General features: G+C 40.9%; 4 protein-coding genes across 4 annotated transcripts; 2 read left to right on the forward strand and 2 right to left on the reverse strand.

Moving 5' to 3' along the window:
• The first annotated feature begins 5,755 nt into the window (after positions 1–5,755).
• Positions 5,756–36,051, forward strand: myoz2b (myozenin 2b). Its single transcript, XM_048554481.2, has 6 exons — positions 5,756–5,936; positions 6,552–6,655; positions 17,966–18,132; positions 19,200–19,353; positions 20,558–20,741; positions 34,115–36,051. Exons 2-6 carry the CDS (start codon positions 6,580–6,582, stop codon positions 34,347–34,349), a joined length of 816 nt encoding a protein of 271 aa, XP_048410438.1. The 5' UTR covers positions 5,756–5,936; positions 6,552–6,579; the 3' UTR covers positions 34,350–36,051.
• On the reverse strand, positions 29,745–105,806 carry LOC125463357 (uncharacterized). Its single transcript, XM_048554607.1, has 7 exons — positions 105,611–105,806; positions 101,357–101,437; positions 69,156–69,253; positions 48,731–48,788; positions 45,396–45,522; positions 37,299–37,370; positions 29,745–30,092 (listed from the first exon to the last, which is right to left on the reverse strand). Exons 1-7 carry the CDS (start codon positions 105,695–105,697, stop codon positions 29,986–29,988), a joined length of 630 nt encoding a protein of 209 aa, XP_048410564.1. The 5' UTR covers positions 105,698–105,806; the 3' UTR covers positions 29,745–29,985.
• On the forward strand, positions 105,520–194,579 carry LOC125463259 (inactive ubiquitin carboxyl-terminal hydrolase 53-like). Its single transcript, XM_048554343.2, has 17 exons — positions 105,520–106,087; positions 119,679–119,771; positions 120,688–120,822; positions 124,353–124,466; positions 132,114–132,196; positions 132,290–132,395; positions 135,429–135,575; positions 140,671–140,820; positions 142,120–142,282; positions 147,696–147,866; positions 149,724–149,873; positions 154,321–154,987; positions 162,447–162,514; positions 185,482–185,545; positions 185,680–186,671; positions 187,784–187,868; positions 192,240–194,579. Exons 1-16 carry the CDS (start codon positions 105,944–105,946, stop codon positions 187,843–187,845), a joined length of 3,309 nt encoding a protein of 1,102 aa, XP_048410300.1. The 5' UTR covers positions 105,520–105,943; the 3' UTR covers positions 187,846–187,868; positions 192,240–194,579.
• A 28,511-nt stretch (positions 194,580–223,090) lies between these two features.
• On the reverse strand, positions 223,091–227,270 carry fabp2 (fatty acid binding protein 2, intestinal). The gene is made up of 4 exons (XM_048538304.2): positions 227,155–227,270; positions 226,304–226,476; positions 225,971–226,078; positions 223,091–223,404 (listed from the first exon to the last, which is right to left on the reverse strand). The coding sequence occupies exons 1-4, from the start codon at positions 227,219–227,221 to the stop codon at positions 223,354–223,356; spliced, it is 399 nt and encodes a 132-aa protein (XP_048394261.1). The 5' UTR covers positions 227,222–227,270; the 3' UTR covers positions 223,091–223,353.
• Positions 227,271–288,358: the final 61,088 nt, after the last annotated feature.

Here is a 288,358-nt window from a genome sequence, read left to right on the forward strand (position 1 = left end):
AACCACCAGACATATTCAGAATAAATAAATCCCTGAGAAAATATATAAGGAAAAACAAAACTTTATATGGCACCTTTTACATCCTACAAAAGGATGGCACCTTTTACATAAAAAAATCCCACTGATTATGCATCCATGAAGTGCAAAGAGAAATGGATGCCAATCTACAGGAGATACTATTAGAAGGGATGATAAAAATGTTAAACTTGAGGCAATGGAAGATGAGAAATAAATATAAATTGCTGTCATGGCTAAGCATGACTTACATTACAATATGGTATACTAATTATTTAGATGAGCTGGTTACAGAAATTAGAGTAATTGGGTTTGGGGAGAGGTGGTAGTAGGCAGTTTTTGGTCAATCACAGACTTTGATAATGGGGATGACAAGCCATCAAGGGTGGGTTTGGTGACTGAGAAAATAAGTCATTTGTAAACAGCAAACGTTAAATAATTGACACCGGGGCACCAAGAAGAGGAAAGGTCAATTCTTTTGATAGCATATTCCCTACCAAGTAGAAAAAAAAGAAATGCTAAAAGCACTTAAAAAGATGAAGTTTAAAACTTTCTGGATCATACAGAAAATTCTTCCCCAATGATAATTTAATCATCTTGGCTGGCCCACAAAGGAAGAACCAAGTGAAGGCAAAGTACAGGCTCAGGAAAGAGGAAACATTTGCATCAATCAACATTACTCTTGAGATGAACTTTCTGTGCAGAATTGCAATTACTCTGATGAACATTTGACAGCAGCCTGCCTTCCCATCCTCTTAAAAGTAGAATTAAATAAACAGACTTGTACAGAGAGTTTGATACCCATCAAACAACTTTTCATTAAGACAGCTCTATACTGCTATATCTATACTTTCACTTGTCAATTGACATCTAATAGGGGATAGGGTTAGGAGCTGTTGCACAATCATGTCGACTGTCATCTGAAGCTGTAGAATGACTGATTTGTTAAATGCTATTGACAAGATTTGGAAAGATACAGTACAAAAATAGGGAAAAATTTGTCAAGTTTGCTTTTCTATATGTAATCCTAAATGTTTCTTTTAATTTATTCCCTGGATTTGGTATTGCTGGCAAATCAGGTATTTTAATAATTTCTAGATGCCAGTGGGAAGATTGTACACACCATTGAGTAGCTTTCTAGGCCATTAAGACTAAAACAACATCGTGCTATACAGGCAAAATTAGGCAGGCGCAACCTTTCCTTATCAGTTTGTTTTTACAACAATCCAACAAATAGTCACATTTAATATTTTTAATTTCCAAATATATTTATTTGTTTTGACTGAATTCATATGCTCAAACTGACATTCTGGAATTTGAATTTACATCTTCTGATTAATAATGCAGGCCTCCAAATTACTAGTCCAATAATTTAAAATACAGTACCACAAACTAACATAATAAGATAACAAAGTGTGAAGCTGGATGAACACAGCAGGCCAAGCAGCATCTTAGGAGCACAAAAGCTGACATTTCAGACCTAGACCTTTCAAGCATACAGATATTAAAAATCCATCAAATCAAGGAAGGAGGATAAAAGAGAACAATGATAATGAGATACAGTTTCAAGATGAATCTTAACAGAGATAAAGGAAAAGGGAATTCACAAAACACCCGAGTTGAAAGTTGTAAGATTGTTCAGATAGTTTCAGGGTTAGAGGGGGTTACAAAGTAGAGGATCAAATCTGTAATAGGATGTGAATATGTGAATGAGAATGTTAAATTGGAGACATATGGACCTACAGGCCTATGGTCTTCTATTGGAACAAGTGTGGTGGCTAAATGATACTAGATAGGCTATAAAAGAGGCAGCATATCTTGGATGAGCTGAATTGAATGGAGGATAAAAGCTAAGGCAAGAAAGTATTGGAAATGCTAAATATTGAGGTGACAAAGGTACAGAATTATTTTTCTTTGGCAGCTGATGGGTTGAGTCAGGAAAAGATGCAGCCAAAGTAAAGGTTTGTAGTATTTGTAGTGGAAAGTATATGGTATCAATTTGGAGACAAAAGAAAGCCTAATTTTGGGGACAATCTTGTTTAAACCTGGCTCAGTAGCCTACAAGGAAGCTGGAAATGGTGATGAGGAAATTGTGGTGTTCCACAGGGTCAGTCTTAGGTCCTTTGTTGTTTGTAGTATATATAAATGATCTGGAAGAAGATGTGGGTGGTCTGATAAGCAAGTTTGCTGATGACACAATGATTGGTGGGGTTGCTGATAGTGCCAACAAATGTGAGAGTATACAACAGATTATAGATAGATTGGTGACTTGGGCACGGAAATGGCAGATGGAGTTTAATCTAGCCAAATGCAAGGTGATTCATTTTGGAGGATCAAATTTTGGTGTGAATTACACAGTAAATGGCAGAACCCTTAGGAACATTAACATTCAGATGAATCTGGGCGTGCAGATCCACAGTTTCCTGAAAGTGGCAAGACAGGTAGCCAAGGTGATCGAAAAGGCATATAGTAATCATGCCTTCATCACCTGGAGAATGCAGTACATGAGTTGAAGAAACATATTGCAGCTATATAAAACTCTTATTAGGCCACATTTGGAGTATTGTGTGCAGTTTTGGACACCGCATTACCAGAAGGATGTGGAAGCTTTGGAAGGAGTGCAGGAAAGGTTCACCAGGATGTTGCCTGGTCTCCAGGACATTGATTATGAGGAAAGGTTGAAAAGACTAGGATTGTTTTCACTGGAAAGTTGGCAGCAGAGAGGAGACCTGATAGAAGTCTACAAAATTATGAGAGGCATAGATAGAATGGAGAGTCAGGGGCTTTTTCCCAGAGTTGAAGTTTCAATTACGAGGGGGCACAGGTTCAAGGTCAGAGGTGGTAAGTTTAAGAGAGATGTGTGAGGGAAGTTTTTCATGCAGAGAGTGGCAGCAGCTTGGAATGCAGTATCAAAAAAGGTGGTGGAAGTGGGCACATTGAAAACATTTTAGAGGCACCTAAATGGGTACATGAATTGGGAGGGAATAGAGCGATACAGGTCAAAAAATGGCAGGCTTGTTTTTACATTAATTAAGGAATGATGCTTGGTACAGGCTTGGAGGGCCAAAGGGCCTATTCTTGTCTGTACTTTTTCATTTGTTCAGTTGTTCAAAGCATTTGTGATGGTGGGCTGAAGACAATGTCAAGAATGCCACTAGGTCTGTGGTGACTGGTTGGAAAGTTGGATGGCCGTGCGTTCTTGGCAGCAATGGAAATGTTGGCAGACATGGAGCCTCCACAGATCCCAAAATAAACAACTTTTTCCACATTGGGAAGTTCCTATTGCTGCTTAGGAAGACAGTCCAGTGATAACTGGTGACCTTCCAGAGGCTTTGGGGAAAATGGTTGGCCCTCCATTTTTGGGCAGATTAAGATTCCACCTTTCATGTTCATGACACTACCCTGGATGGTGACTGAGAAGTCTCAACATCCTGTTGAAGAGCAGATTGTTGAACAGCTACGACATGTTGAAAGTCCCTTCAAGTTTTAACCATTATGAAAGAAGCTTGATTCTGTATGACAGCCTTAGACATAGAGCGATGGACATCTACAGCGAAGAAATAGGCCCTTTGACACAGCACATCTGTACTGATCCAAAACAACCACCTAATTTTTCTAACCTCATTTTCCAGCAGTTGGGCAATAGTCTTGTATTCCTTGGAATTGCAAGTAGAAATCTAAATACTTCTTAAAATCTTGAGATTCCACTGTAGCACTCAGCTTTTGGAAGCATGCTCCCCCTGTTGCAATGCAAGCTGTGACACCAGCGGAGGACTTCAGATCTGCAAGTGCATGGATGGAATAAACAATGGCTTCCAGAATAAAAAACAGATGCGTCCAAGTTCTGCACAAACACTCTGTGACATATGTTCCTTCACATTGTCCGGTTTTTTTTTGGTAGATATTGTAATACACCAATCATTTGCAGTGTATGCCCATCAGTGTTCATCTGTAGACTGCCTATTGACGTGATCATTTAAGTCTTCAACAGAACTCATATGTAGTCTGTGACAACTATAATATCACCTATCCAAAATTCAATTTGTTGATATATATCTCACCATATGCAGATCTCATCTGCCCTTACATTATTATCAGAATTTATTTTTGTGTAAATGTCTGAACTGGTGGTTACAGGTATGAAATCAAGCAAAAGTTTATCTTCATCATTATTGACTTCTTGCTGTTCTTCATTTACCTCATTGATTTGCAGCAGGGATTCCCCAGGTCATTGTAAGTAGGGAACTGTGGGTGAGCAGCGAAAAGTACGAAGGTGGAAAGGGACATAAAAGAGAAGATTCAACTCAAAGCATTTTCATTTCTCATCCATTTCCAAAGAATCCCTACAGTGTAGAAACAGGCCAATCAGCCCAACAGACTGACACTGACCCTCCGAACAGCATCTCACCCAGACCTATAAGCACCCTCTACCCTTTCATGCAAAAGCCAAACAGACAGTTGCCCAAAGATGGAATCAAACCCAGATCCCTGGCACTGTGAGGCAGCAGTGCCAACCACTGAGCCACGGTGCCACCCCTGATTGCTTCCAATTACTTTACTGCAATTTGCCTTGTATCTTATGTCTAAGTCTGTGTCTGCACAAATGATTGAAGGTGCGTGAATCTTTGAGTGATCCTCAAGATCTAGTGGATGTTATTCAAGATAATCATAGCAGTCAGAGCAGGAAAGGGGTCAGCTGTCAATATGCCTGCAGAATCCACAGGGGTTGCAGCATTTAAAAGTGTTAAGACAAGAAAAAATAAAATTAACCAAGCACATACAAACGGACAAATTTCATATTGTTAGACTGTTAATTTTCTATTTTAGTTTTGAGCCAAATAAATATTATTTCATTCAAGCACTTTCCGATTTTGATCATTTTTGGCAGCTGGAAGCAACTAGCTTTTTTCAACAGTGATTAAGGATAAAAACAATGAATTTAGGCCAAACAATGGCAAATGCTTGCTGGTTTGCAGGGCTATTTTGTGGTGGTAGAATGGGATAGGATGCCAGGAAGTGATTTTGCATAAAGCTGCCAGGTGGGTACATAACTGGAATTTACAAAGACTTTTCAACATTTAGTAATTCCAGGCAGCACCAAACTAAAGGTATACCCACATCAAAGCACCAAGGTCAGTTTTTTTAGATAGCCTGTCTCCACACCCAACAGTTCCAATAGCTACCTTTCTGAGGCAGCAGGCTGAAATCCCATTAACCACTCCTTACTCAAATTAAAGTTAGATTTTTCAGGGCACTTTTTTTTCCCCAAACTTGTTTGCATGTTTAATTGACCCCTTGACTACTGTGCATTGGAAAATTTTGTCTAGTAAATGTTCACATTGGTCATCCAAAAACAAACGTAATTTTAATTTTATTGCTTTGCTACATTTGATTTGTTTACAATTAAGTTATATGACATTGTGAAGTAGTTTAATTTTTGCAACTTAACTTTAAACACAAACTAATTTAAATCCCCAAGTGAATAGCTTGGGATTTACAGTAACACATGTTTCAATCAGGTATTAATGTCTTCATAATTTTCTTATTTAACACATGCTTTCATTTTCCCATTATCATACAGGATTTCGTAGCATCGAGTCCTGTACAATTTGGATTGCAGACATCAGTTCAGATAACTAGTGGACTGAATGTCCTTTATCTACAACCTTTTATTGAGCAGAATGGAGTGGTTGAATTGCTGAACACTAAATATAGACATTTGATGTAAAGTTGATGCGAGTCCCTGAGGCCAGTTAATTTTGGTGTTTGGGGGGTGTGCAGACCACGGCAGATGTGATCCTGGAAAGATCTATCACTTGCTCAGCAAAGCGAGTCATCTCCAATCATCTTACTGGTAAACTACTGGAAGGAGATTATATCATATTCAAGCTTTCTTGAAGGATCTGTATTGTGTAACACAGGTAACATCATTTGTTTTTCAGAGTTTCGACAAAATTTGCTGTCTAATGATAGGAGCCAACAGAAAGTTTCCTGCATATATTCAAGTCTTGTCAAAATAATATCCTAATGTTCGTAATCAAAGTGTGTATATATATATATATATATATATATTTATATATAGATATTATGCAACAGTCCAAAAATAATCATTAGGTTTTCAGTTTTTTGTCAAAGTTTTGTCTGGTTGTTGATTTACTTAAATGCAAATGGAAAACTATTAAGAGTTTGAAAGTTTAATATTAACCATGATACAATTATTTTGTCATGTTTGAAAGTAAAAAAAAACTGAGATAATAAGATGACTCACAGCAGGGAGCAACATGTGTAAAATGAGTAAAGTGTATATTTACTTCTGGTTCATTTTCCATGAAAAATAGAGAATTTTTGAAAGACTTCTGTTATTTTCTAACTAATTCTTGCTAACACATTATGGTGCAGCTTCTTTGATACATGGCCTGAGTTAGAATAATTTGTATTTATTAAGATATTTCTAGTCATTATAACCTATGATCTTTGACAATGAATAACAAAGTGGCCAGATTTTCATATGTTCATGTATACTCTGCTGGTTACAGTTTTCAGCTGTAAGGAAAAGCATAAACAATGCAATCACACAGCACGCTCACAAAGGAATTGAAGAAACAAGCATCAGCCATTGTAAAGGAAATCCAAGGAAATGGTAGGATACTGTTACACTGTCATTTCTAAAGTTTGTAACTAAAATCCTTTAAAATTCTACACAGCCTCTTATCAACTGCTATGTGTGTGTGTATTTTACCAAAAATAATTTAGTGGAATATCTTACTGACTATGGTAAGTAATCCTTTTGTCATTACCACTGTCCTTTGAAAGTTATTTTTGGTTTGAACAACTGCGAGTAGCTGTTGTAGAGTGCTGAGATCTTTGACAGCTGACGTACATTCTCGATATACAGACCTTCTGACCTACGTTCGGAATTAGATCACCAACAGTCTCATCTGCAAAGCAAATTTTCTTCGGGTGTGCACATGTGCACATTTATACATGTGAATATAAAATAAACAAAAAGGCAGATGCATTCACAATGATTACATATAAATAACTACATACAATGACCACCCATCAAATCACAAAGCTTTAATTGCATACACTTGCAGAGCATTCCTGATTGCCATAGCAAATTTCTTACCTCAGTTCACATCAAGTTGCAGTCCCATCAAATGTGAATAGGTAAATAGCAACAAAATTGACTGACTTCCACTGAGTTCCAAACAACACTTTCAAAGGATGGGCTGAGTGCTGTAAAATGCGGCAGTGTTAGCAGCATCTTAGTCATGCGAATACTCGTAAGTGCCATTTCTGAATAGCCTGAGAAGACCAGGTAGAAGAAGCATTAGATTCACTATGAGGAAGGGACAAAATTAAGGACCAAACCCAGTTCAATACGCCAATCGTTAATCTTGTGTCCTTTTAACTGTTGCATGTGCATTGAGAAGGGAAAATAATTAACTGGGAGAAAGTTTTAAATAGCTGTCCTAAATCTCAGTCATGCCTTTACATTTTTTTCACTTTTGGTTTAACCATTCGTGAGACATGATCTTGGAACATTTCTATTTCCCTAGGTTCACCAGATATGTAGGCTTGCACCATATACAGTAGGTTATGCACTTGAGGTGATTCAGTGGTTAGCACTGCTGCCTCAAAGCGCCAGGAGCGAGGGTTCGATTCCACCCTCAAGAGTCCATCTGCGCGGAGTTTGCATGCTCTCCCTGTGTCTGCATGGCTTTGCTCTAGTTTCCTCCAACAGTCCAAAGATGTGCCGGCTAGGTGGATTGGCTCTGCCAGTAGTGTTCAGGGATGTGTAGATTTAGTGGGATTGTTCTGGGTGGGATGCTGTGTGGATCAACGTGGACTTGTTGGGCTGAAGGGCCTGTTTCCACACTGTAGGGATTCTATGGAGTAGTTAAGAAATATGCCATTATCCTAGTAATAAAGCAATTCATGCATCAAATACAAGGGAATTATCAAACAAAGATCACCAAATGTATCTAATTGCTCATCTGGCTATACAGTGGTTTACAATGTAGAGTGACATCAACAGCATGTGTTCAATTCCCACACCAGCTGGGGTTACCATGAAGGAGTCTTCTTCTCAGCCTGTCCCCTCACCTAAGCCATGGTGACCCTGAGATTAAACCACCACCAATTGTGTCTCTTTCTCTCTCTGCTGAGAGAGCAAACCAATGGGATTATGGTGAGTTTACATTCACTTTTATTCCTGACCATTCCATTTTGTTTTTAGTAACTGGAGCTAATATGTAGCATTGAATGTTATTTGGGTACTCCTAAGACATTGAAATTGACTCCATGTGTCAGGAATAACTTCCATTACAAAACCCCAGCCCTGGGACTGTGAAAAGATTAAGCAGACGATTAATTTCTCTGTCAAAAAATTACAAAGGGCAGGAAAAAGGCATGCCAGTTGGATGTGACAAACCATAAGAAGGTGCTTGAGGCCTTCATTTACTCTTTCAAGTGACAGAGACAGAGGATAAACATATCATTCATATTTTCCATTTAATTGACAGAGAAACCTTAAGCCTGCTTAGACTTTGATATTCAAGAGACAGTGTTTGTGAACGCTTTGCTGTCCTTTTGTGGTGAAGGCTGGAAACGACAGGGAAGCAAACAAAAAAAAATTATGCTACTTTAGCCACAAATAAATACAAGTGAAGCTTCAAAAAGTTCTACTTTTAAGGGGATGCAAGTCCATTTGTTATCCAGCTTGCACAATGCAGTGGTACACAGGAACATCTTATACATCATGAGCCAGAAACCTATTTCCTCATCACTGGTGACAAATCCCTACTTTCTGATGTATGTTTGGAAATGTAGATAAGCTGGCATCCTGCCCCAACCTTGTTCTCACCTCCCCAGATAATGTTAATAGAGCACATACATCCTGTGTGACATTCAAAAGAGCTGAAAATACTGTTAGAGATTAATGCCTCAAACGAAAGAGATTGGTAGGGTTGTGGTGTTATTGGCATAGGTGGGTAGTGAGGGATGGCAAAGCAGGAATAAGGAATTAAATGTTCATGGCCAAGTGTTGATGGTTTAAAGGGTACCATAAAATCACTTGTGAGAGAGGTGTCAAGCACAAGGGTTTATTAACAATTACTCAAAGAATAGCTAATGAGAGAGTGCAAAAGAATTTTATGGTGATTCCATATCACATGGAACTGCAGCCTAAGTCTGTAAATTCCAGTAGACGTTCTCTCCCAATATCTCTTATATATGGTTATGTCTAATGAAGCTAATGTCTAATGTCTAATGATCTTAGAAGAGTGGAGACTTGATCTCAGTATATTAATCAACAAAAAATTAAACCATTTTCACCCAATTTCAACTTTGTCTCCCAAATCATTCAACCAAATTTAACAATCTGGCCACCTCTCTAGAATGATAAAAGAATTATTTGACATGATAAAACATAACACTCCTTAACTGGGGATGTAAACTTGAATTCAGGAATTCACAGTCTCATTTTGAATCACTGGGGCTCAATATCTTTTTGTCCCAAATCAGACTCTGATTCATGGAATTTTCTTCATTTTTTAATCTATCTAAACTAGACTTTCTTATATTAACTCTGAACTAACATCCACCATCTACTTAGACTCTCCTTTCCCATATGTATGTCTAACTTTCTCTTCAGTCTGTAAGCAAAGCAAAGAAATCCATTTGTTTTAATAAAGGTTTTAAAATGTGAGTCTAGACAGCCAGGAAAATGTGAAAAAACGAATGACAAATAACTAATGAGAAAATATTGCATCAAAATTGCTGTAAGAATACTTCAAGATGCATTTACTTCAATTTACTTTCACAAAGGATGATTTCTTTGCATATATGACAATTGTAGAACATAAAAGTGAGTCAAGACACCCAATTCTTAACATTAAGTGCATACCTTTGCTAATTATCAAAACTTTGAGTTTATGTAATTCGATAACCACAAAATATGATTTAATATCAATGTTTTGACAAAGTTATGTTATATCAGCTGGTGATGTTACAGCTTGTATCTTAAAAAGAACACAATAATATATCCCACTATCTGAATGTGTTGCACACAGCTGTTGTTGAAAATTCAAGTTACAAGCATCCATCACTAATTTAATCACATAGTCTCATACTATGAAATGTCAGCCCTGATTATTCAAGAGTGATACAGTGGCTTGGAATTCAAACCCAGAAATAGACAACTTTTTTTTTTTAATCATCTCATATGCATCTCCTCTGTCATTGTCCAATGCAACTTTGTCTTATCATTGCTTATTTTCCGCCTCACTGAGACTTCATATTTTAAAATTATTTTACCCTTGACAAGCAGCACTTTCATTCAGAACTTAATTCAATTAATTTTCACTCACCCAAAAACTTTAACTTGAAGAAACAATTACTTCTAAAGAAAGGTATTAAAAATACACAGGATTGGTGCAGAAAGTGAACTGGTCAGATAACAATCAACAGCAATAACAGTCAATAAAGAATCTACATGAAAAGAAGGCAGTTGGAGACATAAATTACATTAATATCACAGAACAAACAACTCAGGAGAGCAGGTCAGAACAGGTCATGTGATATTCAGTATTCTTTTGAATGTACATAAAGATCTATTCTTCAGCGATAACTGACAAATTTATTCCACATTCCAAAATATATTATTCAGCTTTTGATTCCCATCAAATTGGCATCAGGATAGATTTGTCTTCATTTTCTAAATTTATAGATAAGCTGCAATAAGATCACATCTGGGTTGTTAAGAAAAGGAAATTCTCCTTGTGTTTTGCTGAACACAGAAGAAAGATGTCTATTGCGTTTATACAATTTACAGCGAAAGTAATAGAGAACTTGTCTGGAAGCTTAGGCATTCAAGTCCCAGTTCCATATGCTCTGACACCATCAAGACATAGCTCTTTAGGCACAAGTTTGGTAAGTATTCTTACAATCAAAGTATAGTTAATCCATTACTCCACATTTACTCCCAACTCCTTCCAAGGCTGAAAACACTTGTTCACCAATATTGTTAGGGAAGGAAATTTGCTGACCTTAACTGGCCTGGTCTACGTGTGACTCCAAATCCACAGTAACATGATGAATTCTCAAATGCTAATTAAAACTGCTTGGCTAGCCAATCAGCAGTATCAAACTGCCAAGAAGTCTAATAAAGGGATCAAAATCAGACAGATCACCCTGCACCAACCTATCCATCAGAAAAGACAATGGCAAAACCGATCCTGTCAACCCCGCAAAAATCTATTTATTAACACCTGGGGGCTCATGCAACACTTGGGAGTACTGTCCCAGTGAAACAACAGCCTGACCTAATCATAGACATGGAATTACACCTTACAGATCATGTCCCAGACCTTACTGTCACTATCCTTGCAAATGTCCTGTCTACCAGTAGGTCCACCAGACCAGAGGTGGCAGCACATTAGTGTACAGTCAGGAGGGAGCTGCTCTCAGTGCCCTCAATATTAGCTCTGGACTCCATAAAGTCTCATAAGTTTTAGATCAGCTGGGAGCAAAATGTTGTCTTTTCTCAGTCCCACTGCTTTGTGGGTCACCTGTTTAAAAATATATTTTTAAAATATCATATATAATATATATAAACATTGTAAATTGTATGCTTCCTGTATATTAATGAAAATATCTATCAACTAGGTTTCTTTAATAAACATAAAATTATCAATTTATTATAAAGCAAAATTGGTCCAATAAAGGTGCAAAATTAGTTAACAAACACAATTTGTAATATGAAAGTATCAATGTTTACCCCTCTAAATAATCCAGACACATACAGATATACATTTCAATTAAAGAAAAAAAAAGATTTCTCTTTGCAAAGATTTACTTTAAAAATCACATCACTTTCTGACTAAGGATGGTTTGTCTTGACTGCAATACAAAATGATATACAATATTACAAAGTAATATACAAAATATTGCTTTAGTGGTTTTGCATGTGCATTCTCACAACTAATGACTCATGTTTTTTCTCCGAAGTCTTGGCAAACATAGTTTAAGTAATAAATAAAATATTGAGTTCTATCAGTTACTCTCTTTCAGAAGAACAAGCAATTTTTACATTGAAATCAGCACACAGGTAATTCAGAAGTAAGAGACATTAGCTGGGACACTTGTTCATGGCAGGCTTTCCTCAAATAAGTCCAAAAAAGAAACCTCAAGACAGCAGATATGGTTTAAATACAAAAGCCAGTTGTAAAACAGTCAGCTTTTTTTTCTGGAAGAGCAAGCAACCAAGACCAGGAATTATCACAAGTCACATGATTTCGAAGAAGAATTGATGGGAGAAAAGGTTGTAATGTATTTTCATTGAATTTTTAAAGGAAAAGTCCATGCATCTCCACAATTTTTCTGACTTCAGATCCTCAAATAAATAGCAAATATGAAGCAGCAACAAAACATAAGATATCAATTTGACCATGGACATGGAAAGCTCTTACCAAGTATCATGTACCATCCAGTACTCAGCTGATATAGCAGTACTAAATTCTAACAGGTCTGGATAGGGTAGATGCAGGAAGGATGTTCCTGATGGTGGGTGTGTTCAGATGCAGGGGTCACAGTCTGAGGATTTGGGGTAGACCATTTAGAATGGAAATGGGAAGACATCTTTCACCCAGAGCGTGGAATTTATTACCACAGGAATTACTTAACACCAAAACGTTGAATGTATTCAAGAGGCAACTAGATATAGCACATGGGGCAAATGGGATCAAAGGTTATGGGGAGAAAGCAGGATTAGGCTACTGAGTTGGACAATCAGCCATGATCATGATGAATGGTAGAATAGGCTCAAAGAGCTGGATGGCCTCCTCGTGCTCCTATCTTCTTTGATTCTATGTTTCCTATTCAACACCAGTGAAAAGAGGCCCAAGTACTACTATGGCTGGGAGACTTCAATGTCCATTTCCAAGGGTGGCTTAGTAGTGCTAATAATGACCAAGGCAGTTGTGACCTGAAGGATATAGTTGCTAAGTTAGGAATGTGGTAGGTGGCAAATGAATCAATAAGAGGACAAAACACACTAGACCTCATCCTTACCATCTATCTGTTACAGATGAATCTGCCCATGACAATATTGATAACAGTAACAATTGTACTAAACAACTCACTGTGGAGGGATCTTCACAAGTATTGTCATCCTCAATGATAGACAGTGCAGCACATCATTACAAAAGACAAGGCTGAAGCACTTTCATCAATCTTCAGCCTGAGGTGTCAACTAGATAATCTAGCTTGGCCTCCTTTTGAGCTCCCCAACACCAGTGGTGCCATCCTTCAGCAAATTGATTCATACAACATGTTATCATGGAATGGTTAAATACAATAGATACTGCAACACTCTGACAAGAAGAATGAAGATTTGTCTCTGACCAAGCTGTACCAGTAGTTATAGCAATGGGATTTATCCTGTAATATGCAAGATTCCCCAGTTATGCTTTATCTACAAAAGCAGGACTAATCCAACCTAACCAGTTATCTTCCAATTGTCTCATCTCAATCATTGACAAAGAAATGGAAGTGTCAACAGTGCTATCGAATGGCACTTGCTCAATACTAACCTGTGCACTGATGTTCAGTTTCAGTTCTACCTGGGTAACTCAGCTCCTGACCTCAATACAGCCTTGTTCCAAACATGCAATACTGGAAGTTAAGGTGTGAGTGACTGTCCTTGACAGCAAAGCAGCCTTTTACTGAATATGGCATCAAGCCATATAGCATTACTGAAGTCAATGGGAATCAGGGAAAAATTCTGCTGTTTGTAACCATGCCTAGCACAAAGGAAAATAATCATGGCTGGTAGGGGTCAGTCATCTCACTGCCAGAACATAAGTGCAGGAGCTCCTCAGGGTAGCATCCTAAGCCCAACTATCTTTAAGTGCTTCATTGATAATCTTCCTTCCATCACAAGATCTGATTGCAATGTGTGTGCAATATCATTCATGACCCTCCACCAGTTACTAAAGCTGCTTGTATCAATGTGCAGTATGACCTGGACAACATTCTGTCCTGGGCTGAAAAATGACATATAATGTTCTTACCATATAGCATCAAGTAAAGACCATCTCTAATAAATGCTAATCTAACCAGCGATGATGCTTTAACTATTGAACAAATGAAAAAGGATATGTTTATCCAAAAACTGGTGCAGTTATGAACTACTTACAGTTTTCATCCATCTCCTACACCTTTCACTGTTCCCAAATTGTCTTATGCTTTAAATGTTAATCGTCAACAGTAGTCCAAACTCTCTTGAAGGGTGATAATAAAATGTGAGGCTGGATGAACACAGCAGGCCAAGCAGCATCTCAGGAGCACAAGCTTTAAGCTTTAAGCTTTTGTGCTCCTGAGATGCTGCTTGGCCTGCTGTGTTCATCCAGCCTCACATTTTATTATCTTGGAATCTCCAGCATCTGCAGTTCCCATTATCTCTTGAAGGGTGTATAGTTAATGTGTGCTCCCCTATCATTTCCCAATTGGAACAGTAGATTTACCTTCCCAAGAAAGCTGATATTTGGACTGTACTTGTTCAGCTTCTCTTCTGTTCTGGCTTACTATCAATAATTCCTTTGTCTGCTTACCCCTTTCACATCTTCCCTCTCTCTCTGGGTTTCGTCTCCACCTATTCAATTCATTAACTCTGCTTTCTCCGCACAGATACTATCGGATCTGTTTCAGTTTCACCAGCAATATCTGTTTTTGCTTCAGATCTCCAGCATCTGTTCTTTGTTTTGTTTTTGTTTTATTTATTCCAATCAATGAAAAAACTGATTGTTTATTGTTTGCTAATTCACAAGATGTGGTTATCATTGGCTACGTCAGCATTTATTGCCAATGCTAAATTTCCCTTGTGAAGATGGTGGAGAGTTGCCTTCTTAAGATATTCCATATGATGTAGGAAGGACCCTGTTATGGTGCAATAGTAGTATCCCTACCCCTGAACTGAGAGACCCGGTTCAAGTCCCACCTGCTCTGGAGATGTGTAATAACATCTCTGAACAGGTTGATTATGAAATAGCAGGTTTACCCACTGTGCTGAAAGGGAGGATATTTGAGGATTTTGACCCAGCAACTCTGACGGAACTGTGATATATTTCCAAGTCAGGCATGCTGATGAAACTCAGTTGTAGACTTCAGCTGCCACTTATGCAGAGTAATAATCTTTGAATGTTCAATATTGGTTTGATATAATTCGTACTTAGCTTTACCTTTTCCTGTTGAGTTTATCACACAATGCTACAGTTGTTGAACTATCTATTTGACATTTTTCTCTGAGTGTATCAAGATCACCCTAATGCTCTTTTGCACATTTGCTGTTAAGTATGTGTTGGATATAGTAGGTTTCTGCTCATAAAGAACAGGTATTATCTACCTTGCACAAAGTTTCAGTGCATATGAACCTATGCCAATGGCCTGAGATCGCCTTTATGTACGACTGAACATCCCTTGCAAACTCCCTAGTGCAAGGCTTCTCAGACATTGTGATTATCTTGCTACCTATGAAGAATTCTGAAGCTTTGCAAGTGGTCCTTTGTGGCTGAATTGCTATAAACTATTCCTAGCTATTGTCTGCTTAAGTGTGAGGACGGCTACCATTTGTGCCTATCAATTGCACATAGTTTGCAACTGAAAGGTTGTTTATCTTCAGTTGAAATTCCTGCAACTTTGCCAAGGTTCCATCATCTTTAATGGATGTTCAGCGATAGCTGACAGTTGCTGAAACCTTATGTCATTTGCTTTTTGCTTCACTGTAATACTCTGATCTTCATCAATTGAAGAAATGTCTATGCAAAGGCTTGGTTGCCGTTTCTGCTGCCTGTTATTGGTCAATGTAGTTGAACAAGCAAAAATGTATCTCTTTGTTATCTCTCACCACAAAAGAGTGATTCTCCTCAAAAGACAGAGCAGTGCCTTTATGCACATTACCAGTTGGGTCCAAGAGTCTGGACCTGTGCTTTCATTATACCAACAGCGTAAGTGACAGCTTCATCCTGTGCCAGTTTTCCATGAAAGAGAAAATTAAGGATTAAAATGATCTCTTGTGGCTGGTCACCTTCATGTTTGGTGTCTTTCCATTCTGCTACTTGTAGTGTCTCTTCTCAGATAAATGGGAGCTTTATATATTATCTTCCAGTGGTAGCAGGGTTGGAGTTTCGGTTCCAGACACTTATGCTGAGTCAACAATGGTTTCTCCTGCGACTGCTAATAAGAAGAGACAAAGCAACTCAAGTATTTTTGCTTGTAAAGAATACTGATGAGGCATTACAAACAAAGAATTGGTGATCTTTCTCTCTCATTATAATGAAGTTTAACCTGCATCGGCTCTCTCACTCTGATTTGAATATTTGTACTCTAAAGCTAAATGAAAGATGGTCAAAGAACTTTGGCTTCAATAATAGTTATGAATCTGAGAAAAAATCAAAATTAGCTGTTATCCATTCCATCTGTGTTCCAGAATTCACGTAATTCATCTGCAAAATTAAGTCTGCCAGTATCCTGTAGTGGGCCTGTTATATTTCCCAAGAGAAAGGCATCTTGGTCTCAGTACTCTTTAAATTTTGGAGACTTACAGATAGCTTAGTCTGTTTTTAATATTTTGTGCTGCCAATCCAATTATGAAATGAGACCATCTGTAATAATGGTTGGGCAAAGCTCCACAAATGGAGTCCCTCAACTGTGTTAACTCCACTCTGTTTCTTCCTGCATTTTCTTTTGGCTCACTTTCTCTTTAATTCCATGTCCTCAAAGACTGTCAAGCTGTGTAATTCTAATTCACTGTGGCTGACTGTTGTTCTCCAACTTTCCTGTTTCCTGCCATAGGCTCTTCCCATAGTTTGTTAGCATTTTAAAGGGTTAGCCAATTCCTAACTTGGCCCTAAAGACCTTCCCCTGATGCATTACACTGCTGCTACCTCCCTCTTCTGCAGTAGGATTGCTGAGCTGGCTTGTCCTTTACCTGCTGCACTAAACTGCAGTTATGTTCTCTTCAGGCACTCCCTTGCCGCTGGTCACTGGTTCTGAGGGTCTGGTCAGAGTTTGCTGTTTTATGCCCATGTTATTGATAGAAGGTAGTCCCTACTCTTGTTTGCGAACATCAACAATTTTTATTAAGTATAATACTATATACAGCAGAGAGGAAGAGAGGCCTTATCTGGAATCCTATGCATTTGGGTCCCATTCCCAGACATCTGATATCATTATGACATAGCCCCTTATGTGCAAACTTATTAGCTATTCTTAGAACAAAGATATAGTTCACCATTTACTCTAAATAAACACAACTATCCTGGCTTATCAGGCTCCTCCAATAAACCAGCACTATAGCACAGAACTAGCCAGTTCTATGGTATCAGGTCTCCACTCTTAAGTATTCGGAGCCAGCAGGTCAAATAAATATGTTTTCTGTATACAGCTTTGAAGCAGTCAACAAAATCATGATTAACACTGTGAATCTAGAAACAACTTGGAATCGGTATAGTCTCACATTTGGCTATTATTTGACACTGATGTACACTTAAGCACAGTGAGCAAGCAGCAGTTTCATGAAACTACAAACATACTTGCAAAAGTGTGCATGCATTGTAATTCAGACATATTATTTTCACGAACAAAGTCAGAAGTTGCTGGAAAAGCTCAGCAGGTCTGGCAGCATCTGTGACGAAAAAATCAGATTTAACCTTTCGGGTCTGGTGACCCTTCCTCACATCATCATGTCTACTGAGCTGAGTGCAGTTTATAATGTAAATAATGATTTGCTTACCAACCCAGAAAGAAAAATGAAGCACGAGACAGAAGTAACATTTCATACTTTCAACATTGTTCCTTGAGAAAATCACTGTAACTGATTTAAAACAAAATATTTTTAACATATAATAGCTTTGAAATGGAAATTGTTATTGTTTGTGGTATATTTCAGAATTAGATGTGGATTATGGAAAAAAGATCAGCGTTCCCAAAGACATAATGCTGGAAGAGCTTTCCCTTCTTAGCAACAGAGGGGCCCGATTATTTAAAAAGCGCCAAAGAAGATCTGACAAATACACATTTGAGGGATTCCAGAACTCTGTCAATTCACAAGTAAACGTATGTATTCAAAGACAAGGTCGGGTAATTCTACAGGAAACATTAACTAAACCAGAATCAAATATGTTGATTGCAAAAAAGCAATAAAATCATAGCACCTCTTTTTTTGCATGATTTCTAAATTCTGGTTAATTTATTAATCAAATGTATCAGCTCCGCAAATGTGGTTTCATCTAGCACACTGGAAAGGTATTTGGGGCACATATTGTTTTTTCCAGAATCGGGCTTGTTCATCCACAAAAGAAGTGCAGTAGATAATTCATCTGACCCCATCAAAATTCTAAAATTGCATTCCGATCACATCTTGCAGATGGAAGGATGTCAATCATGAATCCTGTATTTGTTATAGGTACATGCTAGGATGAAATAACAACAATTTTGTAATGTTGTTTGCTCTGCCACTTCAAATTTAGGCCCCATTCCGCCCCATTAGACAAATTTGCTCATGAAAACGATACCTACTGAGGTACTGTTGGGCTCAAATGCTCTCACTTCAGGAATGGGAATATGAAAACATATGCAAGGTAACATTGAAAACATATCACAATGAGATATATTACAATGATGCACTGACTGAAATATGATTGTGTCATGAAGACTATTAGTTTAATTAATGCTGAAGTATTGGCTGGTTTGTAATTCTTCAATTGTGTTGTCCGCAAAATAAATAAATCATACAATGTGAAAATTTGTGCTCATTCCTTTTTATAAGCTCCAACAGAAGGACCTAAATAATCAATAAAAGTTAATCCTGACTTTTGGCAAATGCTTTGAAACTGGTAATGATCACTGACAAGAACCTTGTTTCTCTAGTTTCAAATTTCTAGCCTAAACCAACTCACTAAAAATTAGTCCCAAAATAACTTGTGAAAATGTGATCATTGCCATAATTATTCAAACAAAACTAATACAAACTATTTTTATTATATCATCTCCATTAAATAAATGTTATTTATTCTGAATAAATTTGCTTTCAATTGGTGTCTGGAAAATGTTCTAACTAAAAGATTAGTCCATACTCAGTACACTATGACAGATGTACCCTTGTTATCCTGCAACTTTTTTAGAGCTATGCACCATCCACAACATACTGTGACGATGGAACAGAAAATTGCAAAGCCATAGAGAATGGACTACAAACTGGGCAACAAAACACCCCTAAAACGCCTCCAAATACACCTGATCCAAGGACTCCACCAAATCCAGATTCGATTGCTCCAGGTAAGAGACATAATAGTTGAGACAATACCGCATATAACTGTAATGTAATTTCTATGGCTTAGTTGCTATGTTTTAAGTGTGTGACAGAGCACTGGGTCAAACCCAGGAAAAGTCATGCCTATTTAACACCAGTCATCCCACCTAATGCAAGGTTCATACTTGTTATACTTGCATCAAATGAAAAAAAAATGAAAATTTAACATTGAAAGTGCTTTCTTCGGCCTATTACATACTCCTGAGTGGTTTCAGGGATAATAATTGAATTATCTTTTTATCTTGATCCCGTATTCTGATACTAATGGCCTCCAGACAATTTGTTGAGAACTTTATAAGCCAGTACACTGTTTTCACATTACTGAAATATTTTTCAAACTTATTAAATTGTTCCTCTGCATTTAGTTCTATTTATTTCAGGAGTCCTTCATCACATGCAGTTGTTTTAATTGGAAGTTGGTATATCACAGGATTTCTCAGAAATGAGACAACTGTATATAAAGAAACTCCAATTTTTTAACTTTAATATCACAGTGATAAAAAGAGTAATGAAAGATTTATTTAAAAGAGAGGATATCAAGGATATTTTACTTTCATACAAGGAATTAGGGTGTCGCTGGCTAGGCCAGCATTTATTGCTCATCCCTAATTGCCTGGAGCACAGTTATGAGTCAACAATGTTGCTGTGGGTCTGGAGTCACATGTAGGCTAAACCCGGTAAAGATGCCTGTTTCCTCCCTAAAGAACACTAGCAAGTCAGATAGTTTTTTCCCAACAATAGATTAATGGGCATCATTTGACTCTTAATTCCAATTTTTTTTTCACTGTGTTCAAATTCCATCATCTGCTATGGTCAGATTTGAATCACTTCCCCAGAACATCACTTGGCCTCTGAATTAGCAGTCCAGTGATTACACCACTAGGCTACTGCCTCCTTCACCAAGATAGGGGAAGCCCATGTAAGATTATAACGGGGTATGTGAAAGAGGCATCACTTTATTTGTTGTCATTGACTTTCCACTTCTCCCACTGAGGAAGCGACAGGATTCCACTTGCTGTCAGAACCCAACAGCCCAGTAAATGTTGGGGTTTACATTATGAGGAACAGCAAGAGTAAATACAATTTTACAACTCTGCATGGACATCCATGCCAACCATGATATGATTTATAAATGTTAGACATGCATTTTGACATAATCCTTCTGCACAGGATATACTGGACCACTGAAAGGAATTCCACCTGAAAAATTTAATACAACAGCCGTTCCAAAATCATATCAGACTCCATGGGAGGAAGCTATTGCAGATGATCCAGAACTTCTTTCAACTTTACATCCCACAATGCCAGAGCTCACACCGAAGGTAGAACTGGCTCAGTACAAGACTTTTAACAGGTAAATAATGTTGATTACCACTTTTATTCAGAGGATATATCGAGTAGTCTTGTATTCTATAAGGGTTATTTTTTCATAACTGTATCATAATATTTAGCAGCCTGTTGTTCATTGCTGCCACTATTACCATAACTAGTAAGCATAACTGCCACTTTAATTAGCTCAGTAAAGAATGACAGCAGGCTATCAACGGAATGTGATTCATGGTTGAGGCCTTGTGTTTCATCTAGTAACCATCTATTTTTGGTGGGTTCAAGGCAGTGTCATCAATCAAACAGAATGGAAAGACCCACTGTCAAGTTTTCAGCTTTTCGTAACTTTCCATCACTTGTTTCTCATCCATCAATTTAGGTGCCCAGCCAGGCCTGTCCTGTCATGTGGAAATGATGATGGGGAGTGCAACCTAAGGTAGTACAAGCTGACTTACTTATAAACCTTGGTAAAGAAGAACTGATGTACAGAAGCAGAGAAAGTCAGGGTTGGGATGAGCAAAGGTGGAGGAATAAAGTTGGAGAAGAAATATGGACACTAAAAGGGGGAGAACTGGTGAACAAGGGCTGGTAATCCATTTCTTAGACTATCTATTGATGCAAAACGTCATTAAGAAAGTTTCTAAGCATATTCCTAATTTAAAACTAGTAGCATTTCAATTTTAGCTCTTTTCTAAATGTTTGAAGAATTTCCAACATTCAACATCATGGATATTTCTTCCCTGGCATTGGCCAGCTCACTCTCCAGGCCAGAAATAATACTGGGAATTACCCCAGCAATTGGAATTGAACTTGACCCAGGGAAATATTATTTTTATCTGCAATTTTTATGGTTTAATCTTTTTCGAGGCTAGCATGTTTTCTGAGTGGAACATATATTATGAATGGCGAGTAGCTATTCCGGCATGTCCACACCTGGTCCCCATAATATGGGTGGTGGGTAATTTGGGCATCAGTCTATCTGGACCTAATGAAACCCTTGAGTGGCTAATTAATACTTAAGTATCACAATCCATCACCAGTGCTATAATACGCGACATAATGGAAGGATACGAGAGTGGCAAGGTCATTTTTTTCAACAAAGTGACTAGGATCTCAATCCTTCCCTTCCCAAAAATCTTAGGCTTGAAGATGGAAGCTCCTTTCAATGAGGGTAGAATTCCATTCTTGGCTTGTTTGATCATCTGCAACATATTATTACTAAGGTGGAGTGGTGGTCTTTTTAAAGTCGATCAGTTTATAACTGAGTTTTCTTTTGTGGAGATGAACCATAGCCTTCTCCAAAACAAAAGTAAGCTGCAGATTTTTATTGTTAAAATGAAATTTTTTTAAAAATTGTAACTTTGCTATAAGTTTGGTTTTAAATATCTGTGCATGCCTTTAATCTTAATGAATATACAATAGAGTAGTCTATATTAATATGGTCTCCTTTAGCTGCAGAATTTCTTTAAACTTTGATTCAAACTGCAGGCAAAGGCAGCTGTGCATTTGTAATATGTGCCCCAAGTCACTGACAGGACACCTGAACTATCTTCAGATTTAAGGCACATTTGAATTGAACTGATGGGCCAAAGTACTATCACCTGTTCTTGTGGGCCCTCATCTCTAACCCCAGCAAAAATAACAGGTGATTTTTGGATCAGTCTCCAATTCCAGGTGGCTCAGCACCCGGAACAAACATGCACAGTGCATGCGGTGTCCGTTTGTGCATAAAACAAGCAATGGAATTCTGTAATATACATCAATAAACATGTTTTTTCACTGCCTTTTCTGGATAGAGACCTATTTAAAAGTTGAATCTGGTATCAAAGGGGAGCCCAACATCCTGAACTGGGTTTCCTCTATTATCATTTTACAAGGGAAAATTAGGCAAGGCATAGTTGAAAATTGCAACTTTCTACACTAACTCTTACTCCACTTTCCTCTCTCCCCTTTTCCTTAATTATGAATGACCTGATTATAGAATTACGCATTCACAGTTCCACTGATTTCAATTGAATTCCAGTAAATTTGTTACACTGTATGAGGTCACTAGACTAATCTGCTATATGGATTTTTGTTATGTATTTTAAATGTGGAGATGCTGGGATAAAGCTTTTCCAACAATTATTTATGCTCAGGAAATTTAAATGTTTCCTTTGATGTTAAAACTCATTATTTACTGGAACATTTTGTAACTTACAAAATAAATAAATTGAGAGCATACATGTAGCTGTTAATATTTTTCATCTGTGATGAAGGACAATTCAAAATTGAAATACTTTCTATTAATTACCTAGGCAGTAATACAATCTCTTGCACAGCATTGCACAACCTTCCCCTCTACCATTACTGCTAATTATGAAATTCAAATCAAAATGATTCTGTCTTTTTCTCAGTTACTTCAAGATCAGCTTAAACAGACTTGTGAACAGACTCAACAAAACAAAAATTCTTCTCCCCAAGTAAGATAGATCCAATGACAAAATTCCTTCACAAATCACTGATTGAGATTCCACGACAACTGATATTTTCTGTTTTTGTTGATTTGAACTGAAAACATATTCTAACATAAAGCAGAAGACTGCAGATGCTGAAAATCTGAAATAAAAGCAGAAAATGCTGGAAAAAATGCTCAGCAGGTATGGCAGCATGTACAAAAAGAGTAAAATAGAGTTAATGTGGAATCTTGTTGATACATTGATGGACTCAGCGGCCAGGTAGAAAACCAGCAAGAGACCTTTGCTGTCTCTTCTGGCCGGTGTCTGGCCTTACCCTGATAGTAAGACCTTGGGTACAGAAGTCCCACACAACAAGTTCAATGGCCAATCAGTAGCTTGTGCTGTTGGAAGGAAAGAATGGATGCTGCTCAAAAAGCAATCCTGAAATCTGAGGATTGTGGAGGAAATATGGAGGGAGTCTAGGTTTCTTGGGGTGAAGATCATGAATGGTGGGTGACAGTGGGTGAGTACAGACTTGTGGCTGCTGCCCTGCCTCATGTTCAGTCTTTTGATCAGACACTGACTGCAGGATAGCACAGGGAAGGTGCAGGATAGATATAGGTTGGTGGGTCCACTGCACAAAGGCAGTCAGTGTCTGATCAAAAAAATGAAAACCTCAAGCTGTTGCAGAATGAAGATATAACTGTGCTGAGCTTCCACCAAAACTTAAGCTGGACCTGGTCCACCACCACTGGAGACAGCCAGATACAAGCATGCCAGAGGCAACATGGTACTGATAACATTAATGGTTTCCCACTGACTGCTTCTGGTAAACTTGCCTTCTCTCCCTGTTTGTCTGTTACCACAAATCCACAAATGGCCAAGATGATGGGATCATCTTCTGACTGCAGCTGAGCAGATGCCTGCTGTCTGGTGTCAGTCCTCCGACTGCTACAGCCCTGAGGTGTATCTTCAACCAGTTGTGGAAAGATTTCAGTGATATGCTGGCCAAAGTGTGCTCCCATTTCTACTCGAGATAAAAATCTCTGCGGTAGTGAAGGGTACAGATGAAAGCCTTCCTAGTACATCCTCGGTGGGTTCAATACCTTCCTTTTGAGAGGTGAGAGAAAGTGCTGTGGGCTTCTGGCACTGGCCTCTGCAGGGAATTGGTTGTGTATGAAGGATCAAAAAAATGTTAGGAATAAGTTAATGTTGGTCATAATCAGAGAGCAGTGCAGCCCAGCACAGCAACATGCTGGTTGCTCATATGTTGTGAGGAGCTATAGGTCCACTGCTTGCAACCAGTCTTCACTCCCTCACTTTGTTGTGCATTATGAAATTTTTCTGCTATGATACAAAGGCTGTGAATGAGTATGAGGGAAGTAGATGGAAGAGCTATAATAATACTGGAGCAGGAGAAGTGGTGAGGTGTTCCTGGTGAATGTGTAGACAGTGCAGAAGGGAGGAACAGTTAGTAGCTTGGGATGATGAGGTGGTGTGAGAGCCATTAGGGAATATCATACGTACAGTGGTGGGAATTGTAATCCGTAAGCTTTGGTGAGATGCATGTGCATTGGCTATGTCAGGTCCTGTGAGTGTGAGGCAGCAGAGAGAAAATGGTAACACAGCCTTGTAGAGGTTAGATCATTCGCTTTCTTCTTGCTTTATTTGGCACTATGTTTTACCTGGTACACAACACACTCACAGGCTACTTTCTTGGTCCAGGCTGAGTATGAATAATGGCATGGCTTCATTTAGCTGTCTGCAGGATAATGCATTGCCTCTTCTCCATCAACTCTGTCCATCAGTATCTCCAGGTCCCTGTCAGTGAAGGGTGTTGCCAACTTCCTTTACTAGGCCATATCCTTTAGTGATGATGGCCAAATATCGTAGTATGTGGGACAATTCTTGATGTACATCTGAAAAATGGTGCCAGTGGCATGAACACTATGAGATCCCACTGTCCTGAGCATTTCTGCCTCCTGTACCTCATGATCTCATGTAGAGCTCCATGGTCTCTGTGAGCCATAGCAGTGTGGCACTGAAGACCTCAACTGACAAAATTCTTCACTCAAAGTGGGAAAATTCAACTCAATATATCCATCCTTTGTTGTTTACTTTGACATCTAGAGAAAAGAGACTCCACTAAGTTTGATAACTAGTAGCTGCAATAAGATCAAAACACTGCTGATTACAACAGAGCTCATCAAGGGTCAGACAGTGGTGAGAGTTAAGGGTAGGGATGACTGATGACAAAATCAGTGGAAAGAATGCAAATTTGAAACATGGACCTAAGGTACTTCATTGTTCCCTGTATTCAACGGAAGGGATTTTTTAAATTATTCATTCACAGGATGTGAACATCACTGGCTACACCAGCATTTATTACCCATCCCTAATTGCTATTAGGGCAGTTAAATGTCAGTGACATTGTTGTGGGTCTAGATTCATGTGTAAGCTACACCAGTAAGGACCGCAGTTTTCTTCCCTAAAAGACATTAGTAGATGGTTTTTCAAACAATCCACAAAGGTTTCATGGCCAACATTAGACTCTGAATTCTGGGTATTTATTGAATTGCCACAGCAGAATTTAAACCCAGCTGCCCAGAACATTACCAGGATCACTGGATTAATGGTCTAGCAATAATACCCCTGGGCCATCATCTCTTCTAATATTGCAGCTCACTCAAGACTGGATTTGCATAAATAGCCTTAGAACACTAAGATAATAGAGGAGAGATGAGAATCAAAATTATCTCATTGAAGGTGCTGTATGAATCTAAGTCTCTGTTAATGTAGTAAGCTGAGAACAAAGTGATTCCAATTTTTGGAGCAACACATCTGAATAGTCACATACTTGCCATACAAAAGCATGACTTATTGTTTCTTCAGGTGCTAAGTGGTTTTCAAGGCTAAATTCTGAATAAGTGGTTTGCTAACACTAAAAGGAAAATGTTACATTCCATGTGGGTGGTTTGCAGAGAAAGCTGCCTGTCATGCTCTTGTAACTAATAATGATCCCACTTACAAATTACTTCCAAACCGAATTGGAATTCGCCTCACAAATGAAAACATGTTGCTGCTGCTTTATAAACAGATTGAGGAGGCTGTTTTATTGGATTTTATAAAATGAATGAAAGAGACTTTTGTTATTTATCACATTTGCAACACCATGGCTTGGACTTCTTCATAAGAAGGTTTCAACATCTAATTTAACAAACAATTACATTTGGAATGTCCTTTGGGAAACATTCAGTAATGCATCCCCATTATTGAAGCTCATAGCTATTTCCTAATGAAAGGAAATCATTTAAGTATTCTGCTAGAACACCTATTAACATTACCATGTAATGGCTTTATATAACTTCCTGTAACATGGATCATTGCCGCACACATCATGGAAATATAAATGAGTGTAAAGCAATTTTCAAAATATCCAATTCACAGACTGCAACTAGTTTTCACATCATGGTCAATTTTTCTTTAAATTCAGTTTGGAATATTGATGTCACTGGCTGGACCAGTGTTTATTGTCCATTCCTAGTTGTGCTTGAGAAGGTGGTAATGAGTAGCCTTCTTGAAATGCTGCATTCTTTTTGCTGTTGCTAGGCCCACAATGCTGTTAGGGAGAGTTTCAGGATTTTTGACCCAGAAACATTGAAGCAATGGCAATATATTTCCAAGTAGGATGGTTTGAAGCCAAAAGAGGACCCTACAGTTGGTGGTGCTTCCCCTGCATCTGTTGCTCTTGTCTTTCTAAATCATAGTGATTGTGGATCTATAAGGTTTTGTCTGATGAACATTGGTGAAATTCTGCCATACATCTTGTAGAAAGCACCTACTGGGCATTAGTAGAACATAGAACATAGAACAGTACAGCACAGAACAGGCCCTTCAGCCCACAATGTTGTGCCGACCATTGATCCTCATGTATGCACCCTCAAATTTCTGTGACCATATACATGTCCAGCAGTCTCTTAAATGACCCCAATGACCTTGCTTCCACAACTGCTGCTGGCAACACATTCCATGCTCTCACAACTCTCTGCGTAAAGAACCTGCCTCTGACATCCCCTCTATACTTTCCACCAACCAGCTTAAAACTATGACCCCTCGTGCTAGCCATTTCTGCCCTGGGAAATAGTCTCTGGCTATCAACTCTATCTATGCCTCTGATTATCTTGTATACCTCAATTAGGTCCCCTCTCCTCCTCCTTTTCTCCAATGAAAAGAGACCAAGCTCAGTCAACCTCTCTTCATAAGATAAGCCCTCCAGTCCAGGCAGCATCCTGGTAAACCTCCTCTGAACCCTCTCCAAAGCATCCACATCTTTCCTATAATAGGGTGCCCAGAACTGGACGCAGTATTCCAAGTGCGGTCTAACCAAAGTTTTATAGAGCTGCAACAAGATCTCACGATTCTTAAACTCAATCCCCCTGTTAATGAAAGCCAAAACACCATATGCTTTCTTAACAACCCTGTCCACTTGGGTGGCCATTTTAAGGGATCTATGTATCTGCACACCAAGATCCCTCTGTTCCTCCACGCTGCCAAGAATCCTATGCTTAATCCTGTACTCAGCTTTCAAATTCGACCTTCCAAAATGCATCACCTCGCATTTATCCAGGTTGAACTCCATCTGCCACCTCTCAGCCCATCTCTGCATCCTGTCAATGTCCCGCTGCAGCCTACAACAGCCCTCTACACTGTCAACGACACCTCCGACCTTTGTGTCGTCTGCAAACTTGCTGACCCATCCTTCAATCCCCTCATCCAAGTCATTAATAAAAATTACAAACAGTAGAGGCCCAAGGACAGAGCCCTGTGGAACCCCACTCACCACTGACTTCCAGGCAGAATATTTTCCTTCTATTACCACTCGCTGTCTTCTGTTGGCCAGCCAATTCTGTATCCAAGCAGCTAAGTTCCCCTGTATCCCATTCCTCCTGACCTTCTGAATGAGTCTACCATGGGGAACCTTATCAAATGCCTTACTGAAATCCATATACACCACATCCACAGCTTGACCCTCATCAACTTTTCTAGTCACATCCTCAAAAAACTCGATAAGGTTTGTAAGGCATGACCTACCCCTCACAAAGCCGTGTTGACTGTATTTGATCAAGACATGCTCTTCCAGATGGTCATAAATCTTATCCCTCAGAATCCTTTCTAACACCTTGCAGACGACAGACGTGAGACTTACTGGTCTATAATTGCCAGGGATTTCCCTATTTCCTTTCTTGAAGAGAGGAATTACATTTGCCTCTCTCCAGTCCTCAGGTACGACTCCAGTGGAGAGCGAGGATGCAAAGATCTTCGCAAGTGGCGAAGCAATTGCATTTCTCGCTTCCCAAAGCAGCCGAGGACAAATCTGGTCTGGGCCTGGCGACTTGTTAATCTTAATGTTTGACAAAATTTTCAGCACATCAGCTTCCTCTATCTCTATCCATTCCAGCATGCACACCTGCTCTTCAAAGGTTTCATTCACTACAAAGTTCGTTTCTTTCGTAAAGACAGAAGCAAAAAACTCATTTAGGGCTTCCCCTACCTCCTCAGGCTCCACACTCAAGTTCCCTATGCTATCCCTGATCGGCCCTACTCTTTCCTTGATCATTCTCTTATTCCTCATGTAAGTGTAAAATGCCTTTGTGTTTTCCCGGATTCCTTCTGCCAAGCCTTTCTCGTGCCGCCTCCTGGCTCTCCTCAGACCATTTTTGAGCTCCTTCCTTGCCTGCATGTAATCCTCTCTAGCTGAACTTGACCCTAGCTTCCTCCACCTTATGTAAGCTACCTTCTTCCTTTTCACAAGAAGCTCCACCGCTGGTGGTGAATGCGGGTGAAGTGCCAATCAAACAGGTTGCTCTGCCCTAGATGAGGTCGAGCTTCTTAACTATTGTTGAAGTTGCAATCACCTTTGCAAGTGAGGAATATTCAGTCATACTCTTGACTTGAACCTTGTAGACAGCTTTGGTTAGTAAGGAGATGAGTTACACGCTCTAAGATTCTGAGCTTCTGACCTGCTCTTGTGGCCACAGTATTTACATAGCAAATCTGGTTCTGTTTCTCCTCAATGGTAACTCTATCAGACGTTAATAGTAGGTTTTTTTGAGGAATATCAGAAATACTCAAGTTAAAGCAGATGAAATATGTGCTAGCCGCTTTTGATGCATCGACGAGGAAACTATTTAGCAGTTCAAAGTACTTGAACAAGTTGTCTCACAATGTTCATGTTTCACTGAAGTCATTCCTATGTGGGTTATAGTAAAGCAAGAGAAATAGCCACACATATTCTTCTACATCTACCTTTAAAAATACATACCCTATCATAGTTAATAATCTTAAGATTGAAACACACAGAGAAACATTAGAAAAGTATTTTATTTTTTGCGGCAATGCAGTACTGCTGCAGTAAAATAGGTTCTTATTAGTAGTGATGTTCAATTAAGGCACTTACCCAATCATGATTCCCCACTCTTCTCTCATCATGAAGCCAGGTAATGTAGTTTGTCTCTGGAAATTTTCAGTGCAATGTTGACAAAGTACAATTCATGTGGATGACCAATGTGAGTAATGTTCATTAAAAGTAAAATATCAAATACAAAACAGAACTTAAACTTTGTAAATAAAGTAATGTTATTTGAAACATATGGGTTAATGTTACACATTATGTAGTAATGAGGTGAGGTCAGCTAAGAAAATAGGTGTTGGTTAATTCATATTAATAGCTTGTGAAATAATAGACTTTATTTTCTTGAAAACAAAATATTATAACAGTTTTTTTAAGACTTAAATTGATCTGTATAGTTTCATTACAATGACATTAATGAAGTGTCACAAATGCAATATGGAAATATTACAAAGCGTAAAACACATGCTAGAAGTCTTATCCTGGAACAAAAACAAAAGTTGCTGGAGAAGCTCAACAGGTCTGGCAGTATCTGTGAAAGGAAAAACAGAGTTAACAGTTTGGGTCCAGTGAGCCTTCCTCAGAATATCTTATCTAGGAAAGTGTTTTCTCTTTACCAGAGGGCAGATATTCAGTGTCAGTGGAATGTCTTCAGTTCAAATATATCCAGCACACCACTAATGGTACTCTTCAATGCTAACAGAAGTCAATTCAGCATAGCAATTGGAAATGTTATTGAACATGGATAAACACAAATTGTGCCTTCTTATTGTGACTTGAAGGCAGTTAAAAATGACATTAGTTGTGTAAAAAAGTACAAACATTTTATAGAACATAGAACATAGAACAGTACAGCACAGAACAGGCCCTTCAGCCCACAATGTTGTGCTGACCATTGATCCTCTTGTATGCACCCTCAAATTTCTGTGACCATATGCATGTCCAGCTGTCTCTTAAATGACCCCAATGACCTTGCTTCCACAACTGCTGCTGGCAACGCATTCTATGCTCTCACAACTCTCTGTGTAAAGAACCCGCCTCTGACATCCCCTCTATATTTTCCACCAACCAGCTTAAAACTATGACCCCTCGTGCTAGCCATTTCTGCCCCGGGAAATAGTCTCTGGCTATCAACTCTATCTATGCCTCTCATTATCTTGTATACCTCAATTAGGTCCCCTCTCCTCCTCCTTTTCTCCAATGAAAAGAGACCAAGCTCAGTCAACCTCTCTTCATAAGATAAGCCCTCCAGTCCAGGCAGCATTTTATGAATAGAAATTATGGAAAGAAATTTGGACATAAATATCTCATGAATAGTTAGATTGTCTCTTTGGGGAGAATCTTCAAATCAACCGACTCTCTTGCCTGTTGACTGGAGAGTTTGTGAAAGACCTGTGCTGTCTCTTTCAGGGAAGGAGAGCCGACTACACGCATCAGGTAGTGTTGAGACCAATTGGATCCAAGATGCCAGGGTTGCCTGTGGGCACACTCCACTCCAACACAAAGTCTAATGTCTTGATCAGGTGTTGCCTTTGATCAAGGGACACTCCCTTCTCAAGGAGAAAGGTTTCCTGCAGGGTAGCAGAGTCATGAACAGCACGTTGTGACAAAACTGTCTGCAATTGGGTTAATCCTTGCGGTTACAGGCTCACACCTTTATATCATTCTCATTTAACCATTTAAGAGGCTCATCTGGCAGCAGAACAAGATGGTCAATGATGGAAGCAACAAGTTCTGGAGATCACTGCGGGTCAGGCAGCATCCATGGAGAAAGAGCAAGCTCTGATGAAGAGTCATCTAGATTCAAAATGTTAGCCTGCTTTTGCCATGGATGCTGCTTGACCCGCTGTGACCTCCAGCATTTGTTGGTTTCAGTACAGATTCTAGCATCTGCAGTAATTTGCTCCTACATATATATCACCATCCTGCAAAATCAAATACCCTTCCTCCCTCCAAATTCACCATTTCCAAAAACAAAAGATTCGATACTTTGCCTTTAAAAGTATTACTGAACTGACATCTTTCCAATAGCGCTATAAAAGTTTTCTAAACATTCTACTGTTATTTCACACTTAGGTCAGTATTTTAGAAAAATCAGGTACATATCAAAGAACACAATAAAAACAAGCGGAAAAGTTTTACTTGACTACCAAGCACTTGGAAGCGATCACAACTTTAGATAAAACTGCCACGTTTCAGATCAGCAATCCCGGATTACATGAAGGGTAGATCTTTTGCAGCTGTTTTAAGAATAATTATATTTTTCAGTGGCATAAAAATGGTTTCATTGCTGTGTTAAATCATAAGGTTGGCCTTGGAAAAAATATAATGTCTAAAATACACAAGTAACACCCAAGAGCCACATCTATCAGTGTTATGCCAGAACTGTGGAATATCTAAGAAAAACACAATGTTTAGTATATATTTATATGTACATTTACTGTTTATCTTCATGATCAATATATAATCAAACATATCAGGAAAGATTTGACAACATTTTTTTAATTAAAGAGATCCTGCTTTGTGGCTCATTATGTTGCCTTTTCCTGTTCTCCCCAAATCACATCGGACTCCTACAATTTTTTGCAGTGGAGCTTAGGAAAATTCACGTTAATTTCATCTCCAAAAATGCTGTCCATTTCACTTTCATGCTAAAAAGAGATGTAGATGAAATAGAAGTTTCCATTCCAATTTTATGCTGTTTTCTTCTATCTTTCTGTGGAATAATGTGTCTCTGCCTGACAAAATTCATGCCTGAGGGAAAGCTTGAATGCAAATATCTGATACGAATAGAATTTGAATGCAGACCATATTGTTGGAAGTCTGCAGTGATACAACTATTAAACTGATGAATGGTGATTTTTTTTTCTGCCTTTTTGTAACTACTTTAAATAGCCTGACAAATTCAAAATTTTCTATGGTTCTCCATGTAAGCAGCTCAAGTATTTTACTAGTTCTAGTATTGCCAGTAAAAGGCAGCATGCAATAAGCAATATGTCCAATGCTGTGGTGCTCATACCTGGTTACCTGATGCATGACTTGTTTAAGTTACTTAACTAATGTCAAACAAAAACAGAAATTGCTGGAGAAACTCAGCAGGAATGGCAGCATCTGTGAACAGAAAGCAGAGTTAATGTTAAGTCCAATCACACTTCTGTACAACTGTTTTGAAATTTCATGTATTAATCCTTAGTTATTCAGTGATAATTCCTTTATGAATTTGTGAATTTTTATCTAGTCATTTTTGTCCATCCTTCTTCTATCTCCTTTATTCTTTTATTCTTCAAAGAATCCTTCTTTAAATGTTTTTCCAGTAACGAGGTTTCATTTTTGTATCTGAATATTGCTTTCATTTCCCCTTTATTTTATTAATCTTAAAAAAACTTATTTAAAGACTTATCAGCAAATAAGTTAATTTCTCTGTTTTTATGAGTGTTGTTTCATCCTAGTTTTTAACCAGTATTTATGTGATCAGGATCCTTGCTATTCTTAGCTGTTGAATCATTCCTGTATTTCTTACAGAAACTAATATTTAACTTTCATGTCTGAATGTATCTTTCCAGGCCTGTTTTTTGTTGTGATTAATCTTTTTTTTTGTTGAAAAGTAATTAAGTAATAGTATATATATGTCATCCCTGTGTTCCCCTTTTTTATATATCCTATTCTAGATAGCTGCAATAGGATTATTCATGCTTAATTACTACATGTTTCTTTATCTATAAATGTTAATACCTATGTGTTTCCGCCCTATTTAGTTATACTTAATTCTCCATCAAACCTATACTTCTAACCAGATATTGTTACATTCCAAAGTGAAATACTCAACATACCAATATCAAAGCAAATGAGTTGTAATAAGTCAAGCGGCAGAATCTAATGCCCTACCTCATGGTGTGCTTATTGGCTGGGCAGGTGAACTGGATGGAATGTTGTCTGGACATCTTTCTGCCTCTGCCTGATGTCTGCTTATTGCAGTGGGCCTTCGTAGAAAGCGAAAATGTGGAGCTCTCACTGGTTGTACAATAAGCCAGTCCTCTGTCACCTACATTAAATTTTGTCCTGGGTCAGCAAAAGGTATCCTCCAAATTTGTGAAAATAAATTAAATTAAAAATCTATCGCTATTTGCATTTCATAACTTCAAAATCAAAAAGGTGAGAATCAGCTCTAAGTTTTATTTGGAACACTAATGATATTTCAGAGAGGTAGCCTTAAAAAAAGGACATATTTGCCTTTTCAGTGGTACATTTCAGGATATCAAGATGTTTGCAGGCACTTTGCAACCAATTAGTGCTTTTAAAAAGGAGTCACTGTTGTAATGCAGCCTATGAACTGAAGCATGACTGTCACATTTAGCATATTGTCAGCTTAGATTCACAGCATAATAGAGGGGGAATATGGGAAAGAAGTAATCAGAACTTGCATAAGGACTTCGGAGTTTCAGCCCAGTAATGTTACAGTATTACAGCCTCAAGAAGATCAGAGCAAGATCAAAGGCAACAAGGGATAACTCAGTTTGTCAGTGCCTTCCTGACTTTTCACTTCTAAATCTACAGAGTTGCAACTCCTTTTGGTGGTTTTGACAGAGCTTCCAAAATTATGAATTTCAAGTTACCAAAACTGGATTTTGCATTACTGGAACCAGAGCTCAAGTTGCCTGTTTTCCAAGATGGTACTGCTGGTCGGCCAAACTTCAACAGAACTGCTCAAGGTTGGACATCTAACAACGTTTCAATAATATTTGATGATCTGCCTTTGGAAGAAACCATTCCTGAAACAGATGATCTTTAAAATATTGCTGTGCTCTTGATTATACAGACAAGGTATTTTTCTTCAATATAAATAGATGATAAGGCTTTATGTCAACACTTATGTCAAGCAAGTGATAGTCCAAATAATTATAAATTGTATGTACAGAAATGTAAACCCCAGTGCTCAACTTTTAGTCAAGCCAGAATTTCTCCACACCTCTGTAAAGCACTTTGATTAAACATCTTGCAATCTTGTAGTCTCATTTTTTGCAAATTTATTAAACAATGCAGCGTCTTTTGGCAAAATGTACTGTTTATCCCAAAGAAAACATAGGACTTTCAGCTGTCAACTAGAATGAAAATATTCCCCTACCTTTTTCTTTCTCCTTCGCTTTTGTCTTATCGTCTTATTTTCATACAACAGAAACTAAAGGAAGTATTTTATTCTATGGACAGGAATCAGCTATCAAGTGACTAACATGAGGTTTGGTGATGAGTGTTAGGAACTCTAAAGTAAATCACGTACAAGTTCAAAGATGCTCTCATCCAAAATTCACAGTCAAATGTTTATAGAAGTCACTGGAGAAGGACAGGAATACAATCCATAACTGTTTTTCCTTTCTCAACTCCAGTTGCTGTTTGGGGTGTGTTCTCATTCTTAGTGCATCTAAGGAATTTTAGCTATGTGCAAGGATTAAACTCAAAATTGTTTTATTTCTTTGGTTCAAGACCTCATCAGGCAGTGGAGATGTTTACAAAGTTTCAGTCCAATTCTTTTTTCCAATAGATTTCTAACCGTTGACTCACAATATTCTTGTTTAAGTGCCAATGAACTGAGTTAGCCCTTTCTTAACTGACTGAGCAATTGTTATTGCAACTACAGTAGTTGGAAATATATCCGGCTCTTGTCTAACTGGGTGTGGTAGAATAGCATTACTTTAAAATATACTGCTGATTAATATTAAAGTGCAATGAGAGGACAAATTATCTGGAATTCCAAAGAAACATCCATGCAAATGCTGGAAGTTTTAGGCAGATTGCCCTGCCTTTCAGCTTAGCATTAATTTTAGTCAGTGATATGCTTTGAACAATGTTAAGAAGCAGCTAAAGTTATATTGGAGTGTGAACATTTCAAGAGTTATCACAGGATATGGAATGATAACAAATTGCTGTCCCAACTATAATCTTTTCACAACACAGTGGAGTGCTCTTATATTAACAAAAATAAATGATGCAACGTAACAAAATAAGAACAGAAATTATTATTGATCTGTGATGCTACTGTCATCATTCAAGAAAGCAGCTAGTAAAATTCTCGTGTTGTGTGGATACAACAACACTACTACAGCATCAGTTAAAAGATGCTTTGCTTTGCACTGACATTAAAACAGTAGCATAGGGAGTTAGAATCTGACTTGCTACTGCAGTAAAGAGGTGAGACGCTTTGGTGTGCAACAAAGTGTAGTGCAACTAGATCTTGAATCAATATTGGCCGACCAGTACAATTACTTCAGTCCATCAGAGACATCCTCCAAAGAAACATCACTGATTTCTAGCCAATTACTATTACTGGTATTAGAATACTATATTTCTGCTGCAGATAAGTGACCTTCCTCATTTTGCCACTGGCAGTGAAGATTTGCAGATGAATAGTTACTGCACAGCTTTCAACAGCAATTTTGAATGGTTTATTAACTGTAGCATTCATCATCTGATTAAACTTGGTTGACGTCAAAACGTTATTTATGGGTATTGTGGTTGGTTGAAAAAATGCATTTTGCACCTTATTACAACTCTTAAATTCTTAAAATGCTTGATATATAATAAACTATTTTGAAGTGTATCATTGTTGCTATGTTCAAAAACATGAGAGTTATTCTATTCACAGCAAGATCCTGCGAACATAACCAACTGAGCCGCTTTTGGTGATGTTAATTGAAGGAACAATTTTAGCCAGATCACTGAACGAACTTTTCACTGTTCTTTGAATAGTATCATGGCATTCTCTTGAATCAGCAAACATATTTCAGTTTACCATCCCATCCAAAGAATGATATTTTCAACAACACAGTACTCTCTTAATTCTATTCTAAACTATCAGCTTAGTTCTAAGATTTAAATGCTGGAGCGTAGCTTTAAATCCTGGTGCATTAACTTAGCACATAGATGAAGAGGTCATACATGAGTGAAGCTAATATTATAGCACAGCTTAAACAATTTTCATTCCCTGGATCTGTGCGAAGTGTTGCATATCTCATTTGCAGCAATGCCAAACATCCCTGACTCACAGAAAATATCACTGCTTCAGTCAGCACTTCTGTGTTATTTTTGACAATGATACTGAAACAGACATTTTTTTATATATTGAAGTTACTTGAAGAATAATTATCAGATTGTAAACTCTGACTTCCCCACCCCCCCATGAATATCCTTGGTTGAGTCACATTTTGATTGTGTTAGTTGCTGTTCTAATTGTTTTTGTCACCAGTACTTAGTCCAACTTGCTTTTTCCAAACTTTTTGTTGACTAATTCAGATCATTTTCTTTTTGAGACCATATTAAGCCTAACTTTGGAAAGTTTTTGTCTTACCATTTTGTCTGCCATTTATGTATGCTAGATTTGTTTGTGATAGACTTGCAAGTTGTTACTCAGTGACCTTATCCTCAAAAACCACAAACCCATCTTAGAGGCAACAGAGATAACAAGGTGTAGAGCTGAATGAACACAGCAGGCCAAGCAGCGTCAGAGGAGCAGGAAAGCTGACGTTTCGTGTCTAGACCCTTCATCAGAAACCCTTCTGGCTTCTCTGATGCTGCTTGGCCTGCTGCGTTCATCCAGCTCTACACCTTGTTATCTCAGATTCTCCAGCATCAGTTCTTCCCACTATCTCTTAAAGGCAACAGAGTTAGGCCTGAGCTTCTCTGTCATTTTATACTCAAATTAAATGTAATATCAAACTTGCAGTAAAAACTTTAATTGTTCACCAACCTAGGATGTTTTCTTCAAGTATTTTCAAATCTTCACACTGCCACAGAGAGAAACTTGACATATCTGATCTACCTGTAGCAGATACAATGGGATTGTTGCACATAATTGAAATAATGCTTTGGAAATTTCTTCTGTGTATAGTATGCATTTTGCAAATATTCCATGTATTCCAGACCCTTTTCACCATGAAAAAATATTGCTAGATAATCACTTGGTCATGCAAAATAGCAATTATAACTCACAATGAAAACTGAAACATAGATATTGCAAAGTGACTGTTTCTGGTGCACTTTCATGCATTTATGTAGAAGATGAAAGTCCTCAAAGAATGCATCACAAAACAGTTACTAAAGAAATGCCAAAAGCCTCCAAAGGTAATTGGTAAAAATCAAACTTCCACATATATTTTTCATGAATTTTTAAAAATCAATACTAATATCCACACAAGAACATATATAAAATGCTATTTCACTATGTTGATAACACAGCCACAGCTCCTTTATCATTCAGCATAAATAAATCTGTCTGTAAATGTATTTTTTTTCCCAAGTTCATAAACAAGTAGATTATCTAAAAATATTTAATCACAGGCGATTAGGCCATCATTGCTAGAACTCTGTATTTGGTGGTTAAATAATTTGATATATTTATTTGAGTAAAATTGGCTCCTCAACGTCTCAGTGTTTTAGTACAATGGTTTTTGTGCCATTGGCCTGGATTTCCCAATGGCCAGATAATTGTTTCTAAAGTGAAGATGTAAGTTGTGCTTGGGGACCCTGCAGAATCCCTAACACAGCAGACTTGGAAGGAATTGCCAGGAAACAGAAGATTCCACTGGGCAATCCTCCTAACTTGGAATCCTCCAAAAGTATCCATTTGAAACAGACAATTCACCTGCTACCCTAACCGATGGCACTCTATCCTCTTTCCATTTGACTTCCTGCCCACCTGCCAACCTTATCTCTTCACTTGGCACTTTATCTATCTGACACCAGCAGCTAGGTTTTAACCATTGATTTTCCAGCAGGCTTTGAATCTGTTTCCACCTGAGTTTCCTTTTTTAGGCACTCAACTTATAAGAATGTTGTTTTCCCGTTAGTGACTCTCCTATGTCCATATCCTGCCGAGTTAGCATCATACATCCAGGTATAGCTCTAAAGATTACCTAGTACTTCCTAGATAATCTTACAAGATCTTCCTTTTGTCCTTCCTTGAAATATAAGAACTCATTGTTTCACTGTCCCTGTATTTTTGTGTTGACTAATCAGATTGTAAGAGGTTTGCTTCAAGAACTGTTTGCCACTTTGTCGAGCTAAGGATAGTGCCTCTGTCATTCTCCACTACTATTACCACCTGACACATTTGTTCCTTACTTTCCTGTTCTCTGTGATGATACTGTTTGAAATTGTTTATATGACAAAACTGATTCTTTTTCCTATAATCAAATTAACTATCAGATATGTCAGCTTACTAAACTTCCTAAAGACCCCATATGGACCACTAAATTTCACAGTGTATTGAGTATAGGAGTTGGGAGGTCATGTTGCAGCTGTACAGGACATTGATTAAGCCACTTTTGGAATACTATAATCAATTCTAGTCACTTTGCTATAGGAAGGATGTTAGACCATAAGACAGAGGAGTGGAAGTAAGGCCATTCGGCCCATCGAGTCCACTCCGCCATTTAATCATGGCTGATGGGCATTTCAACTCCACTTACCCGCACAGTCTCCCCATAGCCCTTAATTCCTTGCGAGATCAACAATTTATCAATCTCTGCCTTGAAGACATTTAACATCCCAGCCTCCGCTGCGCTCCGTGGCAATGAATTCCACAGGCCTACCACTCTCTGGCTGAAGAAATGTCTCCTCATTTACATTCTAAATTGACCCCCTCTAATTCTAAGGCTTTGCCCACGGGTCCTAGTCTCCCCGCCTAATGGAAGCATCTTTCCAGCGTCCACCCCTTCTGAGCCATGCATTATCTTGTAAGTTTCTATTAGATCTGCCCTCAACCTTCTAAACTCTAATGAATTTAATCCCAGGATCCTCAGCCATTCACCATATGTTAGGCCTGGCATTCCTGGGATCATCCATGAGAATCTCCGCTGGACAGGCTCCAGTGCCAGTACATCCTTCCTGAGGTGTGGGGCCCAAAATGTTGCAAAACTTTAAAGGGTTCAGAAAAGATTTACAAGGATGTTGCCAGGTTTGATCTATGGGGAAGAGGTTGAATAGTCCAGGGCTATTTTCCCTGGAGCATCAGAGGCTGAGAGGTGACTTTATGGAGGGTTATAAAATCATGAGGGGCATGGATAGGGTGAATAGCCAAGGTCTTTTTCCCAGGGTAGGGGAGTCCAAAACGAAAGGGCATAGGTTTACTGTGACAAGGAAAAGGCATAACAGGGACCTGAGGGCCAACTTTTTCACACAGAAGGTGGTATGTGTATGGTACGGGCTGCCAAAAGAAGTGGTGGGGGCTGGTGCAATTACAACATTTCAAAGGTACCTGTACAGGTACATGAATAGGAAGGAATTAGAAGGATACAGAGCAAATTCTGGCAAATGAGACTAGATTAATTTTGGATATCTGGTCAGCATGGACGAGTTGGACCGAAAAGTCTGTTTCCATGCGATACAACTTTATGACTCCATATTTCTACTCAAAACAAATACCCAACCTCTACATCTCTAACTACCATTCCTAAACCTCTTCACTCCTCTCACTCACTCCACCCTCTCCTCCATGGAGCACGCAGCCCTCTGCTCTCTCCACTCCAACCCTAACCTCACTATCAAACCTGCAGATAAGGGAGGTGCAGTAGTGGTATGGTACATTAATCTTTACATCGCCGAGGCCAGGCACCAACTCTCTGACACCTCCTCCTACTGCCCCCTTGATCACGACCCCATCCCTGAACACCAAAACATCATCTCTCAAACCATTCACAACCTCATCACCTCAGGTGACCTCCCACCCACAGCCTCCAACCTCATTATGCCCCAGCCACACACCACCCATTTCTATCTCCTTCCTAAAATGCATAAACCTGACTGCCCCTGCCTACCCATTATCTCTGCCTGCTCCTACCCGAGTGAACTCATCTCCACTTACCTTGGCTCTATTTCCCTCCCCCCCCACCAGGCCAGGGACTCCCCACCTACGTTTGGGACACCACCCATGCACTCCACCTCCTCCAAGGCTTCCAATTCCCTGGCCCCCGACACCTCATCTTCACTATGGACATCCAATCCGTCTACACCTGCATCCTGTGCCCAGATGGCCTAAAAGGCCTCCACTTCTTCCTCTCCCGCAGGGCCAACCAGTCTCTGTCCACCGACACCCTCATCTGTTTAACTAACTCATCCTCACCCTTAACAACTTCTCCTTTAACTCCTCCCACTTCCTACTGACTAAGGGGGTGACCATATCATGGTGGGATTTGAACCAGGGTCCCCAGAACATTATCAAGTTCTCTGGATTTACAGCCCAGCAATAATACCACTAGGCCATCACCTCCCCAATATTATTTGTGATACAGAACCAGTGTTTCTTTTACCTTTGTCACTTATTAATACCACACCCAAATCTTAATTGTTTTTGTTTCAAAATAGTCCTAACAAGAATCCCCAATCTTTTGTTATGACCCACATGAGAAAGTGCATTGAAATTTGAGTGGCACTATTTCCAGGGTCACCATTGTTAAAGATTTAATCAAAGTACTCAAAGTCCCCATTTACTGTCTGGTGGACTCAGATTAACAGAAAACATTATCAGGCTCCTGTATTTAACAAGGACTATTACTTACCACAAGTAAATAAATATTAATCACAGATAAAACAACAGCATGAACTATCACCATGTAGTTCTAATAATTAAAACCCACGTCACCTTCTATATATACCTCTATACATAAACAGACAAACAAAACAAAATAGTATTGTGGGTGGAGGAAGGAACCCTGGGGAAACACAGGTCAATGGCACCGGTCAGTAGAATTTGATGAGATGCTCCTTTTGCTTCCCTTTTTAAATCTCTTTTCTCCAAGTTCTTTTAATTCTTCCCAGGAAGCACTAATTGTAAAGTCTTCGAGTTACAGTTTAATGAAAATTTACAGCAACCAATAGGAAAAAATAACCATTTTCTTCAGGTGTTATTTACTGTTACTGTGTAAGGATAGAACTTAGCTTCTCCGGCAGTGCAGTGGTTCCTCTCCCCATATCATACACACGTGTCCAGATGCTGATGACTTCTGGCATCCACAACTGGTCAAAATTACACAGACCAATCAGCAATCTGATGTTGAACTGCACACTGCACTTGCACCCTAGTGCCATGGTGTGATTTCTGCTGGTAAAGTCATGTGTCTACACAACTCTCAAAATTCCAGTAACTTGTCAGTCCATATTCACGAATAAATAAAAAGATGCTTTCTTCACAGTCTTATGATTCCAGTTGATATTATTACTGGACAAGATGGATCCCAGAGTGAAACCTGCTTGACGTGTCATGCATTTTTTTTTACAGTTGGTTACTGTGTTAGTCAGTAGCTGGACATATTCACACAAGGCTGCAAGCATTTTTCAAAAAAGCACACAGATTAATTATACAAATGAAAAAAAACATATCAGACCGTTGAAAAGATACTATCATAAACAGTAAAACAAAGATTTAATCTCTTTCTCAGGAATATACTTTTCAGGTGCTCCTGACTCTTTCATTTCTTACTTAACTGTTTCCACTTTGCTTTCTGGATCTGCTAAAACAGTTTTGAGATTTCTTTCAAGTTGACTGGCCTGGATTCATTTCCAGTTCTGATAATCAAAAGACATTTCTAAACTTTAACAACCTGGAGATTGTGCAAACTTAAACTGCCTTTCTGTGAACAATTCTTCCAAACTGAAAAATCTGATTCTTCTGCTCAATTGAAATGGAAATTTCCTTCTTCTGAACAAAACTCTGATTAAACTGTAATTGTCCTCTGATCAAAGATAACAAGGTGTAGAGCTGGATGAACACAGCAGGCCAAGCAGCATCAGAGAAGCAGGAAAGCTGACGTTTTGGGTCTGGACCTTCATTGTCTTCTGATCATTTGTTTTTTTTATATATGTTATAAGCTCAACAGTGTAAACAGTTCATCAAGTATCTGGGTAGACACGTAGTCACCTGTTTTTACTGATGTATTAAGGTCACTTTTCTAAAAGATTTTCTGAGCTCTTAACAGAAAGTTATCTTTACAGAACGGAAAGAAAAACTAGAGCTATTCCTGAGAAGCCTGAAATGCTCCTCATTACCCAGGAAACAAACCCTGGTTCAGACAATGTTATGATCACAAATTAGGTTTTACTGGACAGGTCAGATCCCTGGCCTGATAGATCATATGTTGTTTCGTTTGGTCTTAACAAGGTGGTCTCTCTGTGAAACATAAGTATGCAAATTGGAAAGACAAATGCAGCTTTTGTATAGTATCCAAAACACACCCCGATACAGAACCCAGAAATAACAGACAATAAATTTATGTAACAATTCAAATACAATTAACAGACAACTACACAGATTGGCATTTTTAAAAATGTATTTGTTCTTTGTTGAAAACAAGATTATGCACTAAATTGTGAATATATAAATTTAGATTTGTTGTTATTCTGCTGGAATACAAGAAAGAAGTGGATCTCACATATAGCCAATAGTAAACTTTTTTTTACAGGATTGCTTTTTTTTTAATCTGCAAAAATGTGACGATGAGCTCAAACTGGCATAATGCCTGGTCAGGAAATGAAAACCAATGCGGACACGTTTACGAAGTAACGACAGAACATTGGTTGATTGAATAGAGTTAGCATATAATCCTTCAGACTCTGAAATTTGAGTAAAGTTCAGTATTGTCTGTGGGATAAAAGTCTCCTTTCAGTGTCGGTGAATATTTAATAAATCCAGTCATCTGTGGGTTGGTACATAATAAATCCTGAAATCAAATTTAATGATAATACTTCAGACATTCCTAGCAGCAACAATCTAAATATTACTATATGACGACTGCCCTCCCCACTCATATCTAAGAATTTCTATCTGAATGGAAGAAATTGTCTCACAGACCAGTCAAGCAACAGCCTGATATAGTTTTACTCGTAACGTAATGTATATTGTTCAACATCCCAGAATTCTCCATTATGACTTCTGGGTATATCCAGAGGTAGGGGCATGATGCCACATGATCTGTTGGGAGTAACTAGTTTTCAACATGGGCTCTAGATTCCACTAATTTTCATGGTTTCAAGTCAAACAAAGTCAAAGAAATCTGTTGATCACTATCTACCACTGCTCTTCATGTTTCAAAACAATATCAGTTTGAGTACCGCCTGGAGCAAGCTGTAACAACAGATGTTATTTGCATGGAGGATAAATATTGACCATCAATTGGTGATTAAACAGTTACATGACTGACTGAATCAGCAAAGATTGAAAGGGACAGTTGCTAGTTTGGCCCTGTGCCAACTGGTGAGGAAATTAAGACAATTAGTTAAAATACATGATCTCAAGGTCACCAATGAACCTGACAGAACGCATACCTTGACTATCATTAGATGAAGTGATCGCTACATCATTCTTCATACAATAACATTTCATTTCCAATGTGCAGTACGGCACACTCACTGCACTGAGGGGACAAATGAAGGTTAGATCAAGCAGCCAAAAACTAGACATCCTGAAGGGTCATGGCCACTTTTGAGATGTAGACTGTGTGATTTATATTTTAAGTTTGTGTTCTTAATTTGGAGTTAGCAACATGTATTTTCTTTGTAATTGAAGTTATTCATTAACTTGCAAGTGTTTCATAAACCAAATCCTTAGTTTCTGAGGAAAGAGATTGGGCTTGAGCATGAGTAGGAAAATGGACCAACAGCTCCGAGACAGGACATCCTTTTAGAGAGGTGCAGAAGTCTCACCTATTGATGTTTAAAAATGCACTATCTGAAAAATTAAACCAGGGCAAACCAATCAAGTAGAGGTGCCTCCACTCCCCCATTTAAGCCAAGATGTGGGGAGTCTGGCCTCAAAAAATAATTCAGCCCCTTGCCTCAAATAGTTTTTACATAATATCTAATACACACACTACTCCCTCTGATGAAGGGTCTAGGCCTGAAATGTCAGCTTTTGTGCTCCTGAGATGCTTCTTGGCCTGCTGTGTTCATCCAGCTTCACACTTTGTTATCTATCCCTCTTAAATTTTTGTTTATCCAGCTAGCCATTGCAGCAGCAAAGATATTCCAGGGTAATGAAAACTGTATTATTGCATTTTCATCTGAATTGCTTGACTCTAATGTGCCTGTATTCTTGCTAAGATTTTGACATTAAGAAAATAGTCCACTTGCAGCATAACCAGTGAAGTGCAAGTAAAGCCAAAAAGAAAAATTACTAAAACAATCCCCGTTTCAAAAGATATATGCCTACCCTTTACAAAGACTTTAAATCCAACCTAAATGTTGTGAAAAGTATTGGTATTGGATATAAAATTAAATAAATTAATCAGTATAATTACAAACATAATGGAACTGAATGATTTGCATGCCCTTCAGTGTTACATAAATCTGAAACCAGTCCAGCATGAAACTTTGGGATTCACAGCAATCCAAACATACATTTGTCCACTGATAAGAAGGACAATGGCTTCTAAAGCACTTCATAGTTTTCAGTTAATATCAAGGTTAAAGAGAGACCTTCGCATTGTGAAAGAATAAAAAAGTTACATTCTTACGTCTGGTAAATTTATTTCAAATTTCTACAAGTAGAAAAACAATGGGTAGAATTTTCCTAGTGTATTTTCTGCTTAAATAGCAGGACGATTAATTATTACAGCTGGAGAGGGCTTTACAGGGGTTCTTTAACTGAGCCATGGTATTATTGTAACATCACTGCAATCCTCCACAGATTAGGGGCGATACACTTTATCTGACAATGGAGAAATTTCTAATTAAAGGGAAGTGCAGTGGCCCGTAAATATGGATTTTTAAAGCCACTGCAACAACAGGAATTGTAAGGATATGTCAGAAAGCTGCACCCACTCCCTCCCCCCCCCCCCCCCACTAAATCTCTTACCTTTATCTCGAGGTCCTGCTGTGAGATGTAAAGACTGTAGAGTAAGAAGGAAGTAGACGATCTCTCCAACCCAACAGGCACGGGTGAAAGTGATCTTGGAATTCAGTGGATGTGTGATCCCTCCAACCTGAGACAATGCATCAAGATAATCCAGAACTTCAGAAGTGCGTTAAAATGAGGCATATGCAACATTTGTGTGCTAAATCCACATAGTCCAATGTTCCTATAATTTTCCTGTACACTATTTCTCAGACCAACATTTTGCAATTATGCTTATTCCTCTCTCTCTAAGTATCTCACATCCTCATCCGGATAGCCAATATCGTAATACTCTCTTGCACCCAAGCTTCACCATTATATTCCAGCAATACTGTCCTTCTCTGTTAGCCACACAAGTAGCCATTGTTAACATTCAAACTCTCTGTTTTCACTCTTGAAAAGAGCACACCATACCTCAAGACAAAAAACAAGATTAGAGGAAAGGCTTGACCTTTCAATGACATGAATCTTGTCAACCACTGGTGTTGTGTGCTCATGTGACCCACTAGGAACAAAGTCATGTTCCAAAAAGCCTGCAGATGTCAACAATTTACCATGACCTAAAGCCTAACGCTCCTGCGGAATAAGTCCTGAAAAAGTTGATCTGCTACATCTGCAGACACTAGTTTGAGGATCCAACTCCTTTGGAATGCGTTCTCTACTCATTGCCTCTAACATGTGAAATAAGATGGGGAGACAGCAGCTGGTGTTGGGATGCTCCTGCTGCTGTTGGTATTCATTTTGCAGTTCCTCTTGTTCTTCAGAGGTGGAAGTAGAAACTGCACAGTTTGCTCCCAAGGCATCATAAAGACTTGCAGCAAGGAAATGTGGTTGAAGGTAGGTGAAATGCAAGATAGGTGAATTGACTTTTAAGGAGTTAGCAGTTGTTGATTTTTGGAGTTTATGTTCACAGTTGCCAATTGTAGCCAGTTGGCCATTTGTGACATGCTGATATTTGAGTTCTTCATATGATACATTAGTCAATCAGACAAAGAATATCTTCAACAATAATAGATGAGAACAGTTTACCAATCCTGAAGCAGTTCTACGGAATGGAAGAATGGGGCAGCTGTTTTGAAGTGATGGTGTCTTCACCGCTGATGTTGTTCAATCTTCGGTGGTAACACTGTTTGATCTTCCATTAAGCTCATGTAGAGCAACTCCTGGTCTTCCCCCAAAAAGGTGGTGGTTTGTTTCTTTGCACTTTCTCTCATTGTTTCTCTATCCCGAGTTGATATATCTTGTTTTTGAGGCTGGCAGGTCATGCTGTGTCAATCAATTGTTTAAACCCTCTCAGCCAATAACCATAGGCAGCTACTCATGATTTTGAGCTGACCGTCACTCCCTGGCCACCTCCATTTGAATTAGTTTTCATTCCTGCCAAGAACAAAAACTCCTTCTTTCCAAAAATACTTCACTCATAATAGGTTAATGTGTACTCAGCTATTTACTACTCTAACAGAGTTAAATGAGGTCTCATGCTACACAGCAAATCCTAAGTATGGAATACTAAAAGCATCTTCTTTCAAGAGGGCCACAATTTCCAATGCATTCACCCTAAAGTATTGAAAGCATTTTCTGAGAAGGATTGCTAGGTGCATCAGCCTGTCATCTTACCGTGGCTAGAGTTGTCACACCACAGCACTCCACCCAGTTACTTGCTTTAGTGGCCCTGACTGGTACAGATAACTCTGGATAGCTTTGCTACCTGCTAATGACAGAATCATTGGTCAAAGTACAATTTAAGTAGTGATTTGAATAGTTTAATCATTTATCCTGACAGTTGCATAGGGCATGTCCCCCCTCGGAAGGGACTGAATATCATTCCTCACCGACAGGGCCACCACCCCACCCACTCTGCCCGTCAGTCTGTCCTTTCGATAGCAATGTATAGCCTTGAATGTTCATTTCCCAGGCCCTGTCCACTTGAAGCCACGTCACAGTTATCCCCACAACATTGTACCTGCCAATTTCCAACTGAGCCTCAAGATCATCCACCTTATTTCTTATGGCTCGTGCATTCATATATAATAATTTTAATTCGTTACTCCCCTCACCCTTCCTATCAATCCCTATTTCACTTGGCCATACTGTACGATCCCTTCTTGAGTTTTCTGCTCCTTTGATTCTGTTGTCTTTCTTAACTTCTCCTATTCTCACTTTCCCTTTAACTTCATTCTTAAATTTCAAGTTTGTCCCCTCCCCTCCAACTACTTAGTTTAAACAAACCTGCGTTGCAGTGGCAAACTTGCCTGCCAGAATGCTGGTCCTCCACCCATTAAGGTGCAACCCGTCCCTCTTGTACAATTTATCCCTACCCCAAAACATACCCCAGTGATCCAAGAATGTAAATCCTTGCTTCCTGCACCAGTTTCTCAGCCACACATTCAAGCCCAATATCTCCGTGTTCCTGACCTCTCCAGCCCACGGAACTGGAAGCAAACCGGAGATAACCACCCTGGAAGTCCTGCTTTTCAGCCTTCATCCGAGTTCTCTGAAGTCCCGCTGTAGAATGTCCCTCCTCTTCTTCCTGACGTCATTTGTGCTGACATGCACAGCCACCTTCACCCTTGAGGATTCCCTGCAATCTGTTGGTGATGTCCTGGATTCTGGCACTAGGAAGACAACAAACCATCCTCAAATCCGACCTGTTGCCACAGAAACCCCTTTCAGTCCCTCTCACTATGGAGTCCCCGATTAACACAGCTCTGCATGATGTCTGACTCCTCGGCTCTGCCTTTACACAAATTTTCGACTCGCAAGCCTGTCTTGACAGTTTCCAAGACAGCCAACCTATTTACGAGAGGTATTTCCCCTGGGGTGTCTTGTGCTTCAAGCATCTCTTCCTTCCTCATCGTCAGTGTAATGATCTCGCTGAAGGTCCTTTCCAGAAAACTCTCGTTTTCTGGGATGAGCCTGAGGTTATCTAGTTCTTTCTTCAGTGCTGCAACATGGTCCTTCAGAAGCTGAACGTGGACACACTTTCCACAGCTACAGGAGCCAGAGGCACCATCAGTGTCCCTGTCCTCCCACATCATGCACGGAGCACACTGAATTAGCTTGGCAGTCTTGTCTTCACCCTCTCCAACGGTGGCGTAATCTCCTCAGCCTCTTTGCCGAAGACTCCTGAGCCAAAGACTTGCAGTTTTCTCACCGGGCACACCTACTTAAATAGCAATCACTTACCTTCCCAACAGCCTCTCTTCTCCAACCTCACTTCCACCCAGCTGCCGCCGCTCTCTGCTGTAAAAAAGACCGCTGGCTTTGAAGTAAGTGCTTAAACAGCAATCACTTACCTTCCCAACAACCTCTCCGGTCCCGACCTCACTTACACCCAGCTCCTGCCACTCTCTGCTATAAAAAAATTGTATTGTTTTAGCCAATAGTTAGACAACAGGACCAGTTCTGGTCATCACTTTATAAGAAGGATGTGATAATAGAGAAGAGATTTACAATGTTATTGCTAGGAATTGATAACTTTAGCCATGAGATTAAAATGGATGCATGATTCATTTTCACTGAAACAGAAGAGGCTGACAGAAGATTTAACTCAGGTGTACAAAATTACAAGGATCTGAGATCAAGTAGATGGCAGAGCGGATAGACAAAAGCTAAATAACCACCAGGGAGTACAGATTAAAAATAATTGGTGTAATGGAAATGAGGAATAATGTTTCCACTAGGGGGTGATTATAATTTGGAATTTATTGCATGAATGTTAGGGGCAGATAACTTCACCAGATTTAAAAAAAAATATGACTGTTCAGTTAAGGTAACATAAAGCTATAGACCGAGAGTTGGAAGATGGGATTAGAGCAGATAGATTTTTATCGGTCATATAGGGGATGATGCAGTGAGTAGTCTCCTCTTTCCTTCTGTGTCTGTATGGGTTGGGTTTTTCTCCTCCTTAGAAGTAGTGGGGAAGTGGTGAGATCCATAAATAAATAGGTGAACTGACCTCAGATTGATGCTTTACCCCTTCTGGTCACCTCAACAATTAAGTTTAAGGTAGGAAGATCCATGGTCAACCTTCCTGACCTGTCAATAATGAAAGCTCTTAACTAGCAAATTAATGGCCATGTAAGGACAGCACAGTGGCTGAATGGTTGGTATGCTGTCTCACAGTGCTGTAGACTCGGGCTCGAGTCCAGCTTTATATGACTGTCTGCATGGAGTTTGCACAAATTTTCCGGTGTCTATGTGGGTTTCTTCCGGGTGCCCTGGTTTCTTCTGACAGTCAAAAGGCATACCTGATAAGTGGATTGGCAATTGGAAATATAGGGTACAGGGATAGAGTAAGGGGGTGGGACTGGGTGGGATGCCCTTCAGAGGATCAGTGTAGACTTAACAGGCTGAATAGCCTGCTTTCACACTGTAAGAAATCTATGATAAGGGCCACAATGCATCGGCTACTGGTCCCATTACATGCCTTCCAGGTGGATAAGAAAAGTGGCTGCTTCCCTGACTGGTAAAACAGAGCAGTCTGTCCATTGGTTGGGAGTGGGAAAACTCTATTTGCCATAACCTGGAGCACTGCTGGGGAGTAAGGTGATAAATACCAAAAGCAAAACACTTGACAATTCCTCCAACTGCCCTGCTATCCCTCTCCCTAACAGCCCCACCTCACAATCCCACCCAAAACAATCATTTACTGTGTCACCAGTCGCAGTCCTCACGCTGCTCTGAAACAAGCCTCCAATGAACCTCTGCAACTCACAATGGCTCCAGCCTCCAATTGGCTGACAGCTTGAAGCAGGTGGGACCTCCTGCTTTAATACCTGACAGGTCAATAATTCTGTTGCACTTAAATGCCTGATTGACACTTGATCCAGCAGACAATTTCTCACAGTAAACTAAAATTGTTATGGCCTTACTACATGAATAAAAGATAAAGAAAATGAATTGAAGGGAAAACCAGGCAGGTTTAGGGATCCCTGGCTGACGAGAGACGTTGAGGCTCAGGTTAGGAAAAAGAAGAAGGTATGCATTGGGTCTAAGCTATTGGGCTCATCTGAATCCCTAGATGACTGTAAAAAGTGTAGGAGCACACTGAAGAGGGAAATCAGAAGAGCAAAGAGCAGGTATGAGATGGATCTGGCAGATAAGTTAAAGATAATTTCAAGAGGTTCTATAGCTATATTAAGAGTAAAGAGGTGGCTAGGGAGGGAATTGGTCCTCTTAAAGATCAGCATGGCCAACTATGTGTGGAGCCACAGGAGATATGAGAGATTTTTAATTATTATTTCTCCTCAGTGTTTACTGAGGAGAGATTCATGGATACTAAGGAAATAAGGGAAACAAATGGGGATATTTCAGGCCACATACATATTAACAGAGAGCAGGTGTTTTTAGCCTTAGTTCACAGTAAGGTGGGTAAATCCCCTGACCCTGAACAAGTCCATCCTTGGACATTACGGGAGGCTAGGGAAGAAATTGCAGAGACCCTTGCAGAGATTTTTGCTTCATCTTTAGCCACTCGTGAAGGTCTGGAAGACTGGAGGGTAGTTAAAGTTGCTGCATAGTTTAAGAAAGGTAGCAAAGGCAAGCCAGGGAACTACAGGCCAGTAAGTCTGACATCAATGGTAGTCAAGTTATTGGAGGATACTGAGGGACAGGATTAATCAACACTTGGATATTCAAGGTCTGATTAGGAATAGTCAGCATGGATTTGTGTGCGGGGAGACATGTCTGACAAATGTTTTAAGAGTTTTTTGATGAGGTAAACTAGAGGATGGATAAGGGTGGGGCCGTGGGCATTGTCTATATGGACTTTAGTAAGGCCTTTAACAAGGCCTGCATGGCAAGCTAGTCTTGAAGGTTAGGTTCCATGGGATCCAAGGAAAGCTAGCTAATTGGATTCAAAATTTGCTCGATGGTAGGAAGTAGAGGGTGATGGCTGAAGGTTGTTTCTCGGACTGGAGGCCTATGACTAGCAGTGTGCCACATGGTTGGTGCTGGGACCTTTGATATTTGTTATTTACATAAATTATCTGGATGTGAATATTCAAGGCATAATTAGTAAGCTTGCAGATGAGATATAAAAAAATTAGGAAGTAACATTGATAGCGAGGAAGGTTATCAAAAATTACAGAGGGATCTTCAGCAGATGGGAAAGTGGGTTGAGGATTGGCAATTGCAATTCAATACAGGTAAGTGTGAAGTGTTGCACTTTGGAAAGTCTAACCAGATCAGGACTTGTACAGTAAATGGTAAGGTCCAAGGAGTGTTGTGGAACAGAGAGACCCAGGAATACAAGTACATAGCTTGTTGAAAGTGGCATCACAAGTGGACAGGGTGTTGAAGAAGGCAGTTAATATGCTGGCCTTCATTGGTCATTGACACATTGAGTATAGGTGTTGGGATGTTATGTTACAGTTATATAAGTTGTTGGTGAGGCCACATTTTGGAGTATTGTGTACAGTTTTGGTCACCCTGTTTTAGGAAAGATGTAGTTAAATAGGAAAGTGTGCAAAGAAGATTTATGAGGGTGTTGCCAGGACTTGTTGACCTGTGTTATTGGGAGAGATTGGCCAGGATAGGACTTTATTCCATGGAAAAAGAAGAGAAGGAGGGGTGACCATATTGAGGTATATAAAATTATGAGGGGCACAGATAGGATGAATGCATATAGTCTTTTCCCCAGGAACAGGGAACTGAATACCAGAGGGCATAGGTTTAAGGTGAGAGGGGAAAGATTTAAGAAGGATCTGAGGGGCAACCTCTTCACGCAGAGTGTGGTGTGTATATGAAATGGGCTTCCAAAGAAAATGGCTGACAATAGCAACATTCAAAAAAACATTTGGATAGGTACATGGATGGGAAGGGTTTCGAGGGATATGGACCAAATGATGGCAATTGGAACTAGCTGAATGGGCACCATTATCAGCATAGACCAGGTTAAGCCAAAGAGCCTGTTTCCATGCTATATTACTCTATGACTCCAATATTAAGTCATGAAGGGAGATAAGGTGGGGGAGGTGTTCAACTAGTAAATAAGTTTTTGGGAAAAATTTCTACATGGTTCTCCTATTGTTAATAAGGTGATCAATTAGCAAATCAGAAAAACAGAACAAATCAACACTTATAAATACTTGTTTCTTCTCTTAAGTCATTCTGCAAATTGAGGTTACAACAGAAAGTTGGAAGAGACCCAGGGAAGTTCAAGGTATTTGTGTTTATCACTTCCCTGTTCCCACTTATGCTGAAATATATAATACTGTTGTTTGGTGTAAATGGAAAGTAATGGTATTTTAAGAAATAATACATTTCAAAATGATAAAGAAGTGACTTGTTATCTCAGAAAAGGGAACTTAATGACTCCTTTCTCAAACTGCTGATAGACTGAATAGATATATTCATTGATGAGGATAGAATGTAAGATAGCATGTTAATTAAATGATGTCAGAGAACACCAAACAATACAAAGTCAAAGACTTGGCTTGTCAGTTGTAGACATAATTCTTATAAAGCTTTAGAATTAGCCTATCTTATCCAATATTTAATAATTATTAAAATTTTTCAATTATGGCAGCAGCTTCATAACCATGTTTAGTGTGATGGATCCTTTGAAATGTAGCAATGAGAACTGTCCACTGTACTTTAGAAAACAAGTGTTCATATGTTCACAAGAGTCAGTTCAGAGCAGTAGCTCCCTTTGCACCTGCATTTTTCTCCTTCCCGAGCTGCCATGATGCTCTTTGGGAAAAGGTAAGGAGCCAAACAGAAAAGCAAAACAATGTTTGGAAATGTTGGCTGATTGCCTGGGAATGGAGATTACTCATGTAAAAAGCCAATATTTTAACATTTTAATGATCATTTTAAAATTTTTTTCTCAATAGAATACCCTAAGTAGATAAAATCAAAAAAGATCAGAATCTGAGGAATAAGTCAGACTATGGAAGCAGGGAATGATTTCACCTCTCTAAAGCCACTATTATTCTATTAGTGTATACACATTTTGTCTTTGCCTTTGGGTCCTGAAAGCAAACAACATGTAAAGTTCAACTTGCATGTCTTTAATTCTGCCTCCAAATAATAATAAGTACTTTTATTTAAAATATTATAAACATTTTATGAGATCATTTAGATGATGTTAGAATTGTACATTTATTCAGAGAGATATTATTAACTTGTATGATTTTAGACCTTAAACAGTAAACAGATAATGTTACTTCAAATCTGGTTCAACATGGCTGCTCTGTGGTATTTCTCTTCTTGTTCTTTGTTTTTACTCTTTCCCAAATTAAAAGAAGGCCAATACACAGACACAAAATAACAAATAGAACACACAGAATGGTAACCTGCACTAATAGCTAATTTATTTCATTGATAAGAAAATGCTATAAATTACAAATTACAGACATCCGAGAAAAATAATGTGAAGACTTCATCACCAGCCAACAATTCATTCAAAATGTATGAAAGTGTTTACATATCATATCTGTAACCAACATAAAAATTCAATCATATTTATGTTGCATGTAGCATAATGGAGAATGTCTCTTGCACAAGACCCCTGACACTTGTCACTAGTTATTGAAACTTCAGTGACAGATATAGACTCAAAGCAAGCGTGAGATTCATAACATGTGAAGACCTAGTGCAAGTTTCAGCTGAGGCTGGCAACAGGCAAACTTGGTGATGCTGCTCATCTTCATTACTGTATCATGCAGCCAGGTCTAGATATGCTGTTAATTGGCAGCATGCACGGAAATCTCAAGTTTGTGTGATGCTATAATGACACAAAGTTAACACATGTCTGAAGGCCAGCCTGCAATTCTTACACAGGAGGTGCATTCCAGATGCATCAGATTTGGAATTGTTCCTAGCTTCTCGCAAGGAAGAATGGAAATTAATGGAGGAGCTGACCTGTTAGAGGGCTTCCAGGTTCTTCAACTACTACTGGAGACGTTAGTGACAGTAGTCGAAGAAAGAAGAGCGAATCTTGTCGGAAGTTGCCCAAGTGTTTGTTTTGTTGCATTTCGTGGATTTTTCTGTCCGTGAGACCTAACAAGTTTTCTCACAATACTATCCCAAACATGCTTCAAAAATCATGCCAGCATGCTAATAACGGCCCCTTGCCCAATTTTCATTCCAGCTGCAGGCAAACGTATTTACCACTGCTGGGACCTCCCAAAATTCTTAAATATAGGCATCAAAATAGGTATCAGTGACCTATTAAAAAGGCTGTGTGCAGCTAATCAAATACTGGCAGTCTGGAGCTGCCCCATATGGATCATGTTATTTGCTCTGGATGTGGCAAATAAAGGAGAATTGGCATTCCGCCCTATAGATAGTAACCTGGAGGCCCTAATGGATTGGTCATGCAAAGAAGGATCTTCCTCTTACCGAGGGTGGGCAGAGAAGATCCACCCACCAGACTCAGTCAGGCTGGATCAACATTGTCATCTGAGTCAATCCCATCTCAACTGTCCAGAGCAAGACCCAGCAGCATAGGATGAAGATCAATGACTTTGTGCCACCATCTTCTCTCTGCTGCCTCATTTGATCTCTGTTACTACATTTATTTCTGACCAAGGCTTATGCTGTACCACTTTCACCACTGCTTGCAACATCTTTGTTTCCTCTCACTTAACCACTCCACTAGCCCTGAATGGTCTTGGTGTGCCTACTCACTCACAAGAAACACTTCACTACTTTTCCCTCACCTTCATAAGTATTAACAGCAGTGACACTCACTTTCATCTCACTTAATCCTCCTTTTATCTCATTGAAGGAGAGGACAGCCCATGATAGATCCAAAAGAATGAGGATGCATGGTAGGTAACCTGGCAAAATGCTCCTCGTTGCCAATGATGGAAAATTCTTGGCCTTCACCGATGAGGACTGGGACCAGTCATGAGGAGATGCTGAAGCATCCATGTCAAAGCAAGTAGGTAAGAAGCATTTTCCATTTTGTGCTACTCTCCCATTACCCCTACTGTGACTGTATTCTTCTACACTTTGTTCACAACACACTCTCTTATCTCCTTCAGTCAAGAAGTCAGTCCATAAGACACCTCGTCCTCCATCTCTGAAGAAGAATGCCTTAAAGGACATACCAAAAAGGCTGCATCTTGCATCTCTCACTGGCTCAGATGTTAATTACTTATGGCTACAGAGTAAGAAGTATCTGCTGGTGAGTGCATTACTACCACATCTCCACAACTGGCTGAAAGAAATGCTTCAGGTTGCTGGCATTTGGAAGACTGCTGGAGACCAGGCACCTGCTCAGGCTGAGGCAGGAAACAACCCCATGCTGTTGGCAACTCTCAACTTCATTGACATACACAAGCAGACACAGGAGCGGCTGTGGGTTTATCAAGAGCTCTGGGACAATTGGATACAAAGGTTGCAGTACTTACAACAGTGCATGTAGGACCCTGCTGCCTCTGGCGAGTGAGTGTCTGGCTGACTCCATGGACAGGTTGGCAGCTATTACGGAGAGCTAAGTTCAGTATTCTCAGAGTTTGCTGGATATGTACTCAGACTGGTTGACCTGAAGGGTCTGTTTCTATGCAGAATGACTCTATGACTCCATGACCTGCAATCCATTATCACAGCACACAAAGGTAGAACAACAAGTGGACGAAGTACCCTGACCTCAATCCAGGTGCTCCTAACTCACAGAGATAGGGCAATGCCAGCAGGCACACAGCCAGAGGAGAAACCACCACTTAACAGCTCCTGTGAAATGATAATACATCGGTTTAGTGTGAAATTAGAGCACTGGGAAAGTAAGGTGCCAGCTAGGTAGGATGCCCTGTGGGTAGAGTGTCAACTGGCTAGGGGTTAGGCTGCCAACTTGTCATGTAAGTAGGACAGCAAGTAAGTAGCTTGCCAGAGCATAACATGGCAAGGGGTCAGGTAAGTGAGGGAGTGTTTAGTATATGTTGGGGTGGAGGAAAATATTGGATCAGAAAGAGAATATGCTAGGTCTCAGAGGTGCTGTACCCTAGAAGTATTTTTGTGATTGGGGAGTGGGGTAGCAGTATGTGATCATGTCTGGCTACTGGGGAGGGTAAGTCAGGTTTTCTGCTGGGCAAAGAGGAGATAGGTCTAGCAGCAAAGTGTGTTGGTTTCCAGGTGGAGAGAGGGTGCCAGGTTTGTTTTCATTTTGATTTAATTTATTTTTGTCACATACTGAGATCCAGTGAGAAGTATTCCATGCTAACCAAATGAATCATATCTTACATAAGTATATCAGGGTAATAGAATGGAATGCAGAAAATAGTGTTACAGCTACAAAGAAGCTGCAGAGAAAGATCAACTCCAATATATGAAAAGTCCATTCATATGTCTGACAGCAGTGGGAAGAAGCTGTTCTTGAATCTGTTGGTACATGTTTTCAAACTTTTGTATATTCTTGCCTGTTGGAAGAGGGCAGAAGGGAGTATATACCAGGTGCAGGGATAACTTGATGCAATGGTAGGATGAAAGGAGTCAGGTCCTGGGCAGAGGGCAGGGACTGTCAGATCAGGGTCTGTGGTCAAATGAAGTCTGGGAATGATGTAGTTTGGGATGCATGTGGCAAATTGGTGGGGCATTTTAATAATTATTCAAGCATTCGACTAGGCTTTTAATAGACTAACTTTCCATAATGAGTTATTTATGTAATTACAGCAGAATCTCCGAGTTCATATATTATAAATGCATACTTTTGGTACTTTCAAAGTATTGGGGAACCAGATTAATCTTCAATTTCCTGGGTCATTCCCTTGGAGTCTGAAACATCAGAGATTCATTCGAATATAGCATTGATGTCAAGAGCTTTTAATCTCAACTCAACTCTGGAATTCAGCACTTTTGTCCATGTTTGGTCCAAGACTGTAATGAGATCAGGATCTGAGTGGGCCTGGTAGATTGCAAACTGGACGTCACTAACAGGTTATTGCTGAGCCGTTACTACTTGATAGCACTGTTGATGATACCATCATCACTCTGATGAGTGAGAGAAGACTGATGGGGCAGTAACTGGCCAATCTGGATCTGTTCTGCTTTTTGTGTACAGGACATTCCTGGGCAATTTTCAATATTGCCAAGTAGATGCCAGTGTTAGGACTACACAGGAACAGCTAAGCGAGGGAACTTTGGAGCACAAATCTATTGCTGGAATGGTATCACGGCCCATTGCTTTTACAGTATCCATTACCTCCAATCATTTCCTGATATCACAGGGGCTGAATTGACTGAAGACTAGCATTCATGATACTAGGAGCACTGAGAGGAGGCCAAGATGGATTATCCACTTGAGATTTCTGGCTGAAGATTGCTGCAAATGATTTTGCATTGACGTGTTGGGCTCTTCCATCATTGAGGATGGGAATATACACTGGGCCTCCTCCTGCAGCGAGTTGTTTAACTGACCACCACCATTCACAAATAGATTATAGAAGGAGAGCAGTACTTACATCCAAACTGTTGGTTGTGGGATTGCTCATGCTGTTTAGAATGCAAGTAGCCCTATTTGGTAGGCTCATCAAGTTGACACCTCATTTTTAGATATGCCTGGTGCTGCTCCTGGCATGCCCTCCTACAGTCTTTGTAGTGGACATTGAAATCCCTCACCCAGCGTACGTTTGCACCATTGCCACCTTCAGTGCTTCCTCCAAATATTGTTCAATAGGGAGGAGTACTGATTCATCAGCTGAGGGAGGGTGGTACATGGTAACCAGCAGAAGGTTTCTTTGGTCTTGTTCAACCTGAAGCCATGAAACTTCATGGGGTCCAGAGTCACTGTTGAGGGCTCCTAGGGTGACTCCTGATTCTGTACTGTTATGCTGACATCTATGCTGGGTCTGTCCTGCCTGTGGAATAGTAATGGTGATATCTGTGACATTGTCTGTAAGGAATAATTCCATGTGTATATCAGCTGTTGCTTGACTAGTCTGTAAGACAGCTCTCCTAATTTCAGCACAAGCTCCTAGATGTTAGCAAGGAGGACTTTTCCAGGTCAACACAGCTGTTTCTGTCATTGTCTTTTCCAGTAACAAGGTCAATGCCGGGTGATCTGTTAAGTTTCATTCCTTTGTTGAGACTTTTCAGCAATTGATACAGCCAAGTGGCTTGTTAGGTCATTTCAGAGGGCAGTTGAGATTCAACCACATTGCCGTCGTCTGGAGTCAGATGTATGCCAGACCAGATCTTATGGCTGGCAGATTTCCTTTCCTGAAGAAGAGTTGTGAGCCAGATTTGTTTCCTGATAGTCAGTAGATTCATAATTCCATTTTTTATTAAATTCAAATTCCACCATCTGCATGCTGAGTCTCCACAACATTCGCTGAGTTTATTAATTGTCTAACGGTAATACCATTAGACCATTGCCTCTCTACCCCCAAGTGTTAACTATTAAGATTAAGTCATAATAGTTAAGAGAGCTGAAAAAGTTAGGTCTCTTCTGAGCTTGTAACTCGGAACACAATACAGCCATGAATGTGAACTTTTTAGGGTATTAAATTTTCAAAGTACATGGTGGTGCTTTTGATAACTGTTTTTTGAAGTGCCACTTCCCTCATTTGGTTTATTTTTAGTAATTATTTACAGTTATAGAAAGCAGCTGTCTGTCTAAAGAAGACTCCCACAAAACAATTTCTTCTTTTAAAAGCTCATTGTGAAAACCTTGATGCTAAACTGATATTTCTATAATAGCTGAAGTAGATGAAAACTAACGTATTTTCCAATTTTAAATTGAAAATTAGGAACCAAATTAGGAAGTGAGCACAAAAGAGTGAAAACTTTCAAAGAGACAGGTGGCCTAACTTCCTGAATCTCATCTGTTTCCTCTTATAAACATGCATACCTCCTCTAGAAAACATTCTTAAAAATGAAACATTTGGAATTCTGCAGGGCTTCTCCTGATATGCTGCTGCTACTTCAGAGGGAAATTTCAGAAAATCCAGAAACATTGTACAAATACCTAAATTATGTCCATTATTTCATAATCCTGGGGTCCCAAGCAATCGTCTGTTAAGGAAGGATGTCTCACAGAGTGACTTAGGAAATTGCAACATCCTACAAATTGTTGAAAGAAAAATTCTTAACACTAAATTTCTCCACCCATAGTAAATGATGTGAAAAACCCAAATGTTTGAATCCTGGTTGGTTCAATTCCAAGTTAAGACTCTATAACCCAAAAGGCTCCACCTAAAATAAGGATCCCATGTCAAAGAGATATTGTCTTCCCATGCAGGAGAAAAGGTTTCCTAAGCTGGGACTGTCTTTTGCATTAAATTGAAAGCTTAATGGAAGTTTGCCAAGCAAGAATAACAGCCTGTAAAACTTTTGGACGGTAGACTCATTGAAGTTTCCTGCCAGTGTCATTTCAAGTTAGTTACATTGTTCCCTCTTTCCTCCCAACTTTTTTCAACATTCAGTAGCAATATACAAATTATTTATGTAATTAAAGCATTCAGATTCATTTCTTGAGAGTTAGCATTTCTTTAGAATCTACTGTTGTTTTCCTGCCAATTAAATACATCAACCATTCTTTAAAAACTAATAAATCTCCTGAACTTTGTACACATTAAATCAAGACCAAGTGCAGAACTTGGGTGGAGCAGGTTAAAAAAAGGGACATGTTTTGGGGGCTGGGGGAAGGGAGGCAGAAAGTGAAAACAGAAAGGGTGGAATGGGAGACAAAGAACATATGATGGCAAGAAGTAAGTGAAGGGGAGTAAGACCCAAGGTGGAAGTATAGAACAAAAGGAGGAACTGAAGGGAGCATTTTTTTTAAACTGCTGATTCACGGGATGTTGGGGTCACTAGACGAACCAACAATTATTGTCCATCCCTAATGGTCCTCAAGAAGATGGTGGTATGCAGGTTTCTTACACTGATGCAGTCTATTTGCTGTAGGTAGATCCACAATGCCATTAGGAAGTGAATTCCAGGATTTTGACTCATGACTAAGGAACAGCAACATACTTCCAAGTCAGAGTGTCTTTGGGGAAATTTGCAAATTGTGGTGTTCCATTTTTCTAAATTCCTTGTCCTTCTGGATGGTTGTGCATTTAGAAAGTACTGTCCAAGGAGAATTGTTTTGGTATCGGAGGAGTCACAAATAGTGATGAACATTGTGCAATAATCAGAGAAAATTCTCATTTCTAACCTTATGACAGAAGGCAGGTCACTGATGAAGCAGCTTAAGATGTTTGGCATAGGGTTCTACACTAAGAAATTCCTGCAGAGATGTGCTAGAGTTAGATGACTGACCTCCAACAAATACAACCACATTCCTATGTGCTACATATGAATCCAATCAGCTCAAAGTGTGCTCCCTGATTCCCACTGATTCCATTTTTGCTTTTAACACTTTGATATCACACTCGGTTGAATGTGGCCTTGATATGAAGGGCTGTCACTTCTACCTCAACTCTGGATTTCAGCACCTTTGCCCATGTTTGAATCAAGGTTGTAATCGGGTCATGAACTGAATAGCTCTGGTGCAACCTAAACTGGGTATCGCTGAGCAGGTTACTGCTGAGCAAGTACTGCTTGATACAGTGTTGATGATACCTACCATCACTTTGCTGATGATCAAGAGTAGATTGATGGGGCAGCAATTAGTCAAGTTGTATCTGCCCTACTGTTTGTATACAGGACATACCTGGGCAATGTTCCATATTTTCAGGTAGATGCCAGTGTTGTGACTGTACAGGAAGAGTACGGATAGGAGAGTGGCAAGTTCTGGAGCACAATTCTTCAGTACCATTGCTGGAATGTTGTCAGGCCCTTAGCCTTTGCAATATCCACTACCTCCAGCCTTCCCTTGATATCACGTGAAGTGAAATAAATTGGCTGAAGACTGGTATCCATGACATTAGGATCACTGGAGGAGGCCAAGATAGATCATCCACTTGGCACTTCTGCCTGAAGATTGCTGTGAATGGTTCAGCCTTATCTTTTGCACTGATATGCTGGGCTCTTCCATCATTGAGGAAGGAGGTATTCATGGAGCCGCATCCTCCAGTGAGTTCTTTAATTGCCAACCACCATTGACAACTGGATGTGGCAGGACTGCAAAGCTCAGATCTGATCAGTTACATATGGGACCACTTTGCTCCATCTATCTTTTGCTGCTAAGCAGTTTGGCATGCAAGCATTCCTCTTTGGTAGTTTCACCAGGTTGACACTTCATTTCTCAGTTATGACTGATGCTGCTTTCCCAGTTTTGGATCTAATTCCCAGATGTTAGTAAGCAGTGTTTTATAAAGTAATTGAGTGTGCTGCCTCTATAAAAGATCTGTCAGGTCACCTGGAGGGCAGAGCTTCGGTCTAGTCTAGAACTGGCTGTGGAGGCGTGAATGTCATTCCTAAAGTGTTCCTATTCAGGTCTACCTGTTATTATAATTTATGGCTGCACGAAACATGACCATAACAAAGAGGATTTCACAGGGACAACACAGCTGATTTGGCCACTGTCTTTTCCTGTGATCAATGCCAGGTGGTGCATCCAGTTTCATTCTTTGTTAAGACATCACGGTGATTGACACAACTGAGTGGCTTGGTGGGTTATCTCAAAGAACAGTTGAGGGTTAACCACATTGCAGTGGGCCTGGAGTCACATGCAGGCCAGGCCAGGTGAAGACAGCAGATTTCCTTCCCTGAAGGTTATTAGGGAGCAGCACAGAAGCAAGGTCTCTGCCCTTTAAAAGATAGCTATTGCAATGTCAGGTAGTTAATTGATCCTGGAAGCAGCTAGGGTGGGGTTGCCCCTAATTTTACAGTCCAGCAGTTGCTGCCAACAACATTAAATTTAGCCTGATGTCCAATGCTTTTGGGTCCAAAACCAGATATGTCAACAGTTATGAAATCTTCATGCAGGAAGAAAGTTTAATATGAGGAGCGAGAAGAAGATAAATTCCTTCCTGATCTTTAAATTGATCAAAACTGTTCCAGGAAACTAGATACGATTCAGTCAGGATAACTTTAACTTGTCTCATGGCATTGAGCGGAATGCCCTCTTTACACTCTGCACAGTTCAATTCTTCAATGATTTCAGAGGAAGGAAAAATTAGGTGCATGCAAAATCAGTTCTACATCTGATCAAGTCAGTTTCCTGATAGTTTTCCCTAACTCATCAATCTCCAGTATCTCATTAAGTACATTATGAACTAGTTCAACATTCTTTCCAAGACATATAGCAAATCCACACGAATCCTTAAGCTGACAACTTGTTCAGAGCTAGAGAAAGATTTCCTGACATGAACATTAGTTCAACTCATGAGGCTTATATGCACAATCCTTCATCTTTACAGCTTAACAAACTGAAACAATTTATTTTTTAAAATACAATTTAATTGATTATTAAATTGATTCACAATTAAATTCAATTTTAAACTTACTAACAATCTAGTAAATGTACTGAGATTAGTACTAAGTGCTTAAAATTCTTTAACCCTTTGGCTGTATTTTCACTAAGACACAAAAAGCCACTAATTATTTTCAGCTTTCTGTTTTGTAAATGAACTTACGATAAAGTAAATAGTCTAAATAGTCATTTGATTTTTTTTACATATTGGAATTCTTCCAGAAACAATCAATTCAAATCTAACTGTGTTTTAACAGACAATTCACTTCAGTGCTAGAAAGATTAGTTAGATCATTGCTCCAAAGTCTTTATTCAGATAGGGGCGACAATGGCCTCGTGGTATTATCGCTGGATTGTTAATCCAGATGACGTTCTACGGACCCGGGTTCAAGGCCTACCATGATAGATGGTGGAATTTGAATTCAATAAATGTATGGAATTAAGAATCTAACAATGATCGTGAATCGATTGCCAATCATCGGGAAAAACTCATCTGGTTCACTAATGTCCTTTAAGAAGGAAACTACCATCCTTACCAGGTGTGGCCTACATGGGACTCCCAGATCCACAGGAATGTGGTTGACTCTTAACAGCTCATGGCAATTAGGGATGGGCAAAATTGCTGTCTACCCAGCAACAACCCTCAGCCCGTGAATGAATCAAAGAAAACAAAACGGGAACAGCATACTTATTGAGATTAGATTAGATTCCCTACAGTGTGGAAACAGGCCCTTGGGCCCAAAAAGTCCATACCGCCCTTTGGAGCATTCCACCCAGACCCATCCCCCTATAACACACACACCCCTGTACACTACAGGCAGTTTAGCATGGCCAATCCACCTAGCCTGCACATCTTTGGACCGTGGGAGAAAACTGGAGCACCCGGAGGAAATCCATGCAGACACGGGGAGAACGTGCAAACTCCACACAGACCCAAGGCTGGAATCGAACCCGGGTCCCTGGCACTGTGAGGCTGCAGTGCTAACCACTGAGCCGCCAATATTACATATTTTTGTTTCCCTTAGTTGATTTTCAAAACTAAGTCTAATATCGAGGCTTTGAAATACACAGTAAAATATAATGATAAGACACATGTATCAGGTAAGTGAAGGAGTGCTAAGTTTGAGGGCTGTCTGGCAGTAAGGGTTTGGGGTGTTGGGTCAACAAGTGGAAGGCTTTGGGGGTGTGACCAAGATGGTGGTGTTGGAGGCCATTGTGTTGCACCTTGTGGGAGTTTGCTCACATTGGCTGGTGTTAAGTCCAGCAGCTGGAAGGGGCTGGCTGATTAGAGGTCTGTCAGAATGGCTGGTGGAAAGGGGAAGGGTCAGTTCTGTGGGACTCCGCAGTGCAGAGTATCTGTTTGGGTCAGGGAGTTGTCAAGTCTGAATGGATACGGGAGAATGTAGTTTAGGACTCCTATCAGGAGAGAGGGGTTTCAGATCTGACAGGACGGAATGGGTGTTGGTTTGTTGACATTGGGTTGGATTCAATTGAGGATTGGTGTCAGCAGGTTTGGGTGGGACAGTCTTGTCAGGGGATGGGAGGTGTCAAGGACTGGTGTGAAATTTGTGGTTTAGAGGTTCAGAGGGGAGTTGGGGGAGATCAGTTTGCAGTCAGTAAAGTAGGTTTCTATCCCCTATCCTTTCTTGCTTTGGCAACTATTAAGTTTAAGTGATTTGGAATCCTCCAAATTGTCAGAATTTTGTGGATTCTTCTTGAGGGCGCTAAATGCAGAGGAATCATCCATTGGAAAGTCTAATTTCCCAGGTAATATGTATGAATCTTCTGCAGTGCAGGTTCCACATGGTCCTGACTTGCAAGAGGCACTGGATGATTACTTTTATAATAACATTTAAGGACACGGTGAAAAAGCAGAGGATGGGCACCAGCTACTGATGCTCATTTAACAAGATGTTGTAGGCATGATAGGTTTAATGTGATGGCCTAATGTAATGGGCCTTCTGTGATTTTGTGATGCAACTCCAGTCTGCATTACTCAAAGGATTCTTGGTCATTGAAATATCTGCACCTTTGTTTTCTGACACTAGTGAAATAATACTACCATATTTGGTGAACCAAACGATCAATCCACATTCATTCACTAAAAAGTCTTAGAAATTTAGTGGAATAATTCTCCAGTTATAAAACCATAAAGTGGTAATTATAGCATTCATATGTACTTTAAAATTCATGGATTTTTCATACTTCGCAAGCTGGTTCTGGGGATATAAAACAATGACATTTTCGATATAGCTGATCGTATTCTATATCAAACCACAAAATAAATCCTCTGGTGATTAGGGAAAGGTTCAGAGCAAATAGCAAAATGTTAGCAGGATAAATTAACAACACTTTCCCTGGTGTATGAAAACTCGTTTATATGAAACAGGGAATGACATTATGCCAGCATTTTAACATGCCTAATATGTGTGTGATGAACGTTACCAATAGAGTTAGCACTGTCCACTGGGTCATGAGTTTATGCACTGGGAAAGTGATTTGCTCTTCAAAGAGTTTTATTGCACAGACTGCAATGTTGAACCAATTGTGGACTGCTTTTAAAAATGCAGGAGTGGAAGTCAAGAAATGTCAAAATGTTTTTAAAAATTAGAAAATATTGGCCAAAGCAACTCTAATATAGAAAACCACTCACATTAAATTACGGTTCAGTACCAATGGAGATTTATTTGATCTGTGCTTCTTATAATTGTATAATTTTAATGCAGTCTCACGTCACTTACCATTCAACTTGATTAACCATTCAAGGACTGTCAGGTTTTATAAATTTAAATCTTCCAATTACCAACATCCAGTTTTTCACTGCCGTAACTATTTTAAATGAAATTCACTGAATCTTCCTTGACTTCCATCAAATATTTTACATCAACAAAAGTACATTAAAAGAGTAATCCCTTAAAGGAATAATCCCGTAAAAGAGTTCTTTCGCATTACGAAAATTCAAAAAATGCCATCTGAAAGTTCACAAATTATCTAAACATATTCAGCTGGCTCTTGACTACCTTCCTATTCTCCAAAATGTAAACACCTCCATGTTAAACAGGATGGGGTGTAGCACAACAATGAAAATTTTCAATGACAGGAAAGCTATCTAAATGTTTTAGAAATAATTAACTTCCTCTGCACTTGAAACAAACTGTTAATTGTTAGATATCCCTGACGACTGTTTAGCATTTCTTGATTGATAACAGTAGCCTCATGAAGTTGACTGCAATTATATCTAAATCCAAAACTCTTAAAACTTCATATCAAATATACCCATTGAAGGAATTGTGCATTATTATGGGTAATGTTAATTTTAATCATTGCAGTATGTGTGTGCATTTATAAAGTGTAATGTATTTATGCACAAACACAAGCAAGAAGGTGTAGAGGTAACACCACTAACCGAGAAATCCAGTGACCCAGGCTAATATTGGGTTTGAATCCCAACATGGCAGAATGCAAAATTTAAAGAAAAACTGGCCTGATTGGGGACAATTAAATCACAGCTGATTGTCACAAAAATAACCCATTTCATTCACTCAAGTCCTTTTCCTGTCCTTACTTTATCTGATCAACATTTGACCACAGAACCACAGTAATGTGATTGACTTTTAGCAGTCCTTTGAAATGGCCTAGCATAACCATGAAGTTGTATCAAACCCCTACAAAGTCTAAAAATAGAATTAAATGGACCATGCGGTGTTAATCTACATTCCAGATATGGCAATGGCAAAGTCAGCCTTTTCAATCCTGTAAAGTCCTCCTCTCCAACACTGGAAGCTTGTGCCAGAATTAAGTCAGCTGTGCCACAGAATAGTCAAAGCATAGGAACTGACTCAATGAATCTTGTGTGTCCTAGATACCACCAACCCTATGTACTTTATGTTCCACCATCAATAGATCCACCACGGGTGGAGCACAATGGTGTAAAGATGGGTGGGAGTTGTAAAAAATGAAGACTTGAGCATTAAGTCAAACATTGGGTAAGGAAATCTCCTCCTGGCTATTACTTATCACCATGTCTCCCACAACAGTCACATTTGGCTGATGAATAGGAAGAAGCACTGACGGCTGCAAGGGCACATAATGTATTGTGAATGGGGACATCATTATCTGTTACCAGTAGCACCATTACTGGTTGACCAGCCCTAGTTCTAAATGTTATAGCTAGACAGAATATGGAACAAGTGTAAGGGAACAAACAAGAGGGTGAAACCTAATCACATTCTCAACTATCTGGCTATCACGGACACATCTACACATGAGAGTATTGTTTGGAGTGACCATCAGATGATCCTTTTAAAGATGAAGCCCCATTTTCACACTGTGGACCTAAATGATAGATTTCAAATGAATCTAGCAATTCAAGACTAGGTACCCATCAGGCACTATGGGCCATCAGCAGCAGGAGAACTGTATTCAACCACAATCTGTAACTTATAGCCCAACATATCCTCAACTCTACCATTATCATTCAGTCGGAGTACTGACTGTGGTTCAAAGAAGAGTGCAAGCACATGTGCCAAGATCATCAGATATTTCAGATATTAAGAATGATAGACAAACAGCCAAGTGACCCCACAGCTCTGCAGTCCTGCCATATCCAGTCATGAATGGTGGTGAGCAATTCAACAGTGAACAAGGCGGGGTAACTTCTTAAATATCTACATCAGTAACAGGAGAGCCCAATATATCAGTGTTAAAGGCAATTCTGGAACATTTGCAACTACCTTCAGCCAGATGATTCAAATGGATGATCTATCTTTCCCTCCTTGAGGTCCCCACCATCATAGATGCCAGTCTTTAGCCAATTCATTTCACTCCTTTAATATCAAGCTCCGCATAATATTAAGAAACGGTATAAGGAACCGGGTAATGGACGGAGAAAATCTCACTGTCACCGCATGACACACTATGGCTGTGGCATCACTGAATTCCCCCATTTTCAACATCCTGAGGGTTACCAATGACCAGAAACTGAACTGTACTAGCCAAATAAACAGTGTTGTCATAAGATTAGATTGGAGGCTAAGTAGCTCACTTCCTGACTCCTCAAAGCCCATCTACCAAAAAGGCACAAGTCAGGAACATGATGGAACATTCCCCATTTGCCTGAATGATTGCAGCTCCAACACTGTTGAAGAAGATTGAAACCATCCAATTCAAAGTAACCCAGTTGATTGGCACTTGTCTTCAAACATTCACTCTTGACCTCACAGGTGTGCACAATTGCTCCAGCGAGTCTTATGATACACTGCAGAAATTCACTAAAGCTCCTTCACAGCACCTTCCAAATTTATTACCATTACTGTCTAGGATAAGGACAGCAAATAGATGGAATCACCATCACCTGGAAGTTCCTGAAGTTGATGACCAGCTGTTTAATATTTGATGATGTTGAGGGAGAGATTGTTATCTTTAAACCATGCACTCTCTTGCCTTTATTCTGTCTCGTCATTGAGATCCAGCTTACAATGGTGGTGCCTTCAGGGAACTTGTAGATTGAGTTAGGATAAAATTTGGACACACAGTCATGAGTGCACAGGGAGTACAGTAATGGGCTGAGTACACAGCCTTGCAGGGCGCCAGTGTTGAGGATTATCGTGGAGGAGGTGTTGTTATCTATTCTTACTGGCTGCAGTCTGTGGGCCAGGAAGTCAAGAATCCAGGTGCACGGGATGGAGCAGGGATCCACGTCTCTGAGTTTGGAGATTAGTTTTGTTAGATTTATGGTGTTGAAGGCACCATGAAGGTAATCACTAGGCTGGAGCCTGACGTAGGTATTCTTGTTATGCAGATGTTCTAGGGATGATGGTAGGGAGATGGCATCTGCCGTGGATCTATTGTGATAAAACAGTTCAAGAAGGCACCAGCATAATCTCAATTTAGGGCAATAAGCTCTGTCCCAGCCAGCAAATCTCACACCTGATGAACAACAAAAATACTGCTCAGGTTATAGGCCCTGACAAGATTCTTGCAACAGGATTGAAAATGTAGTGCTTTGGAACTAGATACAACCCTAGCCAAGCTGTTCCACTGTAGCTACAACTGTGACATCTACTGAACAATGAGGAAAATTTCCCAGGCATTTGCTGCCCACAAAGAAAGAAGGTAAATCCAACACTGCAAATTACTGTTCTATCAGTCTATTCTCAATCATCAGTAAGGGTTTGTCAAGGGTGCTATCAATTGACACTTACTCAGTAGTACCCTTTTCACTGATGCTCACTTTGGTCTCTTAGAGGATAGATAGATCCTGACCTCATTACAAATATTGGTATAAGCATCAGTAAAAACTCCAGAGATGAGGTGACATTAAGTTAGCATTTGATAAAGTATTGAAGGAGTTGAGCAACTGCAGTCAATAGAAATCAAGGGAAAAACTCTTCACTGCTTTGAATTATACCGACCTGAAAGGAAGAAGTCTGTGTTTGTTGAAGGTCTTCAGCTGGTTCAATGATCTTCCCTCTATCAGAAAGTCAGAAAGTAAGGATGTTTGCTGATGATTCTGTAATGTACAGCACAGAGCTCAGTTATTAAAGCAGCCCAGGGCCATATGTAGCAAGAACCTGCAATATCCAAGCTTAGGCTGATTAGCGGCAAATAACATTCACAAGTATCAGGTATGATGCATGCTGTAAGATTTAAATGTGTTTTAATATCTTATTTTAAGCTTGGATTTGTGAACTCCGAATTAGAAACATCTAGGTTTTCCTATGTACCTGAAGCGTGTAACTTGTTTCTGTAGCCAGTGTGACTTCTTTTAAAATATCTTGAGGGAATAGCTTTGAGAACTAATTGATTTTTCACTACTTTAGGAGGTTTTATGAGCAAGCAAGGTAAACAATTCTGTGACAAGTTTTCGGGATATTTTTCTGGAGTCTTTCGGGATTCAAAGAATTATATTCCTGCAGTCAGTTTCAAAATCTTTAAAAAACACCTTACATGTAAATAGTTTAGTCTATTGTGCTTTATCCTCATTTCTTTTGCTTAACAATCTTTAGTTTTATTTTAAAACTAAAACAGCAACATTGCAGAAACTACCTTATTAAAATCAAAACAAAACATGATCTAACAAGCCAGATTACAGTCTGGGTCTGACTTCTCCAATAATAACATTGGTTGGGATCACAACACCGTCATAAATTATTGCCAATAGGACAAAATTTAACCATTTTCCCTGAACATCTAGTGACATTACCATTGCTGAATCCCCCACTACCAACAGCCTTGGTGTTATCTTTGATCTGAAACTGAAGCAGATTAGCCATATAAATATTGTGGCTACAACAGTAAGTCAGAGACTAGGAATTCTGTAAACGGTTAACTCACCTCTTGACTGGCCAATCCTTCTAGCAACCATTTCTTGCCAACCACTACCTAAAAGGCAGAGGTTATGAATGTAATGGAATACACTCCATATACCTGGATGATTGTAACTTCAAAACATGCAAGAAAATCCATAGATCCAAGGCAAAGCTGTCTATTTGGTTGGTTCCTCATCCACCATCTTCAACACTCAATCCTTCAACCACAAACACACATTAATAGTGGTGTTCACCATTTGAGTTGAAGGAATTGGTTAAGTTTGCAAAATGGCAGGCTCAATTGTTTGATACAAATTGCGAATTAGAAAGGCGGTCCTCTAAGGAAAAAGAATTTTGCAGTTGGTATCATGGTGAAACATTCTGGGAAGGGTATCCTCACAATCAATGTCACAGTGAAACAGTCTGGGAAGAAGTAGAGACTCAGGTGAGTGAGGGAAAGGTAGCGCCAGAAGTGAAAGTGATCTCACAAAGAAGCAGTAGTCTCATCGTCAGGTGAGGGACCTTCATTAGGGACAAGCCTTAAATAGTAGTAAATTCCGAAAGGAGTATAATAATTTAGGGACAATTCAAAAATAATATTTTGAAACAAAAATAAAATGAATTAACTATGTTATAATGGTATAGGCAATTCATCATTGTTACATGATGTGAAAGCTATTAGATCCATTGTGAGCCACAGTGGCAATATCTGTAGTAAGTGTCTGCAGCTCAAGAAACTCCAGCTCAGAGTCGACGGGCTCGAACCATTGGCATACATACATACACAGGCACATCTGGGAAAGGGAAAGCACCTGAAAAACAATGTTAAAGTAAGTCACACTCTGTGGCTTAAATATTTCAAATTTGGCCATTGGTCATGGATTGAAGGGAGTGAGAACAAGTGCAGCAGGTAGCGAGATCCTGATATAATTTCAATTTTAAAAAATCTAGACCATGAAACCAAGATCATTGATCTCTTTTAGGGAAGGGAACAGCTATCCATACCTAGTCTGGACCACACATGTCTCCAGATTCATAGCAACGTGGTTGACTCTTAACTGTTCTCGGATGGGGAATAAATGGCAGCGACACTCTCATCCTATGGATGATTAAAAAAAATGACAGAGAGGATTGAGTTGTTGAGGTCCATGTTGGCATAACAACATAGGCAAGGGGTCCTGTTTGGGGAAATAGGAACAAGATTTAAAAATGGGGCCTATGAATCTGAGCCAGGTGCAAATTGGCAAGGGAAGAAGATGATTAGTGAAGTAAAATGTGAGTAAAGAAGTGGTGTGGGAAAGATGGGTTCCATTTTGTGAGACTCTAACATCTGTACTGAGATAGAAGGGAACTGTACTATTCACTTGAACCAATTTGGGACCAGGATCCTAGTAGAAAAGCTAAATAGGGTAGTCATAAGGGCTTTAAACAGGCCTAAGGTGTTTATAGTAGGGGTGGTGGGGTGGATGGAATAGGCAGTGGCTGGTCAGGAGAAGTCATTTAAGTTTCAAGAACAAGTGATAAGAAAGAGAGAGTACGGAAAGGCTCAAGAGTCTAACCAGGCACAGCAGATAAGGGGACAATTATGAGAAGGGAGATAGTCAATGCAAGAATGATGGTGTACTTAAAGGCACACAGAATAAGAAACAAGGTAAATGAGTTTGTAGTATGGATTAAAATTGGCAGGTAACATGTTGTAGGCATCATTGAGACAGCAAGGATGTCAGGGCTGGGAACTAAATATCCAAGGATACATGCCCTATCAAAAGGGCAAGTAGATGGGCAAAGGGGACGAGCTGCCTTGTTGATAAATTAAATTGAGAGCAAGAAGTGATATAGGCTCAGAAGGTTTAGAATCCGTGTGGGTAGAGTTAAGTAGCCTCAAAAGGAGAAAGGACCCTGATGAGAGTTATGTATATGTTTCCGAGCAGTGGTCAGGCCGTGGGGCAGGAAATAAATCAGAAAAGGAATGTAAGGCACTATTACAATAATCATGGGGGACCTCAACATGCAAATAGACTGGAAAAATCAGGTTGCTAGTGGATCTCCAGAAAAGGAACTGTCTGGACTTGTGAAAACATCTTTGTAATTTATTAGCGTCTGTTCAGCAGTCAATTGCTTTGTGTCCTGTAAAATACTGCAAATCTCTCCTGAAACATTTAAGGTTACTATTACAGGATTTTGACCTATTTTAGCTCAGATGAGCGGATTTTGCTTACAGCTTACTAACTGGATCTGCATGTATTTCTTTACCCCACCTCATTGAGCTCTTGATTTTGTTTGTTCTCATTATGAACATCATTTCACCATATAGCTTCAATGTTAACTTTAATGGTTTCATTTTGAATTACCATCTTGAGCCACTTCACACAAATCTGTAAAGCTAATGAAGTTGTAAGGATCATTGGTGTTTAGTTGACACTGCATTCATCTGATGCACTCCTCCTGTGCGTCTCAATCTAACAGGTGCAAACTATTTATCACCTTGAGACCTGATAGTGCAAACCTATTCTATGGTACAGAGTGATCTGAATCATGGTTAAACATCTTTTAGTAGCCATCTTCATGGGCTTGCTTTGCTTCTTTTCATCAAAACACTTGCATTCAGACTCCCATTGTCTTCTTCTTGGTGGCCTGAACTAAATCTCAGAATAATATGAAATCTCATCTGTTCTCTCATTGCTACACTGTAGCTGATGGTTGACAATCTCTGTACCTCTGCACATGCTGACAGCACATTTGCTGAAACAAGACAAAACTTCTTTCAAGAACACTAATGGTGGGACATCTTATTCCTAGTACAGTGCTCTTTTTCGTTAGATCATCTTTTACTTTCCCAAATTCATAAAGATTTAGCTAGATGTTTCCGTGGACTAACATATTTTCCCTCTTTTCCTGAACTCTGATGTTAAATATGTACCATAAATAGCATTAGTAGAGTATTAACAATGAGTCTTCAAGGCCTTCAATACTTTTGTAGTCTTGCTGTTCTGCTTCTCAGTAAGGTGTAGGGTGCTACATATCCTGTAGCAGTCTTTCTCCTGCACTGCTAGTTGCAATGCTATACTTGCTTATTCAGGTGTCCTAATTAACTTTGTGGCTCTGCCATAATTTTGCCAGTGAGACAGGAAGACATTTAAATTCTGATTCAGATCACCTTTCATCTGTACAGGAGTAGGGACTATAAAATTCAAACCCATTGTTACTCATCAAATAATACATTTCAGACTGAAGTTTTTAATTATTCTCCGCTATTTCTTCTATTAACTGTCTCTCCACACCAGCTCTTAATATCCATACAATTTACGATGCACCGTTGTGATACTATGTTTTGTCTCCATGTCACAAGACAGAAAGTCACTAAATCAGGTCAAATTCCATTATGCAAGTTACTGTATAAAAGCATTTCTCTCAATAGAATACAGCTGCAGGCCAGCAGCAAAATAGAATTGTTCGTTTTTGCTGGCCTGGGGCCATACAATTCTAATTTGCCTACATTTTGAATGTACAATTTATAATTTGCCCAATAATTCCATTCAGGCAACAAAGAATCTAATTTAAATGTCAGTTCTACTGCAACATAATTTTCACACATTCAGTGAAGGTGGTCTCCCTAATATCATATTCACCACAGATGGTCATCAAAAAGATTCTTAATATTTTAGAAGATTTTGTGTTCCAAATGGTTCTACTTTTTTTTATTTCAGAATGGTGTGGGAATCATTTTGGAGTTCTTCTCATCTCAGAAAATATGTAGGAACACAAGTGGCCTCTGTCTACAACTGGTATGATCTGACCAGCAGGTCAACATATTTGATTTCCATTTGGGTAGGAAACTGTGTGAAAATTAAAAAAAAACTTTAATGTTGGCATTAAAGGAATAGATAACTCTTACCCTAAACTGGTCTTGAAATTAAATAATGTAACTTGAATTTTAAAACAAGTGTTTTTTTAAGAAAAAAACAACCGGAAGAGCTGGCAGGAAGCTAACAAATATAATTGTTTGGAATGCTTTGATTCTTAAAACAAAATTCTGATGAAGTTCCCCACTTAGTACGTGTTAAATGAGAAAATCAGAGATCTAATATACCAGATGTTCCAACATAAATCAATTTAGGCCAAAATGATACAGCCACTTTTGATTTAGTGTACATTAAAATCATTCAGCAATCTACTCTACGATCTAGCCTATCTTTTCAGAATGGCAGGCAGAATACTGCAAGATTGGTACTCGGACCCAGCTATTCACAACATATATTAATGATTTTGACACAGTCATATAGATGTACAGCACTGAAGAAGCTCCTTCAGTCCAACTCATCCTTGCTAACCAGATATCCTAAATTAATTTAATTCCATATGCCAGCATTTGGCCCATATCCCTCTAAACCCTTCCTATTCATGTACCCATCCAGATGCCTTTTAAAAGTTGTAATTGTACCAGCCTCCACAACCTCTTCTGGCAGTTCATTTCATACACGCACCAGCCTGTGTGGAAAAAGTTATCTCTTATGTCCCCTTTAAATCTTTCCCCTCTCACCTTAAACCTATGCCCTCTAATTCTGGATTCCCCTATCCTGGGGAAAATCCTTAGCTATTCATCCGATCCATGCCCCTCATGACTTTATAAACTTCAAAACTGTCACAGCTCATCCTCTGAAACTTCATGGAAAATAGCCCCAGCCTATTCAGCCTCTCTCTATAGCTCAAACGCTCCAAATCATGCAACATCCTTGTGAATCTTTTCTGAACCCTTTCAAGTGTCACAACATCGTTCCTAAAACAGGGAGACCAGAATTTAACCAGAATTCCAAGAGTGGCTTAACTAATGTCATGTATAGCTGCAACATGAATTCCCAACTCCTGTACTCAATGCACTGACCAATAAAGACAATTGTATCAAATACCTTCTTCAGTACCCAGTCTACCTGAAAATTTACTTTCAAGGAACTATGAACCTGCACCCAACATCTTTTTGTTCAGCAACACTTCCCAGGCCTTCACCATTACGTGTACAATTCCTTTCCTGATTCGACTTAGCAAAATGCAGCACCTCACATTTGTCTAAATTAAACTCCATCTGCCATTCCTCGGCCTATTTGCCCATCTGATCACAGACAAGGGAACTAAATGTAACATCCCAAAATTTGTTGACAACTCAAAGCAGGATGGAAGGGTGAACTGTGAGAAGGATACAAAGATGTCACAGATAGGTTGAGTGAGTGAGCAAATGTGCGGCTGATGCAGTATGCAGTGGATAAATGGGAGGTTATTCACTTTGGTAGTAAGGTAGATTATTACTTGAATCGCTGTTAATTGAGACAGGAGAATAGTTAATGAGACCTGGGTGTCCTCATGCACCAGTCACTGAAAGTAAACGTGCAGATTCAGCAGTCAATAAAGAAGGGAACCTGTACGTTGGCCTTCATTATGAGAGGATTTGAGAACAGGAACAAGAATTCTTGCTGCAATTGTACAGTGCATTGGTGAGCGCACAACTGGAATGTTGTGTGCAGTTTTGGTCTCTTTATCTGAGGAAGTTCTTGATGTAGAGGGAGTCCAGCAAAGGTTTATGAAATTGACACCCAAGACTGGAAGGACTCACATATGAGGAGAGATTGAGTGTGTTAGGATTATATTCACTGGAGTTCTGAAGATTGAGTGAGAATCTTGTAGAAATGTGTAAAATTCTAACAGGACCGAAAAGGTTAGATACAGAAAGGATGTTCTCAGTGTGGAGCAGTCCAGCACCAGAGGTCATAGTTTAAGGATAAAAGGGAAAAATCTTTTAGGACTGACATGAGGAGAGATGTCTTCACCTAGAGAGTGGTGAGTCTGTGGAATTCACTACAACAGAAAGTGGCTGAGACCAACAGAATGTGTTTTCAAGAAGGTAGACAATATCTCTAATGGCTGAAGGGATCGAGGTGTATGGGAGGGATGGTGGAATTAGAGTATTATGCTTGACGATTAGCCAAGATTGTATTGAATGGCAGAGCAGTGTCAAGGGGTTGAATGGCCCACTACTATGTTTCTATGTTATTAAAGCAATAGTGATAACATTGCATAGCTGTGGTTCAGCTGGTAGCACTCTTACTTCTGAGGGTTCTGGGTTTAAATTTTCGCACCTGGATGTAAGCAAATAAAAAAAAATCAAGGCTGACACTTTGGTGTAGCACCTTGGCAGTAATATACTGTTGGAGCTCCTGTCTCTTGGGAGAAATATTAAAGATAAACCCTGTGTATCCTCTCAGGTGAATATAAAGATCCCTAAGCACTACCTGAAGAAGAACAGTGGAATTGTACTCAGTGTTCTGGGGTTAATGATATATTTATCCCTCAAAATCAATACCACAAAACAAATCTGGTCTCATTGCTGTTGGTGGAAGCTTGCTGAATGCAAATTGGTCATGATGCTTCCCACATTTCAAACAACTACATTTCTTTGGCTTTTGATTACTTTGAAATACCTGGTGGTCATGAAAGACACAAAATAAAACCAAGTCTTGTTATTCCTTTTACCATTTCTGCACAGCAAAATCTCAATCTGACTTTAGAATCTATTAAATCAAAGCTGCCTAAACTAATTCACAAAGATTTCTCACACTACGATTCGACTATACTAGGAAACTGGGTTTAAGCCGTGCTTGGAGTGCATCTCATACTGTCATGAAAAGGCAAGTGCTTCATTTGCATTTTCCTAACATTTAAAAAAAATAGGCTCAGTTATCTAAACATGCATTTGTAAATTCATAACCTACAGTCTAATTTGTGCTTTGCATTTGACAGCCAGTTGAGGCTATGCATAGGGATAAGTTATTATCAATCAAATGACAAATTTGTAACACACAAATTGTAATCAGAATAAGTTGTGAATGCTACTTTTCAATCCTGCATCAGGGCACTCAGAACCACTAATGCATTCTAAAGTTGCAGCTCAACCATACAGTTGAACTGACATTGGTGGATGTTTTTGGTTTAGTTATGACAACAAAATAAAACAGAAAATAGAACATGAAGGGAAAATCAAACTTATCACAGATATAAATGCATTTTACAGGATACAAAACATTGCCTTGCTCTAAAATAAATCAAGCATGAAAATTCCTCATGTTCTCAGACCACAAGACTGCCATAGAAACACATTAATTAGCTGTATGGTCATGTTGGGTTGTCAGCTGAGTTAATCTATCAAGCATAAAGTGGCGCCACTCTGTAGCCACTGCCTGATTTACTCTACTCTTACAAGTATGTGCAGCTGGGCAAGTGTGTGGCAAACATCAACAGCTGAACATAATCGCTGATTTATTTTGCCTGAATTACTCACAAATAAATAGCCACAGAAGGCATTTCAATGGCATGCTGATTCTGTGCTGAAGTAAAAATACAAGTCTTGGGAACCCGGAGATATTTCAACAATTATATTAGCCTGATCAATAGCCTCAATTTAAAAAGAGAAAAAGAAATTATGTGACTGAATAATAACAAAAAATAACTCAGATGACAGAAATGGGATTTCCTGATATTGAGAAATATGTTTTTCAATGTCAACTAGAATTTAAACCTATGTTCTGATGTGGGCAATGGTTGGGGGAGGGGTTAGGGAAGGTGTGGGGAAAGAAGTCTGAGAACATTAAAAATACACTTGTTATTCTTTCTTACAAATTTTAATCAGTCTGAAAATAGAGCAATCCAAAACAGCAAAGACTAGTACAGTGCAACATAAAGTATAATTATTGTACAAGGATCTAAGAATCTGAATAGGCAAATACGAGAAGTACCGAAAGCATCACCCTTAATAACATCATATGGACAGCGGACAGAACACCTTAGGATGTCAAAAGGAGTTAAACCTATGTTCTCTCCAATCTTTTCTCTTCTACACTGACCTTCGAGGTTACTGTGCAGTAGCGGCAAAAACAATGTGATGGCACACTAATTGGCATGCATGGAACCTTCGAATGGTTGTATTGATGCATGGATATAAAGGAATATTGAGCATTTCTCATTATCCAGGTTCTTCTCATAGTTTCTGTAACAATAAAAAAATGTAACCTGAAACTAGTTGCTGACATGGAATAAACTGCCTACTGTTCAGTACAAGAACTTCTTTCAGTTAGATCAGCAAGTTGTTTTCCTCTACTGCTCTGGACCAAGCAAGCCCAGGAAATGACTATACTGAAAAACGATGGTGGCAACAAACTTGCCCAATGGTGAGATGCAAGCTCAGTTCAATTATAAGTACAATATAATAAGCAGTGACAAGAATTTCATTTAGCTGCCACGCAACATAAAGAGCAATGATGAGATCTACAGACAGTTTAACTGACCTGCTCACACAACCAGTTAGTAACTAGGAGGAGCTGAAGATTAAATAATTCTACAGAAGAAACCCTCTTGGCAAGATTCAACACGGGAGAAATCCAATCAGTGATAATGGGAACTGCAGATGCTGGAGAATCCAAGATAATAAAGCGTGAAGCTGGATGAACACAGCAGGCCAAGCAGCATCTCAGGAGCACAAAAGCTGACGTTTCGGGCTTAGACCCTTCATCAGAGAGGGGGATAGGGTGAGGGTTCTGGAATAAATAGGGACAGAGGGGGAGGCAGACCGAAGATGGAGAGAAAAGAAGATAGGTGGAGAGGAGAGTATAGGTGGGGAGGTAGGGAGGGGATAGGTCAGTCCAGGGAAGACGGACAGGTCAAGGAGGTGGGATGAGGTTAGTAGGTAGGAAATGGAGGTGTGGCTTGGGGTGGGAGGAAGGGATGGGTGAGAGGAAGAACAGGTTAGGGAGGCAGAGACAGGCTGGGCTGGTTTTGGGATACAGTGGGGGGAGGGGAAGAGCTGGTCTGGTTGTGTGATGCAGTGGGGGGAGGGGAGATTTTGAAGCTGGTGAAGTCCACATTGATAGCATTGGGCTGCAGGGTTCCCAAGCGGAATATGAGTTGCTGTTCTCTATTCTTTAGATGAACCATTTCAACTCCCCCTCCCATTCTTTAGACGACATGTCCATCATGGGTCTCCTGCAGTGCCACAATGATGCCACCTGAAGGTTGCAGGAACAGCAACTCCTATTCCGCTTGGGAACCCTGCAGCCCAATGGTATCAATGTGGACTTCACCAGCTTCAAAATCTCCCCTTCCCCCACCGCATCCCAAAACCAGCCCAGTTCGTCCCCTGCCCCCACTGCACCACACAACCAGACCAGCTCTTCCCTCCACCCACAGCATCCCAAAACCAGCCCCGCCTGTCTCTGCCTCCCTAACCTGTTCTTCCTCTCATCCATCCCTTCCTCCCCCCCCAAGCCGCACCTCCATTTCCTATCTACTAACCTCATCCCACCACCTTGACCTGTCCGTCTTCCCTGGACTGACCTATCCCCTCCCTATCTCAACACCTATACTCTCCTCTCCACCTATCTTCTTTTCTCTCCATCTTCGGTCCGCCTCCCCCTCTGTCCCTATTTATTCCAGAACCCTCACCCCATCCCCCTCTCTGATGAAGGGTCTAGGCCCAAAACGTCAGCTTTTGTGCTCCTGAGATGCTGCTTGGCCTGCTGTGTTCATCCAGCTTCACACTTTATTATCTCAGAAATCCAATCAGTTCTAGTTTTGACCTGCAAAAAGATATGCTGTGGTAGGGCAGGTAGGAACTTCTGTAGTAGTAAATCCAAAGAAGTGACAGGTTGTGTTACTGTATGAGCAGTCTAAAGTTGGGATTCAGTTGGTGAGAGACTCTGTGAGTAAAGTCAAAATCCCTGGTTGGCAAGAGAAAACTTCCAGAAATGGTCCAGAATACAGACTGGGAAAACAGAGCATTACCACCATAGCAGGTGGGCACTATGAGGCCCAGGTACCACAAGGGAAATCAAAAGCCATAAAAGTAAAATATAAAGATAGGTCAAAAGAACTAAGAAAGTCAGAATTAAAAAAGATAGGTCAGGGAATGAAAGAGTTGTGATCTAATGGAAAAGAACATGAAGAGATTTTATTAAACAGCAGTGAGCAGGAATCATCCAGAAAAATGTGTTAAAGAAGTGGAATACATCTTACAGCTGCAGATAGAATGAATCATTTAGTAAAGCCATAATTAAAGCAATCATCATTGTTTAAAGCTGCAAGCAGTGGGGTACATTCAGCAAAACCATTAAAGAAATAAGAATCATTCAATAAGACTACAAACTGTGGGTTGATCCAGTAAAGTCACTCGAAAGGAAGGAATTATTCATATTAGCCATTAAAAGGAAGGAATCCTCCATAACTACCACAAGAAAGCTGGGATGTCTGTTCAAGTTGCAAAATATGGGCAAATCTTCCAGTGTAGCAGTCCTGCTGTTATTGCAAATTAAATGCCTTTTATGCAAGGAAAATAAGTAATCACTCTAGGAAGATATGGAATGATAGATAGCATTGCCAGGAAGATTTGATTTCAGAGATGTGCCAACTAGAACACTATTAAATACTTTGGAACGAATGATTCTTAAAATGTATTATAGCTTCCAAGTTAGATATTAAATCAAAAACCAATCAAGTAATCATGTATACATACACAATTTGGAGTATAACTGATGACATTATAGCTTGCCAAAGTGTAAAGGAGGTTACATATACTTTTGAAGAAGTAAGTGCAAGCCTTGACAATTACATTTATCTCAAAGCAAATGAAATTTCTGAAAAGCAAGAAATAATAGAAGAGTTCAGCATCCAAGGGAATCCGTTGATGATCGCTACATATTAGTGGAAAATTGACTCTGGGGAATTAAAGTCAGAATTGTTGATGAGTCTTTGTCAGATTTATCACTGTCAAAGCAATATTTGATTCCCTTGAAAGTCTTTCAGATGATGAATAATGCTACTTCAAGTTTCTGCTGTAATCAATTCTAACAGGGTAAGATCAACTTTGGTACAAGAGATCAGCAGAACCCACTCAGTTCTTGAGGTAAAAGAACTCACAAAAGACACATAAGTAAGTAATATAGTAGCTGGTAGTAATTAGGATAGACACCAGATGCACATTGTGATCACTGCGGTACAAAGGATACTCATAACTACAGACAGTGAACAGCTAATAAAAGTGAATGCTTCATCGGTAACATAATAGGTAACTGTCAAAAAATTTGCTAATGGAGCACTTTGCCACAACAAAAGCAAAAAATCAAAAAGGTACACACACAAAGAGGTTATTGTGGCAGGATTGTCTGCAACAGAAAACAAAAACCTTAAATATTCCTTAATGAAATAGCTGATTTTGGTAAGCTTTTAATTGTGTCAATGCACCAATTTCAAGTTAAACACTGGGGCAATGACACTTTATTGTCAGATATACAGCTACCAATGGAACTGTGTTGTCCAGGAGGCACAATATTTAAGATTAGAAGTATACTACAAGCAACCTGTTAACACAAAAAAATGCCAAATTATAAAGCATGTGCAAATTTACTACAATCATGAATACTCACTATGGATAAGGAACACTTGTCCCGATCTCAACCTTCTTCAATTGGAGGTGTTAACCTATATAAAGCTAAGGACCAACTGGGCAAGCTGCAACCAACTGGTCCATTTTAAGGGATGAACAGCTTAGGATCTCAAAAGTAACAAGGTCCAACAGCCAGGCCTTTTCTGTTTCTGTAGAAATAGTTATCATATTAATGCTATGTAACTAGTTACGCAGTAACTAGTTGCTAACATGGAATAAATTACTTATTGTTCAATATTAGAACCCCCTCTAGCCAGATCAGTAAGTGGTTTATCACTATCACATTAGACTGAGCATATCCAGTAGATTCTTAAACTTAGCAAACCTACCTCATGGTGAGCTGCAGATGCAAATGCACATATTATATGATAAATAGCAGCACAACTGTAATTTAGCTGTCTCATATAATGAATAACTAAGACTACAATAGAATATAAATTATAAAATCATACATGTTAGCTCATTCTTTAATTTGGCTGTATAAACAGAGTACTTCATTTCTTAGCTCTCTAACCCATGGGATTTTAGAACAATATATATTTATACTGCATTTTTCAAAGAAGAGAAAATTGATGGGGTCATGAAGTCCAACTTGTCCATTTCTTTCGCTCAGATTCAGGGACATTTAAAAAAAAAGAACATTAACGATATCATGGAGCAGAAAAATTGATGTAGAATTGTATGGGCAATGGTGCTGAATGTGAAGGTTCAGCTCGGTGTATTTAGATCTGGATATACTGGATTTTATCCTGCAGGTTGTAAATTAAGAACAAAAATAGAAGTTGCTGGAAAAGCTCAGCAGGTCTGGCAGCATCTGTGAAGAGAAAATCAGAGTTAATGTTCTGGGTCTTCCACAGAACTTGGGAAGTTCTCACAGCTAATTCCGAGGAAGGGTCACCGGACCCGAAATGTTAACTCTGATTTTCTTTACACCGATGCTACCAGATCTGCTGAGCTTTTTCAGTAACCTCTGTTTTTGTTCCTAATTTACAGCATCTGCAGTTCTTTCAGCTTTTATTTAGGTTGAAAATTAGATTTGAGAGGCTAATATGATCCTACAGTTTTAGGTCAATCATACATGGAAGTACCACATAAACAAAGCCTTGTTAAAGTTGTTAAATATTTTACAACATGTTGCAAAGAAAGAGTAATCAAAGGGGGTCTTCTTAACTGTGGCTATTACTTTGCTTCAGAAGAAATAAAAATAATGCCTTGAGAAATTGAGTGTATGGAGAACATAACTAAAGCTGGATGATCAGGACCCACACTGGAACGGAGTGTAATTCTTTAAGGAAATAAGGTTGATGAAAATGAGGAAAGCTTGGAAATTACAATAGATTGTCATTATCAAACTGGAAGGCATTGGAAATGTCAGGAGGAAGCACGGGTGATGAAGACCACAACATGACTTTTGATTTCCAGTATCCACAATTCTTTGTTTTATTCTCGTACAGCCCATTGTCTGGCTAGATTCCAACATGCTGCTCTAAGAAACTCTCTCAAAAATGTTATTTGGATGCCTCATCTGAGCTTTGCCATATGACTTTTCATGTCTATGTTGAAAGTGAAATCTTCCATAATATTTACTGTGTCTTTCTGACAAGCTGCCATAGTACTTCTGTTACGCTCCATCCAAAAATGGAACCAGTATATCACTTCCTTAAGTGAACTCTTGCCTTTAACATTTCTCTTCTCTCATCAACTCAATTCCACGGCCGAGTTTCCTGAACTTAAAATCATCAGTCTCTGTTGTGGTAATAATGTCATTAACTAACAAAAGTACACTACCACCTTTTCCTAGCTTCCTGCAGGTTCTGCATCCTTCATTATTCAGAAATATCATCTCATCTTGCAGCTATGTCTTTTTAATGGCTCCTAGATATTATTTTTATTTATGTGCTCAGTTGATCTGTTACATTTCAAATGTTATGTGCATTCAGATACTTAGAGTGCTTAGTTTTATTCTTTTATACTTTTTGAAACCTCTTATCTGCTGATATACTCTTAGACTTGAGTTTTCTATTCCTTCTTGTCACAGTCTGTTGATATCTGCTATTGATACCCTCCTTTCTTGTCTCTGCCCACTGACATAACACATATTCCCAACTCTGATCCTATTTAGTTTATAATCTTCCCTACTTCATTTCTTACGCATCTTATAAGAATACTAAGGACACCTTCCAAACCATCTAGACGGCCAAGGGCATCAGATATATGGGGACACCACCACCTGCAATTTTCCTTCCAAGCCACAGAACATGCTGACAAAGAACTATATTTGGCATTCCTGCATTATCAGTGGTCCAAAATCCTGGAACTCCCATCTTATTAACAGTGTGTGTAATTACACCACATGAACTGCAGTGGTTCAAGAAGGCAGCTCACAACCATTTTTCTGAGGGCAATAAGGGTGGATAATAAACACTGGCCTAGCTAGTGACACCTCTATCCTGGGAATGTAAATAATAGTGGTCTCCCTCTGAGTCCTTTGAGCCAGCAGTAATTTTTTTAGGGATGCATTTGAGAGCAATGATGCATGCTTTACATAATAACTCTTCATTTGTCCTTTTGTTAGTTTAGTTCTCTCACTTCCAGGACATCTCTTTTCTGATCCTTACAGTATCCCTCCTAATAGCAGAGTTGAAACAGACGGCTAAGGGTCATTATCTTGCCCATGTGCCACAATTGGTCAGGAAACTTGGTAAATACCACGGCTGAGTTAAAAAGCCACTGTCAAAAAGTGGGCTGCTGAACTTTGAATATAACATGGTCCTCCTGATGCGAGCAAGTCAGAACATTAAATTTCACGTGTGGGTGTCTAAAATGTTAATGTGTTCAATTGTCTAGCATTGTCAGAAGTCTTACTCAGGACAATAATCTCTTTTGCCTACTAAAAATGTTGTATTCATCTAGCAATTCCTTTATTCATTCACAGGATGAGGGTGTCATTGACCAGGCAGAGGGCAGTTAAGAGTCAACCACATTGCTGGGGTCTGGAGTCACATGTAGGCCAGACCAGATAAGGATGGCAGTTTCACAAGAGGGCATTAGTGGAGCAGATAGGTTTTCCAACAATCGACAATAGATTCACAGTCATCATTAAACTCTTCTCCACATATTTTTATTGAATTCAAATTCCACCATCTGCCATAGTAGGATTTGAACCCCGGTTCCCCGAACATTATCTGGTCTCTGGATTAAAGGTCCAGTGATAATACCACTAGGCCATTGCCTCCCCTAAAATTTCAATATTTTCTTTAAAAATAATCTAATGAATGCATCCCTACATCAGAACAACACTACGAATTGACACCCTGAGTTATGAAACGTGGTTTTGATCAGAATGGAACAAAAATGATTGTTTTGCATCAGTTTCCAATAATATCTACACGTTTACAGTTTTTGGGTGGATGGGGCAAGGTCAAATTGCACAGTTCCCTTAGCAACCTTTTTCACTGAACAAAAACAATTTCAAAAATCTAATTTTCAGATGAAAGCAGAACGATTTTTGTCTAAACTTGTTAACATATCTGACCACAGAATTAAGTGTCAATATTTATTCTATGGGGAAGTTTGCTCCACATCTATGTAACACAGACACAGTGGCCATAATTTAAACTGGCTGTCAACCTGGAACAGGCTGGGAGCACCACTGGATTGGAGGGGGCATGGAGTTGAATATCTGCTATTTAGATAGGGGCAGGGAAAGTGATGGACTATGGCAGTTATCCTCAACAGACCAGGGCTGCACAGCAAAATCTGACAAGTTCCTTGTGGGTGAGGGCATTTTGTTTAAGCATATCATGAACAGGGGCTTCCAATATCCTAATGATAGAGTGCATGGCTTCTCAGAAAAGCCCAACCTCTTGACAAAATCCACACCACATCGTCCACCCCATTCAGGCCTGTTTGATAAATTGTTGACTATTGTTGCAGGCTGACTGCAGTCTGAGCAGTGATCATTATTCATTATAGCAGTGCTGGGACTACATGAAGAGCTGGCAACTCTTTGTAGTGGAATTTCTACTCAAAATATGGAAGCCAGGATGCCAAGCAGTAACTGTGAACAAGACATGGCAGGATAACTCTAACTGTGTCCGACCTGCAGTCAGGGCCACCATCATTATATTCAGTCCAGTAACTCAATCTGCTTTAAATCCCACTTAAAGGTGGAACAGCAACAAATCCTCCAAGCAAAGTTAAACATACTTGTATATAAAAATAATTCACTCACTGTGCAGTGTAATGTCAAGCACGGGAAGGTTACTGTTGTAACCCATTAGAAACTTTAAACTATGAAGTTGAGTTAACTTAAACGTTTGAGAAAGAGAGGACTCTTGAACACAGTCAGGAAACAATACTTACAAGATAACTGATGGGTGTGATACAGTCTGTAGAATTCTCCACAGACCACGTGATTGAAGCTTGCATTCAGGTAGCACCAACAAGTTGGCACAGATTGCAGGATCGCCACAATCCGATAATAAATGTGACCCAGTCATAACTTTATGTTCAACTTTAATACTGCTTACAATTAAGTTGAAATCATTAAAATTGCATTTGTTTCAAATTATTAAAATGGAGACAAAATCAAAATTCGAAAGAATTCAAAACAAGAAAATTAATATACAAATGAAAGTAACATTGTTGGCCCTTTGCATATTAACATTTGTTTAAAGTCTTTAATTTAGGAAATTATCCCAAGGAACGTCATAGGCGCACAACAAAAAGTGAATGCTGAACCAAGGAAGAAAGAAGGAGAGATAACTAAAATATCAGCAAGGACTTAAATTCTAACAATGTCTCAAAAGGAGGAAAGAGGTGGAGAGGGAAAGAGGGATTTTAAGAAGCAATTTCCAGATCGCAGTTTGGAAGTTCATCTCCAAATGTGGACAGGCTGCAGTTCAGGAGATCACAGTTATAAGAATGGTAATTTGTAGGATTGAGCAATTGTCAAGGGTTTTCAAAGATAGAGGGGGTAAAGGCCATGAAGGGACTTAAACTTAAGGACGTGGATTTAAAATTTCAGGCATTGAGAAATTGTGACTGTTGTAATTCAGTGAATAGATGAGGAAGCACAAGAAACAACTTCAATTTATCTCCAGTCTTTTGTGTAAGTGACTTACATACAAATTATGAACATCTGGTCCCTTGAGCCCAGTTTTAGGACCGTATGAAATAGGACCAGAAGGTATGGTCAAGCCCCCTCCACTATAAGTTCATGGCTAATCCGTCTGTGTTTGAACTTTACATTCGTGTCTAGCCCTGCTAATCCTGATTCGCCTGCCTAATGAGAATCTGTACACTTCCGTCTTAGAAACATTCAACAATTCTACCTCCACTGTTTTCTGACACAGGGAGTTCCAATGTCATACAACCCTCAAAGGAAAACATTCTCTTCATCTTGGGTCTTGAAAGGACAACCCTTAATTTCAAAACAGTACTCCTTACTCCCGGTCTGACTCAAGAGGAAACACACTTTGATATTCACCTTGTCAAGACCATTCATAACTTAGTACAGTTCAATCAAGTCACCCACTCCACCCTTCAAAACTCCAGTAAACAAGCGAGTTTTGAAATGATTTGTAGCTCAGGTTGAGGTTCTGGATGGGAGTTTGCTCACTAAGCTGGAAGGTTTGTTTTCAGACGTTTCGTCACCATTCTCGGTAGCATAATCATTGAGCCTCCAATGAAGCGCTGGTGTTATGTCCTGCTTTCTATTTATCTGTTTAGGTTTCCTTGGGTTGGTGATGTCTACGGACTACCAAAAATTCACAAACCAGGAGCCCCCCTCAGACCCATAGTCTCGCTACCTGGAACACCAACCTACAGATTAGCCAAGGAACTACACCAAAGACTAAAACACCTAGGAGAAGACCACGCTACTCCATCCGGTCCACCCAAGAATTCCTGAACACCAAAGACGCCAAGATAGAAGAGGATGAAATAATGGTCTCCTTTGACGCAACAGCCCTGTTCACATCCATCAACATCAATCTGGCCAAAGAAACACTGACTACACTATTAGAAGAACCAAAGAAACATACACCTGACACCAACCTCATCAGCAAGGACAACATCAAGCTAGTGGACCTATGCCTTACCACCCACTTCACTTTCAATAACAAAACCTACAGACAAACCAACGGTACACCCATAGGATCTCTGATATCAGGGTTCTTAGCAGAGGCAGTAATGCAGAGACTCAAACAAACAGCTCTGCCAATCATCCAACCCAAACTTTGGGTCCGCTACGTGGATGACACCTTTGTCATCACTAAACAAAACAAATTAGAGGAAACATTCAAGACCATCAATAATACCCTTACTGGCATAACATTCACAAAGGAGGAGGAAAACAACAACAAACTGCCACTCCTAGATGTCACAGTAGAGCGAACAGCCAATGGGGAACTTCAAACCAGCGTCTACAGGAAAACAACACATACGGACCAAATACTGAACTACAGGAGCAACCATCCCAACACCCACAAACGAAGCCGCATTAGAACATTATTCCAATGAGCCACCACTCACTGCAGCACAAAGGAACTACGAAGAGCAAAAGAAAATCACCTATACAGCGTATTCAAAAAGAACGGGTACCCAATGAACACAGTCCGCCGATTTCTCAGCAACAAACCAAAAGAAACAGGCAAAACGGGCCCAGAAACCATAACCACTCTCCCCTACATTTCCGAAATGACTGCCAGACTACTTGGACCACTTGGGATCAGGGTAGCCCACAAGCCCACAAACACACTAAAACGGCAGCTAATGAACTTAAAAGACCCTATGCAGACAACAAGCAAAATGAACGTCATCTACAAAATACCTTGCAAGAACTGTGACAGACACTACATTGGACAAACAGGCAGAAAGCTAGCCACCAGGATACATGAACATCAACTAGCCACAAAACAACATGACCCACTATCACTAGTATCCTTACATACAGATGAGGAAGGACACCACTTCGATTGGGACAACACATCCATCCTAGGACAAGCCAAACAGAGACACGCACGAGAATTCCTAGAAGCATGGCATTCCAACCAGAACTCCATCAACAAACACACTGGCTCCAAATCAATCTACCATCCTCTGAGAAAAAGAACAGGAAATGACATCACCAATGCAGAAAACGACATCACCAACCCAAGGAAACCTAAGCAGATAAATAGAAAGCAGGTCATAACACCAGCGCTTCATCAGAGGCTCACTGCTGATGTTACCTAGAATGGTGACGAAACATCTGGGAACAAACCGGCAAGCTCAGTGAACCAGCTTACATCTCGAACACAATAAAGACCCACTCTCTTGTGGACCGAGAGGACGAGAGTGCTATCTTGGAGGTGAAAGGAGGACGTCGGGTTGGCTGTGCACCCTTGCGACCAGTGGATCTTAATGCTGGCTTCGGCCTAATGCTGGTTCAGGGGAGCAGCCAACCTGCAACGATGGCTGCAGCAAGTGCTCGTGCCCCAGGTCAGGGGGTCCGGAACACCATCCGTGTTTCTGTAAAGAAGGTAGATGAAGGTGCACCTGTGGACCGCACCTTCTTCGTGAAGAGGGTCCTGTTGGACTGTTGTGGGTTCGCTGCTGCGGACATTTACTGCCTGCAGGATTTCCCCGGGGGAGGTTTTTACGACGTGACCTTCCGGAGTTCCAAGCTTTGCGACCGCTTCCTGGAGGTTTTCAAGGAGAAAGGAGGTGAGAGCCCCCTCTCTGTATTGACCGCTGTCCCACTGTTTGTGATGCCAGCACAGAGGAGCCGTATGGTGACTGTGCACATGTACAACCCGCATGTGCCAGCAGTTGATGTCCTGACCTTCCTCGGAAGGTATGTGAAGGTGGAAGGGGACCTAACTGACATCGTGGACCCCCTTGGCATCTGGATTAGTAAGAGGCAGGTCAAGGTGACGCTGAGGATGGGCGCAGAGGGGAATGTCGCACACCCACCGTCCAGCTTCGCGATCGGCAGGAGCAGGGGCTACCTGATCGATGCAGGGCAACCTAAAGTCTGCCATGCCTGTGGTAGGTCAGGTCACGTGGCGGCCGACTGCAAAGCCACCATCTGCAGGAAATGCAGGGAGGAGGGACACCTTGCAAAGGATTGCCCACAAGAGAAAAGCTGCAACCTTTGTGGGGATGCGGGCCACCTCTATAGGGCATGCCCGCAGCGGGGGACCACCTATGCCCAGGTCGCCGGCAGGGGCAATGTGGGGCCAGCCCCCCCGGAGGAAAGGAAGGTACCGGGGCCCAGCAAGGACCCCACTAATGTGCAGGAGGGCCCAGCCCCGCAGGATGGGCCCAAGGCCAGCAAAGCACCCCTGCAGGCTCCGCTCCCCCCCGACAACCCGGAGTCGATGGAGGCGGCGACAGGCGACCCAGGGGAGTGGACGATGGTCCGGAAAGCGAGGAGGAAGGTGCGTCGACGGGCCCAGGAACTGCAACCATCAGGCGGGAAGAGGCAGCTACAGGGGAGCTATAAGAGCTCCTCTGACGAGGGGGATTCGGAGATGGCCCGCCCGAAGCAGAAGTTAAAGATCTCCAGGGAGAAGGAAAGCAGCACCATGCTTCCAGGTGACAGGAGGCGTCCTGAGGCTCCCTCCAACACCCAGTCAAGTGCCGCTGGGGCACTGGAGGGCCCCCTGGAACTTCCAGGAGGGAAGGAGGAAACAGCGCGTCCCCAGCCTGACCCAGAGCTGGACCCTCCTGCCTCCGCACCCCCGACGGGGGGATGCCACCCGGAAGACAGCACGGACGGTTTCCTGAGCCCGGAGAGCATCCAGCAGTTAGCCCAGGCAATGGACATGAAGGGACAGATGGAGGGGCTGGACCTTGGACTTGGGGAGGGTACTGCGGTCACTGCGCACAATGGGGGTACGAGTTGCGAGCATTAATGTGCGCAGTGTCAAGTCCACCGCAAGATGTGTGTCCACGTTGGCCTACCTGACAACCATCAAGGCGGACCTCCTGTTTCTGCAGGAGTGTGGGATACTGCACCTCGGCAGGTACGGGAAATGGTCCAGCGCCTGGACCTGCGGGCCTTCGATCTGGTCAGGGGGTAACGACTGTCGCTCCTCGGGCCTGGCTATTCTGCTGCGGGGGCGCGATTCACCATCTCTCAAGTTCAGGAGGTGGTGGGGGGGGGCGCTTCCTAGTGGCTGACGTCACCTACAGGAAGGCTCCCCTGAGGCTGATCAACGTGTACGCCCCAGCGGGACGGAATGAGCGGTTGCCCGTCCTGCAGCGGCTTCCACCTCTGCTGGCTACGTCCAGGCCGGTCATCCTAGGCGGAGACTTCAAGTGCATCATCGATGCAGATGGAAGATCCAGCGTGGGGACAGCGGATGGGGGGAGTCAACTGGACGTCACGTCCAGATTCCTGATGGGCACGGTGAAGGACGCCAAGCTGCTCAACGTCTTCAGCACCCCTGCAGACGGAGTGCAGCAGAGGTACACCTGGTCGCGGCCAGACGGGTCTATTCGCTCAAGGATAGACTTCCTGTTTGTGTCGCGGGCGTTCTCGGTCAGGTCCACCGGCGTCGAGCCGGTGTTCTTCTCTGACCACTGCCTCCTGCTGGCTGACTGTCACTTACAGGACGACCAGCCGGCCGGCAAGGGGACGTGGAAGCTCAACACGACTCTGTTGACCCCAGAGAACGTCGAGGAGCTTAAGAGGGAGTACGCCGGTTGGAGAACTGTGAAACCCCTCTGAGTCTCTGGGAGACGGTGAAGGAGAACATCATGAGGTTCTTTGTCCTCAAGGGGTGTTCGGAAGGCGAGAGAGAGGCGAGGAAAGCTGTCGCGACTCCAGAAAAGGGTGCAGAACCTGCTCCTTCTGCAGTTGATGGGGGTCGATGTCACGGAGGACCTCCGCGAGGTGAGGGGCCAGCAAGCCTCGCTCTTCGCCGCGGAGGCTTCCAGGATAATCTTCCGGTCCAGGGTCCGCTCCGTGGAGCAGGACGAGACGTGTTCGCATTTCTTCTTTCAGAAGGTGCACAAAGAGACCTCTGTGCTTAGCCGGCTGAAGGAGGATGACGGCTCGGTGACGTCGTCTCGGCCCGACATTTTGAGGATTAGCAGTTCCTTCTATGCCGGACTGTACGACACGAAGCCCATGGGCAGCACGGCCTCTGAGTTGTTCCTGTCGTCTATCACAGAGGTCTTAGACGACGGCACAAGGGAGTGGCTGGACCGGCCAATATCCCTGGACGACCTGACCAGAGCCCTCAAGTCCTTGGAGAGGAATAGGACTCCCGGGAGCGATGGCTTACCGGTCGAACTGTATTCCGGTCTGTGGGACCTGGTTGGCCAGGACTTGCTGGAGGTGTACGATAGTGTGCTTCGGGCAGGGGAAATGTGCAAGTCCATGAGGAAGAGCATCATCACCATCATTTACAAGAGGAAGGGGGAGAGGGAAGAAATTAAGAATTGGCGTCCCATTTCACAATTGAACGTGGACTACAAAATCCTGGCCAAGGTCATAGCCAACCGGGTCAGGTCTGTCCTGGAGTCAGTGATTCACCCTGACCAAACCTGTGCTGTGCCAGGCAGGAAGATCGCTGAGAGCCTCGCGCTCATCAGAGATACGATCGCCTACGTACAGGACAGGCGGGTGGACACCTGCCTCGTCAGCCTGGACCAGGAGGCCTTCGACAGGGTCTCTCATGCTTACATGAGGGATGTCCTCTCCAAATTGGGGTTCGGGGAGGGCATCCGCAATTGGATTCGGCCGCTCTACGCCAACATCGTTAGCGCAGTCTTGATCAACGGGTGGGAATCGGACCATTTTCCCGTCAGATCTGGAGTCAGGCAGGGCTGCCCCCGCTCTCCGGCCTTATTCGTGTGCTGTGTGGAGCCCTTCGTCGCATCCATCATGAAGGACGTGAGCCTGAAGGGCGTGACTATCCCAGGCAGCAGAGGCCTTCAGGTCAAGACCTCCCTGTACATGGACGACGTCCCTGTCTTCTGCGCCGATCGTCAGTCGGTGAGTAGGCTGTTGGACATCTGCGGCCAGTTTGAACTGGCCTTGGGTGCCAAAGTCAATAGGGGTAAGAGTGAGGTCATGTTCTTTGGGAACTGGGACGACCGCTCCTTCATCCCCTTCACCTTCAGGACAGACTACCTGAAGGTGCTGGGTGTTTGGTTCGGTGGAGCTGAGGTGTGCACTAAGACTTGGGAGGAGCATATCACCAAATTGAAGCAGAAGCTGGGCAGGTGGATGCTCCGGTCCCTCTCCATCGCGGGTAAGAGCCTGGTTGTCAGGTGCGAGGGCTTTTTGTATTGTTGTATGTGGCGCAGGCCTGGCCTATTCCTTGGACCTGCGCCGCTGCGGTCACCCAGACCAACTTCCACTTCATTTGGGGGTCGAGGATGGACCGGGTCCGCAGGGACACCATGTACAAAGACCTGGAAAATGGGGGAAAGGGCGTACTGAACGCCACCCTCGCCCTGATGGCTACCTTTGTGTGCGGCTGCATCAAGCTGTGCGTAGATCCTCAGTACACAAACACCAAGTGTCACTCCTAACTGAGGTTCTACCTGTCCCCGGTGTTGCAAAGGATGGGCCTGGCCTCGTTGCCACGGAACGCTCAGAGTAGTTGGACAGTCCGGTACCACCTGTCCTTCGTGGAGAAATTTTTGAAGGGAAACACCTTTGACCACAAGGCCGTCAGGCAGTGGTCAGCACGTAGTATCCTCGAGATCCTTCGGGAAAAGGAGAGGGTGGATCCTGTCGTGTGGTTCCCCACACAGACTGCCGAAGTCGTTTGGCAGAATGCCTCATCGCCAGAACTTTCAAACAAGTACAAGGACATTGCTTGGCGAGCGGTGAGAGGGGCTCTGCCAGTCAGATCCTTTATGCATGCCCGGAATCTCTGCGCCACTGCATGCTGCCCTCGAGGTGGCTGCGGGAGGGGGGACGAGACTGTCGATCACCTCCTTCTGGAGTGTGCCTATGCGCAGGAGGTCTGGAGGGGGATGCAGTGGTATTTGTCGAGGTTCGTCCCGTGCAGCTCCATGACGCGGGACTCCGTGCTCTACGGGCTGTTTCCTGGGACGCACACTGAGACCAACATCAACTGCGCCTGGAGGACCATCAATGCGGTGAAAGAGACTCTTTGGTCTGCTCGCAACTTGCTGGTCTGCCAGCTGAAAGAACTGACCCCGACCGAATGTTGCAGACTGGCACACTCCAAGGTCCAGGACTACGTGCTGAGGGACGCGCTAAAGCTTGGGGCAGCCGCTGCCAAGGCGCGGTGGGGAAAGACCACGGTATGAAACCCCTCGTCCAGAATAGAAAAAAGGGTCCTATCTGGTAACTGGGCCCAGCGGGCGCCTTGCCCAACTGGGACTGTGCGGGGTGACGACTGCCGGGGTATTTTCTTTGCTTTGTTTTTTCTTCTTCTTTGTTTGTTTTTTTCCTTTCGTTGGTGTACGTACCCACTGGGTAACCCGGAGCGGCTTGCATGACTGGGTAGGTGTATAAATGTTTTATTTTTTGTACATCTTATGAATAAAGTATATTTTTTCAAATAAAAAAAAGTGACGAAACGTCTGAAAACTAACCTTCCAGCTCAGCGAGCAAACTCACATCCAGAAATGGATGTGTTGTCCCAATCAATGTGGTGTCCTTCCTCATCTGTATGTAAGGATACTAGTGATAGTGGATCATGTCTTTTTGTGGCTAGTTGATGTTCGTGTATCCTAGAATGGTGACAAAATGTCTGAAAACAAACCTTCCAGATCCAGTAAACAAGCCCTGCCGGTCCAACCTATCTCTCTCATTGGATAACATTCCAAGCATTATTCTCAAACTTCCTCTGCACTACTTTCAATATAAATACATCCTTACGTAAATTTGGAGAGGAAAACTGCGCTCAGTGTTTAAGACAATGGTCTCACAATGCCTATATAATTATTTATAACAATTACCTTTATGTTCAAGTCCTGTCATAATAAAGGATAGTAAAATGTGAGGCTGGATGAACACAGCAGGCCAAGGAGCATCTCAGGAGCACAAAAGCTGACGTTTCGGGCCGAGACCCTTCATCAGAGAGGGGGATGGGGAGAGGGAACTGGAATAAATAGGGAGAGAGGGGGAGGCGGACCGAAGATGGAGAGTAAAGAAGATAGGTGGAGAGAGTGTAGGTGGGGAAGTAGGGAGGGGATAGGTCGGTCCAGGGAAGACGGACAGGTCAAGGAGGTGGGATGAGGTTAGTAGGTAGCTGGGGGTGCGGCTTGGGGTGGGAGGAAGCGATGGGTGAGAGGAAGAACCGGTTAGGGAGGCAGAGACAGGTTGGACTGGTTTTGGGATGCAGTGGGTGGGGGGGGGGGGAAGAGCTGGGCTGGTTGTGTGGTGCAGTGGGGGGAGGGGACGAACTGGGCTGCACCATCCCCCAGACTTCCCACTGACTGAGGACGAACGGTCAGTCCTTAGCAAGGGGCTCACCTTTGTCCCCCTACAACCACACATCAACGAATACCAGTCACGGTTGGATATAGAGCAGTTTTTCCGCCGTCTTCGCCTCCACGCCTACTTCTTCAACCGGGAACCCAACCCTCCTTCCACTGACCCCTTCACCCGCTTCCAACACAAGTCCTCCTCCTGGACACCACCCCCAGGCCTCCTACCCTCCCTCGACCTCTTCATCTCCAACTGCCGTCGAGACATTAACCGCCTCAACCTCTCCACCCCTCTCACCCACTCCAACCTCTCCCCCGCAGAACGGGCAGCCCTCCGCTCCAACCCCAACCTCACCATCAAACCCGCAGACAAGGGTGGCGCAGTGGTAGTATGGCGCACTGACCTCTACATCGCCGAGGCCAGACGCCAACTCTCCGACACCACCTCCTACCGCCTCCTCGATCATGACCCCACACCCGAGCACCAAACCATCATCTCCAACACCATTCACGACCTCATCGCCACAGGGAACCTCCCACCCACAGCCTCCAACCTCATTGTTCCCCAACCCCGCACGGCCCGTTTCTATCTCCTTCCCAAAATCCACAAACCTGCCTGCCCTGGTCGACCCATCGTCTCAGCCTGCTCCTGCCCCACCGAACTCATCTCCACCTATCTGGACTCCATTTTCTCCCCTTTGGTCCAGGAACTCCCCACCTATGTCCGTGACACCACCCACGCCCTCCACCTCCTCCAGAACTTCCAATTCCCTGGCCCCCAACACCTCATATTCACCGTGGACGTCCAGTCCCTGTACACCTACATTCCGCATGCAGATGGCCTCAAGGCCCTCCGCTTCTTCCTATCCCGCAGGCCCGACCAGTCCCCCTCCACCGACACTCTCATCCGCCTAGCTGAACTCGTCCTCACACTCAACAACTTCTCTTTTGACTCCTCCCACTTCCTACAGACTAAGGGGGTGGCCATGGGCACCCCCATGGGCCCCAGCTATGCCTGCCTCTTTGTAGGTTACGTGGAACAGTCCCTCTTCCGCACCTACACAGGCCCCAAACCCCACCTCTTCCTCCGGTGCATTGATGACTGTATCGGCGCCGCCTCTTGCTCCCCAGAGGAGCTCGAACAGTTCATCCACTTCACCAACACCTTCCACCCCAACCTTCAGTTCACCTGGGCCATCTCCAGCACATCCCTCACCTTCCTGGACCTCTCAGTCTCCATCTCAGGCAACCAGCTTGTAACTGATGTCCATTTCAAGCCCACCGACTCCCACAGCTACCTAGAATACACCTCCTCCCACCCACCCTCCTGCAAAAATTCCATCCCCTATTCCCAATTCCTCCGCCTCCGCCGCATCTGCTCCCACGATAAGACATTCCACTCCCGCACATCCCAGATGTCCAAGTTCTTTAAGGACCGCAACTTTCCCCCCACAGTGATCGAGAACGCCCTTGACCGCGTCTCCCGTATTTCCCACAACACATCCCTCACACCCCGCCCCCGCCACAACCGCGCCAAGAGGATCCCCCTCGTTCTCACACACCACCCTACCAACCTCCGGATACAACGCATTATCCTCCGACACTTCCGCCATTTACAATCCGACCCCACCACCCAAGACATTTTTCCATCCCCTCCCCTGTCAGCTTTCCAGACAGACCACTCTCTCCGTGACTCCCTTGTTCGCTCCACACTGCCCTCCAACCCCACCATACCCGGCACCTTCCCCTGCAACCGCAGGAAATGCTACACCTGTCCCCACACCTCCTCCCTCACCCCCATCCCAGGCCCCAAGATGACATTCCACATTAAGCAGAGGTTCACCTGCACATCTGCCAATGTGGTATACTGCATCCACTGTACCCGGTGCGGCTTCCTCTACATTGGGGAAACCAAGCGGAGGCTTGGGGACCGCTTTGCAGAACACCTCCGCTCAGCTCGCAACAAACAACTGCACCTCCCAGTCGCAAACCATTTCCACTCCCCCTCCCATTCTCTAGATGACATGTCCATCATGGGCCTCCTGCACTGCCACAATGATGCCACCCGAAGGTTGCAGGAACAGCAACTCATATTCCGCCTGGGAACTCTGCAGCCATATGGTATCAATGTGGACTTCACCAGTTTCAAAATCTCCCCTTCCCCTACTACATCCCTAAACCAGCCCAGTTCGTCCCCTCCCCCCACTGCACCACACAACCAGCCCAGCTCTTCCCCCCCACCCACTGCATCCCAAAACCAGTCCAACCTGTCTCTGCCTCCCTAACCGGTTCTTCCTCTCACCCATCCCTTCCTCCCACCCCAAGCCGCACCCCCAGCTACCTACTAACCTCATCCCACCTCCTTGACCTGTCCATCTTCCCTGGACCGACCTATCCCCTCCGTACCTCCCCACCTACACTCTCTCCACCTATCTTCTTTACTCTCCATCTTCGGTCCGCCTCCCCCTCTCTCCCCATTTATTCCAGTTCCCTCTCCCCATCCCCCTCTCTGATGAAGGGTCTAGGCCCGAAACGTCAGCTTTTGTGCTCCTGAGATGCTGCTTGGCCTGCTGTGTTCATCCAGCCTCACATTTTATTATCTTGGAATTCTCCAGCATCTGCAGTTCCCATTATCTCTGATAATAAAGGATAGTATCCCTTTTATCCTTCTTAATTATACATTCTTGGTGCACATTAACTGATTCACCCACCAGAACAATTAAATCCCTCTGACTTAGATTAGATTAGATTCCCTACAGTGTGAAAACAGGCCCTTCAGCCCAACAGGTCCACTCTGCCCCTTGGAGCATCCCACCCAGACCCATCCCACTGGAACCCACACACCCCTGAACATTACAGGCAATTTAGCATGGCCGATCCACCTAGCCTGCACATCTTTGGAGGAAATGGGAGCACCCAGAGGAAACCCACGCAGACATGGGGGGAATGTGCAAACTCCACACAGACAGTCGCCCGAGGCTGGAATTGAACCTGGGTCCCTGGTGCTGTGGGGCAGCAGTGCTAACCACTGAGCCACCATGCTACCCATAACTTCAAAGTTATGCGGTCATTCTCCACTTAAGTAATACTCTGCCTTTTTATTCTTCCTGAGAAAAGTGAACTGTTACACATTTCTTCACATTATAATTCATCTGCCAGGTTTATGCCTACCCATTCAAAGTATCCATGGCTAATCATAACTTCCTTATGTCTTCTTCATACCAAGACAGATAGAAAGATGTAATCTGCAAATCTAGGCACTATAACTTCATTCCACATGTCTAAGTTATTGTAATAAATTGTAAAAAAAAATGAGGGCCCAGCACAGCCACCTGTAGGAATCCATTCATCACATCCTGCTTATCACACAGTGGCTAATTTATGTATCTGTTTTCTGCCAGCTAATCTTCTATCCATGTTGACAAGTTGCCTTCTATACTATAGGCTTTTATTTTTCACAATAACTTTCGATGTGACACCTTACGAAATAGCTCCTGGAAATCTAAGTAGAGTGTGTCCACAGATTCCCTTTTAACCACAGTACTTGTTACTCCCTCAAAAAAATTCCAATAAATCATTAACCTATGATTTCTCTTTGATGAAGCAATGCTGATGCTTCACAATAATCCTTAAGTTTTCTAAGAGCTCTGCCTCCTCCATATTCCCACTCAAATAATCTTTCACTCCACTGCTTCTCAATAAATTATCCAACCCGATCTTAAACAATTCAATAACTGCTCCCATCACTTTTGAAGACGAGAGTTCCAAAGACTCTCAATACTCTGCTAGAAAAATAATTCTCATTTTTCTATCTTAAATGGATGGCCCTTAACTTCTTTAACACATTTTCTAGATTTTTTCCACTAGAGAAAACGCCCTTTCCAAACCTATGCTCTAAGATCCTGAGAGGACCTTGACATGTTTTGATCAAGTCATCCCTTACTATTCTAAACTGCAGCCTAGGCAAACTTAATCTGTCCAACCTTTCGTCATAAGATAATGCACATGTTCCAGTCATTACTCTAGCAAACCTTTTCCCAACTGCTTCCAATGTATTATTGCCTTCCTCGAATAAAATGCGACCAAATTTGAACACAGTACTCTAGATGTCGGATCGCCTTTGCCCTGTATAACTGAAGCATAGGTTCTCTACTGTAGCAAAGTTGGGTAGAGTACTTGTGGCTTAAGAGGCAGGAAGTTAGAATTTGGTGCTGTACAATGCTACCAGGAGAAAGCATTGTGTGTTCCCTTTAAAAGCTGATATGCTTTTTCTATGCTTAGGGATTTAAAAAGGATGTTTGTGAGCAGCAGCTTCAAAGTCTGCAAGTACACAGACAGCACCCAAATTGAAATATTTGTATCAAAAGGCCATGCAATTAGCAGGACAAGCAGCAGTTTTGTTATCATGACAACAAAGGTCTGAATTTAGCCAATTTGAACCAGGTACTTAGACACCAGAAACTAATTAAATTTAAATCTGCTGGTTTTGACAACATAAGGCCAATCATATTGTTAAAAAAACTGATATGTCATCAAGGGTATAAAAGAAGGGGCAGCTGGGCAAAGACAGCAAAGCAAACTGCCATCCACCAGAGTTAACAACCCTCAGCTCGCAAAAGAGAATCACCATTAAGTATGAGAGAAAGCACTAACAAAATAACAACAGTACAAATGGCACAATGAGATAACATTCATAGAAGCATCATAGAATCCCTACAGTGTGGAAACAGGCCCTACAGCCCAACAAGTCCACACCGACTCTCAGCACATCCCACCCAGGCCCATCTCCCTATAACCCGCCTAATCGACACATCCCTGAACACTACGGGCATGTTAGGCCAATCCATCTAGCCTGCACATCTTTAGACTGTGGAAGGGAACCAGAGCACCCAGAGGAAACTCACGCAGACATGGGGAGAATGTGCAAAGTCCACACAGATAGTTGCCCGAGGGTGGATTCAAGTCTGAGTCGCTTGCGGTATGAGGCAGCAGTACTAACCACTGAGCCACCATGTCACCCCTGACAGAAGAATCAACAGAGAAGGCACAGAACGTTCCGGAAGACGTAGCCTGGCTGTAATTTCAACAGACTAAAATTTTTTATAATATATAATTGGGACTTATATTTATTGGAACAGCATACCATTAGAATCTTGTTTTATTTGGGAATAGTCAGTAGTTAGAAGGGGTTTATTAAGTTAGTTAATAGTTTAATTAATTTGTTTACTGTTGGAGTTAGATAAATATATTGTTACTTGTTGATTGTAAATGGAGTGTCATGGATTAATTTTAATTTTATTTAACCACTAGAAGTTCTGAAATGCAGGTTTCACTACTTTTCCCACTCCTTTTACAGACTACAGGGCTAGGTGCTCCTCTGTGGGTGTTTCATTTTTAGTTCATGGGGTCCTGGGGCGGGGGGGGGGGGGGGGGGGAGTCAAATTCCACTTTATAACACTACATTGTGGGGAATACTGAATTAACAATTCAATTAGCCTTGCTAGTTAGTTGCTCTTACTTACAATAATAACTCTTTTTAATTAATGCATTCAGACAACAAGATCATAACATGTACATCTCAGAGTACCTTTATCTCTCACCATTTAGATGATGGGCTACTTTTGTTATATTTCTTGCAAAATGGACAATTTCACATTTTCCCACCTACACTCCATTTACCAGATCTTTGACCACTCAGTTAACCAATTTACATCCCCTTACAACCTCTTATTTTTGTCTTCATAACTTACTTTCCTGCTAATCATCGTGTCATCGATCAGCAGAAGTTAACAACCATACTTTCAGTCCTTTCATCCAAGTCATTTATTAGATAAAGTGGAGGCCCAACACTGATCCCTGTAGCATACTAATTCAAATTTGCAAACCAGGAAATGTGACATCTATGCCTATCTTCTTAATAAAGTGTGGAGCTGGATGAACCATCCCCCTTTTCTGATGAAGGGTCTAGGCCCAAAACGTCAGCTTTTGTACTCCTAAGCTGCTGCTTGGCCTACTGTGTTCATCCAGCTCCACACTTTGTTATCTCGGATTCTCCAGCATCTGCAATTCCCATTATCTCCATGCCTTCCTTCTGTCTCCTCTCAGTTAGCCAATCTTCTACTCCCGTGCGTTTTTATTTCCCACAATATCCTTCAACATGACACCTTATCAAATACTTTCTGGAAACGTAAGTACAGTGTAACAACAGGTTCAACTTTATCCATATATTACTTCACAAAAAAAAAGGCAAAAACTGGATAAACAATTTCTCTTACAAAAAACCATGTTGACTCTGCCCTCAAGGAGTCCTGACAAAACTGGACACAATGGGAATAAAAGAGAGAACTCTCCACCAGTTGTAGTCACACCTGGCACAAAGGGAGATGATTGTGGTGGAGGAGATCACTTATCTCACCTCTTGGGTATCTCTGCAAGAGTTAATCAGGAGTGTCCTCAGCCCAAATATCTTCAGCTGCTTCAATGACCTTCCCTGAATCTGGAAGTGGAGAAATATTCACTGATAATTGCATTATAGTCAATACTATTTGCAACTCTTCAGATACTGCAGCAAGACCTGGACTATATCAAGGTTTGGATCAAAAAGCAGCAAATGACACTGATACCACACACTGCTAGGCAATTACCATCTGCAATGAGAGAATTTAACCCCTCATAGATATTCAATGGCATTACCATCCCCGAATCCCCCTTTATCAACATTTGGAAAGGTGTTTCAGGGTTTTGACCCACTGACATTAGGGAACAGCGATATTGTTGCTATACAGGATGGTGAAGGCGATGGCTTAGAGGGGATCTGGTCAATGTTGGTTTCCCCTTGTACTTGCCGCCCTTGTGCTCCTGGATGGTAGCAATCTTGGATTTGGTAGCTGCTGCTTAAAGAGTCTTCTGCAGTACATTTAAGAGAAAGTACACACTGGGACTAGTATATGTCAGCTGTCGAAGGAGTGAAGGTTTGTGGACGTGGTGCTAATCAAGGAGCTGTTTTATCCTGGATGATGTTAAGGTTGTAGTGTCTTTGGAGCTGCAATCATCCAGGAAACTCAGAGCATTCCATTCTATTCCAGACTTGGACCTTTACAATGGTAGACTGACTTTGGGGAGAAAGGAGGTAGGTTACTCATTGAAAGATTCCTACTCTCTGACCTATTCTATAGCTGTAGTATTTTTATAGCTAGCTCTATTCAGTTTCCAATCAATGGTAACCACTCCAGGATGTTGACACTTAGGGATTCAGTAATATTGATGCCACAGGGCAACAGTTAGATTCTTTCTTGTTGGAGATGAAACTATTCATACTTTCCAGTATCCGAGGATTCTCAAATTGTGCAATTCTCAGCAATGTCATTAAGAAAATACCCACTTTTAACCTTATAAAAGGTTATTGATGAAGCTGCCTAACATGGTTAGGCCTAGGACATTACCCTCAGCAACCCGTACATTAACCTCTTGGAGCTGAAATGACTGACTTCCTACAATCACAACCATTTTCCTTTCTATAAATACGAAAGTTTCCTGATTCCCATTGATTCTAGGTTTTGCTAGGTTCCTTGACACCTCACTTAGTCAATTATGAGAAAACAGCTGACAGTCTATTAGAATACGCAGGTTTATAGGTAAGAGAGGCATGGATGAGGGTTTCAGCAGTTGCAGAGTAGAGAAATATAGAGGTGATAATGGGCTGTCCTAGCTGTGGCACAGAAATGTGATCAGAAGCTACCTCAGATATGATGCCAAGCTAATGAACAGTTATCCAGCTCGACAGTTGCAAGACAGCAGAATATAAGTTGTTAGCAAGGGAATAGAATTTGTAGCAACAACCAAAGATAATGGATTTCCAATATTTAACCAGAGGGAAGTTCTGTCCATTCAGTCACACAAAGAGTTCAATAACTTAATCACAATGGAGCACTAAGAAAGATAACTGCTGAGAATCATCAGCAAATTTGTTAGAACTTACCCTGTGGTTTCAAAGGATGGCTTATAAAGAAGAAATGGGATGGGGAAGGAGGAAGGATAGATCCTGGGAGTGGCATGGGTGGTGCAGCAGAAGTTATTATGCCCTAACAGGAATAGAAGCCATTCCACATACTTCTTTAGGTGTATTTTGTTAGATAAGAATAAATCCATGGAGCGTTGTCCTACCTGTTGGATGATAGTGGAAAGGCATTGAAGATGTTGTTGTTAACAATGTCAAAAGACTGCATTCAGAAGGAGAAGGAATAGTTTTCCTTTGTCAAAACCACATAGAAAGTCACTCTGACTTTGATAAGAGCCATTTCAGCACCATGGCAATGATGGGAAAATTACTGGAGCAATCCACAGTACAATTTTAAATCAGCTGATGTTTGCAAAGAGTTAAAGATGACAGGCTAAACTTGAAACCACCAGCCAGGTGACGGAAAACTGTTGGGATGGTTTCAGAGGTAGACAGATTGAGAGGGAGCATGTGATATTACAGAGGCTCAAGGAGGTTGCCTTCATTGATTTAGCGACTGTGTCACAAGCATTTGTTTCAAAGTGAAAATTCTTATAACTTTTTCACCACGACTAAGATTATTAAGCTAAGAGGCAAGTTCTTATACTTCCATACGCCAGTACCATCTAATTGGAACTGTGGTCTATTGACTTTGAAGGTGGCTACAAGTTATTCATAATTTTTATGGACCTAAAGGGCTGGAAAATACTTCACCATTATCAGAGATGTAAATCACAAATTCCTGTTTGTAGGTTCAGGAATTATTAAATCGTTGCCCAGATACAAAACCCTCTTGATCCTACAGATTCTCAGGCAAGTGGTTTGGCCTGCCACGTCATTGGTGGCTCTCCTGAATAAACAATTCATCTCATGCCATTCTCTTGCCTTCTCCCAGTAACTCTAAACGGTCTTCATTTTTAGATAATAATCCAGTTCCCTCGTGAATGCCTCAAGCCAACTTGCCTTGATCACACTATCAGATGGTGCATACCAGAGTTTAAACACTTGCTGCACAAGAATTTTTTTCATGTTTCTATTTTTTTTGCCAATTACTTTAAATGTGTCCTCTCAGCCTCTCACCAGTGGAACAGTTTTATTTGCTTACTTACTCTGTTCAAACGACTGTTTTCAATATTAAATATCCTTTCAACTTTTCCAATATCACCCGTGGGGTGGCATAGCAGTTAGCACTGCTACCTCAGCGCCAGGGACCCGGGTTCGATTCCAGTCTCGGGCGACTGTCTGTGCGGATTTTGCGCATTCTCCCCGTGTTTCTGCTTGGGTTTCCTCCCACAGTTATGTCGATTGGCTATGCTAACTTACCCATAGTGTTCAGGGATGTGTAGATTAGGTGGGTCTGGACGGGATGTTCCGAGGTTTGGTGAGGGCTTGTTGAGCCGATAGGCCTGTGTCCATACTGCAGGGATTCTTTGATCATAGAATTTCAAGCTAAGGAAAAAGTTATTTGGACAATCACTCACCCTAACTCTTCCCGTTCCCCCCCCCCCTACACACTCTACGATTGATAATTGAGTAATAAAACATGAACAGTGAAACTGAAGTTGGAAAACAGCTTTCAAAAGTACGCAGCGTTCGGGATCCTGAACCTCTCCGCTTCCCCAACACCAGGTTGGCCACATCTCTTTTTCATTTTTATCTTTCTCCTCTTTTTGATAGTGACCGCGAAAGAAGGTGGCATCACTACCAGCAAGAGCAGTAGCAGGCAGCCCAGGGTGGTTGCAGCTGTGAGTCGAAGCCCTTTTGATGAGTGCGAGCTTAGCATGGCTAGGTGCTTGTGGACTGTGGTGTTGAACTATTAACAATGTTTTGTTTTTCTACCTTTTAGTAAGGAGGACTGTAATGTTTAACTTTTTTTAAATGTTGGTTTCATTATTTTACCCCTTTGTACCTAGATTCTGTACCAAGGTATCTTTGTTCCTAAGATGGCGCTCTAAGTGGCGACTTGTAAACTTTTCACTGTGCTCGTGAGTTTACATTCAAATTCAAATGAGAAACTACATTATACCATAATTGCACTCAATAAAATACTGGTAAAAACTTGTTTATATCATGAAAATTCCTGACCCATACAAACATCTTTCAACTTAAAAGCAAAACTAAATTATCTAGAGATAATAATCCAAACAAATTATCTAACAGGGAGGAGCAGCGGCCGGACAGATCGCAGAGATTTCCAAACTCCATTCTTTCGCCGTTCGCCTTGATTATTGCAATCACTGGAGGCTCACTAACTCGGTTAGTGTTATTACCACTGCCCAACCTAACGCCTCTTTACTTCATCACGAAAGGAGGTCAGTGAGGAAGAATCTCCTCCCCGAATACCCCCATCTCTTGGCACCACTCGTTCATACGTACTCTCCTTTGAATTGTACACAGAGCTACTTTGCCCGATCAATCGTTTTTCCTCCTGCTCTCAAATGACAGGCAAGGAAGGAGAACTACAGACAGAAAGACAACACCGACCTACACCTAGCGTGGGGGTACTCGCCGTTCTGCCATCCCTCCCCGCTTCCCTGAGCCGCGGCTGGAGTCGCACGTGACCGGACGCAGGCAGCTGGAATCAGCTGGTGGTGACGCAACGGCGCACGGACCTGGTGTCGAAGGCGGACGGTTGGACCGGAGTAGTCTCCTTTCGCGCGCCGCTCGACTTACCTGCCAGGGCAGCGTCTTCCTGCTCCTTCTTCTCATTCTCCGTTCTGTAGGCCCGCCGTCCTTCGTCCAGTTCGCGGCCATCACCATCGCCACTCTGGGGAGTGTGTGTGTCCGAGGACGGCGATGAAGGACTGTGGAGGGTGAAAAGTGTTGAGATTTTCGAAGGGGAGATACCCCATGGACAGCAGTCGCTTCACCTGAGGAGGGGAGGGCGGCGGGGAGCGAGGGTGTGGGGGTGTTCGCGAGGCACCTGGCAGCCAGTTCGCGGCCCGAACCGCCCCGCCCCCTCCCTCTGTCAGTCCGATTGTTGTGGCTCGCGCCATTCCCGGGACAATGGCCTGGATGAAGAACTTGCTGAAGCCTGGAGGTAACCTGCGGAGCGGCTACCAGCCCGGGAGCATGTTGTCCATCGCCCCCCCCAAAGGGCTTCTGAACGGACCCGGAGAGAACAGCTGCTTCCTCAACAGCGCGGTGCAGGTAAGGGAACGGCACCTGATCCGCACTGGGCTCGGGCTGCGTTCAGCGGTGCGCCGACAGCCATAACAACGACTGCTCGTTCGACACACCTTGAGAACCCATGTTTAAAAGTCGGAGGCAATCTTCCCTTTTTTTGTGGAATTGTGTCTGGAAACTTTTAACTCCACCCGACTGCTTCCCGATGGAAGGAATGCAGTGACACCCTGATTGCACCGTATCTGGCGCAGTTTATCATTTCGGATCGCTGTAGGGGAAATAATTTTAAAAAACCCTCATCCATCGTACAAGCTGACTGCAACGATTCGTCTTCTTTTAAATTATTTTGTTGGGTATTAGCTTTTAATTGTTGCACGTTGATAGTTCAGCTGTCGCTGTACTTTGCAATACCTTGTAAACCAAACTCTATTGTTATCAAGGCGAAATCGCAGAGAGCGTCACCAGATCCTAAGAGGAAGACGGGAGGAGGTGAAATTTTAACAAGTCTGATGCAGATAAAATTTGCAATCTGATTTTGAAATGGAACATTTAACTCTTAATTTCATAGGACACAGATGTTATGCTGCAGGTGGACTTTATTTTTTTTAAACGTGATGATACTGCAGGGAAAGTACTGTTTTTAGATGTTTGTAGATTTTGTTATAGGCTTCTATTTTATCCCTCGGTCTCAATTTTTTTCCCTGGGGCTATTTGTCTACTGACACATTTGAGGAGTGACTAGCATTTTGATTTTGTGGACCCCTTAAGTGTTTTATGTCTTAAGAGTTTGACCAATGTAGCCACCAGTTTTCATGTATCTAAAGCTATCAATAACTGAATATTCTGATTTGTTTTTTATTTAATGATTTATTACAAACTTCCAGACCTGCAAGGTTTGAACTGGGCGTGTATACAAAAAGAGATACAAGCTAAGTTATACTTCAAAATAGGAAAGAACTATTGTACATATTTGGAAGGTGATTCTACTAACTTCTTTGGAGTCATCAGAAGAATTACTCAGTTTGAGTAACTGACGTATTTTTTAAATACTGTTTTTAGTTGAGTTTCAGCTGGTTGAAAAGTGATTTGAATGGTGTATTGTTGTAGTTAACTGAAGAGTTTTTCTGTTATAAATTGTGGATCAAACACATTCTTCACATTTTTGCCTGAATTGTGTAGTGCAAACGTACAGATTATATCTCTCTTCAGACTACTTTTAGAAGTTGAAAAATGGTTTTATTATTTAAGATCTGCTTGCGCAAGCTATATTTCAAAGACTTGTAACAACACAGCTCTGAGCCTTTTCCTTTCTTGAGAAGCAAACTAAACCTATCCATTCTTTCCTGATCATCAGCTTTTTCGTTTGTTTCTTCACAAGTTCCTCCACATCCTTCCTACAACATAAGGAAATATTGTGCACAGTACTGTGGTTAACCAGGTTGATAAGTTGCTATGTCTTCTCAGTTCTTTTATCAAAATGAACCCCAGTTTGTATTTTTAAAGTTGCCCAAGCAAGGAACAGGTAGGCAGTTTAGTATACTGAAAACTTAAAGTAATGTAGAAAACAGTATGACGTAAACAAACATTTGTAATTTGTTTCACTTCAGAAATATTTGTCAGTTTAGGTATGCTTAAAATAATGTGGTCCTTTAAACTTTTGCAAAACTGTGGCTATTGTTGTCCTTGTTTAGTTATACTTCAGATGACTTCGGTTTGAATGAAACTGCAGGTAACATGTATGGGGGGAAAAGTTTCAGGTATGATTGGTGATGAAGTCACAGTAGTTTTGTAACAAAAACAAATTGCTGGAAAATCTTAGCAGGTTTGGCAGATCTGTGAAGAAAAATCAGAATTAACATTTCTGGTCTGGTGTCCCTTCCTCAGAACTCAGGAAGGGTTGCTGGACCCAAAATGTTAATTCTGATTTTTCTTCACAGATGCTGCCAGACCTGCCGAGCTTTATCAGCAACTCCTGTTTTGGTTCTGATTTACAGCATCTGCAGTTCTTTCAGTTTTTATTTAGTTTTGTAACACTTCAGTTTCTTTGTATGGCAAAGCATGTGCACAAAACACCCAGTCTGTGGGAGAATGCTATTCAATTCACGCTCATGGAGAATGGTAGATTTTCTGCAATAATTGTTAACTTACTGTGGAGTTAGAAATGTTCTTACAAAAAAAGATTTGTGCTTTACAGATAGTGTTGTACTTGGCACAACTTATGGGCTGAGTTTTTTTCAGTGATTTTTGCCTACTGAGCAAAGCAATAAACAAACTTGTGGCTGTTCTAATATCAAAAATACTTTACATCAGATGAGAGCTTTAGATGAATTGTGCCCTGGAAGACTGCGCTTTGATGGAACAAATCCTTATGAACTGTTCATTATTTTTGTTCATGTGTATTTTTCTAGCCTATATTTCCCATAGAAATTTAAACTCTTTATTTTGCTGTAGGATAGTATAGATTTTCAAGACCATATGGCTCCGCTTGACTATGCTCGAAAATCAGTTTTTGCTCATAGTTTCTGCAATTGTGCTCAAAATGTGCCCAGCAATTGTTTTTCAACTGCATATTTCATAAAAGTTCTGACGTAATAACCTTTCAATGGGCTTAAAATGAAAAGGGAATTCTAAGCAGGACGATAGAATTATTTTTAGTCAGTCTCTTCAGACTTTATGACACAGATTCAGGGCATTAGGGCTTTGAACCTGGACTTTCTGGTCCAGATATTAGGGATATTGGTCAGCCCAAAGACCACCTGTGAGCTGGACAAATGTAACTCAGTCAACTCATGCTTCCAATCATCAGTGAAGAGCGAGAATTAATTAGTGTTTTTTTGCATGAAATGATCCCTGCAGACTGGTATTGTGTTCTGGTTCTGCTGGAATCACTTTACTCCTGATCCCTCGGAAGTAAGCATGACGTGAACATGAGAGAGGATGATGTGAACAAAACACAAGAAACAAAGTGCTATTCGGGACAGAACTTTAATCACCTTTTAACAAACTTAAGGGCCCATTTCTTCTTCTTACTGTAGTTACAGTGGATATCACCCACGGGATACATTGCAGTAACTCTTCAAATTTACCATCTCCTAGTGCATAATCTTCACCACCATGGATAAAATTATAAGATCATGAGAGCATCACTGACCCAACTCGTAATGCACTTTCTCTCAAAGTCAATATTTATCCTGATGTGGCAAACTGCCTCCTTCAAAGCCAAAATCCTGGAGTTTTTGAGATGTGTGATTACTTTGGCTTTGTGGTGGACCTTCTCATTAAACTGCTGTCAGCTTTTTTGTGGAGTACCATTCAGCAGGATGCTTCCAAGAGAAGACACCTCATGTCAGTAAAAGATATTTTTTTTTAACAATTCTGGCATTTTTAATACTAAAAGTTAACTTGGTAACTCTTAATTACTGTTTAGTGGTTTCGAATGAGGCTAATAGTATTTTTGACTTGCATTATCTCCAAGGCTAGAGATCAGGAGATGATGTGGCAGTTGTGGGAAGATCAAATTAAAACTGAAGCCTGATGAATTTTTAAAGTTAAGTAGGGTTGAAGAGGAGGAAATGTCTACCTGTAACTAACTGTGACATCCATAGTGAGTCTTTAGTAAGAAAGAGCGCCCATTGATAGTATTCCTTAACATGCAAAATGTTTGGCACAGTGGCTGCTGCTGTGAGCAGGTTCAGTCAAATTGAATTCCCTGGCAGAGTAAATAGAAGCCATCCAAATGAATATAACAGTTCTGCTTATCCTAAAAGCAAGAATTCAGAATTTCCCAGTGTTAGAATATGAGCCTAGCACTGTTCTCAATAATGTTGATGACACTTGGTATTCTGAGATTGACTTGCGTGCAATTTCACTTTAACATCATGTAAGTAATCTCCTTGGAGTTCTAACATATCATCAAAAAGACTTCAAAATTTCAGAGTTATGAATGAGAAATAGGCCAAACTCTGCAGAAGCTAAATGAGGCATCCTCCAAAGAACAAAAGACCCGATCTAACACTTAAATTGCATCAAGGCTAACGGGCAGCAGAGATTGTTTTGCATGATGCTCTGAAGAACTGTGGTTTGTACACAAAGTGACGTTTTGCAAAAGCAGAGTAATGTGAATGCTGGAAAACTGAAATAGAAACAAACAATATAAAATTCCTGATTCATCAGGCAACATCTGTGGAGAGAAACAGTGTTAACATTTCAGGTCAAGATCACATTCCATCAGAATGGTCAGTATTGCCGCATTGTGGTCAAGACTTTATGTAACGTGCAAATGACATTGCGAGTGGTTCTTTAGTGCTGGTATGAACAGTGTTTCAAGGAGCTTTGGATGTATTTGAGGAATCGGATTCCTCACACGAAGGGTGGAATTTAAGTTGGCATTTATGTGGAATAAATTGAAGGTATAGACTGTGTTTCTTAGGAAACAGGCTTGTTTTTAGCTGATCAAACATGAGGGAAATATTAAGCAAAGATGATGAACAAGGTAGAAAAGATAAACAGAAATCTTGTCAGAGAGAAAAGTAGGACTTCAAAATAGCCATTCCTGGAATATAAGTTGTAATAAACTTAAAAATATAAACACAGAATAAGCAAATCTTGAAAATCTGAACTAAAAACAAAAAGTGCTGGACATGCTCAGAAGGTCAGGTAGCATCTGTGGAATAACAATTAATGTTTACAGTTTCAAACTAAAAGGCCATCTGTCTGAAACACTAAATCTATATCTCTGTCCACAAATGCTACCTGATCTACTGGATTTTCTTAACTTTTTTTTGCTTTTGCTTTTGTTTTGGCTGATGGCGATCGTTATATGGAAACAATCATTCCCTTCGGTCCAAAGCGTTTTGAAGCTGTACAAATTTCTCATTGAGAATTATTAAATTTGGCCATCCAGCTTATTCCATGATGAGGCAGACCAAGCAGTTTAGTAACAATCTAGAACTGAGCAGTAAGAGCAAAACATCATAACAATCCTCAAGACATTACTAAATTGAGTTATCATTTATACCACATTTAACATAGAATATTATGAAATGTTCCTTTTAGTTCCAAATATGGATTTTACTGCCATTCCTGAGACCCCTACTACAGAATACCTCTTCCCATGTGTACTAGGACCTGCGAGATTTGAGAGAAATGCCCCACTCAGACTATTTTGTGCTGTACATGGATCTGCAGTAGATTTTGCAACTTTGCAACACACACAACAGATGATTTATATTGCAAAGGTTAACTGAGTAGCACTGATATTCAAAAACCTCATGGCATTGACTAGTACGTATTGGAACATTTAATATAAAATGGATTTATAAATAGTAATATTCCCCCACTAGTCCTTGGTGGCTCCTGTGTTCATCACTCAAAGCTGTGTTTGCCACTGATAGTTGCTGTTTGTCCAATACACTTGGGTATGGATAGGCTAGGGCATTTCATTCAGAACCAGAATTGGACTAAAGTTTGTTTTTGTGTTCTGTGTCTTGCTTCTTTGAGCATTGGGATAGTTTCCTCCAATTCTTACTGGGCATACCTGCCCTTATAAAACCATCATACTTATGAACAAAATCAACAATAGTTTTAGGGTTCTCAGGTATATCCTACAAGTGATTTGTGGGTATTTTATTCATTGACATTCATTTTAATGGTGTAGAGAAAGGCCTTTCAGCCCATTGTGTCCATGCTAGTCACCAAATATCTGTCTATTCCAATCCCATGTTCCTGAACTTACACAGCAACCTAGTATTGCATTTCAGGTACCCATCTAAATACTTCTCAAATGTCTTGAGAGTTTTTGCTACCCTTTTTTTCAGGCAGTTTGTTTCAAATGCACTCTCCAGCTGGAAAACATTCCGAAATTCCCCTCTAAATCTTTTGCTTCTTACTATAAAAACTGAAGAAGGGCCTAGGCCCGAAACGTCAGCTTTCCTGCATCTCTGATGCTGCTTGGCCTGCTGTTATCATCCAGGTCTACACCTTGTTATCTCAGATTCTCCAGCATTTGCAGTTCCTACTATCTCCCTCTATGATAGTCTCCTGGTTCTTGTGTTCAATGCCTTGACTAAAGGTAAGTATGTCATAACCCTTCCTTCTTAACCACCTTATCTATTTGTTCTACTGCCTTCAAGAAAACATGGGCACGCAGGCCAAGGTCCCTTTTTTTTTGTATTGTCTAGAATCCTACCACTTAACATACACTCCCTTGCCTCCCAGATGCATCATTTGTCACTTTTCAAGATTAAATTCTGTTTTCTTTAGTTCCATTATACTTTGAATTTCTTCATGCTTTAGTTACCTCTGTAGCTTCAGATTGTTGAATTAATATGAGAATATCTAAGGTTTTGGAGTAGATCTGTAGCTCGGGTTGTGCATCTTGAGGTTGGTTGGCTCACTGAGTTGGTTTGTTGTTCCACAGATGTTTCGTTACCGTGCTTGGCAACATCCTCAGTGCAGCCTCTGATGAAGCGTTGTTGTGTTTTCCCACCTGACTTCTAAACTCTGGGGTCCATTGCAATGGATTGCCTCACTTCTGGGTTTCCTCCATAGTGGGATATATATGGGGTCGAGTTCAATGTGTTTATTAATAGCCTGCTTCATGGAGTGCCATGCTTCCAGGAATTCTCATGCTTGTCTCTGCCTAACCTGTCCCAGGATCTTGGTGTTGTCCCAGTTGAAATCATGGTTCTCCTTGTCCATGTGGTTTGAACAGGTATTGAACTTCAATAATAACCATCCCAGCACACACACACACAAGCTGCGTGCTAACACTATTCAAAAAGGGCAACAACACACTGCAGCAACATGGAACTACACCAAGAGGAGGAGGAATACCTCTTCCAAATGTTCAAGGATAATGGATATCCAAAGAACTGGGTCAGGAGATGCCTACACAAACAGCATCAGAAAGATTCTACATGCCCCGACACATTCATCACACTATCCTACATCAGGAACACGTCAGAACTCACCACAAAACTTCTACGACCGCAGGGCACCAGAGTGGCATACAAACCCATGTCAAGCCAATGACAGGTGCTCACCCCAACTAAAGACCCACTCCCTGCCATGGACAGGACCAATGCTATCTACAAGATCCCCTGTAGAGACTGTGAGAAACGCTACATTGGACAAACAGGAAGGAAACTAACAACAACAGTACATGAACATTAACTGGCTGCAAATACTCAGTCATCTCAAACCACATGGACAAGGAGAACCACGACTTTGACTGGGACAACACCAAGATCGTGGGACAGGCTAGGCAGAGACAAGCACGAGAATTCCTGGAAACATAGCACACCGTGAAACAGGCTATTAATAAACACATTGAACTCGACCCCATATAGATTCCCTATGGAGGAAACCTGGAAGTGAGGCAATCCATTTCAACGGACCCCAGGGTTTAGAAATCAGGTGGGAAAACACACCGACACTTCAGAGGCTGCACTGAGGATGTTGCCAAGCACGGTAACGAAACGTCTGTGGAACAACAAACCAGCTCAGCAAGTCAAGTCTCTAGTTTCTGGAACTCTTCTACCTAACCTTTAATCCTCTATTAATTGAGAACACAAATGTCTTCACTGATTTGACCAAAAATGTGGTTGTGCGGGATTGATATGGCTGAGAAAAAAATGTTGGACTAATGTATATCCTATCTCTTGAACATCAGCCGTTGCTTGATTTGTACACTCTTTCTTTTGAATCTGAGGGATGTCATTTAAGTGTCAGTGCAGAAACTTGAACAGAAACGTTTAGACTTTCACTCTACTGAGGGAGTAGATTGCGTCATTGGATGTACTGTTTTTGGATGAAACATTAATCAGGGGCCCTGTCTACTGTCTCGTTTGTAAGTAAATTGAATGACGCTCATTTAAAGAAGAGGAGATTAGCTATATGTGGTGTCATGGCCAATATGTAATCTTCAGTAATGATAGCATTACAACATTGCTATTTGTGGGATCTTGCTACACATTTCACAATTACTTAATTGACTGTAAAGCACTTTAGGATGTTCCAATGTTGTGAAAGTCATTATAGAGGGAGTATGCATATCGACCTGACAAACAGACATATAGCGAAAGTAGCTTTGTTGTAAGTACCTTCACTTCTCACACAGGGATGATTCTTTGCTTCCAATATGCATCATTAAAATGATGATATTCTGTTGAGTGCAACTGCACCTTAACTGAAGCTAGTTCGCACACTAAAAGGTGTGCGTTTTATAAATTGACTAAGCTTTAAATAAATTTCCATGCAATATATTTTAGTTTTCGTAGTATATGTCAACTATGATGTGAATCCTGATGACCATATTTTGTCTGCATAATTGTCTGGAGTGATACATTTGCATTCTATCGCACAAAGTGCACTGTATGTAATTTAAATCTGAATTATTTATTGCACTAACTCGCCACCACCACCACCCCGGCAAAAGTTCTCTCGTGCAATGACTAATGCCTAGAAGCCCAAGACTTTTATTTATTCACGGTTTGTTTGTCAGTGGCTGGGGCAGCATTTATTACCCATCCCTCATTACCCTTGAAGGCAGGTTTCCTGAACTGTTGCAGACTGTTTGTTGTAGGTACACCCTCAGTGCCAGAATATCCTGATAAATTGAAGGAAGCTGTTGGTGACACTGACATGTCTATTGCTTCAAGGGTTATAAAGGACATTTTTTGTTCTTTTAAACCAGCTACAGTTAAGAATGGAAGTGCACTGATTAAATGCAGTTTTATAAAGTCATTTGGTGTTGACAAGCAACAAAAGTATGAAAAGATTTAGGAACATGGATTTAAATTGATTGGCACATTAATTTTAAAAATTAATTTAAAACTGTTGACTGTGTGAGCCAAAGATTGTGAATGTGCACAGGCTGTTTGATTTGGAGCAACAAAACTGATTTAATTTTTTTCACATCTGATCTCACGCAGAGGGTGATGCATGCAGGAAAAAACTGCCAGTAAACCTGGTGGAGACAGGTACAATTGCACATTTAAAAGGCATCTGGATGGATATGTGAATCGGAAGGGTTTAGAGGGATATGAGCCAAATCTGACAATGGCTGTAGGTCTGGTCGGCACAAGCGGGTTGGACTGAAGGGTTTGTTTCTGTGTTGTATGATTCTGTGTGACTATATCAAGAGGAGATTACCTGGATATCAAACTGAATCAAATTCACTTTCTAATTTTGTTTTAATTTATTATAACCTCACTGAAGTGATATAGATGTTATATTACATTGAAGTATAATGAAAATGTTCATCGACTGACAATCATATGCACCTGCAAATAGTTCGATTAGTACAAGTGAGAAATGTTTTGCTTTACTGTGCCGAAATCATTAACTCACCAACTCATAATAAAGCTGTTGGATATTTGTAGATTTATTCAATCGATGAAAATGCAATGTTGACTTTATGTACAGTGCCCTAATATTGCAATTTAATTTTCTTCCTCTTGAAAGTCTGGTATTTATCACTGCCAGTACAGCTGACATGGCATACACTGTGTTGAGAATTGTGGGTATCATATGCGCAGTTAGTGAAACAGATCATCTGTAAGAGGAAAAAGTGATTGGAGGTAATGGGAACTGCAGATGCTGGAGAACCCGAGATAACAAAGTGTGGAACTGGATGAACTGCTTGGCCTGCTGTGTTCATCCAGCTCCACGCTTTGTTATCTTAGTAAGAGGAAAAAGTATTCATTCTGGTTGTAATGGAAACTCTTTAAAACTCTGGATAAAATCCCGTAGCTTATTTATGCCCAAGTGTACTCAATAACAAGCAATTATCTGTGGCGAACAGAGAAGTTACTGAAGTGGGGGAATATTACCCATTATAAATCCATTCTATATTAAATATCCCAATCTGTACCGGTTAATGCCTTGTAGTTTTTGAATATCACTGCTACTCTATTCACCCTTGCAACATAATCCTCACTGTGTGCTGCAAAGTTGTCAAATCTGTCGCATTCTCATAAACAGCACAAATAGTTTGAGAGGGATGTTTCTCTTAAATCTAGCAGATCTTCAATGGCAGTGAAATTGTAATTCCTAACTTATTTTGTTATTACTACATTTATTAAGGATAGGCAGAATTAGTTTACAGCTGTAATAAGCATTTAATATGTCTGTGTCTTTCAGTTTCTCAGATTTCATTGGTTGACAGTCCTGTCAATGAAATACCAATGGGATATGAGATGTGGTAGAACCCAATCACCATTCACCCCTGTGTCACAAACCCCTACCAGTTGGGATGGTAAAGGCAGCTCCCAAAAATATTCAGCTATTTTTTTCAGGTAGGTGCTGCTATTCTGAATTATTTTAGCACCCATCATTTCCAAATAAATGCCATTGTGCAATGACCAACCTCTACTTCCCTGAGAATGTTAGCTCTGAGAATCTGTGCCTGATCCTTAAATTCAGCTTGAACTTCCCTAAGCTGCGCTGGTGAATGAATTATCACCACGTTTGAATTTTTATTAGATTGGTCTTATTTCCAAACTTGATGCTGCTGAAGTGAAGTTGTGTTCGATATGTTTCTGACTTCATTTCATAAATCATATGGCGTCTGAAACAAAATTGAAGGTGGTAGCCGGAAGTAAAAAGGATTGACAGGCAAAAGTGCTTTTGAGGAGAGAAAGGAACAGAGTGGGCGATCCTTTAGTATGGAAAGGATTAAATTTGAGAAATGCTGTTGTGGTGATAAGAAAGGCACATATGCTGTAGTTTGAGGATAGTATGGATGAAGAATTGGGATACTGTGGAAGAATGGGATTTTTCTTGGCTTTCTTAGAACCATAAAGAAACTTGATTACAATGTAATATCCAGTCGTTTATATAGTAATGTGTCATATGTGATAATATACATTCCAACTTGGAATGATAAATAACATTACTGGAGAATGATTAATTTATTGTAATTGTTGAGATACTCTACTTGTAAAAATGCATTTTCAGAATGGAGATTTCTTGCAAGGAATCTATTTGGGAAATAAAAATAAGAAGTGCTGGAAATATCCGACAGTTCAGGCAATGTATGTGAAGAGCAAAGCAGTTGATATTTCTGGTCTGACTTTCCAACAGAGCTAGTTTATGAAATAAGTTAAAATATTGCATGAGTGTTATACATAAGAGCTTAAATCTGAATGGATTGAGGTGAGTCTCGACGTCTGTAAGTTAGCTTTATTTAAATGTCACTTGCTTATACGTACAGTACTTTATATAAGCTGTTTAAAGCATCCATCAATGTAATTTTAATAATCAACTATCCAAACATATATGGAAGAAACAATTTGAAATGAAATGAAATGATGAATACAAGTTATTCACTGGGACTGGTTGTATTGTCACAACTCGCTGGAGTAGGGTGAAGTCAAGCCCCATTATACCTGGAGTCTTCACAAAAGTTAAAGATTTTTTAAAAAGCACATAAAGCTTTCCCAGTTTACCTGTCTGCTAGACCCAGGCTGATAAAGAATTGTTGAGGTTTCTGTACGAAATTGAAACATACATTGACTCTAGCTACAGCTAAGAATTGTTGGCATATAGATATGCTAATTACTTAAAGCTCTAAGCCCACTTATAAACTCCCTTTTAGGCAGGCATTTAAAAGAAAATGAATTATGGACTGGGAAACACTGGGAATGTAGTTCTGTGGTGATTGCTCGCAGGAACTGTTAAGATGATCCTGATGATTGTTGTGTTAGTTACCTTGTGTTACTTTGTTTCTCACTCATCCTTCAAATAATTTACCGGTTTGCAAGAAGCAACGACATCACTTTTTAATGGGTTTATGACCTGTTAAAGTCACAGCTTACAGCAACTGCTGAAGGAAAGATAATCTGGGTTCCTTTAAGTTGAAAGTGGCTTACTGCAGAGAGCAGTTCAGAAGTTCCTAAGCTAGTTTGTTCTTACAGCTCTGTATCTTGTTCACAGCCCCGTGCTGTTCAGCTACCCAAGAATCAATCTCTTATTTGTTGGCAGGCAGAAGGCCTTTGTCGTTGATATTTCATCACTAGTTCACACATCAGTCCTTTATTTGATGCCAGCCAGAGCTCCATTAGTAGGAGGGTTACGTGGGGACAGGGAGGTATGGGTTGATGTGTTGGGTTGTTGGTCAGGAAGTGAAAGGTATCATTTGTGTAGCACAGAACTCGGATGTCAGAGACATTAGGTCAGCGTCCGGGGAGCTGTGGCGTTTCCCATCGGAAATTTAAACTTCCAGGGCCGTTCCTATGAAGTCACTCCATTCAGACTACTGAGTGGCCTTGATGTATTTCTAGGGGTACAACCAGTATCTGGAGACTAGAAGATCTGGAATATAATTTCCAAGCATTCTTATCCTATTTCTTATAGTTACAAATTCCTTTCATCAATATAAGTAGTCAGTCTCTGCATCTTGGATAGGTCGTATGAGTTAATGCCAGAACATACTGTACTTGTTTAAAAACTTTTTTTAAAAATTGCTGTTTCGCATACCTCATTCCCATATAAGATTCTTATTTCTGCCTTGCCTCCCTAAATGCTTTTCCCTTTCCTTCCTGGATGAAATTGCACTTGGTGGAGAATGTTTGTTTGACAAACACAAAAAACTTCTACTATTTCCAGCAGAAACAAAAATTGATGGAGAAACTCGGCAGGAATGGTATCATCTATGTATCTTCAGCTGGCCAGTCTGGTGATGAGACTGTAAAGTGCCTTTTGAGCAAGTTGTTTGATTGTAGAAGATATGCAAGTAGTATAATATAGGAGAGTTCATTGATTAGTATTCCTCTTCAGTTCTCTCCTCTTTCCCAAAACCTGGGACACAAGCAAATTATTTATTCCTGCTCTGTCTTGATAATGATGATCTAACTCAGTGCAACATTAGGATTAAATATGCAGACCTCTTTACCAAAAAAGATAACTTGCTTACTGAGCTGACAAAGTAATGTATTATTGATAGGTAATGATGTGTGGGAAATTTTCTTTGTTTCACAAATCTTTCAAAGACCCGTTTGATTCATCAGGAAGTGGTATTTTCCTATTTGGGGGCTGTACACTGGAAATCATTTCGGTACATTTTATAGCACATACATTCCTGTATGATGGTTTTTGGGAAGTTCTGATTATTGGTCCTAGAAAGCGTATTTAGAAACAGCATTGTGTAAACAGAAGTCCTTTTAAACTGGGAATGATTTTAAATTTCTTTAGGAGAAAAGGGCACATGGAAGGGATGTTTTAGCATTTATGTATCTTTGTTTATCTTCAATGGGAGCATAATTCATACAAAAGATTACTTTTCTTATATTTAAAAGCCAATCATATTTTGAAGGCATTCTTTCTTCTTAGTCAGTTTGACAATTGAGATCTAGGAATCAGATGAGAGTTTTTTTCCTCAGAGTTGGGATTTGGTATGCACTGCCTCGGAGAGTGATGAAGGCGGATTGCATAGGAGGTTTCAAAAGACAGTTGGATAAATATTTGAAAGTGATGAATTAAGAGGGCTATGGAGATTTGGAGAATGGGACTAGTTGGGTAGTTCTTTTGGGAACTGGTACAGATGCCATAGGTTGAATGGCTTCCTTATGTACTGTAAATTCAATGATACTATGAAACCTCTGTTGCCTTCTAGATTCTGTGGCATCTGGATATTTTCCGACGGAGTTTGAGACTGTTGCCTGGACATGTATGTTCAGGGAATGCTTGTATTTTTTGTGCTTTGAAGGTAAGTTCGATTTTTTAACATTGGGATTATTACCATAGTGCAATCAAACATTCTAAATTATCCATTTGTGATGGTGGTATCTTATTCTTGCAGTTAAATTGCTCAAACAAAGCCAAAATTAACGTGTTTTCTTAGATCTAACTTTGTGAAAGATGCTATTTATAAGTTTACCTCTGCTTTTATTAAGCCCTCAGGAAGTATCAGGATTCGTCATTTATAAATTCTAGGAAATGTTCTTGTAGGAAAAGATCACTTTTGTAACTTTCTTAAAGACTTTAAACCTTGCCTTTGTTATGCATTTATCTGTTTCTTGCCTGATGCAGTTCCCCCCTGCCATTACAATGTTATAGGATTTCAGTTTTATCAATCGTGTTGTTGTCGTGGTCTTTCGAACCACTTTTTCTTGCTCTCTTAAGCCCAAATACACGCACTCCTCATCTGCACCATTGGAGATTTTGTGCAATGTTTTTATATTCCAAATTGATATTTCCTCAGAGTGAAAATCTGTGAAACACTAAAAATTTCAGTAACTACTTCAGAATTAGATTTCTTAAGATGCTAAATATATTAAATTCTGAATGCCTATCAATTTTAAAAATGTGATTCACGCTACAGCTTGGTTCTGTACTCTTTATCAGATAGATTTGGTAATTTCACCAGTGCATCTGCACTGATTGCCTGAAAGAGGCTTGTTTATTACACTGGTTTGCAGCTTGTTTCTTTATACTGTGAAATTGTAAGGCACACTTGAACAAGTAGGTAGTTTAATCATGTTCTGATCAAACAGAAATTCCTATGGCGTCCTGAAGACAGTATCTGCCTGTGAAGTTTCTTTAGAAATGTAATTCATCTAATTTTTTTTTTTAAAAATGCATTTTATCCATTTTTGCAAATAATTAATAGTGTTTCCTTGCAGGATATATTTGTAGAATTTCGCAACAGTAGGGAAAAAGCCCTTCCCTCTGATATTCTGCGAAATGCTCTAGCTGAAAGTTTTAAAGATGAACACCGTTTCCAGCTCGGTCTAATGGATGATGCAGCAGAATGCTTTGTAAGTGTCTCATTCATCTTAGTGTTTATTCATACAATCATTAGAAGTTCAAAATACAGAAAGTGGATATTTGATGTATCATGTTCATGTTGATACTTAACACCTGAATTTCTTGTCTTCAACTACCTATTCCAACTTTTTAAAAAATTGTTAATGGAAATCATCTGTCACCACATGCGTACTCAAAGGGAAGAAAAATCTCTGCATCTCCCCACTAAATCTTACTTTTGCCAGTGATTTTATATCAATTACCACTGGTCATTGATTCCAGTGCCAGAGGGTATATAGTGCTGAAGAATCGTATCAGACTCAAAACATTTAACATCTGCAGAAAGAGATAGAGTTACCTTTTAACAATCTATCAAGTCAGGGAAAATAATCCTAAATGTCCCAATATTGTCTTTAAGCTGAATTTCCTCATCCTTGACAATTCACTTCTGTTCCTTTTCCACACCATCATACAATCCCTAAACTGTCAATCAAACTGAAAGCTAGCCTATGATTTTTAAAAATTCTAATAAGACTTCTTTACTTTGAAATCTTATTATGCTGCTTAAAAATCCAAGTGACTCTATTGCTTTTTAAGAAACTGTCTTGTCAAATTACCCAACCATAATTAAGAATTTGCATACATTTAACACTGAGGTGCGTTTTGACGTGAATTTTTATGTGCGCTTAGCAAGGTATTGACTTTGTTAGCTTTCCACGCCCATGACTTCATACTTTTCTGCATTGAACTCTATCTGCTATGTTGCTATCCATTTCATTTTTGTCACCCTAGTCCAGACATCAAAGGCAATAATGACCATAAGTAAATGCAAAGACTACTCATAACAGATGGTTGATTAAAAGCGGATGTATTGAGAAACAAAGACATGGGTGAAAGTCTAAAGCAATAAGTAAGATTTAAAAGGCAGTACAGGATAGCAGTAAAATGGAAGGCACAATTTGTTTTTTTGAGATTATTTATAAATATCTGGGATTAAAGATGTGAAATTTGCCTACTGATTATTTAAGTTTATTGCGGTGTTGGGGTGGTAAGAAAGATGCAGGAACTTATTAGGGCTAATGAGGGAAAATGGACTTTGGACTCTATAATTAAGTTATTACAAGTCATTTAATGGTCAAGGCTGTTACATGAATATTGAGACAACTGCAGGAATTAAATAAACTATAGAGGGGTGGCTTGGGGAGACACATTATCAAAAGAAAAGGCGTAAATAAAATGCTAGAACACATGCAGTGAAGCTCCCAGCTCTCCCCTTGTCTGGTGAGTAAGTGGTTTCCTCAGCAGAAAGCCTTCTTTTGGCCCTGCCTTCCCTTCCTGACATTGAAGAAATGACAACTGATTGTCGGGCCTGACCTTTGGCTGCTGTTTCAGTCCACTGGTGACCCCTTTACTGCTCACTACTCCTCTGGTCACTTCTGTTGCTGAAAGGTTTCCTAGTAAGCCTATTCCCAAACAAACATGGGAAAGAGCTAGGCTATGACTTAAGGTACAGCTTTTCACCATTTTCTTCCATTTTGTTTATGGAGGTGATGTTGCTCTGATTGACCATTCCATAAGTGAATTTTCTTGGAAGATTTTGGGGTGTATTTGCCAACACTCCCCTGTATTTTGAATGTTACTTTCATGTGAATCGCCTGTTAACAGCCATTACTTACGTACCACAATTAACTTGTAATTCAGATAGTGAATCACAGACACAGATCACTCTTTGGATAGAAAAGGTTTCTTCCCATCTTCTATCTAATCCCTCTAGGAATCATATTAACTCAATGCCCATTGGTCATTGACTTCTTGACTGGGAGAAATTAGTCAATTTAATGCATTTTGTCTAGGCAGGTAATTTTGCACGTCTCAATTGAATCTTCTATCATATTCAAACAAAAACAGCCCTGGCATATCCAATCTTTCCTTTTAACTAAAATTTCCAATCCTGACAAAATGTTAAATTTTATCTGTGTTCTTTCAAATGCCATCACGTCTTTCCTGTAACTATGATGATCAGAGCTATACGCAATACTCTTTTTATCTGTAGCCTAACTAATGTTTTATACAGTGAGAATATAAACTTCCTCATGTGTGCTGTGCTTGTTAACTGGAGTTCTACATGCCAGTGTAACCATCTTATCTACCAGTCCTGCTATGTTCCAAAGTACCTTAACCGTTTCATACTTTTCAGAACCTTCCATTTTATTATCTATTACCTTTCTTTGAATCTAATTACACTGGCAAACTGATCAGGCAATTAATATCTTCCTGCAGTCTGCAGCTTTCTTCATCACTATTCACTACAAAATATTTTACTATGTGCTCCTTTTCAGGTTTTTTCTCTTTAACATGGCTTATATAGTCCATAAAATATTTATGACTAGAACAACATATTTTTTAACATCTGACTAAATGGCTTCAGAGGTAAAGAATTTTGCATCACTTCTACTTCTATTATCAACAAAATATAAATGTTCATCTCACAGTCTTCCTTCATTCACAGTACTTCTTGTACTTGAGTATAGTATAGTATGATATTTAGGAGCTGTTGGCCTTCATTCATGTCCTTGAATGCTGTAATGACAAGATCTAAGAACCTTGCTTTTGCCATGTTCTAATGTATTCTTACACCTATAGGCTCAGTCATTTTCACCCTTGCATTCATTTGCCATGTGACAAGTCTTGGCATTGCCATGATTGCTGTTCTTTTCTTTTAACATACCTTTGCTAATTTCCACATGGGGATATGCTTGCTGGAAATGATTAAAAATGATGAAACACGTCCAAATTAACTTTGAGGATGTAGAAATAAATGCAATTCTGAATATATGTAAACTTTGGTTGTTTGCCTGATAGGGAATGTTAAGAAAATAGTAAACATAAATTGGTGGAAAAGCTCAGCAGATCCAGCAGTGTATGTGGAGAGAAGTGGACAGTTCTGAGGAAGGATCTCTCGACCCAAAATGTTCACTCTGATTTCTTTTCACATATGCTGCCAGAGCTGCTGAGCTTTCCCACCAATTTCTGATTTACTGCATTTGCAGTTCTTTCAGTGTTTAATTTTTAAAAAAGTAATATTGCAAAGAGTGTGGCATCTTATTGGAGAACTTTAAAAGAGAAATGGCTTCACCTTTGTGTTTAGGACAGATTTGTGACTGGCTGGTGTGTTTATGGTTAGAAATTTGAATGACACCTTTATTTGAAGAGAGCGTTTTACTCTGTTTAATGTGTTATATTGAACAAAAGAAATGTTTGAATTTGGCTAGATATCCATTTCCATTCTTCAACTATTTTTAGTCGCTGCCCAGATTTATTTAGGAATATTGTGGAAAAAGGATAAGTTTTCATTGGCCTGTTGTGTTCATCCAGCTCTACACCTTGTTATTTAAGTTTTCATCTTTGAGTGTCAGAGGTTCAAGCAAATGAGTCCAAATTTGCCAGTGGTAAGACAGTTTTCTCAACCTAATGGGCCAGATTTCTGATCAAGTCCATGATTTTAATGCTAATGTCCCATGGTTTTTTTAAATCTTTTTAGGAGAATATTTTGGAGAGAATTCATTTGCACATCGTTTCTGACACTGAAATGGATACATGCACTGTTAAGTCTTGCATCACTCATCAAAAATTTGCAATGACTCTGTATGAGCAGGTGAGATGAAAACTCTTTCTATACAGAATAAATGTGTATTAAACAATATAATTTAATTATAAATAAACTTTGAAGAAATATTGCTTGTGCAAAAGCTGGTTAAATACTTTTTGGTTGGAAAATTTCAGTGATGCATGGTGACTCAGGACTTAGCACTGCTGCCTCATAGCGCCAGGGACCTAGCTTTGATTTCAGCCTCGGGCAACCGTCTGTGTGGAGTTTGCACGTTCTCCCCGTGTCTGCGTGAGTTTCATCTGGGTGCTCTGGTTTCCTCCCACAGTCTGAAAATGTGCAGGTTAGGTGGATTGGCCATGCTAAATTGTCTGTAGGTTCAGGGATGCGTAGATTCGTTGGGTTTTGCGGGATGTGTCTGGGTGGGATGCTCTGAATGTTGGTGTGGACTTGTTGGGCTGAAGGGCCTGTTTCCACACTGCAGGGGTTCTGTGGTTCTCTGTATGTATAGGGAAAAGGTTTTCCTTTGAGGACCTATGGAAATTGTACTGAAATAACATTGTCTGATAAAAGGTTTACTATTCACAGCTTTCCTTTGTATCATTGGAATATATTTATTATTTTAAGACAGTAGACGTTTTCTGGAAATGAATGTAAGCTTGCTCAAAAAAGGAATAATCATGAGCAAGTAATTAATGGGCATTTATTGTCAGCAACTCCAACATTATTGAAGTGTTGTCTTTGGTGCAGCAGGCTTTTTGTGAGCAGTGAGGAATTATATTCTTGAGACATGAAACAAGTGGATCACTTGGCCGTCTGTGGTTGGTAAATTGAGTCTTAATGGGAACAAGTGCAAGCAGGACTAGGCTAGTGAGTTGGGCGATCAGCCATGATCGTGAAGAATGGCAAAGCAGGCTTGAAGGGCTGAATGGCCTCCTCCTGCCAACTTCTATGTAGGACTGCAGAGCTTTGATCTAATCCATTGGGGTGGAATCGTTTAGATCCGTCACTTGCTGCTTATGTTGTTTGACATGTATTCTGTTTTGTTCTTCAGGAGGTTGACACCTCATTTATCTGCATGCTTGATGTTATTTCTGGGATGACATTCTGTACTCCTCATTAAATGAGGATTTATCCTCTGACTTGATGATAATGAGAGGGTGGGGATACATGCTGGACCATGAAGTTTAAAATTTTGTTCGCATACAATTCTACGGTTGCTTCTACCCCACACTGCTTCATTGTTGCCTGGTCTTGAGTTGCTAGATCTGTGCAAAGTTTATCCCATTTAGCGTATGGATAGTGCTGTGCAATATGGAGAATATGCTCAACATGAAGAGGGGAATTTGTCTCCACAAGGACCCTGTAGTGGTCACTTTTACAGACTCCTTTTCAGCAGACAGATTTGGTGAGGGTTATTTTTCCACTTGTTTGCTCCTTCACTTTGCTACAGACCCAGTCTAGCGTCTATGTCCTTTTAACATTTGATTAGCTCATCAGTAGTGGTGCTGCCAAGCCCCCTTAGTGACAATATGGAAATCCCCACTTTTGCCATTCTCAGTACCTTCTCCAAGTGATGTTCAGCTTGGAGTACGGACAACAGCCAAGGGTGGCCACTACATTGGCAAGCAAACTTCTTGGTGATTATTGATGTTTGACCTGATGTTGTGAGAAGGTGACTCCCAGGGCACTTGAATCTGGGTGTCCAGAACATTACTTGGGTCTTCGGTCTACTGGTGTAGCGGCAGTATCACTGCAACCTCTCCCGTACATATAACTGTTTCAATTCCCTGTATTGAGAGGTTGATGGCATTTTCCTTGATTATTCATACTGCTGAGCTTAAATTTTTCTAGCTTTAAATAACTGTTCCAGGTCTGTAACCAAATATTTTTGATCTGGAGTTTTCAAACAAAACCCCTTTCACTTGGGCACCTAACTATTCCGAACTAACTTCTTTCTCCCAGGAGAAACTGTTCTTGCGCCTGACCTAGCCAGGTGTTCTGCAAACTCTGACAAAAGCTTTCCAGTCTGAATATTTTCCCTAAGAGCAAGAAAAAATTATTTATTCTGAAACAAAAGCAAACTCATACCTTTCAATGCTTACACACTCAGGTCATAAAACTCTCAATGCAAACTTTCACTTCAGAAATGCCCACATCCCTGTTCAATGATACATACTGGTTTAAAATACTACTACTCTAGAAATACTGACAAATCAAGCCATTCATGCATACAAACTAAATGCAAATGTCACTCATTCAAAATCCAAGCTCTTAAATAAATGATGTTAATATATAAGAATTATGCACTTTACCCCACAGTTTATAGGGTTAGATGTATTTCCCTGTGTGTTGCTTACTATTTCCAACTTTCTGGACTTTATCAGGTCTTCAACATTCTTCATTGGTTTTATCCCCTTCTGGTGACTGTCTGCTGGTCTGTTTTGCTACCTCTGTTCATGCTGTCATTGCGTCATTCATTTCTTTCTGTGTATGTTGAGGACAAAATATTTCTTCAGCCTCCCACTATATCTTTTAAAGCCCAAAGGAAGACATCTGATGATGACTGAGAATGCAGGCTTATACCAGCTCTGGTCCTTTTGAGGTCTCTTGTTCTCTGAACTAATGAAGGAACAACAAGCTCAGGCACAGTTGCCATTCAGCTTTCCAATGCGCCTTTGGTTATGAAGAGTCAGGCTTTTTTTCCCAGTGCCAGTAAATGGACCAGTATTGTTTCCTTGATCTAGAAATTTTGATTGAAAATTCAGCTCCATGTCCAGCTGTAACAAATACGTTCAGACTTGAAATATTAACTGTTCCCCAATACAAAAATACTGCTATACTAGCTATGTGTTACCAGCATGTTTTAATTTCAGTTTTCCAGAATCTGCAGTGTTCTGCATTTGTACCAGTTGGCTGACCTTCAGTTGATAATTAAGAATCGGAAAATTCCATGAATTATCACCTTGATCTAAAAATTGATTTGGCTCTTAAAAACAGAATACAGGAAAGAGATTGAATAGATATTGGCAAAGACAGCAATCTCTCTATCAACACCAGCAAAAGGAGCTGGTCATTGACTTCAGGATCTGGTGTGGAGGACAGTGTCTATATCAATGATGCTGAGGTGGAGATGGTCAAAAGCAGTAAGTTCCTGTGAGTGGTGATTGCCAATAATCTGCCTTGGCCCACCCATGTTGATTCGACAGTCAAGAAAGCACATCAGCATCTCTGCTTCTTCAGGAGTCTAAGGAAGTTGATCATGCCCACAAACACTTATCAATTCTTGTAGCTGCACTATAGAAAGCATCCTATCTGGATGCCTCTCAGCTTGATATGGCAACTGCAGTTTGCAAGACCACAAGAAACTACAGTGAGTTGTGAATATAGCCCAGTCCATCCATTAACTCCATCTATACTTACCTCTGCCTTGGCAAAGCAACCAACATAATCAAAGACTTCTTCCGCCCTCCTCAGTTGGGCAGAAGATATAAAAGTTTGAATACATGTACAAAAAGGTTCAAGAACAGCTTCTTCCCTTCTGCAATCAGACATTTGAACAGACGTCTCATTTTAATTCTGATCTCTCTCTCTCTCTCTCTCTCTCTCTCTCTCTCTCTCTCTGCAGCAATAATGCTCTACTCTGTATCAGATCTACTCCCCTGATGCTGTTTGTATGACACAATATTTTGAATAGCACACAAAACAACACTTTTTTTCATTGTATCTCAGTGTACGTGACTGCAATAATTTGATCTCAAACCAAGACTAAATGTAAGCTCTTCTCAACCAATTCATGGGATTGTTTTGTTTAAGCTCAGTTCCTGATGTCTACTCAAAAAGCAGATAAATACTGTAATGGAAATAACTGAGGGTAGGGCTGCGGTAGTACATCAGTGAAGTTTTGTTTTAAAAACGTGCATGGACAAGTGTGTAGGGAAAGTTGCTATACTGATAGATATTGAATCCCTACAACGTGGAAACAGGACCTTTGGCCCAACAAGCCCACGCCAAACCTCAGAGCATGCCACCTAGACCCATCCCCCTATAACCCACCTAATCTACACTTCCCTGAACACTAGGGGCAATTTAGCAAGGCCAATCCACCTACCCTGTACGTCTTTGGACTGTGGGAGGAAACCGGAGCACCCGGAGGAAACCCACGCAGACACGGGGGAATGTGCAAACTTCACAGACAGCCGCCTGAGGCTGGAATGGAACCCGGGTTCCTGTGAGGCAGCAGTGCTAACAGCCGTGCCACCGTGCTGCCTTTTTCTCTTACCAGCCCAAAGGCTGCTGTCTCATGGTGTTAGTTTAGCCTGAGGGTCACTATGCCCAAGGCAGAGGGAGAGGTTGAGAAGGAAAGTCCTCCACTGTAAACTCAGATAGTTCAGAATTGAGGCCGCTGTTGACGGCACTGCACCACAAACCAGTCATCCAGCTAACTGACCCCCAGCACTAATGCATAAGAATTCTTTTTTTTAAAGGTATAGATTCATACCTTAGAGTTGCATTTGCTTAAACCAACAAAGTTTCTTCATTTCAGAACAGAGAACAGTTTCTCCATGCTTATTTCTGTGATGTAGATTGTACCTCCCTAACCTGGCACTCTCTGTTCTGGTAATTCTTTTGGTCTGGTTCCCTGAAGAGCTTGCAGTGATTGATGCCCTTCTCCTGAAAATGATGTTCTTGCTGCACCAATGTAAACCTTCACTAAGCTTGTTTGATCAGTTTCTAAATAATCTTCAAGCAGCAGCGTAATTGGTCCATTAAAAATCACTGTTTTGGGTCACATGCCCATACCCAGTTATCTTTGCTCTGAAAGAAGGATCGTGAGCAGCACGAAGACTGCAATATTGACAAACCAGCTGAAATTATACCGACAAGTAAAACAGTCACCTACACAACTGCTTTCCATCTCCCCTTTTAATGTTGCACTGTGCTTTTAAATGTTCTCAAAGCTCCCATTCTGACCCTTACATGTGACATCCCATAGTCTGGCAAATGCTGAGTCCCATGGCTGCCATATTGCATAGGTACAACCTGAATATTATTGCAGTGCTGCTGTTGCAAAGCTGGAAATCCACCATCCTTGCCAGCACTACCCAAAAGGCAAAATGGCTGCAGTGATTAAATGTTAAGCTCTGATTTCAAGTGTTAAGAGCAGCAGCTTGGCTCAAGTTCTCAGTGCATCTTGTATTGGAATGTTGTGAGCCAAAATCATGATCAAGTACAATAGCGAAATGTTTAACTATCTCTCATGTTTTTGTGTTGCTGCACAGAAGGTTTCTCTTGGAGCAAAAATAACTTGGGAGCTACTGAATTATGCATCATACTGTCTAGTAAAGAGCATTATATATGCAATTGCTTAGGCAGCATCTTAAGTAGCCTTTGAGGACCTATTTCAGCAGTGTTCTGTGGTATGATTATGTGCAAAACACTTTCATCTTTGGTTATCAATATCTTAGGGGGAGAATCTTATCTGGCTCTGAGCAACATGGATACATGGCAAGATGATCGCAACATTCAGATGGCCCTTGTCCATCTCGCCATGTTTGTACGCTTTTCTCGGGCAGTGTGGTATGATTGTCACTAGGCAGCAGTATGTTCCTGATTGATTGATTGTCATTGTTAATATTGTTAAGCACCCCGTTAGCAGGCCAACTCCCCTCAGATTGTGATCTTATCAAACCGCCATACACACTAACCATTGAGAAAACTGTACACTGAAATCAGAGCAAGTTCATAGCAGATTTAACTTGCATCCTTGCTCCAAAAGACTTCCATGTTGAACGCTGACACTGACATCTCAGGCACACCCCATGGTCTCAGCCATGTGAACCCTACGTCCACGGACATCAATGTTGAACGTGTGCCAGCCTGTGTGAACTTGTAGCACGTTTCCTTTCTACTTAGAGGAAACTTATGCACGCCAGTTCTGCACTGGCAACTATCACTGTCATGCTGAAGCAAGGACACTGCACTCAGAAACAAGCATCCACCTCATGGACTGGATCCAGCATAGTCTCTGGAACTTTTGCTTGCTGTCATAGTGATCACTCATTCTGAGCCTGCATGGATACTCAAAGCTTGTGTGATTGTCAGCAGGCCTCAGTCCATTCAAGGGAAATGGGACTTCACTCAAGGAATCCTGGCATATTAAGTCAGGGGCAGCCTTCAGTTCCAGTCCAAGCCCTGCCTGAGCTAGTCAGAATTCTGTACTCAAACTGGATAGCACACCAACTGCTTTGGCTCATTTTGTTGCATCGTGGGCTGTTTTCTTCCTGGAATGAGAGAGAGGTGCAGGTATTGTGGAAAGTGAATGTGGGTGACATCTCATAGTGTTGTTGCAGGTAAGAACAATTCCCCAGTGAGTGAGTTTGCCACGTAGAGAGCTTTCATGGTTAGTGCTATCACGGTTTGAGGTGGGTAAATGTAAGTGATGAAGATGATGTGTGCATCACTGGCAGTGACAAAGCATGAGCCTTGGTAGGAGGTGGGTACAGTAGCAGAGAGCGAATGGAAAGATTATGGTGACACTTAGACTAGCAGAGTGGAGAAGGAATTTGAACTTCTTCGTCCAGTGCTGGGTATTCTTCTCTGTGGCTGAGACTGCTTCAACTTGAGTAGCAACCTCTAATCAGGCTGGCATGTTTAGTATTGTGGCCTCCACTGCTGGTCTTGGGAGGCTTGGCGAAAGAGAATGTTCTACCTGTGCACCATCCCACTCAGCAGGAACTAAATGAACCATCTTGCAAAACAGTGCTGCTTTCCTCCAAGGTAAATATCAGGAGCCTCACACAGCAGCTCTCGACTGAATTTTGTCTGCATGCATAATGGATTTTTTTTAAAAAAGATGGTGTTTGAATGAGGGATGCTGTTCAGTTCCAGGATGTTGCTTCAGGAATAGCTTATGGTAATTTGGAGTAGAAATCGTACATGTTACTTGCTGTAAGGGCTGAACTGCCAATTAATGTGGGTTTGATAAGATAGGGTGAGAAAACACTCAGCTTTCAGTTATGAGAAGTATATTATCAAGCTGGAGTGAGCTCAGAAGACACTTACTAGGATTTTGCTGAGTATGGAAAGTTAGAGTTATAAAGAAAGGCTGAGATTTTTTGCACTGGAGCATAGGAGGTTGAGAGGTGACCTGATAGAAGTTTATAAAATAATGAGGTGTAGATAGAGTTAATGGTATTTGTGTTCTCTCTTGGATGGCGGATCTCAAGATGAGGGGGCATATTTTTATGGTGAGAGGAGAGAGATGTTAAAAAAAGACTTGAGGCAAACTTTTTTTTAACGCAGTGTGGTTTGAGTGTAGAATGAACTTCCTGAGGAAGTGGTGAATGCGGGTACAATTACAGCCTTTAAAAGATATTTGGATAAGTATATGAATAGAAAAGGTTTGGAGAGATATGGGACAGGAGCAGGCAGATTGGAAATAAAACAGAAGTTGCTGGAAAGGCTTAGCAGGTCTAGCAGTATCTGTGAAGAATAATGAAGTGTTAACGTTTCTGTTCAGGTGACCCTTCCTCGGAACTGTTTTACCCTTAGAAAAATATTGTTATATGGATGAGGAAGTTCCCTTCTGCCTTTCGTCCTTGTTTTGATTAAGGAGATCGGGGAAAGATATTTTCACAAGTATTTTGTACATAATACTCTGATTAGCTTATCTCACTTCTGATCTTGCCTTAGAGTGTGTGCCATAGCTGTGGAGCTACGTCAGATCCCTTACCTTTCACTGAGCTGGTACATTATGTCTCAATTACAGCTCTGTGGTAAGTAAAATTTTGTCTTTTTCTCTGAAAAAAAGTCAATAAATAATTGGAAAATGAATTGAGCAATAAATGACATATCTTGTTTAAATTTAGTAATCAGGTTGACAGAATGATAGAGAGGAATGAACGTCCCAGGCCAGAATCGTTTGCAGAACTGCTTCGGGCAGCAAGCACTATTGGTGACTTCAGAAATTGCCCGGTAAGAATATTTTGGGATTATACAGCATCTAGTCCTTCAGTAATTTGGTGACAGTTGAAAATATGACTTGTGTAATTATATACTGTTGTTTTGTCTGTTCTACTGTTTTACTTATTGGATCTATATGTAATAGTTTAGAATCTGCATATAGGTTCAGTTGTTAAGTTATGTCCTTATGTCTTTAGTGTTTTTTTTTTAACCAGCCTTTTTTAAATGTTGTTCATGTGCATTAATGTGCTTCCACTTTTGAGTTTCAGCCTCATTTTGATCCCCATACTGGACTTGGCAATGGGACACTTTTTTTCTATGAAAGTTTCTCAGACATAATTTGGTAACAGATTTTTTTGCATCACTTTTTTTTAAGGCTTAAACATGCAGATCAAATTCTGGGTGCAGGAGTCCTGTATCTCATCTGTACAAGGGACATGTGACTACTGCCATTTAGTGCTCTTTCTAGGCATCTCTGTCTACTGCCTGAAGTAGGCTAATCTATTAAAATATGTAACAGTGCTCTGCTGTTTCTAGACCCTTCCATAAACTTGTTTGAAAATCTGGATGGTGCAAACAGTACATACTGTGCACCCATCCACAATGTTGCTCTGGCTGCCCTGGGGACACTCGTACAGTCTCATCCCACTGCCTTGTACTCTTGCAAATGTTTTGTCCAGGTCCCAATCTTTTCATCCTGAGGCTTAATTTCTCCAACCCTTCCCACCCACCAGCACTCAACTCTGGTTTTAATTGCTCAGACTTCACCAATACTGCACAGCCTCCTGGATTTTAACCTATAATAATGTAGCTTCTAGAGTTTTTATAATTTGTTGATGGAATGTGGACATCATTGGCATTTATTGCCCATTCCTAATTGACCAGAGGTAAGTTCAGAGTTAACCTTGGGGGTCTTGTGATTTAGTGGTAGTATTCCTACCTCTGGGACAGAAGGCCTTGGTTCAAGCCCCATTTGTTCCAGATACGTGTCATATCATATCTGAACTGCTTGACTAAAACAAAAAAAAAAATCCTCCATATTGCTGTAGGTCTAGAGTCATGGGTAGGCTGGGCTAGATGAGAATGATAGATTTCCTTCCCTAAAGGACGTTAGGGAACCAGATAGGTTTTTACAGCAATAAACTATGGTTGCATGGTTGTCGTTAGGGTAGCTTTTCATTGAATTAAGATCTCACCATCTGCCTTAGTGGGATTTGAACCCACGTTTCCAAAGCATTAGCTTGGAGTTCTGAATTACTTTCCAGTGACATTAGCAGCTCCCGAGACCTTGAGGTCGGGACTAATCATCCAACAAATGGAACTTTAGATCTCACCATGTCTGTTTGATGGTTTAAACAAACATTTTAAGTGGAAGATGCGGCAGTAAATGTGACAGTGAATCTATTGGATTGTCTGTTTAGAAGGAACGCTGTCGTCCTTACCCTATCTGTTTTAATTTTAGGAGCAAATGACTGCAGATGCTGGAATCTGTATTGAAAACAAAAAATGTCAGAAATCCCAGTGGGTCAGGCAGCATCCATGGGGAGAGCGCAGGCTAATGTTTCGAGTCTAGATGACCCACTGATCTCCAGCATTTTCTGTTTTATTTTTAATTTAGAACAGCAGTCAGTTTCCACTTTTACACACTAAAGCAAAGTATTGATGCTGAAATTCTGAAATCAAAACAGAATGCTGGAGAAACTCAGGCCTAGAAGCTTCAGTCGAGAGAGAAACAAAGTTAATGTTTTGAGTCTGAAGTCTTCAGAGAGTCTTGAGGATCAAAACCTTAACACTTCTCAGACATTTTTGAGTTTCTTGAGCATTTTCTGTTTATATTTGACATTTTACTCATGCCTGACCCTTGATTTACATATTTGATTGGAATATTTGATTATTACTCCTAGGAAACTGGCATCTTCTTGGTTTTGCGCTGAGGTTATATTAAACATAGAACAGTACAGTAAAGCTACAGGGCATTCAGCCCATATGCCTGCACATGGTCAATAAATTCTTTTGAGACAATGAGAAAGAAGAAACCAGTGGAGTTCATGCACTGCAGTGGACTTGTGAAAATTCGGGTATCTGTAACTTATCTTGCTAACTTATTTAATGTCAGTGAGATGTGGTTTTATCTATTCATAGTTCACCTGAGTGTGCAAGATCTAATGGTTAAAATGTGACTAAGGGGCATTGAAGTGTGAAGCCCTCTGTGGAAAGTCCTTTAAAGTTGGAAAGTTCGGAGGTTGCCACTCACTTAAACTTAATATTTGCCCAGGAGTAGGTTTTCAATGCTGTCACTTCTCCTGAGTAAGTATTAGCACTGAACCACTAACCACTCCATTAGCATTTCCATTAGCATTAGCCATTGACCAATGCTAAGCTTTTATCCACTTTGCACCTGACACCTTATTCCCAACCCACCTAGCACATGAACCTTTCCCAATGTTGTCAGTGATTTTGGAACCTTTAAACAGTATGACTCCTGAAATGTAGACTGTGGGGAAAAGGGTGGTGTTTGAGAACAGTATGACTCCTGAAATGTAGACTGTGGGGAAAAGGGTGGTGTTTGAGTGTTTCTTGACCTGCAACGCTGGTCTAGTGTTCTGTTTGTCTATCTGCTTTCCTCTGAAAGACAAATTTGAGGACAGGCCAGACTTGGAAATCTGGCTGGATAATTCAGCAGCAGGTAATCTTTGAAGATTATCTCTGAGTCTGTTCCTGTCATCCTGGGAAAATCAGAGTTTGTATTTTATGGAAGTTTACTTTAATGCAACTTCTATTTTATTTATTGTTGATTCAGAGTTTGCTATGATCTAAAATGAAGCAAGTTTTTCAAATATTTTGATGCAGCTGGGATCCTGTCATTGTGTGAGCCAAGAAATACAAGATCCTGATGGTTGAGCCTACCTTATTCATTCTGCAAGAATTTTCTATGATTGTAAATATATTTGTAAATGCTTCTGTCTGTTGACATACAAATTTAACATGTTAGCACAAACAGTTTGCAAGTGGATTGTAGATGTATTGGAGATTTTCTCTTTTCAGAGTAATTGTGGGCAGAAGATAAAGATCAGACGTGTGCTAATGAATTGCCCAGAGATTGTCACCATTGGTTTAGTATGGGATTCTGAGAATTCCGATCTCACATCAGATGTGATTCGATATTTGGCACCTCAGCTTTTTCTCCCTGGAGTAAGTTTCATTGTCTCATTTCTAATTATTGATTAAGCATGCAATAGAAAAGAGTCCATACTTGTAAAAACTGTTCATTAAGGTGTCTTCAGACTAGTTTAATCGCCTTTTGCAAGTCTACACTTATACCTTGTTAAAATGCCTATTCTAAAATGTCTGAAATTGTACATTTGTTACCAAGAAAAGTCTGTCCATGAAATTTTTGGTTGAGGTACACAGAATGCCAAGCCTCCCTGATCTTCCACTGCTTCCAGCCCTTTACCATTTTGAAAGAATTCTATTATATTTAGGTCCAAGTGGAAATCTGATCTGTAACCTGTATTGAAATGCATTTGCCACAATTCTGCTCATTCGTTTAATCTATTAATGTCACCTTTTAAAATCTTATCCCTCCAATTACACCATTTATAATTCTGCCCACCTGTATGTCCTCAGCGACCTTGCATATACCTGTCCATTTCGTCTATGTAATTAACAAATGCACTAAATAGTTGAGTTTATAGTATATATTGCTGTTCATTGCCACCAGTCACAGTTGGATAATTGAAGTGGCTTTTGTGAATCTGTGTCAAATGTTGTTTGATAGTGTTTCACTCCATTAAGATATCTGTACAAATGCAGATGCTTGGGGTTGAGGCATTCTTCTTCATTTTTGCGTAGTTCCAAGTTACTGCAGTGTGTTGTCAAACACTTAAATAGTGTTTTTACACAACTCTTCACTCATGTGTGTGGCCTTCCTGTGTACCTTTGTCAGAAGTTCCCCATTGGCCTTGCATTCTGCCATGAGATCCAGGAATGGGACATGTCCATTCTTTTCTTCCCTGGTGAATTTGATGCTGGTGAGACTATTATTTATATGTTGGCGTGTCCCCTCTAGTTTAGTCTGTTTGACAAAAGTGTTGTCCGCATATCTGGTCCATAGTTTGGGTTGGATCTTGCCAGTGGTAAGTCAATTAACTTGTGAATAGGTCGGTAATGTCAAAGGGCAGCATGGACTTGCCCTCGTCTACGCTTAGTTTTTGAGGGGGTTGAGTGGGTTGAATAGGGTGACTTACTGTTGAGGTGCTTTAGTCTCCTTTGCAATTCTCTATGTTGGTGTGCATGGGAGGGAAACTTTGGGTCTAAGAGGTTTTTCTAGTCTGTGTACTTTTGGGAGGCATAAGAATCAGAGGGTGTTTGTCTCTTCAGGTTTCATTTTTAGGTGATTGTTGATTTCTGTAGTCTGTTTGAGTCCCTTTATCGTGTTGATTATTTTATCAATCAGTTGTCGTGTCGGGTCCATTTTCACTTGTCAGTATGTATTCGTGTCTGTGCTTTAGTGAGGTAGTCCCGTTTGTTAGTATTACCATCATGCACCCTTTGTCTCCTGGTAGGATTATGTTGTTTTTGTCTTTTCTCAGTCCTTCTAGGGCCTTTTCTGTTATGTTAAGTGTTAAATTTGTTCCTTCTGATCAGTGTCAGGGCCACAGTCTGTCTTATAGTTTGTTGTGTTTCCTCATTGATGCTGTTGGTCTTCAGTGTGGAGTCTAGTGTGGCTAGAAACTCTGTCCTGTTCGCATCTCTGTGGTTGTAGTTGAGTCCATGTATTAGAGCAGCGTTCTCTGTACCTGTTAGTGTCCTGTCTGAGAGGTTTCTTACCCAAATGTATGATCTTTGGTTCTCGTTTTGGTGGATTGGTTTGCCTAGTTTTTCTTGTAGGATCTGTCTTTTCTTGGTTCTTGTTATTTGTTGTCTGATGTTAAAGGCTCTTTCTAAGTCTGTTGTCCACTCTAGGTTGGTTGCATCTAGGAATACGGTTTTTTGGCATGTAGTTTCCCTGTCGTATCTGTGGAGCCGGTTGTGCGTGTCGTTAATCGTTATCTTTACCATTCTGCGGCCATTGTGTTCTGCTGTCCTACGTGCATGTCAGTTGTTGATGGGAGGTTTGTATCTAACACTGCAGTAATACCTGGTTCCTGAGGCATCCATGCAGGAAGTGGAGTTGCTCACGGGTAACACTCTGCCGTTTGGCGTAGGTTTCCCATTTCCTGGCTAATTTGAGCGTATTGCGCCCGAAGGTGTTTAAGGTTCTTGGGTAGATTTGTAGCTTGGGTTGTAGATGCTGTGGTTGTTTCGCTCGCTGAGCTCTTTCATTAGTTTGCAGACCCCTTACCCATTATGGACAGAACCAATGTGGTACACAAGATCCCATTCAAAGGCAGTGACAAACATTACATTGGACAGACAGGAAGGAAACTGGCCACAAGAATCCACGAATACCAACTAGCAACAGAAAGACATGACCAGTAGTCACTCGTCTCCATTCGCACGGATAAGGAGAATCACCAGTTCGATTCGGACAACATCAAGATCCTGGGACAGGCCAAACTGAGACAAGTACGGGAATTTCTAGACGCTTGATTCTCCACCAAGAAGGCCATCAATGAACACGTAGAATTAGACTCAGTACACACACACCACTGCGAAGAACGACTGGAAATGAGGTAACCAATTCCATTGGACCTCAGAGTTTAAACACCCGGCAGGAAATCACAACAGCGCTTCATCAGAGGCTGCACTGATGATGATAACAGCAGGGTAATGAAACGTCTATGAACTCATGAACAAGCTCGGTGAGCAAACCAACCACAGTATCTACAACCCGAGTTACAAATCTACTCAAGAACTTTCGGGTTCCATATTCTTGTTACCACTCCCATTGATTCACATTGTGAACCATGACTTCATATTACTCACTGTCCCTTTCAGAAATTCTATTTGCTTTATTACAGGTGTCCCTCACCTTGTACCTTAGAATTTTTAGAAATACAACCACTTTCTGTCGAGCCTTCGAACTGCGAATTGCACTTTGTTCCAGGATTTCTCTCGTATGTTTTCCTATACTCTTTTCCCTTCTTATTGCTTGGCTTGTGGTACATTGAAGTTGTTTATGCTTTTCCCTTCTGAATATCATTTATTCAGTACAGTAATAAAACAGCTTTAGATCTCCAGTGAATACATTTCCTTCACCGCCTCCATTTTCAGTGAATTACACTCCCCAACTAGGTTGGCTCAGTGGTTAGCATGCTCCCGCACAGCACCAGGGACTCCAGTTTGATTCCAGCCTCTGGCAACTGTCTGTGTAGAGTGTGCATATTGTCCCTGTGTCTGTGTGAGTTTCCTCAGAGTGCTCTGGCTTCCTCTCACAGTCCAAAGATGTGCAAGTTAGGTGGATTGACCATACTAAATTACCCATAATGTTCAGGGATCTGCAGGCTGGGTGGATTAGCCATGGGAAATGCAGGAATAGCCTAGGGGAGCTGTATCTGGATGGGATGCTCTTTGGAGGAGTTGGTGTGGACTGAATGGGCCAAATGTCCTGCTTCCACACTGTGGAGATTCTAACTTGTAGTCAGCTTTGTCACTTCTTCTGTCTTTCAATACTGCTATAGCTCTATGATAACCAGTACCTGTACTGAGCACTTGAGAGCCTTCTTCCTTCTATGCAATGCAAGCTCCATATCACTTTGTTTTGTCATAATAACTGGATTGTTGAGCTCCACTTAAAACCAGGTTTTTTTTTGGCTAACTGGACTGCTCATTGGTTACTTGTAAGGGAAGTCTTGACTGCTGTCACTCCAATCTCTTTATAATCTAATTGTCACCTTCCATTCGCTGAGAAATGTCTAGTGTGCTTGCCTCAACACAATTGTGTTGAAATCGGTACTTGTGTAGGTGCAGGATTAGAGACTAGTTTATGCCATTGTATATCTGTACCAATCAATAAAGGAATTTTAAAGTAGAAACACTGTAAAATTGTAAGGTTGTTGTTGGAGAAGCTGAATCTTTTATGCTGATATGTTTACCTTAAATTGTTTAAAATAATTTCTACATAGTCTGAAATAGTTTTTTATTCTTTTGTTTGGAATAAACTTTGTCATTTTGTTAGGAGTATATTGACAACCTCTTAGGAATATTTTCAGTGACTACCACTGGTTCAATTGGCAGTTATATAGGCAAATGAAATTTTAACATGCATTTCAAGGGCTAGAATACAAGAGCAGCGATGTACTGCTGATAATGTGTCAGACTCTGGTCAGTCCATACATGATATATTGTGTGTTGCTTTGGGCCTGATTTCTAAGGATGGATGTGCTGGTCTTGGAGGTCTCGAGGAGGTTTACAAGATTGATTTCAGGGATGAGGGCTCCTCATACAAGGAGCATTCAAGACGACCCTTGGTCTGTACTTGCTTTGAGTTTAGAAGAATGAGGGGGAGTTTTATCATTGAAACGTTAAAAAAAGGCCCAGGTGGAGATGCTATTTCCACTCATAGCGGAGACCAGGACCCAGTGGCACAGCCTCAGTGAGGGCATGACCCTTTGGAACTGAGATGATAAGGAGCTTCTTCACTAGAAAGTGGTGAACCTGTGGAACTCATTGCCACAGAAGTCTTGCCACTGAGTGTTTTTAAGACAGAAGTTATTTGATTCTTGATTAGTAAGGGGATCAGAGGTTATGGGGAGAAGGCAAGAGAATGAGTTGAGAAACACGTAAGCCATGATCAAATGGCAAAACAGACTTGGTTGGTCAATTGGCCTAATTCTGCTGTTATATCTGATAGTCTAATGGACTTAATTCAGGAACCTGATCATTCGTTCTTTCAGCTGTAAACATAATTAAATCCGCCCTACATTTTCTGTTTGTCTCAATTTTAATGGTCAAAATGTAGCCAAAATACTCTGTACATTATAATAGACTTTCTGGTGTTGATAAGGATTTCCTGCTTTAGGGAGTAGGTGGACTAGACTTCCAGAAATAACGTCAAAGATGTGAAGGACACTCACTGGGAAGGATATTACATTGTTAAAAGAAATTAACTTTATGCTTTACGTAGCACTCGATTCAGTACTTCAAATTTAATTTCATAAATGTTGTATTGATGAGATCTATATGGTTTATCTTTGATATGTAACATGGGTAGAGAGAAGTTATTTTGTTAAAAATCTAACCATATAATAATAATCCTTTTATGAGGAAATAAAGCATAAAACTTCACAATTAAAAATATGCAATGACTAAGCTTTATTAATGTGCGTTTTTTTTAAAAAAAAAGCTTTTCTTCCAAGCAACTGATGAACAGGCTAAGAGAAGTGAATTGGTTCTTGTTGGAATGGTATGCTATTCTAGCAGACACTATTGCACCTTTGCCTTTCATACAAAAAGCTCCAAGTGGATTTTCTTTGATGATGCTACAGTTAAGGAGGTGAGCTTTATATTAATAATTTGTGTATACGTTGGTGCATCCAGTTTCTACAATGCACCATTTTGGTATTTGGATTACTTTTCTAAAATGACAGTGAAAATTTTTAAATCCTTTTTGGGCAGAATATGGGAAAAAAATTATATATGTCAGTAAGAATTGAACAAGCATGTGCTTCTTTCTCTTGAAAAGGGAGAGTTGAGGAGGTGAACAATAGAGCATTAAAATTTATTGGCAGCTAAAGAACAGTTGGCCCCCTGAGTCTGCCTCAAAAAGTTTGGATTTGATACAAAACCATGATATGGAAAAGGCAATGCTTGAGATCATGTATAATGTAGTTGCTAATAAATCTCTTGTAATTTATGAGGAATTTTTCTCATCAGTAATATTTAGAATGTTTTCTACTACAAGGAGTGTTTGAAATGAAAAGATTGCTTAAATTAATCCAAAGGTTGGGTAACCATATGACTTGTCATAATGAATTAATCACAAGGACAATCACAAAGTGGAGAACCATGGGTCTGTCATATGTGATGCATGCTTTATGACATTACTGCAATAGCTCCTCCCAGTTGACCAGAATTTCGATTTACTGTCCCTGAGCTACACTTACTACGAAGACTTCTGACACCATTTGTTTGACCTAAAACGGGAATAACTATTTATTACTAATGACAAGTGCTTTACAAAATTCTAAGGATGGCACTCTTAAAACCACTAACAAATTACTCAGACTATTAGTCTAAAATCCTCTCTTTTCTTCCCCAAGCCAGTACTTAAACCTGACAGACAGGACAACAAGTTGCTATTGAAGGTTAGATGTTAGTTGGAAGAGAGAGACGTGATAAGGCAATTGGCTGGACTCAGTATTTGAATATCAGGCTAGCAGTTCCTACTTCTGAATATACTAAAGCCATCTGAGCAGCTCTGCAATAGTTTGGTGAAGAAAGAGTGAAAACCTTTGAAAGAGGTACTGAGTTAGGTTCCTTCTTCTGGGCAGTCTACTCATGGTACCCTATGAGGAATGAGAAACAATCTTCCAGTCAATCTTTACTGCCCCAGCTATGGTTAATGACCTCATGGTTCCCTACGAACTGGGCAGTCAAGGTGTTTCTCCTGTCAAGAGCAATCCTTTCTCGGACCTCAATACTCAAGTTCTAGCTATTGACTCCCAAGTGTGGCTGCTGCAGAGTTTGGCTTTACAACTCCAGCTGTTCAATTAAAAGCCACATTACAACTAGATCTGTTATGTATGATTTATGTAAGCCATTTCAGTTTTTAAAAAAAAAATTCATCTGATAGGTTGGATCAAAGTGGAAAGATGTGCTCTCCAAGTGTGTCCGAGGTCACTTCCAACCCCTGCTGTTGTTTTATGCTAATCCCAATGGTTTGCCGGTCAATACAGAGGATGTAACGATTCAAAATCTACAGTCTGCTCACTGTAGAACAGATGGAGAGGTCTCAGGTGAGTTTACATCTTTTAAAAAAGACTTTAAAATTTTTAATTTAAGTCTTTATACCCATGTCAAGTATCGTAACTTTTTAGATTCTGTTTGTAATTCATCATGCTTAGTCTATCATTTATTTTGTGTTGTGTAAACTGGCAAATGTATTTGCCAATGAGCTGGTGTTGATGTTTGTGTGTTGGGCAGGAAACTGGGGAGAAAATAAAACTGCTTTCCTTTGGAAAAGTTGCACTGGATCCATTTATTAATTTGTATGTTCTCTTATCCATTGCAGTAATTCTAAAAGTGTATTAATTGGGAATTAGTACCAGTAGCTCTTGTTTTAAAATATTTGTTAAATGTCAGCTTGAATTTGTGATTGCAATCTTAACCCTGAGCTAGAAGACCTTGTCCACTCCAAAACAACTAAAAGCCAACACTTCAGTGCGGTCCCTACTAAGTGCTGCAGCTTTGGGGGTGTCAGGTTTCTTTAAACTAAACGACAGCATTCATCATAGGTTGATGTAATGGATCCAGTGCAACTTTTCCATAGGAAAGCAGTTTTATTTTCTCCCCAGTTTCCTGCCCAACACACACACATCAATACCAGCAAAACAAATTTAGCCATATTCAGTTCGATGTTTATCTTGCTCCAAATCAAAATCTTCTGCTTTAGTTGAAGTAGAAATCTCAATTCAAACCACAGAAAAAGGGCTGTGTGCAGAATATCTTATTACTACATTTTATGTGGCATAATTGGTATTGGGTAGGTACATGGCAGGTGGAACATAATGTGATTAATTAAAAAGTTATCCACTTTGAAAGAGGGAAAAGCAACATCATTGCATTTCTACATTGGTGAAAAACTGGAAAATATTGATGCCCTTTGCCATGAATCACCTGAAAGCTACTGTGCAGCACAACAGTTAAGAAAGTAAATGGCATGTTGTCCTTCATCACAAGAAAATTTGAGTAGCAAAGTAAAATCCCTTTCAGCTATTGTATGCAATATCAGTGATAACACATCTGGACTATTCTGCACTTTTGCTCTTTGTATCTGAGCAAGGATATACTTGCCAGAGAGGGAGGGCAATGCAGGTTCAACAGATCCAATTCCTGAGATCGCAGGATTGCTTTAGGAGAGATTGTTGTAGCTCGGCTTGTATTTTCAGAAGTTTAGAATAATGAGGTGATCTCTTGGAGATGTGCACAAATTTTAAGAGGAGTAGACGGTACATGTAGAAAGGAAGTTTCCTCTGGTTATGGACTCTAGAAACCAGGGACATTGCCTTTTATTTTAAGACTGTCGATTTAGGACCAGCCTAAGGAGGAACTTCTTTACTCAGTATGAAGAATCTCTGGAATTTTGTAGCCTAGAGGCCAGTAGAAACTTGAATCACTGAGCATATTTGGGATAGAAATTGACAGTTATATGAAACTAATGACATCAAGGGATTTGAAAATGTTGTGGGGAAAGTAGCATTAAGAGAGCTGAACCATTTTCTAACTGAAGACTGGAGCAAATTTGATGGCTTGAATGGCCTACTCCTGCTCTTATGTTGCTGCCTGATTAAAGAAGAACGACAAGCTCTACTGAACTGCATTTTGGATGAATGCCTAATCTACTTAATCTCTCCCAGGAATCACCTGGTGAACCATTTGCAAAAATACCCTCTGAAGGTTAGTGTATCCTTCCTTTGGGAAGGAGTCCAAAGCTATACACAGTACTCCAGTTTTGGTCTCATGATCATAACGTTTTCTGTAAGACTTTATTGCTCTCATCTTTTAATCTTTTGCACTAAAGATCACCAAACTACTCACTTTGCTACGTGCTTGTTGTGTTTTGTTAATTTTCTTCTTAGATACTTGTATCTTGGAATCTTGAATTTCATCCAGGAATACACAGATTCTTCTAGCGATACTTTACCAGCTTCTGTCAATTTAAAAAGCACCTTTTCTATATTCACTTCCCGTGCTGGAAGTACATACAGTTGGTGGGCAAATTCATCCCCAAAGTCACCAAGTACTTAACAAATTTCGGTTGCTTGGATGACCAGTCAGAAAAGAGGCCCTGTCCACCATTAAATGAAATCTAATCATTGACTGGTTCTTTCTTGCATTTGGTGCTGGTAGACTCAATCAGCAACAATTATCAAAAAGAAGCGGCCAGTGATTACAGTAGCAATTAGAAGGTGAATGGCAGCAAGATTGGAGGAAATGTGGTTCGCCAAGGCCAAACTAGAGGAAGCAGGAGAATGTGGTTCATGAAGCTACGGCCCTGGGAAGAGAACAGTCTTTGATTTTTAACTGTACGATATGCAGCTAACTGAGAACAAGGAGAATTGAGGTAACAAGTTCCTTGTCAATTAATTTCTGGTTTGTGGCTGAAGAAGTTCAGGGGATATTATCTGTGCAGGGTTGAATGAATTTGATGTTATTATAATGAACGCACAGTTAGATAATTTAATATTGAAGAGGCTTTTTTTCTTAAAGAATCACATTTACATGTTAAGACATCTCGAGGAGTTTTTCATAGTCAGAATCATTTGAATTACTGGCACAGTGACAAACATGCAACCATTGGTTTCTCCAACCTGCAGAATTTGTGATTAGGATGTTGGCTAATTTTTATACAGAATTGTGTCCCTATTTTTGAGAAAGAAAATTACGTTCATTGCTGACTAGTACCTGTTGTCTTATGCCAATTCAAAAAGGCTGGCATGTAGGGAATTAATGCTTTCCTTGTGTGCTGTGGCTTCACTTTTAATGGAGCAGACATAATTATTGAGGTTGTTGATGAATTCTTACAATATGTAAACGCAGATTCAGAAGTGATGTTACTGCACATGAGTGCATCAACTAAAAGTGTGGAGCAGTGACAGCATCACAACCTCTGAGTCAGGGGGCTCAGATAAAAGCCCAACCTATTGCACAGATGTGAAATGACGTCCCAGAACGGGTTAATTAGAAAATCTCACTTAATGAGTTGGTGAGAATGAAATAGGAATCACTGAAAATCTAAAAATAGCAGCCAGAATTTAAAAGGTAGGGCCCAGGAAAATCTCGAGTAGTCATTTCTTTTTTTTTTGAGGGGGGGGGCGCGGGGAGAAATGACATTCACCTGGCATTGCTGGAAAATGACAAACCAATACCCAGCTCATCTGACTGTGAAAATTATGTAGGGAGTGGTGCCATGGTGGCAATGTTACTAGCAAGTGATTCAGGCTAGTGCCCTGGGCTTGCAAGTCCAAATCTCATGATAGCAATTGGTGAAATTCAATTAACTAGTCTTGATAATGATAACCATGAAACTATCCTCAGTTGTTGTAAAATGTAATCTTTATGGAAAGAAATATGCCCTTTTTACTTGGACTGATCTACATTTGACACAGCAGTTTGGTTGATTCCTAACTTCCCCCTGAAATGGCCTACCAAGCCACTCTGTTCGAGAAATTGGCTCAACCCTCATTACCCCTGGGAACATGATGGTAGGCTGCTGTCTTGAACCAGTGCAGTCCATTTGATTTAGATAGAAATTCAATGATTATAGGGAGAGAATTCCAGAATTTAAATCCTCGCACGTGGAATGCAGCAGTTTAAAAAAAAATTGAAGCAGGTGTAGGCCTTGCAGCCCCTCAAGCCTGCCCTGTCATTCTTTTAAGATTGTAGTTGATCTGCCTAAGTTTCTCTTCTGTACCATCTCTTAACCCTCAACTCCTTGGTATTTCCAAAATCTGTCTCTTTAAATACTTTCTAGCATTTAGCATCACAACTGTATGGCTTAGTGAAACTACTCTTAAAGAAATCTTTTCACACCTCCATTTTAAATGAATGCCCCATTAGTCTGTAACTATGCTCCCTAATTTGAGCCTTCTCTGATTGTCACACACACAAATACATCCTCTGTGCTGTACGGTTTTAGAATCTCTGTCGATCTAAATGATAGTCTTACGTTTTGATTCTTCCTCCCAAAGTACGTCACCTCACACACTCTGACATTAAGCTCCATCTATCAGGTTTTTGCCCTCTTGCTCAACCTTACAGATTCCTGTGGCCTTATTATAACATGCCCTCCCACCTATTTTTATGTTACAAATGTAAACTCATTATACTTTGTTTCTCCTCCGTATCATTAATATAGGTAGTAAATAACTGAGGACCTAGGACTAATCCTTGTGCTACTAGGTGAGATGCTGTTCGGACAGTCAGTACAGACTTGATGGGCCAAAGACTGCTTCACTGTAGGGATTCTGTGGAAGAATAGTGATTAAATTTCCAAGTTAGGCTGATGGGTGGCTTGAAGTGCAACTTGAGTTGGTGATTTTTCCATGTGTGTACTGTCTTTGTCCTCCTGGATGCTAGATGCTGTGAGTTTTGAAGCTACTGTCCAAGGAGCCTTGTTGAATTTCTGCAGAGCATCTCATAGATATTGCATGCTGCTGCTACTGAGTGTTGATGGTGGATGGAATGAAAATATGTGTATGTTCTGCCAGTCAAGGAGGCTACTTTGAATTGGCTGATGTCAAGCTTTTTTTGTGTGAGGAGCATTCTATCACAATCCTGATTTATACAATTGCTCAGTGGGCTTCGAGGAGTCGGGACAGGTGTTACTTGTTGCAAGATTCCTAGCTTCCAACCTGTTGTCGGCACAATATTTATATGGCAATTCCAGCTTTTAGTTTCTGTTTAATAGTAACTCCCAGGATGTTAATATTCTGCAGGAAATAGCTCCCCTTCTGTCTCCCAATGCCTGGATGGGAGACTGGGACAATATTCTAGAAGCTGGACACCAGTTAACAAAATGCGCTGCATTTGCCAACACACTTCCAACATCACCTTCCAAAACTGTAATCCCTGCCATTTAGAAGGTCAAGGGCAAAAGACGCACAAAATCATCACTTCTTACAAGGTTTCCTCCAAGACCCCCACTATTCTGATTTGGAAAGGATATCGCTATTACTTCACTGTCACTGGTCAAAATCCTGGAACTCCCTCCCACATCACTCTGGGTATTCTGCATCATAAGGATTGTAATGGTTCAAGAAGACAACTGACCACCATTGTAATTAGGATGAGCAGTGAATCATGGCTGACCCAGCAAAGACCAAAGCCTGTGAATGAATGGAAAACACTTTGTACGTCTGATTATGTGCGATCTTACATGAGCTCATTGTAACATCATCTAAGGAGCAAAGATTAAAGCTCGCATGTGAACCTTGTTTAAAATTAGAGAGGAAATTCGGATGGTGTGCATAATTTGCGAGGTTAATTTTGATCAGCTTTGCCTGGTGCCAACAAAGCAGTAGTTGCTTCAAGTTGAGGTCAGAAGCCTTGAATGTCATTTCATTAATGCTGACAATGGTAGTGAAAAATCCTGAAGTCAGATGGCCTTATTCATGCATTTAAACTGAATATACATATTTTATCTAATAGAAAAAGAAATGCAAATATCTGCTGCCAGATCAATTGACCATGTAAGGGAAGTTGGAACCGAAGGCCAATTGTCAAAAGCAAGTAATCAGAAAATGCCTCCAAAACAACCATTGAATACTAAAGGAGGTTTCCAGAGGGGTTTCATTCAAGATAGTAGAGGTCGAGGGCTAAGTAAGTATAATTTATTTATTTTGATACTATTCATTTTAAACTTGTGTACTCTAGCAGCCCTGTCTATTATCACTTAATAGAGTTTTGCAGCACTATAAAGCTAATTTATTTCTATGTTCTCAAATTGTCTGAAGTGTTTGGAAATTGCTCACTGAACTCTTAGCTTTTCTTCACTGGGGATTTTAAAATGTACAGTTTTAAATATAGTTTAACACTCTTGGCCTCAAGCGGTGTTGAACAATTTCATTAGGCCTCACTGGCTTCTTACACCACAAAATGTAACTAGTATGTGACAAGTGGCTGTGCTTTGTTTAGTGACCAATGGGAATCAGGAATACTTAATGCTACCCATTGTCCAGCAATATACTAATTTGTTCTTTGTGGTTTGTTCATCTTCATGCATTTTGAAGTTTCAGGATTGCTTCCTATACTGGATCCAACTCCAGATCCCTCTGAAGAAGGGTCACTGGACCTGAAACATTAACTCTGCTTTCTGTCCACAGATGCTGAGTTTTTCAAGAAATATTTTTTTCTGATTTCTTGGCTTCCACGTTTTTTTTTCTCCAGATACTTTGATTTATTGCTTTTCGATATTGTTAGTACCTTTATTTATAATGTATGTTCTAGTGATTGTTAAATATGTTTAGCATTCTAAATGTCTAGCGCATGCAGTTTCTTATCCCTCTAACTTGAAAGGAAATTATTGAATTTATATCAGATAGCTATGTTCAAATTTTCTCCACTGCTTTGTTTTTGTTTGTAGTATAAATATTCACTCATGTTTTTTAGCTCTGAAATGTAAAAGAGTTCCATGATGTTTCCTTAGATTTGCCAAGAAATTTTAGGTTATTATCTTCATATGATTTTTTTTGTTCAGCGAAATGAATAAAAATGTTTTGAACATATTAATTTGAGGTTGGGAAACAAGTGTTGAATTTGTATAGTTTAAGATAGTAATTGTAACATAACTAAAAGACCTTGGACCCAATTAGCCTTTTGTTGGTGGTTATCTCCTATGTGAACTGTACCTTTACTCCCTCTGCCTGTTACGTTCCATTATTCCATCCACCATCACCTACGTATTTGACCTGTTCTTAAATGTTAACATGGTCACTACTTCAATCACTAACTTGATGTCAAATTCCAGGTGTTTAACTTAATTTTGAAGAAAGCTTGCTGTCTTTTCTGACTCCTGCACTTAATGTTTAATATTAGATCTCACACATTGGATGCCTGAAGAGCTGGAAACAGTCAGTAGTGTAGGCATAATTGGACACCGCTTTCTCTAGTCTCATTGCTATATTACTGTGAAGAGAATTTCTGCTGAGTTGAGTAGGAAATGGTGCTCACTTATCTCACTCCTTGTTTGCCCGATTTCTTGTGTACAGGTTTTATTTTCAGAGGACTCTTGAAAGGTTATCTTTAATAAATTCACTTTTAAAATAATATGTTCACAGCTTCTGTGTTGTGGCAGCAACACAGTCAGAAATGAAATATATACAAATGAATACTGGTGTTTGACTTGTATTTACTGATAATCCATGCTTATTACCCTCGAACATGATAAACCTCACTTTCTTTCCTTCCTACTGTCAAATGATTAAAAGTTTGTTCACTATTTTGCTTGTTGGACAACAGCTTTGAAGGTTATAAGCCTTGACTTCATCACAATCGTTAACAAATACAAACATTGTCTTACATACATTTGTTTTTATACCCTTTAACTTGTAGCAATAAAAAGTGCATGATAGTCCAAACACATTTTCAGATGTAAGAAAGTGATCTACATTTTCTTTCATTCGTAGCATTATATGGCATATCACTATTGAACAAAAACGTACACTTGTGTTTTTACAGTTAAAGTATTTCCTGATGAAAATCCTTTTCGATTCCGAGACCGTTCAAAAGATCAGGCTCAAAAGCCACACAATGCGAGGAGTTCTTCACAACCCCTGAAAATAGAAAATGATAAGCTAACAAGAAGAGCTGACTACGGCAGACAGAAAGGTTCATGTTTTTGACTTGCATTTTACTGTAGAGATCGGCACTGATCCTGTAAATAATTTACTTGAACAGTGATATACCAGCAATTTAAAACTTTCTTGCTGTTGCCCACCTTTAAGAAGAGAAATAAATTGTTTTCCTCTTGTCTTCTGATTTTGAGCTAGACCAATACTTCCATTCCCTTTGACTGTAATTGGAAGTCCAAATCTAAATGATTAATGTTTTACCTGCTGCTTTTGTGCTCAAATGAAATAAAGCAAAGTATTATTTTCATACAGTGAAGATAGTATTCAAGATGATGGGTGGTTGATTTGGACTTCTAGAACATTGAGCGTTTCCACTTCCATAGTGCAATACTTGCAGCAGACCTAGTTAGAAAGGAATTAATGTAGAAATACCCTTGTTTTGATGATCCGTATTAACTAATTGTTCAAGAATATGTACTAAAGGCTTCTTTGTAAGCCTCATTTGTAATATATATAGAAATCTTCCAGCCCATTATTAATTGAAATGTTCATGGATCCCAAAGGTTTTTTTTTTACATATAAGTATAATACTAAAAGATGGTTTGTCTTCCCCATACATTTTGAACACCACTTGATCTTCATGTTAATCCAGGCTATGCTTTTATATTTATGCCAGCATTTTTCAACTGCATTATTGATTTTACGTGCCCAAAGTAATAAACATTGAAAAATTATATTCTGTTCATATTGTACATCTGTTATTTCTAAGCTGTACTTGCCTTGGAAGGTTATACCTACGTAATTAGTTGCGCAATGTTGAACCTAGAAATGGTAACAGGATACAAGGATCACTACTGGTGTTTAATTTCAAGCAGTATGTTGGTGTTGCAAAGTTTCAAACTAGCAATGTTTTAAATATAACTAAAAGTTGCCCAAGTCTGACAAATCTTTGCGTTTTTTTGAAAAGGTAACAAAGAGGATAGATGAGGGTAGGTCAGTGGATTTGCTTATGTGGACTTCAGTGAGGCTTTTGACAAGATCCCACATGGCAGGATAGTCATGAAGGTTAAGTGGCATGGGATGCAGGGAGACCTAGATAATTGAAGTTGAAATTAGCTCAATAGTAGGAAGCAGAGAGTGATAGTTGAAGGTTGTTTCTTTGACTGGAGGCCTGTGACTAGTGGTGTGCCATAGGGGTCAGTGCTGGGACCTTTGTTACTCTATGTACATATAAATGATCTGGATGTGAATGAACAAGGCATGATTAGTAAGTTTGAGGATGATACAAAATTAGGAGGTACTATTGACAGCGAGGAATCTTGATCAGATGGGGAAGTAGGCTGAGGGTTGGCCAATGCAATTCAATACAGGTAAATGTGAGGTGTTGCACTTTGGAAAGTCAAACAAAAGTAGGCTTTATACAATAGATGGTAAGGTCCTGAGGAGTGTTGTTGAACAGAGGGACCAAGGAGTACAAGTACATAGATTGTTGAAAGTGATGTCACAGGTAGACAGGGTGGTGAAGAAGGGATTTAGCATGCTGGCCTTCATTGGTCAAGGCATTGAGTAGAGGCGTCAGGATGTTATGTTATAGTTGTGTAAGTCATTGAGTCTGCACTTGGAGTATTCTGTGCTGTTTTGGTCACCCTGTTATAGAAAAGACAAATCTCCTTTGCACACTTTCTAGTTTAATTATGTAGGTGTTTTCAGAACTAGTTGGCCTGAATTATATGGAGAGGTTGGCCAGGATATTGGCCATGTTGGCCACTTTATTCCTTGAAACGTAGGAGATTGAGGGGTGACTTTATTGAGGTGTATAAAATCCTGAGGGGCATAGATAGGATGAATGCATATAGTCTTTTTCCAGGGATGGGGAATTGAAAACTAGAGGGCAGAGGTTTAAGGTAAGAAGGGAAGGATTTAAGAAGAATGTGAAGCGCAACTTCTTCATGCAGAGTGATGCGTATGTGGAATAGGCTGCTAGGAAAAAGTGGTTGAGGCAGGTACAATAGCAACATTTAAAAAACATTTGGTTAAGTACAAGGATGGGAATGGTTCAGTGGGATGTGGACCAAATGCATGCAACTGGAATTAGTTGGGTGGACGCCATGGTCAGCATGGATCAGTTTGGTCCAATGGGCATGCTTCCATGCTGTATTACTCTGACTAAGGGATAGAATGAATTCGAATAAGATGTAATGTCTTTGGTTTTAGGCTAAAATTTAGGTAAAAATGTCAGTTGAAACAATAAAGAATGAAATGTATGGGAACTTCTAAAAATCTTCAAAGTAATGAAAATGTGTTATGATCCCTGCTAAAATCAAGGCGTCTGTAGATATGGGGACAAGGTTTGGTTCACCTATACTTACCTTTTTTTGAGTGATAGTCTCAGCAGATGGTAATACTGGACAAGTCAGGTTCCAGGGTGAAACGAGACTTGTTAGATCATAAATTTCACTTTTGTAGTTGGTTGCTATGGTTGTTAGTTGCTGGAAATATTCATGCTAGGCTGCCAGTGTTCATGAACAAAACACAAATTTATTACAAAAAAGAAAAATCAACAAACAAAGCCAAATGAAAGTTAATTTGAAAAGATCTTGATCTTCACAACAACAGAGATTTAGCCTTTTCCCCAGCAATATATTTTTAAAATACTCAATCGCAGAGTAACACCCCTTCTATTTTCAATCTTTAATGTCTTATTTAACTGACTCTGCAGTTTTCTTTCTTTGATTACTGAAATAGTTCCAAGACTACTTTGTAGTTTTGATGAAACCTCCCTTCAGTTCTGAGGACCTGGAATTCTGACAGTTAGATTAGATTAAATTCCCAACAGTGTGGAAACAGGCCCTTCGGCCCAACAAGTCCACACCGCCCTTTGGAGCATCCCACCCAGACCCATCCCCCTATAAACCACACACCCTTGAACACCACGGGCATTTAGCATGGCCAATCCACCTAGCCTGCACATCTTTGGACCGTGGGAGGAAACCGGAGCACCCAGAGGAAACCCACGCAGACACTGGGAGAATGTGCAAACTCCACACAGACAGTTGCCCGAAGCTGGAATCAAACCCGGGTCCCTGGCGTTGTGAGGCTGCAGTGCTAACACTGAGCCACTGTGCCGTTGGCTCTTGAGATAACAAAGTGTGGAGCTGTATAAACACAGCAGGCCAAGCAGCATCTTAGGAGCGCAAAAGCTGATGTTTCGGTCCTAGATCCTTCTGAAACGTCAGCTTTTCTGCTCCTAAGATGCTGCTTGACCTGTTGTGTTCATCCAGCTCCACACTTTGTTATTTCAGATTCTCCATATCTGCAGTTCCCATTATCTCTGTGGGCTCTTGATATTGTTTCTGAATCTGCAGACTTTCTGGTTGATTAGTTATTGATAGATACTGATGGGCATCGATTTTTTTTTTTCCTTTTTTTTGGCGCGCCTGGACACACTGGTGTGGGTTTGTCTCTGACAGAGCAATTAGCAATTGGGTTAATAACACAATTAAAAACATTTACTTAGTAATATGTTGATCAGGTCTGTTCATGCCATGTGCCACATCATACAGCATTTCTGCAAAACAGTTTATTATCATTTTAAAATCTTGTTATGCTTGGAATCATAAAGCAGAGAACTACCTGAGCTATTGAGAGGTTACTTGGATGAAATGTGTTTCCATTTCAGAAAGCAATAATTTGTATTTTAGAAAATGGGAATTGGTAAAGGCTATTTAGTCACTTGATTCTCTTGTACCATTCAACAAGATCATAGATGATGTGTGATTTGATTTTATGTATCCACTGTTTCCCTATTTGCATTGATGCATATGGTTACCAGAACTCTTTCAAATTTAGTTCTAAGGTTAGCAATTTATCTAGCATCAATTATCATTTACAGAAGAGAGTTTGACGTTTCTAACGTGCATACTGTCCTTTCATAATTTCGTCCCTGAAATGTCTGATGGTAATTTTTGACTCTGAATCCTAGTCCTGGACCTCCCAACCAGCAGAGGTAGAATAGATCAAAGGAGCTATTTGTTCCCATTAATCTTTTGAAAATGTTTGATTCCATTATCTATTCCATGACAAATATTGAGACCCTAGCACAGATCCATGCAGGCAACCGATTGTCACATCCTCCCAATTTGAGTATCTGACCATTATCCCTACTGTCTCAAGCCACGTAGTCACTTTGTTGTTTAGACAAGCAATTAGTTTCATGTGAAATACTTTACAAACGCTGGAACATTATGGTTTTGTAGAATTAAGAAGCAGAAAATAATTGAACTCTAGTGGGAGATGTGCATAGAATCTTTGTTAGCAACCGTAAAGTAATAACAAGTAACCTCCCTTTTTAAATGCTTCCTGTAGCAATGTAATTTTTCTGTTATGAAATTATGCATGTACAGTGCTGGTTTGTTCTTGTACTGATTAATGCTGTGTTTCTAATATTCTATTATTTTCTTACATTGTGATCACACTATCTTCAGAGGATAGATCTCCTTCAAAATCTGGAACGCCACCTCATGGGAACGGTCTGAAACATTTCTGGGATCAACATGTACACAGTGGTCACAGGAAAGGACCTTCGAGTGAAGGTAGAGCTACTCCACAACCAAGAGCGCCATCAAACCGATTGTTTTATGCTTCTGACAATAAAAACAAAAGCAGCAGCCTCGGTGAATATGATACTGATAGTCAGGATTCAAGGGACAAAGGCAATGGTAGGCATAGAAGTAAGGGTAAGGTTTGGAAACCATCACGGGAAACACTGAATGTGGACAGTATCTTTGAGGATGGAAACAAAAGGCAAAGCAGTCCGAAGCACAAATCAAGTTCTTCTAACCAACCACAGCATAACAGAGGACTGAATACTCATGATGTATTGAGAGAGAACAGAAAACACAAAGAACTAATGACTATATATGAAGATGAACTCAAACAAGGAAGTGTAAGTTCTTTGGAGCCAGATGGAAAACCAAATCCAGAAAAAGACAAAAGCAACATGACTGAAACCAGTTGTCAAGTGCAGAAAATTGAAGCAGGGTATGAAAGCAATGATCGACTCAGTAATAACTCAGCTAGTCATAACGCTTTGGCCAGAGAAACTTTCAATGGAAAGCACTTGAAGAATATTCAAGATTCATTTAGCAACAGGTAACTTTTTTTTACATTAATTATCAGAGAGGCCTTTCCTCTCTAATTTCTTAATGCACTATAACTCAAGCAGTAAAATAGTGTTTATTTTTATATGCAATTTTGTTAATCCACGCTATTTCCTAGTGTGTTAAGATCTCTAAATATTTGCAATATTCAGAAAAGTACTAAACTGTACATGTTTCCTGTCTGTACACAACCTTTGTGTCAAACTTCACCTTTTATTACTTCTGACCTACAAAGTTATAATCAAACTACTCATGCTATTGGTGTAAATTCATGAGGAGGACATTTTGTGCCACTAATGACAAAAGAGTTGTTTTAAACCCTTTGTCTCCCAGAGTGACTAATTTCAGAGTAAATATTTTAGGCTTGGTACCAGTCTTCCTTATTCATTTTTTTTTAATGCCAGTAGTGACCAAATATCATGGGAAAGCTTGTGTTCCCAACTGACCATTCAGCCTTGTCCTACCCTCCCCATTTTTTCCTCTTCACTTAATGTTCCCTCTGCTCGTGTGTTCCACCACTTCTGCTATTCTTTTGCCTCAGCCGTCTCTGCTGCCTTCTAACTGCCCTCATCCTCCAATTCTGCCATTAAGGGCCACTAGATACAGTTCCACGCTCTCAACATCCACCTGATATTCATTTCTTTGCCACATGGGCTTCTCCCTTTGCCTTGGCATACAAACGTACATGATCTTCCCTTCCTCACCTACTGAACCACCTGCTTACTGACCTGTCCCTTCTCCCCTACCTGGTTTACATGTGTCTCTCCCTTTCCGACTCCACCAATGTATTGTAACTACCATAAATTTTTATATGCTGTACCATCCTTAAATTTTAGCCTTGCCTGCCTCTGCTTCCTGCAAACTCACTGCACCTCACTCTCCAAACTGCTGCACTATTACCTCCAAATTCTGCCTTTCCGTTTTGATTTCCAGTGTTTCAGTTATTTCTTAGCCCTTGTCTGATCATTCTTGAAACTTTATCCCCAGCGTGACCTGAAGACTACACTTGAATCTTAACTTCTTACGATCACATGTAACTTGCTATTTTCCTTCACATCAGTGCCAGAAGTGTTTCCAAATAGAAAACTCTTTTGTTTCTATCATTAATATACAAATTATGTTCAATAGTTTATGTGCACAAGTATTTCACTTTTTTTGGCATGGAAGCAAAATGGACAGGTAATTACATTGTATTTGTAATTCTTATATTGTATTTAGTTTCTCCCTTAATTTCACATCTTTATGGCTGTTTTTCATGTATTGCAGAGAAATTCTTGTATATGCATACCTACACTTTTGCTTATTGAATTTTTTGTATTGATTAAAATGTTATTATAGATAACACCAAATGAAAGAATGGTATATTTTTTAAATGGGCAGAATGGATTATCTAGATTTAGTCTCCAGGTATTCAAAATACCTAATTAACCGTGCCATATCTGAAGCAATGAATTTCTGCTGACAAAGTTTGTAATCTCGCTATTGATGCATTCCCTCCTAATATCTGCCCCTCATGCTCCTGCAAGTCACTCACTCAATTGAAGCACAGTGTTCATCTGAAGAACTTTTTGGATTTTTATCCGAACTTTTGATACCTTAAATTGCCTTCCGACTACCTCACAACATCACCTGATTCTGGTGTTGTCAGTCCATATTCTGATAAAACTGTAAATGCATATTTAATCTACAAATTCTACTTCCTCCCCCTATCATATCTCACTGATCATTCCATTTTTGCTGATGCACTGTGTGTGCAGATGTACTGCATACTATGCTTGCTACTGTGCAATCCCTGATGCTGAGCTCCAAGCTATCACCAACATCCACATCAAGGTTCGTTCTCGTTCTCACACACCACCCCACCATCTTCCGGATACAACGCATCATCCTCTGACACTTCCACCATCTACAATCTGACCCCACCACCCAAGACATTTTTCCATCCCCACCCTTGTCTGCTTTCCGGAGAGACCACTCTCTCTGTGACTCGCTTGTTCGCTCCACACTGCCCTCCAACCCCACCACTCCCAGCACCTTCCCCTGCAACCGCAGGAAATGCTACAGTTGCCCCCACACCACCTCCCTCACCCCTATCCCAGGCCCCAAGATGACTTTCCATATTACGCAGAGGTTCACCTGCACATCTGCCAATGTGGTATACTGCATCCACTGTACCCGGTGTGGCTACCTCTACATTTGGGAAACCAAGCGGAGGCTTGGGGACCGCTTTGCAGACCACCTCCGCTCGGTTCGCAATAAACAACTGCACCTCCCAAACGCAAACCGTTTCCACTCCCCCTCCCGATCTTTAGATGACATGTCCATCATGGGCCTCCTGCAGTGCCACAATGATGCCACCCGAAGGTTGCAGGAACAGCAACTCATATTCCGCTTGGGAACCCTGCAGCCCAATGGCATAAATGTGGACTTCACCAGCTTCAAAATCTCCCTTTCCCCCACTGCATCCCAAAACCAGCCCAGTTCGTCCCCTCCCCCCACTGCACCACACAACCAGCCCAGCTCTTCCCCTCCACCCACTGCATCCCAAAACCAGTCCAACTTGTCTCTGCCTCCCTAACCTGTTCTTCCTTTCACCCATCCCTTCCTCCCACCCCAAGCCGCACCTCCATCTCCTGCCTACTAACCTCATCCCACCTCCTTGACCTGTCCGTCTTCCCTGTACTGACCTACCCCCTCCCCACCTCCCTACCTATACTGTCCACTCCACCTATCTTCTTTTCTCTCCATCTTCGGTCCGCCTCCCCCTCTCTCCCTATTTATTCCAGAACCCTCACCCCATCCCCTCTCTGATGAAGGGTCTAGGCCCGAAACATCAGCTTTTGTGCTCCTGAGATGCTGCTGGGCCTGCTGTGTTCATCCACCCTCACATTTTATTATCCACATCATTGTATGAGAGAGCACAGGTTTTATACTAAAAATTCTACCTCAGCCACAGTGTACTTCAGAGGCACCTTCAAAGGATCTTTGGATAAGTGCAGCATCCCTGTAATTTTTTTCAAATTTACAATTCTCATCCAGGTTGCTGTTTCTCCAACTGTGGTTTCCAGTGGTGCTCCCTCCTAGATATTTTGGCGATTGGAAGCTTTACCTTCAGCCAGCTTTGACGTAATGTTATTGAATTGCTTTGCTAGGTCCCTCACTTCAGGACTGTTCCTAAAACTCCTAAACTGTTCCTAAGCCTTTTAAATGAGCTGTTATTTGTCTATCCTAATGTCTTTGACTCAGTGTCCATTTCTGTTTTGCTCTCTGGTGGAGCACATGGGTATTTCCTTCCCTGTTAAAGGCATTGTAGAAGAGTAAGTAGTTATAATTGTTTTAAAATGTGTTCCAGTCCAATTTTCTCCTATGCCATAGCCTTACTTCATCTGAAGAGTATATTTGTTCTTGATTCACTGTGAGTAACTCTGAGGAAGCACACTAATAATAAATTTAGCATTTTGATTCTGCATGTATTTTCTATTAATTTTCCCATTTTAAAATTTTTTTAACATTTCAGATGGAAAACAACAAGGCACGTTACACTACAGTTTTTGTACTTTTATCAAGCTTCTGCAACACTGCCAGTAATAGCAGGGTGTAATTATGGAATGATAGGTTTCATTTAGCATTTTTCAGTTCATGGAATGTGGCCAAGATTGACTAGGTTTGTACTCATTGCCCATCCTTAATTGCCCAGAGGATGGTTAGGAATCAGCCACATTACCATGTGTCTGGAGTTATATGTAGGCCAGGCCAGGCAAGGATGATTCAGGGGAAGATAGGACAAGGTATGAGAGCTGACGCTTAACCTATGCAATGTAGAGGTCAATTTGCCAGACTACAACAACAACACCCTTGTTAGTAGGCGTAATAACAAAGACAGGGTTGGATCTAAGCACATGGAGTACAGTCAGTTCAGAGGGAGATATGTTGGATTGCATGAGCCAGGGTTGATAGGGGTTGGGGTGGGTGTTAGAGAAGTTGAGGTGATTAATGTCACGTTGACAGTAAAAGGTCAGGGGGAAGCGTCCAGGTGGGGCGAGAGTGTTGGAACTGGTCATTGGGGGTCTGTTATTCCAGAATTCAAATCAGAAACTTTAACTGATACACAAATATAACTTGAAACCAGAAAAACCACAATAGTATATGAAATGCTGTACTGTACAATTTTTGAAACATTGTTCTTTTAAATAAAGAATATAAAGAATATATAGAGTTAAAAATAAATTGTTTAGGCATTTAAGGACCTTTTGTATGTGGCTTAAATGCAAAAGGATTGCACTAGTTCATCCGCTCTACCCAGTGTGGCTACCTCTACGTTTGGGAAACCAAGCGGCGGTATGGGGACCGCTTTGCAGAACACCTACGCTCGCTTCGCAGAAGACAACTGCATCTCCCATTCGCAAACCATTTCAACTCCCTCTCCCATTCCTGAGAAGAGACATCCATCCTGGGCCTCCTGCAGTGCGATAATCATGCCACCTGTAGATTGCAGGAACAGCAACTCATATTCTGCTTGGGAACCCTGCAGCCTAATGTTATCAATGTGGATTTCAAAATCTCCCCTCCCCCCACTGCATCTCAAAACCATAAGACCATAAGACATAGGAGTGGAAGTAAGGCCATTTGGCCCATCAAGTCCACTCTGCCATTTAAATCATGGCTGATGGGCATTTCAACACTACTATCCTGCACTCTCCCCGTAACCCTTCATTCCTTTTGAAATCAAGAATTTGTCGATCTCTGCCTTGAAGGCACCCAACGTCCCAGCCTCCACTGCACTCTGCAGCAATGAATGCCACAAGCCCACCACTCTCTGGCTGAAGAAATGTCGTCTCATTTCACTTTTAAATTTACCCCCTCTAATTTTAAGGCTGTGCCCATGGGACCTAGTCTCCACGCCTAATGGAAACAACTTCCTAGCATCCACCCCTTCTAAACCATACACTATCTTGTAAATTTCTATTAGATCTCCCCTCAACCTTCTAAACTCTAATGAGTACAATCCCAAGATCCTTAGCCGTTCATCATACGCTAAACCTACCATTCTAGGGATTATCCATGTGAATCTCCGCTGGACATGCTCCAGGGCTAATATGTCCTTCCTGAGGTTTGGGGCCCAAAATTGGACACAGCATTCGAAATGGGGCCTAACTAGAGCCTTATAAAGCCTCAGAAGCACATCGCTGCTTTTATATTCCAACCCTGTTGAGATAAACGACAACATTACATTCGCTTTCTTAATTACGGACTCTACTTGCAAGTTAACCTTTAGAGAATTCTGGACCAACACTCCCAGATCCCTTTGCACTTCTGATTTGCAAATTTTCTCACCGTTTAGAAAATAGTCCATGCCTGTACTCTTTTATCCAAAGTGCAAAACCTCACATTTACTCACATTGAATTTCATCAGCCATTTCCTGGACAACTCTCCTAAACTGTCGAAATCTTTCTGCAGCTTCCCCACCTCCTCAGTACTACCTGCCTGTTCACCTATCTTCGTATCATCGGCAAACTTCTCCAGAATGCCCCCACTCCCTTCATCCAGATCATTGATGTATTAGGTGAACAGTTGTGGCCCCAACACTGAACCCTGCGGGACACTACTCGTCACCGGTTGCTATTCCGAGAAAGAGCCTTTTATCCCAACTCTCTGCCTTCTGTCAGACAGCCAATCCTCAATCCAAGCCAGTAGCTCACCTCGAACACCATGGGCCCTCACCTTGCTCAGCAGCCTCCCGTGAGGCACTGTAGCAAAGGCCTTTTGGAACTCTAGACCGATAACATCTACTGGGTTTCCCTGGTCTAACATTCTTATTACCTCTTCAAAGAATTCAAACAGGTTTGTCAGGCACGACTTCCCCTTACTAAAACCATGCTGACTTGTTTTAATCTGACCCTGCACTTCCAGGAATTTAGAAATCTCATCCATGACAATGGATTCTAGAATTTTACCAACTACCGAGGTTAGGCTAATCAGCCTATAATTTTCCATCTTTTGCCTTGACCCTTTCTTCAACAAGGGAGTTACAACAGCAATTTTCCAATCATCTAGGACTTTCCCTGACTCCAGTGACTTTTGAAAGATCACGACCAAAGCCCTCCGCTATTTCCTCAACCACCTCCCTCAGAACTCTAGGATGTAGCCCATCGGGGCCAGGAGATTTATCAATTTTTAGACCTTTCAGCTTTTCTAGCACTTTCTCTTTTGTAATGCCTATCATACTCAATTCTGCCCCCTGGCTCTCCGTAATTGTTGGCATACTACTCATGCCTTCCACTGTGAAGACTGACGCAAAGTACTTATTAAGTTCTTCAGCTATTTCCTTATCTCCCATCACTAGCCTTCCAGCATCAATTTGGAGCGGCCCAATATCTACTTTTGCCTCTCGTTTGTTTCTTATGTATTGAAAGAAGCTTTTACTATCACTTCTAATATTACTAGCTTGCCTACCTTCATATTTGATCCTCTCCTTCCTTATTTCTCTCTTTGTTATCCTCTGTTTGTTTTTGTAGCCTTCCCAATCTTCTGATTTCCCGGTGCTCTTGGCCTCTTTATTGGCTGTCTCTTTTTCTTTGATATATTTCCTGACTTCCTTTGTCAGCCATGGCTGTCTAATCCCACCCCGGATAATCTTTCTTTTCTTTGGGATGAACCTCTGTACTGTGTCCTCAATTACACCCAGAAACTCCTGCCGTTGTTGGTCTACTGTCTTCCCCGCTAGGCTCTGCTTCCAGTTGATTTTCATCAATTCCTCTCTCATGCCCCTGTAATTACCTTTATTTAACTGTAACACCATTACATCCGACTTTGCCTTCTCTCTTTCAAGCTGCAGCCTGAACTCCACCGTATTATGATCCCTGCCTCCTAAGTGTTCCCTTACTTTAAGGTCTTTTATAAAGTCTGGCTCATTACATAGCACTAAGTCCAGAATAGCCTGCTCCCTTGTCGGAACCAGCCCAGCTCGTCCCCGCCTGCCTAACCTGTGCTCCCTCTAACCTATCCCCTCCTTCCACCTCAAGCCGCACCTCCATTTCCTACCTAATAACCTCATCCCGCCCCCTTGACCTGTCTGTCCTCCCTGGACTGATCTGTCCCCATCCATACTCTCCTCTCCACCTATCTTCTCCTCTCTCCATCTTCAGTCTGTCTCCCCCTCTCTCCCTATTTATTTCAGAATCCTCTCCCTATCCCCCTTTTCTGACGGCGGGCCTAGGCCCGAAACATCAGCTCTTCTGCTCCTAAGATGCTGCTTGGCCTGCTGTGTTCATCCAGCCCCACACCTTATCTTGGGTTCTCCAGCATCTGCAGTTCCCATTTATCTCTGATTGCACTCGTTCAAATTGTTGCGTATAGTTTTAAATTGGTCTTGAAGTTGAGGATCACCTCAGTAGATAAATGTCCTGGAGAGTTTACATCTCCTTTTTCTTTTTATTTTGATGTTCTTCAGGTGTCAGCAAGAATTATACAAACCTAATGCGTGTCCCAATCATTCTCACAGGTTTCCAGTTAATGAAGGTAAACTTTGTACTTTTTTTGTATTCAAACTGTATATTGCATAACTGTTAGCCATGGTCTTTTATGATGTAGTTTGTGAATTGTGAGGAGGAGGATTTACAACTATTAGACAATGTTTAAAATGTTTAATATCTTTACAGTCAAATTCCAAGGATTGACAAAATTGCAACTGGGGGTGATCTTACAATTTGTCTCCAATGTTCCTGAGTATTTATTCTAATTCCGATTGAGATCGGAATAAAGATATACAATATCCCTTTTTCATAATTCGGTCCATTAATTGTTACACTCATGGTGATTCTTACCACATTTATCAACTTCATTTGGATGCATTTAAATTTATTTTATCTGACATATGCTACAGTTGGTAGCTAATAAGTGCCTATTATTTCCAAAGAATATAAAAGAAACTTTGTCTTGCATGAATAGTAAAAAAAAACTCTTATTAAAACTTTTAGATCTTTCTTTCGGCCACTGAAGAACCACCAGTTCTTTTTGAAATTTTATCTTATGCTCATTTTATTGGACAGTATTTGAATAGCTTTTTAAGATGTTACAGTCATAACATTTTGAGTACAAAAGATTTTAAGGCTATTTATTCCTATGCCATTAAACAATTTGCTTTAACTTTTTTTCACCCTTCAGTTCTTTTTTCTTTGTGGCAACTTATCTAATACCCTTTCAAGCATTTGAATTGACTCAGTAACCAACGTAGTGTATTTTTTTGGGTAGAGGTGCAATTCTAACCTAACCCTGCATGCTTATTATTAAAGTTACTACAAACCATTGGAAATGATCATTCCTAACATAGGGTATTTTGTCTTCCCTTTCTTTATCCAACTCTGCGCAGTATTTGCAGTGCTATTTATCAACTCTTTTATAACTGCATCTTTATCCCTAGTATCATCCAAGTTAAACTGGTTCCTGAAGGCTAATACCCTTCTGATAGTGAGGTATCCAGTCCCTTATTATTTTTACATTTTGTGACCTTGTATGTTAAATCTAACATCCCATATCTGGAACCAACCAGAGCATATATGTTAGACTTGGTGTTGTGTAATGTGACAGAATTGATGAATGATCTCCAAACAAAAACACCTCCTAGTTAGCAGCCACCATGTGATTGAATTTTACATCCAGGTTGCAAGGAAGAAATGCATGTCTAAGACTAGCATTTGAAATTTCAACAAGAACCCCTGTGTGGGACTGAAAGCTCAGTGAGCTGGAGTGAACTGTGATAACTGGGCTAGGAGATATATCAACAGAAAAGTGTCAGAAATATTTAAGGTTGATATTTCAGAATGATTGTCTGAGGAATATTCTTATTTCAAAGAAAATATTCTAAGGGGAGGGCACTCCAACCATGGTTAAGACCATAAGACATAGGAGTGGAAGAAAGGCCATTTGGCTCATCAAGTCCACTCCGCCATTTAAATCATGGCTGATGGGCATTTCAACTCCACTTCCCTGCACTCTCCCCGTAGCCCTTGATTCCTTGAGATCAAGAATTTGTCGGTCTCTGCCTTGAAGGCATCCAACGTCCCGACCTCCGCTGCACTCCGTGGCAATGAATTCCACAAGCCCACCACTCTCTGGCTGAAGAAATGTCATCTCATTTCCGTTTTAAATTTACCCCCTCTAATTTTAAGGCTGTGCCCATGGGTCCTAGTCTCCCCGCCTAATGGAAACAACTTCCCAGCATCCACCCCTTCTAAACCATACATTATCTTGTAAGTTTCTATTAGATCTCCCCTCAATCTTCTAAACTTTAATGAGTACAACCCCAGGATGCTTAGCCGTTCATCATACGTTAAACCTACCGTTCCAGGGATCATCCGTGTGAATCTCTGCTGGACGTGCTCCAGGGCTAATATGTCCTTCCTGAGGTGTGTGGCCCAAAATTGGATACCGTATTCTAAATGAGGCCTAACTAGACCTTTATAAAGTCTCAGAAGCACATCGCTGCTTTTATAATCCAACCCTGTTGAGATAAACGACAACATTACATTCGCTTTTTTAATCATGGACTCTACCTGCGAGTTAACTTTAAGAGAATCCTGGACCAACACTCCCAGATCCCTTTGTACTTCGGCTTTACGAATTTTCTCGCCATTTAGAAAATAGTCCATGCCTGTATTCTTTTTTCCAAAGTGCAAAACGTCACATTTGCTCACATTGGTCCAGGAAATGGCTGATGAAATACATTCTCCTAAACTGTCTAAATCTTTCTGCAGCTTTCCCCACCTCCTCAGTACTACCTGCCTGTCCACCTATCTTCGTATCATCGGCAAACTTCTCCAAGAATGCCCCCAATCCCTTCTTCCAAATCATTAATATATAAGGTGAACAGCTGCGGCCCCAACACTGAACCCTGCAGGACACCATTCGTCACCGCGTGAACTGAAGAAACTATTGAAACAGTAAACTTAAGTAAAGATGAGTAGCAAACCAGATGATTAGCCAGAATATAAAGAATGGCAGAGAATGTCTAATAGGACAATCAGGAAGAGAAAAGTAGATTGAGAGGAGGTTAGGCAGAAATGGGAGAGGGGAGGGAAGAAATGTTGGCAATACCACAGGTATTTAAAAAGGAAGATACTAGGTAATGTAAGTGCTTGTTCTGTAGAAAATGAGAATGGGAACTTAATGGTAGTTAATAAAGAAATGGATGAAATTTCCGAAGTATTTTGCTTCTACATTCAATATAAAGGATACAAAAAGCATTCCAATAATGGCTATAAATCATGATGTGGAATTGAGAAAAGAACTCGGTCAAATCGCTGTCAATTAGGAAGCAAATACTGAACAAACTAATGGAATTGTGGGCTAACAGGTCTCTGAGTCCTAATGAACTTTATCCAGTGGACTTCAAAGTAATGGCTGATAGGTAGTTGATGTGTGCATGTTAATCCTCTAAAAACTTGCCTTATTTCTCGAAAGTTTACAACAGACTGGACAGTAGTAGGTAGAAATCCACTATTCAAGGAGGGAGAAGGCAAAAAACAATCAATTGGACAGTTTGCTGGATACCTCTAGTCACAAAGTGTTAGAAGTGGTCATTAATGAGGAAATAGCTGCACCTTTAGAAACAGCCAAGTGGGATTAGTTTAGTTCGGGATTATGTTTGGCGTGGACTAGTTAGGTGGAAGGGTCTGTTTCTATGCTATATGGTTCTGACTGTGTTCTATCTCCTCATCTAAATTGTTTAGCCCACCAGCTTCTAAAACACGACTGCATCCAGCCCAAATCCCAATCATAGCCAGCTCGTACTTTTTCTCTCTCTTTCAACATTCTTTGTGGTTGGCTAGCCAGCACCTGATCTCCCTTGATTGACCAATTCAACATTTCTTCAGTTGCTGGTCTCAACATATCAACATCTCAGTGGTAAATTGCCTACAGTTCTTCGAGCTATTAACCTGTATTATTTTTCCAGGCCAGTTCTCAGCAGCAAACATCAACGTTTGTGTTCGTTCTTTTTTTTAAAATAAGCTGTGTTCAAAGTTCAGTTCTCAACTGTAACTCAGTAGCAAATCAAAGATGAGAAAAATAAAAGAAAAACAGTGATGGTCTCAACAAAAGAAGGTGGTATTAGGATGTTGTTAGGCAGCATTAAAACAGCAGTAGCCTGGTCCATTTGGGTTCTGTTGGGTTTGCTTTTCTTTCAGGCCTCATCACAGCCTAAGTCTCAATATAGACAAAATTGGAGAGTTGTTGGCCTAGTGGTATTATCTCTAGATTACTAATCCAGAAAACCAAGCATTGTTCTGGCAGCCTGCATTTGAATTTCACCAGAGCAGCTGATGTTCAATTCGATAAAAATCTGGAATTGAGTCTAATGATGACAATGAAACTAATCCTGATTGTCAGGAAAAAAAAAACACACCTGGATCACTAATATCCTTTAGGGAAGAAAACTGCTGTCTACCTGGTCTGGTCTGCATGTGAGTCCAGACTCTTAGCAATGTGGTTGACTTTTAACTGCCCTCTGGGCATTTGGGAATGGGCAATAGATGGGCCTAGCCAATAATCCATATCCATTGCACAAAATTTAAAACAAAAGCTGCATTTAAGAGGGGGATGTGAAAGTGATTCCCCTTAACAACAAGACAGCATTTGACCTAGATATCAAGGAGTCCTGGCAAAATTGAAGTCTGTGGAAATAGAGGAAAACCCTTCACAGGTTGGAGTCATACCTCGCACATTGGAAGATGATTGTTATTGTGAAAGCCAGCCTTCTCAGTTCCAGGACATCGCTGCAGGTGTTTTTCAGGGTCATCTCCTAGATCCGTAATCTTCAGTTGTTTCACTAATGATCTTGTTCATATGGTCGCAAATTGGATGTGCACTGATGATTATATGAAGTTAGTACCATTTACAACTCAGATACTGAATCAATCTGTGCCAAAATGTAGTAATGCCTATATAACATTCAGGCTTGGACTAATAACTGCCGTAAAAATTTTAGCTGATGACACCTCCAACGAGAGAGAATCTATCCATCTCCTTTTGACATTCAGTGGCATTGCCATTGCAACACCCCACATTCTCAAATGATAGCTACGAGATCAAGTTAGATGCTGGAAATTATGGCCAGTAACTCATCTCCTGACTCCTCAAAGCCTGTTCACCACGAGGCACAAGTCAGGAGTGTGATGAAACGCTCTTCATTTGCCTGAATGAATACAGGTTCAACAACACGTAAACGTCAACACCATCAACACAAGGTGGCAGCAGTGTACACCATCTCCAGGCTGCACTGGCAAGTCACCAAGGCTCAATCAGCTTCTTTCAAATCCACATCCTTTACCTCCTAGAATGGCAAGGCCAGAATTCATGTGGGGACAGCATTACCTGAAAGCTCCCTTCCAAGTCATACCTTAGACTTGGAATTGTATCATTCTTTCACTGTTATGGGATCAGCATCCTGGACCAAAACCCTTCTGATCAGCACTGTAGATGTAGTATACCATATGTAATGCAGTGGTTCAATCAGATGACTTACCACCACCTCCCACGGCTATTTGGGGATGGATAACTTTGTTAGCTGTGCCTATATTCCAACAAGAATAATAAACAACCAACTCCATATTGAGTATTCGCTTTGCCTAGTGTGTAATCTCTTTAGAAAAGGAGCATAAATATGGCCAATAACACTTGTTGGAAGAACTTGCATTTTTACCATTTTGCATTAACAACAAAACTAAGAGCATTAAGACAAGTCTCCTGGCCCTGATGAAATGCATCCCAGGGTACTAAAAGAGGTGATGGGGGAAATAGCAAATGCTCTAGTAATTATTTACCAAAATTCACTGGACTCTGAGGTGGTTCCTACAGATTGGAAAACTTCCTATCTGACGCCATTGCTTAAAAAAGGAAGTAGACAAAAAGCAGGTAACTATAGGTCGGTTAGCTTAACTTCAGTAGTGGAGAAATGCTTGAATCTATCATGAAGGAAGAAATAGCAAGACATCTGGATATAAATTTTCCCATTGGGAATACCCAGTATGGGTTCATGAAGGGTAGTTCATTTTTAACTAATTTGGAATTCTTTGCGGACATGACTTGCATGGTGGACAGTGGGGAACCTGTGGATGTGGTGTATCTGGATTTCCAGAAGGCATTTGACAAGGTGCCACACCAAAGGCAGCTACATAAGATAAAGTTGCACAGTATAACAGGTAATGTATTGGCATGGATAGAGGATTGGTTGACCGGTAGAAAGCAAAGAGTAGGGGTAAATGGATGTTTATCGAGTTGGCGGTCAGTGGCTAGTGGTGTGCATGGGATCAGTGCTGGGACCTCAATTGTTTACAATTTACGTAGGTGATTTAGAAGTGGGCACTAAGTGTGGTCTGTCAAAATTTGCAGATGACACTGAGGTGAGTGGTAGATCAAAGAGTGCAGAAGACGCTGAAAGTCTGCAGAAGGATATGGATAGTCTGAGTGACTGGACAAAGGCCTGGCAGATGGAGTAAAATGTTGATAAGTGTGAGGTCATCCATTTTGGTAGGAACAACAGTAAAATGGACTATGTTTTAAATGATAAAAAAATTGCAGTGCGCTGCTGTGCAAAGGGACTTGGGGTGTCCTTGTGCATGAATCGCTGAAGGTGGGAGTGCAGGTACAGCTGGTGATTAAAAAGGCAAATGGAATTTTGTCTGCCATTACTCGAGGGATGGAGTTTAAAAACAGTGAGGCTCTGCTGCAGCTGTACAGGGTCCTAGTGAGGCCACACCTGGAGTACTTAGTGCAGTTTTGGTCTCCTTACTTGAGAAGAGATATACTAGCACTAGAGGGGGTGCAGCGGAGATTCATTCAGTTGATTCCAGAGTTGAGAGGGTTCGATTGTGAGGAGACACTGAGTAGACTGGGATTATACTCATTGGAATTTAGAAGAATGAGGGGAGATCTTATAGAAACATACGAGACTATGAAGGGAATAGATGAAGTGGAGGTAAGGAGGTTGTTTCCGCTAGCAAGTGAAACTAGGACTAGAGGGCATAGCCTCAAAATAAAGGGAAGCAAATGTAGGACTGAGATCATGAGGAACTCCTTCACCCAAAGGCTTGTGAATCTGTGGAATTCCCTGTCCAGTGAAGTGGTTGAAGCTATCTCACTGTTTTTAAGGCAAGGCTAGATAAATTTTTGAAAGGTAAAGGAATTAAGGGTTATGGTGAGTGGGCGGGTAAGTGGAACTGAGTCTCAAAGATCAGGCATGATCTTATTAAATGGCGTGGCAGGCTCAAGGGGCCAGATGGCCTACTCTTGCTCCTTGTTCTTATGTTCTTATTATGGACTAAATTAGTCACAACTGTCCTTCAAAGAAAAATTAAATCATGTTATAAATATATATGTATTTTACAATACAAAGACTTTTAAGTTTAAAGAACTGTAGGGCACAATTGATAAAGGAAAGGGTTTTTTTTAAGGCCAATTTTATTTTGGATGTGCTATTTTCTCATATAACTTGAAGGACTTTCGTAAAACGTCTGCTATACTAAAACCTCTGACACATGCTTTATTATGACTAGCTGTTGTGATATGCCATAATTTTTCCTTTGGGGCAAGAAACAGATTAACGTCCTGTTGTAAATTATACATTTAGTTTCTATCATACTCTCTCCTGACATATGATTATTTTAGCAGTTATCTGAGCAGCAGAACACATTTCCTTATTCAAAATTGTTTGCTGCTTTTAGCCATGCATGGTTATCCGTGTCAGCAGAAGTGGAAAATAACATGTCTATTTATAAAGGGTGGAATTCAATGTACAGCCATCTTGGCATTAGATGTGGAGGGCATGGGATTTGCCAAAGTGTTGCATTTTTTATCTAATCGGCACTGGCAGGGCTCTGCTGCCTCCATCAGTTGGCTATATACTATTGCTTTTGATTAAAATCTATATTAATATGCCAGTACCCTTCATAAATTGTAATTGTTCACTGACTCATTGAAAATTTTCCACTAATAAGAGTGAATAATGCTGATCTTTTCAAAGCTTCTCTGAATACTTAGGACTAAAGGCCTGGAAAGAAATTGGACAATGATCAACTGATTAGTTGATTTCTAAATTATGATTAATGTGAATGGGGTAACTGGTTTGAGTTATTAATGGACTTGTATTGTCTGTAAACTGCACTGCATGCAAACTATTAACCTAAGTTAACTTGAAAAACAGGCAGTTATTCTTGTCCGGATAGATTATACCTCAACTAGATTTGTTTTTAAAAATTGATTAGTAATTGACGGTAGTTTATATTAAGTTATTTATAAGTGAATACACTAAATTTTTGGCAAAGGATCAATGCTGTTTGCATCATATCTTATGTTCACCAAGTTACTGCATTCCCATTGCAAAATCTCTATGGCGCTTGTATTCTGTTTCTGTGATGACTGGGAATGTACTCGTGCCTTGGTATTCTGTCAAGTAAATGTTCACTAACGTAAATATAGCCTGTGACGTAATTCTGAAGTGGTCTCTGTCCGCAAAAATGACCTTGAGCTTCCTGCCTTTCAACACAGTGTTCCCTGGCCGACACCTCTTTCATCTATAGTTGACTTCTACCTCTGCCCCCCCCCCCCCCCCCCACTCCCCCCAACCCCACCCCTTCTGTAGCAAGAGAAAAACAACTTTCCGCTAGCTTCAAACAGCTTTGAAGACTGGACCTGAAATATTAACTCTGTTTTCTCTTCAGAGATGCTGCCAGACCTGCTGAGTTTTTCCAGCAGTTTCTGTTTGCGTTTCAAAAGCATGTGATTGAGCAACTGAAGCTGAAATCAGAAGAATAGTTTATCAAATGTGCTATTTGTTATTGTAGTTAACTTAAAATCTTGGCAGATCTATACATCTCGTACAGATAATAGAGCTGTGTTTTTTGTATGGCTAATTGTTGAAAAGAAGTTAAAGAAAATAGAATTGTAGAATGGTTACAACACACACAAAGATCATCCAGGCCCATCAATAAATGCCAGGTCTTTGCACGGTAACTTCCTTGTCCTTTCCCTGGCAACACTGCAGATTTTTCTCTTCAGATAATTACCAAATTCCCCTTTGAAACCCAAAATTGAATCTGCTTCCTCTAAACTCTCAGACGTTGCATTCCAGATCCTAATCGCATACTATATGAAAATGTTTCTCCTCATGTTGCCTTTGGATCTAAACTTCAATGCACTTACGTTCCTACACAATATGTGAACAATCTAGAATGTTTAACAAGAAAATGAAATAGTCACTGTTTAAAGAAATGAAAAACATAATTTATCATCTGCTTAAGAGTAGGTTTGTGAGAAAAAGAATTTTAACATTGACAGTTTTTCTCCTGTTGGTATTCTCATCTTCATTAATGTGAGATTTTTGCTAGAGATTGTTTCCTGCAAGGTTTCATGTTTATTCTCCAATTTGGATAGACAGTTGTTACAAATTAAAAACTGAAAGAACTGCAAACGCTGTAAATCAAAGACAAGCAGAAATTCCTGAAGAAACTCAGCAGGTTTTGTAGCATCTGTAAAGAGAAATCAGAGTTTAACATTTTGGGTACGGCTCTGAGGAAGGGTCACTGGACCGAAACAATAACTCTGATTTCTCTTCACGAATGCTGCCAGACCTTTTGACCTTTTCCAGCAACTTCTGTTTTTGTTTTAGTTATTAAGTCATGGATATGCAAAACCTCCTCAAATAGAACATTAAGATGATTGAAACCAATTTTTGGCATATGCCGTAAATTGTGTTCCTTTGCTATTAGTTCATCCACTAACCTAACCACTTTCTCAGGCCAAAGCAGTTTGAGAAGTCTCTAGGGTTTTGGAGTAGATTTGTAGCTCGGCTTATGGGTGTTGAGGGTGATTGGTTCGCCGAGCTGGTTTGTTGTTCCACAGAGGCTTCATTACCCTGCTGGGTGACATCTTCAGTGCAGCCTCCGATGAAGCTTTGTTGTGTTTTCCCTTCTGGTTTTTAAACTCTGGAGTCCATTGAGCTAGATTGCCTCACTTCCAGTTTTCCTTAGTAGTGGAGTGTATTGGGAGTCGAGTTCTGTGTGTTTACTGATGGCTTTCTTCATGGAGTACCAGGCTTCTAGGAATTCCCGTGGTTGTCTCTGCTTAGCTTGTCCCAAGATTTTGGTGTTGTTCCAGTTGAATTGGTCGTTCTCCCTATCCATGTGGATTGAGATGAGTGAAGAAAGCCACCAATAAACACACAGAACTTGACCCCATATACATGCCACTATGAAGGAAAACTGGAAGTGAGGTAATCCAGCTCAATGGACTTGAGTTTAAAAACCAGGCGGGAAAACACACCGCTTCATCAGAGGCTGCACTGATGTTACCCAGCAGGGTAGTGAAACATCTCCGGAACAATGGACCAGCTCGGCAAGCCAACCAACCTCAAGATTATGAGAAGTTTGTACATCTGTATGACTCTAAGCGGAGAGAACTTCAATCCTGATGTCACAAAAATCTGCTTCCACCTTTGCAACATCTATGCATCAGCTTTAGACAATTCATTGTGAGATGTTATAGCCACACATAACTCGGTTCATTTTTCCTGCTCCTTTCCTTAACAACCTTTTCATCTTACAGTCTTTCAAAACTTTGACCAAAGCATTTTCTGTCGTCATGTCACATAGGGGAGTCTGTTTGCCCATTTCTTTCCACCTTATATTCAATGATTTACCTTCATCAGTAAAGTGATGGGAAGTGTGGTCAGTTTGCACTTAAAACAGTAATAACCTGATTATCGATGCTCAGTTTGGATTCTTCCAGTGCTGTGTATCTTTTGACCTCATTTTGGCCTTGATTCAAACAAGAAATAAAGCGCTGAACTCCAAAGGGAAGCTAGGAGTGACTGCACTTGATGTGAATGCCCTATTTTATTTCAATGTGGTATCAAGGAGTGCTGGCAAAATTGCAGTGTGGATTCTAATAAGAGCTATAAAGGAATTTGTGGGTGGGGGGATTCTCTTCACTGTTCGGACTCTTATCCAACACAGAGGAAATTGGTTTTGATTGATAGAGGCCAATTATTTGAGTCCTGGGGCATTGCGGTGGGAGTTTCTCAAGATAGTATCCTAGGCACAAAATCTTTAGCTGCTTTCTTAATGACTTTCTTTCCATCAAACGATCTGAAGTGGGTCTTTGCTGATGATTACAGATTCCTCAGTCATTGAAGCAGTTCATGTCTATTTGCAAAAATCAGGACCTGGCTGATAACTGAAGATTGTTTGTGCCAACAAATGCCAAATAATGACTGTTTCCAATAAAACAGAATCTACCCATCTCCCCTTTACAATCTACATCATTGCCATCATTAAATCCCCAATATCAACATCCTGGAGTTACACTGAACAGAACTAGGTCAGCCATATGGATATAGTAGTTACAAGAGTAGATAGTGACTCTGAATTATATAGTAAGGAACTCACCATTTTGACACCCCAAAGCCTGGCTACCGTCTACAAAACCCACGTCAGGAGTGCATTAGATTGCTCTTTACATTCTGCTTGAGTGCATTTCCAATGGTCAAGAATCCAGTACAAAGTAACATGTATATTCGGCACCTCATCCGTTATCATGATTCTTCCACAGCATAGTGGCAGCAGTGTATATTACATACAAGATGCACTGCAGCAGCTTGCCATGATTCCTTCGGCACCTTTCAAATCCACAAACTCTGTCAAAGATCAGAAAGACAAATGCAGGAGACCCACTGGAAGATCACCACCTGAAAATTCCCCTCTTAATCACGTTCACTGCTGACTTGGAACCATATTGTTCTGCTTCATTGTTGCTGGTTCAAGATCCTTGGCATTGTTGGTGTACGCAGGCCTGACGTATCGCAGCAATTCAAGAAAATGCCTCATAGCCACCTTCACAAGATAATAAAGAGAAACAGCAACTCCTCAATTGTTCACTTTCATTTAAGCAATAAAACTAAGTAATGAAAGTAATCTTCCCACTGCATTGTATTAAAATTGTTATTTCAACTTGATGTTGCTTCATTGCCTTGTCCAGTATTAATTCTGCAATGCTTTCATGCTTGGTTATTTGTCTGTATCTTACCGTTGCCTATCTAGGGCCCTTTTTTATACGACACTCTGTCTCTTGCCCTATGACAAGGCAGAGGATTGGTGCAGATCCTATGGGCCCAATGACTCAAAATTGGTAGGATAGTAAATAACAAGGAAGTTGGCTGTAAAATGCAGCTAGATATCAACAGATTGTTTGGGTGTGTAGAGCAAATGGAATTCAACCTGGAAAAGTGAAATAATTAATTTGAAGTGGGCTAATGAGGTACGGGATGGCATAGTAAATGGTGGGACTCTGAAAAATACTTCCAGGAAGATCAGTAAAGGAATCGAGGATAAAATAAATAAAAAAAACTGTGGATAGTGGAAATCAAGCCAAACAAAATTGCTGGAAAACTCTGGAAACATTTTTGGAGAGAAAGCAGAATTAACATTTCAGGTCCAGTGACCCTTCAGAATTGAGGATTACAGAGATAGGGCAGGAAAGCAAAATTGAGGATTATTAATTTAGCCACGATGTCCTTGAATAGCTGAGCATGCTCAACATGCTAAATGGCTAACTTCTGCTTCTGCCCGTTATTGTCTTTGGACTCTATTGTGCATATACAGAGTACATAGAAGTTAAAGGGCTAATTAACAAAGCAGACTATGCTGTAAATAATTGATGATACTGGTGTATATTTTAAAGTCTTTATAGTTCGTTCGCATGATACTTGCTGAATTCTGGAGCATTTTATTAATACCAACTTGTGGCAAAGAAAAGATCAATTAATCCAATCAGCATTGAGAAAAATAAAGTGACTGTTATAAGTGACCAGTATCTGAAATCTCACTTCATAAGAGATTAGCTATGTTGTAATCTAGGTCAATACTTTTGAAACTTCAGATATAAATCTCGCATTAGTAACTATCACATGATGTTGACGTGATTCATTACCTGTGCCCTGTCACAACCCCTTCATTAGAAATGTCTCTATTTATGCCTTTGTTACCTTATTACAAGTATTGTGCTCCTCCTTTGCTGTCACAGTTTACTTAATTTGTCAATATTCCTTATTCCATTCCCACTGTCCACTAGTTTGTGTCCTCCCTCGTACCTCATTCTTAAGATCATTGTTTTCAAATTACTCCCTTATCCTTAATCTACTTAAAAATTAAGTGTAAATTTAAAGGAAAATTTGACGAATCTTGTTATATAATTAATGAATTTTGATCAGTTGTATTGAAAATTAAAGTTTTTTGCTAATTTTCAGTTTTTGTTAATAACTTTGGTTTAGCTTATCTGTGTGACCATTTTTCCCTTAAGGTTATTTTGAAAGTGAATGATTCTCTCAAAATATGACTGAAATATTTAAGAAAAAAATTCCATGTATAGTGTATCTTGTTTCGGACACGCCAACGTGACAAATTCCTTTGACATGCAGTCACTGTAGTCTTTGAAATAGCATGGAATCAAATGCTGTACTCTTGAGATCATCCTGTGTCTGGTACATTGAGATATGCCGATGAGCAGCTGTCCTTGTGGCAAGTGTGTCGTGAAAAGGGAATCTGGTTGCTGCAGACTGTATTGCATAGTGGCTGTGTTCAGGGGTTAGAAAATCCAAAATGATTTAATGTACCTCGTTAAGTTTGCTGTTTAACTTCTTCATTCAGGTCAATAATTTCAGTTTAGCTGAACTAACGTACTTTAATTTATAGGCCATTTTTTTAGTCACTAAAAATAAACTGAATGAGAGTTTTAATCCCTGGAATTACTGTTTTCAAATCTTTTACATTTTATCTTTTTTATATTTGACTACCAGGCCGGGAATAGCTTGACTGTTCAGTAGTTCTTCCATCACTACGTAAAAGCTATATTTTGTAATCAAAGTAATTTCTTCACTTTTAAAAATGAAACAATTTGAGTTAGAGTAATATACTTTGCTGTATCATGACTGATACTTTTAAAGTGTTATTCAGATTCTCTATTTTGCAGACTGAGTGACTGCTTCGCAGAATATCTGTGTTCTGCTCGCAAAAAAGACCCTGAGCTATCTGTTGCCTGCCACTTTAACACACCGCCCCGTTCCCTGCCCAATATCTCTGTCTCTGGCTTGCTGCAGTGTTCTAGTGGAGCTCAACGTAAGCTGGAAGAACAACACTTCATTTTCCACTTGGGGACCCTGAAGTCCTTCAGATCAATATCAAGTTCAATAATTTTAGGGCCTAAACTCTCCCAGAGGACAAGCATATGGAATAGTGGAGGTTAGTTGGGCTTCAGATCGGTATGACAGGTCGGCACAACATTGAGGGCCGAAGGGCCTGTACTGTGCTGTTATGTTCTATGTCCTAACCCCCTATCCCACACCATGCTTTGTTATCACATAGCCTGCCATTACACACTATTGTTAGTCACTAATCTCCATTAACAGCTATTCATCCTCCTAGCTGAATTGTTACCAACTCCTTTGTGTGTCCAACTGCTCTTCTCTCTCTTTGGGCTCTGTTCTTTATCCTATCGTTTACTCCCTGCACCGTTCCCCTCCCTGTTTTCTGCATAGAAACCAACATTTTCCCAGCTACTATCATTTCTGAGGAAGGTCATTGGACCTGAAATGTTAGCATCTGTGAAGAAAAAAATCAGTTGCTAGACCTACGGAGTTTTTTCCAGCCACTTCTCTCTTTGTTCCTCATTAACAGCATCCACAGTTCTTATGGTTTTTATGAATGACACATATATAGACATAGTAGACGTATGTGAAAACAACATGTTGGAGGAACTCGGCAGGTCAGGTAGCATCTGTGGAGAGAGAAGCGGAGTTAATGTTTTGAGTCTGGTATGACCTCATAATTGGAAAGAACTGGAAAATTATTTTTGTATGCTATAGGTAGAGGGAGAGGAGCAAGTGGAACAGGTTGGCTTTGAGTACCCTTACAAAGACCAAAGGGATGGGGGTGAAGTGAAGATAGAAATGTAAAAATGGATGTAAATGAAGTTGCGAAAAGGAGAAAATGTGTCTGCACTAATGAGAGCAAAGTGAACAAAACACAGCTGTGTATGTGTGCATTGGAAGTGTGGGCGGTGAGGAGTGGGGGGGGGCATGGAGGATACAGAGGTCATGCTCCGAAATTGTGAAATTGAATATTGAGTCCTGGACGCTGTAAGATGTCTGCGGGAAATGAGAAGGTGTTTCTGTAATTTGCAGTGTGCTTAATTGGAACACTATATAGCAAGCTCAGGACAGAAATATTTGCTGGGAGGAAAATGGTTTATTGAAATGGCAAACAACTGGAAGATTAGAGTGGAGGTGTTTCTGAAAGCAATCACCTAATTGGCAGTTGTTCTTGCCACTGTAAAGCATACTGCATTGTGAGCAGCAAATACAGCAGTATTTGTGCAAGTTCAAGTAAGATAAAGCTTTACATAGAGATAGTAGGAACTACCGATGCTGGAGAACCTGAGGTAACACATTGTAGAGCTGGATGAACACAGCAGGCCAAGCAGCACCAGAGGAGCAGGAAAGCCGATGTTTCAGGTCGAGATCCTTCTTCAGAAATGGGGGAGGGGAATGGGATTCTGAAATGAATAAGGAGAGTGGGGGAGGTGGCTAGAAGACGGATAAAGGAGAAGAAATAGACAGGTCACAGAGGCGGGTTTAGAGACAGTGTAGGTGGGCAGTTAGGGAGGGGATAGGTCAGTCCAGGGAGGATGGCCAAGTCAAGGAGGCGGGATGAGATTGGTGGGTAGGAGGTGGGGGTGGGGCTTGAGGTGGGAGGAATGGTTAGGGAGGTAGGGACTAGGTGGTAGGCTGGTTGTGGTTGGGGGAGGGGAGATTTTGAAGCTTGTGAAGTCCACATTGATACCATTGGGCTGCAGAGTTCCCAAGCAGAATATGTGATGCTGTTCCTGCAGCTTTTGGGTGGCATCATTGTGACAGTGCAGGAGGCCCAGGATGGACATGTCATCCAAGGAGTGGGAGGGGGAGTTAAAATGGTTTGTGACTGGGAGATGTAGTTGTTTGTTGCAAACTGAACGTAGGTGTTCTGCAAAGCAGTCCCCAAGCCTCCACTTGGTTTCCCACGATGTAGGCAAGGCCACAACGGGAACAATGATACGGTATACCACATTAGCAGATGTGCAGTTGAACATCTGTTTGATGTGCAAGGTCTTCTTGGGCCTGGGATGTACGGGAGTTGTAGGGACAGGTGTAGCACTTGCTTCGATTGCAGGGAAAAGTGCTGGGGGTGGTGGGGCTGGAGGGGAATGTGGAGCGGACAAGGGAGTCACAGAGAAAGTGGTCCCTCCAGAAAGCAGATTGGGGGTCGGGGGTGGGGGGGGGGTGCAGGTGTGGAGGTGCGGGGGAGGGAAAAATGTCTTTGGTAGTGGGGTCAGATTGCAGATGGTGGAAATGCCAGAAGAGGATGCATTGGATTCGGAGCTTGGTGGGTTGGTACGTGAGGCAGAGGGGGATTCTGTTATGGTTGTTATTGCGGGTAGTGGGTGTGTGGGATGAGTTGTGGGTAATGCGGGAGACATGGTCGAGGGCATTTTTTGAACACTGGAGGGGAAGTTGCGGTCCTTGAAGAAAGAGGACATCTGGGATGTCAGAGTGGGATGCCTCATCTTGGGAGCAGATGCAGCGGAAGCGAAGGAATTGGAAATGAGCATGGCCTTTTTGCAGGAAGGTGGGTGTGAGGAGTTGTATTCTAGGTAGTTGTGGGAGTCGGTAGATTTGAAATGGATATCACTTTCCAGGTGGATGCCAGAGATGGAGACAGAGGGGTTCAGGAAGGAGAGAGAGGTATCAGAAATGGTCCAGGTGAACTTGAGGTTGGGTTGGACGGTGTTAACGAAGTGGCTCAACTGTTCGAGCTCCTCGTGGGAGCATGAGGCAGTGCCGATACAGTCATCAATGTAACGGAGGAAAATGTGGGGTATCGGGTCAGTGTAAGTTTGGAAGGGGGAATGTTCTATGTATCCTGCAAAGAGGCAGGCATAGCTTGGGCCCGTGCGGGTATCCATAGCCACCCCTTTTGTCTGTAGGAAGTGGGAGGAATTGAAAGGGAAGTTGTTGAGGGTGAGGACGAGTTCGGCTAGGCGGATGAGGTTGTCGTTGGAGGGGGCTGGTCTGGCCTGCCGACAGGAAGAACCGGAGCGCCTTTAGGCCATCTGCATGGGGAATGTAGGTCTATAGGGACCAGACTTCCATGGTAAAGATGAGGTGTTGGGGACCAGGGAATTGGAAGTTCTGGAGCAAGTAGAGAGCATGGGTGGTGTCATGGACTTAGTTAGGGAGTTCCTGAACCAAGGGTGAGAAAATGGAGTCGAGATAGGTGGAGATAAGTTCGGTGGGCAGCAGCAGGCGGAGACAATGGCTCGACCAGGGCAGGCAGGTTTGTGGATTTTGGGAAGGCGATAGAAGCAGGCGGTTCAGGGTTGGGGAGTGATGAGGTTGGAGGCTGTGGGTGGGAGGTCACCGGAGGTGATGAGGTTGTGGATGGTTTGGGAGATGATGGTTTGGTGCTTGGCGGTTGGGGTCATGATCAAGGGGGCGATAGGAGGTGTCAGAGAGCAGGCACCTGGCCTCGGCGATGTAGAGGTTAGTGCGCCATACTACAACTGCGCCTCCCTTGTCCAGGGGTTTTATGGTGAGGTTGGGATTTGAGTGGAGGGCTGCACATTCTGTGGGGGAGAGGTTGGAGTGGGTGAGACGGGTGGAGAGTTTGAGGCGATCGATGTCTCGACGGCAATTAGAGATGAAGAGGCCAAGGGAGGGTAGGAGGCCTTGGGGTGGTGCCCAGGACTTAGGGGCTGTGTTGGAGGCAGGAGAACGTGTCAGTAGAGGGAGGGTTAGGCTCAAGGTTAAAGAAGTAAATGCGGAGGCAGCGGAAAAACTGCTCAGTGTCCAAACGTGAATAGTATTAGTCGATGTGTGGGTGGAGGGGGACAAGGGTGAGTCCTTTACTGAGGACTGACCATTCGTCCTCAGTGAGGGGGAGGTCTTGGGGGGATGGTGAAGACTCAGCATGGCTGGGTGCTAGTGTCTCATCTGGAGATGCTGGCTGCGGAGGCAGTGGATGAAGCGATGCCGGCTGGTGAATCTTGGATGTTGGTGGCAGCAGTGTCCTTGTAGATGCGTTTTGGTGGGGGGGGGGGGGGGGGGGGGGGGGATGGTGAGGACAGTGAGGAGGTGAATGAATAGGTGATACACCTACGATTGCTGACGTGGACAAGTGAGGAATTGTTAGGAGTGCTGGAGGAGTGAATCAGTGTCCCATGCAAACATTGCTATCCTGGGCCTGCTGCTGTGTTCCAGTGAAACACAATACAAGCTGGAAAAGCAACACCTCTTTCCCATTTTAGCATCTTGCAGCCTCTTTAATTCAGTTTTAAATTTCACAATTTCAGAGGATGACCTCGGTATCCTACTGTTCTGTTAAATCCTCCAGCACCCACCACTCCTCCTCCTCAGAAGCCACCCCAACCCCATCTAATACACAGCTGTCTTTTTTTGTCTTGTTGGCTTTCTTGTCAGTAGAGCAGACCCATTTTTTCCTTTTCACATCTTCAGTTACACCTCTTACATCTCTATCTTTCCTTCACTACCATTAGCAACCCTTTGTACAGGTGCTCATAATTAGAGACAGCCTGTTCCACTTGCTTCTCTATTGCCTCTGTCTGCAGCATAAAACAAAAACACAATTTTCCAGCCCCTTTCAGTTCTGAAGATTCAATTGGGCTCAATATTAATTCAATTCCTGTCCCCACAGATACTGCCGTACTGCATTTCTCCAGCACTTTCTGCTTTTATTTTCAATTTCCAGCATCCGCAGTTCTTTGCTTTTGATGTAGGAGACATGTATCTACTGTAGTACCTGAATTAAGGTTTCGGAATGTGCCACATCGAATGCTCTGTAGGCTTAAAAAGAAATTCACAAATGAAATGTAAGAAATCATTTTCATGGTTTTCTAGTTTTTGCTACATTGTAAATTGAGATTGGATGGAAGCATGCTGAAATTACATTTCTGTGTAGTTTTGTTTAGGTGAGTGCCTATTTCCTTCCTACCTTCTAAAAATTGCCGTCCATAATCATAAAACTCATTGCAGCTATCGACAGGTATGACTGATGGAACAGGTTTCTCCTGTTTGTTGCACTTCAGCTTAGACCATTCTTTTTTCAGCCTGAAATGATGAGGATTTGGTCTCTGGTATATATGGCATTCTTGGATGGAAAAATATTTTTTAAGGATTGTACGATTTAAAATAATATGTAAACAAGAATATTCTATTTTCGGTTGTTGATTTTTCCTAACTAGCATTAGAAATGTGCAGAATGTATGCCAGGTGTTAGATGGTTTTAATCAATCTATTCAGGCATGTCATGATTCACCTCTGGAGCAAATGCGACTTAAGTGTAGGCCTTTTAGCCCAGAGGTGGGGCTGCTATCACCACACTGCAAAAGCCCTGTAAACCAAATGTTGGCCTTAGAGGAATAATCCCACTGTAACTAATTGAGTCAGTGGTTTCACACTTAAATGTCTCTTGAGGTAAGTTCCACTGTCGGTGGACACAAAACAGAAATTGCTGGAAAAGCTCAACAAGTCTGGCAGCACGTGCGAAGGAAAGAACAAGAGTTAACATTTCGGGTCTGGTAACCCTTCCTCAGAACACTGGACCCGAAATGTTAACTCTTGTTCTTTCCTTCGCAGATGCTGCCAGACCTGCCGAGCTTTTCCAGCAATTTGTTTTGTTTCCTGATTTACAGCATCTGCAGTTCTTTTGTTTTTTTATTTCAATGCCAGTGGTGCTGACTTTGTTTTAAATAATAAACTTAAGCACCACCTCCACTCTGATGAGTAATTGGATAACATCCCATAGATTACAGGAATTCTGTCTATTGTGGAGAAAGCTTATACTGCAAAGATATCCAATCGTTTATCTAAGTGCTATTTGGGGAGGGTTTATATGTTTGGTTGAGGCTTAGCTTACTTTAAGGGCATTCATTTTTATAATGTACTTCATTGAATAGGTAGCATTTTGGAATGCCGAGATAACGAAAGGTGACATAAAGACATAAAGATTTTCAGCACAAAAAGCCCATTGTGATTGTAATAACTTTAGAAAAGTACTGCTTAGACACAAGAATTGTCTGTTGTCCTTTTCTGTCAAGAAGCCAAAGAGATTTACTAGAATGAAGGCTTTTAGCTACAATGTTAAAGAAGATGAGGCTGCTTCCTTCGGAGTATACTGTACCCTATTTAGGCAAAGTAGACAAAACCTGTCTGGTTTAATTACAAGATAACGAAGTGTGGAGCTGGGTAAACACAGCAGGCCAAGCAGCATCTCAGGAGCACAAAAGCTGACGTTTCGGGCCTAGACCCTTCATCAGAGAGGGGGATGGGGGGAGGGAACTGGAATAAATAGGGAGAGAGGGGGAGGCGGACCGAAGATGGAGATAAAACAAGATAGGTGGTGAGAAGGTAGGGAGGGGATAGGTCAGTCCAGGGAAGATGATGGTAGGTAGGAAATGGAGGTGCAGCTTGAGGTGGGAGGAAGGGATGGGTGAGAGGAAGAACGGGTTAGGGAAGCAGAGACAGGCTGGGCTGGTTTTGGGATGCAGTAGCGGGAGGGGATGAGCTGGGCAGGTTTTGTGATGCAGTCACAAAACTCGTCCTCACCCTCAACAACTTCTCTTTCGATTCCTCCCACTTCCTACAGACAAAGGGGGCGGCCTTGGGTACCTGCATGGGTCCAAGCTATGCCTGCCTCTTTGTAGGCTACGTGGAACAGTCCCTCTTCCGCACCTACACAGGCCCCAAAACCCACCTCTTCCTCCATTACATTGATGACTCTATCGGCGCCGCCTCTTCCTCCCCAGAGGAGCTCGAACAGTTCATCCACTTTACCAACACCTTCCACCCCAACCTCAAGTTCACCTGGGCCATCTTCAACACATCCCTCACCTTCCTGGACACCTCAGTCTCCATCTCAGGTAACCAGCTAGAAACTGATGTCCATTTCAAGCCCACTGACACCCCACAGCTACCTAGAATACACCACCTCCCACCCACCCTCCTGCAAAAATTCCATCCCCTATTTCCAATTCCTCCGCCTCCGCCGCATCAGCTCCCAGGATGAGGCATTCCACTCCCGCACATCCCAGATGTCCAAGCTCTTCAAGGACCACAACTTTCCCCCCGCAGTAGTCGAGAACGCCCTTGACCTGGTCTCCCGCATTTCCCGCAACACATCCCTCACATCCTGCCCCCGCCACAACCGCCCCCAGAGGATCCCCCTCATTCTCACATACCACCCCACCAACCTCCGGATACAACGCATCATCCTCCGACACTTTCGCCATTTACAATCCGACCCCACCACCCAAGCTATTTTTCCATCCCCACCCTTGTCTGCCTTGCGCAGAGACCACTCTCTCCGCGACTCCCTTGTCCGCTCCATACTCCCCTCCAACTCCATCACACCCGGCACCTTCCCCTGCCACCGCAGGAAGTGCTACACTTGCCCCCACACCTCCTCCCTCAGCCCCATCCCAGGCCCCAAGATGATCTTCCATATCAAGCAGATGTTCACCTGCACATCTGCCAATGTGTTATATTGTATCCATTGCACCCGGTGTGGCTTCCTCTACATTGGGGAAACCAAGTGGAGGCTTGGGGACCGCTTTGCAGGACACCTCTGCTCGGTTCGCAACAAACAACTGCACCTCCCAGTCGCGAACCATTTCAACTCCCCCTCCCGTTCCTCAGACGACATGTCCATCATGGGCCTCCTGCAGTGCCACAATGATGCCACCCGAAGGTTGCAGGAACAGCAACTCATATTCCGCTTGGGAACCCTGCAGCCCAATGGCATCAATGTGGACTTCACAAGCTTCAAAATCTCCCCTTCCCCCACTGCATCCCAAAGCCAGCCCAGCTCGTCCCCTCCCCCCACTGCATCCCAAAACCAGCCCAGCCTGTCTCTGCCTCCCTAACCTGTTCTTCCTCTCACCCATCCCTTCTTCCCACCTCAAGCTGCACCTCCATTTCCTACCTACCACCTCATCCCGCCTCCTTGACCTGACCATCTTCCCTGAACTGACCTATCCCCTCCCTACCTCCTCACCTATACTCTCCTCTCTACCTATCTTGTTTTCTCTCCATCTTTGGTCCACCTCCCCCCTCTCCCTATTTATTCCAGTTCCCTCTCTCCATCCCCCTCTCTGAAGAAGGGTCTAGGCCCGAAACGTCAGCTTTTGTGCTCCTGAGATGCTGCTTGGCCTGCTGTGTTCATCCAGCTCCACACTTTGTTATCTTGGATTCTCCAGCATCTGCAGTTCCTATTATCACTTGTTTAAATACCAGTCAGTTGTAGTCCCTCGTGGGGAAATTTAGTGATGTAAAGCCATTCAGTGATGTGGGGTGCTGATTCGGTTTGAGATAATCATTGCCCAGCACTTAGCTGGTGCAAATGTTATTGCCACCTATCAGTCCTGGCTTATATGTTGTCTTGGTATTTCTGCATATGGACACAAACTGGATCAGTATCTGAGGAGTGGTGACTGGTAATGAATTGGGCAATCATCAGACATTCGTATAACGGAGGGAAAAAGTTTGAAACAGCTGAAGATTATTGGCCTGGGACAGAAACCCTGCAGTGACATCTTTGGACTGAAGTGATGGACTGCCAGTAACAGTAACCATCTTCCTTTGTGCCAGATATGATTCTAAACAGTGGAATGTTTCCCTAATTCCAAGGATCTATTTCAACATTGTTGTGGCCTTGAGTGCCACTACCCATTTTTCATGGCAATAAGTACTAAGTGCAGCCTTGCATTGTTGATATTGCCTATATTGTTGACCAAATTATTTTTAAAAACAACCTGATTTGGAACATCTGTAGCTTGATTCCTTCAAACTGAGAAGATTTGACAGAATAAAATCAAGATGTTTAAAGTAATAAATGGAATAGTCAAGATTAAGCTTTTTTTGGAAACAAAGATATTAATGATTATGATAAATATTAGATGCATCAAAGGATTAACAAAACTTTGCAGAGGATCAATTGTAATATGGCATGTAATTTTCTGCAAGTGCTGATGTATGCAAATTGGGGCCTACTGATAGCCCACATGGTGTCTGCAAATTTCCCATTCTGCGACATGAATGCATTCATATTCTGCAAAATGTAACTTTTAATTATCTTTCATTCCTATGAGGAGTGTAGTTAGTCTATACCTTTACAAATTATTTTTCATCTCTTCACAATGCATATTATCAATTGTTTTCTCAGCGATATGTGCATTATACATTGGTATAGATTTAATTTCAGAATGTTTCTAAATAGCCAGAATAGATCATGTAATATTTATTATATAAGGCTGCACTGAGTAAGAACTAGACATTATTTGAAGTTGCATTTATGTGAACCAACAAAATAGTTTTTACTCCTTTTCCATTACAGTTGAAATGCAGAACAAGGAGTCAAAACAAAGAGATGAGATTGTTGAAGGACTTAACATGCAGAGGTAATTGATATTGCAATAAATTCAATTAAGAGTTACATTTCAAATATTTATGGAGAATCTTTCCTTTATAGGAATACTTTGTAAATGCTGTGCAAGAAGTTTCACTTGCATTATTAATTTATCTTTATTTTTAGATCGCAGTTTGGTATGGATAGGCTCGCCAAAGGCCAAGCCTCACCTTCGTTAGAAAGATCCAGGAAATCTGCTCCACTCCCTCAGCAAAATACGCACGAGTCATCAGGAATGTACTTGCAAGACCACAGGTTCTGTAAGGATGATCCAAATCCACTACAACAGCAAGTGAAACAATCACCCATAGACAAATCTGTTCCAAATATTTCAGGCACATCCAACAACGAAGATATATCTGTTCCACAAGATTGTGTATTTCCTAGTAAAGATTTCAAGAAGATTGTTTATGGAAAAAAGTCTGGTTACAATTTTCCAATGTCACTGGATTCAGCAGATCACTGGATTCCTCCCCATTTACAGCATATGGAAATAAACACAGTAACACCACCAACTGGATCACTGGTACATTTGCATCCAGCTAGTCGATCCTCTGAGAAATCTCAGCTTGATCAATGCCTGCTGTCTGAGGGCCTAAGCTCATATCAAGGTTGTGAAAAGAGAGAAAATTTCCTAAAATCTACCCGTCAAGAAAGGTCATCATCACCACCACCTTTGCCTCCAAAAATGTATAATCGGAGAGCCCCATCCAATTTGGACAGCAATGTTTTAAGTGTCAAAACAATGGATGAGCTAAGAGAGCAAAAGGAAAATGTTTCTATTTTGACAAAAGTGGCTACATGTGTAAAATCCAGGTTTACGGACAATTCAACAGTGCCTCTGAATGAGTTTACAAGAAGGTTTTCTGATCAAGGACAGATTTCAAGTTCTGCTGAAAAATCTAATCATGAGGTGTACGTGCCTGATGATTCTGCAGTGTTTGCAACCAGTGCTCCTTCGGTAGGACTAGATAAACCCGTTGCCCCAACAACCTATTTTTCTGTGGATTATTGCATGACTGATACTTACAGAGTCAAATACCATGAGAGACCTAAGCTCTACTTTGCAGATTTGAAATCTAGTGAATCACAGCAGGGAGCAGAAAATCCCTTTCAAGGCAAGTTGCATTTGAAAATTTAAACTAGTTGAACCACTGATTAAGTATTATCCTTGAAATAATAACACTAGTTTCTCAAGTAATGTTCAATCTGCACAGTACTTCCAATGTTTTAAAGCCACTCATGTGTAACTTGAGTATAAACATGTGGGGAGCCTCCATTTTTATTAATTGTGTAATTAGAAACACAAGAAACAACTATTAATTTTGTGGATTCTATAGATTATAAGTGAAGCACATACAATAAAATAACTTTAGAATAAATGATGGAAGATCAAATATCTCTGATGTTCAAAAGCCTTCTAAATATAAATTATTGTAGGTGTATTAAGGGATCGCTCCTATATTTCATATGGTAACAATAACTTGTATTTACAGCAACATTATCAAACAAAAATGGGCATTAAGCCATTTAAAGAAATATTCAGTTATTCAAAAAATGGACAAAGGTGTAGATTTCAAGGAGTAGCTTCAGAGAATCGGAACTGTTTAGGGAGAGATTTCTAAAACAGGAGACCCGAGCAGCTGTCTGTCATTGCTGGAACGGTTGAAATCTGGGTCATGCAAGAGGCTGGAGTTGGTGAAATACCAAGATCTCAAAAGGTTTTAGAGTGGATGGGATTATGAAAACAGGAAGGTAGAATTTCATACAGGGATTTGAAAATGGAGATGCACATTCTGAAATCAAATTGATATGGAACTGAGCTGGCATAGCTTGGTGAGCGCAGGTCTTGCTGGGTTAATGTGAATATGGTCAATTGAGATTTAGATAGGTTCAGTTTTCTAGAAGGTGGAAGAGTGGAGGCTGCCCATGACCCCATTGGAATTGTCAAACCCTGAGGTAAACAGGGTGTGTATGGAAGACTTTCTCAGATAATCTGATGAAGAAATGATTGTTATTTTAGAGCTACAGGTCAACCACTTTGGTGATGGAGCAGGTGTGGCTAGAGATTCATCCCACATCCAGGATGATAAGTTGCAATAAATGCCCTGGTTTCATCTGATTGTATTGTATTCTATTCTGTTGCCTTGTTTTGTTCAATTTGTTTCCGTACTTCATATTTTACCATATTTGAACAAAATATAATATTTCTGAACATTTCTTCATGCAGGTTCGTCTGTGACTACATCTCAAATGATTCCTAGCCCTGGAAAAGGAAATTCTCATTCATAATTGGTACTGTGAAACTCAACCAGGTATTTCCCAAGAGTTTAGCATTGTGCAATTTAATCATGCTGTTATATTCAGTTCCTGGTGTTGAATGTGTTATGTATGTGAACAAGGGTGCAGATTCTGGATGAAAGACGAGTATTTTTAAACACAGAGGGCAGTCACTAGGAATTTTTTTGCCAGGATGGATGTTTGAGGCCATTACACTGTATTTGTTCAGTAAATAAGTGACTTGGACAATAGCGAAACAGTAGAAATGATTTTCTGAGAAATGAGATTATTTGTAAATCACAAGACTACTTTTTCAGAAAAGACCATCTTCACTTGGACTTAACTTTTGATCAGGTTCTTGGAAAGTGTTTATTATGTCTTATGCCATAAGCATCAGGATCGTTTATACACTGCCTCCTAAATAATAGTAGGAGAGAAGTGCTTATAAACACGTATAGTCGAGGTACTCACATTTGGACTTAAAATACTTCCATTATAATCTCACAATGCTCCTGTGCTGATGTACCATATCCGACTTATAAGTTTGGAAAGCAGCTTCATCTTAGGCCTGTTCCAGTAGTGCTCTGACTCAGTTATATTCAATGGTGCTGTGACCTTTGAAATCAATGTAGTAGAAAAAAATGTTTATTTCAGTGATTTGTTAAACAGCATACGTTCAATTTTATTTACTCCACATGAAAATGAATTGCCTGGTCTTTAGGTACATCTATCACTAAATTGTTATTGACTACTTAGTGGCTGATCTTCTGGCATTAGTATTAGAGAGTTTACCAGAGAAGGTTTACCAGATTGATATGAAAATCCTTACAAGCCAGAATCAGAGTTTGAGTAGGTTGGGCTTACAATCATTTTAATATCTCCGCTAAAAGATAACTAATCTGATAGGAGTCCAAAACTAGAGGGCATACGGTGAGAGGAGAAAGATATAGAAGGGACTTGACAGGCAACTTTTTCACGTGTACGGTGGTATGTACTTGGAATGAGCTGCCAGAGGAAGTGGTGGAGGTTGGTACGATTACACCATTTAAAAGGTATCTGGATAGGTGTATGGATGCTGGCAAATGGAACTAGATTTATGTAGAATATATGGCTGGCATGGACACATTGGACTGATGGATCTGTTTCCTGTGTTGTATTTCTCTGACTGAGTGCTGGCCTCCACTACAGTGGTATGCCATCTTGAGTTTTGTGCTCAAGTCATAGAGTCGGAAATCAACCAGAAATAAGAATGCTAACAATTTACAGAACAGATGATATAAGGTAAAGGGTTCACATTTACACTTGTCCAGTATTAACTAGATTCAACTTCAAATGCTTCTAAAATAGCATATTATATAGAATTGTCAAGACTTGTATTAATATAGCAATCGTAGTTCCTTCAGGAACAAACAGAAATTGCAGAAAAAGCGCACCAGGTCTGGCAGCACCTGTGGAGAGAAATCACAGTTAACATTTTTGGTCAAGTGACTGCAGTGGTAGCTGTTAAGATTTTTCAATTAACTACAAATACAAGACAAGTTAGTCAGTGTTAGTACAAAGAATGAACTAATTTGTCTTGTAGTTGTAATTAATTGAAAAATCTTAACAGTTAATACCTCAGATTGATGTAATGCATAATTTTACCAAAAATGGACAGTAAAGCAGTTCACTGGTATTTGAAAGTGTTCATGGGTACAACACCTGATTCATATTTCCTACTTTTTAACTTTAAAGAGACTAATCTCAAATAGAATTAGTTGCAGTAATGACACAATTTTATGAAGTGTACCACAACTTCACATTTCAAAGGAAAGAAAATTAAGTAATATTGGTCTGCAATTTGGATGTGAAACTTGCTTTTGCCTGCTGAATTAGATTATTGCTGTCATTTAATGAGCATTTAATTTGCTACACATTCAATGCTATATCAAATGCATCAAAGACCATCCTCGTCGGTCTAAAAATCACAACTCAAACACTAACTCGGCCCATCTACTGCCGAAACCTACCCAAATGCTAATCTGTACCTCTTCACTTGGGTTTGGTTAGTTCAGTTAGCTGAATGGCTGGTGCATTCAGAGTAACACCAACAACATCAGTTCAATTCCTGCCCCAGCTGTGGTTATTATGAAGGTCCTTCACCTGAGGTGCAGTGATCCTTAGATTAAACCACCACCAGTTGTTGCTGTCTCATGAGAGAGCAGCCTTTGGTCTGACAGGGCTATGGTAACTTTACCTTTACTACTTGGTCATCACTTTTGCTCAGTGACTACTGTGCTCCTCTGATCAACCTGACTTATAGACAGTGCAAACCACAGAAAAGGAGATGCATGAATGATGAACTCCCAGACTAATGACAATGTTATACTGTAACAAGACTCTGATAACAATATGGATGGTATCAGGCACGGCACCATTTGCTTTCCTCGACACAAATAACAGAATATCATAAGACGTAGGAGCAGAAGGCAGCCATTCAGCACGTTGAGTCTGTTCCACCATTTGCTGAAAATCATGGCTGATCTGATGGCCTTCAACTCCACTTTCCTTACTTTTCTCATCACCCTGATCCTCTTGCTGATTAGAAACCTGCCCATCTGCCTTGAATACAATAAAAACTCAGCTATAATAGTCTTCTGTGGTAAAGAATTACACAGATTTACTACACTCAGAAGAAATTCCTCATCTCTGACTTAAGTAGGTGATCCCATACTCAGATTTATGGCTTCTGGTCCTAGAGTCCCCCACAGTGGGAAACAACTACTCTATATCTACCCTGTCAAACTTCTCTCCAGTGTCCCACAAAATTATGTTTCAATAAGATCACCTTAAACCTATGCGCTCTAGTTTTGGACTCTATCAGATGAGTTATTTTTTAGCTGAGATAGTAAAATGAGGCCCTGCTTACACTCTTGGGTGGATATAAAAGGTTCCATTGAACTATTTGAAAAAGAGTAGAGGAGCAGTTTCCAGTTTCCTCGCCAATGTTCATTACTGAGTTAAGCATCATAGTAACAGACTAAGCTCACTGACATTGTTAATGAGCAAGGTGGCTGTTCCATTCCCTACAATGCAAACATGGCTAGGTTTCAGGGGTACTCCACTATAAAGCACCTTAAAATGTTCATGAGGTTCTACATAAATGTACTTTTTTTTTCTGTTGAGTATTGTGCAGCATTACTTAATGTCACAAATCAGGTTTATAAAATATGAACAGAAATTGAATGCTGCTGTGTATTGTTATATTGTTTAGAAGCTACATGAAAGTCAAGCCAGAACACATGACTACAAATCATTGGCAGTATTTCTAATGATCTAAAAAGGAATACTATTTTAATTTGTGCTGTGAACTTTATTCTCAAAATCTTTACAATAAAAAGAGTGGGCCTGACACTTTTTTAAACTGTGTTTAAGAATATTTCTAAATGTCTTTGTATACTGGTATAATATTGTACATAGTATGACATTAGAATGCCCAAAGCAGCGCACAGCATATGAAGTTCTTTTGAAGAACTTTGCCACTGTAATAAACATGGCATCACAGATGATTGAGGTGATAATCTCCTTTAGTTGTTTTGGTTAAGGAATTTTCATTGACCAAAATATCAGAGGGCAAACACATCTTACAGTAATGCTATATAGGATGTTCTGTCACTATTGCGGGGAGATAGTGTTTCATTTTAATATCTTAGGGATAAATTCTAAACAGTGCAAATTCCTTCAGTTCTGCAGTATTTAATAATAAATTTCAAGCTGGATTATTTGGAGTAGGGCTTGAATCTATGGAAGAGATCCTATGGAAAAGAATGCTAACACAGATTTATAGAGATAGTAGGAACTGCCGATGCTGCAAAATCTGAGATAACGCTGTGTGAAGCTAGATGAACACAGCAGGCCAAGTAGCCTTAGAGGAGCAGGAAAGTTTGATGTTTCTGAAGAAGGGTCCCGACCCGAAACGTCAAACTTTCCTGCTTCTCTGATGCTGCTTAGCCTGCTGTGTTCATCCGGCTTCACACCGTGTTAACACAGGTTTATGTTTTGTTCTAAAGTGTTGAGCCTACCATTCCTAAATTGCACAAACTTTAACAACCAAAAAGACCAACTACGAAAATGTTTTAATAAAAATACTACTAGGAATACTCGGGAAAGGTAACATCTTCAGAGAGACAGGCATTTACCTGAAACTTTCTTCAGAATAGACAAAAGCTTTGATTGTTTTATACTCTGGATATATGTTCCAATTCAGCAGAAGTTTAATGCAGTACGTCTGACAACTTCAGGAGTATGTTTTCAATTTTTGTTGAATAAGTAAAATAAACATTGTGCATTAAAATGGATGCACGTTATTAACTGTCAAATTTCTGCAGCTTTCAAGTATCACTTTCTTTTTGCTTTCATTTTTCCAGGTTTTGCTCAGATATTCTGCTTTATGGGCCATTCAGCATTAATGGAATTAAAAACACCACTAATTGAATACAAAAACACGACAAATGAGATAAATCACGACTAAAATAATAACGGATTCTAATTGTATTCAATTCCGTGTTGGCTCTACACACTGCATAATTGGAGAACAGTGATTAATACAAAAGGAACTCCAATCAAAATTACTATGAGAAGAATAATTGATATTGCCGATGTGTCCAGCAGAGGGTAGCCATCATTGATATAACTGAACAAAGTCAAAACAAATTGTCACGCGGCTCTCTGTGGTGTAGACTCTAGTACTGTGCATGGTGAAGATGTGCAAATATTTAAAAATATCAGTCAAAACCTTGCATTCTGAATATTGCTAACAAAATACTTTTGTATTACTTAATATAAACCACAGTTTTGAGATTTTTCATTGAATCATTTCAAATATTCCTGTCTTGAATCCTCTGCCAAGAAAATGTTGAACAAAGTTGATTAAAATTCCAGAGAACAAGATGAAGCAGATATGCACTGTCTTGTTTTCTTGTAAACTTATTTTCTGAATGTGTTAAGCTGTAATTTTAATTCTTTTATTCCAGAAGAAACTGATAAATTGCCAAAAAATGTAACTTTAATATTAGGCAATTAATTTGAAACCATTCTGCACCATGATCCTCATTTTGCAGTACTTTGAGCAAAGTGCAGTTGTGCAGGAAATGAAAATATTTTTAAAATTGGCTGGTTTATCTACTGAAATCAATACATTCTTACAGTTAAGTAAAACATCATTTGAAAAAACACCAACAGGATAGCATATGGAACATGAACAAAGTTATTTCAGTGGCTTTTTTAAAATTCAGGTGTTAACAAAAAATATTTTTTTATTTGTATGGAGAAATATCAATGCACTCCCATCGATTTCTGTCTGAAGGTCCAAGACGCTGTTAACTATCCAAAGATTGGCAGAAAACGTTTTTATTCACTTAAACAACAAAGTCTAACAAATCAATAAGTGAGTCTAATGATAATAGAAATCTGGTGCTATGAGAAACTTGCAAAAGCAAAACATAACTTCTCAATTCTTAACTTCACATGATTTTAGCATTTTCTGTATTTGCATTTGTCAAATGAACTTTCAAAAGCCAGTTTTTTGATAAAACCCTGTAATTTTAGTGTAATTATATACCAACTATGGAATAAGTTGAATACTTTTAAAACAAATTTTAGTTGTCTTCTGTAAGGGTATACAGTTTGGATTTCTTTTTTTCTGAAAACACTGTTACTACATAAATGAACTTGTTCACAACTGAAAAAGCCAAACCTTTCAATGAAGTGTTTACTGAATGAAGATTAATGGTGGCTGTATGTAAAGATACAAGCTCTGTGACACAAATGCTAAAATTCTGAAAAATGCTAACTTTTTTTAAAAACAGAAAACCTTTTCATAAAAAAAATTCTTCATGCATTGAGGAAAAAACCTAAGTAGGCTATGAGATTTCAGGTACTGTAACTTATTTTTTAACATTGATAGCTGCTTATGAACATGTTCCTAACCTTCTCATTAAAATATTACCTCATCTGAAGAATACTGCGTATTAACAGTAGACTTCTTTTGTTGTTACCATGCAAACGTTTATGGCATTTGAGCTATTTGTCAAAAATACGCCTAAATGAGACCTGATAGGCAGAAGAATTATTGAATAACATCACTTCCATTTGTAACAAAAAAGTGCTACTAACATATTTTTGTGTCAAATTCAATGTTCTTATCCCAAGTTTTGTTTTTATTTTCAAAGTGTGCCTGTATCGTTTGGGCTAAAATCTTATTTGCCTCTGACAAAAAGTGAGGATGTTTATATACCTTCTGAACGCCATTGAATTTTGCTGCACACTGAACTGCTAACATAGTTTTTGCATACAAATATTTTACCAGTTTTGTTAACTTGCTAGACTATCTCAAAAGAATGCCTTAAGATTTTTTAGGATCATTGCAATAAAACACAATTCTAAATAGCTTGACTACCAGATAATTTTATTGTGCTGTAAAAGTGCTATGTTAGAAATTCTTGACTCCAAACACCTGATTAATGCAGCGCGTGAAACAATTAAATACTAAAGGACCAATATGGAAGCAAGACCAAACTGTGGCTAGTACAGAGTGTCTATTTATTTTTCTATGTAAAATGCGGGATTATTTGTAGCAAATGATTTTTATTATGCTTTGGATATATATTGTGGAGTAACTATTTACTTTGTACAAAAACGTTATTTCTAGTTCCATGTACTAATACCTTGCAGATAAAAGTATTAAATTCTAAAGTATTTTCATCCTATTTTCTCAGTATGTTTTCTTAATGTGAGGACTTGTAGTCTCAAGTATCAATGAAAGATCTACATATTACAAACAGCACTCAAGACTGCAAATATTAATTGGAATTAATTAAAACTTACTAACACCAAAGTGCACAAGTATGTCATTTACGTATTTGGAAAAAGAAAATCCCAACCTGGTTTTTAGAAGTGTTAATTCTTTTCCAAAGGGAACTGAGCAAAAGTCAGAAATATTAGGCTTAAAAAAAGGTTTGGGGTGTGTCACACATGTAGAAATTTAAGGGATTGGGTGAAGTACTGGAGAGTGCAGTCACTATTCGTGGAGAAACCGAGAAAGACACACTCCAGCAAATGTAGCTGGAGGAAATTAGAGATAGTGAGGTGGTGAGGCAATGAAATCTAATGAGGTGGACGATGTTTAAGTTTGAAGTATTGGATGACCAAGCAGGGAGGTGATGACCTCACAGCATTATTGCTAGACTATTAATCTGGAGACCCAGGTGGTGTTGTGGGATCTTAGGTTTGAAACCCACTATGGCAAATGGTGGAATTTGAATTCAATAATTTTTTAAAAAATCAGGAATTAGGAGTCCAATAAAACTATGAAATTGTTGTTGATTGTTGGAAAAACCTATCTGGTTCACTAATGTCCTTTAGGGAAGGAAACTGTCATCCATACCTGATTTAGTCTATATGTGACTCCAGATCCATAGCAATGTGGTTGACCCTTAACTGCTCGATGGTCAATGTGTTGACTGAACCAGTGACACCCACATTCCATGAAGGACTTTTGTTTAAAAGTCAATTCCATAGCCAACCCCATGAAGTTGATGAGCAAATGTAACTTTGTACAGAGAATTTTAGACAATGTCTACAGAGAACAGATTTGCAAGGGATGGGTAGTTTGTAGTTAAACATGAGTAGTATCAAATTGAAAATAAATAGATACTATTCAATTCTGCAAAATGTTGTGATAAGTCTTTCAATTAGATGGATTTTAGGAAACAAAAAGACTATAAAGAGTAGAGGCAGAAAGTAGAGTAAGTGGTAAAGATATAAATATTTAAATAGTAACTATATCTCCTGTTAGTCCTTTACATGGTGTGTCTAGGCAATTGATAATGGAAAGTGAGGAAATCATGGTGGTGTTAAACATTTTTTGTTTCCCCTATAGAAAACTTAACAATGGTATGTGAAAATCAAGAGATGAAGCAAAGGGGAACCTGAAATAATCACCGACCCCAGGGAAAGATGCTTAGAAAATAGCTGGACCTAAAGTGTGTCAAATCCCCAGAGACTAGTAGCCTGCATCCTAGTCTTAGTTGCAATATTACAAAATTCCTTTAGATTCTGAAAGGGATTCGAGATTGAAAAAAAACTAATGCCATGCCTTTGCACAAGAAAGGAGAATCAACAGGGAATTTTGGCCAGTTAGCTTAACTGTCATTGGGAAAATGATAGAGTCCATTATGGAAGAGGTTTATAACAGAACACTTAGAAAATCACTGTGATTAGGAGTAGCTAGTGTTTTGTGAGGGAAATGGTTTTCAACTAATTTATTAAAATTTGAAGAAACAGGGTGAATGAACGAGTACTTGTAGATAGCTGTACGTAGATTGCCAAAAGGTGATACGTTAGAGGTTACTACACAATATTAAGATGTCTCAGAATGAAAATAACATACTAGCATGAGTGAAGGATAGGATAGTAGGAAATGGAGTAGGGTTAAAATTGGTGCTTATTTTTTGGATTGGCATGCTGTAACTAATCAATTGTCACCAAGATCAATGCTAGAGCCTCAACAATGAACGATCCATATCAATGACTTGGATGTGAGGACTGAATGTGTGATAGCTAAATTTGCTGATGACCCTAACATAGGTAAGAAAAGCATGCAGTCAAGAGGAGATAGTGTTCAAAAGAATATAGATAGGTCAACTGAGTTCCTAAAATTTATCAGATGGAATATAATGTGGGAAAATGTAGGCAGGAGGATTAGTTGAACAGTGTACTATTTAAATAGAAAGAGATTGGAGAACTTGGAGGTGCAAAGGGATCTGAGTGTCCTGGTTTGTAAATCTCAAAAATTAGTTTGCAAACATAGCAGGTGATTCAAAAACATATATAATATTAATGTGTGTTACAAATGAATGGAATATAACAACTGGGACATTTTGCTGCAACTGCACAGGGTGCTGGTGAGACCTCATCTATAGTGTAGATTGACGTGATCTTTGTTGTAACATTACAAGGTACAAGACGAGGTTAGTTCCGAGAGAATGTTTCCTTTGTAGGATAAAATAGAAGTAGGGCATATTTAAAGAAAAGAGGTCTTGATTTTAAGACCGATCACAATTAATTTTTTTTCCTCGGCGTTGTTATTTGTGGAATTCTCATCCCTGAAAAATAGTCAAATCTGGGTCATTGAATTTAGCCTTGAATAAATTCAGATTTTTGATAGACCAGGGAGTAAAATTGATATCACAATCAGGTTAGACATTCCATCGAGTGTTAGCAGGCTTGAAGTACCAAATGACCTACGACCATCCTATGATTCTGCAGAAGATTTACAAAGATGTAGACTTAGAACTTCAATGGCTATTGGCTGCAGTAGATCAAAACTAGACCATGATATGAGGGTAGAATTCATTTAAAATGGTTATTATGAAATTGAAAATGCAAGTGAGATCTAATTGGACAACACTGTTCAAAACTGTTTGGTTAAGGTTAAAACTACCAGGGTGAGGGTGGAATAAGTAGTGCAGACTCCAAGTTTGTGTATGGAGTTTGGTAAGTAGTTTTGGTCTTCCCAGTAGACTATCTTGAATGAGCTCTGACAACACAGGTGGTTGTATTGAAAAAGAGAGATTTGTGTTGTCAGTGTAAATTTGGCAGCCCACTCCGTGTTTGAGTAATGAATAATAGGGATCGAAGCATTAATGTTTTAGGAATAGAGTTAACTGTATGTGGGCAGAAAGGGGAGCTATTACTGATTGTACTGTAGAATAAGGAAGCCCTAATGAGATGAAGAGCCAAAGTGGTGCTTTTAAGGCACTGTCTTAACGAAAAGGAAACTTCCTGATACTTGAACAGCTTTTACATTTACAATGTCACTATGGGAGTCAGGAGGGGAAATTCAGTATGTAGCAATTAAATATAAATGGACTAACAAGTGGATTTTTAGGACACAAATAACATGAGAAACTAGAATGATTTTGGCAGTAAATGAAAATAGAAAAGGGGACTGAGATTAAAATTGGAATTGTGCTGATTGTGTTCAGGAGTGATTTAGTGAGGCATTTTCAGGAGTGAGATGACTATGGAAGAACTTTAAAAGACAAGGTGTTTTGAGAAGAGCAAGAGTCCCACAAAAGGATTAGGGCTACGTGATAATGTCTTTATAGTTTTTGTGCTAAATCAAAGCTTCTGTTTTCTCTTTGGACATGCACACATCAATGACCTACATATAATTATGCACAGTCGTGCATACAATGTACCACCATGATTGTGAAAGTAAAAATGTGCAGCAGTTGTACGAGACTTTTGACATTTGGTTGTACTTATAGGTAAGTGTGATAAAGTTGTACAATGATCTGCGTGCAATGAAGTGAATTTGAAATCACTTAGTAAAGATGACTCTACATTGGTCCTGATACATTATGTCAGGTTACTCATTTAGTAACATCGACAACAATTTTAAATGGAAGACAGCAGTGAATAACTGAGTTCATTTTGTTGGTCAATCTGAAAAAGCTAAAGAACCTTTTATGGTCATTGACTCAGTCTGTTCTTTAGCTGTAGCATGATTACGGCATGACTTACCAGGTTGCTGCCAAGTGCCAGTGAAGAGCAGGCTGGATGCTGGAGCGATGTGGGACAATTGCTGGAGTTCAGCCTGGTGCCACATGCTGAGTGCTGAGCTGCAGCAATAGAACCAATAGTAGTGCATTTTTTAACTTCTTTTTCTTAAATTTCTTTACACCAGATGAGTCCATTGGTTATGCTCTTTTAGTTTAATGATATAGAATATCCTTTATTGGCACTTGTACTACAATACAGCACTATAGGAGTAGGATGGAAAGTTTCTATAGTGGCTGCCTTTTAATGGCGCCATCTTAGGTGCAAGTACCTAGGTACAAATTTTAGAGCTTAGAAAAAAGTATTATTCAAAGAGGATTTAAGGAAAGCATAAACATTACTTAGAGATAGTTATGACATAGTGAAAAGGTCTTAAATTACAGTCCAATAACAGCACTCAGCATGTGGCACCAGGCTGAACTCCAGCAATTGTCCCACATTGCTCCAGCATCCAGTCTGCTCTTCACTGGCACTTGGCAGCAACCTGGTAAGTCATGCCGTACCAGGATTCATCTCTTGGCTCCTCCATCGCTCTGGGACTTGGCCCCTCCGAAACTTTGGAGGAAGGTTAGACACTGCCCCTCCATCACCGCTTCAGGCTGCCTGCTTCCCCATTTACCATTGGGCACTCAAGCTGCCTTCTCCACTCTTGACGCCAGCTCCAGGATTTGCTGCCCGCTGCTCTGGGATGCACTGCTGCAGGCTTGCTGCTCATTGTGTTCTGAAGCATGAGGGCTACTTGCTGTTGGCTCTGGCCTTGGGAAAGAAGAAGAAATAAAATATTTTTTAAAAAGGAAAAGGAACAGGCAGAAGCAGAGGAGTTCTGACAGGAGCATCCTACTCTGCTGCCATCTTGGCCATACTTCCCCATTGTTTGAACATGTCCAAACTGTAAATGACTTCAACATTTTTTAGTTTTGTGTGACTGAAGAATCTGATACTGGATCAGCAAGAATGTATGCTGAACTGGCAATTCATGTTATTGTTACTTGGGGGGAGCTGTTCTGCTATACCACCTCTGCTATTCCTTTGAGTGCATATAATGTCCAAAAACTGCTGAATTAGATTTCAGTGCATGCCTCCATGTTAACCGATTGGCTGCAATGTTTTCTCAAAAGAGGTGATATACAGACATTTGTAAAGCTCTTTTATTCAAGGGTATCGTTCAATCAATTTTACTGACCCCCTTAATAGGAATTGCTATGAGCTGATTTGCTGCAGAAGATCTGCTTGGAAATTCTGTAATCATTTACATAGGAGACATGGCCTGCCCATCTAAGTTTTCTAGTGGATACTTTCCATACTGTTAGGTATACCCTGATGGAGAATTTTGTTTGTGCACTTGTGCTGGCATTAAATTCTCATCCTGGACATCAAGTAGTTTCTGATAGAAGTGTTACTGAGCTGTGATGTGGCCCTGTTACAGACCCATGCTTCTGTTCCCCATAGAGTTGTTATTACAACGACTTGGAAAAGTTTTGATTTTTGCCAGTTTATTGACTTCTGCTTTATGCTCCTATCACGGAGTTGGCCATAGGCAGAACTTGGTTTCTGGGCACATACTTGGATTCTTCAACAATAGGAGACATCCCAAGAGAGCGCACAAGCAATTACTAGAATTATTCTACACCCTTGAGACTGGTGCAATAAGTGCTTTCGTCTGGTGCTTCATAATGTGTGCCTCGTGCTCTCTGAAACACAATCTTAGTATTGGAGATAAAACAAAAGTTGCAGAACAAACTATAATTAGGTTCCTCTTTTTCACAATATCAGAAAATTGTATATTTTTAATGGTTGTCTTTCTTGGCTGATGATCAGAATTTTTTTTGATTATCTTTTATTCTTGAAATGTATTTATTATACTTCAATATTCCTATTTCTGATTTTCTCATCGCTATGATATAGCAAATGCCCTCGCATCTTTCCCCTTTAAAATAAGATTGTTCTTGAAGCTATTTTTCACAAGTTTTCATGAACTATAGATAGAAGTTTCCAAATATTAAGATGAAGTAATGCTTTGGTAATTGTCTGTATCTAAAGAAATATCAAGGATAATGTGAACTACTCCAGGGCAACTGGCCAAATGGGGCACTAGCACAAATTCTGCGGTAGAAAGCTGTTTTTTTTTTGTCTTTATTCATTCACAAGATGAGGACGTCGCTGGCTAGGTAGCATTTATTGCCCAAAGGGCAGTTGAGAGAACCACGTTTCTGTGGGTCTGGAGTCACATGCAGGCCAGACAAGGTAAGGATGGCAGTTTCCTTCCCTAAAGGGCATTTGTAAACTAGATGGTTTTTTCCAACAATTGACAATGAATTTGCAGTCATCATTAGGTTGTTAATTCCCTATATTTATTGAATTCAAATTCCACCGTCTGCCATTGCAGGACTCGAACCCTTGAACAGTGTTGGATGCAGTGTCCTGGCCAACTGAATAACTAGGGTTGTAGAGAGGGTGTTGAACTAACTAGAGGGGAAAGGGGGTTTGGGAGAGAGGAAATTTGACTTACAACGCAAGGGCATACAGCAGTATCACAGGGCAGTGATTTGGCTAACAATGCCCAGAGTGTGACAGAAAGGGACAAATTATACAAAACAGCAGTAAATAGGATCTTAGAGAGAAGAAGACAGTAAATAGTAAAAAGACATTATTAATGGCTCCTCAGTTAAAAGCACAAAGTATTCAATTCCAAATTAATGAATTAACTGCACAAATACAGGTAAATGGGTTCGATATCATGGCCATTATGGAGACATGGTTACAAGGAGATCAAAGCTGGGAACTAAATACATGGGTATGGAAACTTTTGAAAGGTAGACAGGAAGGAAAGAATGATGGGGTAGCATTTACAGTCCAGGATAAAATAAGCATGATAGCAAGAAATGATCTTGGATCAGAAGATATAGAATTCATATGGGTGGAGGTAAGAAATAAAAGAAGGAAGGTAACACTGGTAGGAGTAGTCTATAGGACCATAGAGCAATAGTTATTCAGTGGGAATAACAACAAATAATTCAATATGATTTGAATAAGCTGAGTGACTGGGCAAATGCCTGGCAGATGAACTATAATGTAGATAAAAGTGAAGTTGTCCACTTTGGAAGAGGTAGCAGTGAGGTGGATTATTACTTGATGGACCATAATTTGAGACAGAGCAACATATAATGAGACCTGAGATCATGGGAACTGCAGATGCTGGATAATAGTGTGGAGCTGGATGAACACAGCCGGCCAAGCAGTATCTTAGGAGCACAAAAGCTGACGTTTCGGGCCTAGACCCTTCATTCGCAACAAACAACTGCACCTCCCAGTTGCAAACCATTTTAACTCCCCCTCCCATTCCTTAGATGACATATCCATCCTGGGCCTTCTGCAGTGCCATAATCATGTCACCCGAAGGTTGCAGGAACAGCAACTCATATTTTGCTTGGGAACCCTGCAGCCCAATGGTATCGATATGGATTTCACAAGCTTCAAAATCTCCCCTCCCCCCCACAGCATCCCAAAATCAGCCCAGCTCATCCCTGCCTCCCTAACCTGTTCTTCCTCTCACCTATCCCCTCCTCCCACCTCAAGCCGCACCTCCATTTCCTACCTACTAATCTCATCCTGTCTGTCCTCCCTGGAGTGACCTATCCCCTCCCTACTTCCCCACCTATACTCTCCTCCACCTATTTTCTCCTCTATCCATCTTCGATCCGCATCTGCCTCCCCCTCTCACCCTATTTATTTCAGAACCCGCTCCCCATCCCCTTTTTCTGATGAAGGGTCTAAGCCCGAAACGTCAGCTTTTGTGCTCCTAAGATACTGCTTGGCCTGCTGTGTTCATCCAGCTCCACACTTTATTATATAATGAGACCTGCATGTTCTCATACACCAGTCATTGAAAGTAAGCGTAGAGGTGCAGCAGAAGGTGAAGACGGAAATTATATGTTGGCCCTCATAATGAGAAGACTGGAAAACGGGAGAAGGGATGTCTTGCTGCAATTATACAGAGCCTTGGTGAGGCTACACTTGAAATGTGTGCAATTTTGGTCTTCTTATCTGAGGAAGAATGAAGGATTGCATTGCAGCTTTACCTGGAATGGTAGGCCAGGTGTATGAGAAGAAGTTGTGAATCAGTCAGGATTGTATTCTCTGGTGTTCAGATAAATGGGAGCTGGGATTGGAAGATCTAGGAAACAAATAAAATTCTAAAAGGACTCAATGAGGTAAATGCAGGAAGGATGTACCCGAAAGTGGGAGAGTCTGGAACTGGGGGTCACAGTGTATGCATTTGGGGTAAACCATTTAGGACTGAGATGCAGTGGAATTTCTTCACTCTGAGCCTGGTGAGCCTGTAGAATTCACTCCTACAGAAAACAGTCAAGACCAAGTTGCTGTATAATTTAAAGGAAGAGTTAGATATAACACTTGGGACTAAAGGAATCAAAAGATATGCGGGAAATGCAGGAAACAGCTACTGAATTGGATGATCAGCCATGACCATGGAGGCAGACCAGAGAAGGTTCACTAAATTGATACCAATTATGGATGGACGGTCTTATAAGGAAAGATTGATTAAGTTGGGCTTGAACTCATTGGAATTTAGAACAACGAGTGGTGGCCTAATTTAAATATACAAGATTCATTTGGGATTTGACAGGATAGATACAGAGAAGTTGTTTCCCTTGCGGAAAAGTCTAGGTCCAAAGAGCATAATCTCAGATAAACGGTTGCCTGTTTAAGACAGAGATGAGGAACAATTTCTGGGTAATGAGGATAATAAATTTGTTGAGTTCTCTACCACTTAGAACTCTTGAGGCTGGGTTGTTAAGTATTTTCCAGGCTGAGATAGATTTTTGAATCAGTAAGGAAATCAAGAATTACTGGGGAAAGGCAGAAAAATGAAGTTAAGTATTATTAAATCAGCCCTGATCTCATTGAATGGTGGACCAGGGCCAATGGCTTTAAGGCCTGTTTCTGCTTATTCATCTTATTGTATTAACTGGAATAGGTAATAAACTTATTTATCATTGCCACCTTCAGATGCCATTTCATAAGTTCACACTAAAAAACGTAAACTTCCTTGTAAGTCTCTGGTGTGAAGATGATTATTAAGAAAAATGTACACCAATATATTTAGGTTAAGTGATTAGGCAAAAATCTGGCAGATGGAGTATTATTTGGGAAAATGCGAAGGTTTCATTTCAACAGGAAACATGAAAAAGAAATCACATTATTTACGTGGAGATTGACTGAATAATTCAAAGAAGCAGAGAGATTTAGGAGTTCGAGTGCCTGAGTTGCAAAAAATTAGTATATCAATACGTCAAGTGAAATAGTTTATGGAAAAACACAAAAGCAATACAGAAATTTTGAGGAGGGATGCTGAGTAAATTAATGGTGGGGAGTGGAGCTAGAATTCCGGGATGAAGTGGGGTTTACAGCAGTGAATGGAGGAGCTCAATGTATAAACGGAGGAAGAGATACTGTTGTCACCACAAGGTACTCCCCAACCTGGGGCTGAGCTGATGCCTGGTCTACAGAAGTCCTCAGAGTGCCAACAATTTGAGGCATTTCTTCCTGAACCATCTGAGGAGGTGTGGATGTGCAGTACTCAGCAGCAGGTACCTCTGACTCTAATGGAGCCAAAACACCCATCAAAATGTCAGCATCTGAGCTGAGTGCCTGCAGTGAGACATCCGCACTGCCTGAGATACTGGAGACGGCATGGAACCGTGGAAAAGGTAGTCATGCCTGCACGATATAAAACAGAGAAGGTAGCATGGCCAAGGGCTATAAGTGTGGCAGGTGAAAACTACGCTGATGGTGAGGATAATGTTGGAATTGCACTGCAAGGAATATTGCTTCACAATCGTTTGGCACTACATGGATGTTTTAGCATCTATGCAGGAACAGTCCCAGTCCTCTCCAGCCAGTGCCAAGATCCTCTCCTTGTTGGGATACAGAGGTGGATATCTGGCAACCCACAGCCCACCCTAGGTTTTTCGGCCCGGTGATGGGTCGCCTTCTCCTGGAATGAGGGGAAAGTAGGACTTGAATGAGACAAAAGTGGTTTGCTCATCTGAGAGTGCTGGTGTATGTGGGTAGGGTTGGGGAGGATGGTGCTGGTGTCACATGTGAGTGTGCAAAGGCTATGCAGCAGTATTAGCCTGGGTGGTTGGGGTGGATGAGAGTGAGTGAGGAGAGATGCTGTATGTGACAGTGAGAATTTTAGACCATGAGCTTCAATGGGAGCAGTGGTAGAGATTGAGTCAGTGTAGCACTTACTCTGGTGGAGCAGAGAAGTCATTGACCTTCTTGCAGCATTGCTGGGCATTTTGCTGGAATGTGGAGACTGTACTGACTGAGTAGTACCTTCAATCCACGTCGGCATGGTCTCCTATGAAGGTCCTGGGTAAAGAGGACAGCCCTCCTCTGCACAAAGATGTTCAAGCCCCTTTCTGCAAAACAAGGTAGCCAGTTCTCCATATCTGCAATGTCCTCTGGCAGTGCGTTGTGTCTAACTTCAGAATACCAGCACCTGTCTGAGTGCAAACAGCATTGTAAAGATGGCACCAGTGCCAGGGTTGATGGTATATTCCTGGAAATCTGAACATTGTTAAGTTCTTCCAACTATGGCAAATGCTAGGATTGAGTTAACATTAGACAAGTGGGCCACCATAGGACTGGGATAGGTAGGTAATGAGTAGAATTAGGAACAAAAGTAGGAGGAAGTCTTTCTCAGCACTCGTATTCCTTATTTGAATATATGCAAAATTCTAGCAGTATCAATAGGCCTGTGAAGAAATGCCTCTCTTTGAAACCTGACACTTAACCAAAATACTCTAACATTCATCTGCGAGATTCATTGTAGGCTGAATTATATGTGAACAAACCCAAAAGATCAATAGAGCAAGAGAAAGATGTTAAAAACATGTATCCCTCCACAGAAAGCTACCTCTTCCTTGAGACTGCAAATTAATATTTTAAGGAAGTTTAAGAATCTTTGAGATTTCCAAGCTTGATCATTAATATCAGAATTCATATATAACAAGAAGACATTGGCTCTGGTGAATGTGTCCACATTACAGTTGCATACCAATTCTAAAGTCAATATCATTTTCTCGAAAAATATTAAACACCGTTACGTACTATCATCCATTAATTTGCTAAGTTGCTTACACTATTTAGTTTTAACTCTGGCCATTTATTAGTATCTCAAATTGAGAAATTGTTCTATTTTCCTAAAATAGCCAAGTATAGAGCTATTAATTTCTAAGTATTATATCTGCCTCACCCCTACAATGATCAGTCCCAACACTCCTGCAGTGCCACAATGATGCCACCCGAAAGTTGCAGGAACAGCAACTCCTATTCCGCTTGGGAACCCTGCAGCCTAATGGTATCAATGTGGACTTCACCAGCTTCAAAATCTCCCCTTCCCCCACCGCATCCCAAAAGCAGCCCAGTTCGTCCCCTCCCGCCACTGCACCACACAACCAGCCCAGCTCTTCCCCTCCACCCACTGCATCCCAAAACCAGCCCAACCTGTCTCTGCCTCCCTAACCTGTTCTTCCTTTCACCCATCCCTTCCTCGCACCCCAAGCCGCACCTCCATCTCCTACCTACTAACCTCATCCCACCTCCTTGACCTGTCCGTCTTCCCTGGACTGACCTATCCCCTCCCTACCTCACCACCTATACTCTCCTCTCCACCTATCTTCTTTTTTCTCCATCTTCGGTCCGCCTCCCCCTCTCTCCCTATTTATTCCAGAGCCCTCACCCCATCCCCCTCTCTGATGAAGGGTCTAGGCCCGAAATGTCAGCTTTTGTGCTCTTGAAATGCTGCTTGGCCTGCTGTGTTCATCCAGCCTCACATTTTATTATCTTGGATTCTCCAGCATCTGCAGTTCCCATTATCACTATCTTTTGACCCATTTATATCCATTCATACTCACTTTGCTGTTCCATCCCAAAAATGCGGAGTAGATGTACAATTTGTACCCTTGCTGATTTTATTTGTATAAATATTGGATAGTATATTTAGAGTTTCATTTTTGTTTTCTGTTTGTTGGCAGCAGGAATTACATTTTAAAAACGTGATTCTTGCCTCTTCCAAGTACAATGGTGTGCAGATAACAAAATATTGAGGGTCGCATTACTTAAGACTCATTAGGCAACTTCGAGTCATAGAGTCTTACAACATGGAAACGGACCCTTCCATCCAACTCATCCATGCAGAGGTGCATCCCAATCTGATCTAGTCCCATTTTTCAGCATTTGGCCCAGAACACTCTAAACCTTCCTATTCATATATATACCTATCCAGATGCTTTTTAAATGTTGTAATTGTACTCACCTCCACCATTTTCACTGGCAGCTCGTTCTACATGCACCACCCTCTGTGTGAAAAAAGTTACCCCTCATGTCCTTTCTAAATCTTGCCCCTCCTACCTTAAACCTATAAAACTTCTATAAGTTTTTAAAACGCATTGTCTCTGACACTCGAGGAAAACATAACGCAGCCTATTCAGCCTCGCCTTATTGCATGTTAAACCAAATGGCCTTTTGCAATCCTTTTCACTCCGGTCTTCAAAAATGTTGACGTAAATACTACTTGCTTTTCTGCTAGAATTTTGCACATATTCAAATAAGGAATACGAGTGCCGAGAAAGACTTCCTCCTACTTTCGTCACTAGGTGTCAGCATCAGCCCTGCAACATGGGATAAAGCAGCGCCCACAGGTAAAGACAGAAATTGCTGGGGAAACTCAGCAGGTTTGGTGGCGTCGTTGAGAGAAAAACAGAGTTAATATTTCAAGTCGTTATACGAGGTAAAGTTCATTAGAAAGATGCAACTGTCATAAGATTTACATAACAAACATGTACATGTTTGAAAACATAAAACTTTGACATAAATATTCAAAAGTTAGGAGGTGGGCATCTTAAACACCAATGGCAGTTTCAAAATGTAAATTTTGGATTGCAACTGGACCCAAACTCCAATGCTTCCGCTTCTGAATTTAGGAGAATGCATGTTAATAACCTCCTTGCTGATGGCAGGAGCTGAACTCAGATGTTGCTGCACTAAACAACCAAGAAGGTTTTATCTTGAAATTTGAGATAATGGGAACTGCAGATGCTGGAGAATTCCAAGATAATAAAATGTGAGGCTGGATGAACACAGCAGGCCAAGCAGCATCTCAGGAGCACAAAAGCTGACGTTTCGGGCCTAGACCCTTCAAAGAAACGTCAGCTTTTGTGCTCCTGAGATGCTGCTTGGCCTGCTGTGTTCATCCAGCCTCACATTTTATTATCTTTATCTTGAAATTTAGCAGTTTCCCCAGGGGCTCAGGATATTTGGACAGAGAGAGTTTGAATCCAGTTTCAGGTGGGTTTTTCAATTCGCGGTTGTCCCGATTGAAAAAATCCCTCACTGATTATGGCTATTTTTAAAGTTCCCTCTCAAAGAGCTGTCCCGTTTTGGAAACTTTAGGGAAGCACGTATAGTATATTTAAAAGTGTATCAACAGAGGCAGACTATTACCATCTCATGATAACCAGGAGATGCTGTTGAGGAGGACGGTTAACAGGAAATGGGGAAGGGTGTTGTTGCAGGAACTATGTTAGATATGGTTATGTGGTCTGCAAAGGACAAGGAGCAATTTCTTAGTTAATTAGTATGTGTCAGTGTTCCAGCGGACAGTGTCCAAGGTCAGCCCTGGGATGTCAGCTCTTGTGGAACCAGGTCTGCTGCCAGGCATCTTCATTAAAAAAAATACAGAGCTCATGTTTCTCCAAGCTTAGTGTGATTATTAGAAACAACAGACAGCTCAGATGTAACCAGAACACACAGTAACAATTCACCTCACAGGCCATTTAGAAACTCAGTTTAAACTGATGTTTCTAGACCTCTTCAGAGAGTAGGTTTCAAGGTGCCAAAGACTGCAGCTCCCCAGTCCACTGGGGGGGGGGAATGCACCACTCACACATATGCAAGTCACTACTACCCTCAATTCTTCCACTCCTCTGGCACTCCTAAAAACATATTGAGATGTTTACCACACACACACACATTCAAGAAGCAGTCGATGGATTCATTGTTTGCCAGGACTGGGAGTTTGTAGACTGCCCCCATAATTACAATAGTTAGAATCAATAGCCGGTCACACATGTCTCTGACCAGATTCCTACATGTACACCATGCTATCAATTATCCAAACATAGCGCCGCCACAATAACCAGGAGGGACTTTTCTTTTAAATAAACCATGAAGATGCAACAATGCATGATTGCTGTGCAGTCACACAGAGAGGTTTGTGAAGGTGTAAGACAGAATCCTGAGAGTTGCCGTGTTTCATTCATATTGAGGTGTTTAACATTTCAGAGCTGTTTGTTTCAGGAAACAAACTAAAGGATTGGTTCAAAGAGGATATAAAATGCTCTTTAAAACTTAACTGTGACTCCTGTGAAGAGTACTGTCAATCAGTTATAAGGGCAGTGCAATGAGAACCACATAAACATTGCAGCTGTAATAAAACAAACCATCAAATATTCAAATTCAGGGCCCAGTTCTTCACAAACTTCAGTTCAGCAGGTAAGATTGTTAAGTTGGTTTGGGTGGAGACCAGGAAGAGTGGGGCAGGAGGATGTGGGATAGTGGAGATGGAGTCACAAATGGGAAAGATCCACAGCACCCTAACAGTGACTACAATGTGGAATTTATGATAAAGCGATTGCAATAATCAGCAGTGATTTCAATCTACATGTAGATTGAAAAAATTGACTGTCAGTAGTAACCTGGATGAGAAGTTTATAGATAATATAAACTGCCGATGCTGGAGTCAGAGATAACACAGTGTGGAGCTGGAGGAACACAGCAGGTCAGGCAGCATCAGAGGAGCAGGAAAGCTGTCATTTCGGGTTGGGACCCTTCTTCAGAAATTTCTGCTGCTGTGTTCCTCCAGCTTCACACTGAGAAGTTTATAGAGTGTTTTTGAGAGAGTTTGTGAGCAGCACATTCTGGAATCCCCCAGAGAACAGTTTACTCTCAACGTGGCATTGTGTAATGTGATAGGGTTAATTAATGACCTGAGATTAAAGACAACTCTGGGTAGCAGCAACTTTTAGATTTCACACCGAGTTTATAAGGGAAAAGATTGGGCAATGGACTAGTGTTTTAAACTTAAAAAAGGGCAACAATGTGGCCATGAAAACTGAGCTGACTGAACTGTACAGGGATTCTAGACAAAGAAATAAATCAATAGAAAACCAGCAGCAAACATTTAAGGGGGTATTTCAAATGCTTAGAATAAGTATATTTCTGCAATAAAGAAACGTTCTAAGGGAAGAATACAACATCTACAATTAACCACACAAGTTTAGGAAAGTGTAAAACATAAGGAAAGAACGTATAAATATACAAAGATGAATGGTAGGTCTGACGATTTAAGTGTGAAAAGAACAGCATAACATAACTGAAAGATTAACATGGAGAAGTAGAATATGAGAGGAAGCTAGCAAGGAATGTGAAAATTGATAGCAAGAACTTTAATTAGTATTTAAAAGAAAAAGAGTAAATATAACAATGCGAGGGTTGGTCCACTGGAAAATGAAAATGTGGAGTTAATAGTAGGTAGTGATGAAATAGTGAAGAAATGAACACATTTTGCTTCTGCCTTCATACAAGGGAGATTAAAAACATTCCAGTAATAGCTGTCAATCAGGAAGTGGAATTGAGAGAGGATTTTGGTGAAATTACAATCACTAAGAAAATGGTTCTTAGCAAACCACTAGGTCCGTGGGATGGCCAGTTCCCATATCCTGAAAGGCTTCATCCTAGCATCTTAAAAGAGATGGCTAATGAGGTAATAGGTGTGTGTGCATGTGTGTGTATGCTTATTTTCTGAACTTCCCTTGACTCTGGAAAGATTCCATCAGTTGGAAAATAAGATATGTAACACCACTATTCAAAACAGGACCATAAGACCATAAGACATAGGAGTGGAAGTAAGGCCATTTGACCCATCAGGTCCACTCTGCCATTTAAATCATGGCTGATGGACATTTCAACTCCACTTCCCTGCACTCTCCCCGTAGCCCTTGATTCCTTCTGAGATCAAGAATTTGTCGATCTCTGCCTGAAGGCATCCAAAGCTCCCGTTCCACTGCACTCCGTGGCAATGAATTCCACAAGCCCACCACTCTGGCTGAAGAAATGTCGTCTCATTTCCGTTTTAAATTTACCCCCTCTAATCCTAAGGCTGTGCCCATGGGTCCTAGTCTCCCCACCTAATGGAAACAACTTCCTAGTGTCCACCCCTTCTAAACCATACATTATCTTGTAAGTTTCTATTAGATCTCCCCTCAACCTTCTAAACTCTAATGAGTACAATCCCAGGATCCTTAGCCGCTCATCATACGTTAAACCTACCATTCCAGGGATCATCCGTGTGAACCTCCGCGGGACACGCTCCAGGGCTAATATGTCCTTCCTGAGGTGTGGGGCCCAAAATTGGACACAGTATTCTAAATGGGGCCTAACTAGAGCTTTATAAAGCCTCAGAAGCACATCGCTGCTTTTATATTCCAACCCTTTTGAGATAAATGACAACATTACATTCGCTTTCTTAATTACGGACTCTACTTGCAAGTTAACCTTTAGAGAATCCTGGACCAACACTCCCAGATCCCTTTGCACTTCTGATTTGCGAATTTTATCACCGTTTAGAAAGTAGTCCATGCCTGTGTTCTTTTTTCCAAAGTGCAAAACCTCACATTTATTCACATTGAATTTCATCAGCCATTTCCTGGACAACTCTCCTAAACTGTCGAAATCTTTCTGCAGCTTCCCCACCTCTTCAGTACTACCTGCCAGTCCACCTATTTTTGTATCATCGGCAAACTTCTCCAGAATGCCCCCAGTCCCTTCATCCAGATCATTAATGTATAAGGTGAACAGCTGCGGCCCCAACACTGAACCCTGCGGGACACCACTCATCACCGGTTGCCATTCTGAAAAAGAGCCTTTTATCCCAACTCTCTGCCTTCTGTCAGACAGCTCAATCCAAGCCAGTAGCTCACCTTGAACACCCTGGGCCCTAACCTTGCCTAGCAGCCTCCCGTGAAGCACCGTATCAAAGGCGTTTTGGAAGTCTAGATAGATAACATCTACTGGGTTTCCCTGGTCTAACATACTTGTTACCTCTTCAAAGAATTCTAACAGGTTTGTCAGGCATGATTTCCCCTTACTAAAACCATGCTGACTTGTTTTAATCTGACCCTGCACTTCCAGGAATTTAGAAATCTCATCCTTGACAACGGATTCTAGAATTTTACCAACTACCGAGGCTAGGCCAATCGGCCTATAATTTTCCATCTTTTGCCTTGATCCTTTCTTAAACGGGAGGGTTACAACAGCAATTTTCCAATCATCTGGGACTTTCCCAGACTCCAGTGACTTTTGAAAGATCACGACCAAAGCCTCTGCTATTTCCTCAGCCACCTCCCTCAGAACTCTAGGATGTAGCCCATTGGGGCCAGGAGATTTATCAATTTTTAGACCTTTCAGCTTTTCTAGCACTTTCTCTTTTGTAATGCCTACCATACTCAACTCTGCCCCCTGGCTCTCCGTAATTGTTGGCATACTACTCATGCCTTCCACTGTGAAGACTGACGCAAAGTACTTATTAAGTTCTTCAGCTATTTCCTTATCTCCCATCACTAGCCTTCCAGCATCAATTTGGAGCGGCCCAATATCTACTTTTGCCTCTCGTTTGTTTCTTATGTATTGAAAGAAGCTTTTACTATCATTTCTAATATTACTAGCTTGCCTACCTTCATATTTGATCCTCTCCTTCCTTATTTCTCTCTTTGGGTTATCCTCTGTTTGTTTTTGTAGCCTTCCCAATCTTCAGATTTCCCAGTGCTCTTGGCCACTTTATAGGCTGTCTCTTTTTCTTTGATATATTTCCTGACTTCCTTTGTCAGCCATGGCTGTCTAATCCCACCCCGGATAAACTTTCTTTTCTTTGGGATGAACCTCTGTACTGTGTCCTCAGATATGTCCAGAAATTTCTGCCGTTGTTGGTCTACTGTCTTCCCTGCTAGGCTCTGCTTCCAGTCGATTTTCGTCAATTCCTCTCTCATGCCCCTGTAATTACCTTTATTTAACTGTAACACCATTACATCCGATTTTGCCTTCTCTCTTTCAAACTGCAGACTGAACTTGACCATATTATGATCGCTGCCTCCAAAGTGTTCCCTTACTTTAAGGTCTTTTATAAAGTCTGGCTCATTACATAGCACTAAGTCCAGAATAGCCTGCTCCCTTGTGGGCTCCACCGCAAGCTGTTCCAGAAAAGCCATCCTGCAAACATTCCATGAATTCCTTTTCTTTAGATCCACCGGCAACATAATTCACCCAATCCACCTGCATATTGAAGTCCCCCATGATCACCGTGACCTTGCCTTTCTGACATGCCCCTATCTATTTTTCGGTGCATCCTGATCACCGTTAGGAGGTCTGTACATAACTCTCATTATAGTTTTTTTGCCTTTGTGGTTCCTCAATTCCACCCACACAGACTCCACATCTTCTGACCCTATGTCATTCAGTGCCATAGATTTAATTTCATTCTTGACTAACAAGGCAAACCCACCCCCTCTGCCCACCTCCCTGTCTTTTCAATATGTTGTGAATCCTTGGATGTTTAACTGCCAGTCCTGAACTCCCTGCAACCCTGTCTCTGTGATAGAAAACAGGAAACTGTGGACCCAGTTAGTGTGATGTCTGTTTGAGGATGGCATTAAATCTGATCATTAAGGAGGTTGTGGTTGGGCACTTAGGAAAACATGAAGTCTTCGGAAAGAGTTAACTTGGTTTTATGAAAGGAAAACAACGTTTAGCCAATTTATTGGAGTTCTCTGAAGAAGGAATACATGCTATAGATGAAGAGTTGATGTGTTGTTCTTAAGTTTCACAAGATGCTCCTTTAATAATTTACTGTACAAAATAAATGTTTGCAGTGTAGGAGATAACGTACTAGCATGGAAAGAAGATTTTGATGCTGGCAGTAAACCGAGTCTTATAGCATAGAAACAAATTGTGAGGGGTAGGTCATGCCTCACAAACCTTATCGAGTTTTTTGAGGATGTGACTAGAAAAGTTGATGAGGGTCGAGCTGTGGATGTGGTGTATGTGGACTTCAGTAAGGCATTTGATAAAGTTCCCCATGGTAGGCTCATTCAGAAGGTCAGGAGGAATGGGATACAGGGGAACTTAGCTGCTTGGATACAGAATTGGCTGGCCAACAGAAGACAGCGAGTGGTAGTAGAAGGAAAATATTCTGCCTGGAAGTCAGTGGTGAGTGGGGTTCCACAAGGCTCTGTCCTTGGGCCTCTACTGTTTGTAATTTTTATTAATGACTTGGATGAGGGGATTGAAGGATGGGTCAGCAAGTTTGCAGACGACACAAAGGTCGGAGGTGTCGTTGACAGTATAGAGGGCTGTTGTAGGCTGCAGCGGGACATTGACAGGATGCAGAGATGGGCTGAGAGGTGGCAGATGGAGTTCAACCTGGATAAATGCGAGGTGATGCATTTTGGAAGATCGAATTTGAAAGCTGAGTACAGGATTAATGTTAGGATTCTTGACAGTGTGGAGGAACAGAGGGATCTTGGTGTGCAGATACATAGATCCCTTAAAATGGCCACCCAAGTGGACAGGGTTGTTAAGAAAGCATATGGTATATTGGCTTTCATTAACAAGGGGATTGAGTTTAAGAGTCGTGAGATCTTGTTGCAGCTCTATAAAACTTTGGTTAGACCGCACTTGGAATACTGCGCCCAGTTCTGGTCGCCGTATTATAGGAAAGATGTGGATGCTTTGGAGAGGGTTCAGAGGAGGTTTACCAGGATGCTGCCTGGACTGGAGGGCTTATCTTATGAAGAGAGGTTGACTGAGCTCGGTCTCTTTTCATTGGAGAAAAGGAGGAGGAGAGGGGACCTAATTGAGGTATACAAGATAATGAGAGACATAGATAGAGTTGATAGCCAGAGACTATTTCCCAGCAGAAATGGCTAGCACGAGGGGTCATAGTTTTAAGCTGGTTGGTGGAAAGTATAGAGGGATGTCAGAGACGGGTTCTTTACACAGAGAGTTGTGAGAGCATGGAATGCGTTGCCAGCAGCAGTTGTGGAAGCAAGGTCATTGGGGTCATTTAAGAGACTGCTGGACATGCATATGGTCACAGAAATTTGAGGGTGCATACATGGATCAATGGTCGGCATAACATTGTGGGCTGAAGGGCCTGTTCTGTGCTGTACTGTTCTATGTTCTATGTTCTAAATACGTTGGCCCACCATGTCTATGCTGACTAACAAACTACACTAATCCCATTTGGGATTGGTCCACAGCCTACTATGCCCTGGCATTTTAACTAATCATCAGATGCTTCTTAAATGTTGCCAGCATACTGTCGGCCACCTCCCTCTCAGACAGCATGTTCCTATTTCTGCCATTCTCAAGGTGAAAAAGCTTCTTCTCAGATCTCTACTCAACAACTTAATCTCCACCTTAAACTTATGCCCTTTGGTCTTAGATGTGTCTGCCGTAGGGAAAAGATTCTCACAATCTATTGTGTTTATTGCCTTTCATAATTTTGTATACCTCAATCAGATCCCCTGTCTGCCTCCTCTGCTCCAAAGAAAACAAATCCAGCATGTCCAATCTTTTCCTAACTCAGACTTTTCATCCCAGGCAACATCCTGGTGAATTTCTTCTGCACCATCCCCAGTGCAATCATGTTCCTCCAATAGTGTGCTGACCAGAACTGCACAGAGTATTCCATCTGTGCCCTAACCAATATTTTATAAAGTTGTTACAAGACTTCTTTGCTCCTATACTCTATGCCCGATCAATAAAGACAAACATCCTGTATACCTTCTTCACTACCCTGTCTACCTGTGCTAACACCATGGACTTATACACCAATTCCCTTTGTTCCTCAGCACTCCTTACGGACCCACCATTCAGTGTGTACATCCGTGCCGTATTAGCCCTCCCAAAAATTCACCATTTCACACTTATCAGGATTAAATTCCATCTACCATTTCTCTGCCCGATTTTTCAGCTGATCTGTAACAGACTATCTTGAAACCATCCTCCTTATTATCAACAACACGGCTAATTTTTGTGTCATCTGCAAACTTGCTATTATGTTTGTAAATTTACATCCAAGTCATTAAAGTACAGAACAAACAGCAAGGGTCCCAGTTCTGAGCCCTGTGGCGCACCACTGATCACAGACTTCCAATCACAAAAACATCCCACCACCATATAACTTTGCCTCCTACTCGCAAGCCCAATTTTGGATCCAGTTTCTCAACTTGCCTCAGATCCCCTGGGCTCACTCAATAAAATTAGTCAGACAGGATCTCCCTTCAACAAATCCATGCTGATTTTATCTGATCAATCTTTGCCTTTCCACCATTGATTAATCCTGTCCCTCAGAATTCGCCACCACTGACATCAGACTAACTGGTATATAATTAACTGGCCTAACCCTGTTGCCATTCTTGGACAAAGGAACAACACTAACTATCCTCCTGTCATTTGTCACTTCATCTGTGCCAGCAAAGGATTAAATATTTCCACCAGAACCCCAGCTATTTCCTCCTTTGTCTCCCATAGCAGCCTGGGATACATTGCATTAGGCCCTGTGTGTTTAGCATCTGTATGCTCATTAAAACATCTGGTACCTCCTCCTTACTAATCTTAACATGTTCTGGAGCATCACTAATGAAATCTTCGGCTGCAATACCTCTTCCTCAGTGCATATAGATGAGAAGTATTCATTTAACAACTCATTCACTTCCTCTGGCTCCATGCTCAGGTACCCCCTTCAGTCTTTAATAGGCCTCACTCTTTCCCTGGTACTCCTTTTATTCTTAGTATGCTTATAAAATGCTTGCATTGTTTTTCTTGATCCTATCTGTCAAAGATATTTTGTGGTACCTCTTTGTCCTCCTAATTTATATTTTTAAGCAACTCCCCACACTCTCTCTATATTCTTGAAGAGCTTCCCATGTTTTTTAAATGCTGCAGCTGACATGTGTTTCCTCCTCCTTCTTTTAAACTCTCAGTATCCCCTGACATCCAAGGTTCCCTAGATTTGCTCCCTTTGCTCTTCGCTCTGAAAGAAGCACCGGCCCCGAATTCTCACTAAAATACTTTTAGAGGACTTCCACTTTCCAAATGTAGGTTAGTGTGCAAATATCAGCTCTCAGTCTATGTTTGCCAAATCCTGTCTAATGATAGTGAAATTGGGCTTTCAGCAATTCAGAAAATTCTGCACTGTCTTTGTACCTTTCCATAGTGACTTTTGAGTCTTACAGAGTTATGGTCACTATCCCCGAAATGCACACCCACTGAAACTTTAATCACTTCTTTCCCTGGGATTATGCCAAGCAGCGCCCTAAATCTAGTTGGATTATTTACGTTACGATGCAAAACGGTCTCCTTTGAAAAATCCACTACATCTAATCCTTTCAAACTAAGGCAATCACAATTAATGTTAATAAATTTGAAATCCCCTACATCTATGACCCTGTTTCTCTCACACCTTTCTGTGATTTGCCTACATATCTGCCTCTCTATCTCCTTCTGATTGTTGGGAAGCGAATGGTATAATCCCAGTAAACTGCCCCTTTTTTATTTCTATGCTACATGCAAGGTTGAAAACTCTTCTGAGACATCCTCCCTCATTACTGCAGCAATGATTTCCTTTAACAACAAAGCAATGCCTCACATCTTTTGTATCCCACTCCATAGCATTCGAATCTTTTACACCTTTTAAGTGCATAATCATTTTCTGATTGCCAGTATTTGGCAAAGTAGTATCAGAGATAATGGGAACTGCAGATGCTGGAGAATCCAAGATAATAAAATGTGAGTCTGGATGAACACAGCAGGCCAAGCAGCATCTCAGGAGCACAAAAGCTGACGTTTCGGGCCTAGACCCTTCATCAGAGAGGGGGATAGGGTGAGGGTTCTGAAATAAATAGGGAGAGAGGGGGAGGCGGACTGAAGATGGAGAGAAAAGAAGATAGGTGGAGAGGAGAGTACAGGTGGGGAGGGGATAGGTCAGTCCAGGGAAGATGGACAGGTCAAGGAGGCAAGATGAGGTTAGTAGGTAGGAAATGGAGGTGCAGCTTGACGTGGGAGGAAGGGATGGGTGAGAGGAAGAACAGGTTAGAGAGGCAGAGACAGGCCGGGCTGGTTTTGGGATGCAGTGAGGGGAGGGGAAGAGCTGGGCTGGTTGTGTGATGCAGTGGGGGAGGGGACGAACTGGGCTGGTTTTGGGATGCGGTGGGGGAAGGGGAGATTTTGAAGCTGGTGAAGTCCACATTGATACCATTGGGCTACAGGGTTCCCAAGCGGAATATGAGTTGCTGTTCCTGCAACCTTCGGGTGGCATCAATGTGGCACTGCAGGAGGCCCATGATGGACATGTCATCTAAAGAGTGGGAGGGGGAGTTGAAATGGTTCGTGACTGGTTGGTGCAGTTGTTTATTACGAACCGAGTGGAGGTGTTCTGCAAAGCGGTCCCCAGGCCTCCGCTTGGTCGGGACGGAAAGGTCAAGGAGGCAGGATGAGGTAGTAGGTAGGAAATGGAGGTGCGAGGAAGGGATGGGTGAGAGCAAGAACAGGTTAGAGAACCAGCCCAGCCTGTCTCCACTTCCCTAACCTGTTCTTCCTCTCACCCATCCCTTCCTCCCACCTCAAGCCGCACCTCCATTTCCTACCTACAACCTCATCCCGCCTGCTTGGCCTGTCCATCTTCCCTGGACTGACATATCCCCTCCCTACCTCGCCACCTATACTCTCCTCTCCACCTATCTTTTTTTCTCTCCATCTTCGGTCCGCCTCCCCCTCTCTCCCTATTTATTCCAGAGCCCTCACCCCATCCCCGTCTCTGATGAAGGGTCTAGGCCCGAAATGTCAGCTTTTGTGCTCCTGAGATGCTGCTTGGCCTGCTGTGTTCATCCAGCTTCACACTTTATTATCTTTGACTGTAGTGTCTTGTATAGATCTATGCAAGGGCCTGAGCTTTTCGCAAATTGTATCAATGTATTAGGTAAGGGGAGTAAAGGCGCTGTAGCTAAATTTCTAAATAACACAAAGATATGTAGGAAAGTGTGTTGTGAAGTGTGTATTAGGAGGATGCAAATGGCTATAGATAAGTTGATTGTGTGGGAAAAATTCTGGGAGGTGGGGTGTAAGTGGAAAAATGTGATGGTTCTTCACTTTGATGAAGTACAACTTCTTTAAATTATTCACAAAAACAGAAATTGCTGGAAAAGCTCTCACTTATGATTTACACTCCCTGTTCCCACAGTGAGTAAAACTAGAGCTGAAGGTCACGTATTCTCCCAATGAATGGCAACAGGACATCCAATGAGGCTGACTTTGAGATGTACCTCATAATATAAGTATTGAGACGAGGGGAAGCCGTTGATGAATAAATGAGATTCATAGCAAGTGAAGACTGGGTGAGAGGTAATGTATAAATATACAAGTTAGGAGTGGGGTATTCAACCCCTTGAGCAACTCCATTTGGTAAGGTCATGGTTATTGTAGCCTCAACTTTACTACTCTGGTAACTCTCTACACCTTTTGACTCCCTATCAATCAAGAATTTGATGGAGTATGTTTGGCAAGTTGGAGTTAAAGAATACAGAAAATTAACCATTACATGAGTGTCAATCAGCAATAGTAAGCCCCTTTTCCAGATTTGATTGTTCTTAAATTGTTTCCTACACATCAAAGACTGGGCCATGATTCTGTGGCTGCTCAAGTCCGTAGTCACTTCCAACCATGCAGGCAGTCTTTAGGTAGGGGAGCAGAAGCAGGCCATTTGGCCCAGTGAGCCAGCTACACCATTCGATCATGGCTGATATGCTTCTCAACCCCATTCATCTACCTTTTCCCCGTAACACTTGATCCCCTTGCTAATCAAGAAATAATCTATCTCTGTCTTAAGTTAGCTCAATGACTTGGCCTCCACACCATGCTGCGCCAATGAGACCTTCTGACTTCCTGAAGAATTCCTCCTCATCTCAGTTCTAAATGGCCCTTCATTCTGAGGCTGTGCCTCCACATCCTAGTGTCTCCTACTAGTGGAAACATCTTCTCTGTATCTTTTCAGGGCTCTCCATATTGTGTAAGTTTTAAAAAGAACTTCCTCATTCTTCTAAACTCCATCAAGTACAGAAACAGAGTCCTCAAATGCTCCTCATAAGACAAGCCCTTCATCCCAGGGATCATCCTTATAAATCTCCTTTGGACAACTTCCAACAGCAGCACATTCTTCCTTAGATATGAGGCCCAAACATGCTCACAAATGTTTCAAATGCAGTCTGACCAGAGGCTTATACAGTCCAAGCAGTACATCTCTGGTTTTCTATTCTAGCCTTCTTGGGATGAATGCTAACATTACATTTACCTTCTTAACTGCCAACTGCCTACCTGTTAACTATAAAGAGATTCCTGACCTAGGACTCTTAAGTTCCTTTGTGCTTCAAATTTCCAAAGCCGTTCCCTGTAAAAAAAAATTCGATGCTTCTATTCTTTCTACCAAAAGGCATAACCTCATACTTTGTCACTTTTTATTGCAACTGCCACTTCTCTCCTAGCCTGTCCAAGTCCTTCTGCAACCTCCATGCTTCCTCAACATTACCTGTCCTCTCCACTTACCTTTGTTTCATCTGCAGACCTAGGAACAATGCCTTCAATTCCTTCATCTAAATCATTAACATATAACTGAATTCATTATTGAGGGGTCTCAACACAGATCCCTATGAAACTCCATTAGTGACCAGGTTCCTTCCTGAAAAAGGCCTGTTTATCCCCACTGTCTGCCTTCTGCCATTTAGCCATTCCTCAATCCTTACCAGTGCCTTGCTCCTAACACTATGGACTCTATGTTATTTAGCGTTTTCCTTTGTGGCACCTTGTCAACAGCCATCAGGAAATCCAAATAGATCACATCTACTGTCTAACTTGCTTTTTACCTTCTCAGAGAATTCTAAAAGGCATGACCTCCCCTTGTTAAAGTCATGCTGACTCAGCCCTATTTTGCCATGTACTTTCAAGTACACTGCAATCTCGTTCTTAATAATGGACTCCAGAATCTTAACAACAACTGAGGTCAAGCTAACTGAGCAATAGTTTTCTGTCATCTGCTTCTCTCCATTCTTCAGCAGTGGTGTTGTATTGGCTATTTTCCAGTCCAATGGAATCTGCCCTGACACCAGTGATTTCTGAAAGATCACCATCAATGTCTCCACAATCTCAGCTATATCCTTCATAACCATGGAGTGTAGTCTATCTGATCTGGGTGATTTATCCACTTTCAGATCTTTCAGCCTCCCCAGCACCTTCTCCTTAGTGATGGCCACTGTACACCTCTGCCTCTCAACTCTGTTATAACATCTGGTGTACTGCTGATGTCTTCCACCGTGAAAACTGATGCAATGTTCTATTCATTTCAGTATATATATAAAGTTTGTGGGAAAACATTTCCCCTATTCTGCTCACAATGATTACTTAAATAGCTTTTTTTTATCATTGAATCATATAACTCCTACAGTGTGGAAGCAGGCCATTCAGAGTTGAGAGGCAGAAGTGAATACACCTCCACCATTTCTTTATTCCCCACTGTCACTTCCGCAGCCTCATTTTCCAGTGGTCCAAAATCCACACTTGCCTCTGCCTTATATTTTACATACCTGAAAGAATTCCTGCCTCAGTCAGGATCATTCATTTTCAAATGATCTATCAGCTACTGAAGTGTGGGCAAGAAAGGTCTCTCACTTTTCATTACTCAAACTGGCGAGTGGGCATCAACAATCCGACTACCAACTCTCAACATTCAATGCCTAAGTGACATTCAGAAAGAGTATTACTGATTCAATTTTTTTGTGCATAAGGCAGCTCGATTTGAAAAGATTAACTGACATTATTAGGTAGGCTCTGTCCGTGAGGATATAGAGGTCTGTTCTTTGAGATGAGCTAACCAGAGTTGTTAGCATTCTGTGATAATGGGAACTGCAGATGCTGGAGAATCCAAGATAACAAAGTGTGAAGCTGGATGAACACAGCAGGCCCAGCAGCATCTCAGGAGCACAAAAGCTGATGTTTCGGGCCTAGACCCTTCATCAGAGACGGGGATGGGGAGAGGGTTCTGGAATAAATAGGGAGAGAGGGGGAGGCGGACCGAAGATGGAGAGAAAAAAAGATAGGTGGAGAGGAAAGTATAGGTGGGGAGGTAGGGAAGGGATATGTCAGTCCTGGGAAGACGGACAGGCCAAGCAGGCGGGATGAGGTTGTAGATAGGAAATGGAGGTGCGGCTTGAGGTGGGAGGAAGGGATGGGTGAGAGGAAGAACAGGTTAGGGAAGTGGAGACAGGCTGGGCTGGTTCCCTAACCTGTTCTTGCTCTCACCCATCCCTTCCTCGCACCTCCATTTCCTACCTACTACCTCATCCTGCCTCCTTGACCTGTCCGTCTTCCTGGACTGACCTATCCTCTCCCTACCTCCCCACCTATAAACCCTCTCCGCCTATCTTCTTTTCTCTCCATCTTCGGTCTGCCTCTCCCTCTCTCCCTATTTATTCCAGAACCCTCTCCCCATCCCCCTCTCTGATGAAGGTTCTAGGCCTGAAACGTCAGCTTTTGTGCTCTTGAGATGCTGCTTGGCCTGCTGTGTTCATCCAGCTTCACACGCTGTTAGAATTCTGTGCTGGTCACTAAAGTTGAATAGTTTTAGTAGTTGTAATGTGAAACAGCTCTTAATTTGAGCCTAATGCTGTACAAGAGATAATCATGTATGTAACTAGTTATTGAGCACTAAGAAACAAACCTATTGAAACAAGATTGAGCTAATCTTCTCTCTGAGACATTACATGGTCATCCTTTCCCATGTGGTATTAGTTTTCTAGACTCCTACCAGAAAGGAGGATTGATGGCAGTGAACCAAGATATCAGAGATGGTTTCAGCAGAAACCAACATATCCGGAATTTCTTGGCTTATGCAATGCAGTCAGTAGTTGTTAATTTCAAACGAAAAGCAACTTTCTTAGTCATGAAATGAAGATCAAAAGTAACCATATTCAGCACATGAATTAATATAAACAGAAAAAAAAGCAAATTTGAGTCCACTCTTGGGCGATTGTCTGTGTGGAGTTTTCACATTCTCCCCTGTCTGCATGGGTTTCGCCTGGGTGCTCTGCTTTCCTTGAACAGCCCAAAGACTTGGTGAATTGACCATGCTGAACTTCCCATAATATCCAGGGATGCGTAGGCTAGGTAGCTTAGCCATGGGAAATGCAGGGTTACAGAGCTAGCGTCGGGGGTGGGTCTTGGTGGGATGCTCTTCGGATGGATCATGAGCCGAATGGCCTGCTTCCACACTGTAGGGGTTATATGATTCTATGATTAAAAAAAACTATTGAAGTAATCATTGTGAGCAGAATAGGGGAAATGTTTTCCCACAGACTTTATATGTATACTGTGGGAAGGGTTTGCAATTGTACTACATTGAGTACTTCTTACAATGCTAATAAACAATCACAACATTTTAGCAATATAGAAAACTTTTATTTCTTGTTGAGAAACATCAAATTTCACTTTAAACTGTACAATTTAATCCTTGCACCTCCTCATTCACTGTATTAATGAGGGCACATTCACTGGCATTTGCCAAGCTTCAGAGAGATGTGAGATGTTAGCTTCTGTTTTTGTTTCATCACAGTTATTATAATTGGCTGGACAGTTAATGAAATTACTTGAGCTAGATATCCATCAGTGCAGGTTTGTGACACGAGCACGTTTAGAAATTCATTGCAATGATGTTGTCACAATAACAGGTATCTATTCCTTTTTGAAAAATCTCTTGGCATCAACTCCTTCGTATGAATAAGTCTGTAAGAGATTTTATAAATGTCATTACTCTGGTTTTAAATCTAAGGTAACATTTCATCACAGTAAAGATAAATGTGTTGAACTGTTCTATGCTGACGTTAATACTGGGACAAGATGTTTTTGTTAAAAAATATTGTCTTTCAAGTTAAAGGGACTTTTAAAAAATGCTTCAGTATTCACATTTGAAAGGCCCTGACGAAATGGAATTGATCATGCAGCCTCAGCAATATCTCCATTAGCCCCAAACTACACTTCACGTGTGTGAGAATCACACTCCATTAGCAAAATATTCAAATGGTTCTGAGCAGGAAAATCATTTGAGGCAAGCACAGAGAAATTTAACTGGTAAAATTCTCAATCCAACTTCTCTATCCCCAGGTTACAACAGTATTGTGACATTATTTCTTGATTTCATAAATCTTCCAAGCCGGTTTTCTGATTTGGACTGGAGTTAAAGGTGTTGCTTGGCATAATGGTATGATTCTTTCAGAATTGAAAGGCTGTATGTTCAATTGGCTCTCTAGCCTTGGGCCTTGTTGAAGATAGATAAATCCCCTCGGCCGGATGGGATTTATCCTCGGATCCTCTGGGAAGCCAGGGAGGAGATTGCCGAGCCTTTGGCATTGATCTTTAACTCATCATTGTCTACAGGAATAGTGCCAGATGACTGGAGGATAGCAAGTGTGGTTCCCCTGTTCAAGAAGGGGAGTAGAGACAACCCTGGTAATTATAGACCAGTGAGTCTTACCTCAGTTGTTGGTAAAGTGTTGGAAAAGGTTATAAGGGATAGGATTCATAATCATCTAGAAAAGAATAAATTGATCAGGGATAGTCAGCACGGTTTTGTGAAGGGAAGGTTGTGCCTCACAAACCTTATTGAGTTCTTTGAGAAGGTGACCAAGCCGGTAGATGAGAGTAAACCTGTTGATGTGGTGTATGTGGATTTCAGCAAGGCGTTCGATAAGGTTCCCCACAATAGGCTATTGTACAAAATGTGGAGGAATGGAATTGTGGGAGATGTAGCAGTTTGGATCGGAAATTAGCTTGCTGAGAGAAGACAGAGGGTGGTTGTTGATGGGAAATGTTCATCCTGGAGAGCAGTTACTAGTGGTGTACCGCAAGGGTTGGTGTTAGGTCCACTGCTGTTTGTCATTTTTATAAACGACATGGATGAGGGCGTAGAAGGATGGATTAGTAAATTTGCAGACGACACTAAGGTCAGTGGAGTTGTGGATAGTGACGAAGGATGCTATAGGTTGCAGAGAGACATAGATAAGCTGCAGAGCAGGGCTGAGAGGTGGCAATTGGAGTTTAATGCAGACAAGTGTGAGGTGATGCACTTTGGTAGGAGTAACCAGAAGGCAAAGTACAGGGCTAATGGTAAGATTCTTAGTAGTGTAGATGAGCAGAGAGATCTCGGTGTCCATGTACACAGATCCTTAAAAGTTGCCACCCAGGTTGACAGGGCTGTTAAGAAGGCGTACAGTGTTTTAGCTTTTATTAATAGAGGGATCGAGTTCCGGAATCAAGAGGGTATGGTGAAGCTGTACAAAACTCTGGTGCGACCGCACTTGGAGTATTGTGTACAGTTCTGGTCACCGCATTATAAGAAGGATGTGGAAGCTTTGGAAAGGGTGTAGAGGAGATTTACTAGGATGTTGCCTGGTATGGAGGGAAGGTCTTACGAGGAAAGGCTGAGGAACTTGAGGCTGTTTTCCTTAGAGAGAAGAAGATTGAGAGGTGACTTAATTGAGACATATAAGATAATCAGAGGGTTAGATAGGGTGGATAGGGAGAGCCTTTTTCCTAAGATGGTGATGGCGAGCACGAGGGGGCATAGCTTTAAATTGAGGGGTGAAAGGTATAGGACAGATGTCAGAGGTAGTTTCTTTACTCAGAGAGTAGTAAGGGAATGGAACGCTTTGCCTGCAACGGTAGTAGATTCGCCAACTTTAGGTACATTTAAGTCGTCATTGGACAAGCATATGGACGTACATGGAATAGTGTAGGTTTGATGGGCTTGAGATCGGTATGACAGGTTGGCACAACATCGAGGGCCGAAGGGCCTGTACTGTGCTGTAATGTTCTATGTTCTATGTTCATAACCTCGGTGGCACTTTAATGCAGTAATGAAGGGAGGGTTGTACAATTGGAGATTTATCATATAAACTGGAGATGGTAGATCCCAGGTAGAATTGCTGCCTAAGAAATGCCCTCAACCAAATCACTAAAAATAATAATAATATGCCCAATATTTAGTTGCTGTTTGTAATATATTTGTCTAATATTGACTCTTGCATTTGTTATGAACACAACAGTTACTACTCTTCAAAGTTAGTTGAATTGTAGTGAAGTGCTTTGGGGTTTTCTGAAGATACACTCTGCAAATACAAGTTCTTCATGAAGACCTTAAAAATATATTTACAAAAATTCACAGAAATAAGGGAATACTTAAAAAAAACCGCTAAAGTTCAGTACAATTCTTTTTACTAGAATATGAAAACAAACTTTACTTCATGATATTATTTATGAGTAAAATCTAACTGCCACCCAGCAATGAATTTACCTGTGCAAGCTCATCACCAACAATTTCCCTTGTTGTCAGGAGCTCCTTGTTATTGTCCTTTCTGGTGAACTTTCCAACAAGCTTGTTTCCATCACAAATCCAGGAACCCTGGAACAAAGAATTACTTCCTCTTAATCCCAAAATGAACACAATTTTGATATGATAAAGCTAATTAAATTCATATCGGGATGGACAGAACAGGAACAATGCAGTTAGACAAGGAACAGGCACAAATTAACTTTAGTTTTTCTCAACTGTTCCCAAGAAAATCATATTAATTGCACAGATTAATTAATCTGCTCAATAGCAATAAACAGTCTTTCTGATTCTTACATTCACTTCTGTTCCATCTGCCAGTGAGTAGTCAAATGCTACTCCCAAAGTAAACTCGATTTCTTTTGTTCGGAAGGTACTGGACTCTTTCACAGTAAACTTATTCCCTTCTTGGTGAATTGTAAGCTTCAGGTTATCATGGCTGGCAAGCTTTCTTTTCATCACATTTACTCCTGGGGATTAAAAGGAGGATTGTGTTGTTATTAAATTGAAATAGAATCAGGCTATTTTTAAACACAGGTTGTAGCATTTCCTTTCTCCTTTGTAACCATGAATATGTACATTGCAAATAATTCACATTAGGCACAGGGTTATAGTATATTTTGCGAATCATGAAGAAAACCATATTGAACCGGAATAAAAACAATAATTTCTGTTGCTAACTTGCAACAGTAATTGTTTTAAAATGTTACACCATGCATTCAGTGTTCATATTCAGGTTTATTCAATTACAGTTGAAGACTTGTAAGCAATTCAGGTGTTAATTGGTTTCTCACAAATTTGCTTTATGTATTACAAATGAAGAAGCTAAATTGCCAATAATTTATGTTTGTCACTAGTAAGCTCCTTTAAAATTTAGGATTGTTTTGTACTTGTAATGGCTAACCTGGCTTTTCCCTCCTATTGCAAAAGTATTTTAATGGCAGGAGAAAAATAGTTAATTTAGCAGAATAAGATACAGTAACCTCTTACTGACTAAATTCCGTTGACATTTTTACTCGCAAAACAGACTGTTTTCTATCTTAGTGACATTTTCTGCAATGAAAACAATTTGGAAACTTGCTTGCATTAATTTCTTGTGATTGAATAAATTTACAAATTACATATTATTTGAATTTTTAATGTCATACCCATCTGTTCCATAAACTTATCATAGTTCTCATTTCTTTCAGCCTTCCAGGTTCCATTGAATGCCATATTTTAATAAGAGTGAGCTCCTCCAGCGAGTCAGTGCGGAATCTCTTCTCCCAACTCAGCTTTTAAAGCTTACAGGTTAATCATAGTGAGGGTTTTATCAGTAAGACCGTGATGTGGCTGGGTAAAGTTCAGTTACTTCACAAGGACATTATAAATGAACATTATATAAGTGTGTTAAAAGTTTAAGGGGTAGGACTTGATAAGATTAGCTGATCATTCTAAACAAAAAAGCGTGATATTCTAGAATGCCAATCTTCAAAAATATTGGCATATTTCTTTGTAAAATAAAGGCAGAATATCTTATGAATTAAGCAACATAAAGAACTAAAAGAAATCTGATATCATTCTCAACTGGTATGTTACCAGGATGTACAATAATCTGTAATGCAAAATAAAAAATTGTTTCTTTAGTTTTCTCCTGGTGGCCTCATTCACTCTCTCACTTCCCCTTTGGCGTCCCTCCTCACTCCCAGAAAGAACTGGAGGCCGGCTTCCAATGTAGGCCACCACACAGCACACTCCCAACACAGCGGTCCCACCCTACTAATATCCATTCCCCGTACAGGCCGCCACACAACCCAAAACCACCTTCACTCCTTCTTCTGGTGCAGGCCTTTCTCTGTCCCCATTTTTATTCCTGGCCTCTCTCCCCTTCTTGACAGAGCTCCAGTCTCCACCTCACCTTCCTGGATCCTTGAGACAGCCCCTGTTCTGATAGTAAGAGATATATCAAGTTGTAGAGCTGGATGAACACAGCAGGCCAAGCAGCATCAGAGGAGCAGGAAGGCTGACATTTCAGAGAAGTGTCTAGGCTCGAAACGTCAGCTTTCCTGCTCCTCTGATGCTGTTTGGCCTGCTGTGTTCATCCAGCTCTACACCTTGTTATATCAGTTTCTCTAACATCTGCAGTTCCTACTATCCCTGTGCTGATAGTGATGTCCCTGCACATAGAACACACTGAATATGCTTTTTGCAGCCAAGTAACATCACAGGCCACAACTGTGTGTGTGCAGTGGCCATATTGCAATTAGTCGAGGAATAGCTGGAGTAGATTACGCAACTGCACCTTTTTTTATATTAGATGTTATCAACTGATTATCTCTACCTACTATCAATGTGAGATACAAAGATCGTTGTCCTATTACTGTGTTTTGTAATTTAAATTCATAGCAATAAATGCGTAACTATCATGAAAGTGAAATGACACGTAGATATAATAGTTAAACTGGATCATTCTATATATTGACAAGATGTTGAGCAATTGTGTGGCTTAATCAGGTTTTATTGTTAGCACAATTTCTAACGTTTTGATTCTGTCATTCACGGTTTTCCAGATTACACTGTTCACTATCTCAATAGAAGCTCTTATGACTAATAAATATCTCGATACTTCTATTAAAATAACTGATGAACACATTTCCTACGTTACCCTGCTGTTAACACAAAGTATAATTTCAAGCTTTAAATCATTTTGACATTTTAAAATATTCAATGTAAATAATACACTTTTGACTATGGTGCAGAAATGTGATGTGCTGTCAGGTTAAATCTACATTGTCACCAATACATCTGATAAGTTCACAACACAAATACCATGTTCTTTATCCATCCCAGTGCATGTACTTGCTTTAGTTGTACTTTATGCCATGAGTGCAAAATCCAACTTCTCGGCTATTGGGTGTTTTATCTAAGACATTTTTAATTAATAATGAAAGATAATTTGTGCACAAGGTGGAATAATTTAATTGGATAATTCAGAAATCTTCCATTTTCTGGATCTGTTCTTACACCATCAAGTCATTCACATATAAATACGGCCATGCCTTAGGAGCTGAGTTGAAACTTGTGTCTTGTATGAATGGAGTGGATGGATTAGCATGATGAAGAAATTAATAAATTACCACTTCTTGAGCTACATGTTGAAAAAAAAGTATGTAATAATAATACATTGTGGAGAATATCATACCTCCTGAATTTCTTCAGCACATTCTGTTTTTATTTCAGATTTCCAGGGTCTGCAGTATTTTACTTTTGTTTGAGGAAAAATGCATGCAGTGACCAACATTAACAGACTTGGTTGCATCCAGAAGAGATTTTAGGCACATTGCTAGAAATGGAGATTTTACTGTTCATAGTTGTTTGTATGAGTGGAACATGCAATTTAGTAGCATCTGCAACACATTTAAAGGGCATGCCAACATTTTGCTGTAGTCAGCTGGAAATGGTGTTTTGGTGTTTAAACCTACTGATCTCACCCAGGTATGCACTTCATTTGCATCTAATTTAAATATTTAGATTTTAAATATTTTGTTAGAAATGGAGAAGCTTGCAAAATCAGCCTTCACCGATTCTCAAACTGCTCCTTCAGGCTAAACTAGAAATGTATTTTAGAATTTTTAACAGTTTTCATTCAGAGCCCTTTAACTTAGAATTGGATAGTCATAATTCTTCTGTGCTTTGGAGTTTTTCTTCCCCATTGCATTATGGAGCTAATTGCTGAAAGAAGGGAACTGAAAATATACAGTAAATTATTGTAGACATACTGTCGAAGTAGACATAATAGCAAAGCCTTAACACTAAGGGAACATTAGTGGAAATGAATAAACTTCTAAATTTCGGTAATTGATACCAATTATTTTCATGAGAGGGATTAATGGGAGACCAGTCTTCCAACTGTCTTGGAAATTAATTATTGTTATAGTGGCATGTTATTTCCAATGCCTGCTTTCCCAACGGTGTTCTATTCTGTCCTTTATAAAGGAAGACTTATCCAACACCTGCCAACCAGATCTTATACCACAACAAGTCTTGATTCCAGTTCATTAAACTCATTTATTTTGCAAATCTCTGCTAGGCTTCTCTTTGCCCTAACTCTGAAACAATGTTGTTTTTTTCAAGTTTAGACTTCTATGTATAATTCTGCCTCCTTTTACTCCAGCATTGACAATAAAAGCATCAGCCATCAAAGCCTCAAACTTACATATTCTATTCCTAAACACCTAGGCCGTTTTGCCATACTTCCAAACATTTCCTGAAATATTAACCAGTTTGGTCATGCATTGCATCACTACCTTGACACTTCTTCATTGGCATCTGTTTCCTTCTTTCATTTCCCCTCCATCTTACCATAAACACCCTAAGTTGCACTGTATTAAATACACCATATAGATTTTTGTTAAAAAATACAAACTAAATTATTATAATTTAGGCCTCAACAGCCTCCTGTGACGATGATTCCCACAGATTAACCATGCTGTGGCTGAAGAAATTCCTCCTCGTTTCAGTTCTAAAGCGTTGTCCCTTCACACTGAGGCTGTACCCTTGAATACAAGTCTCTCCTAGTTGAAACATCTTCACCATGCCTACTTATAGAACATAGAACATTACAGCACAGTACAGGCCCTTTGGCCTTCGATGTTGTGCTGATCTGTCATACCAATCTGAAGCCCATCTAACCTACACTATTCCATGTACGTCCATATGCTTGTCCAATGCCAACTTAAATGTACTTAAAATTGGCGAATCTACTACCGTTGCAGGCAAAGCGTTCCATTCCCTTACTACTCACTGAGCAAAGAAACTACCTCTGACATCTGTCCTATATCTTTCTCCCCTCAATTTAAAGCTATGCCCCCTCGTGCTCGCCTCACCATCCTAGGAAAAAGGCTCTCCCTATCCACCCTATCTAACTCCCTGATTATTTTATATGTCTCAATTAAGTCATCTCTCAATCTTCTTCTCTCTAAGGAAAACAGCCTCAAGTTCCTCAGCCTTTCCTCGTAAGACCTTCCCTCCATACCAGGCAACATCCTAGTAAATCTCCTCTGCATCCTTTCCAAAGCTTCCACATCCTTCTTATAATGCGGTGACCAGAACTGTACACAATACTCCAAGTGCGGCCGCACCAGAGTTTTGTACAGCTTCACCATACCCTCTTGATTCCGGAACTCGATCCCTCTATTAATAAAAGCTAAAACACTGCATGCCTTCTTAACAACCCTGTCAACCTGGGTGGCAACTTTTAAGGATCTGTGTACATGGACACCGAGATCTCTCTGCTCATCTACACTACTAAGAATCTTACCATTAGCCCAGTACTTTGCATTCCAGTTACTCCTACCAAAGTGCATCACCTCACACTTGTCTGCATTAAGCTCCATTTGCCACCTCTCAGCCCAGCCCAACCTACAGCATCCTTCGTCACTATCCACAACTCCACCGACCTTAGTGTCGTCTGCAAATTTACTAACCCATCCTTCTACGCCCTCATCCAGGTCGTTTATAAAAATGACAAACAGCAGTGGACCCAACACTGACCCTTGCGGTACACCACTAGTAACTGGTCTCCAGGATGAACATTTCCCATCAACCACCACCCTCTGTCTTCTTTCAGCAAGCCAATTTCCGATCCAAACTGCTATATCTCCCACAATTCCATTCCTCCACATATTGTACAATAGCCTACTGTGGGGAACCTTATCGAACGCCTTGCTGAAATCCATATACACCACATCAACCGGTTTACTCTCATCTACCTGTTTGGTCACCTTCTCAAAGAACTCAATAAGGTTTGTGAGGCACGACCTACCCTTCACAAAACCACGCTGACTATCCCTAATCAAATTATTCTTTTGTAGATGATTATGAATCCTATCCCTTTTAACCTTTTCCAACACTTTACCAACAACTGAGGTAAGGCTCACTGGTCTATAATTACCAGGGTTGTCTCTACCCCCCTTCTTGAACAGGGGAACCACACTTGCTATCCTCCAGTCATCTGGCACTATTCCTGTAGACAATGACGAGTTAAAGATCAATGCCAAAGGCTCGGCAATCTCTTCCCTGGCTTCCCAGAGATCCGAGGCTAAATCCCATCCGGCCCAGGGGTATTATCTATCTTCACACTCTGTAGGATTTCTAATACCTCTTCCTTGTGAACCTCAATCCCACCTAGTCTAGTAGCCTGTATCTCGGTATTCTCCTTGACAACATTGTCGATTTCTAGAGTGAATACTGTTGTAAAATATTCATTTAGTGCTTCCCCTATCTCCTCTGACTCCACACACAACTTCCCACTCCTATCCTTGATTGGCCCTAATCTTACTCTCGTCATTCTTTTATTCCTTAAATACCTATAGAAAGCCTTAGGGTTTACCCTGATCCTATCCGCCAGCAACTTCTCATGTCTCCTCCTGGCCCTTCTGAGCTCTCTCTTTAGGTCTTTCCTGGCTACCTTGTAACCCTCAAGCACCCTAATTGAGCCTTCACATCTCATCCTAACATAAGCCTTCTCCTTCCTCTTGACCAGAGATTCCACTTCCTTCGTAAACCACGGCTCCCGCGCTCTACAGCTTCCTCCCTGCCTGACAGGTACATACTTATCTAGGACACACAGGAGCTTTTCCTTAAATAAGCTCCACATTTCTAATGTGCCCATCCCCTGCAGTTTCCTTCCCCATCCTATGCTCCCTAAATCTTGCCTAATCTCATCATAATTGCTTTTTCCCCCAGCTATAACTCTTGCCCAGTGGTATACACCTATCCCTTTCCATCATTAAAGTAAACATAACAGAATTGTGATCGCTGTCACCAAAGTGCTCACCTACTTCCAAATCTAACACCTGGCTGGGCTCATTACCCAGTACCAAATCTAATGTAGCTTCGCCCCTTGTTGGCCTGTTGACATACTGTGTCAGGAAGCCCTCCTGCACACACTGGACAAAAACTGATCCATCTATAGAACTCGAACTATAGTGTTCCCAGTCAATATTTGGAAAGTTGAAGTCCCCCATGACAACTACCCTGTCTCTCTCACTCCTATCGAGAATCATCTTTGCTATCCTTTCCTCTACATATCTGGGACTATTCGGAGGCCTATAGAAAACTCCCAACAGGGTGACTTCTCCTTTCCTGTTTCTAACCTCAGCCCATACTACCTCAGTTGACGAGTCCCCAAACATCCTTTCTGCAACTGTAATACTGTCCTTGACCAACAACGCCACACCTCGCCCTCTTTTACCATCTTCTCTGCTCTTACTGAAAGATCTAAATCCCAGAACCTGCAACAACCATTCCTGTGAGAGATAATGGGAACTGCAGATGCTGGAGAATTCCAAGATAATAAAATGTGAGGCTGGATGAACACAGCAGGCCAAGCAGCATCTCAGGAGCACAAAAGCTGACGTTTCGGGCTAGTCTACAACCATTCCTGTCCCTGCTCTATCCATTTCTCTGAAATGGCCACAACATTGAAGTCCCAGGTACGAACCCATGCTGCAAGTTCTCCCACCTTATTCTGGATGCTCCTGGTGTTGAAGTAGACACACTTCAAACCAACTTTTTGCTTGCCGGTGCCATCTTGCGTCCCTGAAACTTTATTTTGGACCTCCCTACTCTCAACCTTTTCTATGCTTGAATGACAATTTTGGTTCCCGTCCCCTGCTGAATTAGTTTAAACCCACCTGAATAGCCATAGTGAATTCCCCCCCCCCCCCCCCCCAGGATATCGGTACCCCTCTGGTTCAGGTGAAGACCATCCTGCTTGTAGAGGTCCCACCTGCCCCAGAAAGAGCCCCAATTATCCAAGAATCCAAAACCCTCCTCCTGCACCATTCCTGTAGTCACATGTTCAACTCCTCTCTCTCCCTATTCCTCGCCTTACGAGCACGTGGCACAGGCAACAAACCAGAGACAACAACTCTGTCCTAGCTCTAAGCTTCCATCCTAGCTCCCTGAATTTATGCCTTAAATCCCCATCTCTCTTCCTACCTATGTCGTTGGTGCCTATGTGGACCACGACTTGGGGCTGCTCCCCTTCCCCCTTAAGGATCCCAAAAACACGATCAGAGACATAACACACCCTGGCACCTGGGAGGCAACACACCAACCATGAGCCTCTCTCGTCCCCACAGAACCTCTATCTGTCCCTCTAACTATGGAGTCCCCAGTGACTACTGCTCTGCTCCTCTTCCCCCTTCCCTTCTGAGCAGCAGGGACAGGCTCTGTGCCAGAGACCTGTGCCCCGCTGCATTCCCCTGGTAAGTCATCCCCCCCCGGCAGTATCCAAAATGGTATACTTATTGTTGAGGGGAATGGCCACAAGGGATCCCTGCTCTGCCTGCCAGTTCCCTTGCCATCCCCTGACTGTAACCCATCTGCCTTTTTCTTGTACTTGAGGAGTGACTACCTCCCTGTAAGTCCTCTCAATAACCCCCTCTGCCTCCCGAATGATCTGAAGTTCATCCAGCTCCAGCTCCAGTTCCCTAACGCGGTTTTCAAGGAGCTGGAGTTGGGTGCACTTCCCACAGATGTAGTCAGCAGGGGCACTAATGGTGACCCTTACCTCCCACATTCTGCAGGAGGAACATTCAACTGCCCTGATCTCCGTTCCCATTATTCTAAATTCCCAAAGATACTTGAAAAATAAAGAATAAAAAATAAACTAGTTACCTTCTGTCGCACAGAACCTTTTTTTTTGGTTAGAGGAGGAGGATGAGTGGGAGACACTACCCGAGTAGTGTTTCGGGTAACGCAACCACTCAAATATATTACCTCACTTACTCAGCAGTCCCGTGTCCGCTCCTGCTCAGCGTACCTCCGCCTATTCATGAGGTAAGCTTTTTAAAGATTCAAAATCTCTGACTCACCGACTTCCCGACAGGCCCCTGGTCCAAGCTGCTGCTTGTGCTGCTGCTGAAATCCAGACCTCTCAGTATCCTGTTTCAATGAGATCCCCCCTCATCCTTCTAAACGCCATTGAGTACAGACCCACAGTCCTCAGCTGCTCATCATTTGACAAACCCTTCATCTTCAGGTTCAGTCTTATAAACGTCCTCTGAACCCCCTTTAAAACCAGCACATCCTTCCTTAGTTTATGGGGTTGGAAACCACTTGCAATATTCCAAATAAAGTTTGACCAGATCCTTATACAGCCTTAGCAGTACATCTCTGCTCTTGTATTCTAGCCCTCTTGAAATGAATTACTAACATTGCATTGCCTTGTAACTGCGAATTTAACCTGCATATTAACATTAAGGGAATCCTAAATTAGGACTCCTAGGTCCCTTTATGGTTCAGATTTCCAAAACCTTTCCCCATTTAGAAAATAGTCTATGCCTCTATTCTTCCTTCAAAAGTGCATAACCCCACACTTTCTCACATTATATTCCATCTGCCATTTGTTTGCCCACTCTCCTAGCTTGTCCAAATCCTTCTGCATCCTCCCTGCCTCCTCAACACTACCCACCACTCCACCTATCTTTGTGTCATCTGCAGACTTTGCAACAATGCCCTCAATTCCTTTTGTCCAGATTGTTAATGTACAAGGTCAATAGTTGCGGTCCCAAAACTGCTCCATGTGGAACTCCACCAGCTGCTATCCTGAAAAATATCCCGTCGTCCTAAACCTGGATATTGACCAGGTCTTGCTGCATTTGGACATTGTTTCAGTATCTGAAGAGTTACAAATGGTGCTGATTATTGGATAAACATCAATGAACATCCCCACATGTGACCTTGCGATGGAAGAAAGGTCATTGACGGAGCAGCTAAAGATAGTTGGGCTGAGGCCACTACCCTGAGGAACTGCTGAAATGTTGTGGAGCTGAGACGACTGATTTCCAACAATCATAGCCATTTTGCTTTGTGCCAGGTATAGCTCAAGCCAGCAGAGAGTTTTCCCCAAATTCCTATTTAATGCAAGATAACAAAGCGGGTTATCTTGGATTCTCCAGCATCTGCAGTTCGCATTATCTCCTATTTAATCCAATTGGCTCATGCTCCTTGATGCCACAGTCCATCAAATGCAGCCTTGATGTCAAAAGCTGTCACTCTCACCTCATTTTAGAATTCAGATCTTTTGTCCATGTTTGAACCATGTAATGAGGTCAGGAGCTGAGTGGCCCTGGTGGAACCCAAACAGGGCATCACTGAGCAGGTTATTGCTGAGCAAGTGCTGCTTAATAGCATTGTTGATGATGCCTTCCATAACTTTACTGACGATTGAGAGTAGACTGATAGAGCAGCAGTTAGCTGGGTTGGATTTGTCTTGCTTTTATGTGTACAGGACATAATTGGGCGATGTTCTACATGGTTGGGTAGCTGCAAACATTGTAACTGTATCTCAACAGCCCGGCTAGGGGAATGGCAAGTTCTGAAGCATACACCTTCAATACTTTGGCTGGAGTGTTATCAAGGTCCATAGCCTTTACAGTATTCAGTGTTTCTAATCATTTCTTAATGTCACATGGAGTGAATTGATTTGGCTGAAGACTGGAAGCTGAATACCACTGAAACAGGCTGAGATGGATCATGCAGTCAACACTTCTGGCTGAAGATTGCTGCAAATTCTTCAGCCTTATCTTTTTCACTGATGTGCTGGGCACTTCCATCATTAAGTATGGGGATATTTGTGAAGCCACTGACTCTAGTGTGTTGTTTAATCATCCACCAACATTCTTGACTGGGTGTGACAAGACTGCAGAGCTTAGATCTGATCCGTTGTTTGTGGAATCATTTAACTGTGTTTATCACTTTCTGTTCATGCTGGTTAGCATGCAAGGAGTTCTGGTTTTCAGCTTTACCAAGTTGACATCTCATTTTTAGGTATGACTGGTGCTGCTCCTGGCATGGTCTCCTGCACTCATCATTGAATCAGGAATGAATCCCTGACTTGATGGTAATGGCAGAGGCAGAGATATTACCAGGCAACAAAGTTGCAGATTGTTTTGGAGTAGGATTCTGCTGCAGCTGATGCACTATGTATGACATGTTCCTGATTACAAATAACACAAAGTACATTAGCAACTTCAAAGTGTCTTGCCCTTTTGCATTTAGAATAATTTTACAGAATGCTAATCTTACTGTGGGAGTAAATCTTATAAACACTTACTTATTGAAATATTGTCTCATCAACCTGTTCAGAGGTGTTATTACTCATCTTTAGCACAGAAGGGACTGGAACCCAGACCTCCCTGGACCAGGGCATGGACACTATCACTGCATCACAAGAGGGCTAACCTTGCTCCCTTGTTGACTTGGTGCTTAAATAGTGCAAAGCCTGAAATAGACTCAGCAAGTTAGATTGCTCCAAAACCCAAATTATTCAAGAGCAAGACCAGGGATCAAGAAATTCCATTGATTATTCATACAATGCTGTTGTACTGGTGTATGTTCAGAAAATTGTAGAAGTATGATGCAAGGGGATATTAATTGTGGAAGGATTTTAATGGAAGAAATTAATTGTTTTTCCAAGATAAGTATGGGGCCTGGATTAATTGTACATTAGTTGTAATTATTAATCGGTATTTCACTGGAGTCATGGTAAAGAGCTACGATAAGGGATTCAAATGGATATGTGTAAAACCATGCTGAATTGTGCATAGGCTACTTAAATAATTGTACAACAAAATGTATGAAAGAGCTATTTTGAAAGTGTGCTAAAGGAAGATAGTCAAGAAATTTGTCAGCTGTCCCTTGATTTGAGAATGATGTCTACTCAAGGTTTCAGATTTCTGACATAGATCTTCATTTGACTGAACAGGTTGATTCTTAACTCACAGATCTTTGAGTAAGTGAACAGGATGATCTATGAGGTTGTGGGATCTCGGGTGTGGGATTTATTTACTTTTCTTGCCTTCTTTACCACTGGCTGCCTCATCATTAAGGCAAAAGCAAATAGTTGCCGTTTTGAATTATTGTTCTGCTGTTCTGAAATGCTGATTCCATTTCTGAAGAAGGGTCCCGACCCAAAACATCAACTTTTCTGCTGCTCTGTTGCTGCCTGCCCTGCTGTGTTCCTTGAGCTCCACACTATGTTATCTCTGACTCAATCATCAGCAGCTCTTACTATCTATTCCAGAAGACTATGCCAAAGTTAATCGTGATATCGATGGCTATGATATCATAAGATTCAAGCACCTCATTCCTCACTCTTTAAAAAATTGTTAGCAGTTTTATAATTATTTTTCAAATGCAATTCTATTAATTTGAAGTACTGAGAAAATCAAATATCACTATAGTTAAATAATTTCTGGAATTTAGAAATCATTCTATCGAACAAATTTGTTTGTTTAAAAGATGTTGGTCATCAGCTTAAAATTAAAGTTCTTTGAATTTCAAAAGCAAATTTCAATGGAAATCTGAAAGTAAAAATGGAACACTTTGAAAGTACTCCTACAAATCTAGCTTTTCAATGGGGGATGGAAAGAAGCAGCAAAGTTAAGTTTCAAGTCAACATCCGTTTTGTTTGTATCTTAGTGATTTGCTTTCTTCAAGTCTACATTATTTGTTTTCATTGATTTATAGTATTAATAATGGTATTATTTTACTTAAATTCTTTACATTTACTAATAAAGATCACAATTAATCTAATACAATGCTACTAGCTGAAACTTGTATTCCAAAGGCTTGTTTCTTGAAGGTGAATTGTCTTCCAACAGAGAGCAATAGGGCACAGATATTTCCAGTGTACTGAACTATAAGGAGACTAACATAAAAAGATAACTTGGATGCAATATATATGTATAGCACATCACCAAATTCAGAGCCCTGATGATATCCCTGATAATAATGTATTTATTTGTATTGTTTAGGGCTTGGTAAATTAAAATTTTAGTTATCTAGCAGATATCAGTTATGTTATATCAACTGAAACAGTCTTAAACTCTGTACTTTGTTACTTTAGCAATCATCGTATAAGGTACAGTTTGTAATGGTAGTCAAGGTTTTGAAATGATAATGGCAATTGATGGCTTGCATAACTAAATTTGTTGCCAATGTGGAGCTGAGCCATATGGACTTAGTAAGGTCTCAGGTACAGTGGATGCTGAGTTAGCTGATCTTAATATGCAAGGAGATTACTAGCTGGCACCAGATAAATTTTGTCTCTGCAGCAACTAGCACCTTCAGACAATGAGACAAAATTAGAGTGAAGAAAAAAAGGTTAAAGATAACTTCTCAGAGAAGTACCTTTTCCTGGCCCCTCAAGCTTTCCTCATCAAATCATCCCAGTGGTGCCCGTAGTGTTCAGGGGTGTGTGAGTTATAGGGGAATGGGTCTGGGTGGGATGCTTCAAGGGGCGGTGTGGACTTGTTGGGCTGAAGAGCCTGTTTCCACACTGTAGGGAATCTCATCTAATCTAAATTCCATCAATGATGAATTCTTATCCTCTTCTCCTGACACCCTCTACACTCCATATTCCTAACACAGGGAAGTCAGCACTTAGGACCTATGCTACATTCACAGCTGATGTTACAAGTAAATGTCACATCCCAGAATGAAATCTGTCTTGATAGACCTTTTTTTCCCTTAATCTAACATGGTGGTCATTCACTGAGAGATAAGCGCATAAGTTGCAGATTTGGGTTTAACAATGGAATAGAAGTTTATCAGACAAGAGGAATAAAAACAAAACAAACCATGTTATCAAAGTATCTACTCCCTAACACTATTACTTTCCAGAGAAATTTTTGTCCCTGTTAAACCTTAAGTTAATTTAATGAATTTTTTTCCAGTTTCTTTACTGAGCTATAAGGCTATTTGTTTATGACTCCCAGAACTGAGATTCTTATACAGAGGTAACTTGTTCCTTTAAGTGCTCTGCACATGTACCTCTTTCTAAGAGAGACTATTCTTTGATTTGAATTCAGATCTCCTTCAAACTGAACCTAAAGTTTTTCCATCTGAGATTTTCCAAGTAAAATCAATCCTTTCTAAATCTAACCCAAAGATAAACTAATGTATTTCAATGTTTTCTCTCTTCAGTTGTTAAACCTCATAATATCAACAAACTACTGTTAACTCTCTGCGAGGCCTGCCGTCATCTGTTGTCTGACACATACTGTTTCAAAATTATGGTTCTGAAAAGACTGACCTATATAATTATTAAACACTTTAACAAAAGCAAAAGAGCAATACCCACTCACTACTGATTTGAAATCTAATCTCCAAAACAGATATTAAAGTATATAAATATCACACCTTTCATTACAACTACACCAGTTACATTTTCCTACAATCAGAATGACAAAGGCTTTTTTATCAACATGAATAGTGTCACAAATGCAAAAAGTTGTGGCATCAAAGGAATCTAAGGAATACATGTTGCAAATAATTCCTTAGGTATATTACAAGATGCCTTATATTACCAAACATGATGGTGAATTGGCAAAATTAATTAGATAGCGCTTTTAAAAAAGAGACCCTACAAGCACAGACACTAGAAGAGCTCTTCTGAAAAATAATACGAACATACTAGTTTAATGATACATGCATTCCGTCCCAAGTTGGTGTTATCTGACTACACATGCCCTACTAAAGCATACTTGACAATTATGATATAATTGAAAAATAGTTTCTTATTTCTCTCTAACCTTGTTTCTTAATTGAAGTTGCTGATTACTGCAGGGAGAAGATTAACTGGCACCAAGTAGTGACTTGCTCTGATATTGTGATCAGCTAACTCACCTCATGGACTTTTCTGGGTTTTGTATGACTCAGCTCTGCACTGGCAACACATTTACAAATGGAGACATCTACTACAGTTATCGATATCTGGGAAGCACTGCCAGATTGGATAGAAGCTGTATAGCAATAAAATATTAGCTTAAACAACCTTCTTACTATGTTGTCATCTGTGCCATATTCCACCAGAATAGGTGTGATCATTGTCAGTGAATACAACTTCACATGGTGTCCCTTACCAAATACACCTCCAACTTTTCTCCTGTTGCTCAACGCGCTGTACTGTATCATATTCTGTAATAATTAGGATTGAGGCCTAACTTTTGGATGTGATATTGCACACATGTACACATTCCAAAGAGTCCAGTCTCATACCTGCCTTTCACAGATTTTGCATGCCATCCAGTAATGGAAGTTGCATCATTTAAATGCAGTGCAACACAGTCAGTCCCTCTCACTTGCAGCACTATCACAGGAAATGGAACAGAAACAATGGGTCCAGGCAAGACTGCATCTCCAAACCTAACAGGGTTTGGAGTGGCATGTTGGCTCAGTGGTTAGCACTGCTGCTTCATGGCGCCTGTGTTCCAGGTTCGATTCCAACTGTCTGTCCGGAGTTTGTACATTCTCCCAGCGTTTGCATGCATTTCCTCTGGCTGCTCCTGTTTCCTTTCCCAGTCCAAAGCTGTGCAGTTTACGTGAATTGTCCATGCCACAAATTGCCAGAAAATCAATAATTAGACTATGAAATATAGGAACAGAATTATACCATTTGAGCCATACCATTCCACTGTTTGATCATAACTGCTATGTTTCTCAACTCCATTCTACTCCCTACTCCCTGTAATCCCGATTCCCTTACCAAGGCAAGTCAGAGCAGGACTTACACAATTAATGGTAAGGCCTTGGGTAGCATTGCTGAACAAAGAGACCTTGGAATGCAGGTTCATAGTTCCTTGAAAATGGAGTCACAGGTAGACAGGGTAGTGAAGAAGGCATTTGGTACGCTTGCCTTTACTGGACAATGTATTGTGTATAGGAGTTGTGAGGCCATGTTGTGGCTGTACAGGACATTGGTTAGACCACATTTGGAATGTTGCATGCAGTTCTGGTCTTCTTGCTATAGAAAAGATGTTGTGAAACTTGAAAAAGTTCAGAAAAGATTTACAAGGATGTTGCCGGGATTGGAGGGTCTGAGCTACAGTAAGAGGTTGAATAGACTGAGGCTAATTTCCCTGCACCATAGGAGGCTGAAGGGTGATCTTACAGAGGTTTATAAAATCATGAGGGGCATGGACAGGGTAAATAGGTGTGTTTTTTCCCGTGGGGTGGGTGAATCCAAAACTAGAGGTGAAGGTTTAAGGTGAATGGAGAAAGATTTAAAAGGGACCGAAGGGGCAATATTTTCACACAGAGGGTAGTGTATGCATGGAATGAGCTGCCAGAGGAAGTGGTGGAAGCTGGTACAATTACAGCATCTAAAAGGAATCTGGACGGGCATATGAATCGGAAGGGTTTAGAGGGGTATGGGCCAGATGCTGGCAAATGCCACTAGATTTATTTAGGTTATCTGGTCAACATGAATGTATTGTATCAAAGGTTTTGTTTCTGTGTTATATATCTCTGAGACTCTCTGACTCTTAGTGCTGACTTTAACAGGGTAAGATTAGGATGGGGCCAGATAGATTCGAGCCTGGAAGTTGGCGGGGTAAACAGGAATTGAAAATTGGGCTCCTTCAAAGAATAGATGATTTGAATACTGTCAAGAAACATTCCTTCAAAAGAGAAAGAAATGATGCTTGGATTTATAATGAGGTATAAAGTAACATAAAGAGAAGGTACGCCAACAGGAGGTGTCAAGTGGAAAATAAAATTATGAATCCAGCTGAATATAGATGTATATAAGGGAGGTCAAGAAGTAGTAAGGGAAGCAAATAAGGATTGTGAGAATGACTAGCAGCTAATATAAAAGGGAAATTAAAGTCTTTGTTGGGCATATAGATAGTAAAAAGATGGTAAACTAGAAGTAGAGCTAATTAGACACTTTAAAAAGTAAGGAGATTTATACATGGAGCTATGGGGCTTAGCTGAGTTATTGAAAGAATATTTTGTATTTCTCTTTATAAAGGAAGCAAAGAATACTCAGGCAATTGAGATTGAAGAGAAAACTCAACCACAGAAAGGGTTCAACGTTGAAGAGAAAGAGTTGTTAGCATTTAAAGTTGACAAGACTCCTGGACTAGATGAGACACAATGAAGGATATGGAATTGAATTGAGTTTGATATCTGAAGTTGGTTGGTTTTGCTGAGCTGACTGGTTTTTATACAAACATTTTGTCCCCTTCTAGGGTAGACTTCAGCAGAAGCTGGACGGCACTGAGGATGTCACCCAGAAGGGAGACAAAATGTTTGCATGAAAACCAGTCAGCTCAGCAAAACCAACCGACAAACTTCAGCCACAACCCAAGCTGTAGATCTGTGCTGTTGTTTGCAGACGGCACAATGTTGGCAACACACTCTGAAGAGCAACTGCAGTGCCTCATGGACAACCTCTCAAGAGCCTGCCAGGAATTCAGCCTGACCATAGCCTGAAGAAGACCAATGTGCTGGGTCAAGGCATTTAGCACCCCTTGTCATCACCATCAACAACTACGAGCTGGAGGTACTCCACGAATTCACATACCTCGGCTCCACCATCACAGACAGCCTCTCCCTGGACTCCGAGATCAACAGGCGGATCGGACAAGCAGCATCCACATTCGCCAGGCTGACTGAGAGAGTCTGGGAGAACAAAACGCTGACTACAAACACCAGGATTGCAGTCTACAGGGCGTGCATCCTCAGCACACTGTTTTGCGGCAGCGAGACCTGGAGCCTCTACTCCAGACAAGAGCGGCGTCTCAACACTTTCCACATTCGCAGCCTGAGACGCATTCTGGGCATCAAGTGGACCGACCGAGTCACCAACACCGCAGTCCTCACCCGTGCCCAGGTAGTCAGCCTCTTCACCCTACTCCAACATTGCCGCCTCCACTGGTTGGGTCACGTACATCGTATGCCGGACGGGAGGATCCCGAAAGATGTGCTGTATGGGGAATTGGCCATCGGGGATGACCTCATCTTCTTTTCAAAGACGTCTGCAAAAGGGACATGAAGGCAGTGGACCTGGATGTCAAGAGATGGGAAGACGTCGCAAACGATCGCTCATGCTGGAACTACACAGAGGGCTGGAGCGAGGAGAGGAGAAACTGAGGCTTGCCGCTGAGGAAAAGCACCCTCGATGGAAAGACAGCAACACGGCAACACTGGAGGAGAGAGTTTTCAAATGCATTCGCTGCAACCGAGACTGTCACTCCCGTGTGGGCCTGTACAGCGACAACAGACACTGCGCTATCACCAGCAGCTGAATCAAAACTCTTCAGGCACAGATCCATGGTCTCTCGAGGCTGACGGATGCCACACTCGAACGGGTTTACTAGCCACCACTTAACGGCGGCATCTTAAGTATAAATTCTTTGGTACATGTTCTTCAGAAATTAAAAAAAAAGAATAATAAAGAAATAAAAAGTCCTACATTACAGATTGGAAGAATAAATTAGCAAATAGAGAAATAAAATGTTCAGAATGACAGTCCTTCCAACCCAGCCTGTGCTAGTGCCCATGTTCTAGACAACGCTGGGCCTTAACTCCGCGCCATGCTGGGCTACTCTTTTAGATTGGGATATTGCTCAAGAATCACTTTTAGGTGGGAAGCCCATGCTGAGGTCATGCAGGGCCAAAGGATCACCAAACCAGGCTGAAAGACTGCCATGCCAGGCTCGGAGACTGGCACTCCAGGCTGAGAAGACGCCTCTCTGAGCCTGCGCTGAGGCCAAGAGTTTGAGTTCTTGCTGATATTGAAGAAGGTATGAGTGGAAATTGCAGAGGCACTGGTCATAGTCTTTGAGTCTTCCCTTCCAGAGAGGCAAATATTTGCAAACTTTACATCTTTGTTTGAAAATATGTTGTACGGTAAGCCTAGCATCATAGACCAGTTAGTTTAAATTTCAAAGAAGGGAAACTTCTTGAAGCAATACTCAGGGTAGAATTTATAATCACAGGAGATAAATGTGGGTTAAATAGCAAGAACCAGCACAGATTTTGTAAGAGTAAATCAGTTAATAAAACCTGCTGAAGCTCACTGCAAAGGTTAGGGAGAGGGTTGATGAGAGTTGCTTTTAACATGGTGCATATGGACTTCCAAAATATATTCAATTCAGTGCCACACCAACAGATACGTGAAGGAAGTCATAGCTCATAGAATATTTGGGATAAAGTCAACATGGATATAAGATTGGCAGAGTGACAGAAAATAGAGCAATGATTAATGAATATCTACTTTTTATACTGGAAGAACATCTGTAGTGGAGTTCCCAGGGGTCAGCACTGGGACAAAAACACAGTTGCTGGAAAATCTCAGCAGGTCTGGCAGCATCTGTGATGGAAAAAAACAGAGTTAATGTTTCAAGTCCAGTGACCCTTCCTTAGAACTGGGACCCTTGCTTTTCCTGATTCCTACAAATGTTCTATTGAATCTTGAAATGTAGGAGTCAATTTCAAAGTTTGTGGGTGATTCAGCTGTGACGAGGACCATGCAAAACGTCAGCAGAACATTGACAGGTTTGTAGGTGAGTAGGTGGACAGTTGGCAGATAAATGTCAATGTAGAGAAGTGTGAAGTGATATATTTTTGTACTAACAGCATGGATGGACAGTATGAAATAAAGGCTACTTCTCTAAAGTTTGTGCAGTAGCAGAGAAACACAGGTATATATTTGCATTAGTCATTTATAAATAGCAGAACAGTTGGACAGACCTGTTTAGAAAGCATAAAATATCCAAAACTTTATTAATTGGAGGGCAGAGAGCAAGAGCAGAGAGAACATGTTGAACTGTATAAGATACCAGTTAGATCTTAGTTGGAGTATAATGCCGGTTTTGGACTTTGTGTTATAGGAAGGATGTAAATGCAAGGAAAAAGTGTAGAATAGGTTTGCAATGGTTTGTGGGATGAGAAAGTATAGTTCTGAGGATGGTTTGGAGAAATTATGGCTGTTTTCCTTGAAAAGGAGAAGGCTGAAGAAGAGATTTGCTTGCTAGTTATGTTACAGGCAAGGGAATAAAGAACCAGAGGTTACAGATTTAAAGTGACTTACAAAAGAAGTAAATGTGATGGTGAGGAAACGTCCTTTTCACAGAGTTAGTGCTTTGGCCTGGGGGAGGAGGTGGCTCGACCATTAACCCAGACAGCCGGCTTCAAATCCTGCCACGGCAGATAGCGGAATTTCATCTTAACGAAAAATCTGGAATTAACAGTCTAATGATGACCATGAATCCATTGTTGATTGTCAGGAAAACCTCATCAGGTTAATTAATGCCCTGTAGGGTAGGAAACTGCCATCCTTACGTAGACTGACCTACATGTGACTCCAGACCCACAGCAATGTGGTTGCCTCTTAACTGCCCTCTGGGCAATTAGGGGTGGGCAGTAAATGCTGGCCTAGCCAGCGATGCCAACATCCTATGAATGAATTTTAAGAAATGCAGTTTGGAATTGTGATGGATATGAGTTCAAACGAGACATTGAAAAGGACATTAGATGAATATTTAAATAGAAATTGGCATTGGGTTAAGGGATAATGGCTAGAAAATGGCACTAAGTCATGACAGTCATTCAGAAAATTGGTGCAGACATAAATGGACCAAGTAGCCTTTTATTGCACCATTGCACTTCAGTGATTGTGTGATGGATGCGCAGTGCTTTCACAGTGTCAGTGCAGGGTTGCCCTCTGGTGGAGAATGTACAAATTCAACTTTATACCAAATATAAGAGACAGTAAGAACTGCCGATACTGGAGTCAGAGATAACACAGCAGGCCAGGCAGCATCAAAGGAGCGGGAAAGCTGACGTTTCACGTCGGGACCCTTCTTCAGAAAAGAAAAATTGTACCAATGTTTATTTTGTAGATACATACCAGTTATGTCACAAAATATTGTCATAATATGTTATAAAATTCTGTTATAAAATTTGATTTACATTTGCTATGTATGCAAACTGATTCTTTAAATTTATAGCTATCCAAGGGTTTCCTTCCGATGAATCGAAGTACCAATAAGCCTGAATATTTCAAATTCATTATTTTCTCCATTGAAGATGAATAAAATGGGTGGAAAGTTCTCAAATTGGGAAAGAAGAGAGTTTTTGGTTAATTCTTCAGCAATTCAGTATTTACCAGGACCTGGATGCTGCTAACAGGACTCAGTTGCTTTAAGTGACTAATAATCTGTCAGGGAAGATCCAACGTTACTCATGAGAGAATGTGCCTGGCCCAACTGATTCTGGCTCAATGAGAGCAAAAATTCAAAGGCTGAATGGTTACAAATATGTCCTGCTGCCTCACAAGCAAGACAGCTTGGTGACAATTGTTCATTTGCACCACTTAACATTGTAAAAAAGAATCATAATCCTTAGTTTAACTAAACCCGATGTGCCATATTAGTACTGATAATGTTTACCATGGATCTCAGTTCCAATCAATCAGGAACACTGATTCCATTCCCTTCTGTATTGTAAGGCTACAATTGTTTATTTTCATTATATTTACATTTGTAATTATACAAGAAAATTGATGACTTCTTTGCAGAACTTCCCCTTCCAAGGTGTATCGTTAATGGGAGAGAGAACATTCGAATTGCCAACTTGTTAACAAAACTTCATTTTATTAAGAAATGTACTTTTGATCAACACAAGATGAACAGGCAATTGCAGAAAATGCTGGAGAGCTCAGCAAGCGTGGCAGCACTGGAGGGAGAAACAGTGTAGATATTTCATCAGAACTGGGGAAAGCCAGAACAGTAAAGGAATGAAAGATGTGTTGTTGGCGGGAAGTATAAAGGGCAAAGCTGATGAATGCTTCACTTTGTAAACAAATGAGAAAATAACAAGAAAGTAAAGCTAGAAACAGCCAAGAAAAAGGAACCAAAATGAAGGCCGAGTCAAAATTCTGGATTGAAATCGTTGAACTTGATGTTGAGTTCAGAAGGCTGAAAAATATCTAATCAAATTTTAAAAAGTACAGCTTTTCAACCTTGCTTTGAATTTTATTGGAACATAGAGGAGACAAAGGACAGAGAGTTCAGAGTGGGAGTTATAAAGATTTTTAAAAATATTTTTAATGACATTTGGGCTTCTTTCTAACATTGTTTATTACATAATTAAGACTAATTGTTATAATGTATGATATTTAGAAATATGTCAGGCCCCGATCCTATATCCTGTATTGAAAGACTATTCCACAAACTCTGCTGCCTAATGCTGTTAGTTTCTCCACTTGTTTATTAGTATTTGTCCTAACTTTCACATTGGTAGACTTTAGGCTCCTGCCAAGCTCTCCATGTGTTTCTCTCTTGTCCAAATCATCTTACTGAGTTTAAGTTTCCGTCATTTGTGAGTCATGTCTTAGCCTGTTTCTCCCATCAGCAAAAATAGGATCCATTAGAAACAGGACAGAACTTCCAGATCCAGGTCCCACCTAATACCTTGGAATTCTCATGGATCCTGCATGACTTTGTAAAAATTTAACACACAATTTCTCATTAAGGATGCTGTTTGTTATAAAATCCCCTCTATCTGCAGCTATTTAGCTGTCTAGTGCTGGAGTGTACAGGTTTTGTCAACGGGTCTGTGCGGTTTCCCTATACACATTCTCACAGAAAAAGTTAACTCTTTCAGTTGGCACACCTTGCAGAATGGAACAGGGTCTGAAGGAGAAAGTGCTGAGGTGCTTGGATGTGCTGGTACAGTATGCTCACAGGATGAGGGACATACTATAAATACAGGAGTTGAAAGGCACATCCACGACCTCTTCATTCTCCTATCGTCTCTCCTAAAGCCCCTAATGCTGCCCTTCTTGGCCTTATGACATCGTCCTATACCTCATCCAGACCAAGAAGGAATCTCTAGATTGTTTGCATGCTGCAATATCTAATCACAATATACTCTTCTTTAGAGCAAAGGAGCATTGGTTGAAAAAAGAAATAAATTTTAGTTTCATCTGAGTCTTGGTCAGTGGAGACTATTTGCTGACAGCTCCTGGAGTGCTCCTTGAGCCCACAGTTTTCAAATTCAATTGCAGGAGTGATATCAACTGTTCAAAAACAGAAAGCAAATACCTCCCTTTATTTCTGCCTCAATATAATTAACACAAAAGTGGAGCAAATCAATAAATAATTACTGCCTGAAATGATGGTCAAGGAAAAATGTTTGCCTTTGGAAATCTGGCAGCAGAATGCATATACTTCAATAAAGGTCAGATTGAAGAGCCATAATTGTGCAAACTGCTTCCAATGCCAGTAAATATTTTTCTCTGATATCCTGCTGTGTTTAAGATGGTTGCCAGTTTGAAAGAATTGTTGAGAAGTAATATTCAACATGGCAGATAGCCACAAGAACAGTTTAACTCCAAACCTAATCGTACCTCATTTTGATTCCTGCGCTATTTCTGTGACATGTTTAAAGGGCAGTTTCCCAGCAAAGAACCAAGAACAAAGAACAAAGAAACCTACAGCACAGGGACAGGCCCTTCGGGCCTCCAAGCCTGCACCGATCGAGATCTTCTGTCTAACCTGTCATCTATTTTCTAATGGTCTGTGTCCATTTGCTCCCTGCCCATCCATGTACCTGTCCAAATATATCTTAAAAGCCGCTAACGTGTCTGCGTCTACCACCTCCGCTGGCAACGTGTTCCAGGCACACACCACCCTCTGTGTAAAGAACTTTTCACGCATATCTCCCTTAAACTTTCCTCCTCTCACTTTGAACTCATGATCCCTAGTAATTGAGTCCCCCACTCTGGGAAAACGCTTTTTGCTATCCACCCTGTCTATACCCCTCATGATTTTGTAGACCTCAATCAGGTCCCCCCTCAATCTTCGTCTTTCTAATGAAAATAATCCTAATCTACTCAATCTCTCTTCATAGCTAGCACCCTCCATACCAGACAACATCCTGGTGAACCTCCTCTGCACCCTCTCCAAAACATCCACATCCTTTGGTAATGTAACAACCAGAACTGTACACAGTATTCCAAATGTGGCCAAACCAAAGTCCTATACAACTGCAACATGCCCTGCCAACTCTTGTACTCAATACCCCGTCCAATGAAGGAAAGCATGCCATATGCCTTCTTGACCACCCTATTGACCTGCGTTGTCACCTTCAGGGAACAATGGACCTGAACACCCAGATCTCTGCTTATCAATTTTCCCTAGGACTTTTCCATTTACTGTATAGTTCGCCCTTGAATTTGATCATCCAAAATGCATCACCTCACATTTGCCCAGATTGAACTCCATCTGCCATTTATCTGCCCAACTCTCCAGTCTACCTACATTCTGCTGTAATCTCTGACAGTCCCCTTCACTATCTGCTACTCCACCAATCTTAGTGTCATCTGCAAACTTGCTGATCAGACCACCTACACCTTCCTCCAAATCATTTACATATATCACAAACAACAGTGATCCCAGCACAGATCCCCTGTGAAACACCACTGGTCACAGGTCTCCAATTTGAGAAACGCCCTTCTACTACTACCCTCTGTCTCCTGTTGCCCAGCCAGTTTTTTATTCATCTAGCTAGCACACCCTGGACCCCATGTGACTTCACTTTCTCCATCAGCCTGCCATGGGGAACCTTATCAAATGCCTTACTGAAGTCCATGTATATGACATCTACAGCCTTTCCCTCATCAATCAACTTTGTCATCCTCAAAGAATTCTATTAAGTTGGTAAGACATGATATTCCCTGCACAAAACCATGTTGCCTATCACTGATAAGCTCATTTTCTCCCAAATGTGAATACATCCTATCCCTCAGTATCTTCTCCAGTAGCTTCCCTACCACTGACGTCAGGCTCACCGGTCAATAATTACCTGGATTATCCTTGCTACACTTCTTCAACAAGGGGACAACATTAGCATGTCTCCAGTCCTCTGGAACCTCACCTCTGTCTAACGATGCTGCAAAGGTATCTGTTAAGGCCCCAGCTATTTCCTCTCTTGTTTCCCTGAGTAACCTGGGATAGATCCCATTCTGACCTGGGGACTTGTCCACCTTAATGTCATTTAGGATACCCAACACTTCCTCCTTCCTTATGTCAACTTGACCTAGACTAAGCAAACATCTATCCCTAACCTCAACATCTGTCATGTCCCTCTCCTTGGTGAATACTGATGCAAAGTACTCGTTAAGAATGTCACCCATTTTCTCTGACTCAGCGCATAACTTTCCTTCTTTGTCCTTAAGTGGGCCAATCCTTTCTCTAGTTACCCTCTTGCTCTTTATATATGAATAAAAGGCTTTGGAATTTTCCTTAACCATGTCTTCCAGCAATATCTCATGTCCTCTCTTGGCCCTCTTAATGCCTCATTTCAGATTCGCTCTACATTCCCGATATTCTTGCAAAGCTTCGTCTGTCTTCAGTCGCCTAGACCTAATGTATGCTTCCTTTTTCCTCTTGGCTAGTCTCACAATTTCACCTGTCAGCCATGGTTCCTTAATCTTGCCATTTCTATTCCTCATTTTAACAAGAACATGTCTCTCTTGCACACTAATCAACCTCCCCTTAAAAGCCTCCCACATATCAAATGTGGATTTACCTTCAAACAGTTTCTCCCAATCTACATTCCTCAGATCCTGCCGAATCTTGGTACAGTCGGCCTTCCCCCAGTTTAGAACTCTTCCTTTAGGACCACTCCCATCCTTGTCCATGAATATTGTAAAACTTATGGAATTGAGGTCGCTATTTCCAAAGTAGTCCCCTACTGTAATATCAACCAACTGGCCGGGTTCATTCCCCAGCACCAGGTCCAGTATGGCCCCTTCCAGAGTTGGACTACATACATACTGCTCTAGAAAACCCTCCTGGACACACCTTACAAATTCTGCTCCATCTTGACCCCTAACACTGAGTGAATCCGGTCAATGTTGGGAAAATTAAAATCTCCCATCACCACCACCCTGTTTCTCCTGCACCTTTCCATTATCTGTTTACATATTTGTACCTCTATCTCATGCTCGCTGTTGGGAGGCCTGTAGTACAGCCCCAACATTGTTACTGCATCCTTCCTATTTCTGAGTTCTGCCCATAGTGCCTCACTGCTTGAGTCCTCCATGGGGCCCTCCTTCAGTGTGGCTGTGATATCGTCTTTGACCATTACTGCAACTCCTCCACCCCTTTTACCTCCCTCTCTATCCCGCCTGAAGCATCAATATCCTGGGACAACTATTGCCAATCATGCCCTTCCCTCAACTAAGTCTCAGTAATAGCAATAAAATCATACTTCCAGGTACCGATCCAAGCCCTAAGCTCATCTGCCTTATCTACTACACTTCACGCATTAAAACAAATGCACTCAGACCACCTGTCCCTTTGTGTTCATCATCTGCTCTCCGACTACTATTCCATTTAGTCAAACTGACTCCATTATCTAGTTCCCTACAGGCTTTCGTTACGACCTCTTTTCTGTCCAATATTTGGTTCCCATCCCCCGCCACATTAGTTTAAACCCACCCCCACAGCATTAGGAAAAGCACCCACAAGGACATTGGTTCCAGTCCGGCTCAGGTGTAGACCGTCCAATTTGTAATAGTCCCACCTTCCCCAGAACCGGTTCCAGTGTCCCAAAAATCTGAACCCCTCCCTCCTACAGCATCTCTCAAGCCACACACTCATCCTGGCTATTCTTTCATTTCTGCACTGACTAGCATGTGGCACTGGTAGCAATCCTGAGATTACTACCTTTGAGGTCCTACTTTTTAACTTGGCTCCTAACTCCCTAAATTCTGCTTCTGGACCTCATCCCATTTTCTACCTATATCATTGGTCCCTATATGCACCACAAAAACTTGCTGTTCACCCTCCCCCTTCAGAATGTTCTGCAGCTGATCGGAGACGTCCCTGACCCGTGCACCTGGGAGGCAACATACCATTCGGGAGTCCCGTTTTCGACCGCAGAACCGCCTATCTACTCCCCTTACAATTGAATCCCCAATGACTATTGCCCTTCCACTCTTTTTCCCACCCTTCTGTGCAGCAGAACCAGCCACGGTACCATGCACCTGGCTACTGCTGCCTTCCCCTCGTGAGCCAGCTCCCCCAACAGTATCCAAAACGGAATACCTGTTTTGGAGGGAGATGATCGCAGGGGACACCTGCACTGCCTTCCTGCTCTTCCTCTGCCTTTTGGTCACCCATTCGCTTTCTCCCTCAGCAATCCTAATCTGCAGTGTGACCAACTTGCTAAACGTGCTATCCACGACCGCCTCAGCATTGTGTACGCTCCAAAGTGAGTCCATCCACAGCTCCAGAGCCATCATGCGGTCTAACAAGAGCTGCAGCTGGACACACTTCCTGCACATGAAGGAGTCGGGGACATCAGCCCTGTCCCTAAGCTCCCACATTGAGCAAGAGGGGCACAACATGGGTGTGAGATCTCCTGACATTACTAAGCTTAACTCAGATAAATGAAAAAGGAAACAAAAATGTTTTTGGCAATCACATGATATATATAAAGAACCGTGAAATAGAAAAAGCCTTACCTTATCTACACACCACCGAGTCTTTTTTTTGGTTAGAGGAGGAGGGCGGGTGGGAGACACTGCAGGTGTAGTGTCTCGGGTTCAGCCACTGCCCAAATAAATGATGACCGCTCCCGCTCGAGGTAAGCTTTTTAAAGTGGGAAAATAAAACCTTACCTTCCCCGCAGCCTCCTGGTGCTCTCTGTGTCTCGCTCTCGCTCTCCTCCCGAAAATGAAGTCCGCTCTCGCCCGCAATTGCATGTCAGAATGCTATTCACAACTGTGAGACGGTGATTGGGAGTGGGGGCAAAGTGGAGGGGGCTTCGGCCTTTCGAGTTTGTGAAGGGTAGAATTTTGAAGCAGCAGTAACATATTCCATATAAAATCTGACCTGAAAACTCACAAGTTTTACATGAGATAAACAATAACCCGGGAGAACACTTTGGCGACAGTGACCACAACAGCCTCACATTTACCATGGCCATGGAAAGGGAAAGGAGCAGTTACCAGGGGAAGATATTTAACTGGGGTAAAGGAAACTATGGTGTTATCAGGCAGGAGTTGGGAAGTACAGATTGGGAGCAATTGTTCCACAGAAAGGGCACAGCAGACATGTGGACGCTGTTTAAGGAGCAGTTGTTGCGAGTGATGTATAAATTTGTTCCTCTGAGACAGGTAAGAAGGGGTAAGATTAAGGAGCCTTGGATGACGGGTACAGAGGTGCTTCTTGTCAAAAAGAAAAAGGCAGCGTACGCAAGGTGGAGGAAGCAAGGGTCTAGCACAGCTTTAGAGTATTACAGGCTTGCTCGGAAGGAGCTCAGAGTTGGACTGAGGAGGTCCAGGAGGGGCACGAAAGAGGCTTGGCAGGAAGGATTAGGGAGAACCCGAAGGCATTTTACTCATACGTGAGGAATAAGAGAATGATCAGGGAGAAGGTAGGGCTGATCAGGGATAGCGTAGGGAACTTGTGCGTGGAGTCTAAGCAGATAGGGGAAGCCCTAAATGAGTTTTTTGCTTCGGTTTTCACTAAGGAAAGGGAACTTGTTGTGAATGAGAACTTTGAGGAACAGGAAAACAGGCTTGAACAGATCAAGATTGGGGAAGTTGATGTGCTGGAAATTTTGGCAAACATTAAGATTCATAAGTCCCCAGGGCCAGACCAGATTTATCCTAAGTTGCTCCGGGAAGCAAGAAAGGAGGTTGCTAAGCCGCTGGCGAAGATCTTTGCTTCCTCACTCTCCATTGGAGTCATACTGGAAGATTGGAGGGAGGCAAATGTTGTTCCTCTTTTCAAGAAAGGGAATAAGGAAATCCCTGGAAATTACAGACCAGTCAGTCTTACGTCTGTGGTCAGCAAGGTTTTGGAAAGAATTCTGAAGGATAGGATTTATGACCAGTTGGAAAAGCATAGCGTGATTAAAGGGAGCCAGCATGGCTTTGTGAGGGACAGGTCATGCCTTACAAATCTTATTGAGTTCTTTGAGGAAGTCACGAGACAGGTTGACGAGGGTCGAGCAGTGGATGTGGTGTACATGGACTTCAGCAAGGTATTTGATAAGGTTCCCCACGGCAGGGTCATTCATAAAGTCAGGACGTATGGGATACAAGGTGATTTGGCTGTCTGGATTCAGAATTGGTTGGCTGACAGGAGGCAGAGAGTGGTTGTAGATGGTAAGTATCCTGCCTGGATGTCAGTGCTGAGTGGTGTCTTGCAGGGCTCTGTTCTTGGGCCTCTGCTCTTTGTAGTTGTTATAAATGACTTGGATGAGGAGGTTGAGGGGTGGGTTAGTCTGTTTGATGATGACACAAAGGTTGGAGGTGCCATTGATAGTATTGAGGGCTATTGCAGGCTTCAGCGAGACATTGACAGAATGCAGAGCTGGGCTGAGAAATGGCAGATGGAGTTCAGCCTGGATAAATGCGAAGTGATGCATTTTGGAAGGTCGAACTTAAATGCTGAATATAGGATTAAAGGCAGGATTCTTGGCAGTGTGGAGGAACAGCGGGATCTTGGAGTTCAAGTGCATAGCTCCCTCAAAGTTGCCACCCAGGTGGATAAGGTTGTTAAGAAAGCATATGGTGCTTTGGCTTTCATTAACAGGGGGATCGAGTTTAAGAGCCGCGAGGTTATGCTGCAGCTCTACAAAACCCTGGTGAGACCACACTTGGAATATTGTGTCCAGTTCTGGTCGCCCTATTATAGGAAAGATGTGGAGGCTTTGGAGACAGTGCAAAGGAGGTTTACCAGGATGCTGCCTGGACTGGAGGGCTTGTCTTACGAGGAGAGGTTGACTGAGCTCGGACTTTTCTCTCTGGAGAGAAGGAGGAAGAGAGGTGACCTGATTGAGGTGTACAAGGTAATGAGAGGCATGGATAGAGTCGATAGCCAGAGACTTTTCCCCAGAGCAGGATTGACTGCCACGAGGGGTCATAGTTTTAAGGTGTTAGGAGGAAAGTATAGAGGAGACGTCAGCGAGGCGTTCTTCACTCAGAGAGTTGTGAGCGCATGGAATAGTTTACCAGTGGTAGTCGTGGAAGTGGAGTCATTAGTGACATTTAAGCGACTGCTGGACATGCACATGGACAGCAGTGAATTGAGGGGAATGTAGTATAGGTTAATTTATTTTTGGATTAGGAATATTCCACGGCAACACATTGTGGGCCAAAGGGCCTGTACTGTGCTGTACTTTTCTATGCTTTATGTTCTATATTCTATGTTCTAATAATTATAAGCATTTTAATTTGAATTGGTTGGTTTGTTTTCTTAATTTAAAATGATTTCAGGATCTTCAAAAATTCAAGCTGGCCAGGCAAAATGGTTTAACAAAATTTAGACAAGTAAATAGTGAGGCAGTGGCCTAGTGGTGTTATCGCTCGACTATTCGTCCAGAAACTCAACTAATGTTCTGGGCCTGAAACATCAGCTTTCCTGCTTCTCTGATGCTGCTTGGCCTGCTTTGTTCATCCAGCTCTACATCTTGTTTTCTCTAATGTTCTGGGCAATGGGTTTAAATCCCACTGTGGCAGTTGGTTTCATTTGAATTCAATGCAAAATAAAGTTTGGAATTAAGAATCTACTGATGACCATGATAAACAATGTTGATTGTCATTAAAATTCAACTGGTTAAGTAATGTCTTTAAGGGAAGGAAGTCTGCCATCCTCAGCTGGTCTGGCCTACATGTAACTCCAAATCCACAGCAATGTGGTTGACACTCAATTGCTCTGGGCAATTAGAGATTGGCAATGACACCCACAGCCTGTGAATGAATAAAACAAATGTGGAAGCATGTTGGAGTAGGGCATAATATCTGGCAGAGGTAGTTTCAGAAAAAAGGCCTGCTGTCTACCATATATTCTGTATTGTTTTCTTTAACTGTTTGGATATCTATGACTATTCAATTTGAAATTGGTGGCCTGAGAAAAGTACAATGAAATCAATAGCTTAGTTTTCTGCTGCTAACTCATTGACATCTACTGATTGAATTGAAGTGCTTTTGGCCAGTTCCTGTTGGATATTTGTTCGGTAGCTTTATGGTTAAATCCTCGGTTTAGAACATTTCTGCTGGGTAGGTAGGTGAGGGGGTCAGGCCATGAAGTATTTCAGCTGCAGTGCCTTTGAAAAGCATAAGGTAATGGGCATATGCTAGCTCATGATATCTGTATTTATAAATACTTCCAGCTTATTGGTTTACAATCCATTGATACAGAATGACACACTTTAATTTTAAACTTATTAACTTATATAGAGATAATAGTGCTTGATAACTTAAAATAAGCTCAATCTGTAATATATTTAAGGTATATGCCTTTATCAAAAGAGAAGGAATTTTTGATGTAATCTCAAACCTTTGGTGCCAAAAGCAAAAGCTCATTTCTCTTTGTGCCTGTGTGTATTCTTCAAAATAATCTGTGTAATTTTTGAATCTTTTAGCTACAATCTCTTGTTCATATTTGGCATTGTCTTCCAAGTATATTATGTAAAATTGATTTTGATATTTAATCTAATCAAATGCATTGCTTGTGAATTGCCCAGGGAGGCAACAGCTGAGCAACAAGGAAGAGCATCCTTTGTGACTGTGACAGCAGCAATCTATTGCTACCTTAGGGAATTGCTATCCTTTGAGATTTTAGCTAATGGAAAAACAGGCCAATTTCACCCCACGGAAAATGTTTCAGCAGCTGCCCAGGAACTATGAGATGCATTGAGCGCAGCTATATTTGTTTACCATATAAATCACAACTTTACATCCAGCTCAGATGAAATTGTAATAAAATAAATGTCCATTGTGATCTTCATTTTACGTTTTTTATACTGTTGTGAAACCTATAAAAACCATCTCTTCTAATTTTATAGTTAACATTTACAATTGAGTTAAATGTGTCCCTATATGTACTCCAGCTATGAGCCTCATGAAGAGAGCTGAAAATTATAAGGATGTCTGCTTCCTTTGCTGGAAGCTTCATTGTATAACTTGGATTCTACTTAAGCACTCTCTTTGTGTTGTACATAGCCTACTTTAAAAATAAATAAGTGGTTTCTATTAACATCAGACTCTTGGTAGGTGGGTTGCACAACTGGGTTTTCCACATGAAGGAGCAACGTCTGATTAGAATAATATTTATGAGCTTCAATGGATTAATGTTGCAATTTCTTGTAAAGATCATGTGGAATGGTGCAACAACAATTGTGGTTAATAGCACAATCACGGTGCAGAATGGAGGAGAATAATACTGGATAAAGCTCGCACTAAATAGAGAAGCACTGCTTTCCAGTTATCCTGCTTAGACAGAAACACACAACAGGAGAGAGAGATAAACACAACATTGGAAGCAATATTGTCACTACACATTCAACTTTTTCTTCGGCAAAAAATATTTCGCCATCCCTACTTCGTGCAATATTTTGAATGCTTCCTTGTCTAGAATACCCTTAAATGTTTGGAATGTCATATACAGAGTGGACCTTATTATTACTGAGTCATTCTGATTTAATCTGTTGCTCTGATCCATTTATGTGTATTTATACACATGATCATTTTACAATTACCTTTGAAAAAGGTTTAGTGAAAGCTTGGTATTCTTTGTGTTGAAGTGTAAAGTATTAGATTGATTCTTGATATGAGAAAGTTGTCCATTTGGGAGAGATTAAATAAAAGAGGCCTACACATTACATAGAGATTGAGAGGTGGCCTAATTGAAAGGTGCAAGATTCTGAGAAGGCCTGACATGGTCAATACTGAGAAGAAGCTTTCTCTGCTGCAGTTTAGAACTAGGACATGTAGGATTTCTGTTGAGTCAGAAGCAGTCTGCATCTAAATCAAAATGGTCCTGATTCCAGAAATTGGAATGGCTCCTGTGCTGGTAATGCTAAGGATGAATTGGGAGATATTTTGTACATCTGCATTTACAAATGCAGAACATATTTAAAGCACCTTGGCTCAGATGCGATTTTCATAACCAAGGTTTCTGAGACAGAATGTGCAGATCTTTGATAATTGAAGGAACGTTCTACTCATTAAAAAATTCTTTGGAGCGATTAGGTACCCATTTAGAGAGTTTTAATTCCCCTTTTGGTGAAGTTAATTTACTCCACAGTGGAACAGAAAAGGTGTCAAGTAATTTAAATCTCATGCAGCTTAAACTTTTAGAAGAGAAAATTGCTGCTGTGTGAAGGAAAAATAATGGTGTTTGCAATTTCGATAGATATTTGTCGAGATAATGCTTGCTGGCAGACTTATAAGTTTAGTGCTGTTTAACTGCTTCTACAACTTATCATTATTACAATAGGTGACCTGTAAGTTCACAGTTTGATTGATAGCTGCAGGTGGTTATAAAGGGGTTATCTATCTTTAATAAATACTGATATTTGTTTTTATGTGGAATTAAATGCTGGAAGTAAATGAACAATTAAGTGCTTGAGGGAATTTAAATGTATTGAATGCTCTTTTATCAATCAGAGCTTTTACAGAAATTCTGTAATGGGTACTTACAACTTCATTCCATCTCAGCCTCTTTGCTGCTGTTTTACCATGGTGGCCACTAGATGAGTTGACATGAATTTTTTAGGCCCTAAAGGGTGATCATGTGTTGGCATCAGTTTTACACCAAATTGGGATGGAGTAATAAAGGTCAATAGAGATGAATGTGACGTCATGGGTTTTCATGAATTGTCACTAACTTAGCATGGTCCATGTGGAGGACAGGGCTAGGGTTTGTATTGAATTGGCTTGAATGGTATGACGGACCACTTAGACTCAGATGGGGGCTTGAAGTAACATGATTTGGCATGAATGGGACATGGGAATGGTATGGGAGAAAATAGGTCAGGCAAGCTGGTCTTACTGCTTTTGTTACAACTGGACAACATCCAAGAGTGCCAAGGAGGACTTTATAACCACACTTGTCAGCTCCTGTGGGCACCTCTGCACTGTTTGCAGGGGAGGCAGGCCCAATTATAGTTAGTGATAACACAATGTGGAGCTGGAGGAACACAGCAGGCCAGACAGCAGCAGGGGAGTAGGAAAGTTGATGTTTCGAGTTGGAACCCTTTTTCAGAAATGGGGGAGGGGAGGGGAGCTCAGGAATAAATAGAGAGAGGAGGGGTGGAGCTTGGAATGGTATCACAGGGCTACAGTGGGAGAGAGATCCTACTATCTCTGACAGTAGTTAGCATTGTTATCTAACTACTCAATGTCCCCTCCCACCACAGCCCTGTCACATCCCCCTTCTTTGTGTCTCTTCCATATTCAAAATGAAAATCAGGCCACTTGGGAAAGATTCTCCTGAGCTTGGTTCAGTGATTTGGGACTTTTTATGATGCTGTGCACTTTACTTAGGAGCAAAAAAAATCAGCCCTTTGTCTCAGGATAAGAAATCAACCATTTAAAATCAAGCTGATGAGAAATTTCTTCACTGAAAGGATTGTGAAGGCTTTGAGCTCGCTAGTCCAGAGAGCTTTAGATGTTCAGTTGTTGTTACTCAACAACTGTGTAGGATTTGTGGACCCTGAGGGAATCAAGGGCTGTAAGAATCAGACAGAATAGTGTAAAGAGTGGAGTTCAGCCAAGCTCTTATTAAATAGCAGGAGAACCTTGATTAGCTGTATGATCTACAGCAGCTTTATTACATTCTTATGTTATTAAGTCAGGAATGACAGCTGCTTTGTAAAATGGTAGTCAATATCATACAGCTGGGACAAACCACCATTCTTGTGTTGATTTTGATTGGATGTTGTTTTTTAAAAGAGCATTGAGTCCTTGAGGCATTGCTGCTTCCACCAGTATCAACATGGATCTATTGGAGGTCAAATTTCTCTGTAAAACGTATCTTGTTTCCAAGCTTTTCACTTGATTCTCAAGTGTATGGCTAGATCTTACTCACGGTGCCTTGCAGCCAACATTGAGACTAATTCCAGATCATTGCTGGGCCTCTCCGATCCACACAAAGTTCATATGTTGTTCATACACCACCTGCCCAGTGGTTACCCATCAACAATCTCCAGAAATTGTGGCCCATTTAAGTGAAGGTTTAACAGAACTTGCATGTTTTTTAAATTTATTTTTTAATGGAATATAAATGTCACAAATAAAAGTAGGCATTTGGGTTGACCGACTCTAATTTCCCTTCAACTAAGTGGCTTTCTGGGCCATTCCTGAGTGCAGTTAAGAGTCAACCACATTGATATGGGCCTGTAGTCACATATGATCCAGGCCAGGTAAGGATGGCAATGGGGTTTTACAAAATTGAGCTGTTAAATCCATATTTTGTTAATTAAGTTCAAATTCCATCAGCTACTGTAGCGGGATTTGAACTTGTGATCCATAGGCATTAGACTTGGACTTTTCCATCATCATCTTCCTTAATGTTAGACACTGGCTGATTATCATCATGGCTCTACATATTCCCAGCAAGCCTTAGGCAAACCTCTCCTCCCAAGGTGATACTGGGGCAGCCAGTAGGCAGAGGTGATGGCCTAGTGGTATTATTGCAGGACTTTTAATCCAGAGACCCAGGTAACATTCTGGGGACTGGGGTTCAGTCACACCACAGCCATTGATGGAATTTAAATTCAAAAAATATCTGGAGTTAAGAATCTAATGATGACCATGAATCCACTGTTGATTTTGGGGAAAAAAAAGCATTTGGTTCATTAATGTCCTTTAGGGAAGGAAACGGCCATCCTTACCTGGTCTGGCCTACTTGTGACTCCAGCCCCACAGCAGTGGGGTTGACTCTTAACTGGTCTCTGGGCAATTAGGGATAGGTGATAAATTCTGCCAGGTTAGCGACATCCTCCTTCTGTGAATGATTTTTTTAAAAAGCCTGCACTTGATGCTAGAGTGTGTGGGACCCTGCCTCCTTTTTTAAGAACTGTGAGCTTTGTATGGAAAGTTTGTTAATCTTAGTTGAACCTTATCCCCTTGTAGTAAGGGTAACTTTAAGGGTGCAAATCCATATCTTAACTTTGTAACACGTTGCTTTCTAGTGTTCCGGGGAATTTCCAAGCGCTCAATCTCTACTGCCAAGGAGGACAAAGGCAGCGGATACATTGGGTCACCACCCTTCACTTTCAAGTCACACATCAGCCATTGGACTGTACCACTATTTGTTGACTGTTTCTTGATCAAAACCTAGGAATACCAACCGTTATCACACTGTGATATACTACTAGTCCACAGCAATACAAGAATGTGGCTTATGATTTTTTCAGGGGTAACTAGGGATAGCAACTAAGTGCTTGTTTGTAGGAGTAATAAAAAATTGTTACCACTTACTCCTAATGTCTACCATTGGTGATTAGTGAGCTCTGTGGCAGAGCGGATTTTTTTTATCGTATATAACTCTTCATGAAATTAATGATTTATGGCTAATAAAATAATAATCAAACTAATTGAATAATTATGTAAAATGTAACAATCAAATGCTAATTCTGTCCATGAGCCAGAGAAGACTGAGGCAATATGTAGCATTAAGAATTGTATGGTTATAACCTAATTTTTTCAACACATTGTAATACATTATGAAATGTCAATTTTAAACAAAACTACGTCTATCATCATTAAGTGCAATTGGTTTGATAATGTAATATTAATAATGTCAAGCATTTTCAACATAAAATTTGCAAGAGATTCAGTTTTCTTTTAACATTCTGCAGGGAAGTGCCAGATAAAGGTCATCCACAGTGAATCTACTTCTGCAAAGATCTGGCTGTCGGAAATCTATTCTGAACTCCGCCCTATAAATTTTCTGTTCAGTGTGGTGAATCTCTTTGCATGCTATTTAAGTAGCCCTCCATAATTACTGCACAAGCTAATCTCTTTTAGGAAATATGCTTTCAACATCAAATACACCAACAGATGTAGCTCTGATTTTCTCATTAGCTCGGCTGTCATTTACCTCAAGGCGAAAACGTGATACCATGGCAGATCTCAAACTCACTCCCACTTCAGTTGTTATCCGACAGTTGAAATATATATTCTAAATTTAAATTGACAGCATGGGCAATTGCTATCAATTTCTTTCACTAGTAGCATGAAATGGCACCCAATAAACCTACAGATTATGTATATATTGCTCCTGGTTTACTTCACAAACCATATTTTGTAATGGATCATAAACACTGATTTTAACTTGACAGCAAAAATAGTAGCTAGAATGAACTGGTGTGTTTATCATTATGCAGATCAAGAGTACATAACATAACAGGTATCCTTAATCCTCTCTGAACCTGTTATACCACAATGGTCTCAATATAGCATGGAGAGTTTTGTTTATCCAGCCTCCTTACTCAAATTGTTGACGATTTTTGTTTCTGAAAAGAAAAATATGCAATGCATGCTCACCTTTACCTTCAAATCTAAATGTGGCTTTGTTTCACCCTACTTCAGTGAATTCCCCTTGTTAAATGTCTTCACACAACCTCTTCATTTCTCTTTCTACCTTCATGGCTTCCCTGATGACAGCTTATTCAATCCCCAGTGCTCCTCCTTAAGTGTTTTCCCCTCCTTATGCCATCCCCTTCCACCCCCTCCCACTCAGTACCACCACATGTGTCATTTTCAAAATCTTCTCAAGTTTCTTTCTCTTCAACTGTCATTTCTCTCCCTTTCTGACCAACCTCTCCCCTTTGCTCTACCTTTCTTTCCTGTCATGTAAAATACTTACTTTGTATGTGAGGAGCATCATAAACATAACGGGTTGGATTTAAAAAAATTGTTGTCAACAGAGGGCACGGAAAATATAGCAGGTGGGCAATGAACTGACTTCCCGCTTATTGTCTGGCACAGTACTTATAATCCAGTAAGAGAGCAGGCATCAAAATCAGGAACCTGGCCATCATTTCTAAAATCAGGAACCTGGCCATCATTTCTAAAATCATAATAAATAGGTAGGTTCATGAATAAGGAGGGTTTAGAAGGACATGGGCCAACTCAGGCACATAGGACTAGTTAGTTTGTGAAATTTGGTCGACATGGACTAGTTGGACCAAAGTGTTTGTTTGCATGCTGCACGACTCAATGACTGCATGTCCAGATACTTGTTGCAGGGACTTTGAGAGACTCCTGGTTTATCCATTTTAAACTCTCTGCTGCCATCATCTCTAACTGTGAACTCCGTTGGCTGGATGGCTGATTTGCGAATCAAAGTGGTGCCAACATTGTGGGTTCAATTATCACACTGGCTGAGAGTACCATGAAGGACTTTCCTTCTCAACCTTTCCCTTTTCTGTGATTCTCAGGTTAAACCACTATCAGTCGCCCCACTCTAAAGAGCAAAAAGCCCTCTGGTCTGGTAGGATTATGGTGACTTTATGTTATCACCAAAATTACACATTCTGTTGCAGGGGCCACTCCATTTCTCTTTAAACTAAAGTTTCCCATAATTTTAGCAACACTAATTCAAAATATATAAGGTCTACCTCCCACTTAGCAATCAATTCTTAACTCTAATCTGCGTTTTTATGTCACAAGTAGAACAGTGAACGTTCCATCGATGTCTTCATTTTTACATGACTTCACAATTAGTGTGAGCGATCCTGCAAAGCAACCCATATTGACCCTTGGTAGAATTTAATATCATCATCATCATCGCCATCATCATCATCACTGAAACCAAGTGTATATGTTGCTGTCCTAAATTCACTGACTTTTCAATAGTATTAATATGAACAGAATGATTAATCAAGAATATTATTATGAGCACATGAGATGCTTGGTTTGCTGATATATGTCTTTTGATTTTCAATAACCAGTGATTTTCAATAGCAGCAACTCAATGACAAAGCAAATCTAATTTTGAGTGTTACCATACATACACTTAATTTTCTGAATGCCTCTAATATATTTGAAAAGCAAAGGAGCAAACATTGCTGTAGCAACCTTGAGTGTTACTGTCAATGCTCAATGTCATAGTGGGTGGCATTGGTACAGGAAGATATTAGACCTCAAGAGAAAAGTAGAGCTCTTAATTCCACTAATGAATCAGCAATATTAATATCTTCTGCATGTTTTGAAAATACAATAGTAATATGCAGCTAAGTGGCATTTTTCCAGATTCTTGAAATTGTTTTACAGAAAAATCTGCAGAATAAGTTGAAATTGATATGCATGATTTTTATCTAATAAGGGCACATTTTGGAATTCTGATACTGTGTAATAAGAAAGAAAGTAATAAACAGCAAATCTACCCACAACGTTCTTTATCATGACTTACAACACGAATGCTCCTGAAAAAACAAGACAAACAGAATTTACACAACCTCCATATTTTTCTTATAGTAGTAAAATAAGCAAAGGTAATTTAACCTTACAGAAAACAGAGAAGAGGATTTGTGTTAACCAAATTAATATGTTAATTAGAAGTTATTCCATAATTACTGTCATGTATAAGAAGGCTCTCATTGACTATTCCATGAAATTCCATGCTTAATTTTACTCTTTGCTTTGCAGTTCAAGTTTTGGGCCTACTGTACCTTACTTTTGGGCATGTTGGTCACACCATTAAGAGATCTGTCTTAATTTCAGAGTGTTTCTGATACCCAACATCTAATTATAAGGAGGTGTAAACCACATTTATACAAGCAGGATTTGGTGTAAAATTGAAGATATTGAAAATTTCCCCAAATTTAACAGCAGACCCTCAGGGAAAATAATCTCTAGGTTAGTACTTGAGCCACTTATCAATTGTTAGAGTGTATGTAAGATGATTTATTAGAATATGGGGGCCAAAGATTGCAGCGGAGAAGTAGGTGCGATTTCATGCAGCATAGTATTAGCACTGATCAATGTAAGAGCTTTTAGATTATAGAAAGGTTCCATCAGACTGGAAACTGGTAAATATACCTACACTGTTCAAAGGAATGGAGGGAGGCAGAATACAGGAATCTATAGACCAGTTAGTTTTACATGCATCATGGGAAAAGTTTTAGAATTGACCATGAAGGAGATTATAGCTGCACAATTTGAAAATCTCATGGTAATCAAGAAGAGTCACATGGTTTTGTAAAAGGTAGATCATGTTGTAACCAATATGTTTACAGTTTTCTTGAAGGAGTAAAAAAAAAACTGGATAAAGGGGAGCCTGTAGATGTACTATATTCAGATTTCCAGCAAGCCTTTGACAAGGTCTCACATAAAAGATAATTGCCCAAAAAGTAAGAGCTCATTTTGTAAATGATAACATATTAGCATGGATAGAAGATTGAACAGCTTGCTAGCTAAAATCAGAGAGTAGACAAAAATAGGTCCTTTTGTGCTTGGCAGGATGTGATGAGTGGAATCCTGCAGACATCTGCACTGGAGCCTCAGCTTTTTAAAATTTATATCAATGACTCAGATAAGCAAAGGCATGATAGGTAAATTTTATGGTGACACCAAGATAGAGACAGAAAGATGGTGTGAAAAAGAAATGGAAGGTGTTGCTGAAGGGTATAGCTGAGAGTGTGAGCAGAAATAAAAACAGAAGTTGCTAGGAAAGCTTAGCAGGTCTGGCAGCACCTGTGAAGAGAAATCAAAGTTAATGTTTCGCGTCCAGTAACCCTTCCTCAGTGTTGGGCAATAATCTGGCAGAACATAATGTGAGAAAATGTGAAATTTGTTCACTTTGGCAAGATGAATAAAAAAAAGCATAGTATTGCTTAAATAGAGAACAACTGCAAAATTCCGAGGCATAAAGAGATCTAGATGTTCATGAGTCACAGAAGTTAGTGCTGGTACGGAATATAATCAAGGAATCTGTTAGAATGTTATCCCTCATTATGGGAAGAATTAAACAGAAGGCTTAAGTTAAACAAGGCGATAGGTGGTACCACGTCTCAAATACTTCTACTTACTTTGTCTCCTTATTTAAAGAAGAATTTGGAGGCAGTTCAGGACAAAGCAAGTATTCTTATGAAGTCAGACTGGTCATTTTCAGCTTATTTTCACTAAGGCATGACTTGATTGAAGTTTCATAGATCTTGAATGTTCTTGTGCGTAGAAACAACCTTTCTTCTTGTGAGTGGCTCTGAACTAGGGAGGACTATTCAAAACAAAGGGTCTTTATAGAGCAGAGATGAGAGATTTGTTTTATCTGTAAGCGTTGTACCACTTTGGAACTCTCTTCCTCAAAAGGCAGTGGAAATGGGGTCATTGAATACTTTAAAGGTGGAGATAAATTGGTTCACTTGCTTAATTAGAATCTAAGATTATTAAGCATAGAGGAGAATGTGGAATTTGAAGCACAAACAGATCAGCCATGGTCTGACTGAATAACAAACCTGTTAATGGACTGAACTAGATACCAGTCAAAGCTTACATCTATGCATTATTGGAGGTGAATTTAAAGGTCCAGACTTTGAATGTTATGGAAAGCATGAGGGAAGGTGATAGTGAGTGAGTGGGTGGGTATTGAGGTAAGGTGGGTAGATGAATGAGACAGTAGATGTGTAGGAAATAAGCCCATAGGAGGGTAGGATAGGTTGCTAAGTGTGGATATGGTGGGTAAATAAGTGAGTAGGTAGGTGTGTGAGTGGGATTAAGGGGTAGCCAGGTCTTGGGAATGGCACTTACGTAACTTGGGATAGTGGGAGGCTGAGGGAAGTAATCGGGTCAACTTAGAGATAGTCCACTAGGCAGGGTTGCTCATGGTGTCAGACGGTTGAAAGTGTAGTTGATGGGTGGTGGGAATCAGTTCTGACTTTACCTAAGTTTAGACTGTCACCCTCGTAAGTGCCATGGAACACCAAAGCCAGTCAGTGAGGGCTCCTGAGCTTCAGGAGAATTTGCCATCAGAACTTTAAACTGTCTGGATAATTCTCACTTCCATGGCCCATATCTTCAGTCAAACATCTTGTCACTAACAATCTGGAGCCTAGTGATTTGACCTATTAAGAGCTAGTCTAACACCTGGGTTACTCTACACCTTACTCCTCCATCAACAAAATGCCTCCATCAACAAACAGCACCACTCATGAGCCCTGCCTAGTCACACCGTCCCCACTCCTCCACTCCCGCACTTCTCAACATAACTCACTATCCTCTGACCCAATGTAACTAAACACAAAGCCAACAACCCTGGTCACCACACTACAAACTGACCCAGCCAGACTGAACCTGAACCTGACGTGCCCCCATTAATCAGCCACCACCCCAACCTGACCTGACCTACCCTTCTGACGCTATGATCCAACCAAACTCTACAGTCCAATAGCCCTGATCTGACTACCCCACCCCCTACCCCAATCAGACTATCTACCCTACCTCGCCCTGAGAACAGAGACTACAATAAATTACTATACTACCCGTGAGATCACACACCATTCCCTCCTTCATAACTGACGTGCTCTCGATTGCAGAATACATCACATGATGTCAGGGTATCAAAACTTGTTTGCAGCAAATGAAGCATTTTGAAGTGAATGAGTGACTGAGTGAGAGGATAGTATGGGTGAGGTAGGTGAGGTGAAGTTTTGAAGTTGAGCCACTGTTTTAATGCAGGGGATTGCAATCAGTTAATGTACAGCAAGAAATTACATGAGCAGCAATGAAATAAGTGCCCAGCTCCACTGTCTTTGTTGGTGTTGGTTGAGGGACAAACGTTCATCAATGTGCTGGGAAATCTTTCATGTCCACTTGAAAGCTCAGACAGGCCTGAAGTTTAAAGTTTCATGTGAAGTTCCAAACTTCTAACAATATAGCAGTCTTTCAGGATTTGACACATCAGCCTACGTTATGTGTTCAAAGCACTGGAGTGGGTTTGAAACCTGAGTCCCTCTGACTTTGAGGTGATAGTGCTACCATTGAACCAAGGCCTATGACCTCCCGCAGCAATTCTAGGTTTATTCTGCCGGTGCAAATATAGTGGGAACTAGTTCATTCTTTTCTTGTGTCCCAGTTATGCTTAAACAACCAGTTAATAAAGGGGAATTCATACACAAAGCAACAACTGTTTCTGAATTTGAAGAATTAAAACTGCACTGGAATGAAAGGAAGTTGCTGTAAAAATTATCAGCACACTTTGCCATGAAATGTTTAATCTTGTCCACAGCCCTGAGATTTTCTGTACAGTGACTTTCTGATACTGATGTGCTGAAAATAAAAGGTTTCATGGCATAAATATAGAAACAAGTATTTCCTAGTATCCAGATCTGGAACAATGTTCTAAAGGACTGGAAGACTGTCCTTAGAATGTGAGCAATACTGTCATATATTGTCAACTGCTGGTTACTCTGAAAAGTGGTGTAAGACCTTCTTCCTGGCATGCTGCAGTTCTGTGCATATAATAATCCCATATGGTCATCTCTTCAGGCATTGTGGATTGTGGCCAAGTGATGCATAGCAATGTGTCTTTCCTTTCATTTAAGGTAGGAATGTAACAAAATAAGGAGGTCAAAGCAATTTTTGTTTAGCTTCCAATTGTTTTTTTTTCGCGAATAAGTCTGCTTAGTCAACTCTAAACTACCTACAAAACTAGACAGCAAATCCTACTTTAAAATGGTTAACATTTCAATATATTTAAATGAGTTTCAACTATTCTCTCGTCTCTTCCTGCAGTATAGCCATTATCGTAGGGATGCTCATAATGCCATGAGATCATAATGGGCCAAGGGGAAAGACTGGTATTGTATGATGGGATAGAGCCATAGAGACTTACAGCATGGAAACAGTCCCTTGCGTCCAACTCCTCCATGCCAACCAGATGAAGGGTCTAGGCCCGAAACGTCAGCTTTCCTGCTCCTAAGATGCTGCTTGGCCTGCTGTGTTCATCCATCTCCACACTTTGTTATCATAAATCTAGTCCTGTTTGCCAGCAATTGGCTCATACCCCTCTAAATGCTTCATATTCATACATCTATCTAGATGTCTTTTAATTGTTATAATCATATCAGCCTCCATCACTTCCACGGCAGCTCATTCCATACACTCACCACCTTCTGCCTGAAAAAGTTGTCCCTTAGGTCATTTTTAAATCTTTCCCCTCTCACCTTCAACCTATACTTGTGGACTCCCATACCCTGGGGAAAAGACTTTGCTTATTCACCCTATCTATGCCCCTCATGATTTTATAAACCCCTATAAGATCACCCCTCAACCTCGGATGCTCCAGGGGAAATAGCTCCAGCCTATTCAGCCTCTCCTTAGAGCTCAAATTCTTCAACTCTGACAACATCCTTGTAAATCTTTCCTGAACCCTTTCTAATTTCACAGCATCCTTCCCATTGCAGGGAGATCGGAACTGCTCATAATAGTCTGCCATGCTAATTAGGGACAATGTAATCAGTGATGTCACAATGATGTCAGAACAAGATGGTACCTGGACTTGAATGCTTAGGGTTTTGAAAAAAGACTCATCTATCCTCTCTAATGTACAGTGTATTGCTTAATAAGGTCTAGCAATGTTTACTTACCTGAGTGCAGATCTAATCTTACCACAGCAGGTCTCAAGAGCTACCTCAGCCAGTGATGACTGTGGAAATGATTCTGAAGGCACTAATTCACATGCTTTGACTCCATGCCTTCTTCTATATCATACGCAGTCAGTAAGTGCAGACAAAGAGTTCAGCTGTAGCCTTTTGAGGGAACAAATGTGATTGTACCAGCTCCTGGTAATTATGCCTGTTGAAATGTAGTTGTAATTATTGCTATCTTATCAGAAAACCTCTTGTTATCTGAGACCAGCAGTTCTTCTGTAAATACTTCACACTGTTGTTTCCTCTACTAAATGATAAAGTAAAGACAAAAGAGGATTGAAAGAAATGAATTACACAAAAATACCCAATACCACACATAGGTAGAGATGGAAAATTCCACAAGCCATAAGGAATTGCCACCTGGGAAAATACTTACAGTATGGGGGCTGAATGCATGTCACTGGTGACATTAAGCACACACTATAAACAGATGAAATAAAAGCCATTCTCCCCAATCCCTAACTGCGACTTCATATTTAAAAAGACAGCAACACCAAAATCAAAATGCTCCTAAATGTTGTTATGACAGTTAAATATTTTCTTAGTCCTGTATCTATCCTGTATCTTTTCCTCTTGGGAAAGCATGACCCAGACTTTCCCAATGGCCAGATGGTCATTTCTGCAGCTTAGAAGAGAGTTGCAGATTGGGATTTGAAGGGAGCAAAGGAGAGAAAAGAGTTTTGATAATCACAAAATTCCTACTTACAGTCAGTAAATGTGAACATGTAGTGAGTTGATTAGATATTATAATTGTGTCCAAATGTGAAAAGATTGGAATAATATTCATTAGTACTCACTTGAAACGTAAGGAATAAATGAACACTGTTGGATTGAGTAAACAGTCTAAATGTGTACCCTGGTTATCTGTAAAAATAGTAATGAACCATTGTTTTGTAACATGTCAGAGAGTTGTGTGCCAGCTTTGATGGATGTATGATGGGTGCATGAAGCATGAGTAAGTGCTTAGGCACCTGCTTAGAAGCCTGAATCTTGTTTAACCTTTAAGGGATCAAAGCATTAAACATTTTCCCTTTCATGGACACTATGGAATCTACAATGTAGCAGACGTCAAGGGAGCCCAGGAAGATGACAATTCTGATGAACAGCTCCCTGTATCTGGAACCATAGAGTCCTTACAGAGTGCAAGCAGACCATTCGGCCCATTGAATCCACACTGACACTCCGAATAGCATTCCATCCCGTCTCACCCTACTTATCCCATGGCTAATTCACTTAACCTGCACACTGTGGGAGAAAACCAGAGCTCCCAGAGTAAACCCACACAGAGGCAAGGAGAATGTGCAAACTCTACACAGACAGTTGCCTGAGGCTGCAATCAAACCTGGGTCACTAGCGCTGTGAGGTAGCAGTGCTAACCACTGAGCCACTGTACTGCCTCTAAAAGTATCCATTTAAATCATAGAATTCATAGGATTCCATTGTGGTTGCATAAATCATTATTCAGGAAAAGTTGGACATTTGAAAATCTAGCCTAATTCCTGGGTAACTATTCAAATGACCCCCTATACCTTCACTAGACCTCTCATTCCCTCTCGGCCCAGGACCCAACACCCACCATTCACGTTTTCCCTTTCTTTGCCTTGCATCTTATCCCTGGCCCACATGCCTTTCTATCAAGGAATTGCACACTTTCCACATCCACATTTTTTACCAGTGTTGTCAAAGATGACTCACTATCCTGAATCGCTGCAGATCTCCCATTCCTCTGATGCTCCTTCATCAATTCCTGATCCCTCTACAATCTTCCTTCCAGGCAATATGTTGCAGGCTGTAGATCTGAATAACTCACTTAAGTGAGACACAGTTTAGAAAGAAAGCTCTTTTTAAAAGTCCCATGAAAATGTTAGAACTATAACTATCACTTGCCTCCAGAATAATAACTGGTAAAAGGAAAAGATTAAATTTCCTTTCATGGAGCTGATTTCTATTGTTTTGGAGAGTTTAACAACGTTGAATTAGTTTAAAATTCTGTTCTATAATAACTTGTACATTAATTTTGGTCTGATTGCATTTACTGCTGATTGCTTTTGAGTACAGCAGTAGGATTGAAGTGTTGACTCTGTTAAATACTGTAACCTGTCCATGTTGAGTTGAATTTTAACAGTCAACTGCTGACTTGAAGAATGCACTTTACCATGTATCTCTTGATTACTGTTTGTAAGCACAGATTGTACACCTTAACATTAGTCAGTTCATAGGCATAGAGGCAATCATCAGTTACAGCTTTTTTTTTAAAGTGGACATTACAAATCTTCATTCTGTAATTTAGTGCTGTGACATCAACCATTAATAAAACAGAGATGTAAAATCAATCAGCGCAGCTTATTACCACTGAAGGCAATAAATGTTTTCCCGATCAGTGCATTTGGTTTTTAATATCACTTTGTTGACACTTAAAGCAGTTTCTAGTTTCTGATTGAGATTATAAAATTCCAACCCTCAGCTTTCATTGTGGTGACTGAGTACATCGTAGTTCACTGAAATTATAGGGGAAGCATTGGTGTCCTTTGCAAGGCAACAGAAGGAACTGGGCAAATTATACGACTTGATTCCCATGTGGTCATTTTAACACTACTCATCTAGCCTGGATACCTGCATAATTCAGGCGTACATGAAATGCATTTCTGTAAATTAGCAAAATCCGGATCCAATTGTAATGCAAGACCTAGTGACACCACACTACAATGTGATGCCTTTGTTTAAAAGGGGTTTTAAGAACAAACCCAGCAACTGCAGCCTAGAATAGAAATAATGTCATGACAAAATTGCCAGTCTTTTGGGTAGCTGCCAATTAATTAAAGAAAGGTAGCGTACATTTATTAAGGGCAAATCACGTTTAACCAACATTGTGTTTTTTGATAAAGTATCAAAGAACATTGATACCGGTATTACAATTGATGTGTTGTACGTGGACTTCCAAAAAATGTTTGATAAAGCACCACCTTATTCCTTTAATATTCCACATTAAGCAGAGGTTCACCTGCACATCTGCCAATGTGGTATACTGCATCCACTGTACCCGGTGCGGCTTCCTCTACATTGGGGAAAACAAGCGGAGGCTTGGGGACCGCTTTGCAGAACACCTCCGCTCAGTTCGCAACAAACAACTGCACCTCCCAGTCGCAAACCATTTCCACTCCCCCTCCCATTCTCTAGATGACATGCCCATCATGGGCCTCCTGCAGTGCCACAATGATGCCACCTGAAGGTTGCAGGAACAGCAACTCATATTCCGCCAGGGAACCCTGCAGCCATATGGTATCAATGTGGACTTCACCAGTTTCAAAATCTCCCCTTCCCCTACTGCATCCCTAAACCAGCCCAGTTCGTCCCCTCCCCCCACTGCACCACACAACCAGCCCAGCTCTTCCCCTCCACCCACTGCATCCCAAAACCAGTCCAACCTGTCTCTGCCTCCCTAACCGGTTCTTCCTCTCACCCATCCCTTACACCCACCCCAAGCCGCACCCCCAGCTACCTACTAACCTCATCCCACCTCCTTGACCTGTCCGTCTTCCCTGGACTGACCTATCCCCTCCCTACCTCCCCACCTACACTCTCTCCACCTATCTTCTTTACTCTCCATCTTCGGTCCGCCTCCCCCTCTATTCCAGTTCCCTCTCCCCATCCCCCTCTCTGATGAAGGATCTAGGCCCGAAACGTCAGCTTTTGTGCTCCTGAGATGCTGCTTGGCCTGCTGTGTTCATCCAGCCTCACATTTTATTATCTTGGAATTCTCCAGCATCTGCAGTTCCCATTATCTCTGACCTTATTCCTTATATCAGTTAAAGCTCATGGAAGAAAAGGAATAATGGCATGTGGGTACGAAGTTGGCTAAGTGACAAGAAACAGAATGTGGTGGTGAATGTTTTGCACACTGATGGAATGAGTATCGAGTTTTCTCCAGGGGCTGGTGCTCAGGCCACCACTTGTGATTTATACTGATAACTTATACTGAGAAATACAGGAAACACTTTCCAAATTGGATAATGCAAAAACTTGGAATATTATGAACTGAGAGGGGAATGGATAGGCTGGTCAAATGAACAGGCAAAAGGCAGATAAATTTTAATGCAAGAAAGGTATGAAATTATTCATTTAATAGGGAAAGTAATGAGTGGCTATATAAAATAGGGGGTGCAACCGCAGTGACAGAGAGCAATATCAGGTTATCTGTTCACAAAACATCAGAGGTGGCTGGGTAAGCTTAGAAACAGGCTCATAAAGAATGCAAGATCTAAACTCTACAAAGAGGAGAACAGAATACAAAAACAAGGAAGCAATGCTAAACGTTGTTACAATCAGGTGAGGAGGGATAAATCGGTTCCACTCCTTTCAACCTCTTCAGTTGGCAGCAACAGTGATTTAACATTTTAGCATGTGCTACATCTATACCTAACAAAAATGTAGGTATGTGATGTCTCAAGTATCAGTTAAGGAAATAACTACAAGGTTTCATATAGTGAAAGGAAGAACCATTTTATTATCTGTTGACCCTAAGAAAAGTAACAGGGATACAACAATTAGCATACGTACATATACATAGGTGCAATGTTAAAATAGATGTTGTCCAGTATAAAAAGAAAACGAAAGGAAAACAGAATTTAAATCCTTAGGGTGCCCTTGAGGCATAAAGGTTTTAACGTGTGACTATGTTGCTTAATTAATACAATGTTTCCACAACAGTGGTGAGCATTTAAGGATACTTCAAGTTATTGGTGTCCAGATGTTTACCTCCAGTTTGCGTTGTCACTAACTGCCTGATCCTTTCAGAGGAAGAGGGATTGTGGGCTTTCTTCAGTTCTTCAGTCAAAAATCCATGTTCTCTACTCTGACAAATATAGTTGCCCAAAATACAAGCTGGTTTATATAATTCAGTGTCTGAATGCAATGTTTCAAAACTTGATAATTGAAGGGATTTCTTTCCATCTCCAATATGTGAAATTTTATCTAACAGGTGTAAGTGAAAAATAGCAGATGAAGACCTTTTCAGATTCTTATTAAGTGGATTTTCCAATGTTGTTTGATAAACTGGTAATTTTAGTTCAGAACAATTTTGTTTATTCCACATTCCTAAACCTTTGATGTCAGCTGATTGCTCTGGCCATTTCAAATCCATATTTACTCTTTCCAAAAAAAAAATTAGCCCATGAACATCCAAGGTGATGGAATTGGAAAATCTACATTTCCTATTTTATCACTATCATGATGATCTATGTAAATTTGGTTTGATTTCAAAAGAAATATTGTGTCCAATTGTAGGCACATTTTAGGAAGGCCATAGAAGAATTACAGAGGGTGCAGAAAAGATTTAGGGGAATTAGATTGTAGAAGCTGGCATTATTGTCCTTGTGGAAGAGAAGATAAAGAGAAGATTTTACAAAAGTGTTAAAAATCATGAGGGGCCTGGAAAGAATAGATATCAGAAAGCGTTCCCTTCAAAAAAAGGATTGAGAATCAGCAGACTCCAATGAAAGAAGATTGGCAACTTGAGGAAAAATCTTTCTATGCAGTGAGGTCTTGGAACCTGGAAAGCGCTTGCCCAAAGTATGGTGAAGGCAAATTGAAACAAGGCTTTCAAAAAAGAATAGGAGAATTATTTGAAGATAAAGTAAGTCCTCTAAGGGGGAAAAGGCAGAAAAGTTTCACATGGGGAATTGCTCCTCAGGGAGCTTGCAAGGACACAATGAGTTGTATTATAATTACCCAGAAATTTTGTAGGTCTATGAAAACCTTGCAACCAGTAAGTAGGAGTCCTGTCAGTTCAGTGTTCTAATTTGATACTAGAGTGCTGTTTCATGCCCTAGGAAGCCAGGTTATACCCATACTATGAGTTGGCAGATTACAGACTCTGAGATTCTGATTGTACTGGACTGGAAACCAGAAAACTGACTATTTTGGATTGGCTGTTCGTAACTGTGAGCAAATGGGGCTTTACTTTTACTATGATGGGTCAGCGTTCTGTGTTGCTCGTGGGTTGCCTTCCTGCACAGTTCAAATTTCCTTCCATTAGTGCCTCCCACTAAAAAGTCAAATTTGTTTCACTGATTTAATACCAGCTTATTACAGTGCGGGATGACTCCTGTGAACAATCTTCACATTTTGTTTGCAATCTTGACAGGATAGGTTTGCTGACCTCAAGAAATACTTGGACCAGTATCATTTTAATTTCATAATAAATTACTGTCCTTAAGTTTTAGTCATATATTTGCAAGGGAGGTTATAATTGTGCTTATAGTGAATGACACAGTACACTGTTTGAGTGGCAGATATGTACTTGGAGGTGAAATTAGAGGATGCATGTTTCTTTCCAATGAAAGATTTCATGAATTAAGCTTCCAAGAGAGTTTTTGGATGATTGAGACCTGTTGATTGTTTGTTTCCTGTAGGACCTGGGAATGTTCCATCATTTCTGTCCAGTTGGCTGCCACCATCCTGAAGGATGGCCACCTATAAATGAGGCAACAAGCTGAAAGCAGATCACAATTTGCAGGAGTGTTGTTGCCTTTGTCATTTTGTGAGTGAGGGAAAATATAGGACTGAGGTCTAATTAAAACTCAAACTCACCTACAACCAATCAACTTTCAGCTTTAACTGAGACAAGAAGCTGGATAGATGTTTAGATCACTCGAAGGAGATGGAACTGTATAGTCTTCATCGTTATTGGATTTTTTGATCTTGACTAAGAAATTGCTTTTATTTTAGTTCTTCTGAATATAGCAAACTACTGCAGATGCTGAAGATCAAAAATGAAAAAAAACAGTAAACTTGGAGAAACTCAGCAGGTCTGGCAGCAACTGTAGACAGAGAAAAAAAGTACTGTGTTTTGAGTCTGATATGATTCCTTTTCTGAACTGGGCTCTTTCAGGTTATGATGATCAGTCATCTTGGACTCCTGATGTTAACTCTGGTTTTATCTTTCCACAAATGCTGCCAAATCTGCTGTGTTTCTTCAGCACTTCTTATTCTGGGCAAGGATTGTTGTACCCAGGAACTGTGTGTCTTTATGGTTAATGATTAGATTCAGTATATCTACTTGGACAATCCCCATAATTGATATATTGCCCCAACTCTCCCATTTTGATGAGGCCTCTTCTGGATCAATGTGTCCAGTTCTGGTTGCCCTGTTTAAGGAAGGATATTGTTAAGCTATAGAGGGCTCAGAAAAGATTTACCAGCATATTGCTGGGAATGGAGGGTTTGAGTTATCAGGAGAGGCTGGACAGGCTGGGAGATTTTTTAAACTGGAGCGTAGGAGGTTGAGGGATGACCTTACAGAGGCCTATAAAATCATGAGGGGTATAGATAAGATGAATGGCAGGTGTCTTTTCCCTCGGGTGAGGGATTTAAAAACACGGGGCATATTTTTAAGATGAGAGGAGAAAGATTAAAAAAAAAGACATGAGGGGCAAGGTTTTTACACAGAGAGTGGCTCTTATTTATTTACTCAAGAGATGTGGACATTCCTGGTCCAGCCAGCATTTATTTTCCCTCCCTAATCACCCAGAGGACAGTTAAGAGTCAACCACATTGCTGTGAATCTGGAGTCACATGCAAGCCAAACCAAATGAGGATAGCAGCTTCCTTCCCCAAAGGATATTAGTGAACCAGACAGGTTTCTCCCCCAACAATTTGCGATGGCTTTATTGTCATCATTATATTCGTATTTCCAGATTCTTTATTGGATTCAAATTCTACTATCTGCCATGGCAGCATTCAAACCTGGGTCCCTGGATATTTGCTGAGTTTCTGGATTAATAGTCTAATGATAATACCACTAGGCCATCACCTCCCTGTTTGTATCTGGAGTGAACTTGCAGAGGTAGTGATGGATGTGGGCACAGTTACAATGTTTAACAAACGTTCAAATCAGTATATGAATAAGAAATATTCGGAAGCATATGGGCCAAGTGCAGGTAAGTGCGTCTAGTTTGTCTTGGGATTATGGTCAGCATGGACTTTTTGGACTGAAAGATCTTTGTCTGTGCCGCATGAGTCTATGACCTTCATCGCCTAGAATTCAGACCACTCTAGGAATTTCCCTTTCCAGGTGTCTACTTTTTTGCCCATCCAATCCAATGGATACTTCATTCCCACTTCAAAGATCACATATCCCCTTTCCAAGCCTTTTGATTCACTCTGAAATGCTCTGACCTCACTCCCAAGGCTCTGAGAAGCTGTTATGCCCGAGTCTCTAAGATCTTTTCCAAGACCTCTAATCCAACAGGAAATTAGAGATGGGGTTGTGGTGTGCAAAATTGGAAAAGTTGTTTTTGTGAAGCCCAGAAGGAAAGTGGGGTCATTGACAATTTAGTGGGATTAGGGTTTGGGGTTTAGGAAATGGATCTCATGGAAAGGATGAGTTTGGAGTGGTTGTAAGGGCAGAAATTAAAGAAAGAAGTGAGTTAAGGATTGGAGGTGCAGAAGATATGTGATGACATTTGGCTTGGAAGACTGGGGAATACCAGAGGGAGCTGTCAAATAGGTTCTAATTTACTAGCAAAGCATTCCATGTGAGCCTTGTACTTCTTGAAGCTAACAGTAGAGGCAGGGGGGAATGGGATTGAAGTAGTGCACCTTGAAACAAAAGAGGCTGTGATCACCTTTGTGTTCCTGGATGATTCTGAAAGAGTCGACAGGTTTTGCAGATGAAAGCAAAAGGCAATAGTGCTTCATGAGCTGATGGCTAAACCAATTGCCTGTCACAGCCTTTCAAGACTGTACCCCTGATACTTATGGCAGCAGGATCAAGGGCTATTCCAGGGATATCAGAGTGAAAGGAAAGAAGGGTTTCACTGGGGACTAAGCTGGAGGGTATGTTTGAGTCAATTGGCAGATGCAGAATGTCAAAGGCTAGAGAATTAGAGTTTTCAAAGTGCCCTTGTAAGTAAATTGGAGGAGCAATTTTCTGTGATGGATACAGAAAGAAATAAGATAGGAAGCAAAGTAGGGAGAACCTCGATGGAGAGAGATACAAAGAGGTGAATACAACTGGTTTTGTCAGTGAATGAAACAATACAAGTAGCAAGGCCTTATGAGGTAGAAAGATCCAGAGGATTATCTCAAAAAAGGATTATAGAGCTTATACGTAGAGAGAAATCACAGGAAAATAGAAGGCAATGAACTCAGGAGGATTAGAGTGATTAAATTGAGGTGCAGTATTCCATCACTGGTCATAGTATCTATAAGTAAATTTAACCTTTATTTATCTGCGTTTCCAGAAAAATTTATAACCTTGATCATTAGAAATTGGCAAACAAGCAACTCAGTAGGCTGCATAGCGAGAAAAGGGTATCAGAGATAATGGGAACTGCAGATGCTGGAGAATTCCAAGATAATAAAATGTGAGGCTGGATGAACACAGCAGGCCAAGCAGCATCTCAGGAGCACAACGAGAAAAGGTATGGTTCTAAACAATCTTAGAGTCATACAGCTTAGAAACAGGGCCTTGGGGACATCAAGTCTATGCCAACAAACAGAAACCAAACTATACTTATCGCATTTACCCAAACTTGGTCCACAGCCTACGATGTGCTGACAGTTTAAGTGCTCATCCAGTATTTCTTAAGTGTTGCCAGAGTGCCTACCTCCAACACCCGCTCAGGCAGCTCATTCCATATTTCTGCCACTTCTGTGGATGAAAACACTTTTCCTGAGATGGACTCCAACCACTTATTCCTTACCATAATGTCTTCTGGCATAGAAAAAAAGATTCTCACAATCTACCCTATCTATGCCTCTAATAATTTTGTATAACTCAATCAGATACTGCCCCCCTCCCCCAACCCCAGCCTCCTTTGCTCCAGGCCAAACAAACTCAGCCTATCCAGTATCTCCTCAAAACTGAAGATTTCCATCCCAGGCGGCATCCTTGCACTCTCCTCTGCACTCTCTCCTGTGCAATCATGTCCTTTCAATAGTGTGACAACCAGAACTGCGCACAATAACCAGCAATCAGTCCTGGATCACCCACGTAGATGTGACGGTCAAGAAGGCACAATGATGCCTCTTCTTCCTCGGGACCTTATAGAAACTTCGGCATGTCCATAAGAACCCTCACCAACTTTTACAGATGCACAATAGATGGCTAACAGCTCGGTATGGCAATTGGTCTGCCCAAGAATTTTTCAGTTGTTTCAGTGTAAGGTAGGCTTTTCAAGTATAAAAGCCTTACCTCACATGACTGTGGCCTTTCAAGTGTTTTAGGGCGGGAGTCCAGCAGGTGGCGCGAGGGCAGCCTGGGAAGGTGAGCTTTTCGAGTATAAAAGTGAATAGGCGGAGCGCGCGCTGAGCAGGAGCAGATATGGGATGGCTGAGTGAGTGAGGTAATATATTTGGGCCGTTGCTTTACCCGAAACATTACCTAGGTAGTGTCTCCCACCCCTCCTCCTCCTCTAACCAAAAAAAATGTTCTGACCCCCAATTTGGTAAGTTACTAGTTTATTTTTCCAATAATCTGTTCTTGGGAATTCAGAACAGTGGAATGGAGGTCAGGGCAGTTGCATGCTCCTCCTATAGAATGTGGGAGGTAAGGCTCATCACTAGTGTCCCTGCTGACTTCATCTGTGGGAAGTGCACCCAACTCCAGCTCCTCGAAAACCACGTTAGGGAACTGGAGCTGGAGCTGGATGAACTTCGGATCATTCGGGAGGCTGAGGGGGTGATTGAGAGGAGTTACAGGGAGGTAGCCACACGTCAGGTACAGGGTAAAGGAAGATAGGTTACAGTCAGGGGACGGAAATGGAACAGGCAGACAGTGCAGGGATCCCCTGTGGCTGTTCCCCTCAATAACAAGCATACTGTTTTGGATACTGTTGAGGGGATGACTTACCGGGGTAAGCCATGGGGTACAGGTCTCTGGCGCAGAATCTGTCCCTGTTGCTCAGGGAAAGGGGAGAGGACAAGAGCATTAGTCACTGGGGACTCCGTAGTTAGGGGGACAGATAGGAGATTCTGAGAGGGACTCGCAGTTGGTGTGTTGCCTCTCAGGTGCCAGGACCTGTGATGTCTCGGATCGCGTTTTCAGGATCCTTAAGGGGGAGGGGGAGCAGCCCCGAGTCGTGGTCCACATAGGCACCAATGACATAGGTAGGAAAAGTGATGGGGATGTAAGGCAGAAATTCAAGAAGCTAGAGTGGCAGCTTAGAGCTAGAACAAACAGAATTGTTATCTCAGGCCTGTTACTTGTGCCCCGTGCTAGCAAGGCGAGGAATAGGGAGAGAGAGCAGTTGAACACATGGCTACAGGGATGGTGCAGGTTGGAGGGATTCAAATACCTGGATAATTGGGGCTCATTCTGGGGTACGTGGGACCTCTACAAACAGGATGGTCTACACCTGAGCCAGAGGTGTATCAATATCCTGGGGGAAAATTTGCTAATGCACTTTGGGAGGGTTTAAATTAATTCACCAAGGGGGTGGAAACCTGAATTGTAGCTCCAGGGTACAGGAGGTTGAGAGTAGTGAAGTCACGAATAAGGTTTCAAGGTCGCAGGAGTGCACCGGCAGGCAGGAAGGTGGTTTGAAGTGGTTTGAACCACCATAGGGTGGTTTGAAGGAAACTGCAGGGGCTGGGCACAGTTGAAATGTGGAGCTTGTTCGAAGAACAATTAATGCGTGTCCTTGATAAGTACGTATCTGCCAGGCAGGGAGGAAGTGGTCAAGGGAGGGAATGGTGGTTTACTTAAGAAGTTGAATCTCTTGTCAAGAGGAAGAAGTAAAGATGAGGCGTAAAGGCTCAGTTAGGGTGCTTGAGAATTACAGGTTAGCCAGGAAGGACCTAAAGAGAGAGCTAAGAAGAGCCAGGAGGGGACATGAGAAGCCTTTAGCAGATAGGATCAAGGAGAACTCTAAAGCTTCCTTCAACGCCAGGAGTATCCGGAATAAGGTGGGTGAACTTGCACCATGGGTTGGTACCTGGGACTTCGATGTTGTAGCCATTTCAGAGACATGGATAGAGCAGGGACAGGAATCGCTGTTGCAGGTTCTGGGGTTTAGATGTTTCAGTAAGATCAGGGAAGGTGGTAAAAGAGGGGGAGGTGTGGCATTGTTAGTCAAGGACAGTATTACGGTGGTAGAAAGGACATTTGATGAGGGCTCGTCTACTGAGGTAGTATAGGCTGAGGTTAGAAACAGGAAAGGAGAGGTCACCCTGTTGGGAGCTTTCTATAGGCCTCCGAAAATTTCCAGAGATGTAGAGGCAAGGATAGCAAAGATGATTCTGGATAGGAGCAAAAGCATCAGGGTAGTTGTTATGGGGGCCTTTAATTTTCCAAATATTGACTGGAAGCACTATAGTTTGATTATTTCAGATGGATCATTTTTTGTCCAATGTGTTTCCTGAGGGTTTCCTGATACAGTATGTAGATAGGCCAACAAGAGGTGAGGCCACTTTGGATTTGGTACTGAACCAGGCCAGGTGTTAGATTTAGAGATAGGTGAGCACTTTGGTGATAGTGACCACAATTCAGTTACGTTTACTTTAGCGATGGAAAGGGATAGATATATACCGCAGGGCAAGGGATATAGCTGGGGGAAATGCAATCATGAGGCGATTAGGCGAGACTTAGGATGCATAGGATGGGGAAGGAAACTGCAGGGGCTGGGCACAGTTGAAATGTGGAGCTTGTTCGAAGAACAATTAATGCGTGTCCTTGATAAGTACGTATCTGCCAGGCAGGGAGGAAGTGGTCAAGGGAGGGAATGGTGGTTTACTTAAGAAGTTGAATCTCTTGTCAAGAGGAAGAAGTAAAGATGAGGCGTAAAGGCTCAGTTAGGGTGCTTGAGAATTACAGGTTAGCCAGGAAGGACCTAAAGAGAGAGCTAAGAAGAGCCAGGAGGGGACATGAGAAGCCTTTAGCAGATAGGATCAAGGAGAACTCTAAAGCTTCCTTTAGGTATGTCAGGAATAAAAGAATGACTAGAGTAAGATTAGGGAAAGTCAAGGACAGTAGTGGGAAGTTGGGGGTGGAGTCCAAAGAGATAGGAGAGGCACTAAATGAATATTTGTGTCAGTATTGATAAAGGAAAAAGGCAATGTTGTCGAGGAGAATACTGAGATACAGGCTATTAGACTAGACGGGATTGAGGTTCATGAGGAGGAGGTGTTAGCAATTCTGGAAAATATGAAAATAGATAAGTCCCCTGGGCCGGATGGGATCTATCCTAAGATTCTCTGGGAAGCTAGGGAGGAGATTGCAGTGCCTTTGGCTTTTATCTTTATGTCGTCATTGTCTACAGGAATAGTGCTGGAAGACTGGAGGATAGCAAATGTTGTCCCTTGGTTCAAGAAGGGGAGTAGAGACAACCCTGGTAATCATAGACCAGTGAGCCTTACTTCGGTTGTGGGTAAAGTGATGTTGCAGTTGTTTAGGACTTTGGTTTGGCCACATTTGGAGTACTGTGTACAGTTCTGGTCACCAAATTACCAAAAGGATGTGAATGCTTTGAAGAGGGTGCAGAGGAGGTTCACCAGGATGTTGTCTGGTATGGAGGGTGCTAGCTATGAAGAGAGATTGAGTAGGTTAGGTTTATTTTCATTAGAAAGATGGAGATTGAGGGGGCACCTGATTGAGGTCTACAAAATCATGAGGGTGGATAGCAAAAAGCTTTTTCCCAGAGTGGGGGACTCAATTACTAGGGGTCATGAATTCAAAGTGAGAGGAGGAAAGTTTAAGGGAGATATGCGTGGAAAGTTCTTTACACAGACGGTGGTGGGTGCCTGGAACGTGTTGCCAGCGGAGGTGGTAGACGCAGACACGTTAGCGTCTTTTAAGATATATTTGGACAGGTACATGGATGGGCAGGGAGCAAATGGACACAGACCGTTAGAAAATAGATGACAGGTTAGACAGAGGATCTTGATCAGCGCAGGCTTGGAGGGCCGAAGGGCCTGTTCCTGTGCTATAATTTTCTTTGTTCTTTGTTCTTTGTTCTGTACAAAACTCTGGTGCAGCCTCAACTGGAGTATTGTGTACAGTTCTGTTCGCCACATTATAGGAAGGGTGTGGAAGCAGTGGAAAGGATGCAGAGGAGATTTACCAGGATGTTGCCTGGTATGGAGAGAAGATCGTCTGAGGAAAGGCTGAGGGATTTGAGGCTGTTTTTGTTCGAGAGAAGAAGATTAAGAGGTGACTTAATAGAGACATACAAGATGATCAGAGGATTAGATAGGGTGGACACTGAGAGCCTTTTTCCTCAGATGGTGATGGCTAGCACGAGGGGACATAGGTTTCAGTTGAGGGGTGATAAATATGGGACAGATGTCAGAGGTAGATTCTTTACTCAGAGAGTAGTAAGGGCGTGGGGTGCCCTGCCTGCAACAGTAGTAGACTCGACAACTTAAGGGCATTTAAATGGTCGTTGGATAAACATTTGGATGATCATGGAATAGGTTAGGTTGGATGGGCTTCAGATTGGTTTCGCAGGCCGGTGCAACATCAAGGGCCGAAGGGTCTGTACTGTGCTGTAGTGTTCTATCTTCCATGTTCTAAGATCGTAAGAAACTGCAGAAAGTTTTGTACACAGCCCAGATCATCGTGAAAGCCGACCTCCCATCTGTGGGCTCCATCTACACTTCTCATTGCCACAGAAAGTCTGCCAACATCATCTAAGACTCCTCCCACCCTGGTAATATTCTTTTATGACTTCTTCCATCAGGCAGAAGACGCAGCAGCTTCAACCACATGTACCAGCAGGTTGAAGAACAGCTTCTTCCCTGTGGTTATTACACCTTTGAATGGACGTCACTAATTTCAAATCTAATGTTGATCTTCCTTTGTGCACCTCCTATGCTGCTGTAACCCTGAAAGCCTCACTTTGTCTAAGCACCATATGATCTGTATATCCTTCTCTGCTATGAAATGCTTATACTGGTCACAAAACAAAACTTTTTTACTGTACTTAGGTACATATGGCGACTATAAATCACATCTAAAATGTAATAATATTCTGAATGTGGTTGACTAATTTTTAAAAAGTTATAAAAAACTCCTATATTTCATTCTTTTATCTAATGAAGGGCAAGCATCCCTGATGCCACCTTCACTGCCCTATCTACCTGTGCTGATACCTTCGGGGACCTATGGACCTGTACACCAAGGTTCCTTTGTTCTCAGTATTCCTTAGGGAGTCATCATTGATTGTGTATGTCCTTCCCCCATTACACCTTCCAAAATACATCACCTTGCATTTATCAGGATCAAAATTCATCTACCATTTCTTTGTCCAATTTACTGGTTGATCTATATCAGGCTGTAGCCTGAGACCATCCTCCTCAGTATCAAAAACACTATCAATTTTCATGTCACATGCAAACTTACAAATATTACCTTCTACATTCACATCCAAGTCATTGAATTGCGAAACAAGCAGCAAGGGCCCCAGCAGTGATCCCTGTGGTACATTGCTAATCACAGGTTGACCACAATCCTCCACCATCACCCAGTACCTCCTATTTGTAAGCCAGTGTTGGATTCAGTTTTCCAACTTTCCTTGGGCCCCCTGGGGTCTTACCTTTTGGACTAGCCTTCCAAGTGAGACCTTGTCAAATATCTTACTGAAGTCTATGTTGTTTCCAATTTATGTAAACCACATCATTTGCACTACCCTCATCAATGTTTTAAGTCATCTATATAAAAAAAATCAATCAAACTGGTGAGACAGGATTTCCCTCCAATAAATCCGTGCTGACTATCCCTGTTCAATCCATGCCTTTCCAAGTGATAATTAATCCCTTCCATCAGAAATTTTTCCAGCGATTTCCCTACCACTGATGTCAGATCAACTGCTCTGCAATTACCTGGCCTATCCTTGCTGCTCCTTATGAACAAGGGAACCATATTGGCTATCCTCCAGTTATCTAACACCTCACCAATGGCCAGCAAAATATTAAATATCTCTGCCAGGGTACTAGCAATCTCATCCCTTGCCTCCTACAGCAACCTAGGATACAGCTCTCAAGGCCCTGGAAATTTTTGAACCTTTATGCCTCAAAACACCTAATGCCTCAGGAGTTTGTGCTGCTGCGTCACAATGCCAGGGACTCAGGTTTGATTCCAGCCTCGAGCGATTGTCTGTTTGGAGTTTGCACATTCTTCTGTGTCTGTGTGGGTTTCCTTCAGATGCACTGGCTTCCTGTCATGGCCCAAGAACTTGCGGGTAAGGTGGACTGGCCATGCTAAATTGCCCACAGTGCCTAGGGATCTACAGGCTAGGTGGATTAGCCTCGGGAAATGCAGGGATAAGGTAGGGAGGTGGGTCTGGGTGGGATGTTTTTCATAGGGTTGGTGTGGACTCAGTGGGCTGAATGGTCTGCTGTACAGATGCAATGATTCCATGACGTTCACACAATTTAGTTATGGTTAAATTGCCAATTCTCTCCTTTCAACTGCACCCCATTTTGCTGTACATTATGTAAAGATTTTTTTTCCCAGTTACGGAGGAGGGAAAATGGAAACAAATGTTATTCTCCCGCCGACTGCCAAGTGGTGATTCACAATAGCACAAGCAGACCTGCGAAACGTTCATAAGAGGAGGCAAATGAATAAAAAACGTGATTGGAGATTCAAGCACAGGGTAGCTGGGTCGGAGAATCGTATTTGCAGTCAGGCTCTTTAAACCAAGGCACTCCCCGTTGTGAGTGGAACTGTAATCTGATGTTGCTATCTGTTTTATAAATATAACCTTTATTCGCTGCATTCCCCAGGTCCAATGCTACAAGTATTATCAGAAATTAGCAGAAGAACAGCTGAGCAGGTCACTTAGCGAAAAAAAGGATCATTATTTTAAACAGAAGAAAATCCCTCTCGGCACAAGTAAAGGAAATGTCTTTACTATGTTTTCATATTGCTGCACAAATGGAATAAATATTATTGGATGACGCTCTGTCAGCATAAAGTATTTTCTTCTCTTACGCTGAAAGGAAAGCTGAAAGCTCAAAGATTACAACAATAATATTTGTATGCTTTTCTGTCTGACTTTACACTTTGTGTTATCTCTGAATCTGACCTTTAATTCAAAATTGTTTGCTATTAGACTTCATTTCATCCATTTTAAACTGGTGGGTGTTCACTACCACGCACACATAAATACTAGAACTCAGTTGATTTAAATGTGACACAAACATTGCATGCCATGAAACAGGAATTGCACCTTTAGAATTGAATTACTGCACAAACCTATGCAGTGCTGTCAGTAAAATGAATGCTGTAGCCTAATTCATCACAGAAGTAAAGGTTGTAGAATGGCTCCACTTGACACCAATCTTTGCTACAAATATTGCTGCATTGAAATATTATAAACTTATGTATTGTTCAAATGAACTATTTAATTATAATATAGAAGTTTCAAGAATATATTATTAAGTAAAGGGACAAAATCTAAATCTGACCTCCAGCCCCATGTTAACTCCAAAAGAAATTTGATGTATATATCAACATTCCCTGGGACAAACGCAACTGAATTTACAACCGGGTATGCTTTATGCATGGATTAATGGAAATTTGGTCAAGTGTATTGCAAGATCTGAGCATTTTGTTGTATTGCCCTCTTTCATTGGAGGTATAAGTACAGTCAGTTTAAAATAGCTTCTAGCAGCTGAACATGTACTAGTTTAGTTCAATGCATTAAACAACATTTTGAATGGCAAAAAGAACATTGATAAATACTGACCATTACTGACATATTGTCATATGCTCATTAATGGGGATTTAAATCAGCAAAATACCAGACAGGATTCTGGTCTTAAACCAATAACAATAGCGCGGTTGATTATAAACATTCTGATTATGAATCTGATACCAAGAAATGTGAAAATAAATTAATTTTACTGGACAAGATAGTAGATGATCTGATAGAAGGAAATATAGTTCATCATTATAAGTGAAAGAGTTAGTAGAAATTGGTCTTTTGGGACATTCTTGAAATTTTTGATCCAAAAATTGTGTAGACTTACAGTAAGTACTTGAAATGTTTCAGCTCAGTTTGTTTAGAATTGGTCTCAGAATTTTTTTTAAAAATGCAGTAGTTCTTATTTTCTTGAACTATGAGTGGACATAACCCAAATTCTCAGTGGGTTTTAACCCATTAA

The sequence above is a fragment of the Stegostoma tigrinum genome, chromosome 1 (genome assembly GCF_030684315.1).
Source record: "Stegostoma tigrinum isolate sSteTig4 chromosome 1, sSteTig4.hap1, whole genome shotgun sequence".
Taxonomy (NCBI): domain Eukaryota; kingdom Metazoa; phylum Chordata; class Chondrichthyes; order Orectolobiformes; family Stegostomatidae; genus Stegostoma; species Stegostoma tigrinum.

Bases quoted from the DNA above. Each gene is read 5' to 3' on its own strand.
- myoz2b (XM_048554481.2), top strand. From the start codon at position 6,580: ATGCAATCACACAGCACGCTCACAAAGGAATTGAAGAAACAAGCATCA. The intron at 19,354-20,557 runs GTAAGAGACATA...CCTTCTGCACAG, and splicing joins TCCAGATTCGATTGCTCCAG to GATATACTGGACCACTGAAA. The intron at 20,742-34,114 runs GTAAATAATGTT...CTAAATCTACAG, and splicing joins CAGTACAAGACTTTTAACAG to AGTTGCAACTCCTTTTGGTG.
- LOC125463357 (XM_048554607.1), bottom strand. From the start codon at position 105,697: ATGGTGATGGCCGCGAACTGGACGAAGGACGGCGGGCCTACAGAACGG. The intron at 45,523-48,730 runs GTAAGTGATTGC...GCATTGTCTCAG, and splicing joins CCGGAGAGGTTGTTGGGAAG to GTTGGAGGGATCACACATCC. The intron at 37,371-45,395 runs GTAAGAGATTTA...TATCTGCTACAG, and splicing joins AGCAGGACCTCGAGATAAAG to GTAGATCAGATATGTCAAGT.
- LOC125463259 (XM_048554343.2), top strand. From the start codon at position 105,944: ATGGCCTGGATGAAGAACTTGCTGAAGCCTGGAGGTAACCTGCGGAGC. The intron at 147,867-149,723 runs GTAAGTATAATT...GTGTTTTTACAG, and splicing joins TAGTAGAGGTCGAGGGCTAA to TTAAAGTATTTCCTGATGAA. The intron at 186,672-187,783 runs GCAAGTTGCATT...TTCTTCATGCAG, and splicing joins AGCAGAAAATCCCTTTCAAG to GTTCGTCTGTGACTACATCT.
- fabp2 (XM_048538304.2), bottom strand. From the start codon at position 227,221: ATGGCATTCAATGGAACCTGGAAGGCTGAAAGAAATGAGAACTATGAT. The intron at 226,079-226,303 runs GTAAGAATCAGA...TCTTTGTTCCAG, and splicing joins CAGATGGAACAGAAGTGAAT to GGTTCCTGGATTTGTGATGG. The intron at 223,405-225,970 runs GTAAATTCATTG...AATCTCTTACAG, and splicing joins TTGGTGATGAGCTTGCACAG to ACTTATTCATACGAAGGAGT.